The sequence below is a fragment of the Nyctereutes procyonoides genome, unplaced genomic scaffold (genome assembly GCF_905146905.1).
Source record: "Nyctereutes procyonoides isolate TBG_1078 unplaced genomic scaffold, NYPRO_anot_genome, whole genome shotgun sequence".
Classification (NCBI taxonomy): domain Eukaryota; kingdom Metazoa; phylum Chordata; class Mammalia; order Carnivora; family Canidae; genus Nyctereutes; species Nyctereutes procyonoides.
The window spans coordinates 4,577,321-4,782,905 of record NW_026575141.1 but is presented as its reverse complement, the minus strand read 5'-3'; the positions used below and the strand labels follow the sequence as shown (position 1 = coordinate 4,782,905).

Sequence of the window (205,585 nt, the reverse complement as noted above, 5' to 3'; positions counted from 1 at the left end):
TCACTGTCACTTCATTGGAATCCAGTTCTTTTAATCTCTTAGGGTAGATTTTTCTGCCCCCCCCCCCTTTTTTTTTTGAGACTGATTCTACAATCTTTGGTTTTCCAGAATGAAGAGCTTTTTGGACAGAGCAACTGGGGTTCACAAGGTCATTTGTCTTAAGAAAATTACTTGCATGTCTGAGGAGGGTGGACACAGAGGTCTCTTATTATATGTTTATTGAAGGTGTACTATGAGCCAGGCATTGCATGAGATGCTGGTATACAATCATGAACAAGATGAAATCCCTGCCCTCCTGCAGCTTCTGGATTATTGAGGATCCATGGTCTGAGAAGTGCTGTGTAGAAAGAGTAATGCAGGGCTTTCAAACTTTTTTTGCAGCTGTAATCCAGTAAGAAATGTGTTTTATATCATAATCCAGTACAAATACACATACCTATGTATATACATTTATGTATCTGAAATAAAAGCTTCACAAAACAAGAGCCTTACTAAGTTTGATGTTCTCTGGGATTTTCTATTTCTTTTATGATCATGGTCATGACCCACTAAGTTAATTTTGTGCTTCATCAGTGGGTATCAACCTGCAATGTGAAAATGCTGGTAATGGTTAAGAGCACAACTCTGAGGTCAAGCTGATGGATTTCAGACCTGGCTCCATCTCTTATTGTCTGGGTTTGGGCAAGTAATTTCTCTATGCCCTTGTTTCTCTGCAGAATGAGATAATAAAAACAGTAGTATCTGCCTCATCGACTCTCCTTGAGAATTAAATGATACAGGGGATAATGTGTGTAAAGGACTTAAAATAGGGCCTGACACAATAAGCACAGGTGAGAATTACTGGGTATGATGACAGAAGAGCCAAAGCGCTCATGTAGGGAGATAGGAAAATGCTTCTTGGAGGAAATGGCATTAATCTTGAGACCTTAGGAAGTAGCAGGAAGTATTTAGGTTTAAACAGGTAACGAGAAGGACTAAAGAGTAAAGAAACTTCTGTGCAGAGGGAGAGAGCAGCCCTTGCAAAAATTATGAGGTGGGAGAACTTCCTGCCTCGTAGGACTTGAGAGCTTCCTGATTTGGCTACAGCCTGAGGGAGAAGTCTGTAGCAGATGAGGTCAAAGATGGCAGCAGGGGTGAGGTCACCAAGGGCCCTGAAGCCAACTCAAAGAATTTTTAGGCTTTAACTTATGAGCAATGGGATCTTATTAAGCCCAGTAAGTGGGGGAAATGACATGATTTTCTTTTCTGAAAGACTGCTCAAGCTACAGGGCGGAAAATCTATTGGAGAGTGCAATTCCTGTGGCAGGGAGACCATGAAGTCTTCTGCAGTATCTTGATTAGAGATGATTTGGTAGCACTATCCATGCATCCTAAGGCAATGGTTCTTAAAATTATGGCATTCATGAGAATTGCCAGGATGATGTGTGAGTAGGGGGCTGTTAAAAATTCAGTTTTCTGGGCTAACAAGCCGTGATTGTGGAGACACCAATTCGGGTCCAGAATTTAAGTAATCAGCCCTAGTGATTCTGATGCGTGTAGTTTCCTAAGCACGCGTTTAAAAACCAAGAACAAAAGCTACCTGTCACATGCCTCTAACATTAGATTTTCTGCTACCTTCTCCTCCTTCGTTCTCAGGCACCTGCTAGGGGGTCCTATTGCTTCTGACTCCCTGCACACGTACAAACTCCTTGGGAGCAAGGACTTCATCTTTCTAACAGGTGCATCTCCAGCGTGCCCAGAACAAGACTGGCACAGAAAAGGGCCCTCTAGAAATGTCTGCCAAACGAATGAATGAGCAGATAAGTTAATATATTGCTCATAAGTTTTAGAAGTCAATATAAATTTTTTTTGCTTTTAAATACCTGTTTAGGGTTTGGGAAGCAAAGGTCATTCCAAATAAAGGGTGAAGACGCGACTGCCAAGGCTGAGGAAAACGCGGGGAAGCCCGTTCCCGACTGTCGAGGCTCATTCAGGAGGTGCTAGAATTCTCGGGGCTGCGGGGCGAGAAATGTTACTATTTCCAGATTAGCAACCATCTTGGGCTGCCCGCGCCACTCTCCCGAGAGTCCACACTTGACTAATCCAGCTGCCTCCGTGGTTCCGGTCCCATCCAGCCCTTTCAAACTAAACGTGGCCTCCAGGAGACCGCACGGGCCGGCAGGGACCCTCGCCCAGAAACCCCTCCGGGCCCGCCCGCCCCGCCGAGGCAGCGCCGACCTCCCCATCATGGCGGCCGCCGGGCGGGGAAGCTGAGCCCGTGCGTCGCGTGCGTGCCTCCTCTCCCTCCCCTCCCCCTCCTCGGCGGCGGCGGCGGCGGCAGAGGCGGCAGCGCTCGCCATTGCCGCTGGTGGCAGGAGGCTGCGAGGAGCCGGCGCGGTCGCAGTCTCCACGGCGCAGGCCCACGGTAGCGCAGCCGCTCTGAGGTGAGTGCCCTACCGCGCAATCTCCAGCTATTTCAGCCCCGGCGCAGCCGCAACACGCCGCCCGCCCGCCGGCCGGCCGGCCCGCCCCGCAGCCTGCACCCTGCCGCCCCCGGCTCCGGGCCTGGGCCTCTGCCGGATTCGGCCCGCCTCGGGCGGGGGGCCCCGGCCCGGCCCAGTCAAACCGCCACCCCGAGGATGCGCAGGCCGCAGTAGGCCCCAGGCGTCCTGGCGGGCTCGGGAGGGAGGCGCTGCCCTCCCGAGAGCCCCAGGGTTCCGGCCTCCCCCGCCGCCTGAGGCTCTGGGGGCCGCGGCCTACTCTCCACCGTAGAACCCGGGGCCCGGGCCCGGCCTTCCCGCGGGCTCGGGAGCGGGAGGCCCGGGAGAGCGCGCCGGGCCCGGGAGCGGGAGGTGGGCGGGCTGCGCGGGACCGGAGCCGCGGCTCCCGGCTCGCCCCCTCGGCCCTTCCCGGGTCTGGTCCGCGGGCGGCGCGGCGGGCTGGGCCGGGGCGCGGGAGCCGCTGCCTTCTGCGGGAGAGGAGGCAGGCTCTTCGGGCGGCCTCCGAAGCTTCCCTCCCGCCGGGGTGGCGTGGGCTTGTTACCCAGGTAGACCGGGGGACGCTGGAATATGGCGCGTTGCCCACCTTCTTGCAAGTTAGGAGGCGGCCCGGGCAGCAGCGGCGGCAGTTCGAGGGAGGGCGCAAAGTCCTTTTGTACGCAGAAATAAGGAGCGACATTGTGTTTTCTTCCCCAGCTGGGATACCGCCGGTGGAGGGGCCTCGGTTCTTCCTGTGCCTGGGGTGGTTGTCCCCTGGGTGAAGAGAGGGGGAGTGGCGCGACCCTCGGAAGGAAACGAACTGCTGCTACTGTAAAGGCTCTGACTGGCCTTGTGCTTGGGTATTATCTCATAGCCCCAGCCTTTCGGGGGAACTCAAGGGTTTGCCCCTGCATGTTGTCCACCTCGCTGTGCAGTGATGTCCACCGCCTGTCTCACCTGTTGTGTCATTGCTGCTGGTCCCAAAGTTTCTACAGGGCATCTGACTGTGCACATCAGAACTTGGAGTTGTTTGAAAATCTTAATATTTTTAGGGCTTCAAATGATAATATGCTCCAGCCTGTTGGAGGAGCTGTTGCCTGATCTCCATCCATTCTTAAGCGTTAGATTAGAATATATTAATTGCTTACTTACAGCTGGTGTCAGTTATGCTTAATTCTTTTTGTGGTGAGAGCAAAATTCACATTTTCTTAAGTGTGTAGAGACAGTGTTTTTGGAAAACTGTTAAGGTGAAGGCAGTGTGAGTGAACCTGTCAGCTTGGACGGAGTTCAGGAGAATGGGTTCGTGCCTCTCACCTTTTTTCCCAGGGCATCCTCTGTGCCCACAGTGATCCTTTTCTTATTTCATGTCCAGCCTTTTAAACAAGAATGCTTTACTTTGGCATTGAACAGTAAGTTCTTGGGTTGTTCCTCACTCAAGGAAAGGGGAGAGGAGGGCCTTGGAGACCCCGAGTTTTTGTTTTGTTTTAAAAATTCAGTAGTAGTATCCAGATTTGTGTTTGAATATTCTTGATGTATTATCTCATAAGGTAGTGAAAATATGACTAGAATCTGCACGAGTGTAATTTCCTTATTCTATGAGGAGAGGAAACATACAATTAACGCATGTAATGTATATATTCTTGGGTTCCTAAATTGTGTGCAGAACTGTTTGTGTCAAAGGACTTTTTTTTTTCTCTTCTGACAGGAGTTAGATGTGACTTTCGACTAGGTCCGTGACAAAGACAAAAAATAAGACAAGAAGTACTACTTACTATTTTTTGGCACATCCTTACTTAAAAGTCCTTTGATTTCATCCTATCTGCTGTTTCCCTCCCCCCATCTCAGACTCAATGTATGAGAGAAAATGACTTTTTGCTTAGTAGTTAGTGATCGTATTCTCAGCACCCCCCCCCCCCATCATCTTTAGGCCAAGAGTTTTCATAGAAGTAGATTTCTTAGGCGATTTTAAGGAAATTTAGCTCTTGGATTTAGGAAATAACTCTAAAAGCAGGAGATAATGAGAGCACTTATCCAGATCTAGAAGGAATTAAAGAAGAAAGGATTTCAGGTTCCTCTCCCAATTCATGTGTATTCCAATGGAACCCAAAATTGTCGGTTTCTTTTTATTAAATCACAAGTATACATCCATCTCTAATTTTGTTAGGGAGCTGAAGACAAACTCCTGGTGATTTAAATACCTGAATTTGCATTGTATACTGTGAGTTCAAGCAGACCCCTGGGTTGTTTTCAAGAAGTATTTTATGTGAAATAATCACAAATGGGTGACTGTTTTAAGGGAAATTTAAGCTCCTTGGGGTCTGGAATTAAATTTTTTATACTTCTTATAAATAATGAATTCAGTAAATGTTGGGGAATAATGATGAACAGTAATTTTTCAAATTAAAAATTTTTTCATAAGTATTTGAAAAGACATTGACTTGGTTTTTGGAAGGGCCTTTAGAAGCACACCCTCCCTCCAGTCCTATGGAGAACAGGAAGTTCTTGCATATGTTCAGCTTCTGTCAGATCTCTTTAGGCAATCCCAGTGCTTTGTGCTGCAGTGGTCTTGTTCATCCACTTCGTGCCACTGTGAAAAATGGGAGAATTGGAGTGTAAAGCGGGAACTCTGGGTTGTTGAGTCTCAGAAGTGTCTGCTCTAACCTCAGGAATTTCAGTGCACTCTCTCTGGGATTGTAATTAGCCCAGGAAATGTGATATTTGAATTTAAATATGTGTGTGTGTGTGACTGTGTGTGATGCTTATTAATTATATAATTATATGTGTTTGGGTGTGTGTGTGTGTATATATACATACTATATATATAAAGTGTGTGTGTATATATATATGTATATATACATATATTTGTGTATATATATATATAGTAGTTGGAAAATCAGTCTTAAAAATAAATGCCAGTCTTTAAAAAAGGGGGGGGGCATTAGAAAATTTTCTCTCTGTTCTTTATGTTTTCCTTGAGAGCTAAAGCTAGTGTTTTCAGCCTGAGTTTACCCAAATGTAATTTTCCATAAATGTCTAGTAAAATAGCAATGAAAAAGAAACCTATTGTTAAACTTATTTTAGAAACATTTTATTTAGACGAAGTCCAATCATTGCTTTTTTTTTTTTTTTTTTTTAAGGCTCTGGATACATGTGAATTTTTGTGCATTATGTATCCATAGTTCCTTTCTTATTAGCTAGGGGATGGATTATCCACTTTCTGGGCTTTTCAGTTAGAACTTCTGTCCATCAATATTCTCCTAAAGTGAATGGGCTGGAGAAGAAATAGTAAAAGAAGGTGAAACAAATCAATTTCAGGTGCTTCCAGAAGATTACAGCCACATTGAGTTATTGGAAACTTTTTTTTTTTTTTTGAGTTATTGGAAACTTTTAATCTTGGTGCAACAAGAATGCTTTGTCTAAAGTTATTTTAATGTAATGTGGACAAAACTTGGAAAATGAATTTTTGCTCAAGAAAAATAAGTGGATTATATATGCCTTGAAGATATATTTTTTCTGAAATGCAGTTCAGAATTAGGCTAATAAGTTTTTGACCCCACTCAATGCAGTTTAGTTATCAAAGCTTCAAACACATTTCATCATATGGTCTTCTTTTGTTGTTGTTTTTTGCATTGTCACCATGTCTATGTGCCTAAAATAGGAACATTTATTACATGAACTGAAGAAAAGTCAGAAATACAACTTTAAAGAGAGCTTTTAATATATTTTTGAAAGACAAAAACTAGGAGGTGAATAAGGCAGGCCTACCACATTTGTGACCCTTGAGGCAAATCTATTCTGTCATCAAAAGCAGTCTCTTAGAAGATAATTGTACCATATGGGATCTCTTCTAGAATCCCAGACCTTGTAGCCTGTCTTATCAAACTGTTCTTGCACTATCAGAGAATTTCTTGATGAAACCAGGTCTGTTAAAGGAGGGATGTGTGTGTGTGTGTGTGTGTGTGTGTGTGTTTTGGGAAAGTTGTCAGGGAGAAAAGGGGAATGAGTGATTCTGATAAAGGAATACAGTTTTATGGCTTGGGATGCTCACTGGAATTTTGGGCATGCTTTTTTTTTTTTTAAGATTGACTTATTTGTGAGAGAAGGAGTGATCCAGGGAGGGGCAGAGGGAGGGGAGAGAGAATCCCAAGCAGACTCTGTGCTGTGTGCAGAACCTGACATGGGGCTCGATCTCACCACCGAGACCATGACCTGAGCGAGGAGTCAGAGGCTTTAACAGACTGAGCCACCCAGGTCCCCTTTGGGCATGTATTTTTAAAAGAAGCTAAAAGAGCTACTTCTGTGTGGGTCATCTGGTGATTCAGACTACTATTTATAGATTATTTAGTGTACAGGCATAGTACTTAGATTAATTCGTACATGCTGATTTCTATGGTTGTAAATGTGAAAATTTTGTCTGACAAAGTTTAAATGGACATTTCCTTAATAACTCTTAAATGGTGTCTGTTGGATAAACTATACCAAGCCTTTTTCAGAATCATGAAGAATGAAGTTTGTATGCATAAACATTAAGACTTTTTAAAAAGGAACTTGTATTTTACGATTGGTAATTGTCAAATCTTCGCTTTTTTAGAATTTGGAGAGTCTATTTTGTTGCTCCTCCTGAATGCTAATGTGGTTAGGCTGGCAGCTAAACCTACAAAGAACAAGAGGAAGTGAGGAAATGTCCCCATGAAACATTGCTTAAAACTAAGCAGTGGACTAGAAATGGGGAGTGAAGGACTAGGGAACTTAATTCTCATTTTATGTTTAAATGGAATAAGGCATACTTTTCATTGAGAAATAACTGTGTCCTCCCTTTGGAGTTTTGCCATTCATTCACCAGACACTGATTAAAGACATACTATATTCAGGCATGTGTTAGTGCTACAGTAACAACTAACCACAGACCTTGTCTACTAGGGGAGAAAGATAAGGGCTCAACTAACTACAAAATAACTTGTTGAGAAGTAAAAACGATTTGTGTGGAATTCTAGAGGGAGGGGTGAGTGATGGGAGAATAAATGAGCTTAGCGAAGACTGTAGGAGATCTTTAAGTAGGACTTGGAAAAGTGAGTAGCTGTTTCACCTGATGGAGAAGAGATTAGAGGAAGGGTATTGATAGTCGGAGAAATAGGAAGTAGATTTTGCTGTACTTGAGGAGCAGTGGAAAATGATAAGATTGTGACCTGATTGGGAAGAACATGGGGGAGTTCAAAGATTATAGTTCATTAAAGAATGATGATACCTTTAATTAAGATAGGGAATGTATTGGAAGAACAGAATTTGAGAAAGAAGGTAATAGAGCATGAGTCTAGATGTGGGAATCAAGATATGTCAGATAGCTCCCTATTCATAGATTTGGGCTGGAGTAGGAGGAGAAGTGGGGATCAATTAAAAGTTTTGTATTCATTAGCAGTATGTCACACAGAAACTGCCAAAGAGTATAGAATTAGGATTGAGGAGAAGACTTAAGGGCAACCTTGCCAAGCATCTACACCTGAAGGTCAAGTGGAAGAAGAGGGGCCTTTGAGGGAAGTTGAAAAAGAATGGCTTAAAGAGATAAGATAAATGGTATGGGTTTGAAGAAGCTAAGGATAGGGGTTAAGGGAATTTTAACAAGATATTTAGCAACATGAACTACTATGGGGAGCTCATTGGCATGAAAACTGGATTTGGGGACCCCTGGGTGGCTTGGATGCCTGGGTGGCTCAATTTGGCTCAGTGTGATCCTCAGGTCCGGGATCGAGTCCCACATCAGGCTCCCCAGAGGGAGCCTGTTTCTCCCTCTGTGTGTCTGCCTCTTACGTGTCTCTCATGAATAAATAAATAAAATCTTAAAAAAAAACAAAAACTGGATTTGGCAATTAAGAGATAGGAATTTTCTCTCTGTAGTGTGTGTGTATTGTCTTGACAGGAATCATGATAGTGTAAACACAATAGATTTCTAGAGCATTATTGAATATAGGGATAAGGTCTGTAAAACCAAACTTAATAGATGACCCATGCTTAGAAATAGGTCCTGTTCTTCCCCTTATGACAACTACAGCATAAAAACTTTGGGAGACTTTAATTCTAATAATTAGATTTTCTAGGTTTGAGTATATAGTAAGTTTGAATTTATAGTCAAAATGCAAAACCCTCTTGAAGAGTTTTAAGGTTTTATAATTTTTAAACATTAAGTGCAGGAGTTTTTAACCCGGATTTTATAATTCTGGGGCTCATGGATATATTTTGGCCATGTAACTCTGATCTCTTGAAATCATCTGAAAAATTTTTTATGTGTGCCTGTGCAGTTTTTCTGGGGAGAGTGTCCATAACTTTTCTGAGATTCTCAAAGCATTCTTTTTTTTTTTTTTTAAGATTTTATTTATTTATTCATGAGAGACACAGAGAGAAAGGCAGAGACATAGGCAGAGAGAGGAGAAGCAGGCTCCATGCAGGGAGCCTGATGTGGGACTCGATCCCAGGACTCCAGGTTCATGCCCTGAGCCAAAGGCAGACGTTCAACCACTGAGCCACCCAGGCGTTCCTCAAAGCATTCTTGACACAGAAAAATCAAAGGCCTTTTCGTTATTGTTAATTAAGTCAAATACTGATTGTGTTGGTTGACCGAAATCCGTAAACTTCATCAACTGGGACAGACCAAGGGGAAGAAATTTTGAGTGGATGTCTCAGGTAAAGAACTTTGGGAAGATCTGAGGCACTTCTAGGATTAGGACTAGGAGCACCAGAAGGAAGGCAGAAGGAATGCCAAAGCAAAGCTTAACCAATTCCAGAATCTGGCCAAGTCTTCAGGATTCCTTGTTAATCATGTTTAAAAAAAATTTTTTTTAATACTTCAGGATTCGCACTAGTAAATGACTTATCTATTCATGCACTATATGCAGTAGGCTTTGTGAGCAATCAAATTACTATTGTTTTAAAGAGAATGAGTTTTGAAAGAAAGCCAAGTGGTTCATAGATTGCAGTAAAAAAACTGTTTAAGTGGGGAGTTGTTTATGCTTTAGAAATTTTCTAAAACGCACAAGTGTTTCAATCTTGTCATTTGGGGCAAGACATTCTTTGCTTAATTTTTCTTTTTTTTTTTTAAGATTTTATTTATTCATTCATTAGAGACAGAAAGAGAGCGAGGCAGAGACACAGGCAGAGGGAGAAGCAGGCTCCATGCAGGGAACCCGACGTGGGACTCGATCCCGGGTCTCCAGGATCATGCCCTGGGCTAAAGGCACCGCTGAGCCACCCGGGCTGCCCTGCTTAATTTTTCTGACCATGAAATGAAAATACCATTGGCCTATTTTATAGGGCCTTTCTGAAGTATAACGGTAATGGAATACTTTGAGATCTGTGATGATTTAATGGTAATATAACAAATGGCTAGTGCTCAAAATTTCTTAAGTTACCTATAAAATCTAGAAATTTAAGCAAATTTTTAATCCATATTAGAACTTATTTATCCCAAAATAATTTCATTCTTAAGATTTAGATAATTGGTCATTTTTACTTTTTTTTTTTTTTTTAAAGATTTATTCATAAGAGACAGGGAGGGAGGGAGGCAGAGACCTTGGCAGAAGGAAAAGCAGGGTCCCCACAGGGAGCCTGATGCAGGACTTGATCCCTGGACCGGGGATCACTCCCTGAGCTGAAGGCTCAACCACTGAGCCACCCAGAGTCCCACTTCTTCTGATTTTTGGATCTTTGAAATTAGATTAGGAGACAGTTTTGTTAGCTAGGCCCTAGGTCCTGGGGCAGTGATCTCCAGTTTTTGATTGTCACCCATACAAGTAAAATTTTGAGCACACATTCTGAATCGCATTTATTTGTAAATGATGTTCTTATGCTAGTATAGTAATACATTTGTGTGTATTATAAAGCATATAGAAGGTAGAAATTTTAAAAGGACAAGATAAATATGAAATAGTTTTTTAAAATATCTTGCTAATAGAGTTGATGGTTCAGTAACTTTTGAGTTTGATTAGCTTGTTTTTATAAATATGTGTTCATAATTCATGTTTTTCCTATAATTAATGCCAGCAGTGTTTTATGGACTACCCTATAAAAGTATTGGTAAGTACAGGAAAGCAATGAATGGAGGCGTGTAGATGGCTCAGTCAGTTAAGCATCTGACTTTTGATTTTGGCTCAGGTCATGCATGATCTCAGTGTTGTGCAGCCCCTTGTCCGGCTCAATGGGAAGTCGGCTTCAGATTCTCTCTCCTTCCTTCTTTGCCCCTCCCTCCCATGCTTGTGTGTGCATACTCTCTCTCTCTCAAAATAAATCTTGAAAAAAGCAATGAATTAATATATTGAATAATCTTAAACAGAAAATTTGTGTTATAGAACTTATAGTTAGCTGTGTTTGTGGGTTATCTTTACATTCATTAATCTATAAAGAAGATTCTTAAATAGAACTGGAGTATTTTATCTTTGTTTTTTGTGCTTTTTTTGATACTTTGTCTTATTAAATAAACAATTATGAAATTTTTAGTAATTGATCTTCTATATAAAAATAACTGACAAATTAAAGAGCCAATCAAGGTTTGCTATTTAAAAACACTATCCTTGGGGATCCCTGGGTGGCTCAGCGGTTTAGCGCCTGCCTTTGGCCCAGGGCGCAATCCTGGAGTCCCGGTATCCAGTCCCATATTGGGCTCCCAGCATGGAGCCTGCTTCTCCCTCCTCTTGTGTCTCTGCCTCTCTCTCTCTCTCTCTTTCTCTCTTTCTGTCTATCATGAATAAATAAATAAATAAATCTTAAAAAAAAAAAACAACTATCCTAGAACTAGTCTCTTGCCCCCAAATTGGCTGCAGGTACTAAGTCTAAAGAAGAAATAATTTTGGTATCAACAGTTATGTGAGTGAATGTTAAGATTTTGTCTTTTCCTTAATTTTTGGTTCTATATTTTGAAAATTTTTCTACATTGAAAATAAGCTATTTTTTTCTTAGTGAGAAATCTTAGAATGAAAACAAAAAAACCCTCCAAAGTCAGTGATTGTTGTCTTTGGTTTATGAGCATTTAGGTGGTTTTCATTTTCCCCAACCTCCATAAATATAGATAATATAATTATGAACCTAAAGAGTCACTATCAGATTTTGGGCATGCAAGTCATTTATCCTCACTGGTCCTTTGGTTCCACTTGAAAAGTGAAGAGGACAGAAATGGTATCCAAAGTTTTTTCTAAATAAAAATTTCTTCTAAAGTTAATTCTGAGTCTGTATTATGATATGTTAATAAATATGGTATTTTCTTAAAACGGCATGTTCATCATAGAAAAGCAAAAAGAAGGAAATTTAAAATGTTCATGATTCTATACAAAGGTAATAATATTTTAGTATATATAGTTCTAGATATTTTTCTAAGTATATATGTATATGCATGCATATGTACACTGTATATGGTAAATGCAATAATACTGTGCATATTGTTTTGAACCAAAAATGTCTAAGGATATTTAATTCATCTACTTATTTTGCCCTGCAGTATTCTTAATGGGGCAGTTGTAAATCCATTTGTTTTAATGAAATATAAAAGATATTTAAAGGTTTCTCCCCAAGTACCAATTTGCTCAGAAAATGCTTGCTGTTTTGTGCTGTGTGTTTTTTGCTGAGGTAAGGGCAAAAGGGCTGGCCCATGAAAGCTTACTCAGTGAAGAATGAAAGCTAAATCCTGAGTTAACCTCAATTTCACTCACATAATAATTCATTTTTTCTCAACTCTGCCCTCATACTTTCTGAGCTAAGATTTCTATATACAGGGTAGTTTCTGAAGTGAACAAATTTATCTCAATATATTTATTGGCTCTTTTATTTTACCCTGGGACCTTCTGAATTGTTATATTCTTATTGAGAGCAAATTAGATATTAGTAGCAGCAATAGTATAATACAAAGTGTTAAAAGTCCCTGGTTGTTTTTTTTTTTTTCTTTTAAGCATTATCTATGGGGACTTCAAAAGATTTTGTATACATATAATATAGATATTTATATATACAAATATAAAATGCTGTGTACTCTCATTCATGCCCCACCTCAGTGAAGTATATGGTATATAGAATTCTAACTTTATGTAAAAATAACCAGATCTTTCTCAAAGTTAACTTCCTTAATTTATACAGTGGATTGATTCTCTTTAGAGTTAGTAATAAAACCCAATTTTCCTGCCTTCTTTAGTTTTGTCTTTAATCCCTCTGGTAGTTGTTTTATTTTTGTTTTTTATACAAAATGGAAAGTAAATCTAGGGTGAATAGTTCCTAAGTTACAACAACAAATATCCAAAGCAATCTAGTCATTTTTCAAGCAAGTATAATATAAAGCTTGTGGAGGTGTGTGTTGGAAGAAAAATGTCTGTTTATTCTCTTCCCTTTTACTTTGAAGATTAGTATCTTTTCCAGGAGAAAAACTTTGTACTTGACAGTTAAAATGCTTAAGTCAATATCTGCAGATATAGCAAGAGGTAGAGAATTCGGGAATAAAGTGTACAAACTTGCTGCCTCTTGTTTTAATTTTTTGTATCTGAAACGTGAGAATAGTAGATTATTTGAAGATCATCCATCTTGTAGCCAGCGTCGTGTATATACAATACCCTTTCAATAGGTAATCTTTGTTTAGTATTTTTAAGTTTTTTAAAATATTTATTCATTTATTTAAATAATCTCTACACCAAACATGGCATTTAAACTCATGATTCTTGGATTAAGAGTTCCATGCTCTTCTGACTGAGCCAGCCAGGTGCTCCAAATCTCTGTTTAGTATTAATTTAGGGCTTTTAGTACAATAGTGATTCTTGTCTTTTAGATTAGCATGATTTTGAAATTATCTTTTAAGAATAATGATTACTTTGTAACGATGGCTGGTTTCCCTTAATGATAAAAGTTAGTGCAGTTGTTCTATGTAAATACTCAGATGAAGCCTACCAGCAGTTACGGAACCCTATATCCAGTGGCTTAATTGGCCTTTCTTGGATGTCTCAGATGCACTTATATCTCCAAAAGAAATTCCCTTATCAAAGTTGCTCCTGTTCAACTCTTGCTTATCTCAGTGAATAATACCACTGTTTCATCTGGTTTTTCAGAACAGAAACTTTAGTCTTCCAGTGTCATCAAATCTTGTTTATTTAACTTTCTAAACTCAATTTGTAAAAAAAAAAAAAAAAAAAAAAAAAAAAACAAAACTCAATTTGTCCTCTTCATTTCACCATTACCACTTCTGTCTGAGTTGCTATCATTTCTTTTTTGGACTGTCGGAATAACCTCTACCTGGTCCACCTGCGTCTACTCTGCCTGGCCCATCCTCCTCAGTGCCTCCAGAATGAATTGGTCTTTTCTAAATGCACTGCTCTGATTGTGTCCCCCATTGAATGTAGGGTGAAGACAAACTCTTTAATGTGGTATGTAACTTTTGGACTCCTCTTTTATCAGTCATGTTCCCCTAACTATAAAGCCTTTCCTATTGGTGTTCCTTCTTCCTGGAAAGCTTTTCCCTCTCTTCTCTTTCTAGTAAAATCATACAAATTTTAATTTAGGTCTCTGCTTAAGCATAATTTCCTCGGGAAATCTTATCACGTCTCCCTCATTTTTGTACTTTATCATATGTATCTACATGTCATTTTACATTTGTTTTTTAATATTACTTGGTACATGTCTTTCTCATCAGATTGTAAAGCTTCATGATACTAGATCATCGTATTCATTATCAACCACTATGTCTGACATATAACAAGCACTCAGTATTTGAATGATTGTAAAAATCTTGCAAAATTCATTTGTAATATTTTACCTTATTACCAGGCTTTGTGGTGCTGTCTAATGATTTATAATTTTCAGGAACACAGGGTGGGACCAGATTCTAAGTCCTCTAAATTACCCTTGCTGCCCAAAGTTACATGATTATCAGTCTCTCCTTGAACACATCCAGTGATGGGAAATTTACTACTTACCCAAAGTCTGTTTAATCTTTAAGACATTTGGATGGCTAGAAAGCTGAATTTCAATGGAATTTTCTCTCTGCAAATTTTACTTACTGGTCTGTCTTCTGTTCTCTAGGACTTCTATAATCAAGTATATTTAATATTTTCTTTGTAAAGTCCTCTGAGTTGTCTTTTAGTTTAAATGTCCCTGGGGACCTTCAGCCTTCTTAGAAAGGTAATAGGATATGCTGGAAAGAGTTGGGCTGTTTCCTATGGATACCATTAAAGTAAGTGCCTTAAAACAACATAAGTTTATTCTCCCATAGTTCTAGAGCCCAAAAGTCAGGGATAAGATGGTTTGTTGGGCCACAGTCCCTTTGGAGGCTATAGGGAACAATCTGTTCTTTACCACTTCCTCCTTTTGGTGCCTCTGTCGTTCCTTGACTTGGTGCTGTATCACTCCAGTCTCTGCCTGTATGACCACATTGTCTCCTACTCTTTGTATAATCTCTGTTGGCTTTACTCTTATAAGGACACTTGTCATTGGATTTTGGACTGACCTGGATAATCCAGAATGATCTCCTTATCTCAGGATCCTTAGTTTGGTTTATATCTGAAAGACCTGTTTTTCAACATAAGGTAACACAAATTCCAGGAATTAGGATGTGGACATATTTTTTGGGGAGCCACCATTCAACCTATTACAGGGGCTCTGGGCTTAAAATCCTGATAATGCAAAGTTGCATGCAAATTTGAGCACGTTACTTGCCCTTCCTGAGTCTGAATCTCCTTAATCTTAAAACAGGGATAATAGGGACACCTGGGTGGTTCAGAGGTTAAGCGTCTGCCATCAACTCGGTGTGATCCTGGATTCTCAGGATTGAGTCCCACAGTGGGCTCCCTGCATGGAGCCTGCTTCTCTCTCTGCCTATGGCTCTGCCTCTCTCTCTCTCTCTCTGTCTCTCATGGATAAATAAAGTCTTAAAAGAGGGATAATAATGTTTGTATCATTGATATGTGAAGATATTAAGAAAAATTCATGTAAAGTGCTTCACACATGATAGCTAATTCATTAAATGTTGCCTTCCACATACCAAACTATCCTGACCCTATGACACTTTTTCAGGGTCTCTAGATCTTATGTACCCAGATACTCCAGATCACTGGCCTAATATCCAGCATGAGTTGTGAGATAGGCCTGATAAGTACATACTATAGTAGGTATTTCTGTATTCTGGACACTGTGTAGCCACTATGATACAGCCCAGATCTGAATTATATGTATTGTAGCTGAATCATGAGATTGGCTTGTTAAACTTGGAATTGATTAAAACCCCCAAGTCTTTTTCATTAAATTATTAAACTATTAAACCTATAAACTATTAAATCTGTAGTTAGGTTTTAGATCCAAGTGTACATTGTCACATAGTACATTGTGTGTTACAAGTGTTGCACTATCAAGTCATAGTGCCTAGTGCATAGTAGGAGCTAAATTTGGACTTTAATGTTGCTGCATGGTTTATTTATTTATTTAAGATTTTATTTATTTATTCATGAGAGACCCAAAGAGAGAGGCAGAGACACAGAGGGAGAAGCAGACTCCTTGCAGGGAGCCCAATGCGGGACTCGATCCCGGGAATCCAGTGTCACACCCTGAGCCAAAGGCAGACGCTCAACCGCTCAGCCATCCACGCGTCCCTGCTGCATGGTTTAAAGGAATATTTAAACCTACCTACTTTGGTGCTATCCAGAGAATATTTCTTAAAGCAAACGCTGTGGTGAATATAAAAAAAAAAAAAAGTTGCCATTGAAGTAGCAACTACATCAATGCTGGGCAGATGGATGGCATCATGAGATACTCTTTCTATAATCAGGTATTCCAGTACTCTTTCAGGTAATCAGTGGCTGATCACTTCTTGGTTGATGGATAGGTTGCTTTTGATGCTTCTGTCAGGTATATGAAATGTGTGCCCACTGTTTATTTAACAAATTAATGCATTTAATGATCTATATATCTTCTAGTGTTATTTGAAGTTTACCTTTGAGATAGAAGACTAAAGAAATGGGTGATGTAGAAATGGTGTTTTAAAAATACATATTTTTGCATAAATATTATATACATATGGTTAAAAGACCAAACTATAAAAGGAATACAGTGAAAAGTGAGTTTCTCTCCCAGTCTGCCTCTCCAGAAATCACCACCACTACCCGTTTCTTGTGTATCCTTCAAGGTAGGCTAAGCAAAAAGTATATTTGTATCTCCCCCTTTTAAAAACACCAGTGATTGCTTATGTGCATATGATTCTCCAGAAAGTGCTTCCCCCTACTCCCTTTTTGGAGTGACTTCTTTTGTGTCCTGAATTTCAGCATCAGTGTAGGATTTCTAGGGGTTTTTGCCCTATTGTTGAGAGGCAGGGAACCAAATTTCATAGCTTTCTATTACTAATTTGATTGTGTGGGATGCCTTTCCAAAAGAGTTGTATATTATATAGTCCTTTGTGAAAAACTTCTCTTTATAGGCTAAGTTTATACCAAGGAAATAAAACCAATTTAATTCAGGCCATTTATTTAGAAAATTAGTAAAGAAAAACCTATCAATTCAAATTGGTTTAATATATTATCTTGGTCTTGCTTAAGCCCTTTTTATGCCTACTTAAAGACTTAGTCACTTTGATTATATAGAAAGCAGGGCCAAATAAATTATTTCAAGAGCCTGGTAGGTAGCATAGGTTTAGTTTAGGAAGAGCTGGGATGTCTGAGAATAGAAGGGCTATTACATTTTCTACCTTGGGTATTATTAGTGTTTTCTTTTTTTTCTCCTATTATACTGTATACCAGTGGTTCTTAATCTTTGGTCTCAGTACCCTTTTCTACCTTTAAAAATTACTGAGGACTCCAGAGCTTTTGTTTATGTGGATTATACGTTTTGATATTTACTGTATTAGAAATTAAAACAAAATTTTAAAATGTGAATTTAAATATAACAATAGTACACCACTACATGTTAAAATAGGTGAAATATGTTTATAAAAAAAAACTATTTTCCAAAACAAAAAACAGTATAATGAGGGATATTGTTTTACAGTAAAACAGTATAATGAGGAATATTCTACAGTTTTTGCAAATCCTTCTAATTTGTGGCTTGTTAGAAGACAATTGGATTCTCCTGTTTTTGCACTCAATCTGTTGAGTATGTACCTTTGGTTAAAGTATGTGGGAAAAGATCTGATCTCATACCAAATATGTAGTTGGAAGAGGGAAGAACATTTTTATAAGCCTTTTCAGGGGTGTCTGGGTGATCAGTCAAGCGTCTGCCTTCAGCTCAGGTCATGATCAGGGTCCTGGGAATGGGGCCCTGCATTTGGCTCCCTGCTTAGTGGGTACCTACTTCTCCCTCTCCCTCTGCCTCCCCTACTCCTGCTTGTTCTCTTTCTCTCTCTCAAATGAATCAATAAAATCTTTTTTAAAAAGAGTCTTTTCAGATAATTGTGGATATTCTTTGATACTACACCAAAACTCAGCAGTATTAATTTCTTAAAGGTGAGTTGCAGTGTATGTTCTGAAACCATAATTGTACTTTGTTTCATTGAAATCTGTTGGCTTACTATAAACTTTGAATGACTCTTAATCCATCCATGATTTTGTAACATACATTGGTCGTTTGGAAGCTACCAACTTACTGAGTTATACAGCTTTTCCAAATGTTGACAGAAAAATCACATTCATCAACACTACCATTGATCTCATCAGAAAAGGCTTTCAAGCTCGCTGTGGCAGATACAAGTTTTCCGGGATTCTGATGGCCACTTGAAATATCAGATTTTATCACTGGCAACAAATACTGTCAGTTATTTTCCTTGGAGTGACGGGCTCACTTTGTTGGTTTTTGGAAAAATATCTCCTTTGTACAGGTCTGAATAACCATATAGTTTGTTAGCTCTTCTTTGAAGCAAAAATGGTATTTTTTGGGAAAAAGTAGCTAATTGAGTTTGCAACTCAAAGCATGATGCATGTACTTTTCGAAACGGCACGTTTCTGAATGCAGAAGTGCTTTATGAGTACTTTCCATTTGGTTATACAGAATAGTAAAAAGAAGAAAACTCAGGGGTGCGAAATTTTAATCAAATATATCTTTTACTGTCATCAACATATTCTTCAATAAAATTGACTCTTACTGTCCGCACATGAAGATGAAGACTATATTGTGCTAAGGTGCCGGTAGTTTTACCATACCACTGCTTTTGGACATAAGTGCAAGTATAACACAGCGAAAAGGGTAAATGTCTGTGTTAACTAAATCATGCTGAGGCCAATTCTAATGTGTGTGTGATTGGGGGAGAGAGGTGGTTTCCCACACAATTTTTGGCACCATTAGGGTGTCCGAGTACTCCATTTGAACACTATCTCCCCAGAGATAGCATCAGATCCACGGTTCAGTCCTCCGAGACTGCTTCTGACTACCTACTTCAGACACCAGTCACAAGTCTCTGGCTGTTACTTGTACTTCTGACCCACCAGCTATAGATTGGAGGTTCCATTGACTTCCTCCAACTCAAAATGCTAATAGCAAGTCCAGGTTTTTGCCTGTACTTCTAACTAACTGGCTGTAAATCAGAGGTCCCGTGACTTCCTTTTCAGGTTCGATTAATTTGCTAGATTGGCTTTAGGAATTGAGGGAAACACTTAATTTTACCAATTTATTAAAGTATATGATAAAGGAAATGAACAGCCAGGTGAAGAGATTGGGCAAGGTAGGGGGAAAGGGCATGGGGTTTCCATGCCCTCTGCAGGTGCACCACTCTCCCAGCATTTCCACTTGTTCACCAACCTAGAAACTCCCTGGACCCACTCTTAGGTTTTTATGGAGGCTTCATTACATAGTCATGATTGACTAAGTCATTTACCATTGGTTGATTCAACCTTCAGCCTCTCTCCCCTCCCTGGAGGTGGGGGGTGGGGCTGAAAGTTCCAACCTTCTAAACGGGTGGTTGGTCCTCCTGGCAACCAGTTCCAGTCCTTTTGCTTGATCCCAAAGCCACCTTCATTAGCATAACAAAGGAACTTTAGTTGACCTTATCACAAGGAATTCCAAGCGGTTTAGGAACTGTGAGCCAGGAACTGTGAATGGAGATCAAAATACGCGTGGTTCCTCAAAAAGTTAAGACTAGAACTACTCTCTCATCCAGTAATCCCACACTGGGCATTTACTAAAAAAATACAGAAACACTAATTCAAGGAGATACATGCACCCCTCTGTTTATCACAGCATTATTTACAGTTTATTTCTTATAAATCACTGTATCACAGTTATTACCAAAATAGATTTGATCTCATGGATCCCTTGAAAAAGTCTCAGGGATCCCAGGGTTCCACAGTTCACTTTGAGAACTGCTGCTGTAAGCTATTTGAGGGTTAAACTAATCATCAGAGGTCAGAGTTTCTGGTCCAGGATTTCACACAGAAAAGGTGCTTAAAGAATATTTAGGGCACCTGGGTGGCTCAGTTGGTTAAGCGTCTGCCTTCGGGTCAGGTTATGATCCCAGCATTCTGGGAATGAGTCCCACAATGGGCTCCCTGCTCAGCAGGGAGTCTACTTCTCCCTCTGTCCTTCCCCCCAGTTCGTGATCTCTTTCTCTCTCTCAAATAAATAAAATCTTTTAAAGAAAATATTTTTAGTGAATGTGGTATGATGACATTTAAACAGGACAAAACTTGGTGAGTAAAATAATGTAGGCAGTCTTGATTAGGCAGCTTTCCGCAGACAATTGTTGAGGATAGGTTGGTCAGATGAAGTATGGATGATAATAGGTAAATGCAAATTATGAAATAACTAAATACAAGGTGATATTAACATTGGAATTAACTGGTTTCAGAAATGCACAGGAAAAGGAACATACGTACAATTACCCATGCAGCCAACAATTCCAGCCTTGTCAGGCATCTATTTTTTTTTTTTAAGATTTTCTTTATTTGAGAGAGAGTGCGTACACGAGTGGGGTGGAGGGGCCAAGGGAGAGGAAGAAGCATACTCCCCGATGAGCAGGGAGCCCCATGTAGGGCTTGATCCCAGGTCCCTGGGATAATGACCTGAGCCAAAGGCAGATGCCCAACCCACAGAGCAACCCAGGCACCCCTTGTTAGGCATCTGTTAATGAGTCCTGTAGTTTTTGGGTCCTTAGATTTGTAGTGGTCTAAGAGAGGATCCTCAAGTCAGATGGATTTGATCTGAAAAGCAAACATCTCATTTAAATTTCAATAGGTCACTGCTTAATCCTGCAATGTCTTTTCAAAAAGGGTCACAGAAAGTGAGTGTTAAAAACAAATCATTTTTAATGAAGAATAGTGAATAAATGTCCTGTGTTCATATAAACTCCAAAGTCAGGTAGTTTTAATTGAGTTGTTTCCCTTTAAGGGACCCTGAATACCCTAGTGTGATTATATAGACTTGTTTCTCCTACCCCCACTTTTTTGGGCAAGGAATCAGGTGGTAAAATGGCATGATATATCCTTTTAGTGTGGAAACCTCATTCCATCTAGCTACATTTCCATACTTTCAAAGTTTGCTAAATAGTACTCCTTTTGTTTTCTGGTGATTTTGTTTGTTACAATCTGTTTCTGGTTTAGGGCTAGATTGTAGGAATGGGCAGTGAAATTGAAGGTGGAAGTGGGGAGGAACATTACTAGTTCTAAACCATGTAGGTCATTCCCTGTACCCACCCCTTACTTTTTAAAAGCTTTTATTCCTATCACAAGTAGAGATTGTAAAATAAGCTAAGGCATTTCTAACTATCAAAATCATTCGCTTTTTTTTTTAAGATTTATTTATTTATTTATGGTAGAGAGAGAGAGAGGCAGAGACACAGGAGGAGGGAGAAGCAGGCTCCATGCCCGGAGCCCGACGTGGGACTCGATCCCGGGACTCCAGGATCATGCCCTGGGCCAAAGGCAGGCGCTAAACCACTGAGCCACCCAGGGATCCCCTCATTCCCTTTTTTTGTTTCAAGTTCAAAGTTACTGGATCTACTTTAAGGAGTATCTTCAAACATCTTACGAATTTACCTTTTGTCCTTGAAGGCCACTGCTTCAAATTACAATGGATACTAGGGGAAAGCTTGGGTAGGATAACCATTACCTAAACTTTGGTCATTATAGCTATGTAACAATGTGAGTGGGTGTAGCTAGTATAGGAGCTGTGTTACTATGTGAGCCACTACTGTGGTGTTGCTTGTGGTAGGTGTCATGTCCTGGTTAGAATCCATTTTAAATCACCAAGATGAAAAATACCAGTCAGGAATTAATCTTATTTTTACAGTATCTTTAAAAAGCCTAAGTACTGTTTTTAAACTGACTAAAAAGTTTGCTTTCAGATAGGGTTTTAAGAAATGTAAAATGAAGTTATATATAAAATAATTTATATATTAAATTGGACAGATTTAATTTTGAGCTATGTGCAAGATGCAGATTAAACTGTTACAGATATTTTATGGAATATAGATTTTAGATTGTTATTTGCTTATAAATATATGCATGAAAACCCACCTTCAGAACCCCTGCTTTAATATTTCCAAAGAATTTTCTCACTTGTAAAAAATACATTTATCTCTATTATCCTCTAGTACCATGTTCCATTAAAGTAGTTTGAAGAGATTGGGGTTAAGTACTACTGATTTGACATGCCTTCTGTAGCTGCTGCTTTGAAAGAATTTTGAAATACTTTAGGTATAAAGAAGGATATAGAACAATTTAATGAATACCATGTACCTACTATCCAGCTTAAGAAATGAAGTATTGTAGATATTATTGAAGCCTCCTGGACACTCCTTCCTCATCTACTCCCCCTTCCTTCCCAGCTTTGACCATGATTCTGAATTTGGTGTTTATCACACTTCCTGCATTTTAAAAAACTTTCTCTTTGTGTGTTATATCCATAGAAAAGACATAATATTTATTTTTGTTTTTAAATATTACATAAAAGATTAATCTTTATTTATCTATGTAGTTTATTCACCTAACATGCTGTAAATATTTTATTTAATGGAGTGTGAAAGTAATACATGATCTTTGTAGAGAACTTAAAAATAAAGTATGAAAATGAAAATATCTGTAGCCCTGCCATTGAGGGAGGCCACGATTAATACTTGGATGTGTTTTTTGCTTTCCTTCTTCCTATTTAAGTCTATGTATTTTTGGTACCTTTTAATATATAAGGAATACAGTTATATGGATTACCCAAATTGCAAAGTAGCCACATAAAGGCTATAAAACCATTTTAGCTGATTCTTTGCTAGAAATAGAAAATGAAGGGCGCCTGGGTGGCTCAGTGGTTGAGCGTCTACTGTCAGTTCAGGGAATGTTCCTGCAGTCCTGGGATTGAGTCTCGCATTGGGCTTCCCACATGGAGCCTGTTTCTCCCTCTGCCTATGTCTCTGCCTCTGTGTGTGTGTCTCTCATGAATAAATAAGTAAAAATAAAATCTTAAAAAAAAGGAAATAGAAAATGAATGAGCATTACATATTAGACATTTACCTGGTAAATTTACTATTTATGCCAAAAATTGTGGTGTATTTCTTAGTATAGAATATGGCAAATATCACATATAGAAATATAGGCAACTGGGAAGAGGTAGTATTGTTAAACATGTTTTTAAACTTACATGAGAGATTTTTATAGTACACAAATTTACCAGATAAGTGGTGCTTATTTCTAAACATTAAGTACTATTTTGGTTTTAGCCATTTTTTATTTTAAAAGATGAAATACTTAGGTATACATATAACAAAATATGGACAAAATCTGTATGAGGAAAACTACAAAACTGATGAGAGAAATAAAAAAAGAACTAAAGAGAGATAGATTCCATGTTCATGGATAGGAAGACTCAATATTGTGAAGATGCCTTAGCTTGACCCCACGAATCCTGTCCCTGTGCTTTAATAAAAACATCTTTTTGTGCACACACACACACACACACACACACACAGAATCATAGCTTGATCTAATAAATTCAGTGCAATCTCAGTCAGAGTCCTAGCAAGTTATTTTATGGCTACTGGCAAACTGATTCTGAAGTTTATATAGAGAGGCAAAAGACCCCAGAATAGGTAACACAACATTGAAGAAGAAGAACAAAATTGGAAGACTGATAGTACTTGACTTCAAGACTGACTATAAAACTACAGTAATCAAGGCCTGTGTTATTGAAGGAATAGACAAATCAATGGAACAGAATAGAGAGCTCAGAAATAGATCCCCATAAATATAGTCAACTGATCTTTGACAGAGGAGCAGAGAATCTCTTCAACAAATGTTGTGCTGGAACAATTGGATATGTACATGCCAAAAAATAAATCTAAACACAGACTTTATACCCTTCCCAAATATTAAAGTGGACTGGAGTCCTGAATATACAATGTAAAACGGGCAGCCTGGGTGGCTCAGCGGTTTAGTGCCACCTTTGGCCCAGGGCCTGATCCTATAGGTGCGGGATCGCGTCCCGCATCGGGCTCCCTGTGTGGAGCCTGCTTCTTCCTCTGCCTGTGTCTCTCTGCCTCTCTCTCTCTGTGTCTCTCATGAATAAATAAGATTAAAAAAAAAAGATTTAAAATGTAAAACTATAAAACCTCTAGGAGATAAAATAGAAAATCTAGATGACCTTGGGTATAGTGATGCCTTTTTAGGGATAACACTAAAGGAAAGATCTGTGAAAGAAAAGAATTGGTAACTGGTATATCCAGACAATGGAATATTTCAGCACTGAAAAGAAATGAGCTGTCAAGCCATGAAAAGACACCGAAGAACCTTAAATGCATACTACTCAGTGAAAGAAGCCAATCTGTAAAGGTTACATGCTGTATAATTCTAACTATACGAGAAAAAAAAATATTTTTTTTTTTGCTTTGTTTTACTTGGTTTTAAGTAGGCCCTCTGCCCATTGTGGGGCTTGAACTCATGACCCGAGGTTAAGAGTCCCATGCTCTACTGACTCAGCCAGCCAGGTGCCCCCAAAAAAGTCTTAGAAAAAAAAGAAAAGCCTACAATGTGTATTTCTATACAGTTTAAGCCAGAATACTATGTACTTTTATAATTTTTATCTTTTCTTGGCAACTTGATATCACCCTGGAAAGCACTGATTACTGAACTATATTGGAACTTCTTTTGGCCTCAGAGCCTCTGAACTCTTCTGCACTTTTTAGTTAGAATGTTATTAGCAATGTTGGGAAAGTTCTAACAGCAACATCATCTCTTCATTAGATGAAACTGTCCCACCCCCTTGATTTTTTCAGTCTTTCATTACCATGCCTCCTATACATTAAAATATTTTTAGCATTATATAGCTCAACTCTAAGCTATGTACATTTTACATAGAAACCATATTGTAGGAATAAATATATATTATATGTAAGCTATAAAAGTAAACATCACATATAAATAATATGTAACTATTCAGCATTATCTAACTATTGGCTATTGGCTATGATTTAGAGAAGGATTTTTAGGCTGTGCCTGAAAATCCTTGTCCCCCCACCTTTACTGTGATTTCTTATGGGAACACTGATTTTTGACATATATTCTAAAAATTAATATACTTTATTTTTTAGAGCAGTTTTAGTAGAAAAAATGAGCAGAAACTATGGTAAGTCCCTGTATACTCCTTCGCCGCCCCTTCCTTCTACTAACATCTTGCTTTAGTGTAGTAAATTTCTTATAGCTGATGAACCAATATTAACTAAAGGCCACAGTTTACATTAGGATTCACTATGTTGTACAGTCTAGGTTTTGACAAGGGTATTGTCCATTCCGGTATCGTACAGAATGGTTTCAGTCCTCCCAAATCCTCTGTGCTCCTTCCCTCCCTTTTTCCAAACCCTGATCTTTTCACTGTTTCCATAGTTTTGCCTTTTACAGAATGTCATTTGGTTGGAATTATTACAGTTTGTACCCCTTTCAGATTGGCTCTTTCACTTAGCAGTGGGCACTTAAGGTTCCTCCGTGTCTTTTTGCGTCTTGATAGCTCATTTCTTTTTTACTGCTGCATAACATTCCATTGTCTGGATGTACCACAATGTGTTTATTCTTTCATCTATTGAAGGGCACTTGGTTGCTTCCCAGTTTGGCAATTAGTTTGGCAATAAAGCTACTATAAACATTTATGTGCAGGTTTTTACATGTATGTATATGTTCAACTTATTTGACTAAATACCAATGAGTGTAATTGTTAGATCATATAGTATGTTTAGTTTTGTGATAAGCTGCCAAACTGTCTTCCAGAGTGACTACCATATGTATTTTTAGGTTGCTCATGCTTTGTGAAAAACACGATATTCAGATATGTAAAGGAATGCTTGTCCTGTGATAGGAAAATGCCCTTACAAGCAGTTGAGGTCTGTATGGCTGGCTGTATGGCTGGCTTGTTAATGTTTGTTCTTGTCTGCTTTTTCTTGTATTTATCTGATTGATTGATTGATAGATTCCTCCCTATTGTTCTTATATCTTTGCTCTACTACATCTCATAACTACACTTGTTAGAATAGCATACAAATATAAAAGGCAAAGTAAGACAAAATTAAATCCTTTCCCAGGGTCTGTTGGCTGTATTATGAGTGAGATTGCAGCATTTTCGGGAAAGGTGGTGTTACATTACCAGTTTCACTATACATAATCTTCAGAGATGAAGCAGAACATTAATTGCTTTCCTTTGCAATTTGTTAATAATAAGGAAAGTGTATAAAATGTTCTAGACTATGATAGCAAAAGATTTGTGGTTTTTTTCTTACACTTCTCTAGGAAAGCATTTCAGCTGTTCAGCTTCTGTTAGAATCCTCAAAGAGGGTGTAAACCTTTGGTTAAAGCTAGTTTTTATACCATCTATGTAATTCTGTGTGTACGTTTGTACACACCCTTGCATGCAGCAGAAATATGTATCAAAAGATCATGTTCTTCCAATAAGTGAAGGGCAAGAATTAAATCAGATTTTATGTATGAGGTATGTATCTATTTCTCCTGAGACAGCCTCCCTCGGATACACCTGTGGAACCCATAGTGCAGAATCAGTTATATGCTCCCTTACTTTCTGTGTACTAGTTTGAGTGAGGCTGCGCAACAAGCCCACTTCTCTAGTGCCCCCAAGTGGTTATGTGTGCTTTACATGAAGGTGTCTAGTGATGGGAGAACTCCCTGTTTTGACAACTCACTCTGTCTTCACACCAGTGTTAGAAAAATGATCTGTTAACCAGAATTCTGCCCCTACTTACCCTAACTTCCTACTTATTTTTTCTTACTGTCATTTTCCTAAAGCCCTTTCTTCTCTAGGCATAGACATCTCCATGTTTTCCAGCTGTTTCTTATGATATTGGGCCTTTTCACAGTCCTAGGGAAATAGAATGGGTTTTTTCTACATCTTTAAAAAGTAAAGTGCCTAGCACTAAATATGGGTGTGGTCGGGTTGATGCAGAAATCACCTTTCATTATGCATATTTATCGTGTTGCATGTCATATGCTTATTTCTAAATTTAGTGTGAACCAACACCCCTGAATTGTGTGTGTGTGTGTGTGATGATGATACAAATCTTCATCATCCTATGTTTTTCTCTAATGGTTTTTTTTTTAGACCAAAGTTCTGAATGGTATGTTTATGCCTATTAAAATTTGTCCAGTGAGATTTTGTTTAATATTTTTAGTCTGTTTGGAGTCTATGGACTTTGATTTTACCCTCCATGGTGTACTTCACTATCTCCGGCATGTCTAGATATCTTCCTACTTGACCAGCATATCGTTTTTGACTCTTTAGTCTCCAGAACTGTCCTATTGCTGCCTTTTTTTCCCCACTTATTTTTCTCAGGGGCAAATTCCAGTTTCTATTACTTTGATGGATATGTATGTCTAAACATAATCCTCAGACAATAGAAAAACGTACATTTGCAAAGCCACTAAGAAGTTGTGTGCTTGAGTCATGTTGAATATCAGAAACCTTTATTTTTTTTCTCTTTTTGGACATTTACTATATGTTAATTTTTATTATACAGTGTTCTTTTGATATTTTGGAGCCAATTCATATGTCTAATGCTTTCTGTACACTTTTCTGGATGCACTTGGAAAGACACAGCTCAGGGACTGTGTCTGTCAAGCCTAGCAGATAATATGACCTTGGGGCTAGTCTGTAAGGCAGAGGCCCTAACAGGAGACTAATCCTCGGACCTCAGTTTCCCAGCTGCACAGTGGAAGACTTGTATTAATCAGGGAGTTTCCACTTGTGCTCTGTGGAGCCCTCAAGAGCCTTGAGAGGACTTAACAGGAAATAAGGAGGATGAATGGGTATAGCTGTCTATGTTTCCCAACTTCTTCAGTAAGAGAAGTTCCACTTTTATGTTTTCAGGTTCCGCATAGGATTCTGCTTAAAGAAAGAATTCCCACAGAACATCATGCAGCTTTGACAGTCTATGTATGTGTCTCTGTGATTCCATGAGCTTGGAGGCTATCCTCAGATTTTTCATTTGGTAAAGGGGGAGGAAGGGGCTTATTATGGTATTTGTCTTTTCTTTCCTAGACCTGGAAATCACCACCCCACCCTCATTATAAAAGTAATTATGTTCCTATTATTCTAAAGGGAGAAAAAATTATATAAAAAATAAAATCTTCATAATTCTGTTCTGCACTGAAGAGCATTCTTAATAGTTTCAATGTATCTTTCTAGAGATTACTTTCTTTGCTCATAACCATATCCATAATTTTTTTTCCCTCTGAATGAGATTACATCATTCTAGCAGATTTTATAACCTGGGTTTTTCTTTTGTTTTGTTTTTTTGTTTTTGTTCTTTGCTTTGGTTTTCAATTCCCAGCAGCATATATTGTGGACATTTTCTGTGTCAGTACATATCAGTCTACTTTATACTTTAATATTTCTAGAGTATTCCTCTGTACTAATGATTTATAACTATACTAAGTCAGTGAATATTCCTTGTTGCATAACACATGGTATCTGTTCTAAAGTGTAACCCTAGTTTTATTTACATATTGCTACTGGCATGGTCATCTTTTAAAAATAGTTTACTCTTTATTTTATTTTATTTTTTTTAGTTTTTTTTTTTTTTTTTTTTTTTTTAGTTTACTCTTTATTCCCCCCTTTTGGGGTAGTGATATTTGTTGTCCTCCCTCCCCCCTCCTGGTTGCTTCTCTTTCCTCTGGTCTGATTACAGATCAAGACCTCAGAAATATTATCACAATTAAGCTCAGATGCAGATAGACCTTTTCTTTTAGGCAATAGCTCTTATTTAATGTCCCCTTTAATAGTTACAAATCTGTTCTTAAGAACAAAATCTTGGCAGCCAGAATTGTACTTGACACTTTTATTTCAGTGTATTACTGCTGGTGAGAAAGGCAGTTGACTTGTTTTGACCCAAGTGAGCTTAGTTCTAAGAGACTAGGAAGGTGGGTGACAAGCAGCTTTTAGTGGTTTGACAGCCAGCTGCAGGACGTCTATTGTGGCCAGGACCAAGTGGCTGCTTATAAATGTATATGGTAAATTACATTTGATGGTCCCTTTTCCCCTTCTGTTTTTTAGAATTTTATGAAAGATCACATGGAGAAACTGGTAGTGAAAAAAATTTTTTATTCTTATAGGATGATTATTATCTTCTTTGTTTCTTTGTATAGTGCTCTATAATTCAAATACTTATTCTAAACAGATACAACATTTGATAGTCATGGAAAAATTTTGTGTGTTTTTTTTTTTAAACAGGAAATATAGTGTAAATGTTATTTAGGGAGCTTTTATTCCTTTAGAAACTTAGGATAGCATTCCCCTTCCCCCTTTAGTTTAGGGATATCTTATACAGGTTAAACAAATTCTAAAATGGAAATGTTATTCTAGTTTTAAGAAATCATTTAATTTTATATTCAACTACTTTCTAAATTTCATTTATTTCAGTCTTGAAACATCTGTGCTTTTTTACTTTTCTCTAACTTCCTTTTCTAATCTAAGATTCTAAGATCATTTTTTCCTTCTTACTACTGTTTGTAACTTTGATTAAATGCTATCCAAAATTTAATTTTGTAAGTCATTCAAGATATAGTTTATTTTAATGGATTACTCACAAAGTGAATGTGAGAATTTTTATTTCTGAATGAGTACTATTCAAAATTTAGATGTCTGACATTTTTTGAAATATTTATGGGTAGAAACTGTTATGTCATTTAGAAAGGTTTGTTTTGTTACTATTTACATTACAAAATCTCTGGGTACTGTTTATCTTTGTCTTAAAATATATTTCATGTATTCTTAGTCCAAGTAATTTAGGAAGTTCTAATATCTCAATTTTTCAGCACACGAATTTGAGTGATTTTTTATGAGTTTTGAACAGTTCTAGGGTAAAGCTGAAGTAAAGCACTGAATAAAATAGAAAACTCTTTGCCCTCATAAGCTTACTTTTTGTGGGTTGAGGAAAAAAAAGTGAAATAAACAAATATTACATCAGATGATGGTGAGTGCTATGGGGAAAATGATGTCAGCTTGAGATTGTCTCCATACTGTTCAGATTAATCCTCAAAATACTAAAGCTGCAAATAGAAACATGGATTATATATAATGGACTTTTTTATTGACTATTGATTATTGATTGATGTGCGGTATGAGTGGATTCTCACATGTGTTGTCTGCTTCCTTTCATGCAGCTCTCAGTGTTACAGTTTTAAATAATTCTTAGTGTGGTTCTGTTTGTTGTTGCTTAAAATAATAACTTCCAAAGTGGCTTACAGCTAAAATTTTTTTTCACATTTCATTTTTTAAAGTGGCTATTGCGTAATAGTTAAGGTTGTACCATATGAAATTGATTTGACTGTCTTGGGCCTACAAAAAGCAATTTCAGTTTGTTCTAATACTGTGGTATACCTACTTTTAAAAATAAAATATGAACATATTTTGTAAACTGTAAAGCAGTGTGGATATTGTCAAGTTTAAATTTTGTTTCTGCCACTCCCTATTTGCTCTAGAACAATTACTTAACCTATTGTGCCTCATTTCATGTTATGTCAGTGAGGATAATAATTAACACTACCTCATAGAGTTGAGGATTACATGAGATTATATATGTAAAAGTTTTAGAAAAGCATCCAGCACGTAGTTATAAGGGCTCAGTAAATGTTAGCTATTACTACCCTATGAGGCAGACATTATTCTCAGTTTTGCAGAGAACAAAACAGAAGGTCATCGACATTTTAGGATTTTTTTTTTTTTTTTGCAAGGTTATGCAACTAGAAATCAAAACCAGGCACTTCTGACTCCAGGTTCTGGCTTCTTTCTACTTACACTATAGCAGCTCTTAGGAAAAGAAAGAAAAGAAGGAAAGAAAGAATATTTGTATAGTAATTTATAGAGCACATTTTTTAAATTTCTCCAGGGGCTACTAACTTATTTATGTAGTTCTCTGTTTTTGTAGATGTTTGACATCCATAAAGAAAATCGACAAATCTGTAAACTGAAATGTGATAGGTAATTGCAAACCAGTGTTATATTGTCCCTTAGAAAAGATAATAGTGGCACTTTTATAATTGATTTGTTGAGAAATTAACCTAAATAATAAATGTTGACATCAACATTTCTAAGAATATAAGTGTAGTTCTTATATTGTTCAAAAAATGAGCAAAAATAAATGTTAAAAAACAATTAAAAATAGTTTTTAAAACAGTTTAAAAAGCATCTAAAAGCAGTTAAAACAAACATACTTAAGCTACCAATTCACTACATTCTACCCAGCATTTCCACATGAATATCGAACAGGTTATCTCAGTTGTTCCTCTGACATTCATCCCATTTCAGTAAAGCCTGAAGACTATTGTGTTCTTCTACTTGCTCAAACCAAAAACCTTGGAGTCAACCTTGACTCCTCTTTCACTCTACCCTGCATCCAAATCATCCGAAAATCCTAGCAGCTCTACTCTTAACATCTGCACCTCCACGTCTGTCTGCTACTTTGGTCCAAGCCATGCTTTTCTTTCACTAGCCTTATAATTGGTCTTCCTTCCTCTACTCTTCTCCCTCCCTTCAGTCTGCTCTCACAGAGCAGGGCAATGAGGCTTTAAAATCGTGAATCAGAAAATCAGATCACATCTCTGCCCTACTCAAAACCTTCCAGACTGCCTGTCTCACTCAGAGTAAAATCCAAAGATCTATGTAGCCCTCAAGGCCCCACAAGCCTGACCCTGGCTAACCTTTCTGACCTCATCTGCCCTTGTCCCCCAACTTAGGGTGCTTCAGGCATACAGGCCATTTTGCTATTCCTCTCTCACACCAGGCATGGTCCTGCCCCAGCATATTTGTATTAGCTGTTCTTATTGCCTGGGATACTCTTCCCTCAAGTATTTCATGCTATCTCTCTCATTTCCTGCAGATCTGAGCTCAGATATCTGGTTAGAAAGGCAGTCCTTTTTTTTTTTTTTTAAAGATTTTATTTATTTATTCATAGACACAGAGAAAGAGAGGCAGAGACACAGACAGAGGGAGAAGCAGGCTCCATGCAGGGAGCCTGATGTGGGACTCGATCCCGGGTCTCCAGGATCACACCCCAGGCTGCAGGCAGCGCCAAACCGCTGCGCCACCGGGGCTGCCCCAAGAAAGGCAGTCCTTGACCAGCACCCTCTCCTCCCCCTGCCTCCCTTCTTCCTGAAATATTTCATATATATATATATATATATATATATATATATGAATGAAATACACACACACACATATATACATATATATTTATGTATATATTTGGGTTTTGTTTATTGTTTATCTCCCTCTCTTAGGATGTCAAAACCAGAGGCACCTGGGTGGCTCAGGTGGTTAAAGTGTCTGACTTCAGCTCAGGTCATGATCCCAGGGTATTGGGATTTAGCTACACATCGGGCTCCCTGCTCAGTGGGGAGCCTACTTCTCTCTCTCTTCCCTGCTAGTGTTCTCTGTCACTACCTCTCTCAAATAAGTCAATAAAATCTTAAAAAAAAAAAAAAGGATGTCAAATCCAAGAATGCAGGTATCTGTTTTGCTGTCTCCTCTGTGTCTGCATTAGTGCTTGACATAGTTGGTAATAATCACCTATGTGTTGAGTGAATGAATGTATTGAATCTCTTGGCAAGTCATTATCTCAACTTTCCTTTCACTGGGCTTGGTACTGTTGACTTCTCCCTTCATTTGGCCATTGATGACACTGCTGTCTTCTCATTCTCGTTTCTTCTAATCCTCTCATTATTCTTCATATGTTACTGTTTTTTCGTCTTTAATACACTCTTTGAATATTCCCCAAGTTTCCTTGCTCCTTTTTGTCCAACTTTACATGTTTACAACTGTTACATACATTTTCTGGTCAGTTTGATTCGTGCATCTGCTTTCCTTCCCATCTCCTTGTTGATGAGTTCTACACTTACACCTGCAGCACCACTCCATAGTGGGGCTCTTCAGATAGCTCAGGTGAATATTATCATAAACTATCTTTCTCTGTAGTTCTGCTCTTTTCCTGTTCCTTGCCTTGGTTAATGAGCCACTGATTAACCAGCCGGAGAAGTGGCCGTCATCCTGGATTTATTTTGTCCTCACTGTTCTCATCCAGTTGTTCACTAAGCCCTTTCCATTTTCACCACCTAAGTATTTCGGACACCCTTTCCCTCCCCATTGTCTTAGCTTAGGCAACTGTGAGTTCCCTGCATGGACCATTGATTTTTTTTTTTTTTTTTTTTTTTTTTTTTTTTACGATAGTCATACAGAGAGAGAGAGAGGCAGAGACACAGGCAGAGGGAGAAGCAGGCTCCATGCACCGGGAGCCTGACGTGGGATTCGATCCCGGGGCTCCAGGATCACGCCCTGGACCAAAGGCAGGTGCCAAACCGCTGCGCCACCCAGGGATTCCTGCATGGACCATTGAATTAGTGACCTGATTGGCTTGACTGACCACCCAAGCCATTCTTTAGCCATCCAGAATTAGTTATTTTAAATAGTGAGACAGTGAATACACCATCCATAAATTGTGCATTATTTATGGAAAATACAGTAGATATTACCTTTATTTTTTTTAAAAGATTTTATTTATTTATTCATGAGAGACACACAGAGAGAGGCAGAGAGACAGACAGAGGGAGAAGCAGGACCAAGCAGGGAGCCTCATGCAGGACTTGATCCCAGGACTCTGGCATCATGCCCTGAGCTGAAGGTAGATGCTCAAACACTGAGCCACCCAGACATCCCTAATATAGTAGATACTAGGGCTTTGGTTACTGGAACTTGACCATTCTGCATATATTTGATTTCCAGTGATTGGTCTGGTCCCCATTTTTACATGTTTTTTATTTCATGTTTCCATAATAATCTAATCTCAAATAAAAGGGACTTTTGTACTATTTAAAATTTAGTTTTCAAATAATTTTTATTAAAATGGTATGATTACAAACATAAAAATTATGTGCACAATTCTCCTTTTTTTTTTTTTTTAAGATTTTATTTATTTACTCACGAGAGACACAGAGAGAGGCAAAGACATAGGCAGAGAGGCAGGCTCCATGTAGGGAGCCCGATGTGGGACTCGATCCCAGGACTCCAGGATTACGCCCCGAGCCAAGGCAGATGCCCAACCGCTGAGCCACCCAGGCGTCCCATCCATTTTCCTCAAGAAACTTTTTTTAACAGTTTTGTTCTCTATCTATTGAAAGTGGGAGTGGGTAATTTGCTAGATCATTTAAAATGAGTGAAGAAGAATATGAAATCAGTTGCCCACACTGGTGCTCACTGAAGACTCTTGCTTCAAAAGACATGGCTTTGGAAACTTCGTGAATTGCATTTATTCCTGCGGCTGGAGAGCATTGTACCAGGCCTCTCAGATTGTAGGAACCAGTCCTCAATGTAGCTATATCTTTTCAGGCAGGGATGGTGGGGGCTTAAGGAGGCATGGTAGGCAGCCTGGGGTGGTAACTGCAGGTACAGTTTTGAAAAAGTACTTCAATATGCATATTTATAGTGCAAATTTGTTATAATACGAGTTCACTGTACCCTCAGTAAAACCCAAATTTTGGCTTGAAGATATGCACATGATAGTGTGGGATAGCAGTTAAGGAGCCCAAGCCAGTAATGGTCAGATTGTACTCCAGGACATAGGGCAGGTCTTTGATGGACTGAATGGAGCACTTGATTAGAAAGCAGGAAATGTGGGTTTGGGTTTGCCACTAACTAGAGATGTTACTTTGGGTAACTCACTTAACCTTTCTGGGTCTCGACTAAATCTGTAAAATGAGAAAATCAGACTAGATGGTCTCCAAGGTCTTATGTATTTTTTTTTTTTTTTTTTTTTAGTTTGCCTTTGGTTAAAGGAAAGCTCTATGGGGAGTAGAACCTGACTAGTTATCAAGATAGAAAGATATAGTTAATGAGAGTCAAAGTAAGTAGTCCCAGCTTTTTTTAAGCCAACCTTTATCTGGGAATTATTTGTACTTCCTAAAAAATCTAATAGTAGGAAAAGCTTACAATGAAAGAACGTCTCCTGCCTCATCTCTTTTCTTCTATTCTCAGCCTTACTGTCCAAAGACAATGTTTAAAAACTATTTCACTGTTTTTGTTTTTAGCTTCTCCTGAAGTCCCTTTCATAAGATTTATTAATATGTATAAACTTCTGTTCCTTATTCATCAACTTTAAACAATATCTTGTAGATTTTTTTATATGAAAAATAAGAACTCACTTTTTCTGCCTCTTCCTCTCTCCATCTCCCATTAATTGATAATTATATTACTTATAGACTCTTGTTATCTTTATAATTTTAAGTGATAACTTTTTTTTTTGATCCATCAACTTTCAATAGGGTCTTAATCTGCCATTATGTAAAATGGTATAAGTACCCTTGCCCTTCCTGCCCTCTTCCTATATTCTACCTTTTGGGAGCTATCCTTCCCTTTTTCATTGTCAAGGTTAATGTTTTCTTCCTGCCCTTCATCCACTGCCAAGTATTATGTGGTCATTCTTATGTTTAGATTGTTGGTTTTACTGCATTTCCTTTCCATGCCTGCTAGAATAGTCAGAATCATAACTGTGTGATGAAACAAGGTTTTATGTCTTTTACGAGCTAAGGAGATAATCAGGCATATGTGAAAGACTTTAGGAAATCATTTATTCTTTATTCAACAGATATTTGTTAAATATCAGAATTGTCATCACAGTGCTACTTATAATAGTGAAAATTTGGAAATAACCTAAATGATTGACTTTAGGGAATTAGTAAAATAACTACTGTACATATTTACAGAGAATGCTCTGCAAACATTAAAAACTGATGTGAAAATGTTAATATAAACAATTTTATTCTATGTTAAATTTTAAAATGTTTATAAAACAGTATGTACGCTTGGGCACCTGGCTGGCTCAGTGGGTAGAGCATGTGACTCTTGATCTCAGAATTGTGAGTCTGAGTCCCATGTTGGGTGTGGAGATTACTTAAAAAAAAATAGTATGTACCCTGTAGCCTCACTTTTGTTTTTAAAGTGAACAAAATAAAACAAACTATATAAAAAATTTGGCAGTTGGGGGAAGAGGGATGCTAGAGACCTATATAATCAAATTGTTGGCTTGGTAACACGGCCATCTCAGGTTGTAGTGATTTGTTTCTTCTTTGTTTTTCTCATCTGTATTTTTTTTTTTTAATTCATTGTAGACTCAGAGATGTAGACATAGAAATAGAAGCAGGCTCCTCTCAGGGAGCCCGACTGGGGACTTAATCCCCGGACCCAGACCACGCCCTGAGCCAAAGGCAGATGCTCAACCACTGAGCCACCCAGGTGTCCCTCTCATCTGTATTTTCTGTTACGCAAAAACAATTTGTTGCTTCTATAATAATACATTTAAAAAATATTTTATTTATTTACTTGAGATAGAGCGAGAGCAAGCCAGAGAACATGCATGGGGCTGGGGGTGGAGGTAGAGCAGAGGGAAAGGGAGAAGCAGGCTCTCCATTGAGTAGGGAGCCCGACTGAGGGTGCAGTCCTACGACCCTGGGATCATGACCTGAGCTGAAGGTAGACACTTTAACCAACTAACTGAGCCACCCAGACACCCCTATAATAATACATTTTTAAACTAAAAATAATTAAGAATTGCCGGTCATAGTTTTTCTTGGAATACTAACGCTAAAACAGTCTGGGAGTACCTGATAAGAATTCAGTAAATATTTGTAAAGCGAATGACAGAATGATTGAATTGCAGATTTGTAGATCTATATAGTATTGACACTTATACCTTCATAATTTTATCCAGAGACAAGTACTAGCTCAGTTATCTCAGAAGAAAAATGATGCATTGAACTGTCCTGCAGAATCTAAGGAACAGCTTTAACTAACTGAATGTTGGCTGTGTAATGACAGATCCAGCAGGATTGAGGCCCACCACAGAAGCAGCCAGGCAACAATGCTATATTTCACAGTGAGCAGGATCTGAAATAAAAGTGTCCTTTGTGCTTATCTGAGATGAAGGGGTGGGACTTATAGCAATTTAAGTTATTTCCCCTTAATGGAAATTGAGACAGTCTCTGATCCTGCTATCACATGACAACTACTTATTTGATTTTTGGTAATTTGGGGAGCAGCTGTGGACAAATGATTTTTCTGTAAAAAGAACCAGCTGTGCTCTGACCCGGTAGCAAATGCCTAGGCGTACTAACATCCCTATCCACTATGTTCTAAACCAGGGATAGCTCCAGCAACTCACTTGCTTTTTATTGATTTTTGTGGCTGTTAATAAGCATCTGAATATTTGCAAATGCATTTTCTAATCCCTTTTATTGTTGTCATCGACCCTCCATTCAGGGCACTGTGATAGATACAGGGTTATAAGATGTTTTACAATGTGGACAGACTACTTTCCTCGGAGGGATAGGTCAGCATTAGCTTTATTTTTAGAAGATTAAATTACAGTGTAAAGAAAGAATCTGGAGTGAAGGCAGCCAAGGGCGTGTTCCTTTCATCTACAGACTTTTCCTGATTCTTCTGTCTGGATGTTCATTGATGCCCCCTCATTATACCACGTGATTTTACAAGCTGTTGCCTCTGCCCGCAGTGCCCTTCTTCATTCTGGCACCTGACAAACTCCTGGCTGAAGGCTCATCTCCTTTGTGATATCCACTTGATGTCCTTGCAGCCTTGTTTTCTCTGTGCTTCCTTATTAGCCCACTGGTGAATGTGATTTTTGCTTTTTTTTAAATGGCACATGGCTTCTTACTTAACTATTAATTTGTACTTATGTTTTTAAGCTCTTATAACCCAGGGGATTAAGAAACACAATAGGGGAATTGGGTAGGTAGGGTCTTCTATAATGAATAAAAGAAACCTTTACTTTGGATTATGAACATTTGTAGGGCAGCTGAAAGTCTTTTTTCTATCTTTACCTTTTTTTACCCTTCAGTGTTGAATTTTCACAAGGGACAGATTGGTCTGAATTATTGTATAAACCTACTTTATTAGAAATTTCTTTAACAGTGATGCCTGTGGTTAGAAGCAAATCATTTCAAACTTAAAAACAGAGTGTAGAGGGGCACCTGAATGTCTCAGTTGGTTAAGTGTCCCACTCTTGATTTCAGTCCAGGTCATGATCTCAAGGTTGTGAGATCAAGCCTTGAGTCAGGCTTTTTGCTCAGTGTGGAGTTGGCATGAGATGCTCTCTCCCTCTCCCGCTGTCCCTCCCCCTGCTTGTGCTCTCTCTCTCTCTCTTTATAAATAATTAAAAAAAAAAAAAAAGAATGTAGAGCTGTACCAATGTGGTAGCCACAGCCACATGTGGTTAAGTTAAAATCAATTAAAACTAAATAAAATTTAATTTTTAATGCCTTAGTTATAGTTCTCACATTTTCATGTGGTTAGTGGCTACTGTTTTGGACAGTGTAACTGTAGAGCATTTCCACTGCAGACATTTCTATTGGACAGTGCTCATCTAGAACCTATAGAAGAGTTCATGTATTTTAAAGCATTTGGTGAAGTAGATTCACCTAATTCTTCTTTTCTGTGGAAGGATGTTTGTTCCATTTGAAGAATTTTAAGCAACTTGAAATTACCTGTGCTTTCTTTACATTTTTCTTTGGTTATGGCACCCTCTAGTGTTTCAGCTTTGGTGTAGCTATGTTATCATGAAAAAAATATTTGTGATTTGAGTCCAAGAACATTGAAATATTTTGGAAAATTTTCTGTATATATGCATTTTTCTAGGGAGGAGGTCTGTAGTTTTCACACATCCTTAAAAGGATGCATAATCCAAAAAAAAAAAAATCAAGAACTACTCTCCAGTAGAGATCATTCCTTTATATGGCCAAAACTTTATTAATTTTTAAAATGATCTCTACACCAAATGTGGGACTCAAACCCACAGCCCTGAGATCAAGCATCATATGTTCCACCAGTTGAGCCAGCCAGGTTCACTTGGCCAAAACCTTTCAGTTTGTGATCTATAAGCATTTTATTCTCCCAATATAAAAATAAATCATGGGGCCACTGGTGGCTCAGTTGATTAAGCGTTTGACTCTTGATCTCAGGGTGGGGAGTTGAAGTACCATGTTGGGCTCTATGTTATGCATGGAGCCTATTTTAAAAAATAAAAAAACAAACTCGACAAAATAATAAAATAAATCATGTAATCCTTTTGACATTTCTGATGTTTTGCTTATATTTCTATATGGAATTAATGATAATAATATGTAATACATAGTACTTATATATCATGTCCCATATTAAGTACTTGTACATACTAACTCATTTGGTCCTCAGTAATTCTATTAAGTAGGTTCTATTATTTTCCCCATTTGAGAGATGATGAAACTAAGGCATAGAAGTCAAGTGGAACTTCTCTCAGGTACTAGTGAATGGCAGGGAAAAGACATGAATCCAATAATACTTCAGCTTCAGACTACAGTCTTAATCACCTTGCTGTAGAAGTGGGGTTAAGCCTTTAAGCAGGTATGAGGTGGAATGGGGAGGAGACTTTGCATACCCTTGTACACTTTGTGTCCAGTTATATAATAAAAAATAGGGGCGCCTGGCTGGTTTAGTCAGTCGAATGTGTGACTCTTGATCTCAGGGTTGTGAGTTCAAGACCCACATTGGACATGGAGCCTATTTAAAAAAATAATAACTAAATTGCTGCAAGCCACACTGGAAATTATAGTTAGTACCCACAATGTCTGCCAAGAATTTAGAGTGGTAGATGATTTCTTTGATTGGTCCATATTAATTGAAAAATATGGCAAATCTTTTTGTGGCTGTCACTATTATTTCCATAAAAAGACATTTATTGTATTACTGTGATGTTGATTTTGATGTTTCTGAAATGTTAGACTTACTAAGTACCTGACTGGCTTAGTCCATAGAACATCCACCTCAGGGTCCTGAGTTCAAGGCCCACATTGGGCACAGAGTTTACTAAAAATTAAAAAAAAAAAAAAAGGTAGGTAAGATACACTCAAACAGATAAAAGTTTGTATTTATATCTTCTACCTCCCTTTCTATCTGTACCCTCTTCTTCTAAGTGTCCCATTTCTCTTTCCGTGGGTCATATTATACTGTCTAATTTAGCCTTGTTTTATTTTTTATTTTTAGATTTTTTTTTTATTTATTCATGAGAGACATAGAGAAAGAGAGGCAGAGACATAGGCAGAGGGAGGAGAAGCAGGCTCCATGTGAGGATCATGATGTGGAACTCGATCCTGGGATCCCAGGATCACACCCTGAGCCGAAGGCAGATGCTCAACCTCTGAGCCACCCAGGTGCCCCTAACTTAGCCTTGTTTTAATGACTTATGAGAGTTAAGATTTTGAATTCAACTTCCACATATATGGAAACAGAAGCCTTAGTGGTGGACTTACAGAAAAAAAAAAAAGTCCTTAGAATTTACTTTATCGACAGTATAAAATATCAGTACATTTTATAACATCAACTTGTGTAGGTCAATATAAAGTTTTGCTGCTTACCAGCACCTTAATAGTTATTTCTAATGAGGGTACATATTTTCTTCCCTTTATTATCAGTGAAGGCCTAGTAAACCATAGGAGATATTTCAGAGGAATTAATTCTGGGAATGGGTTACACAGGTGTTGGAAGACTGAAGGGGCAAGAAGTAGACACTGAGGTAATGCAGATATTAATGATTATGGGAAGCAGCCACCACCCCTAGGGCTGGGGGCACAGAAGACTCTAGGAGCTCAGAGGGGGCCCCCCACACAGTTGGTGTCTGTATCTCTGAGTGGGATGCCAGGCAGCTGGTGCAACAACTAGGGAAGAAGAGGCACAGCTGGAGTTGGGAAAAGGGGCTATGCTCTTTGCTGAAGCAACTCTGATAGGAAGGAGAACAGCAAGGAAACCCCTTCTCACCCTCTCTTCCCAATTTTCCGCTTAGTAAAACCTAACAGGGGGCAGGCAGGTCTGGTAAAAGTTGGCTGATTCAGCCCAGAGCTGGGTCAAGAGCAGTTCAGAGCAAGTATATTCTAGAAGGCTTGGAAATGAGGGACAAGAGATGAATGGCCAGGACAACCTGATAGGGAAATTACAGAAACTGTGATGCCTGGGTTTAGCTGTAGTAATTAAAATATGCAACCAGTTACCCGCAAACATTTATTAAAGAGCAAATTATGATAGCTACTATTCATAAAGACTTGATGGACCCAAGCCTTGCCTTCAGTGAGCTTACAGTATTGTTTTCACAGTACCGTGGATACTCATCCTTAAGTCATTGTGACATTGTGTGGTAAAGCTTGTTTTTCTCATGTGTTATATAAAAGCACTATTATTAACTGGATTCTTGGGCTGTTATTAATATTAATGAATATTTACAAATTTTATCAGCATATCAGAATGAAAAATATTGCAGTCATACAAAGTTTTATTACTTTCAGATACTCCAAATGAGTTAGTTTTATACAAGGCAAGATGATTTCTACACTTGAATGTGCTGTTCTCTTGATTCTTAGCATAAAATAGGCATTTGACTTTTCTAGTGACAGTTTGCTTTGTATGTTACTTAAATATTTCAAAGACTCAATTTGAAAGGCAACATTGTAGTTATTTGTATTTATTTATTTATTTATTTATTTATTTATTGTAGGGTATTCAGTTAGAATTTTTATTTTTATTTTTTTATAAATTTATTTTTTATTGTTTAATTTGCCAACATATAGAATAACACCCAGTGCTCATCCCATCAAGTGCCCCCCTCAGTGCCCGTCACCCAGTTATTTGTTTTTAAAGTCTATTTTGGTCGAAATCAAAGTACATGCTCATGAGTAAAAATCAAGTAGAAGGATTTGTAATAAAAAATCAGTGGCCTTTGCCACACACTTCCCTGCCCCCAGTCCTACTTTTCAGAGACAACTGTTTTTGTTTATAGTTTAACTATTTTGTTTATGGTATTATCACACAATATTTCCTCCATGACTCTGAATAATAACTAGTCAAATGTGGACATTTTGTACTTCCTCTGTGTAAGGATTACCTCACAGTATTTTCTTTGTTCCCCTCTATTTTTGATGGTTACATTGTCATACTGAGTTCTTCCATCAGCTCTTGATAGCATCTCCTGAACCCCTGACTGCCTGAAGATAGGATGTCATGATCCTAGCCATTCCTACATTTCCCCATCCCTCTCCCACCTCATTTCTCTCCGCTTTATCTACTGATATCTACTTTTACATTGCCGCAGTTCATAACTTTTAACATTCTATTTTGTACTATATTTAATTTTCTGTATTTTTACCTGTAGTTGGAGTCTGAAAATGGAAAACAATAAACTGCCTACCTGACTTTGGCTTCATTCCCCCCACCCCCCCTTTGGAGAGCCCAGTGGTGTGGGAATATATATATATATTTTTTTTTCTTTTTTTTTCCTCCTAATTTCACCAGTGGACTACTTGAAAGAGAATATTCCTAGGAAGGTCAGATGGATTCTTCTTGTCTTAAGCTCCATTTATTACTCAGAATTAAGCTATGTTTTTACCCTTGCTTCTATTTTCACCTTGACTTTTTTATGCAGTTTTTTTCTTCCTGCTGTGTTGGGATTTTAACCCACTACTCTGCATTCCCTTAATAATCAAATCCTTGGGCAGCCTGGGTGGCTCAGTGCTTTAGCGCCATCTTCAGCCCAGGGTGTGATCCTGGAGACCCTGGATCGAGTCCCACGTCAGGCTCCCTGCTTGGAGCCTGCTTCTCCCTCTGCCTGTGTCACTGCCCCCCCCCCCCCCCCCCGTCTCTCATGAATAAATAAATAAAATCCTTAAAAAAAAATACTCTAAAAAAAAAAGAATCAAATCCTTTTAACTTTAGGCTTTTTTGAGAAAGGCCATTCTGTTAGGTGAAATTTCTATCTTAGTTATGAAATTTAGATTCTGGACATGTCTGGGAATATAAATTTGAGCCTCTTGGTTTTCCTGTCCTTGCTTTAGACTGTAGACAGTCTTGCTCTGAGACTCTCCTTTAGGCAGTTCTTGCAGTTTTTCTTTTGATATGATAATGCTATTGATTAGTCTAGTGTTTTCCTTTACATTTAGTTATACTTTGATTAGATTTCCTGCCCTGTGCTTCCTACTTTGATTTTTAAAATGCTATACACTTAATCTTATCCATTATGTGTGGATTAGATTAAATCGAACTCTGTTGGACATGTTCTCCAAATTCCAATAGCTTCCTAGGAATTATTGACTGCAGCTACTAGGGTGCTGGGAGGCAGGCGAATCTGTTTCTCTGCCCTCTTCATTACCTTCCAGTGCTGCCCTTACTGGCCTGGAATGGCTAGAGCAGGAGCTGCTTGTACCAAACTGCTCCTCTTCAACCCATGGTAGTTTATATAATAAAGAAGAATCTTTTTTTTTTAATTTTATTTATTTATTCATGAGAGACACAGAGAGAAGGCAGAGGCACAGGCAGAGGGAGAAGCAAGCTCCATGCAGGGAGCCAGATGCGGGACTTGATCCGAGACTCCAGGATCATGCCCTGGGCCAAAGGCAGACATTTAACAACCCCTGAGCCACCCAGGCGACCCAAGAAGAATCTTTAGATAAAAGTGCATGTTGCGCCCATGATGAACCAGGCTAAGAAAGAGACTTTACTAAACTTATGAACTGCTATGTTACTGTTTTGAAGAATGAATTTCTTGGAGTGTTGACTAATCTGCTGAACACCACTGGCTCCAGGCATACCTTTTCATTTGGATGCGGTATTTAGGTTGCTTTCACCTTGTTTCTCACATCTGTTCAGAGGAATCACTCACTGTTGGGCCCATCTGCTGGTTCTCCATTATGCGCACTATCATGAAGTTATACTAGAGTTGTAGGTGCTCTATAGTCTCCTTATTTTACGTCTAGGAGAACAGTATCTTGGTTGCTGGAGTTAATATAATAAAGGAAGGACTTTTTTGGATGCCTGGCTCAAAACCTTTTGCACACAATTAAGAAAACCATATTCTTAGAGCTGGTTGTCTAATTTAAAGATGAAGAAATTGAGGCCCAGTCCTTGCAAGGCTAGTCAGGTAATGAGTCAAGAAGGACCGTAAAAACCTGGGAATTCAGGCATCATCGTCATCATTAATATTGAGCATTTATGTGCTAGGCATTGTGTTTCTCACTCTATCTGGATGATCTCATTTAATCGTCATATCCTTTGAGCACAGGTATTATCATTTTCTTTTTGCTTAAAGACAAATGTTGAAATTGAGGCTTAGAGGTTAAGTAATTTGTCCCAGGCATCCTGGATATATGATAATAGTCTGTGCTGTTTTTTTTTTAATTTTTTTTAAAGATTTTATTTTTATTTATTCAGAGACACAGAGAGAGAGAGGCAGAGACACAGGCAGAGGAAGAAGCAGGCTCCATGCAGGGAGCCCGATGTGGGACTCGATCCCAGGTCCCCAGGATCACACCCCAGGCTGCAGGCAGCACCTAACTGCTGCACCACCGGGGCTGCCCTGTGCTGTTTTTAAAATTGTTACTATCTAATATGTTTTCAGTTATTAGCAGTTTCTATCAGTTTTGTTGTCCACAGAATCTGACTGCTCATGTATGAAAACGAAAATGCTTTACTAGAAATGAGTGGGTGTGTGGTTATTATAATCTCTAGCAGTATCTGGATGCCAGTCATATTTGGCTCTAAAAAAACTGTTTTATGTGTTATTTTATGAAATCATTGGAAATATCATTTACAAGTATCCCACTCTAGCTCAAAGAAGTCTGAAATACCTTTGCCTTTGCTTTTTACAGAGTGCTGAATAAAAGTGGTTTAGAGAGGCTGAAGGGTGGGATGGGAGAGAAGTAGAAAGAGATGAGGCCCTGGGCACAAGTGACAAGCCTGTGAAACAGACATCCCTATTGATGTCTGCCCAAACCGCATTCTGCAGGAAAGAATGGAAATCCATTACACCAAGTGCATAGCCGACAAATCCCTTTGAAAAGCAGTTAGATACTATCTAATCCCAAATCATTTAAAAACAATTTTGAAGTACCCAGAATTTTAAAATGCCCTAAGTAATTTGTCTCTTACACTAGAAGAACAGTGAAATGGATGGGAAAACAGTATTTTCATGCTGTTTTACTCTCGTATGTTTAATTGTGCAACTTAAATACTCTGTTAAAATTGCATTTTAGATATGTACAAATCTGGAGAGTAGGATATAGTCCCTTGAATATTCTGAAACATATCAAACACAGAATATGGAAGAAACTTTACCAGATTAACTTTCTTTAAAAAAAAAAAAAAAGAAAAACTTATTTTCATATAATTTTAGACTTTTAGAAAAGTTGCAAAAATAGTATAAGAACTCTAATTACTTACATTTCCCAAATGTTAATGTTTTACTGTGTTTTCTTTATTTTTTCCTCTTTTAAATAATACTATCTTACCATGTACATCTTCCAAAGCTCCATTTGAAGAAACCATCACTTGGTTTGGATGGAAGAAACCATCCATTTGAAGGTATTATGCCACGCAGAGATAACAGGGCTGGGGAGATAACCTCAAGCAGAAGAGAAAGTGTGGAAAAGGGGGGCGGTCAAATGATAGATGAGTGATTTCCTAATCTTTTTGGATTTGGGGCATCATGTGGTTGTTTTATTTTGTAATTAAGGTGAATTTAATTTTGAAATACAGAATACTCCTGGAGATAACTGAATAGTCCCAAAGTTAAGAATTGGAGTTAGAAGCATGAGTTACGATATGTACAGTGGTGTGACAGTAACAAGAGGTAATTAAAAGAGGGAAAAAAATTGAAAATAGCACAAGAATATAAACAAATCCAGAGCATCCAAAGGTGAAAATATAGTCATGTACACAGAACCAGTCACCTGACGAAAAAAGACATAACAGGATAGGGCTAAAAGCATTCGTCTCTGGGGTGGTTGGGGGCAGGGTGGGGATAGGGATCCAGGAAGAAAAAAAAGAAAGAAAGCAATCACTTAGAGAAACCAAGGATTTTTAAAGTTTTCAAAGAAGGAAAAGGAGAGTTTTACAATACAGTAGAATAAAAATGAGAGAACTTTGCATGAATAGATAATTATGTGCTTTTTATTTGGAGCCATAAGGGTTATATCTATATGGCTGCCCCCCCCCTTTTTATTAGTTAACTCTAGATATGTAGTGCTGTATTCTGCTGCATGCTGGTTGTCATGGGGGGGGTGAGTTATACATATAGAGATTGTTAGTGCACCAGTTGAACACTCAGCTTGTCAGTATGCATCAAAATTTAAAATACACTCTTGACTGAGAAATTTTATCTTTAAGAATTTATCAAAACATTTAAAAATTTTATTTTCAGTATAGTTAACATACAGCATTATATTAGTTTCACATATGCAATATAGTGATTTAACAATTCTGTACATTACTCAGTGACTCTTAATAATCCCCTTCGTGGGATTCCCCCCCAACTTCCCCACCACCATCTGTTTGTTCTCTATAGTTGAATCTGTTTCTTGGTTTGTCTTTGTTTTTTCATTTGTTCATTTGTTTTGTTTCTTAAATTCCACATATGAGTGAAATCATATGATATTTGTCTGTCTCTGAATTATTTCAGAGTATTGTACTCTGTTTTGTTTAAATCAAATAATATGCAACGTTTTTAAGAAGTTAATAAGTGGGGGATCCCTGGGTGGCTCAGTGGTTGAGCGTCTGCCTTCAGCCCAGGGCTTGATCCTTGAGCCCCGGGATCGAGTCCCACGTCGGGCTCCCTGCATGGAGCCTGCTTCTCCCTCTGCCTGTGTCTCTGCCTTTCTCTCTGTGTCTCTCATGAATAAATAAAATCTTTTAAAAAAATAAATAAAAAATAAAAAGTTAATAAGGGCTAGATTTATTATTCTGCTCAATGATAGTCATTTATTCTTTGCACAATAGTTACACTGGCATCAAGGATGATTTTTTAATAGTAGAAAATATACATATTATTTATTTAATTTTTATTTGTTTGAGAGAGAGCACATGAAAGAGAACACAAGTGGTGGGGGGCAGAGAGGGAGGAAGAAGCAGACACCCCACTGAGCAGGGAGCTCCTTGCAGGGCTTGATCCCAGGACCCTGGGGATCATGATCTGAGCTGAAGGCAGACACTTAACCAACTGAGCCACCCAGGTGCCTCAGTTGATTGATTGGTTGATTTGAGAGAGAGAGAGAACATGCATGTGAGCAGGGGGAGTAGTAGAGAGGGAGAGAAGCCGACTCCCTGGTGAGTGTGGGGCCTGATGGGGTTTGGATTCCAAGACCCTGAGATCATGACCTAAGCTGAAATTAAGAGTTAGACACCCAGGGCACCTGGGTGACTCAGTTGGTTGCTCCATGCTCAGTGGGGAGTCTGCTTGTCCTTCTACCTCTCCCTTTCCCTTGCCTCTGCCCCCTGCTCCCCACTCATGCTTTTTCTTTCTCTCTCAAATTATAAATAAAATATTTTTTTAAAAAAAGTCAAATTCCCGGGATCCCTGGGTGGCGCAGCGGTTTGGCGCCTGTCTTTGGCCCAGGGCGCGATCCTGGAGACCCGGGATCGAGTCCCACGTCAGGCTCCCGGTGCATGGAGCCTGCTTCTCCCACTGCCTGTGTCTCTGCCTCTCTTTCTCTCTCTGTGTGACTATCATAAATAAATTAAAAAAAAAATTAAAAACATTAAAATTATTGGTTCTTCAATTCAAAAAAAAATCAATTTCCGTATGTTTTTAATGATAAAAAAAAAAAAGTCAAATTCCCAACCAACTGAGCCACCAAAGTACCCCTTAACCATTTCTTTCTTTCTTTCTTTCTTTCTTTCTTTCTTTCTTTCTTTCTTTCTTTCTTTCTTTCTTTCTTTCTTTCTTTCTTTCTTCTTTCTTTCTTTCTTTCTTTCTTTCTTTCTTTCTTTCTTTCTTAGATTTATTTATTAGAGAGAGAGAGAGAGTGAGAGCATGAACAGGGGGGAGGGACAGAGGAAAAGGGAGAAGCAAACTCCTGGGTGAGGAAGGAGCCCAGTGTGAGGCTCAATCCCAGGATCCTGGAATCATGACTGGAGCTGAAGGCAGACGCTTAACCAACTAAGCCACCCAGGTGCCCCAGCCCTTAATCATTTCTAAGTGTACAGTTAAGTAGTGTTAAGTGCATTCATATCGTTGTATAATCTCCAGAACTCTTTTTATCTTGCAAAACTGAAGCTCTATACCTGTGAGGCAATTCCTGTTTCCCTTTCCCTCTCAGCTCCTTGCAGCCAACCTTGTACTGTCTCTACGAAATTGACTACTTTAGAGACCTCATATAAGTGGAATTACATAGTATTTGTCCTTTTTGACTGACTTATTTCCCTTAGCAGAGTATCCTCAATGTTCATCCATGCCATACCATGTGTCAAAATTTCTTTTTTGTCTTTTTTTTTTTTAATTTTCTTTGAGGTATAATTGACAAATTGAGGGGAAGGTATAATTTTCCCATATACCCTCCCTGCCCCACACTGGCATGGCCTTCCTGAGTATCAGCATCCGACGTGTTAGAGTGGTACATTTGTTACAATGGTTGAGTCTATATTGACATATCATTATCATCCTATAATTCACATATGGTTCACTCTTTGTGTTGTACATTCTATGGGTTTGGACAAATATATAATGACATATTTTCTACTATTATAGTATCATACACAATAGTTCACTGCCCTGCAAAATTTGTGTTCCCCCTAATCCCTGGCAACCACTGATTCTTTTCTATCTGCATAGTTTTGCCTTTTCCAGAACTTTTTTTTTAATAATAAATTTATTTTTTATTGGTGTTCAATTTGCTAACATACAGAACAACACCCAGTGCTCATCCCGTCAAGTGCCCCCCTCAATGCCCGTCACCCATTCACTCCCGCCCCCCGCCCTCCTCCCCTTCCACCACCCCTAGTTCGTTTCCCAGAGTTAGGAGTCTTTATGTTCTGTCTCCCTTTCTGATATTTCCTACCCATTTCTTCTCCCTTCCCTTCCATTCCCTTTCACTATTATTTATATTCCCCAAATAAATGAGACCATATAATGTTTGTCCTTCTCCGATTGACTTATTTCACTCAGCATAATACCCTCCAGTTCCATCCACGTTAAAGCAAATGGTGGGTATTTGTCATTTCTGATGGCTGAGTAATATTCCATTGTATACATAGACCACATCTTCTTTATCCATTCATCTTTCGATGGACCCCAGGCTCCTTCCACAGTTTGGCTATTGTGGCCAATGCTGCTAGAAACATTGGCGTGCAGGTGTCCCGGCGTTTCATTTCATCTGTATCTTTGGGGTAAATCCCCAACAATGCAATTGCTGGGTCGTAGGGCAGATCTATTTTTAACTCTTTGAGGAACCTCCACACAGTTTTCCAGAGTGACTGCACCAGTTCACATTCCCGCCAACAGTGTAAGAGGGTTCCCTTTTCTCCGCATCCTCTCCAACATTTGTGGTTTCCTGCCTTGTTAATTTTCCCCATTCTCACTGGTGTGAGGTGGTATCTCATTGTGGTTTTGATTTGTATTTCCCTGATGGCAAGTGATGCAGAGCGTTTTCTCATGTGCTTGTTGGCCATGTCTATGTCTTCCTCTGTGAGATTTCTGTTCATGTCTTTTGCCCATTTCATGATTGGATTGTTTGTTTCTTTGCTGTTGAATTTAATAAGTTCTGTATAGATCTTGGAAACTAGCCCTTTATCTGATACATCATTTGCAAATATCTTCTCCCATTCTGTAGGTTGTCTTTTAGTTTTGTTGACTGTATCCTTTGCTGTGCAAAAGCTTCTTATCTTGATGAAGTCCAGAACTTCATATAGTTGCAGTCATAAAATATGTAGCCTTTTCAGGCTTCTTTTATTTAGCTATTCATTTAAGATTCGTCCATGTCTTTTAATAGCTCGCTAGCTCATTTCTTTGTAGTGCTAAATAGTGTTCCATTTTTTGGATGTTCCATAGTTTATCCATTCACCTATTAAAGGATATTTTGGTCACTTCAAGTTTTAGCAGTTATGAATAGGCTGTAAATATTTCTGTAAAGGTTTTGTAGTAGATAAAAGTTTTTAACTTCTTTGGTAAATACCAAGAAGCACAATTGCTGGATTGTGTGATAAGAGTATGTTTAGTTTTGTAATAAATTGCCAAACGTCTTCCAAAGTGGCTGTACCGTTTTGCATTCTCACCATTAATAAATGAGAATTCCTGTTGCTTCACATCCTCACCAGCGTTTTGTGGTGGTGGTGTTTTGGATTTTAGCCATTCTCATAGATGTGTAGTATTATCTTGTTTTATTTTTTTAATTTTTTTTTAAATTTTTTTTATTTAGTTATGATAGTCACAGAGAGAGAGAGAGAGGCAGAGACACAGGCAGAGGGAGAAGCAGGCTCCATGCACCGGAAGCCCAACATGGGATTCGATCCTGGGTCTACAGGATCGCGCCCTGGGCCAAAGGCAGGCACCAAACCACTGCGCCACCCAGGGATCCCTATTATCTTGTTTTAATTTGCAATCCCGTAATGACATGATTGAACATCTTTTCACATGCTTATATGCCGTATCTATAACTTTTTGGTGAGGTGTTTTTTCAGGTTGTTTGCCATTTTTAAATCAGGTTGTTCATATTCTATTGCGTATTGTGGAAAACAGCTTTATTAGCTGACTTTTTACAAATATTTTCTCCCAGTCTGTGCCTTGTCTTCTCATTATCTTCATAGAGAGTATCTTTTTTTTTTTTTTAAGATTTATTTATTTATTCATGAGACACACGGGGAGAGAGAGAGAGAGAGAGAGAGAGAGAGATGCAGAGACACAGGCAGAGGGAGAAGCAGGCTCCATGCTGGGAGCCCAACGTGGGATTTGATCCCGGGTCTCCAGGATCAGGCCCTGGGGTGAAGGCGGCGCTAAACCGCTGAGCCACCCAGGCTGCCCAATTTTTTTTTTTTTTTTGATTTCTTGTGTAGACAATTATGTCCTCTTGAATAAACACAGTGTTTTCAAAAAAAAAAAAAAAACAAAAACAAAAACAGGGTTTTCTTCCCTTCCCAATCAGTATACCTTTTATTTCTTTTTCTTCCCTTACTGGACTATCTATAGGACTTCCAGTACAGTGTTGAAAAGGAGTGGTGAGAGGGAATATCCTTACCTTATTCCTAATTTTAGCGAGAAAGCTTCTAGCTTCTTGGCGTTAAATATGATACTCGCTGTAGATTTTTTATATATATAAAAAAATATATATTTTTACTCTCTCTTTGAGAGAGTGAGCATGTAGAGGAGAGGCAGAGGGAGAGAATCTCACACAGATTCCTCATTGAGCACAGAGCCTGCCACAATGCTCAACTCTGAGATCACAACCTGAACCAAAACCCAAGAGTTGGTTACTTAACTGACTGAGCTACCTGGGTACCCCAGTTTGAAAATCGGTAAGGGAAGTTCTTGTCTTCTTAATTTTTTTTTTTAAGATTTTATTTATTTGAGAGAGAGAGAGAGAGCATAAGCAGGAGGAGTGGCAGAGGGAGAGGCAAAAGCTGAGCAGGGAGTCGATGTGGGGCTTGATCCCAGGATCGCAGGATCATGACCTGAGCTGAAGGCAGAAACTTAACTGACTGAGCCACCCAGATACCCCTGTATTCCTTCTTTTTAGAGGCTGAATACTATTCTTTTGTATATATATCTACATATTTTATGTACCCATTTATCCATCAGTGGTTAGTTGTGATGCTTCTACATTTCTGGCTATTTTAAATGATTCTGCTATGAACATGGGTGTATAAATAGCCCTTTGAGACCCTGCTTTCAGTTCTTCTAGGTATAATTGCTGGAAGATAATTAATTATTGGATCATAGGGTATTATTTTCAGTTTATCAAGGACCACTATGCAAAATTTTATAAACAAGAATATTCACCACACTGATGTTTATAAAAGCAAAATGTGGGAAGCAGCCTTGGCACGTATCAGTAGGTGATTGGTTGCATAATTATGGCACATCCATACAATGAAGTATACTGCAGCTGTTTAGAAAGGTCTGTATGTTTTGACGCATCAAAATGTTTAGATAGATTGTAATATGAAAACAAATTATAAAAGAATATGTGTAATCTGAACCTTTTTTTTTAAATTTTTATTTATTTATTTATGATAGTCACACACACACACAGAGAGAGAGAGAGAGAGGCAGAGACACAGGCAGAGGGAGAAGCAGGCTCCATGCACCGGGAACCCGACGTGGGATTCGATCCCGGGTCTCCAGGATCGCGCCCTGGGCCAAAGGCAGGCGCTAAACCGCTGCGCCACCCAGGGATCCCTGAACCTTTTTTTAAATTAAGATTTTGTTTATTTGAGAGCGAGAGCGAGAGCATGAGCAGAGGGGAGGGACAGAGGGAGAGAAAGAAGCAGACTCTCCACCGAGCAGGTTGTCCAACACTTGGGACTCAGTCCCAGGACCCTGAGATCATGACCAGGGCCAAAGGCAGATGCTTAATCAACTGAGCCACCCATGTGCTCCACATATGAACTTGTTTTTATTTAAAATCATATCTATGTATGTATGCTTCAAAAAATTTTTGTAACGTTAACACATTTCCGTAGATCGAGGGGGATGAGGAAATAGATTATAAGTGCAGTAGAAGAGGAGACTTTTATCTTACCACTTTACAAAGTTACTGCATCATATCAGGATTTACAAGAAGCACAGTTTTATATGCAGAAAAACCAATTTAAGTGATTGTAGTTTTGGAAAAAATAAAGCTTAACTTCCATTTGTCTGTGAAGTACAAAGAAAATGTTAAGTATTTCTTTTACTTACTAATTTTTTTATTTCTATAATGGCAAATGCAAGTCACTGGGATCTTTAAAATATCTTTTTATTGTTACATGTAATATCAAGAGTATTTACTCTTTTGTGGCCTGACATATAAAATTAGCACAGTGAATTTCTACCAAAATGATTTTACATAAGGAAAATGTTCTACCATTTCTAGGTGATGTTTGAATGGTGCTTTCCATTTCCTATGACTTGGTGTGGTGAGGTATGTAGTAAAATTGCAGTCTTCCTCAGCTCTTGCAGAAAATATTGCTTAGTTTAAGCATTGTGTTACATTACACATTGAATTCTGTTCTTTGCCATTTCTTCTGACAGTAGATCTTCATGGAGGAACACGGAGTGACCCAAACTGAACACATGGCTACCATAGAAGCCCATGCAGTTGCCCAACAAGTACAGCAGGTCCATGTGGCCACCTATACTGAGCACAGTATGCTGAGTGCTGATGAAGACTCACCTTCTTCTCCTGAGGACACATCTTATGATGATTCAGACATACTCAACTCCACAGCGGCTGATGAGGTAACAGCCCATCTAGCTGCTGCAGGTAATGTTGTTTGGAACAGAAGCTCTTCGGTTTTTTGCTTAATTTTTGATATTGTGCATATCTGAAAGGGCCTCGGATGCAGGCATTGTCATGTATATCTTCATATCACATTTTCACAGTTTTTAAAGCCTTTCATCTACAGCTTATGCTTGTATTCTACTGAGACTTAAGATGTAGAATCACATACTATTAATGATTAGACTTTGGTTTTGTATTTTCATCCATTCCAACAACCTTTTGACTTTTAACTAAAGCATTTAGTCCATTTACACTAAACATAACCATTGGTATGTTTAGGTTTAAATTTATCATGCTTGCTATATACTTTCTCTTCATCCCACTTTGTGTTTACTTTTCCTTTGTGTTTTGGAGGGACTGAAAAGTTTAAATTTTTTTTCTTGTTAGTTTGAAAATTATACACACTTTTATTATTAGTGGTACCCCTAGAAACTATAGTGCATCCTTAACTTATTTCGAAGTCTTCTGTAGTTGATAACTTCTGTCCTTTTTAGGGACAGTGCAAGTCTCTTCAAACCCTTGAATTTTATTACCCCCCTCCTGACTTATATGCTATTATTCTGTGTATTAATTCTTTGTATACTTTAAGCTATACAAGACATTATTTTTGTTTCATACATAGTGTTCGTTTTTTCCTTTATATCCAACTTGACTTCTGAGAGTTTTTCTTTTATCTAAAGATAACATTTAGTATTTTCTTCAGCATGGAAGTCTCTCAGTTTTTGTTGGAGAATGTTTTTTATTTAACCTTCAGTCTCAAAGAATGTTCTCATCAGGTATAGAATTTTAGGTTGACACTTATTTTTTTCCCCTCATATTGAAGATATTTCTGCTGTCCTCTGGTTTCCATCCTTGCTTTTGGAATTCAGCTGTTTCATTTTAACAGGTGCTCCTTTGCAGGTTATCTCCCACATAGGTCCCTCCTCCAACTCTTCTTAAGATTTTCTCTGTCTTGGGGGATCCCTGGATGGCTCAGCGGTTCAGCACCTGCCTTCGGCCCAGGGCGTGGTCTTGGAGTCCCAGGATCGAGTCCCACATTCGGCTCCCTGCATGGAATCTGCCTCTCTCTCTGTGTCTCTCATGAATAGATAAATAAAAAAATCTTAAAAAAAAAAAAAGATTTTCTCTGTCTTTAGTTTTTTTGTTTATTTTTCTGTCTTTAGTTTTTGTGATATATTTGGCTTTGAACTTCTTATTTTTTCTATTTAGGATTCTTTGAACATCTTGAATCTGTGGATGATGTCGTTCATCAGTTCTGAAACATCTTAGTCACAAGATTTTTTTTTTTTTAAAGATTTTATTTATTTGAGAGAGAGAGAAAGCATGGTTGGGAAGAGGGGCAAAGGGAGAGGGTGAAGCAGACTTCCCGCTGAGCAGGGAGTCCAACGTAGGGCTCAATCCCAGGACCCTGGGATCATGACCTGAGCCAAAGGCAGACGTTTAACCAGCTGAGCCACTCAGGTGCCTCTTAGTCACTACATTTTGCTTCAGTTTTGCTTCTGCTCCATTCCATCTCTCCCTTCTGTGACTCCAGTTAGATATATTAGTTTTCCTCATTGAGTCTTCACCGAATCCTTTATGTCTCTTACCCTCTATTCTATTTTACCATTATCTTGTCTCTTTATGCTTTACTCTATATAGTTTCTTCAAACTGTCTTCTAGTTTATTAATTTTTCTCATCAGCTATGTCTGAAGTGCTTTTAAATCTGTCTACTGAGGTAGTAATTTTAGTAATAGTTAATAGTTTTTGTTTTAGAATTTCTAATATTTTTTCCTCCCAAATTTGTATAACTTTGAAAGAGAAAAAAAAAGTTTTTTAATCTCCATGAGTGAAGTAAGCATAATGATTTTACAATAAATTTGGTACTCTACTCTGAAGTGCCTCTGGCTCTTTTTCTGTTGTATGTTGTTGATGTTTCTTACTTACATTGCTTTTTCTCTTCATGTATTGGTTATGTTTAAATGAGTGCTGGATGGTGCATTTAGAAATTTTTTTTTAGAAATAATTTGGTGTCTAGAATGAAATTATTGTCCTCTAGAGAGGATTTTTGTTTGCTTCTGCCAGATGCCTGAGGACACTAGCAATCCTGGATTATCTTAATCCAATTTAAGGTTTGAGATTTTCTGGGCCATTAAATGACTTAAAGCTGGGCTATAGTTTGTGCCATTCTCTTTGCTATTTACATTGTACATTTAACATTATGTAGAAGACTCTATGTAAACGATGCTTGGATGGGTTTAATATTGTATAAGGAAAACTGATCTTAGAAGATATTTAGGAGAAAATTGGACAGTAAATCAGTGATTAGGAATGGCCAAAATATTTCATCTTTTTTTAGAATGTGCTATATTTAAGGAGAAAACAAATGAAAAATGAAAAACAGCCGTATTACTCTCCGTTATTATCCACTGTGTATTTCTGGAATTGTGAATTTAAAGTAAGGCTCAGTGGCAGAACACAGATGAGATGTTTGTGAAATATATTTTTGAAGTATTTATACTTCCCAGAAGAGGGCATCCTAACATAATGAATGCAGGTCAACTTCTTTCCTGGGAAGGAAGATGCTTTTGAGCCACAGTTTTGCTATTACGGCACTGCATTGTCACGATGTTAAAATTAGGAAAGGACTTTTATCTAACATTTTCATGTGACAGGTGTGGAAACTGAGGGCCAGGTGGTAGAAATTATCTACCATTTAATCATTCAGCAATTATCGAGGAATCGCTGTATACTCCATGTCACTATATGTAAATACAATAAACAAGACAGGCAAGAGCTTGCTCCTAAAGGAGCTTACAGGCCAGTGGTGAGGAGAAAGGTACAAATAATAAAGGTACAGAATAGTTTCAGAAAGCACTGAATACTCTAGAAGAAATAATGAAACAAGGTGAATGGAGAGGGAAGGGAAGGGAATTGCTGCTTTTTCTAATCCTATTCTCTTTCCTCCCCTGAGTTAACCAGTATTCTACATTTATCATTCTCATGTACTTCTTTTATTTCTGTTGTGTATGTCTGTATCAATAAATGATACTTAGCATTGTTTGGCATGTTTTAAGTTTTATATAAATGATAGCACTCTAACCCTTTCTATAACATTGTTTATCTCATTCAGTAATATTTTTCTGAGATTCATTCATATTGATAATCTGGCACTATGTTTTTATTTTAATTGTTACTTGGTATTCCATTCATTTTCTGAATATGACATATATTGGTATAATAGGCTGTTTGTAAGTTTCTGCTACTAATAATAGCTGCAAATGAAAATTATTTTGTTTTCTTATGCAAATTGTGGGAGTTTCTTTTGGCATTGTTTTTCAAATTTTGACAGCTCCCATAGTGATACGTTTTACATTGTGGTCTGGAATAAGTGAGTGTACATATAACTGTAATAACAATTTCTCATGGAGTATTACTTACATGTCTGCCATGATACACCCACTGATATGTTCTGGTATCTTTTACTTTATTCCATTTTGTTAAAAAACAAAAACTACTCATGAACCACCAAAGAACAGGAACCCGCAGTTTAAAAACACTGCTGAAGGATATACCCAGGAGGAGAATGAGAGGGCAAAGATGGGCACGTTTTCAACTTTATTAAATATTCCAAATGTCCTTCCAGATCACTATATTAATTTACATCCCAACAAGCAGCATGCTAAAGTGCCGGTTGCTTCTAGTCCGTACCATATTTGGACTTGTTTTTTGTTTTTGCTAGTCTAATGAGTATGAAATAGTATCTCATTGTTGGTTTAATTTGCTCTCTCTGAGCGAGCAATTCCGGCCAGTGCAGAAGATGAGATAGAGCACCATTTCAGATCTTTATTGACTATTTGCTTTTCTTCTTTTGCATATTTCCTCTTTGTGCCTTTGTCCAATCGGGTTGTGTCGTTTTTCCCAATTACTTTGTAAAAGTTACTGATAATGTTTTTCAATACTTTTCTCGATGGTATGATTGCATTTATTATCTTCTCCCAATTTGTTGACCACTCCTTCCCCCAATTTTTTATTATTTCTTTTTGTCTATAAAGGTTTTAATTTATATTATTGTGAAATTTATCAGTCTTTTACCTTTACTGTTAATCCTTTTGGAGTCTTACTTAAGGAACTCTTACCCTTGAGTGCATAAATACTCTACAACAGTTTATTTTAGAAGTTATAAAATTTTTTGTTCTTGTTGTTGTAATTTAGCTCTTTAATTCACCTGGAATAATACATTTCTGTATATGATATAGAGATCTAGTTTCATTATTTTTCCATACAGTCATTTGTCCCAGTACCATATTTTTAATAGTTCATCCTTTTCCCACTCTGTCTTCTGACATAAGAAGGTGTTTGTGTTCAGTTGCATTGGTTTATTTGTCTATCCTTCAGCCTGTTCCATACTGTCTTAATGACTATAGCTTTATAGTAACTACTGATGTTTGATAGGATGAGTTCACCTTTTAAAATTCTTCACAATAATTCTAGCTAATCTTGGCCTTTTGTACTTCCATTTAAGTTTTAGGATCAGTTTCTCAAGTTCTAGAAAAACCCATGCCAGGATTTTAATTTGAATTGTACTGAATTTATAAATTAATTAAACATCATTATTCATAATAGCTAAAACTGGAAATTACCTTGATGTCTATCAATAGGATAATGGATAAACAATGATTTATTTATACTCTGGAATATTACTCATCAATAAAAAGGAACAAACTACTAATATATAATATGGATAAATCTCAGAAACATTATTCTAAGTAAAAAATACCTTACACAAAAGAGTATATATTATATGATTCCATTTATTTGGAGTTCTAGAATAGACAACTAAAATAGGGTGAAAAAATTCAGAATTTTGGGTACTTTATTGTAGTGGTGGTATTATTATATATCTTGATAGGAGATTGATTATCATAAGTGTCTGCATTTTCAAAATGTATGGTACACTTAGAATTGAGTGTACATTGCATTATATGTAAATTTTACCTCAAAAGAAAAACTTGTAAAGAAATACTGAACTCTAGGTAATGATATTTTTACTGAATATTTAGGGGAGTCATACTGCAGTTTACATGAATCAGAATAAGAAAAATGATATGGCTTGATGAATGGATAGAAAGATGGATGGAGTTCATGGCTGGCTCATTAGAGCACGTGACTCTTGATCTTGGGGTTGTGAGTTCAAGCCCCACATTAGCTATAGAGATTATTTAAAAATCTAAAAAAATCTTAAAGAATTAAAGAAAAGAAAGATGGATAGGTGCATATAGTAAAATGTTAATGGTAGAGTGGTAGATATGAATATTCACTAAAAAATTTAACTTTGTTCTGTATTTGAAAGTTTCAGTAATAAAATGTTGGACTCCTACAACTCCATAGAGCACAAATAAGCTAATTAAAAAATGGACAAAGGACTTGAGTAGACATCTCTCTAAAGAAGACGTACAAATGGCCAAGAGGTTCATGAAAAAGATGTTCACATTATTAATCATCAGAGAGGTGCAAATCAAAACCACAGTGAGATGCTACCTCACACTGTTAGAATAGCTCTTATAAAAAAAAATAGATAAATATCAGCAAGGAATGTAGGGAAATTGGAACCCTTGTATGCTGTTGGTGGGAATATAAAATGGTGCAGCCTCTATGGAAAACAGTATAAAGATTCCTTAAACAGTTAAATAGAACTATCCTATGATCCAGCAATTCTATCTCTGGATATTTATTCAAAAGAATTGAAATCAGGATCTCATAGAGTATTCACATTCCCATGTTCATTATTCATAATAGCCAAGATGTGGAAGCAGTTCAAATGTCCACTGACAGATGAATGGATAAAGAAAATGTGGTGTAGATATAAAATGGAATATTATCCAGCCTTTAAAAAGAAGGAAATCCTACCATATACAACAACATGGATGAACTTTGAGGACATTATGCTAAGTGAAACAAGTCAGTTACAGAGGACATGTACTGCATGATTCCACTTATATGAGGTATCTAGTCAAACTTAGAGAAACAGGAGTAGAATGGTAGTTGCCAGGGACAGGGGTGTGGAAATGAGAGTTGCTCTTATGCAAGATGAATAAGTTCTAGAGATCTGGTATATAACATTGTGCCTATTTAACTGTATTGTACACTTAAAAAATTAATATGTCAGATCTCATTAAATGTTCTTATCACAATTAAAAAAATAAAATCTGGAAAAAAATGCATCAGTAAGATTTTTTATGGAAAGGAGAGGAAAATTATTAATTTATTTTTTTGCTTGCTCTGGGGCTCTTTAGTGGAGTTTATTTAAGTCAGACTGATTATACTACCAAAAATACATGTAGAGAGATTTGTCTGGATTTTCAAGAAGGCTTATTTTAATTGAGCCCCTTAGACCATATATAACATGTATAAATGTGAGTAAACTTAATTTTCATGTAAGCCTTTTACAGGGTTTACAGATAAGGATAAAAGTGGGTCATCTGCTTAAAAAAGAATAAAAAAAGGAATGTCCTTGATATGTTTAATTCCATAAATCAGAGACACCAATAATTCTTTTTTTTTAGTGATTAGCTTCAGGGCAAGCCAGACCAACTTTTATTAATATTTTTTCCTCAGAGTGGGATAAAACCCACTTTTCATCTTTTTCCTGCCAGCATGCTTTTATCAGTTTAACTTTGTGGTCAACAATGCCATTTTAGGCACAATTCTCAGATATATAAGAAAAAAATTTCCCATTAAGATAATATTCTTCCAGATAGACTTCTTATATGTGGTGTTGTTACTATTTGAATTCCAAGTATGAGTGATTATCTCTGACTTCCTTAACTTGGCACTGTCCACTTGGCAGTGTCTTGGGGTAATGGAAAGAGGGGCACAGGGTTGGAAGTAAAATTTGAAATCTGTGATTATTTTCTTTTGGCAAGCTCTTCCTCTCAATGCTGCAGTTTCATCTAGCACCTCTGAAAATATTGCCTTCGCAGTATGGGCATGCTGACAAAACAAAACAAAACATAACGTTTTATATCAAATTTAGCTAGTGTATGGTGGGGAGGTGTTTAAGTCCATCACTTTTTAAGATTCATTGTAAGTTTTATTGGTAAATGAAAATATGATTCGTGGTGAACAATAGCAAAGTATGTTGATAATATCAGAAACATTTTATTTAATGAGAACATATTAGGAAATAAATGCTACCTTTTTTGTACATTTATTTTCTGTCTTATACAGCTAGCAGGCTTTGCCTGATCTCAGCACATGCGTTATTATTTTAGGTCCTGTGGGAATGGCTGCTGCTGCTGCTGTGGCAACAGGAAAGAAGCGGAAACGGCCTCATGTATTTGAGTCTAATCCGTCTATCCGGAAGAGACAGCAAACACGCCTTCTTCGGTGAGGGCTCCCTTCTCCATATTGTTGCTGTTCCTCCAGTGCATTGTGATGTGAATGAGAGTTAGAACATACATTACTAGGTACACCAAGGATGCCAAGTTAAAGTCCTTGATGGCAGAATTAGACTTGAAAGTACTCCTATGGAATTAAATAAATGAAACTAGAAATGATGAACAAATGTAGAATATCACATCATTTCATTCAGAGAAAGTTTTTATGCCTGCTCTGTTCCAGACATTGCTGTAGGCCTTGGGAATATAACAATGAACAAAACAAATTCCCTTAAAGAACTTCTATTCTAGTGAAGGAAAAAATAAAGTAAACACATATGTAATGTATCAAATGAAGAGAAGTACTATGGAAGAAAAGAAAATAGAGTGAGGGGAAAAAAAAAGGTCTGGAGGAGGATACAGTAGTTTCTCTTTTTTTATAGAGATGGTCTGGGAAGTCCTCTTTTTCTTTTTTTTTTCAAAGACTTTTTTTTTTTTTAAGGTTTTATTTATTTATTCATGAGAGAGACACACACAGAGAGAGAGAGGCAGAGACACAGGCAGAGAGAGAAGCAGGCTCCATGCAGGGAGCCCGACATGGGATTCGATCCCCGGTCTCCAGGATCACGCCCTGGGCCGAAGGCAAGCGCTAAACCGCTGAGCCACCTGGGGATCCCCTGGGAAGTCCTCTTTGATAGGCAACCTTTGAATGGAGACCTAAAGTAAGTAAAGGGACATTGTTGATGTCTAGGGGAAGAGCTTTTCAGGCAGAGAGAAGAGCAAGAGCTGTTTCTGAAGTGGGATAGAACGTGATAGTCATATTTGAGGAACAGCCAGGGAGAGAATGACAGGAGATAGCATCAGAGCAGTAGTAGAAAGCCACATTTTGGGGTCGTTGGTCCACTATAAGGGTTTTGACTCTTGTTCTGAATGAGATGGAAAGTCAGTGAAGGCTTTTGACCAAAGCAGTGATACGGTCTGATTTATGTTTTCTTTATTTTTTTATTTTTTTATTTTTATTTATTTTTTATTTACGATAGTCATACAGAGAGAGAGAGAGGCAGAGACACAGGCAAAGGGAGAAGCAGGCTCCATGCACCGGGAGCCTGACATGGGATTCGATCTCCAGGATTGCGCCCTGGGCCAAAGGCAGGCACCAAACCGCTGCGCCACCCAGGGATCCCTGATTTATGTTTTCAAAGAAACTGCCAGGGTACTGTTTTAAGAATCAAATTTGGGTATACAAGAATGGAAGCAGGGAGAGCAATTAGGAGATTATTGTAGTAATCCAGGCCAGAAACTATAGTGTCTTAAAACCAACATAGCAAAGATAGTAAGAGATGGTCAGGTCCTGGATGTATTTCAAAAGTTACCCTTAACATAAGTAATTGATGGATTGGATGTGGGGTATGAGAACAAAAACAGGAGTAACGGGTGACCTCAATATTTTTGGTCTGATTACTGGAAGTATTGAGATGATACTTATTGGAAGAAGGACAGGTATAGAAATGAGTGAGGGTAGAGCATAATCAGGAATTTTGTTTTGGACAGATTAGGCTTGTGATACCTCTTACCTATTAAGTGGAGAAACAGAATAAGCAATTGATATATAAGTCTGAAATTCAAAGGAGAGATCTTGCTGAAAATGTCTAAGTCTTAGATCTTGTCTAAGACTATGAGACTAGAAGAGGTCACCTAGGGAGTGAGTGCCACCTGAGGCCTGATGCACTCTACCCTTTAGAGGTTGGAGAGATCAAAGCAATGAGCAGAGGAGTCCAAGAAGCTATCAGTGAATCAGGAGGAAAATCAAGAGAGCAATATCCTAGAAACCAAGTACAAAGGTGCTTTAAGAAGGAGGGCATGTGATTTGTCAAATACTGCTGGCAGGTTGAACAAGATGCACATTGAGCATTAGATTTAGCAACGTGGAAGTCATGATTGAACCTGACAAAAGCATTTTCAGTGGAATGGTAAGATTGAAAGGATTGGAGTGTCTTCAAATTTCTTGTTTGGTATATGGTCCTTTGCTCATTTCTGTTTTTTTCTGAAGAGTTTGTAGTTTGCAAATGAAGATTATTACACAGGTGTGGTACACGGAGGACTTAGTATTTGATGGTTGCACAACATGCATTCATAAGGAATAAGAAATTTCATCTATAAAATATTCCAGAAGTTTTTTTCTTGTAGTGTTTTAAATATTATATCCAAAATTTTAGATGTTTATTGGAATGTTGAATCCAAATGGAGTGCCAGTCCATGTAAATGATATGTGACAAAAGCTAGAAAATACGGTTTATACTAAGAACAGAAGAGGAAGATTATAAGAAACTGAAGGAAAAACCCAAAAGTACTGATTGGAAGCTTTCAACAAAGAGTTTCTATACCACCAGATAGATCTTCTCATTTCTTTTAATGACAGGATAGGCAGGAGTAATTAGAATGTGTTATCTATAGAAATGTCTTTGCTATAAGGTGCATAGAATGACAGTACATACTTTTGGAGAAAGATGGAAAAGTAGTTATGTTCCATTTGTTTCATTTAAATTAATTACTCACCAGTCTCTGGAAAGAGTAGTCTATGTTCCCAGAAGAATTATGGAATGTAGACTTTAAAATAATCTCCCATAATTTCAGAAGAAAAGCCCAGCATTTCTGTTTCATCTGATGTTGATATATTTGAAAAAGCTCTTTTACTTCTACCTCATTTTTTTTGTTGTTGTTAAGATTTTATTTATTTATTCATAAGAGACCCACAGAGAGAGGCAGAGACCCAGGCAGAGGGAGAAGCAGGCTCCATGCAGGGAGCCCGATTCAGGACGCGATTCCGGGTCTCCAGGATCACACCCTGAGCCAAAGGCAGGCATTAAACTACTGAGCCACCCAGGGATCCCTTCTTCCTCATTTGTAAAATACTGCAGGACCAAGAATTATTATTTATATGCAGTGAAAATCTGGAAATGACAACATTTTGAAGTTGTATTTCTGGATTAAAACTATGTCAGTGAGACATAAACAAGGACTATGTCAGTCAAAGAAATTAGAAGCAGGTTATTTAGGCCCCCTTCAGTAAGCATGGAGATGATATGATGACGTCTACAAGAAAGGGTCTCAGCAGTAATTATTACTATTATAAGTAGCAGTAAGAGAAAACCCCTTTAGTGTTACTGAGATCGGGAAGAATTCTACTCTCCACGTCTGACGTTGTGTCAAGGCTGTGTGCAAACTTATAGCCAACCTTTGGATCAGTGGGCTAGTCATGGTCTCTAGGACAGAGGCATGCACATATTTCTGCTGAACAGGGTATTCAACCTCACATTCCCCTTTTCATATTTTAGGTAAAAAAAAGACCCATATCTAATCAGAATGAATTTTCTGAAGTCAAAGTAAATTTTGTTTCCGTGTCACTATAATTTCTGTTTTCTTTAATTGTTTTTATTCTCTTTTTATTCTCTGATTCAGGAAACTTCGAGCCACATTAGATGAATATACTACTCGAGTGGGACAGCAAGCTATTGTCCTCTGTATCTCCCCCTCTAAACCCAACCCCGTCTTTAAAGTGTTTGGTGCAGCACCTTTGGAAAATGTGGTAAGAATATTCAGCTACGTTCTCAGATACTCTTTGCTTTCTGTGGGTCGTGTTCGTTCTTTTGGTCCTCTGTCTAGTACAATAGCTGTTACTTCTGTGCTCTCCCCTTATCCGAAGGTGGGAGTGGGACTGGTTTTCAAGCTACTTTATGCAGATCAAAGTAAAAGGGATTATTGGTTTGTACTTACTATAACAAGATATTCTATCCTATCAGATATTCCGTCTGAAAGATACCTTGCGTCATGCAAGGAGAAAAAATGGTGTTATATTTGTTAAGAAACCAGTGCAGGATTTTGTAAGAAAATTACTGATTTACATCTGGAACCAAGTGGGAGATAATTCTAAGTTGTAGACTTTGTGAGGCAAACCTCAGGAAGCATTTTGCTGATTGCTGGTATTTTAGTTACATGCTTAAAATCTCTTGCATTTCTTTGAAGAATTTATTCGACATTCTGCTTCAGTTTTGAAAAATAGTTGAATATTTTGATTGCCTAACTATCCATAGCTAAGTTTATAAAGATAGTATTTTACCTTTGCATACTTAATACTATGTGACCTACTTTTTCTCTAGCCAGAATAACTGTGAATTGTTAGTAGAATAACAGTCCGTCCAGATTTAAATTGCATTTTGTTTTTATTACAATAACATTTGTTAGCTAAAGGGACATTTATTGGATTTCTCCCATATTGAATGTAGACATTTCAGGAGTTTAGAACTGATTAGTTAGCAGTTTGAAATTTTGTTTGTTTTATTGTTTTTTTTCCACATACAACTGTTGTGGTTCTTTTTCAACATTTTTGAGTTTTGTTTTGAATTTTGCTAAAAATTCCTAAGGCCCTAGAATTAGGGTGCATATTAGAACCTTTCCTTAGAAGAGTATGGTAGATGACTTTAAGAGTCTAGTTTTTTGTCTCTTTTTTCCTTTGTCCATTTGTTTCATTTCTTAAATTCTACATATGAGTGAAATCATATGATGTCTTTCTCTGATTGACTGATTTGACTTAGCATTTTACCCTTTACATATATCCATGTTGTTGCAGATGGCAAGATTTCATTCTTTTTTATGGCTGAGTAATATTCCATCACATATTACAATATTATAATATTCCATTATACATGTATATATATGTATAGACACACATATCACCTCTTCTTTATCCACTATCTATGGATGGACACCGGGGTTGCTTCCATATCTTGGCTATTATAAATAATGCTGCAGTAAACATAAGGGGTACATATATCTTTTCAAATTAGTGTTTTCATTTTCTTTGACTAAATACCCAGTAGTGGAATTATACAGGCCATATTTTTGACCATGGCACAGAACATTTTGAACTTAATATCAAAAGATGGACAGGAAAAATTTTTCAGTCACATGGAAATTTAAAAATACTTAGGAAAAATTTTTCAGTCACATGGAAATTTAAAAATACTTCTTAAAAGAAAAACTTAATTTGCAGACTATTTAGAAATTATAAAAGAAAAATTAAAAGTTATGATCTGAACCACTACTCAAAAGAATATCCATTGCCTTAATTTTTTTTTATATATAAGGAAGTTGGAAAAGAAACTTCATCTAATTCAAGAAGCTGGAAAATGAGTCTAAGAAAAAAATAGAATAAGTAAACATGTGGAAAAAATTAATGAGTTTGTGAGCAGAAAAAGTAGAAATGTTATATTCAAGAAATGATGCTATGCAAAGTCCAATGAAATAGAAAAGCTTCTAGTATGCTAGTTGAGGAAAAAGGAGAAGAAAGCAAATATATAGTCTTAGAAATGATATGAGTTACAATTGCAGGTAAGGAAAGATCGAAAATTGTAAGGAAATGCTGTGCATTAATTCTGTTGTTATAAATTAAGAACCTCAACTAAGTGGATAATTTAGTAAGAAAATAAAATAACTAAAATATATCTAAACCTCAGTAAAACAATAAACATGTACAAAATTGAAAAAGTAATTAAAATGTATCCCTCAAAGGGGACACTGCTCTGATTATTTTGGATGACTTCTGTTAACCTTCAAGGTACAGAATATTCCTTAATATACACTGGTATACAGAGTGGCATTAAGTAATTAGAACCCATTGTTTATCATAATCAGTACACAATATGTTGTACATAATCTCTTGTTAATAACAGTTAAGGAGATGATTTAGATGTCTAATATTTATTGAATGCTTACTGTGTTCTAGGTATAGTTATAAGCACTTTGTATAATCTCATTTAATAATTTTAAAACTGATTTGCATTTTGTCCTCCTGCCTGAAGCTGTCATTAATCTTCCTTTATGCTTTTTTAGCTAGAGGCTACTGAGAAACTCTAGAAAAATTAAAATTCAATAGGGATGTTCATCTTTGGAATATGGATTTCAGAATCAAGATTGTTAATTTTATTTAGAGTTTGTTAAAGGGAGTTGGAAACATTACTAGGCCTTTTAATAGTTGATATTGTATTTTGTTTTTTTAAATATTTTTCAGGTTTCTGTTTATTTTTCCATACTGTGTTCTGCTGATATTACCTCCTTGTCCATAATTAGGGTATATATATAGCAAGGCACTGTAAACAAAATTAAGTGACTCACAACAAACTGGAAAAATGTTTTCAGGTTAATAACAGCAATTATGATTTATTGAGTATTTTTAATATGTCTGTTTTCTGCTAAACATTTTATATTTATGATTTTAAGTAATCATTGCAATAACCCTATGATATATATGTCTTATTATTTGTGCTTCACAGATGTAGAAATTTGAGGGTTGAGAGCTTAAGTATTTTGTTCAAGATCACACAGTAAGTAGCAAACTAATGATTAATATTCTAAATATATAACGAGCTCTCAAAAATCAATAAAAATGTGAACAGATGAATAATAAAGACCCAAAGATATGTTTGAATATGGATTAGATGTTAGATGATATTAAAGAATTCTGATATTTTTGTAGGATGTGATCATTATACTGTAGTTATGTGTAAGAATGCCCTTATTTTTCCAAGATGCATGCTGAAGTATTTAGAAGTGTTGCAGTGTCTAAAATATACTTTAAGTGGGGGTGCCTGGATGGCTCAATTAGTTAAGTGTCTGTCTTTGGCTCATGTCATAGTCTCAGGGTCCTAGGATCAAGCCCTACGTCAGGCTCCTTGCTCAGTTGGGAGTCTGCGTCTCCTCTCCCTCTGCACCCACCGCTCCCCCGCTCTTGCATGCTCTTGCTCTCAAAATAAATAAATAAAATCTTTAAAAAATAATAATAAAATAAAATATACCTTAAGTGGTTAGCCCCCAAAAATATTGCGTGTGTGTACAGATAGCAAATAAAGTAATTATGCCAAAATGTTGACAATTATTGAATCTGAGTGGTGAGAGTAGAAGCATTTATTTTACTGTTCTTTACATCTTTCTGTATATTTAAGTTTTTTCATTTAAAATCATATTTTCAGACGCCCAAAGACAAAAGAGAAAAGGACATAAACAGAAGGAGGAAGAACAGATGTCAAAATTTTCAAAGAAATGGAAATTAAAACAGCCATTTTACATTGCTTAGGTTGGTAAACATGGTAAAGATATACAATTTGCAGTGTTGGTATGTCAAACCGGCAGTTTAAATTGGTGTAATTTTCTAGAGGGGTGATTGGCAACTAGTATAAAATGTGCCCCAAATGTACACTTTTTAACCCAGCTTCCTTTTGAAATTTTATCCTAAGGAAATAATTGGTTAAATGAGTGAAGATAGATGTACAAGTATATCAGTCACTGTACTCTTTATAGTATTTTTTTTAATTGAAAATAACCTAAATGTTCAGAGATAAGGGGTTAGTTAGATAAATTGATGACTCATCCAGAGGTAGGACTGCTACACTGCCATTGTATAATGATGACGTTGGTCTTTCTATTAATATTTTCAGATCGAGATGATGTACTAGGTGAACAAAATTATAGAACCATAGAGTTTGGTCCTGCTTTAAAAGTCAGTCTGCATTTTACACATGTTTATGGAATTGTTGAATACAGAGGATTGTTATAACTAACATTTGTATAATATGGCAGATTTATAAAACTTCGTAGGTTTTTTAAAAAAGATTTTATTTCTTTATTTGAGAGAGCAAGAGAGCAAGCAAGAGCACAAGCAGGAGAAAGGGAGAAGCAGGCTCCCTGCTCAGAATATAGAGCTCAATCCCAGAACCCCAGGATCATGACATGAGCCGAAGGCAGACAATCAACTGGCACCCAGGTGCCCTAAAACTTTGAAGTATACATATTCTCAGTAAATCTGGCAGTAATCCTGAGATGTGCGTGTATGATTATTTTCATTTTGCAAGAGAATGCTAGCTCAGAGAGGCTGAGCAATTTGCTCAACATTTCCCAACTTCTGAAAGATAGAGCCATTGTCGAAATTTGGGTTCAAGGTGATGGAGTATTACATCTTTCATAGATTTGTCCAGGGTATTAAATATAGGGTTTTAAGTTTAATCTCATTTTCTTAGTCTTTGCCTCCTTTTCTAAAAGGGAACAAATAGAGCTACCTTCCAGTTCTCTACAATCCTGTGTGTACTTACTATAAATGTATGTTCATTTGTATGATTATTTGACTAACGTCTATCCCCAGCTAGACTGTGAGCACCAGGATGGGAGGGACTGAGTTTGCTTTGTTCTCCATTATGCTCCAGGAACCATACATTGCCCCTGCCACGAGTAGTTGCTTAGTAATATTTGTTGAATGAATAAAGCATCTTCAAACATTTGGCAGCACTCAGCAATAAAGATTCGGTTTCTAAGTTCTGATCCTACATTGGATCTCAGTTGAGACCTTGAAAAGTAAAGAACTGTGAAGTTAGCTTGTGCCATTCTTTATGGTGCTTGTTCCAGTTTGTAATTATATATTTATTTTTATGATTATTTTTTGTTCATCTTCTCCACTAGATTGGAATATGCACAATAATGGGACACTGATGGATAAATTTGCTTTCCATTTTGTCCCTGGCCCACCCTTAGCGCAGTGGCTAACATATAGGAGATGAATAAATGTTTGTTTGATGGCTGGCTGGCTGGAGGAACTACTGGGTTCAGAGATCACTTATGCCATGTCTATATTTGTAACGTGAGGTAGTGAAGTAACTTAAAACTAAGCTGATCTCTTGGAAAGGGCCTTTGACTTTGATGTAGAATGAGATTGCCTTAGTCAGAAACTCAAGGTTTTTTAGATTGCTTGGGATCTAGACTCTCAGATCTAATGTTCTCTGCAGTTTAAAACCGTTGTCTTCTTAAGCCTCAGCTTTTTAAAACAAACAAACAAACAAACAAACAAAAAATAAGTTAAAAGACCTCCAGAACAACTCCATTGTGTGTTTTGGCCCTTTGGAATATCCTTTTTAGTGAAGGTGTGGCTCCCACCTAAAAGGCAGCATTATTAACATTCAGACAAGCTCATTCAATTTTGCCTCCATGTTTGTGGAAACTGTTTTTACGCTTTGAGTTTTTGAGTAGTTACCCACATTGATTTTTCCTACATGTGGTTCAGTGTCCTCATGTGTAAAATAAGGATAATACCTACCTCACTGGGGAACAGTAGAAATTAATTAAAGTTGATTATCATCCCCCTATATATGTTTATAGAGAGCTGGCATGAAGAACATTGGCAAATGGTAGGTTTTTCAAGTTGCTGTGCCCTGAGAGCATTCTCTTGGCTTACTGCTATATCCCATACTTTTATAGGGTTGGTAGGAATAGGCCCAGAAATATTTTGTTGAGGAATAGAGAAAGAATTTCCATCCTTTTCCAGAAGAACTTCAGGAATTTCTGGAGGTGGAGCTCTTTCCTGTAACATTTAGGTGGAGTCTAATCTGTAACATTTAGATGGGGATACACTGGATATGACTAACCAGTTCTACAGGTACAGAAATTAGTCACAGGCACAGAGGCAAGAGGTAGCCCTGGCGTTGTCACCAGCTTCTCTAAAATCATCCTTCGATCTTTAATTCCATTTTCCCAGTAGATGAGTGGGAGAGTTGGTTGTGATTTCTTGTTCTAACTCATTCACTTTTTTATATAGGTTTTTAAAAATGCCTGCAAGTTACAGGAAATGGGGAAGCATATTTAAAAAATAGTAAAGTAAAAAATACCATTTGATTTCCTCATATGTGGAACTTAAACAAATGAAAAAAGAAAAAAAGTGACAAACCAAAAAACAGACTCTTAACTATAGAGAACAAACTGGTGGTCACCAAAGTGGAGGTGGGTGGGGGGACAGGTGATATAGGTGATGGAGATTAAAGAAAACATTTATCATGATGAGTACTGAGTAATGTATAGAATTGTTGAATCACTTTATTGTACACCTGAAACTAATATAACACTGTATGTTAACTATATTGGAATTAAAAATTTTTTGAATAGTGAAGTAAAAAGTTTTCATTTACTTACATACTCAGCAAATAACACTCTTAGATATAAAGTATAAGATAAAGAATCTGTTCTTTGAGGTTTCAGGGTCCAAAACTAGAAATCCAGGGAGGGAGGCAGGGGGAGAAAAGAGGCTGACATTGGGGCTAGAGAGAGAACAGGGTGAAAGCCAACATAACTTCATGGGCCACAGCCTGTGGTCTGGCTCCATGCCAAGCATGCTTCAGGATCATGGGTCTGAGAACAGCTTTGCACTGGGGCATCTTTTTATTATATACCCCAAATGACAACATATTTTTAATCTCAGAGAAGTACATAGGTAAGAAAAAAAATTGTAATCTTTCATAGGACCTTCCTGAAGACTCCTCTTTTCTCCAGAAAGTCTTCAGGTATACAAAAGAATTATGGTATCTTGTCTGGGATTGTTTTTGCAACCTGACTAAAGACCCATTGATGTTATGGTTGGAGCAGCCAATTCCTAAATCCTCAGCAAGCACATTCCATGCTCAGAACTCTAATGGCTCTTTGAAACACCCTAAGCACGCTCCACCTCTGGCAACTAGGAGAATGTTTGTTATATGTCATCTGCACATATCCGAATATGTGAAATATTTCATAACATAGGTAATGATAGTGATGTCATACATTAGTTGTATATGGTGTATATAACAAAATAAGTGATCATTTGATTTTGTAGGAATTTAAAAGGGTCAAAGAATTATGGCAAGAACACCTAGGAATTTTTCTTACAGGGAGTGGAAATTGAGTTGGGCCTTGAAAGATTTTTTTATAGGAAACAGAATTAAAGACCCAGAGGTAGAAAAGAACTTGCTAGATGAAAAAGTTAGTGAGAAAACTGGCCAGCTCAGAGAGTGCCATTCTCATCATAGTCTACAGGGCTGGGCAAGCGTGACTGTATCTGGTGGCCCCGGTGGAGTATTGGAAAAGTGGGGAGTGATTAGAAAGGTTGAAATGCTGGGCTTAGAAGTTTAGACTTCATCCTATGAGATGTGGGGAACTGGAGAAGTGATTTTGAGAAAAAGATAAATGATAGCAAAGTGGCTGAACATACAGGCTTTGGAGCTAGATAAAAATTAGTTTGATATGCACCCATATTACTACTATGTACTAGCTATATGATTTAGGTAAGTCACTTAAGTTTATTAAGCCTTGTTTTTCTTAGCTGCACAATGGGTATACTAGTATTTTCCTTATAGAATTATGAGAGGATTAACTGAGATAATATATGCAGTGATTGACACATAGTAAGTGCTTAATAAATCATATTTAACTATCATAAGCCATTATTTCAGAAGTTAATCAATTGATTATTTATTTTCATGCATCTCCAAAGGGGCTCAGATATTTAAAAAAAAAATTTTTTTTTTTTTAAAGTAATCTCTGGGCTCAAACTCACAACCCTGAAATCAAGAGTTGCAGGCTCTACTGAGCCAGTCAGGCACCCAGGGCTCAGATATTTTATAAATGGCAGTGATATACAGGATGAATTGGGTGAAGAGAGCTTGGTAGGCAGACCAGCTGATTTTGTTTTTAAGTGGTTTTAACTGGGATCCCTGGGTGGCGCAGTGGTTTGGTGCCTGCCTTTGGCCCGGGGCGTGATCCGGGAGACCCGGGATCGAATCCCACGTCGGGCTCCCGGTGCATGGAGCCTGCTTCTCCCTCTGCCTGTGTCTCTGCCTCTCTCTCTCTCTCTCTGTGACTGTCATAAATAAAAAAAAAACATTTAAAAAAAATAAGTGGTTTTAACTTTGTAAAACCAGTTAGTTGTATGAAGTAACAAAGGCTTAAGCTGTGGTTTTTGGAATAGAAGATAGAAGTTGGAAAAACAAACCTCTACATTATTGTGTCTCATAGAGACAGTTATAAGCTGCACCATCATATATGTACCATGAAGAAAGAAAAACCACTGACAAAGTCTGGCACAGTGCTGATCACTTAAAATTTTTATTTTACACTTATTGAGAGAACTCTTTTAAGCTTATTTAGACATAGATTTTAATAGTATTGCATTTTATATAGTACCTTAAAAAGGAAAATAAAAGTGAAATAAATTGGTATTCCTAAAACTTCTCACTTTCACAGTCCAGTGCTTCTGAATGACTTCTTACTGCAAAGTCATCATCGTCCGTGACATTTCATGTAATATTGTCCTCTGTGCCATCAAGAGCATGGGTGGTGCTGCATGTCTTTAGGAAGTGCTCTGCTATAGTCTCTAGACTTTTTTCTAAGATGCAACAAGTTTGATGCTGGTGCTTCTTGATCTTACTAGAAAGATCCCTGGGGAGATTATCTAACTGCAACCAAGACTCACATTCCTTTCTCAAATGGTTTGTTGATCGAAAAGGCAAGGGATTGCAGTCATGATCCTAGGGAGAAAAGCCATGTTCACAGGTGTGCAGCCTGTGACAACTGTGTCCCAAGTTGCTTCATCCACAGCAATTTTAAGATGTATCTTGATTTCAGAGCACTGATAAATGCAAAAAAATATGTACCTCAGAATTGAGAAGTCAGATAGAATTGAAGCGCTAGCTTGATCACTCTGGGAAACTTTACTGAATGACCTTAAAAACACTGTGGTCACAGCTGAAGTTATTTTGTTGTAAATTACTCAGAGGAATGCTCTATCAGCAATTTGTTTTTTTTGAAACTCAGGATATTTTAAGGAATTATATAGATCTGATAAGTTTAGCAAAGTGCCTGGAGATGAATTCCTAGAATTTTACTGATCCATAAAAATGGCTAAAATTGTTTGAAACCAGCTAATAATGTAATAATAATAATCTAATGACTTCCTGTCTTTGCCAAGTATTTCCAGCACAGTGAAATTTATTTATTTATTTTTTAAAGATTTTATTTATTTATTCATGAGAAACAGAGAGAGGCACAGGCAGAGGGAGAAGCAGGCTTCATGCAGGGAGCCCGATGTGGGACTCGATCCCCGGTCTTCAGGATCATGCCCTGAGCTGAAGGTGGCTCTAAACCGCTCAGCCACCTGGGCTGCCCGTGAAATTTATTTTTATACTATTATTATTCACTCTTACTATGGCTTGCATACTAATACAATGATTCAACCTGGTATATTAAAGTTTAGAGACCAGAATTTAGGCTTATAAGATTTGATTTTTCTCTGGGATGGTAACGAAAAACTCTACATAGGATACAGAAACTAGAAAGTAGAAAATACAAATCCTTAAAGTTGGCATGGCAACACTAGCTGCTTATGTTACAATAAATATATTGGCAATGATTTTTAAAACTTACTTGTTGTTGTTGTTGTTAGAAACCAGGCTAAAACTGAGTCTCTAAGATGATAATGACTATACGTGTTTGTACTATTTTTCTTTCATCCCCTTTGTTAACCTATTTGGAAGGTTCTGTAACTGCAAACGTTGTACTTCATAACCAACAATAATTTTTACTTTTCCATACGCTTGAGGTGGAGTATGGGAATCTATCTTTTTTTAATCCTCATGAGATACTTTTAAGGAAGTTTGCCTGATTGAGAGTCCATCCTGGAGTAGAAAACCTAGGACTGGGACGCTGGGGTGGCTCACTGGTTGAGCGTCTGCCTTCAGCTCAGGTCATGATCCCGGAGTCCTGGGATCAAGTCCCACATCAGGCTCCCTACATGGAGCCTGCTTCTCCCTCTGCCTCTGCCTCTGCCCCACCCCCTGTGTCTTTCATGAATAAATAAATAAAATCTTTTTTTAAAAAAAAGAAAACCAAAAAAATAAAAAATAAAAATAATAAAAATTTAAAAAAGAAAACCTAGGACTTGAGTATTGTCATAATTTCTGGGAAACCTCTTTTCTTTTCCCTTTATTTCTAAGATAATGGCTTGAGCCCTGAAAGCAAGTTAATTTCCTGTCCCATCTTGTTATATTTCCATAATTGCATGGCTTCTTTGTCATCTCTCAGTGTGTCCTTACCCCCCTGTGTATTCTTGTGAGGGAATGAATGCATTATTGGTGATTGTAGGATCCTGTGTCTGCCTACCCTTTCTACTCATCATGGAAGAATGTGTGCATGTACAAATGTACTGCTGCTAAGTTCTCTGTCTTTGGAGAGATCTTTCACTGGTAGTGGAAGGGAAGGAGTCAGAACAATGGTATCTGGTTTAGACCTGGGCATGCCAGAGCTACAGAGACATCATGGGTTTGAAGTTTACCACTCACCAGGGAGTACCAGAAAGGAGGGAGGGCTTGACCTGCGGGGCTCTCTCTGACCCTGGGCCTTGCTGATAGTGACACCTTTGACAGGTAGCTCCAGTATACACCACTTGTTTTCCCCTCTGAAGCCTTTCAGCTGAGCCTCTCAATCACTTGAATCACCTGTTGGGTAGTCTGGCCTTGCAGGAAAGTAGTGGCAGTTTCAGATAGGTTGCTTAGAGTTTTAGAGACATAAGTCCTTGGTGATCTGGAAAATGATTTTAGTGATGAACTACCACAGCTAGGTTTTATCAAATGGCCTGAGAAACAGAATAAAGAACGCCATTCCTATTAGACATGGAACAGGTAATAGGGCTGGCGTTGAATGAGAAAATGTGACTTTAAGAAGCAGTATTTCTGTAAAACCTTTCCCACTGGCTCCTTTCTACTGTTATTACCTATAATTTCATCATCTTTTCACTTAATTCTGTATAGTATGATGTCTTTGGGGCCAGCGGGTGTTTTTACCTGCTAGTTGTAGAAGTGTTTGCTCCTAGGGCTCTGCTATGGTTGAGGGAGCCAGCCCCACCCACTCTCCGGTTGCTTGGCACCAACCCTCCCTGGTTGCTGGGCATCTTGTTTACTCCTGCCCTTAATTCCCTGCAGGTGCGTAAGTACAAGAGCATGATCCTGGAAGACCTGGAGTCTGCCCTGGCAGAACACGCCCCCGCGCCACAGGAGGTTAACTCAGAGCTGCCACCTCTCACCATCGACGGAATTCCAGTCTCTGTGGACAAAATGACCCAGGTAAGGGGTGGAAAGTGAGGAGGAGACAGAAAGACAAGTGGCCCGGGTGTGGGCGGGCCTCAGGTCACACTTCTTAGTTTTGTGCTCAGTGATGCCAGTGGAGAGAGAGCCAAGCTTGAGTCTGACAGTGAGGTGGTAGCAGCCTTGGGGAAGAGAATGTAGTGTCAGAAGAATGCTCCCACCCGAGAGTGTGGATGTGGTCTCCTTCTTGGTTCGCAGTTCTTTCCTTTCACTTGGGCTATTGGGTTAGATAAAGAAACTTATAGTCCGGAATTGGTTTGGACAGGTGGCTGTTAGGATTTTGATGAATCACCATCAAGCAGGGCAAGTAAATGTAGTCTTTTGGGCTGAGTTGCTCCTCTATGTAAATTCCGAATACCACCACGCTGTCATCAAGGAAGGTTCCCCTCTCTGGGGAGTAAGAACAGAACACTCAGAAGGACATCCCCCTGAGTCATTGCTTCTCCTCTTGTTTTGACAAGGAAGTCAAAATGTACTTAGCCTGAGAAATCAGCATTCCTGAGGAGTTTTGCTGAGGTGGTCCATTTTAAATAGCTTTGAAAGTAACAGCTTGATCAAGATCAAATGCCTTTTTTATAACATATTTTCCTGCCCTATTTCTTTATTAATGTACTCCTCTCTTGGTAAATCCAGTTGTGAGTTTTCTTTCCTGATCTTATTCAGTCTTCCAGCAGCATTTAGCACAGTTGATTATTCCTTCCTTCTTCTTTTTTTTTTTTTTTTAAGATTTTGTTTATTTATTCATGAGAGACACAGAGAGAGGCAGAGACACAGGCAGAGGGAGAAGCAGGCTCCATGCAGGGAGCCCGACATGGGACTAGATCCCGGGTCCCTAGGATCACGCCCTTGGCTGAAGGCAGCGCTAAACTGCTGAGGCACCCAGGCTGCCCAGCTTCATTCTTTAAACTCGCCCTCAGTCACTGTGCTCTGGCCACACTGGCCCTCTTTTTATCACACTCCAAGCCCATTCTTTTGCTTTTACTGTTTCCTCTGCCTGAAACATTGTTCTCCCTGATCGTTACACGCTTAACCTTATCTTATTCAAAGTCTGGCTCAGACATTACCTCCTAAGATCAGCCTTTCCTGATTATCCCATCTAATGGAGCTTCTCCTTGCTACCAAGTCACTGTGGAATGCGTCCCCCTATCCTACTGTCTTGGTAACACTGTTTGCTACCCGGAATTATCTTATTCATGAACATTTATACTTGTCTGTGATCTATCTCTCCAGCTAGAATTTGAGAGCAGGAATTTAGTTTCCATTCTTTACTGCTGTCTACTACAGCTCCTGGCACCTAAATAACCTTTGAATTTTAAATAATAGTATATGTTCAGTAAATGACCTAAGATTCAGAGTAAAATGAATCCAGCATGGTAGGTACTTGGATTGTAAGTCTTCCAAGTGGATGTTCATTGGCTGCAGATACTGATGCTGCTACTCAGGGGGTAACACTTTTTTTCCTGCTGAATCTGAGCTTGCAGTTTAGTCTAAAGCCATATAATGTTTTATAAAGCTAAACTGTGATCTTTTGCTTATTGGATTCATAGATCTTTCTCTGGACATTTGAAGAATATCTAAATAATGGTTCAAAAGGAAAGCATTATCTAAACTTTTTTCCTGTCACTTCATACCTATTATTCTGTCCTTAGGACCATTGACTAATTAAAGAAAACATAAGATGATTTTTTTTACCTGATTGATATAAAGAATTTATACCTCAGATATAAGGTAGATAAAAAGCTAAACTTCTGGTTAAGAATACTATGAGAGGTATTATGCCCTCTACCGTGATGGGCATTTTTTTCCTTTGTCACATTTGAAACTTTTGTTTTCTATTCTTGTGAAATACATACTTGGGAGAGCTTTGTCGAATGATCCCAGGGAAGTTAGTACTGAAATCAGGGATCAGACTCAGGTACTTTGTTGGGAGCATGCACATTCTTTATCATCCTACATTCCATCCTTTCCCTTCTCATCACAGATCATGACTAAAAAGTAATATGTAACAAATAAAACAAACAGATGGTGAGGAGGAGTGAGAGCAGGGTGTTGAAAACCCCAGCTCCTAACTGGATGGTAATTTCTGCGTATTTGGATCCTGGATTTTGCCCTCTGGATTTTTTTTTTTTTATTAATGTGAGCCAGTTACCTTTTTTTTTTTTCTAATTGATACCAAAACCTTTCACGATTAATGATAGTAAAAACAGGGTATTATTTCAAACTAAACCTAGGTAGGAGAGGGAATGGGAATACAAGCATTTTAACACAGTGTCAGTAGAAATGCGCAGTGGTATTATCTTTCCAGAAAGCTGGGTGACAGTGCATATCAAAATTTAACATATGAAAAAAAAAACAACAACAAAATTTAACATATGTATGTCATGCCCTCCAGGTGAGCAAAGATGTATGTTCATGGCATTGTTTATAATAGAAAAATCTGGGAACAAAGTACTTGAATAAGTTAAGGTAGTGATATTTAGAATTTATGTGAAAAAACAGCAGCTCCCAAACTAGACTAGAAATTTACTATTCAGGGAAATATTAGACACCAAAAATGCTGATGTTTTCTCTATTGCAGTGGGATAGAGAATTCCAGTAGTTTTTAACTGCTTGTAAAATAACATTACATATGTTCTCTAATTTGCTTTGTTTAATACTGTTTAGTGCTTTATTTTTTGTTTGTTTAGGAGAGGGCTAGATTTTTTCCCCCCAGGGAATACATAATTGAGTTAATCAATTTCATTGGTTTAGAACATGCACACAAAACTTGTCTCTGTGTGTTGTGTGTATGTAAAACTTACTGTAAAACCAAAATATTAACAGTGATTATCTGTACACGGTGGCATTATGAGTGATTTTCACTTTCTTTGTCTAATAAGCATGAATTACTTTTATAAATAGAAACACAAAAATATTTTTTATATTTAAACTTGAATTTTTCTTTTTCTTTTTTTTTTAAGATTTTATGTACTTATTTTAGAGAGAGAGAGCATGAGCATGAGGATAGGGGCAGAGGGAGAAGCAGGGTCCCCACTGAGCAGGGAGCCGAATGCAGGGCTCAATCCCAGGACCATGAGCCAAAGGCAGATGATTAGCTGACTGAGCCACCCAGATGCCCCTAAATTTGATTTTTTTAAAGTACAAGTTTGTTGAACTTTAGATGAAGTTGTCAACAACTCTTTTTTCTTTCTCTTATTTTTCTCATATAGCTACTATGTTTTGGGAGACACACTACTAGGTTTTTATAGGAGTATCTCATTTAATCCTTGTCCTCCAGAGTACATATATAATTCCTATTTCATAGTCAAGGAAGCAGAACTCATATATGGTTGATTGATAACCATAAAGGATGAGGAAATTTAATTGGATACCAATTCTAGAATCCAGACCATATGGGTAATTCATGACTTCCTTGAAGTGTTAAATTCCAGAATTATAAAGGTGCATGGTAACAGAGATGGACTTGGGTTAACTAGACAACTCTATTAGTCATCTTATCTGCACTGAATGCTGTGGAGATGAATAATATTTATATTGATGATCCAGACTGACAAATATAATTCTATATGCAATCCTAAGATGAGTACTCAATCATCTAAAGAGTAAATTGTATTCAATATTGTTCTAATGTTATGGGTTGGTTCCATTATTATCTACAAATTTGAAAGTTAGCCTGGTTTATTAGAGTTGGAAGGTCTAGTCTCTAGTCCCATTCCTACCACATAGAGCCCGGGTTCCCAGTTTTATCTGAAAGTGAGAATAATATATGCCCTCCTACTTTATGGAGTCAAATAAATTAAAAATAAGGTATTATATGGGAAAGTGCTTTGAAAATGAATACATCACACAAAGATAGTATTATCACTTATACTAACTGTATATATTACCTATATTAACTTTTGAGTGACCTGAACATTACCATTTCTCACCCATTTTTCACTTACAAAAAGTTAGTGGACCTGGAATTTTTATTTGGCTAAGCAATGAAGTGGGACAATACAGGTGATCATATATTTAAAATTGAGGCATAAAGAGAGGAAGCAATTTATGAGGCAAATTAGTGACAAATAGAAATGGAATTAAATGAAGTCCATATTGCCAGTGTTTTCTTTCGCTCTCTCTCTCTCTCTGTTTCTGTCTCTTTCTGTAAAATTATATTATGATCATCACTCAGGTTGAGTATTTTAACTAATCTACACTAAACATTTACTGTCTTAAAGAAATTTCTTGCTTTATCAAAATTGTCTCCTACACAAATTGAAATTACATATGATAGAATATCTTAAGTTCTGTGTGAACTGAATGCTCTGGTTCTTTTAGGAAGCAGCTCTGTAGTTTTGCTTTTTGTTATTTTTTAATTTATTTTTGGTTTTGGTATGAGTATGATGCCATGTTAGTAAATAGAATATTTATATAAACATTTACTTAAAAATACAAACTGTAACTCTGTCTTGATCCTGTTAAAGTCTTAGTGTGTATGTGTGCGTTTGTGTGTGATAAAAAACACATAGCTCTGTAATATTTTTAGTGCTAAAATGAAAACTTGCATTTCTAGGGAACTTTGTGAAAAGTGTCTAGGGGAATGCCCTGATGGTTCAGGGCATTCATTGGTTCAGTGGTTGAGTGTCTTCTTTCGGCTCAGGGGGTGATCCTGGGGTCCTGGGATCGAGTTCCACATCGGGCCCCCCACAGGGAGCCTGCTTCTCCCTCTGTCTATGTCTCTGCCTCTCTGTGTCTTTCATGAATAAATAAATAAAATATTTTTAAAAAGAAAAAAAGAATAGTGGCTAGAACTTATCCCATATCTGCCTGCCTACTGGCATAAGAGTTGAAGGAGGTTGAAATAAGGCTTAGCAGAAGAAATCATTAATTTAGTGTAGATTCTGCAATGAAATAATGAAGCATCTTTTTCAGAGATTTTGGAAGCCAGGTTTGCAAAATTTTATAGGATACTTCAGACCAGAAACCAAAGCTAAATCATGCTTCTCAAACTTCAGGGTGCGTAAGAATTACTTGAGAGTCTTGTCATTTAAATGCAGACTGTGTTTTGAGTGGGGACCTGAGATTATGGCTTCTAGCAAGCTCCCAGGTGATGCCAATGCTGCTGCTAATTCCCAGACTACACTTTGAAATTAGGAATTACGTTGTTGCTTGAAGAGTTTTTAAGCAATTATTATGATTTTGCTCGTGGGAAATCAGTTCTGCTCTTTAACCACATTGGAATCTAGTCGGATTGTCTTTTTCTTGGGAGGCTATAAATCTTTTGGAATTTGTCTTAGAAGAGATCCACGCAAAGATTATAATATAGAAGAAGCATCTCTGGAAAGACCAGTCCAGCACTATTGTTTAAAATTCAGTCCTTTTTGAGACAAAGAAGGGCATTCATAATAATGGGGTAAAATCAGAATAACAACTGACACCATAGAAATAAAAAGGATTATAAGGGCATACTGTAAAAAATTATATGCCAGTAAATTGGACAACCTAGAAAAAAAGTGGTAAATTCCTAGAACATACACTCTTCCAAAACTGAAACAGAAAGAAATAGAAAATCTGAACAGACCAGTTATTAGTAATGAAATTGAATTATAATAATAATAAAAAAATTCCAGGGCACCTGGCTAACTCAGTCAGAAGAGCATGTGGCTCTTACTCTCAGGGTCCTGAGTTACAGCCCCATATTGGGTGTGAAGATTACTTGAATAAATAAAAAGTTTGAAAAATAATGAATAAATAAAGCAAAACAAACAGAAAAAACCTTCCAACGAGCAAGTCTAAGACCAGATGGCTTCACAGGTGAATTCTACCAAACATTTAAAGAAGAGTTGATACCTGTTCTTTTCATACTAGCCCAAAAAATAGAGGAAGAAAAGAAATTGTCAAATTCCTTCTATGAGGGCAGCATTACCATGATGTCAAAACCGGAAAAGGACCCTACAAAAAAGAAAACTACAGGGCAGCCCCGGTGGCTCAGCGGTTTAGCGCTGCCTGCAGCCCAGGGCATGATCCTGGAGACCCAGGATCAAGTCCCACGTCAGGCTCCCTGCATGGAGCCTGCTTCTCCCTCTGCCTATGTCTCTGCCTCTGTGTGTGTGTGTGTGTGTGTGTGTGTGTGTGTCTGTTGTGAATAAACAAATAAAAATCTTAAAAAAAAATTACAAAAAAAAAAAGAAAACTACAGGCCAATATTTCTGATGCACGTAAGTGCAAAAATCCTCAACAAAATATTAGCAAACTGAATTCAACAAGACATTTAAGAAAAAAATCTTTCACCATGATCAAATGGCATCTGTTCCAGGGTTGCAAGAGCAGTCCAGTATTCACAAATCAGTCAGTGCGATACTTCACATTAACAAGAGGAGGTTAGAAATCATATGACTATCTCATGAGATGCAGAAAAAAAAATTGACAAAATACAACATCCATTCATGATAAAAACTCCCAGCAAATTTTTTTTAGAGGGAGCATACCAACATAATAAAGGCCATCTATTAAAAACTCACAACTAACATCATATTCAGTGGTGAAAAACTGAAAACTTGGGACGCCTGGGTGGCTCAGTGGTTTGGCACCTGCCTTCAACCCAGGGTGTGATCTTGGAGACCCGGGATCGAGTCCCACGTCAGGCTCCCTGCATGGAGCCTGCTTCTCTCTCTCTCTCTCTCTCTCTGCCTGTGTCTCTGCCTCTCTCTATATATCTCTCATTAATAAATAATTTTTTTAAAGACTTTATTTATTTATTCATGAGAGACACAGAAAGAGGGGCAGTGACACAGGCAGAGAGAGAAGCAGGCTCCATGCAGGGAGCCCGACGCGGGACTCAATCCTGGGTCTCCAGGATCACGCCCTGGGCTGCAGGCAGCACTAAACAGCTGCACCACCGGGGCTGCCCCAAGTAAATAAAATCTTAAAAAAAAAAAAAACTGAGAACTTTTCCTCTAAGATCAGGAACAAAGATGTCCACTGTCACCATTTTTATTCAGCATAGTACTAGAAGTCTTAGCCACAGCAGTCAGACAAGAAAAAGAAATAAATGGCATCCAGATTGGTAAGGAAGGAGTAAAACTGTCATCATCTGCAGATAACATCATACTATATGTATGTATTTACTATATGTAAATGCTAAATACTCCACCAAATAATTATTAGAACTGATAAATGGATTCAGTAAAGTTGTAGGACACAAAACTGATATACAGAAATTTGTTGCATTCCTATATGCTAATAACAAAGTAGCAGAAAGAGAAAGGAAAACAATTATATTTACTATTGTACCAAAAAAGAATAAAATACTTAGAAATAAACTTAATCGAGGAGGTGAAAGACCTATACTCTGAAAACTGTAAGATATTGATGAAAGAAATTGAAGACAATACAAATAAATGGAAAGACATTCTGTGCTCATGGATTGGAAGAATTACTATCGTTAAGGGGTGCTTGGCTGGCTTATTCGGTAGAGCATGCAACTCTTAATCTCAGAGCTATGAGTTCCAGCCCCATATTGGGTGTGGAGCCTACTTAAAATTTATTAACAAATGAATGAATGAATATCATTAAAATTTCCATACTATCCAAAAACAATCTACAGATTCAGTACCATCCTTATCAAAAATCCAATAGCATTTTTCATAGAATTAGAACAAATAATCTGTATGGAATCACAAAAGACCCCAAATAGCTAAAGCAATCTTAAGAAAGAAGAACAAAAATGGAAGTATCACAACCCCAGATTTCAAGAGAGACTACAAAGCTATAGTAATCAAAACAGTATGGAACAGTATAAAAATAGGCACATAGACCAACAGAACAGAATAAAGAGCCCAGAAATAAACCCATTTTATAGCCAGTTAATCTGTGACCACAGAAACAAGAATATACAATGGAGAAAAGACACTCTTCAAAAATAGTGCTGGGAAAACTGGACAACTACGTGCAAAAGAATTGAACTAGACCACTTTCTTTCACCATACATAAAAATAAAGCTCAAAATGGATTAAAGACCTAAACATGAGACCTGAAACCATAAAACTCTTGGAAGAAAGTTAGGCAGTGATCTCTTAGACATTGCCTTTGCAACATATTTGTGGATATGTCTTTTTAGGCCAGGGAAACAAGGCAAAAATAAACTATTGGTACTATAACAGAATAAAAATATTTTGCACAACAAAGGAAACCATCAACTAAACAAAAAGGCAGCCTACTAAATGTGAGGAAATAATTGCAAATGATATATCTATTAAGGGGTTAATATCCAAAATATATAAAGAAGCTATACAACTCAACACCAAAAAACACCAAACCAAACCAAAACAAAAAACAATGTAATTAAAAAATGGACAGAGGATCTGAATAGATGTTTTTCCAAAGAAGATATACAGATAACAGACACCCCTAAAACTCTTAAATACAGAGCACAATACAAAGAGTAGGTGAGTAGGGGGATGGGTGCGATAGATAAAGGGGATTAAGAGGTATAAACTTCTAGTTATAAAATAAGCCATGGAGGGGGCACCTGGGCACTTTACTAATATAAAGTGGTTGAGCATCTGTCTTTGGCTCAGGTCATGATCCTGGGTCCTGGGATCGAGTCCCTCAACAGGCTTTCCCAGGGAACCTGCTTCTCCCCCTGCCTGTTTCTTTGCCTCTCTCTCTCTGTTTCTCATGAATAAGTAAATCCTTAAGATAGGTAGGTAGGTAGATAGGTAGATAGATAAAAGTAAGTCACAGAGATGAAACAACATAAGGAATATAGTCAATAATGTTGTGATAACATTGTATGGTGACATAGGTGACTACAATTATTTTGGTGAGCATAGAATTGTCAAACCAGTATGTTATACACCTGAAACTAATATAAATATTCTATAGTAATTACACTTCTAAAAAAAAAAATCTGCTACTTTTTCCTTTGTCCCTTCCCTTTCCTCACCTGAACTTACTGTCTGTCCTCCTCTTACTCTCACTGGAGCAATCTTTGTTGCTTTAATATTCCCTTGGGGTGATGATGCAATAGGGTAGTAATTCCTCACCAGTTTTTAGGAAAAACCTTCAGAAACATTCAGCACAGTGATTGCTTCATTAGAAGGAAGTTATTCACAGGGTTTGACCCATTTTACTTAGAAAATATTAATCAGTTGTCTTTTAGGTTTTTTGAATGTTGTTTTGCAAAAGCATAGGTCCAGCCTCTTCTACCCAAAGAGTAGAAACATTATGCTAACTGAAATAAGCCAAACACAAATGACAAATCTTGTGTGCAATTCCACTTACGTGACATATCTAAAATGGGCAAATTCATAGAGGCAGAAAAGAGTAGAATTTACAATGGGCAGAAGAGGAGTAGAAATGAAGAGTTATTGCTTAATGCATACAGAGTTTCTGTTTGGAATGGTGATGAATACATTCTGGAAGTAGTAGCGATGATTGTACAGCACTGTGAATGTACTTAATGCTACTGAATTGTACATATTAAAACCATAATTTATGTTATATATATTTTATGACAAAAAATTAGTAGAGTGGTCTTCAAACTTGACCACATAGTAAAATCACCTGGAGAATTTAAAATCATAGTGCCCATACTGCAGACCAATTAAATCAGAATCTTTGGGGATGAGATCCAGCATGTATAGCATTTAAATTCCCCAGGGGATTACAATGTGCAGCCAACTTTGAAAACCACTGTTGTAGATAATAGTTCCAAACTGTTTCTCCTTACTGTAATGTCAAAACTTATGTACAAAGTAGGCTTTTCCTACCCTCTAAAATTATAAAAAATGTTTATATGATGCCATTCCACATTTTGTAAATATTAGGCAGGCAGGATGAGATTAAGACAATAACAAAATTATTACTAACAAAAATACTGAATTCTTAAGTAGAACATAACATATTTTGAGTAGAGTAAAAGAATAATGATATATTTAAGAATGCTAATAGAAGGGAATAGACATAGAAATTGCAGGATACAACTAGAGAAAAATATTTGCAAATTATATGGCAAAGTAGTAATACCCAGAATAGAAATTTCCTTCAATTTAATAAGAAAGAGAGGGATCCCTGGGTGGCGCAGCGGTTTAGCGCCTGCCTTTGGCCCAGGGCGCGATCCTGGAGACCCGGGATCGAATCCCACGTCGGGCTCCCGGTGCATGGAGCCTGCTTCTCCCTCTGCCTATGTCTCTGCCTCTCTCTCTCTCTCACTGTGTGCCTATCATAAATAAATAAAAAAAAATAAAAATAAAAGAAAGAGATATTAGAAAAATAAGCAAAGCATTCTGAACAGTTCGGAAGAAGAAAAATAATCAGTAAACATACAAAAAGATTCTCAACCTCACTAGTAATGAAAAAGTAATTACCATTTCCCCCACATTTGATTAGTCAAAATAAGAAAGGTGAGTAATGAAAAATTTGAGGGAGTTTTTGAAAGAATGAGTATTGTTTTGTACTGTTGAGGGAATGGGATTGGCAGACTTTTTGGAAGACAATTTGGCAGTGTCTATTGAAATGTTAAATGCAAGGGCACCAGAATGGCTCCATTGGTCAAACCTCTAACTCTTGATCTCAGCTCAGGTCTTAATCTCAGGGTCACAAGTTCAAGCCCCAAGTTGGGCTCCACACAGGGTGTGGAGCCTACTTTAAAAACAAAAATTAAATGTATATGCCTTCTAACCAGCAGTCTCACTTTGCTGCTAGAGAAACACCCATACCTGTGGACAAAGAGACATTTTACAAGCATTGTAAATAACCTAGATGTTTATCAGCAGGCGAATGGTTAAATAAAATGGAAAAAACCTCTATCATGGATACTAGAGAACTACTTTTTTTAAATTAGGTTATTCTAGTTCCTGTACCATGAGAAGGTCTCTGTGACAATATGTTGAGTGGAAAAATTGAGTTGTAGGAAAATATGTACAATATGATATAATTTGTGTTTTCTTTCATCACATAAAACTGTGCTTTTCCATCATATATTCATGTAAATGCATAGAATTTGGCCAATAAGGAAGAACATTCTGGCTGCTGATATATGACTGGTTTGGGGAAGATGGATGGAAAAGAGGACTTTGCTTGTTTAGATTTTTGTACAAAAGAGTATGGCTGGGATGAGATAGCAGAAACAGACTGATTTAGACTCTTTCAAAAGGAAGATACAATTTTAAAAGCAGTTTGATGAATGTGAAAGAGTCTGGTAGGTTGATGGGGTGTGGAGAGATAGAAAGCAGAAGGGTTGGCTTGAGAGAAGTCTCAAAACGAGTGATTTCATTGACATATATTCTCTGAAGTTCTCTTTCCTTCCAGACTTGTTCTTCCCATGTTTCAATGGGAATATGTTTTATGGGGGAAAGAAATTAAAAGAAGCCAGTGTTTCTGCTGATGCTGCCAGGGAGTGGGGATGTAGGATTGGCATTTCTAATAAGGAAAATCACTCTCATTGTCTCTATGAACAGAGGTCAGTAGTGGAAATCATTTTAAATAGTGAGCAAAAATGTCATTTTGCTTTTGCTTTCTAATACCCTTTATATATCCATCTGAATGTAATTGAATCTGTTGACCTGGAAGATCATAACTTTAAATTAAAATAATGAAGCCACAATATGAAAATTCTACAGTTTTCCTTCTCTCCCGCCTTCCTGTTTCCCTGTAGGTTCTAGAAAGCATTCACCTGCCAACACAACTTGATTTCAGCAGCCTTCTCTTAAAATTAATTATGTATACTCTCATCTTTTCAGTAAAGGGAGAGTTGACAAACGTTTTGGTTTGAGAGGCCTTTTCTTGGTAACTGAATCAAATTAGACACCAGGGCCTCAAAAATCCTAGACTTGGGTACAGGTGGAGCAAAGATAGAATGAGAAAAGATGGGCATTTGGGAATGTACAAGGATAATGCATTGTTGAACAGCAAAGAATTTACAAGTGGACAATTTCTAACATAGTAAATTATTTCATTGTGGCTAGATTAAACTTTTTAGAATTTCAGAAAATCTTTTTAAAAACCATCTGTGATTTCTACATAATCTTTACTTTTGATTGCCACTGGCAGGAATTTGATACCATTTTTCTTTGCTGATGTGCCCGGAATGAGTGGGACTTTCTACTCTTTGCAGGTTTGGGGTGGGTTTACTGACCAAGCAGGACACTTTAAGCCCATATATAACCCTAAATCAGAATGAGAGGCTGGGAAAGCTTGTTACGGCCCAATTAAAGGACAGCCTGAGAGGGTAGGCTTTACCTTTGCTGATCCTGTTGATTGTCTCCTCTGGGGATTAAAGACAAACCTTCCTTAACAAGCACATTGAGTAGCTTGGGTTTCCAAAACTCTCCAGGACCAGTAATTAATCCAACTGGTAATAAGAGCACAGTGCTGAATTCTGGAAAGACATCATTTAACTCTTTGTATACTGCATAGTTCATTTTCCCTTATTGATAGTCCCTTTTGCCTGAGCACTGTTTATTTGGGACAGTATAAAGTAACAGTCTGGTGGAAAATCATCCTTTTCAGGGAAGTCCTATCATCTCTATGCATTTAAAAGCAAAGAATGGTCTTCATCCCTCAAATGTACAGACTTGAAAAGTGAACTTTTATAGTAGAAAGTGCTTTTTACCTCTTGTTTTGATATGGGGGCAAATTACACAGTGGATAATTAGTAAAACATTAAAATCTGCCTGTGAGTTAGAACTTGTATACCAGCAGTTAAATTTCACTCTGGTCTCATCTTTTAACTTTTGATGGAGTTTTTGACTGTGGATGCAACCTTCTCCATATATTGTTTATCTTTCCTACTCTCTTCTTCCCAGGACTATGAGACATTTCCCATCCAGAGATTCCCAGCACATGGAACATCTCTGACAGGCTGCCTAGTTCTAGTTCTCTCTTCTTATTATGGTTACACTTGAGTCCCATTTTCTGATGATTTCTATTAGTAACTGCTTGTACACATTTTTTTTAAATGCCCCAAAATCCAATAGAACAAATCACCTAAATCATCTCTACATTGGAGTGTTTTGGTAACAGCTTCCTTCTTCAAGGCATTGAATTGACCTCAATGGTTACTTTTTTTTTTTTTAAGATTTCATTTATTTATTCATGAGAGACAGAGAGAGAGAAAGAGAGGCAAAGACACAGGCAGAGGGAGAAGCAGGCTCCATGCAGGGAGCCCGACGTGGGACTCGATCCCAGGTCTCCAGGATCAGGCCCTGGACCCAAGGCAGGCGCTAAACCCCTGAGCCACCTGGGCTGCCCACTTTTTGATTCTAGCATTCTCTGTCTTATCTTCAACCAGGTTTACACAGATACATATAAACTCACTCTTCTACCTCCTTCTGCCTTTTTCACTATGCCCACCTTGAAAAACTAAGGATAAATGTCTTCCTGTACATCACGGTGTGTTTAGTAGTAGAAAGCCATTTTAGAACATTGGCTTTTTCTCTGAATTTGAGTAAAGTGCTGCTGACTGGAATCATGATAGTGAAACTGCTGTTAATTCAATGCAGCTATGTGTATGTATGTCCCCATTATCTCTCATCCTTTGAGTTGACCCTATACACTTCTCATTATCATTTTGCAGTTGAGAACATTAAGATTCAGAGGGAGCCGGGGTTCTGAGCCAACTCTCTGAGTCCAGAGCTTATGTTCTTATTGACTGACTGACAGACAACAAGCTGACTCAGGAGGTAATGAAAGAGACATTTCACGAAGAATGTGGGATTTGCTGGGCAATAAGGAGCGAGTATTGGCATTAGAATGGTAGCTTGAGAATGTGGGGCTCTACTAGCAGAGACTAAGACTGAAAAGACAGGTGGTTGGAGAAAAGGCAGAGGAGGGTTTAAAGTGAGTAGGCTGGTACTGTGCCTACACTTCCCATAACCTGTGAGTCCTTGAAACCCAGTGAAAGCCTGATGTGAGAGAGCCTGAAAGTAAAACAGGATGGAAGGTATCCTCACCAGGTGCCAGGGTGACCCAGAGCTGAGGAATGTGGGAAATGATGCAAATGTGGTGGGGGATCCGAAGCTGAAAGTCATCAGAATTAGAGAATGTATGTGCTTCCAGGTGAGATTTGAGCAGACTCTTTCAGCCAAGTGTTTTTTGAGTTCTTTCTGAACACTGTAGTCTTATGTTGATTTAGAGCTGTTGAGCTTTATTTCATTATCACCAGACTCTGCTAGGTATGGATATAACTCTCCTTTTGGAGAGTGTTAATGGGATTAAAAGAAAAGAGAGACTTGTGAAAGTATGTGGTGTTGGTTTATTTTGCATCTGAAAAAGCCATTGTTTTTTTGTCCCTTGAGGAAATGCAAATATTGTGTGAGAGGAGGATTAAGCCTTTTCCTTCCCTCTGTATCTGAGGCAAGAAAAAGACACACTCCCAGGAAAGCAGGATAAAGGGGAAAATGACTTTGAGATGCACTTTCTTAAAATAACTGAAGGAGTGACCTCATGAGCCAGCTGATAGCCTGGGTTTGCAAATGGATACGTTTCTATTAGCCTGCTGCTTGATGCTGCAGAGCCAAATATATACGGAGTGTATTATATCATATCCTGTAAGCAGGAGACTGTCTGGGAGAGGCAGGTTTAGGGAGGTGAGATGGCAGGCTCAGCGCAAGGATTAATGATGGATATGCAGTCAACCAGAGCTCTTCTCATTAGGGAAGCTTTACTGTTTTGGGTTCATGATTCCCTATTATATTATAATTGATATCAGCTTCTGGTAAAATAATATTCAAATAAGAACAACCAATATTTCAATAGACTCTCGAATATAAAAGTGGTGTTGCACTCATTCTCTCATTAATACTTAAGCATTCCCATTTCTGTTTTATTCTTTTTTCTTTTATTGTTACAAGCCCATGTCCTTGGGTCTGACTCATTGCTAAAATTGTCTTCTCCTTTTGGTCTTAAGCTGTAGAGGCAGTGTGGACATGTCCTTAGTTAGAGGATGCTGCTTTTCTCCTGAGTGTTGCAGAGGTTAAAAGGAAAGCAGTAGGTCCAGGGAGGAACATTATAACTTGATAAACTGCTTCTCTTGCCAAAAATCATTGTCAGCAATTAAGAATATTCACAAAGTAAGCTCCCCTTCTCCTCCAACATACACACTCAGTGTGGTTCCTGTGCCAGGAGATAAAGAATGGCAGTTGTCTCTGGTTTAACACCTGTTTGGTCTGGATTCGATTTGTAAAATAGATCTGAATGAAGTACATAATGAGCGTAAGATCACATCTGCTTCACTCCATGTGTGTGTCAGACTCACAGACATTGGCCTAGCGTACCAGGAACTTTGGAAAAACTTTAGGGTTATTTCCCTTTTTATTAAGTAAAGCCTATTTCCCATTTGTAACCAACCACTTTCCTGAATGCTCTTATTGTTTATGGTAGTTTTTCATTGGATTCTCCAGGGTTTCGCAGATGCATAATCATATCCTCTACAAATAATGATGTTATCCTCACTTCTTATTTCTCTTATCTAATTGCCCTGGTTACTTCCTCCAGAACAGTGTTGAAAATGCATTGCTTTTGTTTGACACCTTAAATGCATGGGAAGCTGTAGAAGGGAAATGAGGGAAATAGCATCCATAGTATCTTAGGCAGAAATCAAACTTGGGGGCAGCTATTCTTGATCTTCTAGAAACAAGTCTATGAAACACAGCTTAGGGTATACCTTACCAACATATGTATAATTCTCAGCCACCCGTGGAACTATGGTAACCTGTGGAGAACAATGGGTTCTCATCAGTTACATCTTGGAATTCTCTGCGACCCTCCAGGAAGGCTCTCTGTTTTCTTATCTTAGAAATTCTAAGATAATAAAAGACATGGGCACATTGCAGATATTTTTCATGACCGCTGATGACCACACTCTTGTCTTCTAGGCCCAGCTTCGGGCATTTATTCCAGAGATGCTCAAGTACTCCACAGGTCGGGGGAAACCAGGCTGGGGCAAAGAAAGCTGCAAGCCCATCTGGTGGCCTGAAGATATCCCATGGGCAAATGTCCGGAGCGACGTCCGCACAGAAGAGCAAAAGCAGAGGGTGAGAGTTTCTCAGACCTGAGTAGTTTGTTGCTTTTCCACTCTGAATCAACTACAGTTTTGGAGGTTCCACATCTTATTATAAAAAGTCTAGAAACATATGTGTGAAAGTCAAACCTGTCTCCCAAAAGAAGCTTGATATTCTTTGATTTTAGTCGTTCTCATTCATCATTTCATCACTGTAAAGACTTGGGGTGAGTCCATGAATTTACACTTCTCTCTGCCTCGTTGCCTTTTGGAGCAGTTTTAATATTATGAGGTACTTGGAAAAACTGAAGAAACTTCAAGAAAAAAGTATCACTTTGAAGACTTAGAAATGTCCTTATTCCTGGTTAGTGAGAACCACTGTTGAAAAATATAGAATTAAAAAGATGTGAAGTTGACTAAGTCTGCTGATAATGACACTTATTTTTAAAAACATCGATTCAACTAGTTGTTATCCCTTGCTTTTTCTGCATATTTGTTTTTTAGTTAGCTTGGAAGTTTATTTAGAATCTTAATATATAATTTTTGACAAAAGAGTAACCTCCTTTTGTGAGAAGTTTGAGTTAGTCTCAGGTTAGAATGGGATATAAAACCCAACAGCTGAACCAGAGTTTGGTTAGGAAGGAGATGAGTGGGAAATCTTTGGTGTTTGATGCTGAGTTTCTCTGTGCCACAGTCGGTCTACAGGAAATAACCCTGAGGGAGCTTATTCTGTACAGTTTTAGTCTGGTTTGATAAATAAGCAACTGCTTATTCCATAGTGAGGCTGAATGGCCAACGTTCTTTGTGACTTTTTAATGTGCTTTTTTGGTCTTTTGGTGACAGGTTTCATGGACCCAGGCACTACGGACCATAGTTAAAAATTGTTATAAACAGCACGGGCGGGAGGACCTTTTGTATGCTTTCGAAGATCAGCAAACACAAACACAGGCCACAACCACACACAGTATAGCCCATCTTGTACCATCACAGACTGTAGTCCAGACCTTTAGTAACCCTGATGGCACTGTCTCACTTATCCAGGTGAGTAAACCTGTGGTTATCAGATTGTAGTTGCAAGGTGGATCAGTGGGCACTTCACTCCAGACTGAAGAGTTTTTGTCATTCAAACTCTTACTTAACTTTTCATAGCTCTCCAAGGTCTTTCTATCTGAAATTGATTTTTTTATAAAGATTTTATTTATTCATTAGAGAGAGAGAGAGGCAGAGACACAGGCAGAGGGAGAAGCAGGCTCCATGCAGGGAGCTCGACATGGGACTCGATCTCTGGTCCCCAGGATCACGCCCCGGGGTGAAGGTGGCACTAAACCACTGAGCCACACGGGCTGCCCTGAAATTTATTTTTGAATACTATTTTAAATTGTTTGCAATTTGTTAAATACAGTGCTATTGGTAGCTTTTTTTGGACATTTCCAAGACAAAGCACTAGAAAAATGGCTCCTTTTGTACCATTTGATTCTGTCAGGAACCTGAAGCTAGTCCTTCTGAATGACCTCTTCTGAGGTAAAACACAATTTGTTGGAGCCTCTAAAATTCAGATTGAGGTGAAAGTAGAAAGTCAGTTGGCTGATACTAGGTACTGGTGGTGAAACATGATAGCTTCTGATACTGATTTATTTGGTTGAAATAAAATTCTGAAACTCATGTAAGTATCTAAGATATGATTCATTTCACACTACAAAGCATGATAGTCATTATCTGTGCTGAATTTGGGATTAAATGAATCTTAATCTATGAGTAAAGGAGGTAGAAGAATCCACCACTGATGCTTATCACTTTCTGTGTTTTTCTTTAGGTTGGCACAGGGGCAACAGTAGCCACATTGGCTGATGCTTCAGAATTGCCAACCACAGTCACTGTTGCCCAAGTGAATTATTCAGCAGTGGCTGATGGAGAGGTAAGAAAGAGGATTTGGTCTGCATCTACTTAAATACTTAAATGTATAGGTGAGGGAGTAGTTAGGGTCCACAAGATAAAAAGACCAAGTAGCAACACATCTGTAGCATTATTTTATTTAAGCTTATTAAAACATCAGACCAAGATAGTTGCAAAGTATCTTATGCTGTGTATATTCATTGTCGTAATTGAAATTCATAGATCTCTATGATTCAGACCTGTCAGAAACTTAAAATTTTACATTTACAATATAGCATTTTATATAATACACAGTAAAAAAAAAGATTATCCACGTAATACTTTTATGCTGTAAACCTCAAAGATTTAATCATCAGGTTTTATTAAAACAATTAGATCATGAAGACTGGAACTGACTAAAGAATTCTTTGGAGGGACAAAAATATTTGTAAACCAGTAGATGTTTTACATTTTAAATATGCCTTTGAAAAGACTTAATGAGAAAATTGTTCTCTACCAAAATCAAGATAATTATGGAATGTTAACCTAAAGGTAGCTAACTTTAATTGAGTACTTGGTAAGCACTCAGCCCTGTTAAGAATGGGTTCTGTTATCATCTTCACTTTATAGATGAGAAAACTGAAACATGTAGAGGTTAGATGACTTGCCCAAAATCATGGACTAAGTGTTGAAGCTGAGGAATGCATTTAGAAAAATGTTGTCCAGGCTCTGAGCTCTGAGCCATCCGTGAAGTTCAGGAAAGGCTTCAGTAAGGCTCCATGGACTTTTCCCCCAAATGTACCAGTGTGGTATACCCCTGAAGTTTAAAAAAATAGCTAACAAATGTCAAAGAGCAGCATTAGAAATACAATTAAACATATTATCTCACCCTTGTTCACAACCATGGAGCATTCTTCTCAGAACAGCAGAAAGTCATTTTTGTTTGTGCAACTCAGGAAAGGGAGAGAGCTGAGAAAAGTCTCATGGCTAGTGAGATGAAGAGAAACACAGCCAGGCTCCCCAATCAGCAGCAGGAAGGGAGCCCCTGCCATGCTGCAATGATGCATTAGATGTGTGGAGTGGATTTACACGGGAAATCTGCTCTCAAGAAGCTCCTCCTGTCTGGTGGGGGAGAGGAGTGTACATAAATGAACTCTGGTCCATTCTGCAGGAGATGCTGCAAAGTGGTCTGTGCCTTCAGGAGAGAATGTTTCCAGCTAGGGAGTCTGAGAAGGTTTGGGAGGCAGGAGCAGCATTTGGTTTTGCAGTATAGAGAGGTAACAGTCAAGAGGATATTTACTTTTATAAGTATATAAATGTCACGCAGGAGTATGGATTAGCTGACAGAAAAATTCATTAGTCCTCAAACACTAGAACTGGGGGACACTCCTTGAAGTGTGAAAGAGATAGAAAAGACAGTGGTAGGTACATTCACGAGATTTGTTATTCTTTGACTTAATCAGTTATCAACCATATCTACCTACTGAATATTTACTGGTACTACTTAAAGAAAGCAACTCTGTGTTTCTTAAACACTTCCCTAGAGACTAATTTTTTGAAGCCCATTTTACTAAATAACTTCATGTGTATGGTGGTAATTAACATATTTAAAAGTTCACAGAAAAGTATGAAGTTTTTTTTTAAATCTCTGACTTATCTATGGCTTGTCATGTTTAAGGCATCTATTGTAGGAGTGGGTGAATGACAGAAAGAGCCAGCTGTTAAATACCCCAATTCAGTCAGATGGGGGAAAAAATGTAATTCTTTGCATACTTCCATTGAAACAAAAATGGTATAAAGAGAAGCAGCACAGGTTATCTCAGAAAGTAACAAAATGTTTTCGATTTCATAGTGTGATTTATTTGCCTTCTCATTTCTCCTAGATGTTGACATGGTTAGCATCTCAGTTTTGAGCTGTAAGAACTGGAATTACTCAAAATATCTCACTGCTTAGGGCAGATAAGACCACATCAAGTCAATGAAACATTGCATCAGATGACTCAGTAGAAACATCCTGTCTTGTAGTATTGATTAACAACCCTTAAACAATGTGAGAGTTAGGGGCACAGACCCCCATGCAGTCAAATTCACATATAACTTTTTGACTCCCTAAAAACTTAACTACTAATAGCCAAGTATTGACCAGAAGCCTTACTAATAACAACAGTCAACTAGCATAAGGAAAACATGTATATAGTACTATATCGATTGAAAAAAAAATCCTCTTATAAATGGACCCACACAGTTCAAACCTGTGTTGTTCAAGGGTTGACTGTATTTACAAAGAAACAAAAAAGAAACCTTAGGCAGCTTAAAACTAAGTAAGGACATAATAAATTGCATAGACATTTAGAAATGAACAAGGAAATAGGGGTGCCTGGCTGGCTCAGTGGGAAGAGCGTGCAACTGTTGCTCTCAGGATTGTGAGTTTGAGTCCCATGTTGGGTAAAGAGATTTCTTAAATAAATGAACAAATCTTAAAAAAAAAAAAAGAATCTTTTGGGGCACCTGGCTGGCTCAGTTGAAAGAGCATGTGACTCTTGACCTCAGGGTCATGAATTCAGGCCCCACATTGGGTGTGGAACCTACTTAAAAAAAGTGAACAAGGGAAGAATTTCAAAATAATTTGACATAAACTACATTGATTTCAAAATATTTATACAATTTCAGTTTTGATGGCGTATTTACCAATGCAAATGGATTTGAGAATTTATTCTGTTATGTAATAAGCCCACCAATTAGTAGTGGTGATATTAATTGCATTTAAGTGTCAGAAAAGTCAAGTTTTGGAATAGAATGGTATCTGATCATGATGGTATATATGGTTCTGTTAGAAGAAGAGGAAGAAGAAACCAAAGTACAAAGACATTGAAGACATGAATTTTAAGCTGAACCATCACCACATATAACAGTAGTATGATCTATTTCAGATGGTTTTTTAATGAATATCAGTTTATCTGAAATATAGGAAGGCTGAAGGAAAATATGAATGAATAAAGGAATATGTTCTCCATCCTGCCATTCAGTAAACACTTTCTGAGACCTGTGCCATTTACTATAGATTCTATAGATACAGGAAAATAAAGACTGCTCTTACTCTTAAGGAGCACACAGGTAGGTGGTAGAGAAAAACTCATCAAAGCACAATGGCAATGAGGTAAGGACTGAGTAGAAGCAAGCCCAGGGTACTGTGGAACACAGAGGAGAAGTCCTAAGCCTTGTACCATAGGGGAGTGGAGGGAGTTGTACAGGCTCCTTCAGGTTCACCTGAGCTCAACTAGAAGCAAAGGTGCAAGTTGTGTTCCTATCAAAGGGAACAGTACATGCAGTATATCGCACTGTCAAAGTGTGGAAGGGCCTCAGGTAGTTCAACTGTAGCTAGAGGGATAAGAGTAACCACAGTTTGAAGGGCCTCATTGGAGTGGGTCTCTCAGAAAAGCATCGATGCTAACTGTACATCCTCTGAATATCTTTCCCTCCTAGGGCTTGGGGCCCTTTCTCTGGGACATGGTGACATCCGGCATAGATAACCACACAGTGGCTCCCAACAGATGGAAAGGGAGAGCAACAAGAGCTCAAGCAAATACAACTAAAGCACTGAGACTGAAGAATAGGAAATTCCAAAGAAATGTTAACACCCAAGTGATTTATTTATCACCTGCCATTATTCTGAATAGAAATCTCTTCGTCTGCTTCTTCTTCCTACTTCCTCTCTACCCTTTGCCACCATCCATTAATCTTTCATGCCATATAATTTAACTCCCTTAAAATATACTATATATGGCAACTTTCTTATACCATTTTTGCTACAAATACAATTGTAACTAAATGTGTATACATGAAATTGCTGGCATTGGAATCTGAGTATTGGGAGAGCCTCACTAGGCCAGGCTCTGCAGTGGGATGGGCAAAAATCTAGAGGGGCAGAACTGGAAAGAGGAAGACTGTTTAATGGCAAAAGGTGACGGGGGCCAGCCAGCTTCAGCTGGTGTTTTGAGTGGAATCATAGACCATCTACAAATTGGCAGTAACTTGTCATTTAAAGTGACATTGTTTGCAGTGCCACTCACTGGAGTAATGAAATCAGAGAGATTAACTCTTGGGAAGCAAGAGTTTTATGAGTTCCTGAGTGAAGTTTGCAGTTCTAAGGGAAGGAAACGGGGTATCTCTGCCTCTTAGTGATGAGCCCTTAAGGCTTGTTGGCACAAGCCAACAATCCACTGCCTATGAGAACTCAGGGCAAATAGTAGGGTAGTTTGAAAGAATGTCCCATTTTCTGGGAGGCTTTTGACATGCATTCTGAGAAGCACTCTTATAGTCTAAGTATCATAATAGATCCAAAGCAGGAGGCATTTTAAATATCTCCCTCTCCTAGCTTGTGACACTTTCTTTGGGACACAGTTAACATGCAGTCACAAGCTCTCCACTCACCTGGCCCAAGCAGTGTGAATCAGGAGCAGGAAGAGCTCCAGTGAGCACACCTAACATCCTGAGACTGTAGAAATACTGTACCTGAGCAGATTGATTTATCACCTACCCTAATTTCAAATAGAAATTGTTTTCATTGCCTCTGCTTTTTGTTTTTGAGGGGGAGTGATTAATCAACTGTACTTATTGAGCACAATGGACTGAAATAGCTAGATAAAGGTATACGGGACTGAGAAATCTCTAAATGCAAAGCATTATTCTGAAAGCAGTGGTTCTCTGGGCACACACACCCCACCCCCACCCCAGGACTTTTGGTAATGTCTGGAGATGTTTTTGATTGTCCTGACTGGGGTGGGGGCCGTTAGCATGGGTAAAAGTCAGGATGCTGCTAAACATCCTACAATGCCCAGGACAGCCCCCCACAGCAAAGACTTGGCTGGCCTCAAATGTTAATAATGCCAATGCCAAGAAAACCCCTGTGCTTGATCTAACAAAACTAAATTCAAGTCTGTTCTCTCACCAAATAGAATTTTTTGTATGTTTTATTTTGTTTCTTCATAATTCTTCCCCACTAGAAGGAAAGCAGTTTTTGCTACATTAAAAAAAAAAATGTTTACTGAATTTGGCAGTTTCCATCAAAAACTAAAATATAAAATAACTTTTTTTTTATAAAATAACTTTAATATACAATCCCACCTCTGAGAATTTACTTCATAAAGAGACTCCCATGAAATATGCAATGTAGTATGTAAAGATACTCATCACAGTACTGTTTGTAATAGCAAAAGACTAGAAACTTCTTAAACGCCCATTAAAAGATGGCTGGTTAAATAAATCGCGGTGTGTTTATATGCTACAATGCTGTGCAGCCATCATTATGAGTCATGAATGAATGAATGAAGCTATTTTATACATTGCAAAATAGAATCACCTCAGATGTGTTGTTGATGAAACAAGCAAGTCACAAAAAGATAACGTAGAATAAGCTGCCATTTTTATTTTTTTAAGAGGAAGTAGAAAGGGAGAAGTAGGAGGGAATATGTGTGTAAATATGCTTGCATATAGAGAGAATATCCCTGCAAAAACACACAAGAAATAGGTAACAGTAGTCACTTCTGGGCAAAAGGTCGGGAGTACTGGCATTACATACTCTTTGGTATCATTTGAATTTTTTTAGAATTATATTTATGATCTATTCAAAAGTCATAACTTTTGAGTTTTTTATGGTTCCAAAATTTTTAATCTGACCCATATTAATGTGTTACCTGTTCAAAAGAATTCAAAAGAATAGGTAATACATTGATAGGGCTCATATATTTCAAAAATTATTTAAAAGTACACATTGGAAAATCTTGCTTTCTGTCTCCTCTCCAACCTACTCCCACAATTCCTGTCCCCCTACACACACTGAGGAAAAGATTTTCAGTGGTTTCTTTTGTGCCCTTCCAGAATTTCTTTATGCAAATATAAGCAAATTCAAATATATTTTCTAATACCTCCTTTTTTATATACAAAAGATAGCATACTAAAAACCCTGTTCTGTACATTATAGGTCATGTTAATTTAAAAATGTGTATGTATTTGGCTGAGCACATAGCAATTTATTATAAACCTTTTGTGACTTTGATTCTTTACTATCATGTCCTTTCTGCCTCAGGTGGAACAAAATTGGGCCACGTTACAGGGAGGTGAGATGACCATCCAGACAACGCAAGCATCCGAGGCCACCCAGGCGGTGGCATCATTGGCAGAGGCCGCAGTGGCAGCTTCTCAGGAGATGCAACAGGGAGCTACAGTCACCATGGCTCTCAACAGGTGGAAGCAGGGCTGGGAGAATCAATGAGGATGGTGAATCTGTCCCTACCTACGGGTTGTCAAGAAAAATGTTGTACCTCTGTCTGTCACAGTTGGCAGTTGGAGCTTAACGCTCTTAGCCCATGGCTAACTACATAGCCATATTGTAATTTGGCTCATAATCGTCCTCATTCACCCCATTACTACCCCACCCCACCCAAGTCCAGCCTTCTGACTTCCAGCTCAAGCCTGCTGATCAAGGGACACATCGATTTGGCTTCATCCTATCTTGTGCCCTTTATCAGACCAAAAGCAGCAAGGTTTGAGTAGTACGTGTTTTTAAAGGGACCAAAGGATATGATAAAGCAAGAAGCTTCAGGATTGATATTCCGTCTACCCCACAAAATAAATTGTGTTTAGTCATACTTTCACTCATCCAAAAGAAACCACTTTTTGTTAGGGGCTTTTAATCCATGTTTTGGCTGGTTGAGAGCTGATTTTACTGACTTTTCAGGAAACTTGTTTCCTTTGCTTATCAATGATTTTGAAATAAGTTTTAGACTATTCAGGAAAAACAGACTATTAGGAAATATTTTTCTTCAGGCATGTTTAGGAAGGGTGCTGCAGAATAGGATACCCCAGTGAAAGATAGTTTCCAAAACTAAATTATATTGTTCCTGCTTGGTTCCTTCTGTTGGTTAATGGAAGAGATTATCCCCATACTATTCTTTTTTTTCTTTATTGCTGACATAATTTTATTTTCAGTGGACCTAGGCATTTTACCTAATAGTTAAAAGAGTGTGGGTCTTAAAGCTAGACTATCTGGGTTTACATTGCAGCTCTGTCACCTAACTAGCTGTTTGACCTTGGGATATTTACTTGGACTTAGTGCCCAGGTTTTCTTCTTCTGTAAAACAGGGGTAATAACAGTAACTACCATGCAGAGGTGTCATGAGAACTGAGAAAGCCACTGCATGTGAGATCCTTAGATCAGTGCCTGGCATATGGTAAGGCTGCTGTCTCCATGATGTATAACAGCTGTTAGCCTCAGATAGTCACTGAAGTCTTCTGACATGCCAGCACTCTACTAGGTAAGGTTTTAAGTAAGGAGTGCTCTAAGATACAATGTCTGCCCTCAAAGAAGTCATACTGTTATCTTTGGGGAAATTGATTTAAGTAAAACACTCAGTGAACACCATTACTAAGGGTAATTCACTGTTGAATTGTGTAGCACAGACCATGAACATTGTAGAAATTCAGAGGAAGGGGATCACCTTCCCTCTTACTTTGGAGAAATTAAGTTGGCCCAACTCTACTCCTTCCTTTCAGAGAGGATGCATAGATAAACTTCCTAAAAGTCACAGCCAGAGTGAGAACCTCCCTCTGGTTTGGTAACCCCTTACTGTAGCATGGAGCCTAACAGGCCACAGTTAAAGACCAGCAAAACTTGGATTCATTGAGCCAGCACCTTGGATATTCCAATGAAGTGTGAGTGTCCTGGGAACCCTATACATAGTGGAAAATATGAGGCACATTCTGGCTCCCGTTAGTGTAAGGACCAAGGCTTATTTCTAAAGGCAAGGAGAGTAATGGTTTCCCCTGAGGGCTTGTTAACAAACTCAGATGCAGCTGAGGTGGCTATAGTGTTTACTCCAAAGGAGGGAGAATGTGGTTCACTGTGGCATGGAGGAGGAGTAGAGATGTTGAAATCTGTTTGCAATCAGAGAGTCCCCCATCCCCACCCCATGAGTGTTGGGGGATGGTGTGTTGCAGCCTCTACTAGGGGTGAAAAATCAAGCCTGGCAGCCAAGACCAGACTATGGCAGGTTACTAGGGGTTTTCTGATTCCAAGAGAGGTCACTCACTGCCTAATGCCAGGAGGTTTGGACTTCAGACGCAAACCCCTGGTGTTTGCTTCTTTATGGAATAAGACAATACTCCCAGCCTTTCTGCAGAATTTGTTGCTAGAAGTCATCTTAGTGAAAACTACCCTGAGAAATCTGGGTTTGTTCCCATGGTAACAAAGCGATTTCATAGAGCTGCTTCCTTCTAGCCTGTTTCAGGTGCAGATGGAACAAGCATGGTTCTTTAAAAATCACCTGCCCCTCTTCTATGCTGTAAACAGCAGATGTGGGCACAGAGTGAGGAGAGGCGAGCTGCATGATGTGGCAGGTGGGGAATAAGCAGGTAGAGGGGCTCCTTCATCTGCTGGAGGGGAAAGGGGGGTCAGGACAGATGCAGGACAGACCTGTTTTTCAACCACGCTGTTAAAAGAGTTTTGTTGAGCAAGTCAGAACAAGGGCCCTGAGCTCAAACAGCCTTCAGCCCACCCTGGCATTATAAATAAACCAAAGAGGGTATGGAGAAATTATCATTTAAAAAATGTGAAAACTGGGATCCCTGGGTGGCGCAGCGGTTTGGCGCCTGCCTTTGGCCCAGGGCGCGATCCTGGAGACCCGGGATCAAATCCCGCATCGGGCTCCTGGTGCATGGAGCCTGCTTCTCCCTCTGCCTGTGTCTCTGCCTCTTTCTCTCTCTCTCTCTCTCTGTGACTATCATGAATAAATAAATTAATTAATTAAAAAAATAAAAAATGTGAAAACTAGTTAATTTTAATTCTTTTCAAAATACATAATAAATCAGCACTCTGAGGAAGGAGACAAGGAGAGAATCAAAATGAACAAATGAAGCACAGCACATTACAGCTCAAAAAACCTCAACATACAAAAATATTCAGCTGAACAACCAGAGGGCAAAGGAAGTGAAATCATCATTTATATTGCTGCTTAAACAAGTCCGTTTAAGTCAGTATGACCCTAAGGTGCCTGGCTCACTCAGTCAGTAGAGCATGCATCTCTTCATCTCAGGGTCGTGAGAGTTCAAGGCCCACACTGGGCTGTACTGACTTTAAATCTTTTTTTTTTTTTTTTAAGTCAGTACAGCCCTTGCAAATACAGATGCATGGTAAGTATTTATAGACTGAGTCTATGTTTGCCCTAGTAGAAATTTACACTATGTTGTAGACACCGAGACAATTTTTACTTGTGTGTCTACGGTGTATAGGGTTACAACTCGGTGCTATGGGGAAGCAAAGGCAAGGAACTCAGAGTTGCCGTTCTTATGCTGTGAAGACACTTGGCTTAAAAAAATAAGTGAATTAAAAAAAAATAAGTGAAAAAAAAATAAGTGAATTGTATTTTTTTTTTTAAGTTTTATTTATTTATTTGAGAGAGAGAGCATGAGCAGGGAGGAGCAGCAGAGGGAGAGGGAGAAGCAGACTCTCCGCTGAGCAGGGAAGCCCAGTTGCAGGGCTCAATCCCAGGACCTTGGGATCATGACCTAAGCCGAAAGCAGATGTTTAACCAACTGAGCCACCCAGGTGCCCCAAAGTGAATCTTACTTTTAAAGAAAAATTTACTGTTGTTTTTTTTTTTTTTAATGAAAGTACTATTGACTTAAAATTAGAGACATTGTTAAATTAAAATATGGCTTTAACGTAGGGACTGGTACTTGTCTAATAAAATGGGATGGACAACCTAGATTAGAAATCCTCTTTGGAGATGGAAGGCAGGGACAGCACAGCTGCTGCTTTCTCATGGGGATAAAGGTTGGACATTTGTAGTTAAGAAGCTGACGAAAACTCATTTGTAACTCTGGTTTAGAAATTTACTTTTGTCAAAAACTTGTGAAGCAGTAGCTTAGAGACTTTTTCATCCCTCTTCACCTTGTAAGTAAAGGGTATCTTTTCCTAACAGTTTGCTCCCTCCCCATGACATCTAGAGTCAGTGGTCAAAGTAGATTTAGAAACGAAGACCGGTTGACCACTGGAGTCACCACTGCCTTTAGATCCCCTATGGGGAAAGATCCTCCACTGCTTTGCCTGTGGCCCCTGACAGGGGATGAAATAACTAACCTCACCAGCCTGTGAGCTCATCATCCCCCTCAAACCTCTGGTCCTAGATTGCACTGGCTTGTGCAGGTTTACATCCTTTCTTCTAACTAAATGTATTTTAGAAAGGTTATTCAAGAAAATGACTTCAAGTATGTAGAGCTTCAGATGTAACAAAATAGTTGTGGTTGGGTACAGGTGCACTTCCACATCAAGGTAGCTGTCTTCCCTTCACCGTCTGTAAAATTCCACACTGAAAGCATGTGCCAGGGGTTCCATGTGGCAGGATATCATCTTTGATGGTCACAGAAATAAGATTCTACAAATTGTGATTAAAAACTGTAGGGAATGAAACTGTCGCTTAAGTAACCTGTAAACACAGACCGTATTTACATATAAACAATCCTCATTTACAGCTTCCTTCTCCAAAATACCACACTGCTGCAGCTTTTCTCAAAGAATAGACTTTTCAACTTACCATAAAGTCTCAGGCCAGAGTGTGAAATATTTTTGTCATGAATCAGTGACAGCTGGATACTGTCATTTATTTGACATAATTTTTTTAGAAAACTATTAAAGATTAAAGATCTAGACACTAAATGATCATTAATTTTACTATTTCTAATAAAGACTTTTGAAAGACTTTAAAATTAAACTCTACCATGTAAAATGTAAAGAATAGCCTTCGTAGTAATTCTAGATCAAAGGCCCCTTTAGTTCTAAATTCATGTTACAGATACCGTGCAATGACTAGCTGTGGGCATCAGATCACCAAGAAGTGTGTCTCAGCATGGAGGGTGATCATAGCTCTTTTCTGTCCGTTGGGTTTCTTTTAATGCTTCCTGGAATCCTTACATTCCCCCAGGGAAATGATTATGTCAGTTGCTTTACTTATCTGCTGACCTTCTTAAATGAAAGTGACACTATTGAGTGTGGTACATGTTGCTTTGCCTACGGTCAGGACATGTCTACCGTAACCAGTCCACAGCCCCTTACCCAATCCCACCTACAGCTTGTGACAGCGAGGTGTGCCTGCCAAGTTAGTGTCTGCAGCTTCAAAGCAAAACTGAATCAGCTGGCTTGTATTCAGTGTCAAACCCAGGACTTTGCCCACCTCTGCACAACTGAATGACACCACCTTCTCTACTCCATGACCTCGTTTGATACTCCTTCAGTAACTGTGCAAAGTGGGAGCTGATTCGTTCCCGGGAGAAGTACCAAATTTGTGCTTCTTTCACATTTTAATATCTCTGAAATTTGGATAGAAAATTTGTAGTTATTGGATACAATACTGCAAATTATCAGGCATTTTTCTTTTTCTTGCTGGCACATATCTGGCACAGATAATGGTGCATTTTCTACTTTGTAGCAACCTAGAATCAATAAAAATGGGTACTTGTGCACTTGGGAAAAGCATGTTGCAAGGAAAAGAAAAAAATAGGATACAAACTGCTAGGATAGTGCTCACTGTAAACAGATGGTTAATATCTTTCTATTCTATAAAGTGTTTGCAGTGAAGGGAGATTTATTGTTTCATTGTTGTTTCTAGAGGCTAGGAGTTTGAGCTTACCCTGATCACGATCATTTAAAATTTCAAGCCTTAATTTAGCACTACCCACATATACCCTGAGGCAAAGAAAAGAGCTTGACTTTGCAGGGTATTAGGGTCTTGGTCAGCCATTACTTGTATTTGAAGTCATGGATATAAACTACATTGTTATTATTTAATATTAATTGAATAGCAAGTCTAGGTTGTTGACTCCTCATGTTATCATCTATCCTCCGCTACAAAAGGTCAGTTTTAGATAATCTGCCTACTGTTACCATAAAGAGAAGAGAGAAGGGAATCCCTGGGTGGCTCAACGGTTTAGCACCTGTCTTTAGCCCAGGGCATGATCCTGGAGTCCCAGGATTGAGTCCCATGTCGGGCTCCCTGCATGGAGCATGATTCTCCCTCTGCTGTGTCTCTACCTCTCTCTTTCTGTGTCTCTCATGAATAAATAAATAGAATCTTAAAAAAAAAAAAAAAAAAAGAATAAGAAAACCTGTGATTGCCAACCAGAAAGGGTTTTTTTGCATTGTCAGTATGGATCAAAGCTTCCACTCTGGCTGATAAACACTCAACCAATATTGATAAAGAGAAGACTGGTTATGAGTGCCTTCTGTCCTCAAACACCCATTTCTTAGATTTAAAGAAAATCTCACATTAGCTTTATAAATCAATAAGACTTGGGTTTTCTCTAGCTATTTACTGTTACCATTTAAAAATTACTCTGGTTCTGGGACACCTGGGTGGCTCAGTGGTTAAGCATCTGCCTTCAGCTCATAGAGTGGTCCCTTAACCCCCAGGGTCCCACATCAGACTTCTTGCAGGGAGCCTGCTTCTTCCTCTGCCTAGTTTCTGCCTCTCTCTGTGTCTTTCATGAATAAATAAATAAACTCTTTTAAAAATAAAATAAAAATTACTCTGGTTCTATCCAGCAGCACTGGACTTATGTATTCACTGGTAGGCTCATTCCCATGGAGCAAGTAGGGAGATCCAAGGACGGGTTAGAAGGGTGGTTTGTCTGGCTTCAGTGCTGTACCTTTATTCATCTTACCCACCCCCTCTGCTGTTCCTGTGCCCACAGTGAAGCCGCTGCCCATGCTGTCGCCACACTGGCCGAGGCCACCTTGCAAGGGGGGGGACAGATCGTCCTGTCTGGGGAAACCGCAGCAGCTGTCGGAGCACTTACTGGAGTCCAAGATGCTAATGGTAAGAGAGCATAAATATTTTATTGAATATCTTCCCTGTTTCCACTTAAACCTTCATGACATGACTGACAGCAGGCCCTTCAGAAAGAGATCGAGCTTTGTTTTGAGTTTTTCTTTATTGATAGGCAATAGATGCCTAGCAAAATTCTAGGAGCCTGATTCCTTTCACTAGTAGGAGACTTGGGGTTTGCTGGAAGGAAATGCCATGAAAATGGCTAACTGAATTGTTTATTTGAAAAATATTTTGCTGTGATAGAACTGAGAGGTACTTTAAAATTTGCTATGGGGCACATTTTGTCCTTTACTCTCCCCTGGGGGTAGATCAAAGGACCTGGGGGTCTTTTGCTATAGCAGAGACCCTCCTATGGGCGAGTGCATTGTGGTAAGTTAGTATGTTCTATCTCAAGAAAGGCACCACCATCTCACACAGGGTAAGCCAGCAAGCTGTGATGAAGGCATTTTTCTGATTGGTGCCATGAGTCCACCTCTTGTTGAATGTGGCCTCACCAAGGACCTCTGGATTTAGCCAATCCATGCCACCACCCTGCCCTTCTTTCCCAGCTCTTTGACTTACTGAATATTACTGATTTCCCGAATAAAGAAAAGGGATAATGTTTGTGGAAATATGGTGGCAAAAATTTATAACTCTAGCCCAGTTCTTTGGATCCACTTCAGCAGGCTCTGGAAGTCAGTTACCAAGACTTGGGCTGCCGGGGGAAGTGCCTCAGAAGTCTGGGTCAAAGAGAAGGACCAGCCCCGTTCTGTGACACTCTGTGATTATTTATTAAACTATATGTGGTGTGTGTGTGTGTGTGTGTGTGTGTGTGTGTGTGTGTGTGTGTATTAGGTTAAGTAGGACAAAATTAGGTTAAGCAGGGCAAATGAATTAGTCCATGATTTTTGGAGATTTCTTTTTAGTCTTGAAAAGAGAATAAATAATAACATATTCTTATTTAGACAGAAAGTTCCTTAATGACATCAGTGGCTAAAAGAAAATTTCCTGGCCCTTTTTAAAGGATGGGTACCTTATAAGTGAATAAAGTCAATTGGAAAAGTCTTTGAAGAAGACTGTATCCTCCTTTGGAAGAGAGAAGAGGAAAGTACATGTGTCTATCACCCAGAAAGAAAATAATATAGGAAATGTGAAGAGCCCCTGTGACTCCTGAGAATCATTTTCTTAAACAAAAATCAAATACTACAACTACACCCTGCTTTTTCTGTAGGGTTAGAGGCTTCCATGAACTAACCCTAACAGAGATAGACTTGATTTTAGCCAGAACATTGCAAGTTAAAGGGCATGAAATGGACCATAGGTAGACTTAAGGAAAACCTCCCTCTTTAGCTAGAATCCTATCCCTACTTCCTTACTTTATGCTATTCCTCTTCTGAGTCCTAATCTACCTTGAACAGATAGAATATCTGGCTCTGTGACATTCTTTTGAAGCACAGATTGCTGTTATTCACCATAGAACTGCCACAAATACTTCTTTGCCTGGGTCTGATAGGAGAATGTTCTCCCTTCTAATGGTCTTGACCTGTCTGGGCTAGGAGAATAGACAGCTTTCTAGTTCTGGCTCCTTCTCAGATGAATTTATAAATAAGTATAAGGACCCTGGTGGTCTCTGGCCAAGTAGACCCATTCAGCTACACAGTAAAGCTGAACCACACCCACTACCGTTGAATCCTGGAAACTGCCTCGTTTCAGTAACCTTGGGGTATATGAATCAGTTGTGTTGATTTCATGTAGTTGGCTGTGTTGGTGGTAAGAGAAAATTCTGGTCTACATCCTAAAAGCCAGTGGTTCCCAAAGAAGGCCATCCCCAGTTTGTGACTGCCAACGCGTGCTGAACTACAACGTGGGAGTTAGAGTTAGCACATTTTCAGCACAGCTTTCCACATCAAACCAGGATATCGAGGTGCACCTTACCCCAGCAATTTTAGGGGAAGGCCAATCATTTCATTTCTCCCTTGGAAATCCAGAAAATGAATCAAATATTGAATATGATCCAAATAATTCTGATGTTCCTTCTGCCTTCTGTCTTAGACATTTTACCCAGAATGCTATAGAGTTTACTGTGGGACAGGAACCATATTTTTCCCATGTAAATAGATGATTAGTATCTGGATAGACTTTCAGGGATTCTCTTTTTATTATTCTTTCAGATTGTGTCCTATTGCCAAAGCTTGTCCCTTCTGTGATGACAGCCTTATGATGTCTGCCAGTAGACCAAGTTTATTATCAGGAAGAGTTCTATCAGGAAGATCCAGATGGTAGGAGAACTAGGTGCTATTTAGAACACCACTAATAGGGAAAAGGAAATACATCCGATTCCAGAGTATGATTTAAATAAAAATCCTCCTAGCAGACTTTCTAGGAGCAATCTGGATATTGCTTAGGCCTGAGGCAGAGGGAGTTTTTGTGTCTTCTGGGATGGAGAACCATTGTGTGTAGAGCTTGATGGAGTATGGAAACTGGTGAAAGATGTCCAGGCAGCAATGATATGATATGAAGCAGTGTCCTGTAGGACAGTAGTTTTCAAGATAATGACCCATGTATATGTGCAAGTTTAATTTCTGGGTCACCAAGGGAGGTTGGACAAAGACCTTGCACCCTGAAGATGGCACCCTGGGACTTTGCCCCACCCCAGAACTAAGGGAACTGCTCAGGCATTAGTATTACTTTATTTCATTTATGCTCTCCCTTTTTTGATAGCGTTACTAAATGGGTCTTTGGTCTCTTTAAGATGGAATTTTATGGTTTGGGTCGATGGAAAGTTTTTTATAGGTGTCTTCTTTTCATTGAAGTGCAGGTAGAATTGCCTAAGACTGGGGAAGGCCTGTCCATGAGTGCCTTCCTTTCGTCTTCTCTTGTCTGTCCTTTCCTTTCCTTACCCCTTTCCTTTCTTTTCTCCTTTCCTTTCCTTTCCCTCATAGTCATTCCTTGTGCCCCCTTCCCCGCAACGCCTTAATATAAAAGGTTGTGCAATCTGTAAAGGCAAGCCTACACAAGGATAAAGGGACTCTGTGACTCATAGTCACCTCTCACTTGATCTTGCCACCCATGGTTAGCAGTCTTTGGGCAACCAGCCCTACACATCTTTTTTTCTTCCATCCTATTTCAGTAAAAATAATTAAAAATAGGAACTATATTAACCTTTGGCCACTTCTTTTGAGGTGCTGTTATGTTTGAGATCATATTGCATATTCATGGAGCTGTCTTTTATTCCTAAAAGCTAGATAGGGCAGGGGGGTGGGGCGGTTACTGAACAGATACTTCATAGTTAATCAATACAGATAATGGGAATCATCTGCTTCAACTGTCGTCCCATTAAGCCTCTTACCAGAGCTGCTAAGAAAGTATCCTATATTAAAGATATAACCCCTTAATTTTTTTAAAGATCTTATTTATTTATTTGAGAGAGAGCAAGCAAGAGAGAGAGAGAGAGCAGGTGCACAGCCAGAGGAGAGGCAGAGGGAGAGGCAAAGAGAGAGCGAGAAGTAGATTCCTGTGCTCATCAGGGAGCTGATATGGGGTCTATCCCAGGACCCTGGGATCATGACCTGAGCCAAAGGCGGATGCTTAACTGACTGAGCCACCCAGGCACCCCAAAATATAACATCTTTAATTATATATGTTGCAAAGTTTTTTTTTCTCCAGTTTATTTTTGTCTTTTGCCTTTACATTTACTTAGGTCCCAGATCAGATACATATATATATGCTTCTGTGGTCTCATTTTTTATTTTAAATACTATAAAATATCTACAGTTTATTTTGGAATATGGCATTAAGTGGGAATCTGAATTGATTTTTCCCCCTACATAATCCATTCCAGTACCATTTATTCAATAAAAAGATTGAAATCCATCTTTTCTCAACTGATTTGAAATGTCATTTTTATCATATGCAGAATTCTTTTTTCTTTTTTTTAGTTTTTTATTTTAATTCCAGTGTAGTTAACATAGTGTTTTTTAGTCTCAGATGTACGATGTACAGATTCAACAATTCTGTACTTTACTGAGCGCCCATCATGATAAGTGTACACTTAATCCCCTTCACCTATTTCACCCCTCCCCACCTCCTCTCTGGTAACCATCATTTTGCTCTCCATAGTTAAGAGTCTGTTTCTTAGTTTGTCTCTCCTTTTTTCCCCTTTATTTTTTTATTTTATTATTTTTTCTTTACATTCCATGCCCAACATGAGGCTGGAACTCACAACCCTGAGATCAGGAGTTGCAAGCACTACTGGGCATCCTGCTTTTATTTCCCTTTATTCATTTCTTTTTTTCTTAAATTCCACATGAGTGAAATCATATGGTATTTGTCTTCCTTCCTTCCTTATTTCCCTTAGCATTATAATCTCTGGTTCTATCCATGTTGTTGCAAATGGCAAGATTTCATTCTTTTTTTTTTATGACTGAATAATATCCCACCTCTTCTTTATCTTTTCATCTATTGGATGCTTGAGCTGCTACCATAATTTGGCTATTGTAAATAATGTTGCTATAAACATCGGGATGCATGTATCCCTTTGAATTAGTGCTTTTGTATCCTTTGGGTAAATACCCAGTAGTAGTACAATTACTGGATCCTAGAGCAGTTCTATTTTTAACTTTTTAGGGGCCTCCATACTTTCTTCCATAGTGGCTGCACCAGTTTGCATTTGTTGTTGCAACAACACTTGTTGTTTCTTGTGCTTTCGGTTTTAGCCATTCTGACCAGTGTGAGGTGGTATTTCACCGTAGTTTTGATGTGCATTTCCCTGGTAATGAGTGATGTTGAGCATCTTTTCATGTGTCTGTTGGCCATTTGTATGTCTTCTTTGGAGAAATGTCTGTTCATGTCTTCTGCCCACTTTTTAACTGGGTTGTTTGTTTTTTGGGTATTCACTTTTATAAGTTTATAAAAAACTTATATTTTGAATACTAACCCTTTATTGGATATGTCATTTGCAAATATCTTCTCCCATTCAGTAGATTGTCTTTTAGTTTTGTTGTTTCCTTCCCTGTGCAGAAGCTTTTTATTTTGATATAGTCCAAATAATTTGTTTTTGCTTTTTATTTCCCTCTCCTCAGGAGACATATCTAGAAAAATACTGCTATGGCTGATGTCAGAGACGTTACTGCCTATGCTCTCTTCTAGGATTTCTATGGTTTCAGTCTTACATGTAGGTCTTTAATTCATTTTGAGTTTATTTTTGTGTATGGTGAAAGAAAGTGGTCCAGTTTCTATTTTTTGCATGTAACTGTGGGGTTTTCCCAAAACCGTTTGTTGAAGAGACTGCATTTCTCCTGTTGTACAGTCTTGCCTCTTTTGTCAAAGATTAACTGACTATATAACCATGGGTTTGTTTCTGGGCTTTCTGTCCTGTTCCATTGATCTTTGTGTCTGTTTTTGTGCCAGTACCATATTGTTCTGATTACTGTAGCTTTGTAGTATAACTTGACATCTGGAATTGGGATACCTCCAGCTTTGTTTTTTCTCTTTCAAGATTGTTTTGGCTTTTCAGGGGTCTTTTGTGGTTCCATACAAATTTTAGGATTATCCTAGTTCTGTGAAAAATGCCTTTAGTATTTTTATGCAGAATTCTTAAATAGACTGTACAAGGTCTTTTGTGTGGATTTTCTATTTCCATTCATCTATTTGTTTTGTTCTTCATACTATAATATTTTATTGCGGTATTATTATTAGCAGTTAGTGAATGACCTATCTCCAAATTTGGAAAAAATTCAATCAAAATTCTAAAAAGATTTGTGGGGGGAGTGACCTTTACAGTGATTTTAAAGTTCATTCAGAAGAATTAAGCCTTTTTTTCCCTTAATTTTACTTCCAGTGTAATTAACATATAGTGTTAAAGCCTTATTTTAATTTAACTAATTTAAGTGTTCTCCTCTCCTTCTGCCCCATAGGGCAGGGGAAGTGGGGAGTATTCATTATCACAGAGATGGACCAGGAGTGGGAAGCAAGTGCTCTTAATACTGCCCCAGTGAATTGAATGAAACACTAATTGTTGCTGGAGGAGACACTGTCCCTGTAGTTAGACCAAAACAGGTGCGTCTTTCTAGATTAAGAAATTGTGGCTGTCCGTTCTGTTGATGCAGAATTCTATAGAGGCTCAATTCTTACCCTTTGAAATTTTAATTTCCGGTTTTTCCCTCAATTTCAATTTTGTTTTTGTGAGGGTGAGGCACAGCCCCCCTTCCAGAGTACTCCGATCTAGGAATCTGCATTCTTTCCCACTTTTGACCTTGCATTCTGTCTCTCAAGTCCATTGTCTTATTATTTATTTATAAACATTTATATAGTGCTTGCTATGTGGAAGCCCTCTGCTAAGTGTTTTATGTGCATGGACTTACTTAAGACTCAGAATAATTCTATGAGGTAAATAAACACTGTTACCCCATTTAACATATGGGGGAACTGAGACATAGAGTTTCAGTAACTTGGCCAGGTTCACACAGAGAGTGGCAGAAGTGGAATTTGAATTCAGGCATTTGGCTTCTGCACCAATCAGCTATGCTGCCTCCCTTTGATGTGACTCCACAAATACAGAGTGATGATATCTCCCAGCATCCAACAAATAAGTTTGGGAATGTCTGGCCTTTCTCCCCATCCCTGCTAGAAGCCACTTGCCTTTGTGGAGCTTGGCCACAGTGCCCTCCTCTGCCCCAGCTGTCCCTGATGGCCTGTGGTGGTTTCTGATGTCAAGTGCTCCTCTGTCCAGCAGCCGTCCTCTCTGTAGGCATGCACTTCCCTTTGCTAGCCTGGGGGAGCCCATAGGTCTGTGTTTCTCCAGGTGTAGAAATTATAGAACCATTCAATGATCAGCTATCACATTTAGTGAGCAGATCACTTTGTAATTAGTGAACATGTCTTCTTCATTTGATTGAGGAGGGGGTGGGTGTCATTTAGAACCAAGGACATTGTTTGGGGGCGGGGAGTAGATGATGTTCCCAAGGAAGTAAGCCCAGTTTATGAGTTGTTTCCTCACCCCCTAAAGCTTCTTTCTAAGCCCTTCTGCCACCATTCAGTCTATGCCAGAGCTCTTTCAGCATTCCCCCCTTTCTCTAGGGAAGTAGGAACCGAGGTGGTAGAAAGGGCTCTGGGGAATGTACATTTCTGCCCAGAGCTAGTTGGTGGCTAATTTGTTTCCCCTGCTCCTGACTGTGCCTTTCCTTTGGCACTGCCTCTAGCCCTTGATTGGGTCACGTCAGAGAGTTTAGAAAATGCATCTTTCTCCACTACCTGTGCTGTCCTGACTGAGACCTGGGGCCAGCTACTTTCCTCCTGCCCTGGATGGGGAGAAGTGGACTAGAGGGCTGGAACTATTTAAAAATTAAAGCTGATTACAAGGCATTAACATTATACTCACAGAAAGAGCAACCGTTCTCATTTCTCTGCCATACAATATGTCCCTCTTTGTTCTGACAAAGCAACAGTCCTGCTGCCTGAGGGTCCCCCGTAAGACTCATCAACATAAACTTCCTACAACTAGAAGACCCCACTCAATCTTGCTACACTGTAAAACAAGTGTGCATTTCACTACCCATTTCAACTGCCAAATCAAGCTAAATCAGTTTTTAATTCCTTTAGAAAAAAAAATTATCTTCATACTGAATATGTTTTCACCTTTCACCTGGCTACTTTTCTTTGACCCTATTCAAAACTTTAAAAAATAAGTGTATTTCTCCAGTGTAATTTAATCTTAACTATGCTCATTGGAATACTTATTAAAAATTTTTTTGATCTTTTTATAGCAAGAGGGATAAAAGAGTAGATAGGTGGATGAGTACAGAAACATGAAGTTCAGATAAGAGAGCAGGATTCCTGGGTGGGGTTTTTGCATGAGAGATTGGAACACACATTCCTATTCCGCAAGGCCTCCCAAGTGAGGACAGCAGAAAGTTCTGTTCTGTACCTATTATAAAGAGGTAAGTGCAGCTGGATCTGAAGGAGGCAGCATGTGTGCTTTAATTCTCTGTGGAAACCCACTTTATATGTATTATAAGGACATTAGGGTATACTTAACCTGGGGTCTTGGACCATGAGAAATTCTATGTAAATTTTTTATAGTTTTCTGGGATCCATAGCTTTGATCATATGTGCAAATAGAGAACCCCTCCCCCACCCCACCCCACCCGGCCTCTGGGGAAAGGATTAAGAGCTTCTGCCATAGAAAGTGTTGGCCAGGGTCATTCAACTTTGTGGATATCTGGTCTAGTGCTGAGAGTAGGAGGGGCAACGGAGATGGGAGGGTCTGCTGGCCTAGCTGCTTACTCTAAAAGCTGCACTACCAAGCTCTCTGATCTTGAGCAAGCAAATTAACCTAAGCCTTAACTATAAAATCAGGCTAATGGTAGTTTCATGCTCATGAGGTCAGTGTGAGAATTAAACAGAATGATTCCTGTAGAGTGCTTAGCATAGTGCTTGGCACGTACACTATAAACATAAAACTATCATTAGCTGTCCACATCAGTTTCATCTCCCAGAATTTCATCATTCCCCCAGAATATGTTCAGTTGTAATTCAGAATGCAAAATACTATTGTGTTTTCCTGTCTTTAGGACAGATCCACATGCTTACCTTATACAGTTGAAGAATTTATGCTCCAAAGGTAAATGCTGCAGAAATGGGAGATCATAAGCTCTTTCTGGGTGGCCTTGAGTGAAGGAAATTGAAGGGTTTTTGATTGAAGGTGACATTGTTTAACAGCTCATGGATTTAGTTATATCACTGTCCTTGGGCAATGGCTGCTGTTCTTTACCAGCTCCTAGTTTGCTGTGGTTGATGTGGCTGGCCTCTGTTACTCCTAAGGGCACAATCTCTTGTCACATCTTACAGCTGTATTATATTTCCATCTCCATCATGAAGGAGGATTTTTTTCACTTTTTTCCTTATTCTTACTACAATCATCATCCATTATTATTCATTAAATGTCCTTCTCTTCCAGCTCTTTAAAAAATAATAGGTAAAATGCCTGTCCTCATCTTGATAAACTATAGAATACATCTCTCATCCTCCCTTTATCTATGCTCCTCATTCTCTGGACACATTAGTAAATGGACTTGTTCTCAAAAGAGTCAGTGGAGATGTCAGTATTAATTTAGGGGATGCCTGGGTGGCTTAGCCGTTGGGCCTCTGCCTTTGGCCCAGGGTGTGATCCTGTAGTCCCGGGATCGAGTTCCGCATCAAGCTCCCTGCATAGAACCTGCTTCTCCCTCCACATCTGTCTCTGCCTCTCTCTTTCTGTTTCTCTCATGAATAAATAAATAAAATATTTTTTTAATTTTTAAATTAATTTAGGAGATATGTCAGTGTTGCTCCTCCAAAAAGGTGCTGGTAGGGGTGCCTGGGTGGTTCAGTCACTTAAGCAGCTACCTTCGGCTCTGGTCATGATCTCTGGGTCCTAGGATCGAGCCCTTCAACAGGCTCCCTGCTCAGTGGGGAGTCTGCTTCTCCCTCTGCCTCTGCGCCCCCCCCCCTTGTGCTCTCTCTATCTCTCAAATAAATAAATAAAATCTCTTTTTTAAAAAGTGCTGGCGTGCTATTCTACTATGCACTAAATCACTTTTTGCCTCGCTATTTTAATTAAAGTTTAAACAAAGATACTAAGTTTTATTGTAAAGGTACATTTTCAGTCACCATAAAATGCAATAATAGCTTTGAAATGAGCTGTTACATTTTTTGCTACTATATTATTTGTCCCTTTAATCCAAAGATAGTGAGTTCAGTACCTCCTGGACTTGAAGCAGGCAAACAGTTTTATATGAGCTAGGAGTCCTAGGCTATAAGCCTCCCATCCTGAAAGTCCCCAAAGAGCAGTACCTTTGGCAGCTATGGGCTTTTAGACTACCCTTCTGTAGAGTAAATGACTCTGTTTTTCCACTGACAGGAAGACCGGAAGGGAAGCTCAGATACTAGAATGGCCCCAGTCAGACCAAGCTGAGGTCTTACCTATTCTGTCATAAAAAGCAAATGAAGATTTATGTGCCGTACAACTTTTTTCCCTTTAGAATCCTAGGTCTTTTTTATTTTAATGTACTTTTAAAAAATATTTTATTTTATTTTTTTAAAGATTTTATTTATTTATTCATGAGAGACAGAGACAGAGGCAGAGACACAGGAAGAGGGAGAAGCAGGCTCCATGCAGGGGGCCCAATATGGGACTCCATCCTGGGACTCCAGGATCACGCCCTGGGCTGAAGGCAGACGCTCAACCACTGAGCCACCCAGGCATCCCAAAATACTTTATTTTTCAGCAATCTCTACACCCAACATGGGGCTTGAACTCACAACCCCGAGATCAAGAGTAGCATGCTCTACTGACTGAGCCAGCTGGGTGCCCCTGGTATTATAGGTCTTTTTTAAATGGAGGGGATGGTAGAGCATATTCACAAACCTGGAAAGATTACTTCTTAGAAGGAATCAGATGAGGATGGCTCAGAAAAAAGAGGGCTGAGTACAGGAGGGCCTGTAGCTGGGGAACTGCAGCAGCCCTGCGGCCAGCACCCAGGGCACAGATGCTTCATGTGGACAATCTGGACAGATGTGGACAACACACTTTCTTTGCAGACAGCATTTCCCTATTTAAGTCAGGTAACTCTTTTCTTAAAATGCATAGTTTTCATTCTGGAAAACATGTTGATAGATGTCTTACCAGGAAAATAACTCATTATTGCTCTATTTTTGCTTTTTGATTATGAGCATTGACCATCATTATTTAGGACCTTCATCATTTTCTTTTCTTTCTCCTTTCTTTCCTTTTCTGTTTTAACTGCTATGGCCACCACCATCACCATAACCCCCCTTGCCAGTGACTAAGCAAGAGCTCTCTGCATTATTCTACTTCACCCAGTAAAGCGGGTAGAACAGAGCTTATAAGGCGCTATTTTGCAGGGGCAGCTAAAGCTGGGACTTGCCTACTCAGCAACTAAATGGTGAAACTGGAAACCAAACCCAGTTCTCCAGTACTCGCTACTGCCCGATGTGGTTCCCTTCCTTCCTCTTCAGTCCTTCTTGCCAACCAAGGAGGTCAAGGAGATATAAAACAAGTGAAAACCATTGTCTTTATTATTCATCTGATTCAACTGTTCCTTTGTGTGGGTCACTGTTCTGCAGAATTGTTTTAAGGAGTGGTTATAGCCATATTTTACTCACTTTAGAAGCCAGTGTCATGGGCAGCCTGGGTGACCTAGTGGTTTAGCGCCGCCTTCAACCCAGGGCCTGATCCTGGAGACCCAGGATCAAGTCCCACATTGGGCTCCCTGCACGGAGCCTGCTTCTCCCACTGCCTGTGTCTCTGCCTCCCTCCCTCTATCTCTCTCTCTCTCTCTCTCTGTGTGTCTCATGAGTGAATAAATAAAATCTTAAAAAAAAAAAAAAAAAGAAGCCAGTGTCATGATAACTCTTAGCAGAGACAAATAAATGCATCAAAACCTAAGATCTACAGGTGTACTGTCTAATACAGTAGCTACAATTGTGGCTGTTTGAATTTAAATGTAAGTTCATTAAAATTAAGTTAAATAAAAAATGTAGTTCTTCAGTCACAGCTACATTTCAAGTACTCAAAAGCCATGCGTGGCCTGAGATACCGAATTTTTTATTCTAATTTATTCACATTTAAATGCAAATAGGCATGGGGCTCCTAGGTGGCTCAGTCTGTTAAGTCTCTGCCTTTGGCTCAGGTCATGATTCTGAGGTCCTGGTAGTACCACATTGGGGTCCCTGCTCAACAGGAAGTCTGATTCTCCCTCTCCCTCTGTCTCTCCCCCCACTCCTGTGAGCTCATCTGCATGCACACACTCACTCTCTCTCTCAAATAAATAAAAATAAATAAATAAATAAATAATCTTTAAAAAAATTTAATGTAAATAGCCTCTTGTAGCTAGTAGCTACAATAACGAACTGCACAGAAAACAACATTTTCATCATTCCAGGAAGTTGTATTGGTTAGCACTAATCCAAAGGCTATAGCAGAAATACTATTCTCTTCTGGCAAGTTGTATCCCTTCTGCACAGGGAAGGACAACACCAATACTTCATGAGCCTTGCCTCCCAGTGACCTCACCTCATAGACAGCATGGCTTTGCTTAAAAAACAAAACACTACCATGTGACTGCAGTAATCCGCAACCAGTAAACAGCTGGACAGGAGGGTTGCAAGAAGAACTGGCCTATTTTTGTGCACCGCAGAGTCCTGGGCAGGAAAACCTGAGACAAGAGGCAATGGAGGGGTGCCTGGGTGGCTCAGTTAGTTAAGCGTCTGCCTTCAGTTCAGGTCATGATCTCAGGGCCCTGGGATAGAGCCCCAAGTCAGTTCCCTGCTCAATGGGGAGTCTGTTTCTCCCTCTAGCTCTGCCCCTCCTCCTGTTCATCCTCTTTCTCTTTCTCTCTCTCAAATAAATAAAATCTTTAAAAAAGAAGGGGAGGGAACACCTGAGTGGCCCATTGGTTGAGCATCTGCCTTCAGCTCAGGGCATGATCTTGAAGTCCTGGGATCAAGTCCTGCATCGGGCTTTCCCTGGGGAGCCTGCTTCTCCCTCTGCCTATGTCTCTGCCTGTCTCTGTGTGTCTCTCATGAATAAATAAAATCTTAAAAAAAAAAAAGGCAATGAAGACACCTAGGCCCACCTCCTAGTCTCTTTATGCACGACCTAGGCCCCTTACACATTTCCACCCAGATGTCTTACAAGTGCAGATTTCTCTTCTTGACTACAGGCATCTTGAGGCTAGGTGCTTTAATGATTTATAATGACCCCAAAAAGGATAAAATATCCAGAGCCCAGTGGGTCACAAGGCTGAAAGAATTCATTACTATTGGATAAACTACAGACTTTACAATGAAAACATGACTGCTTCTGAGATAAGAACATAGAGGTGAAAAAAAAAAAAAGAACATAGAGGTGTATACTGGGGCTCTCAATTCTAGAATATTCAGATTCACAGTTTTCTGCCCCATATGTGTTACTTCCTAGCCTTTTTATAGCATTGAAGCTTGTCCTCCTTCCCAACTCCCTTCATAGTTACCTCCTAAAATCCAAAATGCCTTCCAGAATAGCTGCCAGAGGGAAATGGCAGTTTTTCTGGCTCCCCGCTCTTGCCCATCCAGGGAGATATGTCGATCACACTAATTTTAGGGGCCAGCAGATAGCACAGAATATTTAGTTCCACTCTCTTTAGTGCCTGGAGCATTGTAAGTATGCCATAACTGTTAACTACTATTACTACTATTACTGTTGTTGTTATTAAACACACTGAACGGGAAGGAAATTAATCTGCAGAGGGTTCGATCTTATCTCCTCTGGGACACATTCTTAGGATCTGGTCCAGTAAGCCTTCATTTGGAGGGAGCAGGGAATGGATGTCATGCTGAGAATCCCTGCTTTAGAAAGCCTCTGTTACTGATAAAACATATTGTGTCCCTCAGGCATGCTAGAGAAACAAAAGTAAGATTCAGTAATCCAGAATGACCAAGTCTTTCCTGTCACTCTTCAGACATAGCCCCCACAGCTGGAGGGGTTTCTAATTATCAGGGTTCTCTGGTGCCATTGTCTCCTGTAAAAATGCTGACCTGTGGATACCTCCAGGAGGACCAGGCTGTGTCTTGAAAGAGTGTGATGTTTAGATTCGTCTTTCTCCTTGCAGAGTTGGTTAGTCCAGAGAGGGGTGTATTTTCTCCCCTATACCATTATAAATGAGGGTGGCTTCAGGCATTCATCATTTATACACCAGAAATTGCTTAAGTATTACTCTGCTACTTGAAAACTTAAAGACTACAGAAAGGGAGAGCCTTTACAATGAAATGACAGACCATTACACACTGGTCTCTATTCTTAGTGTTCATCTGAGCCATGGCCATGTCCTTCTGAGGTACTTTCCATATTAAAAGCTGAATGCCTCCAGAGTTGGCCCCTCAGGTCCCCAGAGGGAATTAGCAATCCAGGTTGGCATGCCTTCACTACTCCTCCATCTGATGGTGTCAAGTATTCTCAGCTTGGGGAACTTGGTGAGCCAGGGACATTCTGGGCAAAGAACTCAGGCCAGAGTTTCAGAGCAGAGATTCCCAAGAAGCAGTGCCTGCCACTTGGTAGATGGACTGACCAGTCTCCTCTCCATCCCCAATGTCATGAGGGCCAAGTTACATGTTTCCTTATCTCATTCTCCTTCCCTTTAGGTCCCCACATCTTTCTGAGTCTTTGTATTCGAAAGACAGATTCTGGTCTTAGATGATTCCAGCAGAATCTTGGTGCCTGTCATTGCAGGTAATATTCTGTAAAGGGAATTTTTTTTTTTTTTGGCATACCAAATCCGGAGCCATAATTGGACAACTTTAATTGGAGTCATTTCTATTTAATACATAGATGAAAAAGTAGGTTTTAATTGAGCATGTAAAAAGTGGATTAATCACTGTTCACACAAGAGCGAGACTATCATTGACAGGAAAAACTCCAACAGAACGAAGTCTTTAAGGTCCATGTGGAAAGTACTTTCCTTTTTTTATTTACGCTTCTTCCATTAGGATTTTGAAGGAATGTCAGCACACTGTTATTAACTCTGATAGCTTGTACATCGCAGCCAGTATGGTTTAGGGCCCTCTGGCTCTCAGATTACCTGTGTAAATACAGGGATTCACTTCCCAGCTCTACCATTTGCCTAATAAAGAGCAAATGTGCAGAACCCAGCAGCAGCAGCAGCCTGGCAGAGCCGTAATCTGAACAGGATAAACACGCTTCCTTTTTGTATGATGCTTTCTCCCCATCCTCCTGCCAAGAGCAGGATATCAAATGAAGGGGAGGTTGTGGTTGGAGTCAGTAAAGTGAATGTCTAAGTGGCACCTGCTCCATTCAACAGATCTGCTTTCCCGGGGCCTCCCACTGCACATCTGCTCCTGACAAAGCCTCTTTTCTCCTCCTGTTGGTCAGACTGAGAGCAGAGACCCAGCAAGAAGACATATTGGTTTTGCTTTGTCAGCACAATTGCCTGTGACATTATAATTACACCAAATCTTCATTATTAGAAAGGCCCCAATTTAGAGATTTTCAGAGGCTAAATGGGGTTTTCGAAGTGAAATTGATAAAACACATCTTTTCCGTTGTAAAGCTAGCAATTGGATCTGAAAATGACTGAAGGGGTCTAAATCTGGAAACTGAGACACTGTTCTGAGTGAGACAAACCCTGCTATCAGATCGGCTCACGGAGCCGGCGTCCAGCAGTTCTTCAGCTTTTGTCCTGCCCAGCCTTTCCGTACTGCTCATAGTCCTATACTGTAGAGCTATACTATATTATTCTCAAATGTTGACGATTCTCACCTGGGGACTCTGCAGGGGGCCGGGAGGGAGGTGTTAAAATAAGTTGATGGGGTAGAGCAGCAAAAGGGGGGAAAAAACCAATGACATAAATAAGGGAAGTGTGAGGAAAACATATTTTAGGTGAATGCAGAGCATCCAGTTTCAGATTGAGTTTCTAGGTAACAAAGGCAACTCTTATCATGTTCTACAGTGTGTGTACAATTGAAGCATGTTTATGATGTGGAGTTGGCTCACTGGAAACTCTGGGAAAGTTTTAGAGCTGCACTGACTATTTAAACTTTAAATAAAGTCAAAGATTGAGTTCCTCAGTCCTATTGGCCACATTTCACATGCTCTATAGCCACCATATTGGCCAGTGCACAAATAGAACGTGGCCATCCTTACAGTGAGTTCTGGTGGACAGCACTGTTAGAGATTAGTCTGAACCTTTTGAAATGTCTTGACCACTTTAGCCAGCCTTGGAGTTTCTGTTTCAGCTTTGTGGGAAGCGAAAAAGGGAATTTGCTTGGATGTTTTTGGAACAACTCCTTCCAGCTGTATTATTTAGAATGTGATTTTTATCTTCCCACCTTAAACAATTGTTTTCCTCCAAGAATCTCAAGTCCTTTCCCCATCCCTCACACACACTCAAAATAACAGTAATGAGTTATAACCATGAGAAAGGGCTTTAATCTTAGGAAGGTCCATTTTCAGCTCGCCTACTCCCTGGTCTATCCTTCCTTAAGCTTTCAAGGCCCTGCTGTTTGACTAACAAGAGGGCCAAGAATATGTATATGAATTCTTCATTTTGTGCACCATGTGGAGTAGGGTAGACCACTGAGCTGGTGGTGCCTTCCATTTTTAGCAACTCTGGGGACCAAGGGCCAGATCTTGAATCTTGCTTCCTCTCTGTACCTGCCTCTGGTAGCCACTGCATGGTCGCTTTGACTCCTGTGAGGAAACCTATATGAAATAACAAAACGAACTCAAAATTAGATCTTGTCCTTTTTTCTCTAGAACTTAAATCATGTAAATATAACATTCCTCACAGCAGCCCTTTGAGACAGAGTAGTTGTCCATTTTATAAATGTAAAATATAGTCCACTCTCAGGTGCCACATACAGATTATCTGTCATGCAGATTAGTCATGACACATTTTAAATCCTTGGACAGTTTCTTTCAACAAGCTAGCATAAGCCCAGACCATCTCCTCCACCCCTCACCCAGCTGCTGGGTACTCAGGGAATACAAATTAGTTTTCATATTAGCTTAAAGGAGACATTATTAGGAAAGTAAGTCTGCTACAAGAAAAGCACATCATAAATTCCAGTTTAGAAGGAGAGGTATCCGAGAAGTGGCCCACCCTCCCTTCAACACAACTAAGAGCTGACTGTAAGATCTGCTTTTACCAATATGCACACCTTTAGCACTCAGTGTGCTGGCATGTTGACCGAAGGGTTTATAAAACCCTCCATGGGAGATTGTCAAGAGATGGTTTTTGCACCCCGGACACCAGGACATACAGGGGAGGCAGTTTCCTGTGGCTGTTCCTCTGTACCACATTCTCGTGGCTCATCTTGCTCAGTGCTTTTTGAAAGTTTTGTGTTGTTGGGGGTGCCTGGGTGGCTCAGTCAGTTGAGCATCTGCCTTCGGTTCAGGTCCTGATCCCAGGGCCCTGGGATCCAGCCCCTCATCTGGCTTGCTGCTCGGTGGGGAATCTGCTTCTCCTTCTCCCTCTGCCTGCTGCTCCCCCTGCTTGTGTGTGCTCTCTCTCTCTCTCTCCCCTGTATTAAATAAATAAAATCTTAATAATAACAGTGCTCATTATATCACATGTGCTCCTTAATGCCTATCATCCAGTTACCCTACCCCCCCTTCTTTTATTTAAAAATATTAACGCTTTAGGGACACCTGGCTGGCTCAGTCGGTAGAGCATGTGACTCTTGATCTCGGGGTTAGAAGTTCGAGCCCCATGTTGGGTATAGAGATTACTTAAAAATAAAATCTTAAAAAAAAAAATCAATCCTTTACATATTGCTCATAGCCTGTCTCTACTGGTGCATAGACCTTTTTTCCTTTGGGTTTTAAGACTTCTCTTCGAGTGCCTGGGTGGCACAGTTGGTTGGGCAACCTTCTTCCCAGTGATTTCTTCTGAATTTTCCTAGGTATCTCCTGCCTTTCTCTGTACAGTCAAATCACATGTCCTCCTGAGCATACACACGTCCCACAAACTTTAGCTGAACACTTTTCTCTCCTGCCATTTTCAGTTTAAAGCCCTATTGATCAGATCAGCAGGCCTTGGAGTTAGCTTGTTCAACCCCACATTGGGAGCTCAGCCTGCGGGGTAATATACCACAGTGGTTCGTTTTGAAGCACAAAACCCTGACTTCATTAATGTTCCTGGACACTCCAATAATTTCAAAAGCAAACTGTGAAATTGTATCTCCAAAATATGTTTTGAAATACACTTACTAATAAAGGCAAAATGAATTCATTTTTAACATTTGGCTTGTGGGATGTGGGCAAGAGAAATTGCCTGGTGGTCTGAAAAATCAGGCAAAGGACAGAATTTCTGCTATGAAAGTTATCACGGGAAGTGGTTTTTCCAAGACAGGGTTGACATTGTCTAGCAAGGGGGGAGAAAATCTTGTATGTCAAGAAGTGCCTGTTACACCAAGGCACCTAGGAGGCTGCTATCGGCTTCATGAGAATACTCAGTACGTCAGGTATAATACATATTTTAATCCATAAATCCCACAAATTCGCCCAAAAGCCAGGGACTTAGAAAACACGGAAAAGAAAGATTAAATGTCCCAGAAGCAGCTAATATAACAGAATGACTGGGAGAGAAATACTTTTCTCTGTTTCCTCCTTGTCTTAGCATCAGGAGGGTTCCCTAGATCTCCTTGTCATTTGATATTGTTCTTTTCATGACCTTCCCCTTCTTGCCCTGTGATTGTCCTCTTTCCATCTGGTCCTTGTTTGTTATTCTCGGCCTCTATCTGCCACCCGCCTACTGGACTAGCTTCTTTCCCTGAGTTCCTTTCATGTTCTCCCATCTCTACACCAGTACATACCATGCCTAGTTTTCTTCCTTTAACAGTGGCTTGCCTTAGACATCAGTCCCTGGTGCAAATTCTTTTTCAACTCTGCAAATAAGACTTTAAAGTACTTCCCTCCTGCCTGTCACCTCTTGACACACCTGAAGATAATGCTTGGTGGCTCTTCAAAAACTTCAGAACTGGCAGCCGCAGCCTTTTTGCCCATGGGCCCTGTCCCTGCGCTTTAATAAAACCACCTAAAAATAAAACAAAATAAAACACAAAAACTGCAGAACTTACTTAGGTAATATAATTCATGGCTTTATTTCTTACTTATTTATTCCAGTCCTTTCCAATTGAAGTCTTCTGGTTCCCCATTTCAGCCAGCATTTTCCTGATACCTGTAGTCAGCTTTCACATCCGTAAACTACAGAAGGCATTATATTGTAATTTTTTCCTTTGGGTTTTAAGACTTCTCCGAGTGCCTGGGTGGCACAGTTGGTTGGGCAACCTACTCCTGATTTCAGTTTGGGTTGTGGTCTCAGGGTCATGGTATCAAGCCCCATGTCGGGTTCCACACTGAGTGTGGAATCTGCTTAGGACTCTCTCCCTCTGCCCTTCCCCCTGCCTATGCTCTCTCCCTCCTCCCTCCCTCTCCCTCTAAAATAAATAAATCAGTCTTTAAAAATGTTTTTCTATCTTACAGAAAATGTTGTGTTTATTTGATAAATTTCTTTGTGTAGCTCTTTTTCTCTCACAACCATCAATATTTTTCTCCCAACTAAAGATATTTCCATGACCAACTTGGAAGGCCTTTGGGCTGAAAGATTCAGTTACAGCAAACAACAATTCCCAGAGGTTTCCCAGATTGTGAGGGTAAATGAAAGGCCCATTCTTCCTGAGGCTGTCTGTCCTGCTCTGTCTCGTTGCAGGGTGGAGTAGGGGGAGGGCAGTCTGGTTCTGGGTGACAGTGGCCAGGCCTGTAACTCTGTGCTCTGCTACACTTGAGCCTATGTTGTTATTATCTGGAGGGGCTTAGAAATTTATCAGAGTGATGGTATCATATCCTACTTCCCCTGACCATATATTTAACATTATCACTATTGACTAGCGGTTTCACCTGGATTATCTATTTACCAGTGCAGAGTCGGCAGTGATTCCATGTATGTCACAGTGTAGCTCCAGTGCCAGTTCTGACCGTCGCTGCATCTCAGAAAGGAAGCTGCACGCCAGTCCATCTGCCCTGATTTCATGGCTTTTATCTCTAATCTTTACATCTTTGGAGGCCTTTGGCGAATGATGTGCTTCCTGGCAGGAACAAATCACTGCTGAAAGGAGATCTGTGCCGTCTCTGCTTTCATTCCTGTTTCCTGAGAGCTTTAGTCTAACGTCTGTGGCCCCACCAGACTTCATCCAACCTCTTGTTCAAAGTCATCTTTGAAAAGTAGCTGACATTTATAGTATACCTACTATGTTCCAGGAACTATGCCAGACCTTGCCTAAGTCAGTACATCTAGTCCTCGACAGCCCTGTGAGATTAGTGACTGCTATTTTACAGTTGAGGAAAGTGAGGTTCATAAGCCATTCAATGGCAGAGCCAGGAGTCACATGTAGTCTTTCTGACCAGCAAGCCTTTCATGGAAATAAAACAGCCTATTTTGGTATTAGCCAAACAGTATTTGGCTACCGTACCTTGAGTCTTGTTGTGAAAATCCTGCTGCACTCAGGAGCAGAGTGAAAGGTTCCAAGGCCTTCTTCAGTCTGTGGAAGCCAAAGCTGATAGGAATGTAACCAAGTTTCTAAAAAGCATGAAGAACACTATTCTATAGTCATATTTCATTATTAAGCATCTACTGTGTTCAAGCTGCTCAGTATTTAAAGACATAGTCCTGCCAATGGTCTAAGCAAGCAGATTATAGAGAGAACAATAACTACTTGGAAACAGGTTAGCACAGAGCTGGTGCCAAATGGTGGAGGGAGTAAAATCACAGGAAGGAAACCTGTGTGGGTTGTGCTATCTGGGTGGACTCTGGGAAAGGTATGGAGACTGTTGGAAGAACGGGACTTGCATCAGCAGGGGATAGTGCTAAGCAGAGGGATCTGTCTGAGCAGACATATGTGGTGGCCAGGGTACAGTAAGGAGATGGGTACGGTTGTAATGAAGAGAGAATATAGAGTATTTGTGGGAAAGGCTGATGTAATCCTTCAAACCAGCTGTTTGAACTTTATTTTTCCCATAGTAAACAGCCACCAAAAGTGAGGGTTTGTTTTGTTTTGTTTTTTGGTGGGACAGGATAGCCATTGTTAAATGTTACTTCAGAAAGATTTAGCTAACTGTGATATGTAGATGTATTCATCAAATCACAGAACACTTAAGGAGTTAGCCTGAAGGAAAGTAAATTAATTCCTCTAGGTAAATAAATTGCAAATATACATACACACGTACACATGTGTGTGTATTCCATTATACAGTAGGTAAGTGATGAAACTCATTACCTCAGGAGAGGTCAGGAATAGAGCAGATCAGCTCATGAATGATAAATTCAGAGCGTGCAAGGCTGTGACCCTAACCTTTAAAGTTACTCTTATTGGCGCCCATGGTCTACCACAAAGCCTCCCCTGGTGCCACCATCAGAGACAGACCACTATAAACTCATGGCCTCCTGTTTTGCAGAAAACAAGGCCAAGCCCTGTAACATGAGCAAATGGTCACTTATATTAGAAGACAAGACCAGGCTTATGAGTAGATGGCATTATCTGCCATCCGTATAATAACGATTTGAGAGGCTTGAAGACAAATGTCTGTCCAAAAGTATATTCCCCTGTCACTTATCATGCCTTAATCTTAAATCCCACTACTAGCAATAGATTAGAAATTTGAATCTTGAAAGGAATTGGGCTGAGCAAAACAGTTATGAGTCCCCTCATTACTGCACCTATGAAATTTTAAAGTATAAATATCCTCTTAAGAAGTCATATTCTTTGGTATTTATCCTTGCATTTGTGAGAAATTGCAGTACATTTGGCATAATAGCAAAAGATTGGAAAGCCAAGGTGTGAGTCATCAGAGCACTAGTTAGTCAAAACCAAGCACCTCCAAATCCTTTTGTAGTTCATAAGCATGATGATTGGGTGTTCCCGTGGTTGTACCTCCCTCGGACCTTGTTACAATATTGCCACCTTACCCATCTGACATGAAAAAAAATTAAGCACCTTCATACAAATGAAATACTCTGCAGCCACTCATTTCATACTTGTAAGTAAGGATCCCCCAAAAAGCAAGGTGCAGAAGAGTATGAATGGTATGCATTGTTCAAATGGGGAAAAGACACACATTACCAAATGCACAGTCTCAGTGAGACTACAGGCCAGCCACAAAACTGGCCATAGTAGTTAGCCTCTGGGAGGGAGACTGACTTTTTTCAACTCTATACCCTTTTTTGTACCTTTTTTTCCTATGCCCTCTGTGGGTTAGCTATTTTTTTAAATAAGTCTCTGTTAAAATAAGGACTCTTCTGAAGCAGGGGGGAGCTTAAACAGCAGATGATCTACCTTGTGTGAAATGACATCCCTGGTGAGATGAGCAGTCCCTTTTAAGAATGGATCCTGTGCAGGGGTCTCCTTGGTGAACTCTGAGTAGAAGCCTGGCCACATTGGGGGTCAGTGTCCCTATGTGACCTCCCTGAAAAGGACATGTGACTTGAAGGGAGGCCTTTGAAGGATGCTGGGTGAGAAGCACGTGAGCTGTATCAGAGCCAGCCTAGCCCAGACATCTGAATTTTCAGTGGCTGTCCTGATAACACATCGTGTCATATGGAAGTTTTAGAAAATCCCTCTGGCTACAGTGGAGCAAGGGCTGAAGCAGGACGATTATGGAGGAAGATAAAATGTACTCATGGTGGGGCACCGGAGTGGATGTTAGTTGAATGTCCCCCTCTTGATATCAGCTCACATCATGGTCTCAGGGTCGTGCTGGGCAGGGAGGCTGCTTAAGCTTCTCTCTCTCCCTCTGCTCCTCCCCACCACATGTGTTTGCCCTATTTCCCCCTTTATATATATAAAGAAAAAATACATTTTAAAAAGTGTAGTCCTGGGATCCCTGGGTGGCGCAGCGGTTTAGCGCCTGCCTTTGGCCCAGGGCACGATCCTGGAGATCTGGGATCGAATCCCACATCAGGCTCCTGGTGCATGGAGCCTGCTTCTCCCTCTGCCTGTATCTCTGCCTCTCTCTCTCTCACTGTGTGCCCATCATAAATAAATAAATAAATAAATAAAAATAAAAAAAAATAAAAAAAAAGTGTAGTCCTAGCAAGAGAGGGTACGATTCTGTCCAGGGAGGCAGCAAAGAGAAGTGGCTGAATTCCAGGTTTATATTTGAAGGACGAGTTGACAGGATTTGCTGCTGTATCATATGTAAAATAAAAGATGACTGCAAAGTTTGGGCCTGAGCACCTGGAGGGATATAATTGCCACTCATTGCACTGGGGAAAGACTGGGAGGAGTGTGTTTGATCATGTGGGCTCCAGTATGTGATTCCCAAGTGGGAGAGAAATAAGCAGGGGCAGGTCTCATTGTCTTTTACAGGGAAATGTGGTCCTGGAGCCAGCAGTCCCTTCTGAGATTTTAGTCTGACTGCTGTTGGACAAGGAAATTCTGGTGCTGGGACCTGAGGCAGCTTTGGCCTCTTCCCAGTTTGGCCAACTTTGTAAAACTTACCTGGAAGCCTGAGGGGAGAGGTAGCAATGAGCACAAAGAGGGTAGTCCTCCACCTTCTAGGTCCCTGCCAGCATGTTGTTCAATGTTAAGAGCAGTTGGGTGCATGGCAAGACTCCCATGGGGGTCAGGAGCCTGGACACCTGACTTTTTTTTTTTTTTTACCACTGAGAGGGATTTATTCTTCCATGAAATAAAACGATAGCACTCTGAACTGTATTGAGAGCTGCAGTTCCATCCAAAATTTATGTCAAAATTTTTCTCTTCACTCAAAAACAAGACTCCAAGAAAAAAAAATCGCTCAGGAAAAAAAATGGAAAGCCCTCCAAAATAATTTTGTTTACATTTGGAAATAAAGGCAGATGTTACCACTTTACACTGACAGGTGCCACACCATGGGCTCATCCACACAGGCTCCTCCTTACACAACACATACTGCACTATGGTGATTTGGCACCCAGAGCTCTCCCTTAAAGGCACAGAAAGGCACTCAGGATTTCCTCTGCTGAAGAGACTTTAATTTCAAGAAGCCTATGTTAACGACAAGTGCACTCAGTCATCTTGGGGTGAAAACCATTCTGTCTTGTTCTGTGTTTACTTTTTTTAATAAACTTTTTACTTTTGAGTTTAAAGCCTTTGACCCAGGGATCCCTGGGTGGCGCAGCGGTTTAGCGCCTGACTTTGGCCCAGGGCACGATCCTGGAGACCCGGGATCGAATCCCACGTCCGGCTCCCGGTGCATGGAGCCTGCTTCTCCCTCTGCCTATGTCTCTGCCTCTCTCTCTCTCTCTCTCTCTCTCTCTCTCTCTCTCTCTCTCTGACTATCATAAATAAATAAAAATTAAAAAAAAAAAAAAATAAAGCCTTTGACCCAGGGCACGATCCTGGGGTCCCAGGATCGAGTCCCACATTGGGCTCCCTGCATGGAGCCTGCTTCTCCCTCTGCCTGTGTCTCTGCCTCTCTCTCTTGCTATGTCTCTCATGCATAAATAAAAGTCTTTAAAAAAAAAAAAAAAGAGGGCTTTGAAAATGCTATACAAATGCCAAGAGACTTACTGCTAGGATTGAACAGGATCTCTCAGAAAAATAAGAGAACTTCCAACCTTTAAAGTAGAATGTGAGGGGCTTCCTGTTGCTTAATCAATCGAAATGACCCAGAATACAAACTGAGATTAACATACACTTTCTAGATTAGGGCTAATCAGGGCTGGCTGAGCAGATGCAGGGACAATCCCAGCCTGATTACTGTACCTCAGCGTTTAATCATCTCTCTTCCAAGGGCAGCCACAGACTTAGTGCGCTGGTTTGCAGGCCTCTGGGCCCTCCCCCGCCCCTCCATGGACAGGAGGGCTGCTGGGTCAGAGCTGCTGAGACGATTTAATCTAATCCCGTGCTGAAATGGCTGTGTGTGTGTGTGTGTGTGTGTGTGTGTGTGTGTGAGAGAGAGAGAGAGAGAGAGAGAGAGAGAGAGAGAGAGATTCTGAAACTCTCAAATCCCCACGGTAGGATGGTAATGTGGTGATTTAAGGTGGAGGTAGATTGAAACCACATGCAGAAAATGACGGCATTGGGATTTTGAGGCATTTGGAGTTATGAAATGGCTGTGTATGTGGAATTTTGCCCTCCGAAAAGCATTTCAGAGATGCAGTTGCTGTCACCATTCACTCTCGAGACAGCTTTGTGTTGGAGTCACTTCATCACCCAGTTGTGGAAGCCAAATTTATTCGTTCCCTGATCGTGAGGTGAAATAAGATGAAATCTTTAAAAGTGGTTTTCTTTGGATGAGTCCTGAACAGAGTAGTTTTTATGTGAGTATTGTCTGGATGGGGAGCTCCCACTCTAAAATGCCTCATCACCCTAAGACGGTGCCATTTCAGTCACCCTGTCTCCAGGAGGGACACCTGTGCAACCTCAGAAGGCAGGTTTCATCCGTGAGTACAGAAATCTTTTTGAGTCCCCACTGATTGCTGAGGACTCAAAGATGGACACTCCATCCCTCCCTGGAGGAATTGATAGTCCTCCCAAAGACATGCAAACAGTGATGGTGGACATAACCACTGCCTCCATGGAGGCCAGTGCAAAGTGCTTGTGACCTCCAGAGAAGAGGGGCTAGGGCCAGGGAGGAGAGACTGCAGCTGACAGTGGAAGGAAGAATAGGAGGCCATTCAAGGCACAAGTCCAGGCCCATCATTGCAGGCAGAAGTCATGGTTGAATGCAGGTCATGGAGACTCAGTCAAGTTCACCAGATCAGAGTGTAAAACAGGTGGGGGTTCGTGGTCACTAGGCTAAACTGAACAACGTGGGATGAAATGAAGGGTTTAAATCCTGCAAGGTTTGGACCTAATATCCCTGGGCCACTGAAGAATTGTAGAAGGCAACAAGATCAGTTTGCATTCAGAGGATTGTTCTGGTTATAGCAGTGGCAGCCAATATATATTTCTGCAATTTGCCCCTTCCTCCATTTTACCCTGGAGCAAATCTCCCACAATACTAAAACTTTTAACAACAGTGTTGGTGTGGGTCCACATAATAGGGAAATGAAAACATACCATAAACCAGAGATGTAACTATGACAATTCCTTCAGTCTCCACCCACACCCGTCCCCTGCCCCCTGTCTCAGGGTGATTGTTCACAGTGAGGAAGTTTCTCTGCTCACAGTGGTCCCTGTTTTTATAAAGTATGCAACTTGTTCCCTTAGTTTGGAGCTTTGGGAACTGAATCAAGCTCAGAAGCAAAAGTAAAGAAGTGAGACTGATCTTTGCTTCTAGTTTTAGTTGCTCTGTGCCAGCACGTGGCTTCTTTGCAAGATGACATAGGTGCCCTAGTTTTGCCAGTGGGCAAAACAAAAAACACAAAAAGTGTGTTACTTTGTTAATTTTACTTCGTCCCTTGTGACCAGTAGAGAGGACGAAAGTGATGATAATCATGAATACACTGGGGTGATGGAAGCAGTCGTATGGTCTTCATATATACTCGGGAGTCTAGAGGCCAGGGAGTAGGGGCCCAGCTGCACATTGCCAAGGCCAGTAATAGACTCCTGTGGCCTCCTGCTCTTCTGGCACATCTTGTACCTCACACTGTGGGAAACAGAACATGAACTAGAGCCAAGCCTGGCCTTGAAGTAACCCTCTGTCAGACAGGAAGGCCTATCCACACGCATTTTTACCGGCCATGCCAGTGCTAAGAATCTAGCAGAGGCAACTCTCAGCATTGATGGGGGTTGGAATATGGCCAGCTTCCAAGAGGACGTCCAACTGAACCCAGTTTTTTGTTTTAATTTCATGTCCATTATATTTGTTTTTGAATTTCATTTTTGTTTTATTTATTTGCCAGTTTTTAGAGGGGAAGGAGTGGGGAGTATGGAACTTCCCAGTAGTGAACAGTGTGAGCAAAGGCCCAGAGGAAGGCATGTGACCACTGTGTTGGGAGATGAGAGGAGCCAGGGTGGTGTCCTGAGCACAATACCTGTGGTGAGGGAGGGAGGTGAGACTACAGAGCTAGACCAGAGAAGAGCATAAGATGTCTTGAATACAACATCAAACAGGAACTTTTATATATATATATAGGCTTTGAGAACTTCTTTAACGTGGAATTTGAAAAGTTTGAGATGGAGGATTTGATATGATATAGAAAGATCTCGGGATCCCTGGGTGGTGCAGCGGTTTAGCGCCTGCCTTTGGCCCAGGGCGCGATCCTGGAGACCCGGGATCGAGTCCCACGTCAGGCTCCCGGTGTATGGAGCCTGCGTCTCCCTCTGCCTGTGTCTCTGCCTCTCTCTCTCTCACTGTGTGCCTATCATAAATAAATAAAAACAAAAACAAAAAAAATCTCTCAGGTGGCAGGGAGGAGTGAGCTGAAAGAGGCTTGGTTAGAGACATTTAAGAGCCATATGCAAAGTCTAGATGAGGGAAATGGAACCCAGGTGCCCAAAACACCTTTTTTTTTTTTTTTAATTAGTTATTTTAGGTGCCTGGCTGGCTCAGTTGGTTAAATGTCTGCCTTCGGCTCAGGTCATGATCCCAGTATCCTGGGATCAAGCCCCACACTGGGCTCCCTGCTTGATGGGAAGCCTGCTTCTCTCTCTCCCTCTGCCTGCCGCTCCCCCTGCTTGTGCTGTCAAATGAATAAATAAAATCATTTTTAAAAAATAATAAACAAAATTTTTATTTTCAACAAAATGATATATGGTTTTAAATGTCAAAAAGGACTAAAAGGACTTATTTAAAAAAGACTATACCCTAGAGGCAGCACTTCATGCTCTTTCTGGTGTATATCTTTACTGCTCTAAAAGTCTTAAGTCATTATTTCTTGAGCTGAAGCAGTTTTGCAATTTCTTCATAACCCACATTGTATGTTTATATTATTATAGCTACATTAAAACTGTTCATTCCAGGGGCACCTGGGTGGCTCAGTGGGTTAAACATCTGTTTTCAGCTCAGGTCATGAAGCTGAGACCCTGGGATCATGCTCTTTGTCGAGCTCCCTGCGCAGCAAGAAGTCTGCTTCTCTCTCCCTCTCCCTGTGTACACTCTCTCTCTCAAATAAATAAAATCTTTAGGGATCCCTGGGTGGCGCAGCGGTTTGGCGCCTGCCTTTGGCCCAGGGCGCGATCCTGGAGACCCGGGATCGAATCCCACATCGGGCTCCCAGTGCATGGAGCCTGCTTCTCCCTCTGCCTATGTCTCTGCCTCTCTCTCTCTCTCTCTCTCTCTGTGACTATCATAAATAAATTAAAAAAAAAATCTTTAAAAAAAAAAAAAAAAAACCTGTCCACTCCTAAGGTAAGTATATTACCATGGTTACTACTTGCTTTTTCCCTTCTTTTTTTTTTGGTAGTAATGACCAGTTCTGCCCATTTGTGGAAAACCCCTCAGTACCCATGCCCGTGTTGTCCTGCCAGTCTTTCCTCTCTGTGCTCTCAGACCTGCTGCCCAGCTCTGGCTCAGGGCCCCTCAGCCTGCCCCACAGCTCTTCATAATGTGTTCTCTGTCCCCTTGATCCCATGGGCACTTTTTAGTTTTCTCTCTCGTTGCTGTGGAGCACATCCTTCAGAACTTCGTGAGAAAGCATGCATGGGTAGCCAACTTTTCGACCCCTTACAGTTCTGAAGACGCCTTTCTTCTGCCTTCACACTCAGTTGATAGGGTTATCATTTAATGGGCCAGAAACAGTTCTAGCCGGAAAGTGCTTTCTCTCAGACACATGAAGGCATTTGTTCCTTCATCTCCTAGCTTCCAGGCTTGCTTTTGGGAAGTCCCACAATATTCTGATTCCCAGTTCTTTGTATATGACTTTTCTTTCTTTCTGGAAGCTTTCAGGATTATTGCTTTATCCCCGGTGTTCTAAAATTTTGCAAAGATGTGCATTAGTACCTCAATCTTTTGTTATCTTGTCTGCTGGGCATCTAATCGGCCTTTTCAATGTGAAACTCGTATTTTTCAGTTCTAGAAATTTATTTACAATGTGTCTGATAATTTCCTACCTTCTGGTTTTTTGTTTTTTTTTTTTTCAACTGTCTCTGGAATTCCATCTTATCAGAGGCTGGACCCCTTCAGTTTCATATTTTCTCTCCTTTCCATCTTTTAATCTTTTCTACTCTCTGAGAAGTTTCCTTGACTTTATCTTCTGCTTTCTTTGGAAAATATTTCATCTCTTAGATTTTTTTTATTTTATAACTTTTTCTCATATTTCTTTATAAGAAAAGCATCCGATTTTTATGATATAAATATCTTCTCTAAGAAAAATAAATAAATAAATATCTTCTCTGAGAATATTTGAGTTTGGAGGCTTTGCTTTCTTCTCTCCCCCCATTGTCTGCAACCTTGTATTCCTGAAGAGTGAGAGCGAGTTGTCAGGGAGTGTGCAGGGCAGAGTAGATGGTCTGTAGGCCCCAGGGTAAGTGCCAGCACAGCAGGCCAGAGTTTACAGTGTCTTCCACGTATCCCTGTGGTCATTCCCTGGCCTCTTCAGGTCACCTTCTCAATAGAGCTCAATGGAGTTCTTCAGTAGGACAACTTCAGATGTCCTGTCAATAAAGGTCAGGGTGTCTGGGTGTTGGGATGGGTGAGAGCTGCTGGTCCAGGAAATTCCTTTTTACCAATTCCTGTTTTCTTTCATCTCTTTCTACAGTAGTGAGGCCTATATATCCTGCGCCCTCTGTGAACACAGGACTTGCTGCTTTTAGTTCTCTGATAAGTCAGAACCACTTTACATTTGCTTTTCATTTTCCATAGCAAATTGACACCCCTCACTTATATCCTTCCCCTGCACCTCATTATAATTTTAGTTTCAAGAGGAAGAGGAGCTTCCTCTTATGCATTTCTTCTATCTCATTTAACTGGAAATCCTTTTTTTATTTTTTCTTTAACATGTCATATAAAGCTATCAACTTTTCTTTCTTAGGAAGGACTGCCCTTTTCTGAGATGATGTGCTTCCTCCTTTCTTTGTGCTAAACCACCCTTTCTTTTTTTTTTTTTTTTTAAACCACCCTTTCTACTCTGAAAGTGATATTAGGAGACAGTTGGGTCTTTTTATTTTAAGTTGACCCCAAAATGTATTTTTAAATTGTACTGGTCTGTAGATCTAAAATCAAGAAAACAATACCCTAGCCTTTTTTTTTTTTTTTTGAGAGTTGGGGGAGGAGAGGAAGAATCTTAAGCAGGCTCCATAGTCACCTGACCTGAGGCTCGATCTCAGAACTCTGAGATCATGACCTGAGCCAAATTCAAGAGTTGGACATTTAACTGACCAGGCCACCCAGGAGCTGAGAGAAACTTGAGCATAGGCAGGCAGACAATTGAAGTCAGTAGCAGAACATCAAAGAAGATTAATGGCAGCCTTCTCCAGTGGGAAGAGGCAGTCAGAAGGGTTGAGCTGGGGAGGAGGGTTCACACCTGACCAGCCTTCCTTCCTAAAATTAGAGGTAGGCAGGCTCATCTTCTGGCAAGTTGGGGAGGCCCTGCCCTGGGGCACGTTTCCATGGTTTCTTGAAAGTTTCTTTCCTGAAGGTCTGTTTTAAAGAATGAAACTAGGTGAGAAGAGGGATGTATTTGTGCCTGGACAGTCAGTGTGCGATTACACGAGGCTGACAGTGGCATCCTGAAGGGCTGGGGCTGGGCACCCTGTCCAGCCGGCATCTGGGAAGCTGAGTCCAACGGTGTCCCCTTTGTCTCTGCAGGACTGGTCCAGATCCCTGTGAGCATGTACCAGACTGTGGTGACCAGCCTCGCCCAGGGCAACGGGCCCGTGCAGGTGGCCATGGCTCCTGTGACCACCCGGATATCGGACAGCACAGTTACCATGGACGGCCAGGCTGTGGAGGTGGTGACGTTGGAACAGTGACATGCAGCCATACCACCGCATTGTTTTCTAGTCTACTTCAAAATTTTTTACACGTTTGCAGAGGTGCAATCAAATGGAATTAAGTCTCTCGACTTTGGAAGAAAAGTTTTGTTAACCTTTTTTTTAAAAAGGAAGAAAGGCAGTGGGTTTTGGAATTGCATTTTTTAAAGCACCACTCTTGATTTTCTGGGATTGGTGGAATAAGATACCATGTTGTCAATTTCACTGTCCCGAAAAAGCCAAATTATGGCAGGACTTCTTTCTGCAGAAACATGTGTGTATACTTACGTGTGTGTATGTGTGAGTGTGAATATATGTATATGTGTACATATGGATATACACATTTACATATATATAAAGTATATATATATGTATGTATGTATGTGTGTATATATATATATATATATATATATATGAAACCCGCATGGAATTATCTGTATGAAATCAAGGTGAGCTGTGGAAAAAAAATAATTCACCCAGTTTAGTGGGTGTAGGGTACGTGGCCAGACACAGTCACCCGGTTTTTGTTCATACCAGGGTCATGCGTTGAGCTACTGACAAACTCAGGCGGAGGTGACCATGCCCTTCACCAAAGCTGCCTCCCAGTGGCCACCCAGAGCTCTCCCTGCTGGACTCACCTGAGGAAGGAGGTTCCAGAATGGGGCAGGGTCCAGAAGTTGTGTTTGCAAGGTCCAAGGGCCTCGCGGTCTGGCAGCTGAGAGCTCCTCGGGCTAGCCCAGGTGCTGACCTTGCCATAGGCAGGTGAATGTCCTTAAAGCCCCCTGCAGGAACAAGAGGGTTTTCCTCAGCCTCCCAATCTCTTCCCCTTCCCAGGAAGCCTTCTTGATCTCACGACTTTTAAGAAGTTGCTTTGGTTTTAAGGTCAGTCCTGAATTGGTCATGTATATGAACTGAAGGTAACAGAAGTATTAAGGGTTTGAGGAGCACGTGCGTGTTAAGTGTGCTTGTGGGCGTGTGCTTGGAGGGGAGAGAGTGGGAGGGGGAGGGGAGGGGCGGGAAGGGGAAAGGAAGGAGGGAGAGAAAGATCTTCAAAGACCAGGGCACACCAATGGGAGCAATTTTTTTCCTTTCCAGTAACTTTCTGTAGCTTCACAGAGGAGACTGGAACTGACAGGACCGCCTGGCTTGAGGAAGGTTGCTCTTCATCCTGCGGGGGGCTTTGGAAGAGAAAGGGACCTGGGTGTTTCCGGCACCCCTGGAGCAGACCCTGTTTCAGAAGGGACACAGCAGTCTTCCCAGGTTGCAGCCTGGTGCGCCAGGCCCCACGGCTTCCTCCTCACGGGCGTTGACTGGTCTGGGTGTTCTCTGTGAAATCCTGTGATTTCTCAGCTGCAAGCCCTGAGTCTCCAGTGGCTAAATTCACCTGACTTCTCGACAGGCCAAATCTCTGCTCCTTGAGTACAGGGACAACTCTTCCTCCCTCCTCCCGGGCCCCCACGTGTGATAGTGTATTTAATGTGTTTTTTTTTTTTATGCGACATTAAAAGATACTTCACGTCTTGCTCAGCCTTTGAGAAAAGTTTCAAATTCTTGTATTTGCTTGTTTTATATAAAACTATCTAATGTTCTTTGTATGTTTTTTTCTGTACGTAATGGGGGGGAGGGAAATTTACATATAAACAGTCCTAGTTCTACAACTTGTTATTTTTTTAATTATTATTTTTTATCGTCATTGTGAAGCTGTTCAGGGGCTTTAAAGTCCGTGTTCCTTTGTGGTGAAATAACCTCCTAATAGTTTGAGAAGTTGCCAAGAAGAAGAAGAGAAGCAAAACCCAAGTAGCAGAGCATGGATTCTGTGTTGTTTTCCATTCTGTCTATTACTGCCTCATTCAATAAATAGTTTAAAATGTGGCAACAGGAAGTGGAACTGTTCATCTCTATAGGAGCACTTGGCCCCTTGGAACTCTTTTGGGGTGGCTTGTTCTGCTTTGTGAAAGGTGCTCGTCCTCAAGCTTGGTGGTCTTTGAATGGCACTCCGTGATGCTCTGGAACCCAGTGAGGATAGTGAGCGGAAGGACTGGGTCAGGGCCTCCTGGCCAGCACCCGCCTCCAGAGCAGTTCCATTGAATTAGTTTTATAAACTGTCCTGGCAGTGCAGGGGCAGGTGAGGGGCTGGAATTTAATTTGAAAATTTCTAAAGATGGTTTGAAAACTCTACTCTGGAGTTCTTTCTTCAGGTGTTGCATTCCACGTTAAAAATCAGGATGGTGATGGTGCCTGCCCATCAGGGTTCCTTCCATGTGAATATTGTTCGATACTGCAGTGGATTATCCTTGACACAGAGGCCTCAAGCCAGTAACTGTTTCCTTAAGACCTCGCTTCTTGGCTCATTGCTTTCATGTGGCAGCTGCCATCTTTCCAGCTGCATGCCCTGTCACAGCCCTGGCTGTGGGCCCTTCATAACGCCCCCCCATAACCTTGCACCTCCGTGTTTGTGCCCACTCTGTGCCTTGGCCTAGAATGATTCCCTCACTACCTTCTTTGTTATTGGATGCTTCCTGGGTCAGTTTCCTGGTGATAATGATTAAAATAGTGGAATAAAGAAGACCAGAGGGAGGGTGGCTCAGCGGTTTAGCACCTGCCTTTGGGCCAGGGCGCAATCCTGGAGACCCGGGATTGAGTCCCATGTCGGGCTTCCGGTGCATGGAGCCTACTTCTCCCTCTGCCTGTGTCTCTACCTCTGTGTCTATGATGAATAAATAAAATCTTTAAAAAAAAAAAAAAAAAAGACCAGAGGGGTTTTCCTTGATGACTGACAGTGGCTCAATAAAGCTAGTGCCAGCTCTCCCCCTTCTTGAACAAATAGCATACTCTTGCCTATTTTCACTAGAGGGTGAATGGAAAAAGAGGACTGATTACAGCCATATCAACTGAACATCACTGCTATTGGCCACCTAGGAGCATCTGGGTTATCTGGAGTACTTCCTTATGGGGCCAGCCTCTCTCTGGGGGTGACTTACTATACAGTATATTCTCTTGGCCTGGCATGCCCCAGGTGCTGCCTTTTGAGCAAGCATGTTGAAAACTTTCTTTGGTGGGGCTCATGGAGACTTGCTTCTGTTACTGCCCGAGTCAGCAGCAGCAGCTGCTGCAGGGACCAGGTAGGTAAAATCGCCAAGTGCAGTGGAAGTAGCCCGGGTGGGAGAAGAAGGGAAGCATAGGGGCAGACAGGGTAGAGAGAATCTTCTAAAGAGAGCAGCCTCTCCTGAGTGTCCACAGATTACCAGCAAGTAGGAGGAATATGGGCCCTAGAGCCCCATCTCCGTAACTTTTCAGAGAAGATGGAGAGTTCAGATTTGTGAACATATCTCCTGATTTCAACAACAAATCAAAAATCCTAAAAAACAAAAACAAAACAAAAAAACTCCTTTACATACCCTGCAGGGGCTAAAAAAAAAAAAAAAAACACACACACACATCTGTATACCAGATCTGGCTCATACATCAGTTTTGATTAACTTGGTGTGCTAGCCTGCCATGTGTCAGATGCATACAGCCCGGCAGGTGCCCATGGGCAGCAAGATGAGACATTCGTATGAGCAGATCATTGCAGCCCAGGGTGATAAGGTGCCATCTGGATGGAGGGCTGTAGCAGAATGAGTTCTGTTATCTCCTTTTATCTCCTTAAGGATCCTCTGCGTTAAGTAGTTTATCATCCAGGCCGCAGACGAAGATCCGGTGCTCAACTGAGACTGGGCCAGGAATTCTTGGCTCTGAGTCCTACATTTGAGAAGTTACTGGCGATGCTGGTGACCGCTGGAGTTGTCTAAACTCAGATGAGTGAGCTGAGGAGAACCAGAAGGGCAGGGAAGAGAAGGGCTGCCCACCCTAAAAGCTCAGGCTGCCAGTGTGCCGTGGGCCTCATGCAGACCCAAGCCGGGTCATCGCAGCCACTTTGTGCATGGGAAAGGGCCTACTCGCCTTCCTCCCTCCCTGCAGCTCGTCCCCACTCCTCCACAATGGTCCGCAGCCTCAGCTCGGAGTGTGGCTAGGTTGTACCCAACACTGTGGGTCCCTTTGGTGTCAGCACACAACTGAAGCTTAATTAGTTGGAGCAGAGGCTACATGGGGGGAGGGAGAAGAGCCCGCATTTCCCCGTCCCACCCCCCTCAGTGGGCTCTGGTCAGGTCCTCAGGCCAGCGCAGCCTGTGGCAGCAGCAGGGCGCATACTCAGATGCCAGAGCCAAGGACACCGTCCGTGCACTCCCACCTTAACCTCTGCTAGTTGCTCCAGGTTGGCAGCTCTCAGAGAAGATCCACTCGGCGCCGTGGAGGCAGCACGGAGGGAGAGCTATGACTTACGGATTCTGGAATAGCAGGACAGGGTGGGTTTTCCCACTGCCATCCCAGTCCCCAACTCACTCTGATTTTGAGGTTCTCTTTCCCGAAAACCACTAGGCGGTTAGCAAACATTAATTGACTGCTGGTGTCTTGGGAGTGTATTTCTACAAAGACAGGGCGGGAGGGGAAAAGAACAGGGATAATGCCCATGTGCAGAGGGAGAGCCAGGCTTAACCCAGGGCGACCTCGGGAGGCAAGGACAAGCCTGTGTCCCAAGCCCGTGTCTCCAGCCCCATCCAGGGGCTTTCCTAGTTTCTGTTGAGAACTACGACTTGTCTACAATGAAGAGTATTTATATGGTATCAAAATAGTTCCAACCTATATAGCCCTTACAACGTGGCTTGTTTTGTTTTCGAGATTTACATATAGATTATCTTAATCTTTACAAAGCACTGTTGTTATCCCCACTTTACAGATGAGCAAGCAGACACAAAGAGGTTAAAGTCGCTTATTTAATATTTGGGAGAAAAGCCTAGGAACTATCTCCCCAAATTTAACGCACTTGAAATTAAAATTGTTGGTGCAGAGCAGCCGGGTGGCTCAGCGGTTTAGCGCCGCCTTCGGCCCAGGGCATGAGCCTGGAGACCCAGGATCGAGTCCCACGTCGGGCTCCCTGCGTGGAGCCTGCTTCTCCCTCTGCCTGTGTCTCTGCCTCTCTCTGTGTGTCTCTCATGAATAAATAAATGAAATCTTTAAAATAAATAAATAAATAATAAAAATAATAAAATTGTTGATGTAACTTAAATTAGTTGGGTCTCAACTCCAATTTCTTCTGAATTTATCCTTCAAATAAATACTAGTGTTAGAACTAGCAGTAATTAGGGGCGCCTGGGTGGCTCAGACGGTTAAGTGTCTGCCTTTGGCTCAGGTCATGATCCCAGGGTCCTGGGATTGGGTCCTACATCAGGGCTCCCCCTCTGGTGTGCTCACTCTCTCTCACTTGTTCTTTCTTTCCCTGTCAAGTAAGTAAAATCTTAAAAAAAAAAAAAAAAAAAAAAAAAAAAAAAACTAGCAGTAATTAAAAACTGCTCTGCACAAGACACTATGCAAAACGCTGTCCACCTTTATTTCTAACCTTCTCCACAACCCTATATGGAGGTTAGATTCCAGTTTATAGGTGCAGGAACTGAAACTTGGCAACTTCACAAGGTAAATGTGCAACTAGCAAATGGAGGGCTGGGGTCAAACTGATAATGTCTGTCTCTAGAAGTTCTGTTCTTTGTGCCAACCATTCAGAGGGCTGGTGTTGAAATACAAGCTGTACATCTGGATTCTCATCTTTAAAGAAATCTCCAGGGCAGCCCGGGTGGCTCAGCGGTTTAGCACAGCCTTTGGCCCGGGGCCGGATCCTAGAGTCCCAGGATCGAGTCCCACGTCGGGCTCCCAGTGCATGGCGCCTGCTTCTCCCTCTGCCTGTGTCTCTGCCTCTCTCTCCTCTCTGTGTATTCTCATGAATAAATAAATAAAATCTTTTTAAAAAATAAATCTCCAGGTGAGTCCTGAGCTTAGCCCACGGGCAGCCTCAGCCATCAGGTTTTTCTGACTGTGCCCTCGCTGTCGTGGGGAGTCGGCCACACACAAGCCGCCCCCCCAGCAGCAGGGCCTTTTTATCAGGCACACATACAGGGACTGGAATAGAGCAGACACTTAAAACATCTATCTCATCAGATGAGTGACCTTAGTTTCCAGTGGTTCCTTAATTAAAAAGTTCAACGAACCCAAAACATCCATTCCCACACTTTATTACTCAAAAATTTTCTGCAAAAGCCAGTGTTAACATTGTTAAATAATTTGATGTGAAAATAATGTTGGTGTTATTCCCAAGAAAAATCTGGCCCTGTGAGATCCTACCAAGGATGAAGGGTAGTGAAGATGCTGGGGCCTGGACATATTGGACATAAGTAGTTACATTATGTTGTCTTCATTAAAAGCCCTACAGCCTCAACACTGCAGAGATCAGTTGATGTTATAACCCAAGAAGCTCCGGGCAAGGAGGCCAAGTCAAACTTTGGCAAAGTAGTTGGATTGTGAAGTCGTCAGTTGGACCTAAGTCCCATACAGTCTTCGGCCTTGCATGGAAGAGAATTTTAAAGCTGGAAGGGACATTAGCCACCACCCCTCATTTAGGCTATGAAGATTAAAGCCTAGAGGTACAGAGACTCAGGACCACATGAGTGGAGCATTGCACCCAGGCTTCTGACTCTCGGCCAGGGTCATGCCCCCACTGCACTCTGGGCAACTCCTGCCCTGCCTGGCCTTACCATCTAAATTCTTCGAACCTTAAAATCTGGGTGGGGGGCACCTGGCTGCTTCAGTAGTAGAGCATGCAGCTCTTGATCTTGGGGTTGCAAGTTCAAGCCCCAGGTTGGGTGGCTTAAAATACTTAAGATTTTTTTAAAAGATTTTATTTATTTATTCATGAGAGACAGAGAGAGAGAGAGAGAGAGAGGCAGAGACAAATGCAAAGGGAGAAGCAGGCTCCATGCAGGGAGCCCGACGTGGGACTTGATCCCAGGACTCCAGGATCACGCCCTGGGCCTAAGGCAGGTACTAAACCACTGAGCCACCAAGGGATCCCCCTTAAAATATTTTTTATAAATTTGAATTTATACCTATGCATTTCCCTTACCAGAACTATTTTTATAGAGAACAATATTTAAGCCAAATAAAGAAACCTGAAATTTGCCAAAATTTACCAAAATTATTGCAGAAAACAGCCACAAAGGGATACTTTTTTTTTAACCAAAAAAATATTTTTTTAATTCATAAGAGAAAAGCTAAGTTAGACTAATCACATAATAGGATTCTTTACCCTGGCCCTCAGGGTTCTCATCTGTACAAAACATCAGTTAATGAACAATTCAGGGGACCCTATCACGAACAAGAGGCAGTAGCCCGGGTCCTTTGCTTCTCGCAATGAATTAGTTGAGTGGAGTGCCATTACTGTTCCACAGATGAGCTGTGCCAAGCTGGGCTGGTTCGGGCTGTGAGTCCCGGCCCCAGTGTCCTCCTGTGCTCACCAGTCCCAACACCTCTGGCAGGGCCAGACTGAATGAGGTGATGCCAGAAAGCACCTGGCATCAAAGCCTTTCTGGTGTGAAGAGCAAAGGTGCCTGAGTAAAGATGGGCTGCAAATGGAGCCAAGGATCTGGGTCTTCCAAGCCCAAATTCACGCAAATTCCGGACCCCCAATATGGAGCCGTGGTCTTGGGAGAGCAGTTGATTGGCCAGCTGGTGTCATGTCTCTGCCTCTCAACCAATCAGCGATGGCCAGCCGGGTTAGAGATGGTCTACCTCACAGATAGAGAAGGGGGCTGCAAGCGCCATCATTTCCACCTAAGCTGTGAGCACCCAGCTGGATAATGAAGCTGGGATCCCAATAGCCTCCCCTATTATCGTTGCCCCTACCAAAGAGCTCTCCTAGGTCTGTGAAAGTCAGTAAATTAGGGGACCACTGGGGTAACAGTGTGCCCCATCTGCACACTCCCACCATCCCAAGAACCTCAAGGTGTTTAAAAACAGCTTTATTGAGAAGTTACATGACAGGTAGCCTGTTTTAAAGGGAGCAGCTCAAAGGTCTTCAGTGTCTTTACAAAGTTGTCCAACCATCATATAATGTAATTTTAGAACATTTTCATTGGTTGTAACACTTCCCCCAAAAGAATGTGAAGGTTGTACAAAAGATGTATACGATGAAGTGAGAAAATGGGAATGAGAAATCAAGACCAAATAAAAGGAGGTCATGCCACACTTTTACCCACGGTGGGGTCAACATCAGTGATTTGAAGGCTTCCATTCCGCTCTTGACAAAGAGGTCATGTTACTAGAAGGAAGAAACAAATCATCAGTTACTCGAAAGAAACAAAGTGCTAAATACTTTTTTAAAAGTTGAAGGGAACTCCCAAGCTATCTTACATTCAGCATATTCCACATTTTTATACCCAAACCAGTAGCTGTGATTACTTCCTTAGTCTTCTAAAGCCTTGACCTTTACATTAAACACCTCAATTTTGAAGGTATCCTGGGAGGAGCTGAACTAATGGGGCATTTAAGTGTTTATTCACAGGTCATTAAGTATCCAAGGAAAAGGTAGGGGAGAGGCAAGAATGGTCAGCAGTAGCCAGTAAGCTACCTGAAATCTGAAATGCCTTCCCTGTCCTAGTAAGACCTGCAGGAACAGGAGAGGAGCCCTAAGGTCACCAGGCTTCAGGAAAGTGCTTGACTTCTGATTTCTGCTTCCCCTCTCCCAACTTCCCCATCATCATCCACCACCACCACCCCCTCCAATCCTGGAGGATGGGGATCAAGAGGAAAAGGGGAGGCAGCCGTCTTCAAGGCAGACCACATCCCCACCCCAAACACTACGGGTCCTGGAGCTTGGAAGAGGGTGGCACTGAACTCGAGTTTGAGACTGAAGCTTCGAGGGAGTTGGTACTTAATGATGAACCATGTTTATAAAATTATGGAATTCACTCAAAATGTAATTAGGAGCTGACAGGAGAGTCAACAGAACCTGGTCAAGGTAATGACTACAGAGAGTAAAACCACATTGTGTTCAAACCCGCCAAGGTGAGATGCCTTTGCCTTCACAAAAAGGGAAGACACTTGAAACCTGTGGGTTGGGCAGCCCCGGTGGCTCAGTGGGTTAGCGCCGCCTTCAGCCCAGAGCCTCATCCTGGAGTCCCGGGATGGACTCCACGTCGGGCTCCCCGCATGGAGCCTGCTTCTGCTTCTCCCTCTGCCTGTGTCTCTGCCTCTCTCTCTCTCTTGCTCTGTGTCTCTCATGAATAAATAAAATCTTAAAAAAAAAAAAAAAAACTTGTGGGCTTGTCAGTGGGCAGCGAAGGGATGGATCTGTTTCCCCATGAGGGGCACCTCTGTGTGCACCTCCCCTCCCTCCCCCATAACCTCCACAGATGTGTCCTTGCTCTCCTGGTCCAAAAGGCTTCTGGCCCCCAGCCTGCCCCCATGCCACCTTCTCAGGAGAGCTGTGGAGGCCAGAGAAAACCGGCTCCCAGAAGCTGGGGACCTCCAGGACAGGGAGGATGCCCCTGGGGGGTGGAGGACACACAGGAGACCCTCCACAGGTGTCTGCTGATGGAACTAGGCAGAGGACATGGCTGGGAAAAGGGGGCCTTCAGTGCCACCCCTGTCACTGTCCCCAAGGCCTGCTGCCTCCTATTCTAGCCAGCATCTCACCCTGAGAAACCCCAGTGGAGCCAGCGCAGGGGGAGGCTTGGAAGGTTCAGGTCAGGCTTCAGCCAACACTGAATGGCAGAGCTTGGAGAACCCTGCGTGGGACAGACCCACCAACAAAACCCCACAGCCTGGGCAGCCCAGGTGGCTCAGCAGTTTAGCGCCACCATCAGCTCAGGGCGTGATCCTGGAGACCCGGGTTCGAGTCCCACATTGGGCTCCCCACATGGGGCCTGCTTCTCCCTCTGCCTGTGTCTCTGCCGCCTCTCTGTGTCTCTCATGAATAAATAAAATCTTTTTTTTAAAACAAAACAAAACAAAACAAAAAAAACCCCACAGCCCACCAGCGCTGCCACTACAGTAATTGGCTTTCCAGTATCTGCTGTTTGAGAAAAGACACATTTGGATTCATAATGAATCCAAAGTTCTTCAATTAATTTGCAGCTTGTTCATCACAATAGCCTTTATGGACATTTAAGAAGCTGTGTGCACGTGAGCTGAATCACGTGTAGATCACAGCTCGGGAGTTTAGGGAGATGCGAGCGACCTGTTGGGCAAGGAACCAACTTCACCATAAAATGACGCTGACACAGTGACAAGGCATCTGCTTCAGCCCCCATCTAAGGCTGCCACCCACCTCAGCACCCCAACACCTTCGCTGGAATATTTCCAGAGATGGACAGCTTACCTGTCTTAAATCATGGCCTGACGGACCATAAGGAAGCTCTTCTGTGAGGCACAGTCCACCTCTCTGTAGGGCCCACTGCCTCTGCAGTCAGGGAAAACTGTAATGTCTCCAGTCCTCCAAATCATTGAAAATAGCATTCACATTCCCACCCAAAACTTTTCACAGCCAACATCTCCAGTTCCAGCTTTTCCTGGAGATAGGTGAGCAGTTTCCAAATATAAAGTAGACTAGATTTCCTGAATGATCCTCCCAGTGAAAACCAAAAAAGCTGAATTTTAAAATATCTTTTATTTTTTTAAGTAATCTCTACACCTAACATGGGGCTCGAACTCATAACCCTAAGATCCAGAGTCACATGGTCTTCCAACTGAGCCAGCAGGCTTTCCTAAAATACCTTTTATCCCCCCCCCCCCCCCCCGCGCAAAACATCTTTTAACTGTATCAGTGAGCAATTATGTAATCCGCAGAAGGGCATGTGGGCACCCGAAATGTCACTGGTCTGGCCCAGCTCTCTGCTGCGGCCCCTCTGAAGATGGTAGCAGACCCGGACCACGGCACAGACACAGCCTGCTCACCTCCCGTGACCTGCTTCAGTGCCATCCCAGGTGAGTGTGTGGTCAACCAAAGTCACCAGGTCTTTCTTCTGCCTTCATTTCAGTAGTCTGGTCTCCTCCCTTCTTACCCTGGTACAACTGAGGCTTTTCCCTAAACGTAGGGCTTTAACCTTCTTCTCTTCAGATGCCAACTCACTGCTTCTAACCTATCATCCTATCCGGGGGGTATTCTCGGCCCCGGCTCTGTTGACAGTGGGGCCTATCATCCTGTGTCCTAGGCACTGGGGGCTGTACCAGCTTCCCTGACCTCTACCCCTGGAGGCCAGGGACGGCCCCCACCTCCAGCTAGGCCAATCGAGTGTCTCCAGATGTCTCATGTCCCCCAGAGGGGCAAAACTCGCCCCCCACAGGGACCACTGTTCTGTACAGACCACAGGCCATCTGTATCCTGGCGGCAGAGGGCCGTGGACAGAAGAGGATCAGGCCTTGGCACTGACCTCCTTCAGCCTGAACAGACTGAGGGGCACATGCCAGGCCTCACGTCAGGTGGCTCTGGCTTGCTCCTCCTCCAAGCCCAGTTCAGGTGCTGCCTTTACTCAAAGCCCATGGGCTCCCCCTTCCCCGAGGGCCATTCTTCATTCGGGGCCCAACACCTGGCACCACCCGTTTGCACCTGCCTGGCGTCCACAGCGCCCCGCCAGAGGTCCGTGTGCCAGGACAGGCCCAGTCCACACCCATGCCTTTGCCACTAGCATCCAACAGGATTATCCGTCCACTCATGGCCGCTATCATATTCCTGCATTAAGGCTGGTCTTCGCAGGATGCCTGTCACATGTGGTTTTCATAGCGCTTTGCCGGAGGACACAGCATTTTGAAAGCTGTCACACCTAGAAGAGGTGGGGTCCCTGCCATCTCAGTCCTCAGGCAGAGCCACCTGCCTGGCCTTGACCCTGGGGCAGCACCATCCTTTGATCTTGGGGTCAGCCAAGAGCTGGGACTCTTAGGTGACTGGTAGAGGTGCCCAAGACAAGATCACATGGAACTCAATACCCTGTGGGATCCCAGGGTCTCCCTGTCCCATGCCAGGCACCTACCACGTGGTCCCAGGCCCCCAAGTGAGACAGACTGGCTCTCAAACAGCTTTCAGCTGATGGAGAAACCGACCCACCAGCAGACGCTTTCAAGTGAGGCAGCCAGGGCCAGGGAAGGGTGTGCTCTAGGCACTTGGGAGAGCTCAGGCAAAGGTGAGGGGGCCAGGGTCACCTGGGTGCCTCCGTGGTTGAGGGTCTGCCTCTGCCTGTGTCTCTGCCTCTCTCTGTGTGTCTCTCATGAATAAATAAATAGAATCTTAAAAAAAAAAAAAAAAAAGAAGGTAAGGGGGCTAGATGGGGATGTGCATCTCCTAGGGGAGCGTGAGAGGAAGCCCAGGGCAGTGAGAAGAGGGCAGATGCCTGGTAGGCCCAGTCACACGGGGTCTTGCCAACCAGGTAAAGCGCTTGGCTTTATCCTGGAGGCAGTGCAGGGACAGGCTTGTCGTGGTCGGGCTAGTGCAGGGGACCGTCAGGAGAGCAGAACAGGGAGCCGGGCCAGGAGCCAGCAGTAGTGATGGTGTCCAGGCCTTCCCCACCAGCCCTGGTCCTGGCTCCACCACTCCCAGCAACCACAGGACCCAGCAAGTCACAGCTCTGGAGGCAGATGGCCAGGGCTCAAGTTCCCTGCTTCTCACCAGGGTCATCGTGCCTCATGTCCTAACCCCAGTTGGCCGGCAGTTGTGAGGATTAATTGAAATCAGGAAAACACTGCATACAGTAAGTGCTAACAGATCAGTAGCTTTTACCATGACTAAATCTGTCCAACGCCCCCCAATTTCTTCTTTTAATTCCCCTCCCCACCAAGGCCCAGGAATAAACTCACTCTTGCCTGGTTGTCCCAGACCCAAAAGTAGCTGTTGGGCCAGGTGAAGGAGGTGGCGCCACCCTGGCCTGAGGCTCGGCTCACCCTCTCGGGCTTTGGCTGTAAATTCATTCTACCTGTGTCCTTTACCTGGACGTTTACCAGTTAGCGGTCAGGCGGGGCTGCGATTGTACAGACCGCCGACCGCGTATCCATCTGCCCGCTGGTGTGGCTACTAAAGCGCCTTCCTCTTCTGGTTGCTCAGGAGTTTCAGAATAGAGCCCGTTAAGATATGAGTGGATCCCTCACTCAGCTTCCCGGAGTGCGTTTCTAGGTACTTTCTCCCTCCAGTCCCATACCTCGGCCTGCCCAGGCCACCATCTCACCCTTGGATCAACACCTGTGCTCCTGCCCTCATCTCACCAGATCACATCCCCCTCTGCCTTTCCCAGGCTCCCACTGTCCTCAGGGCCAAAACCAAACATGGTCTGCTTCCCCCTGCAAAACCTTCACTTTCGCAGAGAGGCTTGCTTTCTCCTGCTCCCCAAGTTCCCCAGCTCTTCCATCGATTCCCCATCCCTTGTCCCTGCAACTGCGCCTCTCGCCCTTCCCCCCCTTGCCTGTTCTGATTACAGCCCCAGTGCTTATGCCCTGCCTGGTATGTAGTCAGTGCCTAATAAGTGCTTGACAACAGGAACAAACCCTCATCCTCCTCAGGTCTGGCACTTATCAGGTTTTTTAAGTGAATTGCAGCCTGTGGGAGGACAGTCTTTCTTCTCTTGTTTCCAAGAGCCAGAGGCTGAGATGCCCTCTTCTGGGGACGTACCCCCCACCTTCCTTATTCAGCCAGCTTTTCCTCAAAACATTGCAGCTCCCTGGAGTCCAGAGCCTGGAGTGAGCGAGGGAGGGCTGCCCGCCCTGCCCACCCATCAGCCCCAGTGGCTGGAACCACTCCCTCCCCTCTGAGAGCAAGTAAGGGGAAGACAGCTAGAGTTGCAGGGGATGCGGGTCTCCCAGGAGATCCAGGGGAACAGGGAAGGGCCTTTGCACTTCTATTTGTTCTGTTGCCTGTGGATCTTCCTCTCACACATGTGCGGCTCTAGTCCTGGGGCCTCTCGAGCCTTCAGCGGGCACAGGAAATGCCAGCAGGTCTGTCCACCACGCTGCCACCCATCCTGACCCAAGCTGGGTCCCTGACTCTCTGGCTTGTCTTGGGAGTTCCCACTGCATCCCGGGCTCTGAGACATTAGCAGCACACAGCAGAGCTGCAGCTAGAGGCCGAGGTCCAGCCCAGGGGCCCCCAAACCCCAGGGAGCCAGTCCTACATTTATCTGAGTGGCTTAAACACCCCCCCCATCACACCTTTGGGGCCGTTGTCTCATCCATCCCTCCACTGCTTCAGCAAGACTGCAGAGATGCCCATGGATACCCGGCCATATCCTCCCGGCCAAGAGCCGAGGGAGACCCACTGCCAGTGATTTGTGGAAGGGAAAGAGACCCTCCCCTGAGGCCTCAGGGCCCACCCTGAAAACAAAGCTGGGTGAGGGTACCTAACTCCAAATGTTCCCTCCTTCCTGAGCTCAGCCACCCACCCCGACTCCCTCCCTCTGGGCTGTATCTCAAGCCCTCTAGGTAGCACCCACCCACCCACCCACCCCCAAGGCAGAAGACAGCTTCCCAGCTGGCTCAGAGACCTGTGACCTCAGGGGGATGCAGGGAAACAGTGAGTGTCACTTCCAGCTGCACCCACCCTCTGCCACTGCCCGGCACCTGGGGGCCAGAGTCCCTCCCTCCTTCCCTGGGGGGCAGCAGGCCCAGTGCGGGCGGTGTGGTCCTGGCGGCGGCTGGCTGCAGAGCTGCCTGAGGAGGCCTCGCACCATAGTTGGCAAGTCTAGAACCACCGGATCCCATTACCTCACCAGTGTGAGTTCTACCATTGCCAAAAACGGCGGGAGGCAAGCGGCAGTGGTGGGACAGCCAGCCGGGGGGCTCAGAGGCCACCGCCTCTGTGAAAAAGAGACAGGGAGAGTTAGCGCGCTCTGAGGCCCAGGACTGTCGGGCAGGAGGCACCCTCCCCACCGCATGGACCGCATGGTCGCGTCCTTCCTGTTGGCTCCTGTGGGAGCCCAGCCCTCCTGGGCCGTGCCCCGGGCCATCCCACTGCGCTGGCCTGGTGCTGGGACCTGGTGCTGGGACCTGGTGCTGGGACCTGGTGCTGGGACCTGGTGCTGGGATCGTGCAGGGAGGGAGGGAGAACACTCAGGCGGCAGCTATGGGGACGCAGATCAGGACTGGGCCCTGTCCCCACCCACTCTCTGGGGAACCCTAGAGGGCCCCTCCACTTCAGACAGTCCTCTGCCTGGACTCTGGGGTTGCCAGAGCTAAAGTGGGCCATGCTCTACGATGTACTCATCACTCCATGTCACTGTCTCACTTGATCCAGGGAGACCCACCCCCCCAGCCCTGTCCTTCCCTGGGGCTAAAGCTCACCAGCTGCCCCACCCCATGGGGAAGAAGCTGACTTTCTGTACCGGTACTTTTCTGCATGGAGCCCCAGAGAGGCAAACAGCTTGCTGTGGCATCTTCCCTGAGGAAGGTGGGCCAACCCCCGGTAGTGCCAGTCCTCCATGACCAGCACAGGTGGCTTCTGGGGTCACTGACATCATTCAGCTTGGCCAGTTAATGGCAGAAACGAGCCAAGCCAAAAGCCACTAAACATCCCATCCACACAGCATTCTCTTGACTGTAAACTCACCATATACACCCACCGCAGCCCTGCCCATCCTAGGGCAGCACACTTGTGTGTCCCACATCCCCCCAGATGCAGGCAAGCCCTTTCCTAAGGGGTGTTTGAAGCCACCTAAGGTCACCTCGAGTCTTCAGCCAGCATGCAGGCCCAGCCCTTCGAGGCTTGGAAGGATCTGCTTGCCTAAAGAGCAGTAAGACCAGCTCAAGAGGACTTCTTTACAAACCAGAAGCTTTCAGGGAGGCTGACCCCACCACAGCAGGGCTCCTGTGACCCTCAGCAGGAGCGGGAGCCAGCAGCCACTGCCCCTCCTGGGGTGGAGCCACTAGGAAGATGGGGCGGAAGAGCGGAGATGCAGACCTAGGCCATCCTCAGGCTCTGGCTCACGCAGGGCAGGCCCCCAGAGGCATGGGGCAGCCGGAGCCCCCAGTAGGACCGGCAAGGCCTGGGTTTGGAGAGAAAACTGCTCGGTGCCAAAGGCTCACAGAAGCGAGCAAGGCAGAGGCTGTAGGGTGGGCAGGCTTGTTTGGGGACAGGCCTGGGCTCTGGGTCCGGGTGTTCCTGGGGGTGCGGCTGGCAGGGCGGCCCCCATCCCCACCCACTGGGACCGCGCCCGCAGGCCGCCGGAGCGTCGGGCGGGTGGGCACCGCGGAGGGGGGGGCCCTCTGGGCACAGCAGCCCGGCTTCACCGGCAGGACCGCGCGCCCCCGCCGCGATCAATGGAGCGGGATCGCATTTCGCCGCGCCCGGGCGGCGGGATAATGGCTGGGATTGAATAAGCAAATGGAGCGGTGGGGGAGGGGTGGGGAGGCTGGAAAATCCACTTCACACAGTCCCTCCGGGGCGCTGCCATCTCCAGAAGCTCCGAGCCCCGCAGACAAACAGGGGCCCTGCAGGGAGGAGGCGGACACCCTGGGCTGGCCGCCCTTGAAAAACACCACAAATCAGAGCAAAGTGCTTCCCAGAGCCCTTGCCACTCGCAAGAAAATGCTTTCAGCAGCAGCCGGAGGGACTTCAGTCAGACTACAGGAATCCTGTGGGGCACAGGGCTCGGGCTAGATCAAACATCTCCAGAACTGAGCTGCCTTTTGCTCGTGGGGGGGGGGGGGGCTCCCCAGGCACACAAAGGAGGATTCGGGCCCAGTTTACAGGGTGACGAGAGACAAAGGCTGGAAAAGGAGGGAGGTGAAGGAAGGGCTCCCACCCCAACCGCCCAGGAAGTGGCCTCTGGGAATGACAGCTGACTCCAGGGGTCCCAGCCTGGCCTAGTCACTGTTGTGGGTGAACTCATTGCATTGCCCACACTGGGAGCTGGTGCCTGACCCGGGATCGATTAAAGTTAGGACATGAGGTCTTTCCCAGGGAGTGCTCGATCTAGGCCCCAGGGACATCCAGGCCTGGAGGCTGGCTACAGGCACAGAACTGGCTCCTCTACAGCCCCAACTGGCACCTGTTACTCAGAGCTCAGCAAAGGCACCCACCTGAGCAGGTGTTGAGAAGCAGAAGCAAAGTCACAGGAAGAATGGAGCCCAGCTGCAGACCACCCACGGGCTGAGGGGCAGCTGCTCTATTCTCAGGCTGGAAGGGCCACCCTTCCCTGCCGGGCAGGAAAGTACAGAAATGTGGCCAGACATTTCAGAAGTTCCAGGGATGTTCCAGAAACTGTCATACTGAGGGACTTTCCGACCCCTGACCCTTGCTGGGTCCTTGTGTCCACTCCTACCCCCAGGAGTCACACCGATCCAGGCCATGCACACCCTTTTTCCCTGCTCCTCAGACCTATAGCACAGAGCCCTGGAGGGAAGCTCTCAGGCAAGTCAGCCATTTCAGCCATGGAGTAGGGGGCCAGCGAAGAGACAGGATGAGCAAGGGTCAGCCAGGCAGGCCCTGGGCCGGGTGGGGAAGTGAGCATCAGACGAGAGATCCAGCTGCAGGGGCAGCTAATGGGCACATGTCTCCTTCTTAGAATAAATATGCAAATAAGCCGCATCCGTCCTTTTTCTGCAGGGCTTACCATCACCACCCAGGAGGGACCACGAGGGAGCTCCTCCCTATGTGACACACAGGGAACCAGCACAGAGAAATGGCCCGGTTCCTCCAAGGCAATTCCTAGTGCCCTAGGCAGGAGGGATTGGTGGCCCCGGGTTCCTGCTGAGCAGCCTCCTTGGGTCCCACCAAGCTCCAGTTGGCAGCCCAACACACACCACCCCCTCCTCCCTACCCCATGCCTGAGGATCACTCCCCAGGGAGAAACAGCTGGAACCAAAGACTTCAGGCTTGAAGGCCCTCAGCAGGTAGCATGCCTGGCCAGTCAGCTGGCCTCTCACTGAGGGCGGGTCACTAGGGCTTTGCACCAGGACAGCCTGGCTGGGTCCAGGCCTCTCAACCTCCATATCTGTCATCTGGAGCATCTGAGCTCAGGCCTGTGGGTGCAGAGCTGAGGTGCCTCCAAGCCCTGGGGGCCAGGAGTGCCCAAAACACAAAACCAAAGAGGCTGACCTGCTCCTCACAAGTTGTGGTTGGTGACCAAAGAGTGACACCGGCCTAGCCCAACGACTGACTCACTGACTGACCTCTTCAGCCAGGCCTTTCCTCTCAGTTTGCCTGTCTAGACGGTGATTTACCTGCCAGGGCCCAGGCCAAACCACACACTCCAACTCTGAGCCCACCAAGCACCCTGTTCTCAGTGTCACTGCATGAAGGCTCTGGCCCAGGGACAGCAGCCCCCAGAAACACCTGGGTTGATGGCAAGGATGCCCCCCTGCTGCCCAGAGCTGCCTCCCTCAGTTCCTGCTGCAGAAGGCCAGGCTCTGTGCTGCCAGCCAAGTCTCACCCCAAGGGTGTGTGGGGAGGCAAGCTGGGCCTTCCTGACCCATGGCACCCCCCGGCTGGCCCTACAGATGGCGACACCCCCATCCACGGCTGCAGGCGGCCCCATCTGCCAACGGCTCGGATTGCTATTGCGGGCTCCCAGCTCTGCCGTGGCCCGAGGCAGTGTAAGGCGATCTGGCTGCCCATGGGGCTGCGGCCCTCACGGCAGCTGAGCCAGATGGGCCCGGGAGTGGCCGAGGAGCCGCTGGGGCCCGGACACAGGACGCTGGGGAGGTGCGCGCGGCTGCGGTCCCGCTTTTCCCATATTGGCACTGCACATGATTGCTCAGAGCGGAGAGACACAAGCAAAAATGTGCTAGTGCCAAAATCGGCCAAGCAGGTGGGAAGTGTGGCAGGCCCTCTGGGGACACACTGGAGGGGTATCCCTTGCGCCGCCCCCCACCCCCGCAGCCATTTCCGACGTCCAGGCTGGATGGGGCCACGGGGTGAAGAGTGTTCCCGAGACACTCGCGGATCTGTCTCTGCTCTGTTTATGGCCCTTCGGTAATTCACTGACCGAGACTGTTCACAGTGAATTCTACCAGTGCCATACACAGAACAGGAGTCACGCTCTCGGCCCGCCGGCCCTGCGGAGAGACGCCCAGCCCCGCTCCCCGCCACCCTGGCCAGGAGGTCCAGCCTGCCGCCAACCCGCAGTGGCCCTCCTCACCCCACGCCTCCGCCACCCTGACCAGCCTGCTCTCAGCCCAAAATGACTTTCCGGGAGCAGGGATGGGGGGGTGGGCAGGACACTCACAGCTAGGGGGCGGGCGGGGCGTCTCCTGTCTCAACCTGAAAGCCTGCCCACTGTCCCTCCACCCTCACCCAGCCCACCCTTCCTCAGGCCGAGAAGGGAGAAAATCCAGCTCAGGGTAGCAACCTGCTGGCTAGATCCTCCTCTCTGCCCATCACACCAGGCCCCAAAGGGGCAGCGACCAGTGGGACATCAGGGTGCCTCTCCTGACCTCTGAGCAGAGAACCCTCCTGTTCTAAGATGTCTTGATCTCCACCATCCTCCAGCCCCCAGCCTGCCGTGTGGCAGAAACAGCCCCAGGGCCAAACCAAACCTGCTGCTCCCTGGGGTCCCATCCCAAACCAGACCTGATCCTGAACTGCCCTGGCTGGGCATCTCTGCAGCCAGCCTGCGGCCAGGATAGCAGGGCAGGATAGGTGGGCAGGAAGTTCCCTGGCCAAGGAGGCAGCAAGGAGGGAGCTGGAGGCGCGGCTGCCTCCCAGCAAGGGGAACAGCATCTGGCTGGCTTGGAGGGGACTGCAGAGGAAAGCAGAGGTGAGGGAGGCGAGGGAGGGGCTGGGGAGGTTGCATCAGTGGTTGCCAGAGTGGCTGCCTCGAGAGAAGTCACTGTGGCAGCTCCTGCCTCTGGTGCCCAGCACCCTGGGGAAGAAATGAGGGAAGGAGAGAGAGGGTCGGTCTCAGGGGAGCTGGTGCCCAGGCAGGAGGGCTCCGCAGAGCGGCAGTCTCAGCCTGCTCCAGGCTTCAGTGGGGACCAGGGGGCAGAGTGGCTAGAAAAGCAGCCTGGAAGGCTCAGAGAACAAGTCTCCTGGCCCAGAAGCTATCAAAACCCCCGTGGTGATGCTCCTCCCAGTGACCCCGGGGCTGCTAGGAGCCACTCTGCCTCCCAGCACCTATTCTAAATCCTCACCCACTCTGCCCTCATCACTTGTGTGCAAAGGAACCCAAATCACTGCTCAAGCCTCCACCTTCCCCAGGCCCCCAGGGAACTCCTCATCCTGATTCAACACAGGCCCACTGCTGGGCCCCGGGCTGCCACAGGCCACCCCAGCTTGCTGGAACGGACATCTTCGAAGGCACTCCCTGGGACTCCGCCTCAGTTTTCAGCGACACAACTGTGAGCTCGGCTAGAGAAAAGAAGGGACAGAATACCTCCCACCCCGGGGGTGGGAATGTTAGTACAGCCTGTAGGCCAAGTGGAGGTAGTTCTCAAAAGAGCTCAGGGTGTAACCCAGCAGACTTACCCAAGGGGCCCCTGAAATGCAGATTAGTGGGCGCACTCAGAAATCTGCATTTTAATAGGGACCCAGGCAATTCTGCCCCCAGGGGTGCAGCCCTTCTTTGCAAAATGTCTGGGAGCTCTTTCTGAGGCGGTCACTCTAAACTATCAGAAGGCTTACCCCAGGGGTACTTACACAAACAGCCCTAAATTCCTTTTTCTTTCTTTCTTTTGGGAGCTGGGGGTAGGTAGAGGTGGATGTTGGGGGCAGGGGAGCACCGGACACTAGCCTGGCACCAGGCGACCAAGAAGCAGGTAGAGGACAGCGATTATGGGTCCTGCTCTCCCTGGTCCAGAAAAGGGAAGGTAAAGAGGGCTGCAGCAGGCCTGGGGGCTTGTTCGGGCTCCTTCTAATTGCGGCATCCATGGAGACACTTGGTCTGTTTTCCTCATCTTTGCAGCTGACTTGGGTCTCTGTAAGCAGAGAATAGCTTAAAAGCCAAATCCCCTTGCAGCTTCCCGTTGGAGTGGCAGAGCTGGGCCAGGCTCCTCCCCTGCGCCTGCCTCGCCCCTGCTAAGCCCAATGCGGCAGGACCCAGTGCCGCAGTGCTGGGGCGGTGCCATCCCGCCGCCCCGCCACCGAGGTCAACCCCCAGAGCCCTGCGCTAACCTCTCAGCTCTCCTCCACTGGGAGATGCTCAGACCTGAATCCTAGGGGAGCATGGTCTCCCAGCTCTCCTGAAATGAGGGCCAAGGGGAGCTGGGACGATATAAGCAGCAAAAGCCTCATTTGAACCATCAAAAGGGAAAAACCAAGGCCTGTGGTTCAAGGGGAATCTTCAGAGCAGCCTCCTCTGGCCTAGTGGGAAGCGGGGAGGGCAACCTGACACAGCCCTGACCTTGAGATCCAAAGGCACAGAAATTCACGTTGGGAGAGGGAAGATGAAGTAAGGTCTGGAAGCAGGTGAGTCCCTGTCTCCCACCCTGGCCAGAGGGAGAGCATGACAAAGAAAAGAGCTGCAGAGCTGGTGTAGCCTAAAGGGGACCCAACCTGTGGGCCAGGTAGGAAGGCTGCTGACACGAAAGCCACCAAAGCACCTGGAGTACTTGAGGATCTCCTGTGTGTGTGCCCTACACACACCACCCCACCCTCTTCGGCCCCACCCTCCAGAACTCCCTGGGGACCATCTTCAGACACTCCTCTAGAGGTTTCCCTCCCTCCGCAGGTCTCACCCTCCCGAGTTCTAACAGCTCAGGGGACGAGGGGGTCGCTGGGACACCGGGCCTGAGTACTCTGAGATTGCCAGTCTTTGGCCATCACAAAGCGCCCCCATGGCTCTCCACTTGACAAGTACACAACGATTCCAGAGTCCAGGATCTGAGCTGCACCACCCACAACGGGCCAGGGACAGGTCTCTCTGGTTTCCAACGAATGCCCCAGGCCCAAGGGGCTAGAGGCTGGGAGCAGCTGGGGCCCTCAGCCATGCCTAGGGCCCGGTGCCTGCCCCCTATCTTCCCAGAGGCCCTGGAGGAGGCACCCAAAGCTGCTTTCGTCGCAGCCCTGGCCAACAGAGCTCCCACCATTAATGGGAGCCGCTGGGGCTGTGCGAGCTCCGCCAGGAGCCACTGCACCCCTTGACATGCCTGGTAGAGGTAAAGGAATAAACGAAATTCTCGCATTCTGGACCTGGGATTTTTTTCTCCTTTGCATAAGGTGGATTCCAGAGGTTCCCCTAACACCCCCCCCCCCGCCCGCGGGACAAGAGCGTTAAGGAAACCCGCCGCTGAGACTGCAGATCAGGGGCTGGATCCGAACCCACAGCCTCGGGGCGCATGCGCTGGCCTGATCCGGCTGCGAGCCGGGTGTGGGCCACGCTCATTTGGGTGCGCTCGGTCGACGGTCAGGACAGAGTTCTAGGAAGGCTCAGTCCCCGCTCGGAGACCCGACGACTCGGGGCGGGTTGGGCTCACTGCAGGAGGTGGTGCACACCGGGTGGAGCCCCGTGACCCGGCCAGAGGACCAGGGGCGTAGCGCAGACATCCGCCACCTGGCTTCCAGGAGGAAAATCGGGCTTTTAATCCTCTAGAGCTTTACGAGGCCCCACAGAACGCAGGGAGGCTCGGTCCTCACCTAAACGATGGGGGTGGGGAGGTTGATTAGGGCAGCGCCGGCTCGCGGCTGCTAATCGCTCTGAGCCTGTATTAACGCCCCCAGCCCCCAGCGGGTACGTCTAAACGCAGGGTAGGGATGCCAGGGCTGGGGGAAGGGACAGCGAACGGCTGAGCCCAGAGGGTCCCGCGGAATCGGGCGATCCCTGACCCCCGGACGGCTCTCTGGCAGCCCAGTTCCAGGATGCGCGCACCAGTGAGAGGCCCGAGGCACGCCGTCGGGCTGCCCACCCCAAAGCAGAGCTCAGGGGCCCCGGGTGTTCGCTGGCAGGAACAAGGATATAGGGGTGGGCGCAGGGCCGCAGCGTGTCTCGACCGCGTGCTTGGCTCCCAGGCCGGGTGGGCCCGAAGCAGAGGCGAGCTGGTGGTCTGAGAACTGCTTTCCCCCAGAGACTGGGCGGGGCCGTCCCGGGGCCACAAAAGTGGTAACGACAAGTCGCGAAGCCCGGGGAGGAGGCCGGAGAAACTAGCTCGCGGAGCAGGAACTCTCCCCCAGCCCAGGTCGGCGCCCGCCTCCCGGCCCTGCGCTTCCACCTGAGCCCACCAGGGCGGCGGAACGCCGACGCGACCCCGATCGGTTCCCGCGGAGGTGCGGGGCCCGCGTCGGTACGCACCTGGCCAAACACAGACCGCACCCAAACCGCAGCCCTGGGCGCAACCCGACTCCATCGGGGACCCGAGACCACGGGGCCGCGTGCGCACCTCCGCCGGAAGGCGCGGGGGAGCCGGGAGGCCGCACTGCCGCGTCATCCCCAAGGCCGGTTGCCCGCCCCACCCGGGTTCTAGCCCTGCTCGCCCCGGGGCGCCCGCCTCCACCTCTCTCGCCGGCTCCGGCTCGGCCCCGCCCCGCCCGGACACTCACCTGCGCCGGCTCCGGGCTGGGCGCACCGCCGCCTCCCAGCTCCGCGCGGAGTCCACATGGGAAAAACAAGACAAAAAGGGCCCTGGTTCGGAGGGGGCCGGATGGACGGAGCCCGGGGCACGTCCCGGCCGAGGGCGGCGCCCCGAACCTCCACCGCGCTACGCGGGAGGAGGCGGCGCCCGAGCAGGAGCCCGGCGGGGGAACAAAGAGGAGCCGGGATGGGGCCGCGCGCTTCCTGGGTGTCGGGTGACAGGTCTGCTGGGGGAGGCCCCGGCTCTGCCACCTGAGGAGCCGCCTCCGCGCGGCAGGCGGGGCAGGGCCGGAGAGGCACGGGGGCCCCGGAGGCCGAGGGGAAAAGGGTGCGCGGCGCGCCCGGGACCGCGCGGCCGGAGAGAGGCCCGCCGGCTCCGGCGCAGAGGTGCGGGGACTCGACGGAGGGCAGAGATAATGACTCTGGGAGGGTTTACCGCCCCCTGAGCCCCGCCCGCCCCCCGCGCCGCGCCATTGGCTCAGGTGCCGCGAGGCGGGGAGGGGCCGGGGGCGGGCCGGGGATGATTCACCTTGAATGTGGCTCGGGTTGGTGCGCCGCGCAGGGCACGCCCGGCCCGGACTGCGGAGGCGCCGGGGGCCCCGCCTGCTGGCCCAGCCCCGCCGGCTCCGGCCGCAGGGGTCTCGCCGCCCGCCTCCTAGCCCTGCCTCCTCCGCCCTAAGGCTAGGGTGCCGCAGGCCGCGGTGCGCCCCGACGCCCCGCCACCCCACCGCCCTCTGAGCCCGGAGCTAGCCGAGGTGTGTGTAGAGTAGCGTGCTTGGAAACCCGACCCTGTGCTGGGGGAGGGGACGCGCGTCGGGCGCTGGGACGCGCTGTGGGGCCACCGGACGGATCTCCGCAGTCTCCCCCGAAGAAAGGTGCGCAAGGCTGAGTTGTGTCAGTGGGCCCACCCGGAGCCAGGGGTACAGGGCTGGAGCGGGGACGGCAGGGCTCCCCGCTGCGTCCTTACCACTACGCTTTTTCAGCTCTGCGGCCTCACAGGTGTCTGGCCTCTGCGCCGCCGGGAACAAAGGCTGCCTGTCCCGGAAGGGGGAGGGGGAGAGGAGCCGCCCCCAGACCCGTTTCCATCTCCCTTCCTTCCCCCCCACCCTCTGCGGCAGAGGCTCCCCCGGGAGGGGGCGGGGCGGGCCTGGGTTGGGGAGCGGACGCTGATTAGATACTTCTCTGCGGTCCTTTGCTCCGGTACCATCCGGAGCATTCCGAGGGGCGGGGCAGGGGCTGGAAGACAACCAGGCTGTCAGCGTCGGGGTGGCCCTTTCCTCCTTCCCCAGCATCCTGAGCACCGAGCGCCTCCCCCCACCCGCTGCTTTGGGCGCCCTTCCCAGTACCAGCCCCTCCTGGCCTCCCCAGACGGCAACCACAGTTCAAAACCAGATTAAAATAAAACGTTAATCCGTCCTCCTCCCTTTTAGCTCCTGTTCTCCCTATCGAACCTCGCAGGTCTGGCGGCTAAGAAGCCCCCCAAAAGGAGGGTGCTTAGCCGAGCCCCCCCCCCCACCAAATCGAAAGCTCTCTTGTATTAAAATTGGAGACCGTTAGCACGTTGTTCTGGGCGCCAGCGAAGAAAGAGAGTAGGCAGTGGTGATGGGGGCCAGGGTCCACGGTGTCCACTACCCCAGCCCTCGCCCAGCCGGGAGGGGCAGCCAGAGCTGGTGCTGAGACCAACACTTGAATAGGTCCGACTCCTGGGCGGGGCCTGCTCCGCCGGCCCTGGGTGTCGCAGCCAGAGGAGGAGGCAAGATCCCCCCACCCCAGGCGGACCACCCGGGCGAGTCGCGGGGCCTCGGTGTCCCTCTTCAAGAGTACCCCGTGATGAGGCGTGGTGCGCCAGGACCCAGACAGGGGAGATCTCGAGCAAAGAGCTAGGCCCAAAGGGCCGAAGGGGGGGCGGGAATCGTTCGAACATTAACCCCTCCCGGGCCGGCTCGCATTCCCCTGCCTAGCCCCGTCGCCCTGAACTTCCCTGGCTCCGTCCCCAGCCGCGCCCTACCTGCTCCCCGAGGGTCGTGGGATGCTGGGTGGTGGGGACGCGGTGTGCCAGGAACCGCAAAGTCTAAGCGCGGGCAATGCCGGCTGCGAGTGGCCCCCGCGGCCTGTCGCACCCCCTTTATAGCGCGCGCCCCGCCCCCCGTGCCCGGCGCGCCCCGCCCGGGCCCATTCACCTGCTGTTGAGAACTAGACACCGCTCAGCGCAAAGCGAGCCACCCGGCAGCGCGGTCCGGCCGTCGGGGCTGGCGGGGCGGGGGCGCCTCCGAGACGGATCCAGTTTCCACCTTTTCTTAAATGCGCTGCTGAAAGTTGAGACGGCCCCGGCCTCAGGAGCCAACGAGGCTTTCTCCCCCCCCCCCCCGCCCCGTGGCTCCCCGCGCACCCCAAGGGCTCCAACCCCACTCCGGGAGGGGACGCGAAGCTGCACCTGAAGGGCCTCATACATATTTTAGGGAGCAGGCCAGTAACCGGAGCTGGACGCGGACGGTGAGAGGGTGGCCCCCGGGGACCCGATACCCTGTATCCCTTTCGTTTCGGGGCGCAGGCGGGGGAGGAGATGGCTCCGGACGACCTCAGGTCCTCACTTTGCTGCCCTGTCCTGCGCACCCAGTGCCCTCCCTCAGCAGGTCGGGCGCCTCTCCTCCTCCCTCCGGAGAGACCTTTTCTGCCTCTCCGTCAACATCCCACGGTGCCCGCGACGCGCGGGTTTGGGTTCCTCTTCCCTCGGGTCAGTTTAGGAAGGACCCCTAAACTCGGGCTATTCCAACCTGGAAGATCGCGCCTGAACGCGGCCCTTCTTTCTCGCTGCCGGTGCTTCGGCTTGTTTCTCTGGCCAGCTTAGTTCTTTGCCTCCCCCGGCCCCACCTGTTCCCTAAGCTCGCCCTCTCCTAGGAGGTCTCCGTTGTGCTGAAGACGTTGAGCGAAGAGGTCATCAGCCTTCGGCCTCCCCTCCCTTCTCCCTGTGCGGGGCAGGAGGTCTGGGCTGCAGCCCTCCTCCCCCCAGACCCGCCCCCAGCGGCGGTTCTGTCCTCGGCCTCGCTCAGATTGGTCGGGCCCCCGCGCTGACCCGGGCGCTAGGTCCAGGACACGAGCCTAACTCGCATTCCGCAGTGAGGCGGGCCCCAGGTTCAGGTCCCCGCGCTCTCCAGGTACCGGCAGCGCGATCTCCAGCGGTTCATTTCACCTCTCAGAGCCTCAGTTTCCCCATTTGCAAAATGGGTATCATGACTCCCACCTCTCAGGAGGACAAAGAAAATGCACGTTTGGGCACGGGCGTATTTGGGGACCCGTAGATCTCTGGCAAACTACAGAACCCGCATTATCGCCGGGCAGACCGTGTACCCCCCACCCCCCATCCCACCACCCCCGCAAGCGCGATGCCTCCTGAGTGCTAGTGTCCGGCCACCAGATCCCAGGTTCCTCCTGCTGCCCCTGGAGATGTCACCACTGTCATTTCTCCACGCCTGGAGAAGTGTTGGGGGCTAAGGTCCACTCGATTGGTGAATTACTGTCTTCCTATCTTGGCCCAGCCCCAGGCCTAGGGGCTTTGTTCTAGAATCTAAATGTCCATTGGTCGATGCTTGCAGGGGTGCTTGAAACCCAACGATTCCCCCATTTTCCACAAAAAAAAAAAAAAAAAAAAAAAAAAAAACGGTGTGTTTGTGCGTCTACGTTTTCCTTCCAGCGGCATGAGGTCCGTATACCCATAGCGAAGGGCCTGGAAACCCAGAGATTCAGCTCCTGGCTGCAGGCAGGGACAGCGAGGGCAGGGGTTGATAGGCAAAGAACAAAAAGAACAGAGACAAGACAAATGAAAGGCGATCCTATCAGAGGAATCTACCCCAGCCCTTAAAAGGAGTGAGGAAAATATATATGGCCAGAATATATCTTGGGAAATATCCTGGATGTTAGGTGAAAAGTGCAAAGGACACATGGGCTTCCGTTTGTGTAAAAATGTAAGTGGGGGGTGGGTGTCTAGGTGTCAGGTTTTCTCTACAGACACCCGAGACACAAATAGGGGTGGCTGCCGAGCGGGGGAATTGGGGACCAAGGGGCAGAAGACTTTTTTTGCTTTATGTCTTTCGGGACTGTTTGAAGTGTATGTGTTTACCATATGATCATAGTAAAATTTCAATTAAAAAAGAAACTGTAGAAATTGCTTTTTTAAGATTTTATTTATTTATTTGAGAGAGAGGGAGCAAGTGAGCATGAGCAGGGGTGAAGGAGGGCAGAGGGAGAAGCAGACTCTGCTGAGCAGAGAGCCCCACATGAGGCTCAATTCCAGGACCCTGGGATCATGACCTGAGCCGAAGGCAGACACTTAACTGAGTGAGCGATCCAGGTGCCCCCAGAAACTACTTTTTGAAAAATCTGATTCGGGATGCTGAAGCCTGAGGAATTCAATCAAAGAGGGTGAGCCAGAGGTTTAAGTGAGCAGTGGTGCTAAGTGCTGGGCAGGGGCTTGGGGGAGGGGGGTCCCAGGGTTCTCAGATCCTGGTCCATGTGGATCCTGTGTCAGGGTCACTCGCCACCCCGGGAGGAAAGCAAGTGTGTGTGTGTGTGTGTGTGTGTGTGTGTGTGTGGCCAGTACGTCATCCTTGCAACATTCTGTCTCCTACTTTCTCTTACCAGGTGACACTCCAGCTGAGTTTGGCCCCTGGCCAAGGCTGGAGCACCACCCCAGAGATGTCCTTGACCCAAGTCTATGAGAAGGCGGCTGATGGGGATAGGGGACTGAGCACTGGGTGGGTGCTCAGGGCGTGGGATTTGAGTCCAGCCTCTGTTTCCTCCTGTGTGGGAGAAACGGAGGACACTCGCCCCACTTCCTTCCGGAGGATGGGGCAGAAAACTGGAACATGGCCCCTGGAAAGAAGCCCTGTTGACCAGAACTCAGCTGGGGCCCCTCCAGGGCTAGAAACCTAGCATCCCCACCCCACCCCAGAGCCCGGCAGTACAGCGCCCGCCTTCGGGCATCTGTTGCACCCAGAAGAACTGTCCTGCAATGCACCCACCGGTGGAGCTAAGGTCCCAGCCCCCAGGCCTGGAGATGGCTCCAGGGCTCCAGGACTCCAGAGCTCAAAGCGCAGAGGTTCTAAGGAGAGAGGCTGTGTCTGCAGTTGGTTGGGGAGGCATCTCACTGCCTTCAGCAGATTATCCAGAGGTCGGTGACCAAATACGGTATTATCCAAAGCAGAATTCAGCTTGTCCAAAGCAGGCAAACGCTTTGTTTTGGGATGTATCAGAGTTAGGATTTAATTGTCTCAAATTAGAATAATCTGCATTTTTAATCACCTATCTCGTGGGTGCTGGGCCCCTCCCTGACCTTTTTCTGAGCCTCAATTTCTTCTACTGGAAATTGGAAGCTTACCCAAGTCAGAGGACTGGGGAATTGAATAACGAAATGTTTTTGCAAGCTTTTTGGAAACAACAATGGGTTTCTCCAGGGGACAGTTCTTTTAAGTCCCGTAGTCACCAAGTACATGCAAGGGGGTCAGGTTGTCCGCCTTTGTGGAACGGCTTTCTGTGTGTCTCCTGCCCGGGCAGGGAAAGGTCTTTTGCCTGAGCACCGGCTGGCAGCTGGACAGCGGGCGATGCGCCGGGTTCTGGGGCTTCGCGTCGCTTCCTCGCTCACTCCTAGCTGGCGGCGTCTCCCCGGGCGCACCCACTGTGCCCCGCCAACGCCTCCTCCAGGCCGTGCGCCCCGCCGGCCCAGGCTCAGGGTGAGCGTTCCTCTCCGCCTCCGCATCTCCGCAAGTGTCTCCTCTTACTTGTCTGCCTTGGGGTCTGTTTGGTTTACCTCCCACCCACTCGGACCCTACTGGGGCTTCAGGGGTTGTCGGATCCAACCCGTTTTCCGCGGGAGGGATCAGGGGCCCAGCAAGGACCTGAATCCGGACCAGAGCCAGGACCAGAGAGCCCAGTTCTCTGGACCCAACCGGAGTTTTTTCCACGCCACTGTGTGGGGAGAACTGGAGCTGGCCATTAAGAAAGAAATGCTGAGGGACCCCCTGGAGGAGGGCTCGTGTCTAAGAATCGACCCAGTCCCCTGAGGGCCTCTAGCCTAGTGGCCCCTGAGGGCGCCTCGGGAACTTGAGATTTTCCCAGGACAAGCCTGAGGAGCGGGTACCGGGCAAACGCTGGGATGCTAAGAAGGAAGGTTCCCCCATTCCCAGGCTGCAAGCTGACAGAGCTTCCTGCAGGGAGATGATGCAGGGAGGCGGAAGGGTGGAGAACTGGCAAATGTGGAAGAGAGGAGGGGCAAAAGGAGGTGGGAAATGAGCAGTTTGGGTGGAGGTTGGGGGGTACTGCCCATCAGGGATTCCTGAGGCTCTTTGCAAAGCTCCACCAAGAACTTGCCCCTGCGGGCCCTCCAGAGACGGATGACAGCCGAGGGAGGGCCTGACCCAGGTGGTTGTAGCCCTGCCTGGAGGTGGCAGGGGTCCTTAAGAAGCAGATTCTGGCCCCTATCAAGGGGTTGGAGGTGCTCTAAGCATCCTGTAGAGCTGGACAGGGATGGGTTGGATGACGGAGGGGAGGGGGGTGGGATTGCCTGCCCCGGCTTTTAGCATGAGTACTGGTAACACAAAATGCAAACTCCAAGAGAGAGGGGACTACATCCGTCTGGCTCACTGCTGTACCCCCATGCCTGCCTCTCAGAAGGTGCTCCACAAATATGTGTTGGAGTGAATAAATGAGCAAGGTACAGCATGCAGTCCCCCAGGGGGCCTCAGGGTCCCTTCCCCCCGCCCCCCCACCCAGCACGTGGAGAGCCTGCAGAGGAGCCGGGGCAGCTGGACAGTGGCCAGAACCATCCCAGACCTTTCTCTCTGTCACAGTCACAGCTGCCTGCTTGACTTTACTCCTCCATGATGACCGGGGCCATCTCCAGGGAGGCAGAAAGGGCTCAGCACGACCTCTGGGGACCTTCCCTCCCCTCCTTCCCCTATCTCAAGGACATGGGCTCTGGACATATCAGTTCCAGCTCTAGATTTCAGTTTCCTCATCTGTCGAGTATGAGAACTGGAAGGAGCCCTAAGAGCTATGTCTGCTTTTCCAAAGCTGATCTGGAAATACCAAATACCTTCCCTTTCTTCCGTCATCCCTTCATTTTTCTTGAGCAAGACACAAAGAAGAAGTATGCTGTAGCCATTCAAATGGAGGTGGATGAGCTGGGCTGGATTTGGGCAAGAAGAGCCCCACTGTGTGCTGCAGTGGTGCAGGGCAGCACAAGTCCCACATGCTCCTGATGTCACATGCTCCTGATGGTTAAATGAGTACATAGTATGCCAAGAGCCGAATCCCCAAGTTCTGGACTTTGGAGCATCAAACAGACTGTTTGGGCCTTTGAGGAGCTCACATTCTCTCTGAGACAAGGGTGTGAATGCTGGGTAATGCTCCAATTTCCACTTTCAAGAAACCAAAGCTGGCCTGAAACTCTGCTTCCAGCTGAGACTGGCTGCGTTGGGGTGGTCCAAGATCACAGAGCCCATAGACTCAGCAGACACATCCCAACACCGTTCCTCATTCTCTTAATGACCTGCAAAACTCCTGTGGGTACAGCACAGAAACCCCCACGGGTGACAGGAGGAATGGATGAACCAGGGCTGGCTATCAGGGAGCCCCCACCCCCGACCAACCAGGGTGCTGGGAATCCACCTTCACTTCGGACCTACCCTCAGATGCAGGTTCTGGGCTCCTTCCCATCCTCCGTTTTGGAGTTGGGAAGCTGCCTCCCCACCAGGTCCCACTTCACTGGGTCCCCATATGCCCAAGCCTCAGCCTGAGGCCACCTGCCAGCTGAAGGGGTCTCTTTAAAGAATTGATTTCCACAGTCCCTAAAGTGATCCCTCGGCAGTAAATCTCCTGCCACCCGGGCTCTCTGCTCCATGAATGATTTAGCACCTCAGAGGGGTTGGAACAGTCTTCCTGTGCACTCGGAGGCCTGAAGCTGTGACATCACCATCCCTGCTGCTGATGGATGGTCTCTTCTGCTCTAATGGGAAGAGAGTGCACAGGGCCGTCTGGGAGGGGGTCGGGCCATGGAAGTAAGTACCCATCTGGCTCCATAGACTTCTGGTTTGGGGGTCTTCCTGATGGACCAGCCAGCTAATTGCCCTCCAAGGTACCTAGAGAAAGGGCCTGAGTCCATCTCTCTGTCCTCAGCCCAGAGGGGCCAGGCTCATTTCAGAGTGGGGTTTGTCTTTACAATTCCTCAAGTATTCCAGAGAGAGGAACTATCCATACCAAGTGGCCTCTTGCCCTTCTCTGACTTTACAACATAAGTACACTCATACACGTGTGCACCTATGTGGGTGTACACACATGTCCACTTTCTCACGAGTGCCCTCAGGAAGTTCATCCTTACGTCTCACCTAAATCTTTTCTGCTACCAGTGAAGGCTGTTTTTCTCTGAATCCATCTGGAACCGAAGGAGAACAGCTGCTTGTTATCTGCCATATGCTAATCCCCCAAGCACACGTGGTGAATGATGACCTGGTCTTGATCCCTCCCTGCCCTCATCTCCCTCCTATCTTCTTTCCTCTAAGCTTCAGGGGCCCCAGTCCTCCCAGGTCCACCAGCAAAAACATTGCCTTTTTTCCCTGAAGGGGAATCCATAGGGTCTCAACTTCTTCAGGTGGAGAGCAGGCGGAGAAGACGGCACCTGAAAGGGAGAGCCCCTCCTCCCGACTCTAGCAACCTGACCCCAGCCGGCCCACCTCCTTGGGAGCGGTAGAACTTGAAGTACCACCTCCTGCTTCCAAGTCGCTTCCCCATTGGCCAGTCCTGCCGTCAATCATTACGTGGAGGTTTGGTTTGGTTTTTATTCTGAGACTGATACCGGGCTTGCAACTGGCCTGCCCACCAGGATCCCATATGTATTAGAAAAGACCCCAAGGACTGCAATGCAGAAGCGATAAGTCTTTAGTTTTGTTTTGCTTGGACAACTGTTGAGCTATAATTTGCATCCAATAAAATTTTTTTTTAATTTTTTTTTATTTATTTATGATAGTCACAGAGAGAGAGAGAGGCAGAGACAGAGGCAGAGGGAGAAGCAGGCTCCATGCACCGGGAGCCCGACGTGGGATTCGATCCCGGGTCTCCAGGATCGCGCCCTGGGCCAAAGGCAGGCGCCAAACCGCTGCGCCACCCAGGGATCCCTCCAATAAAATTTTTAAAAAAGATTTTATTTATTTATTCATGAGAGACACAGAGAGAGAGAGAGGCAGAGACACAGGCAGAGGGAGAAGCAGGCTCCATGCAGGGAACCCGATGTGGGACTGGATCCCGGGATGGGGAGATCACACCCTGAGCCAAAGGCAGACTCTCCACCGCTGCGCCACCCAGGCATCCCTAGATCCAATAAAATCAATAAATTTTTAGCCTACAATTAGATGAGCTGTGACAAATATACACCCATTTCACTATCACCACAACATTTCCACCACCCCTAAACTTTTCCTCATGCCCCTTCCAGGTCAGTCTCCTTTCCCTGCCACCCTAGCAACTGCCTACCTCATCTCCCCTCTAGCCCCTGGAAACTACTGATCTGCTTTCTGTCACATGGTTTTGTTTTCTCAGAATTTCATACAAATGTAATCATATAGTATGTAACCTTTTGAACCTGGCTGCTTTTGCTCAGCATAATGCCTCTGAGATTCACCCAAGTTCTGTGTATTAATATAATAGTTCACTCCTTTTTATCACTGAGTTGTATTTTGCTGTATGGATGTACCATAGTTTGTTTATCCATCCCCACCCCACCCCTTAGTTGGTTGACATGTGAGTTGTTTCCAGTGTTCAACTATGATCAACAAGGTTCCTAGGAACATTGGTGTACTAGTCTCTCTGTGAACATATTCCCATCAGAGTTTGTGCTAGCGAATGTTTAACAACCAGCTCTCTGGGTAGGAGAGAACCCTGATTTGCAGCATTTGCTGGTTTCAGGGGTATACATACTCTCCCAAGGGCAATTTGAAGCTTTCGAAGTGCCACTACTGATTTCCATTCCCCTTGTCTAGTGAGAGAAATGAGAGATTCAGTTGCTCCACATCCCTACCAACACTTGATATGCCAGCCGTTTTCATTTTAGCATTCTATGCAGTGTGTGTAGCTACATCTTCCTGTGGGTTAAGTTGCTATTGCGTTGGTGACTTATGATGATGAGTATCTTTTCATGTGCTTGTGTACCTGGCTGGGTAAGTTTTTGGGTTTTTCTGTTTCTAAATTTTTTTAAAATTTTTATTTATTTATGATAGGCACACAGTGAGAGAGAGAGAGAGAGAGAGAGAGAGAGAGGCAGAGAGAGAAGCAGGCTCCATGCACCGGGAGCCCGACGTGGGATTCGATCCCGGGTCTCCAGGATTGCGCCCTGGGCCAAAGGCAGGCGCTAAACCGCTGCACTACCCAGGGATCCCGGGTTTTTCTGTTTTGTTTTGTTTTTTAAAGTAGGCTCCATGCCCAACTTGGGGCTTGAACTCTCCACCCTCAAATCGAGAGTCATGTGCTCTACTGACTGAGCCAGCCAGGCGGCCCTAGATGAGTGAGTTTCGAGAGGGTTAGGAGAAGGGCCTGGCTCTGGAGTGTTATGGGGAAACGTCGTGGAGTGGGTGTCACAATAAAGGGCTCCGGGCACCTGGCAGCCACCATGGAAACTTGGGGCACCCAGGGCCAAGGGTCGGCCCAGAAAGCAAGCAGCCTTGACTGAGGCCCACAGATAGATCATACTTTCCAGAGTTCTTCCTGAACACATTCATCTCCCCCTCAGATCTCAGTGGTGTAGGAAGATCTGAGGCTGGATGCGAGTGTGCATTTCTCAGGTTCACTCAGGACACTTGGCGGACAAAAGCTCAGCCTCGGTCTGCTCACTCCCAGTTGTGATGATGCCACTTCGGAGTTTACAAAAAGCTTTCCCACAGTTTACCTCATCGGGTTCTCAGGACAAGCCAATCATTCCACTAGAGGGAAACTGAGTTTCTGGGGACTGAGTGACTTGTTCAAGCCCTACTGTCCATGAGTGGCAGAGGCCAGACTTGTACCCTAGTTTCTTGGCTCTCTGGCTTCACTATTTGTCCTTGCGAGGCTCCTCTGCCCTCAACTTGTGTTAGGATCCAAGGAATCCCCTCTATCCTGCTTAGTTCTAGGAGAAGCCACCTTAAGAGCTTCCCCAGGCCTTGGGCTCAGCCAGTCCCAGCTAGTTCAAGCTCAGGAACCTTTAAAGAACTGTTTTCTCAGTTGATAAAGCATGTGATTCTTGATCTCAGGGTTGTGAGTTCAAGCCCCATGTTGACTTAAAAAAATTTTTTTTAGTATTAAAAAATAAAAACTATTTTCTTGGGGCAGCTGGCTGGCTCAGTCGACAGAGCCTGCTACTCTTGATCTTAGGGTCCTGAGTTCAAACACCACATTGAGTTTAAAAAAAAAAAATGTTGAAAAAGAAAAAAAGAACTATTTCCTTATCATAGTGGCTTTGACTTTGCCTGAAGACCCCCGGATGCCTTGCTTCAGGTTGTCCTCAGTCATGAGATTAGAAAAACAGGATATTCCTCCTGTAGGCTCTGTTCACATTAGCTGCCCCTTCTCTTTTCTTCAGGAAAATCCAGACACAGATTCTTTGTGTCTCTGTGTTTATTCCCCACCTATGGGTTCAGACTGTCCCCCACTCCATTGTCCAAGAGCTCTGACGTTAACAGCACCTTTCTGGCACATAGTAGGCACTTGTTAAAATGTGTTAAATAAATGAATGGCATTTGTTAATGAACACGGCTTCTATTCCCATGCTGTAATTAATAAAAATCCCAGAAGGAGGGAGATTACATTTACTGAGTGGGTGCTTTATATTCCTCACCACAACTGTGTGAGACTGTGGTTATCATACCTACTTTTATGGATGAGAAGACGGAGGCTTACTAGGTTGAATAATTTGGCCACTCGGTTAGGATGGGGTGGAGCCGGGACTCAGACTGAGTCTGAGGGTCCTGCTGACCTGTATCCATTGTATGTGAGGAGATTGAGTGCTCGTGTCCTTGGATGGGCCCTTTGGCCTCCAGTGGGCAGTGGGCAGCCTGAGATCCTGAGCTCCAGACAGGCCCTAGCCCCATCTGGCCAAATATGCAAGTGAAGGTCGGTTAAATGCCAGTCACAAAAATGAATCTCAAACTGTCCTCTACAGTTATGTCTTTAAGTCCAGCATCAGCCACAGCCTCAGAGATCACTGCCGTGCTCCAAAGAATAAAGTCCAGTGGAGGCACCTGGGAGGCTCGGTGGTTGAGCTTCTGCCTTCGGCTCAGGTCATGATCCTGGGGTCCTGGGATCGAGTCCCACATTCGGCTCCCCATGCAGAGCCTGCTTCTCCCTCTGCCTATGTTTCTGCCTCTCTCTCTGTGTGTCTCTCATGAATAAATAAATACAACCTTAAAAAAAAAGAATAAAATCCAGGAGACTTTATGTCCATTTTGAAATCAAACAGGTCAGCCCCAGATATCTCAGGCTGAGCAGGCCTTGGGCCACACTCAGAGGCCATTTACAGCCTGTGGCTTCAGCTGGCTGAGGCCACCAGAGGCCTGACTATCAGTATCTGAGTTCCCTACCACTACCTCTTGGGAGGCGGAGATGGTGGGCATTGTGGGGATGATAATGCTATTCCATTAATGTCCAACTTCCTGAAAACCACTGAGATACATTTCATTTATGCACTTGTTTATTTGAGACCTGCTTCCAGAAGGAGCAGACAACGAAAGACCATCTACATAAGAGCTGTTCACAGAAAACAAAAAACAAAAAAACAAAAAACCTAAAAGAGCAAAACCCCCAGAGAGGAAGGGTGTAACAATCCACAGAACCACTAGCTACTGCAGCAGAGGGCCTAAGCTCTTATCAGGTGCTGACCTCAGGGATACAGGGAGCCCTTACTATTTGCATTTCAGAAAACAGGTGAAGGTGGCCTTTTGGTGTGTGGGGGCCTTCCCTGCAGCAGCTCACACTTTTCCTCCCCCTGAATGTCCAGGGGACCTGAGGGGCCCAGGTCTCCGCCAAAGGACAGACCTGAGCTTATGCCACATGGGATTATCTTGCAAGACACACAGGTTCCAGCCAAGGTGTCTGGTGTGAATGTGGTTTGGGGTGGGGTGCTGAAGCCAGGTGGTTGGGCGTCTGAGCAGCTCCATGTGCTCTGCTGGAACCCTGACCCTCTGCCCTGGAGCCCACTGTCAGGGGTGCGATGGCCTAGTTCAGCTGAGACCAGCTCCCAGCCTGAAAGGGACAGGGCACGAACTAGGGCCCCGGCCCAGGTGGCCAGCTCCCCTTCCTGGAGCCCTGAGCAAGAGTGAACAGCAACAGTGATACCTCAGGGCACCAGGAGGAGCCTATCATCTTTCTCTTTCCTCCACAGCCCATTCCATGGGGGCTGGAGGGGAGGGCCAAGGAGGCTGGTGAAAAGCCACCTGAGGCTGCTTTTCAATGAAGCCATCCATGTACAGGATAGAGTTACTTGTATCAAGTACATGAGACTTTTAATCCACTTTGTAATCAAACAGGGCATCACTCTGGGCTGCTAGGAGCCTGACATGACAGCATATTTCCACCCACTTCACAGGTGGGGAAACTGAGATATAGCAGAGAATGAGAAGTAATCCACTCAAGCCAGCACACCTTTGCAGAGGCCAGGGCCTGCATGGCTTAGGAGCCTCTGCTATCTTTCCAGTTTCCAGAGGCCCTTTTAATGTGAACTGGGATCTATCAAGACTTGGGGGAGAGGTGAGCGTTGGAGGCAAATACAAATATTTCATCATCCAAGCATGCCTATAGACTTGAGTCTGTGTCCGCCAAAGCTAGGTTCCTTCTCCAGGTCGCAACCCAGATTGGCTGAAGAATTAGCTACACATTGCCCTATGGTTCCTAATTCTGCCTCCAGCCAAGACAGTTTCCATTCTGGTTGGAGCTCTACTCTCTCTCTCTGTAGCGCTCTGGGCTAGTCTCTTACACAGGCCTCAGGTTCTGCATCTATAAAAACAGGGGCATGCTGGTGGCTCCATCTGGTCTGGAGTGGCTGCGCACCTTGAATGAGACATAGGTGGGAAGAGAACTGTGCTACATAGAAAATGCTAGCCACTCCATGAGGGCCAGCAGCCTGTCAGGGTCAGAGTCCAGAATGGTGAGATGTGAAGATGTCACACGACTGGGAGGAGCCCCTTCTTGGCTGTGTGAAGAGGGGTGCCCTCTGAGTAGCCTCAGCAGGTGAGGTCTGAGGTCTGGGGTTGCCAGATGAAACAAAGGATGCCACTTAGATTGGAATTTTAGTAAAACGAAATCATTTTATACTATAAGTGAGTCCTGAATATTGCATTGGACATACTCATATTTAAAAAGTCCTTTTGTTTTATTTTTTAAAGATTTTATTTATCTATTCATGAGAGACACACAGAGAGAGGCAGAGACATAGGCAGAGGCAGAAGCAGGCTCCATGCAGGGAGTTGATGTGGGACTGGATCCTGGGACTCCAGGATCACAACCTGAGCCAAAGGCAGAGCCATTCAGGTGTCCCTTAAAAAGTCACACACACCCCCAGCCCCTTGCTGATGACCCAGCAGGTGTCCTCCTGCGCTCTGCATGAGTCTCTGAATCCTTCTGTTGCTTGCTCTTGTGCTCCCGCCCTTGGCTGTCTTGGGCAGGCCCTCCTTGGGGGAGGCCTCTGCCACCCCACAGGTGACACCAGTCAGCAGGACTAAGAATGCTGGTGCTGAGAACTCAGACCCACGCCCCACAGGACCAGTCTGCACAGCCATGAAGGCAAGACCCCTGAGGGTGAGGGGAGAGTAGGCGATTAGGCCCTGTTCCCTAATCCTCCGGCCATGGCCCTTCCCACCCCAGGTCTCTTGGGAGACCTTTCTTCACCTGGGAATGGGCTGCGGCCTCCCCAAAGGGCAGTTGGGACATTCCCTCTATTAGGGGTGGTCACTATCCTCTTTACCAGGGAAGGGGAGGCCTGTCCATGGTGGGGCACCCAGGCCCCACCCACGGGCAGTGGGGCTGGCTGGGCCTCAGAACAGGGGCCTCCCTGGGGTCCTGTGCCACCCAGGGGCCCCACTGAGCAGCAGCACGATGGAGCCCCCTACCAACTGCCTTCGTACCTCCAGGAAAGGAGCTAACACCTGGCTGGGTCGGAACAGGCCTGGAGAAAGGAGCTGAGGCCCACCTGCGGCGGGGAGCATCTGCTGGCCTTCCTGGCTAGTGGGACCCTACCCAGGTGCCTAACCTCTGTGAGCCTATTTCCTCATCTACCTCGTGGGAACAACAGGCTTAATGTCGATGATTTATGCAGAGCTTTGAGCACAGTGCTGGGAAATGGGAGACGAGCAATACATGTTTCTTCTCTGTCTTTGTGGGTCAGGAGCCACCTCCAGTATCTTATTACCTGATAATTAGCCACAGGGGAAGGGAAGCCCTTGGCAGACAGGACTGCCAGGCAACCTCAGAGGGTCCCGCAGACCCCCTCCAACTACTGCAAGTGTTGGGTGTGGGAACAGAGGGGGTTTGCCTCCCAGCCACAGGAAGCCTTGCTCTATGGCATCTCTCTTCTGGGCTTGAGTCTGGAGCCCAGGACACACAGCTGCCTTAGGGATAGGAGCCCAGGAGATGGAGACCCTCCTCACTGGGAGGGTAACATTACCTGAGTGGCAGAGAAGCCATGGAAAGAGGGGAGAGGAGGGGCCAGGCCTACTCATGTCTGTGTGCCATGGCTGTGCCAAATTTGTTTGGATACTTTGGATTTTTGCTTTTCTTTTTTCTCTTTTTAAAAAAGATTTTATTTATTTATTTGAGACAGAGGAATCCAGAGAGAGAGAGGGAGAGAGAGCATGAGCAGGAGAGAGGGAGAGAGAGCATGAGCAGGGGGGGAAGAAGGAAGAGAAGCAGACTCCCCACTGAGCTGGGAGCCCCACGTGGGGCTCCATCCCAGGACTTTGAGATCATGACCTGAGCCAAAGGTAGATGCCCAACCATCTGAGCCAACCTGGTTCCTCTCTAATTTTTCAAGATTTCATTTTTTAGGGGACGCCTGGGTGGCTCAGCAGTTGAGTGTCTGCGTTCAACCCAGGTCATGATCCCGGAGTTCCAGGATCATGTACCACATCGAGGTCCCGGCAGGGAGCTACTGCTCCCTCTGCTTGTGTCTCTGCCTCTCTCTCTATGTCTCTCATGAATAAATAAATAAAATCTTTAAAAATATATAAAATAAAATCTTAAAAAAGATTTCATTTTTTTATTTGAGAGAGAGAGCATGAGAGGAAGGGAGGGCCCGAGGGACAAGCAGACTCCTGCTAAGTGGGAAGCACAATGTGAGGCTCAATCCTGGGACCCCCCAGGCTCATGACCTGAGCTAAAGGCAGATGCTCAACCACTGAACCACCTGGAGGCCCCTCTAATTTTCTTTTGAAACTAATGTTTGGGGATCCCTGGGTGGCTCAGCGGTTTGGCGCCTGCCTTTGACCCAGGGCGCGATCCTGGGGTCCCGGGATCGAGTCCCACGTGGGGCTCCTGGCATGGAGCCTGCTTCTCCCTCTGCCTGTGTCTCTGTGCCTCTCTCTCTCTCTGTCTATGTCTATCATGAATAAATAAAATCTTTAAAAAACAAAACAAAACAAATGTTTGGTGCTCCCCTCATCACAGAAATAATCCTGAGACTGCAGAGTGAGAAGACCAAGCAGACAACACAAACCCCTGAAAGGCACTGACCACCACCCACTGTAGGCTTTTCCAGTCTTTTTCCCCATGTGCATTTTGTTTTAATAAAACATAGGGGCATTTTGTATATACTGTTTTGTATCATCTTTCACTGAATTATCTTTTCTCATTTGGGAATATTATATATAATATATAATATATTTATATATTACATATTTAATAATATGTATTTAATAATTATATATTTAATAATATATTTAATAATATATTATATTTAATAATATATATTTATATATTTAATAATATATGTTTAATAATATATGTTTCATTCTATGGTTATTCCTTTATTTTTTATATATTTAATAATATATATTTAATAATATCTATTTCATTCTATGGTTATTCCTTTATTTTTCAAGCCCATCTTAAGGGCATTTGGGTAATTTCCAATTTCCCACTATAATACAAATTCAGATTTTAAAAAATATTTTATTTATTCATTATTTTTTTTAGAGATTTTATTTATTTATTCATGAGAGACACACAGAGAGAGAGAGGCAGAGACACAGGCAGAGGGAGAAGCAGGCTCCATGCAGGGAGCCTGATGTGGGACTTGATCCCGGGACTCCAGGATCACACCCTGGCCAAAGGCAGGCACTAAACTGCTGAGCCACACAGGGGTCCCCCCATATTCATTATTTTTTAAAGATTTATTTATTATTCTGCGTCCCACAGATTTTTTTTAAAGATTTATTTATTCCTGAGAGACACAGAAAAAAAGGCAGAAACATAGGCAAAGGGAGAAGAAGGCTTCCCGCAGGGAGCCCCACGTGGGACTCGATCCTGAATCCTGTGAGCCAAAGCCAGACACTCAACCACCAAGCCACCCAGGTGCCCAAATTCAGATTTTTTTAAAGGATATATTTCAAAAAGTGGTATCTCTAGGTCAAAGAGCACCAATTATAGAACATTAATTTAAAAAAAATTTTTTTTAAGTCAACTCTACCTGAAATGTGGAGCTCAAACTCACAACCCTGAGATCAAGAGTCTCATGCTCCACTATTGGTTCATATTATGGAAGCCACACACATGCACACATGCCTTGTCAAAAATTCCAACAAGCAGGTTGTGTATGCAGTAGGCGTGCTGGGCCCTCGGTGATCCTGACAGCAGTCCCTGGACCCCCCCCCCATCATCCATCCACACCTGCAACAGCACCCCAGATGCTACGACAATGGGCAGGGCTGAGGGACAGGTCTTGTTTCCCTGTCCTCAGTTCCCAGGACCATCTTCCTCCTTCCTCAGGGACCCGGGGGCCCTGGGAGCATAGAAATCTAGACAATTCAGTATCAATGCCTGGGAAATCAGGGTTGTGTGGCCACCACCTGGGCTGCCTCCTCCTTCTTCCCCAGTGCTGGGGCTCAGAGCATTTGTCCCTCTTCTGAGGCCAGGGACAGCCAAGGGGGCCCAGCGCGAAGGCAGGCCCAACCAACTTGGGCTGGGGATGGGTGGTGGGTAAGGGTCAGTGGATTATCATGGGGTGGGGCCAGGACCCAGGAGGCGCTGTCGAGACAGACTCCAAATCCAGTGATCGTCCACCAGCCTTATCGTAGACATTAGAGGGGAGACTGATCCGCCTCTGGGCTCCTTCCCTCCCTCCATCTATTCACATGGCTCCATTTTTACCCATCGTCCTTGGGATTTCCAAGAAAGATCTCCTTTAAGGAAAAGCTTCCAGGCTCTAATGCTAAGAAAAAGTTAGGGAAAATGACGACTGGTTTGATTTCCCCCCTCCCCTCACCCCCATTTACAGATGAGGACACGGAGACTGGGTGTCAGGAGCGACCTGGCCAAGCTAACACCAGGTTGGTAACATGCAGGGATGGTGCCCACTCTCCAGGTGTTTCGAAACCTCCACCTGCAGGAAGGTTGTTAGCACTTGTACCACCTCAAATCGCCCCCTACTTCTCATCTGCCATTCCAGGCTTCCAGGCCTCTCCTGAAGGGTTAGGGATTGGCAGCGCGTTTTCCTGTGCTCTCAGGGGCTGTTCTGACCAACACCCTTCCTGGGCAGCAGCCCCCAGATCCAGCCTTCCTGCCTCAGCTTTGCCCATGCTGACTCATGTGCCCCCATGCCTTCTGGCCCACCCGCTTCCTCCTGGAAGCCTTCCCTGACCCCCAGCTGGAAGGGCTTTCCCCCTCCTATAGTGCCTGGGTCGCAGCACTCTTCTTCAAGGCTGGAAGAGGCCCCCCCTTCCAGGGGTCGGGGTCTGGGACCTGAGGCCTGTTTGGTGGGAACTCACTTGTCTGGGTGGGAGGGAAATAAAGCCATGGAGCGTCTGGGGGTGGAGAATGTCCCATGTGCTTCTGTCAGCAGTGAAGGGCTTGGCATAAAGAAAGCAGCTGCCAGGGCCAAAGGTGGAGGATGGACTGGAGCAGGAGGGGAGGAGTTGGCTAGAAATCCCAGAGGAGGCTTGCGTGGGCCTGGGCAGAGGGAGTACCCACGGCTTTGTGGTAAGAGGGCTTCCAGAACGAACTAGGGTCCACGTCCAAGCATCCCAGGCTGGACACATCGGGTTCAAATCCGGCTTTTCCATGACTGGCCGTGAGTGGATGGCCAGGCAGTGTGGTGCTGTGGTGACAAGGGCAAGGGCAGTCAGGCTCAGATGGCTCCAGTTCAAACTAGCCCATGTCCTGGCTGGCTGGCCTCGTGCAAGGCGCCCTATTTCCTGACCTACGCCCGGGAGATAACAAGAGCTTAAGAAGCCAGATGGAGCAAAGGGTAGGAAGTGTAGGGGACCCCTCGGGGCCTGTGAGCTCAGCCCAGGTCTCTCTACATCCAGTTTCCTTACCCGAGGGAGCTGGGGACAGCAGCATGCACCTTGCAGGGCTGTTGCTGGGACAGCTCCTGGTGGAACTGTCCGGGGGGCATCCTAGAGGCCTGCCATCCGGATCCGCGTGGGACGTCCTGCATCCCCTCAGTCAAGGGAAGGCCCTGGGGTGTGTGGAACCAGCAGGTACATCCCGGCAGTGCACCTGCTGAACGAGAGGAGCCGGTGCGTGGGGGGGGCCCGGTGGGCAGCCGCCGGGAGCTGACTGTTTAGAGTTCAGGTTATCTCTGTTTACTGCTGAGAGAACACAAAGCTGAACTCGGGTATTAACTGCCCACCTGCTTCCAACGTTAATTTGCTCATCCAGGGTTCCAGCCAATGGCGCCAGCAATAAAGGAAATTGCTTTTGAAGTTGACAGAGGCTGAGATCAGAGCTCTAAGACTGGCCTATTGCCTCCAAGTGGCAGCTGGGTCCCTCCCCTGCCGCCTGCCCCCCAAAACCGAGGGCTTGAGGTTGTCACCAGGGAGCTGGATCAGGGCCTTCGATCCTGATATGTGTTTTTTACCTGAAGACCCTCTGCCTGTGTCTCCCAGCCCAGCAGCAGGCCAACTGCCAGGCCTCCAGCATGAGAGCCTTCGAGAGGTACCAGCAGGACTTCCTGATGACAGGCATCTCGAATGATGAGGAAGGATGTGGCATCTCCTGCCCAGGTCTTTGGGAAGGGCTCTCAGGCCCTGGGAATCAGAATTGAACAAGGGAGTCTTCCTGGCTAGGGCACCCACTGGTCTGCATGATGCCCCCATGACCCGAGTAGTGAGATTCACTAAGGTAGTCCTCCCTCAAGGGGCTGCTCTGCTGCACTCCCACCTTCCTAGGTGGGGAGACCTCGGGACATGGATCATTGCCCCAATACCTCCCAGGGCCATCCCTCAAACTCTTGTTCCTGCCACACCAGGCCAGAGGGTGGGTAACTGTCTGGAGGGGTGCTGGACTTTCCTTGCAGGCCACATCAGCTTCCTTCCAACTTCTAGGGCATGTGATGATTGTTACTACCACTCACTACATCACTTAGGATGTGGGGGCTAAACGCTTCACAGCAACAGCCTACTTTGCTCCCCAAACAACTGCCCTCAAGGTGGGCACTCTTATCATCTTATTTTCTTAGAGAGCTGTGGTTCTGGGGGTCACTCTGGAAGGTGGTCTGCCCACTTTGTTTAGGTTCTCCAGGAATCAGCTCCTGCCCCACTTGCAGCCTCCAGCTGGGAGAGAGATCCTTGGCTCTGCTCAGTCTGATTCTGGGCCTCCCTCCTCCTTCAGCCCCACCTTGGACTGGTTCTTTTTTTCTTCTTCTTTTCTTTTCTTTTATTTATTTATTTTAAAATATTTTATTTATTTATTCATGAGAGAGAGAGAGAGGCAGAGACACAGGCAGAGGGAGAAGCAGGCTCCATGCAGGGAGCCTGACGTGGGACTCAATCCCAGGTCTCCAGGATCACACCCTGGGCCAAAGGTGGCGCTAAACCGCTGAGCCACCCAGGCTGCCCCTTCTTTTAGTTTTAAATAGCCTCCACGCCCAACATGGGGCTTGAACTCACGACCCTGAGATGAAGAATCACGTGCTCTACCTACTAAACTAGCCAGGTGCTCCTGGACCTGTTCTTTCACAGCACATGCACATGTGTGCCCGGCACCCTGGAAGCCCCCAGGGATGTGGAGGCAGGAGGAGGGGCTGCTCCCAGCCTTCAGGAGGCTCAGGGACTAGAAGGCAAAGGGGGTACCCAGAGCTTTGCAGGGTCTGGACTCCACCTCTCTGCCCGGCCCACCCCACCCCAGCCCTGCCCCACTGCCATCCCCCCTCTGCATCGCACCACCAGCTTCTAGAGGCTGAGAGGACAGCACCCTCCTTTATGGAACAGAACCCTGACTTGCCAATGCTTGGCCTGGGAGGGGGCTTCTGGAAGGTCAGGACCTATGACCCACGATGCTGGCTGTACTCCCGACTTCCCCTTCTCCCTGGTCTCTTGCTTTGATGGCTGCTGGCTCTGCCTTGGACCCAGGTGAGCTGAACCCCCCTGTTACCCTGGCCCAAGAACTTGGTTCTTCACAGCACAGCCAAGACTGACTTGAACTTTCAGAACAGACTTTGTTAAATCACAGAGGAAGGAAACTGAAGAGTAGAGGTAGCGCCCATACAAAGTAGAAATATCTGCTCCCACCTTCTCTCATCCCCAAGCAGGTCTGTCTGCAGCCCTGTGGCATCAGTGACCCAGCCCCACGGGGTCCTGACTCCTTTCCCAGGGTTCTTGCCTGTTTCTTCTCCTTAAAGGCTGGGGGAGTGGGCTGAATGGTGGCCCCCCAAAAAGATATGTGCACGTCCAAATCCCCAGAACCTGTGAATGTTACCTTATTTGGAAAAAGGGTCTTTGCAGATGCAATCAAGTTAAGGATTTTGAGACAAGAAGATCATCCTGGATTATCCGGGTGGGTCCTAAATCCAGTGACAAGTGTCCTTACAAGAGACACACAGAGGAGACAGACACAGCAGAGGAGGAGGCAGGGACTGGAGTGACTTTGTATAAGCCAAGGAACACCAAGGGTGGCCAGCAGCCACCACAAGCTAGGAGAGAGGCATGGAACAGTCTCCCCCCAGATCTCAGGAGCCTACACCCTGCCCACAGCCTGATTTTGGACTTCTGGCCCCACAACTGAGAGAATCATTTTACATATTTTTTGAAGATTTATTTATTTGAGGGGCACCTGGGTGGCTCAGTGGTTGAGTGTCTGCCTTCAGCTCGGGTCATGATCCCGGAGTCCTGGGATCAGGTCCCACATCCGGCTCCCTGCGTGGAGCCTGCTTCTCCCTCTGCCTGTGTCTCTGCCTCTCTCTGTGTCTCTCATGAGTAAATAAATAAAGTCTTTTTTTTTTTAAAGAAAAAAAGATTTATTTATTTGAGAGACAGAAAGAGCACGTGTGCGCACTGGAGCAGGGGGAGGGGCGGGGGAGAGAGAGCCCTCAAGCAGACTCCGCGCTGAGTGTGGGGCCTGACGGGGATCCCAGGACCCCGAGATCAGGACCTGAGCCAAACCAAGAGTCGGACGCTCAACCGACTGAGCTGCCCGGCGCCCCTGACACAACTGTTTCAGCCTGTCCACTTCGGGCCATTTGTTGCAGCAGCCCCGGGACACAGATACGGCCGGTGTTGCCAGGTGTCCCCCACAGCCCCAGGTGTCCCCCACAGCCCCAGGTGTCCCCCACAGCCCCGACTTGCACGGGCACCGTGCACCCTGCATGGCGAGCCGACTGTCGGCAGACCGCCACCCGCAGGGTCAGCAGGTTCGCATCCCAGTTCCGGGCCTCGTGGGCGCCTCCTGGCCACCGCCCGCGCCCCCGCCGCTCCGCCCTCTCTCCGGGGCAGCCTCCCCCCCCCCCCCCCCGCTCTCCGTCTCCCTCCACCCTTTGAACCAGCCCTGCCGTGCTGACCCTTTGTGAGCCGTCACCACCCGGACCCTTCTCTCTCATGCCGATTCCTGCGCCCAGGGGGAAGGAGGCATTTTCCACCAAAAATTCCAGAGGATTTCCGCAGGAGAGATGTGCCTCCTCGGCTCCCTCCCTGGCTCTTGGGGAACATGTTCCAGTCGGTGGCCACGGTAGTCAGCCTGTCCCAAATGAGGCTCTACAGGGAACCCTGAGGGGGCTGATCAAGCCTCTAGTCCCCTCCTATGTCACTTCCAGCATAATTGTTTTATGTCATAATTTTTAAAAAAGATTTTATTTATCCATGAAAGACACAGAGAGAGGCAGAGACAGAGGCAGAGGGAGAAGCAGTTTCTCTGCAGGGAGCCCGATGCAGGACTCGATCCCAGGACCCGGGGATCACGCCCTGAGCCGAAGGTAGACACTCCACCACTGAGCCATCCAGGTGCCCCATCCAACATCTCATTCTAGAACCCCCTCCCATGTGAGTGCTCTCTTACTGGGTCTGGCCTCTGACACTCCATAATGGGTGGGCCTCCCTTGGCGATGCCCATCTCTCCTGGCTCAGGTTCTGACACCCAAACGGGTGAAAGGAGCGGTTATGTGGATGCCCTCCTCACCTTGTCCCTGCTCTGACACCGCAGGCCACGCCCCTCCTTACCTGGCTCACCCCACCACGCATGTGCACCTTCCTTGCTCAGCCCACTTCATGTCTTTTGGGGTGAACTGTTCTGAGCGGGAAGGGAAAAGGAAGAAGAGGAAGAGAAAGAGCTCTACCTTACAATTTTTTGTTTTAAATTTTATTTGATATATCTGGGAGGTCATTCCATAGGAGCAGATAGAGACAGTCTTCATTTCTTTTTTAGCAGCCGCATAGGATTTCATGATGTAAACAATATCATAGTTATTCAGTGGCCATTTGGTTGTTTCTAATGTTTTGCTATTTCAAATAGTTGTCAGGTGTATTTCTGAAGCACCTGGAAACTGTCGAGTCTGGTATTTTAGAGACTGTGTACCCACAGCCCTGCTCTATATAAGCCACCAGATGCTCCTTTCAGAGCGTGCCCTGGATTTCAGAAAATCCCAGCCACCAGTCTGTCAATGACCAATAGCACCAAGGATTGATACTTGAGCCAGACATTGGACTAGAGATTGGACCTTCGGGAGGCCAACAGCGTATGAGGAGGTTTGGGGAGATAAACTGTCCATTGGGGCTCTCCATTTTGTTTAGTTAGTTTATTTATTTAGTTATTTATTTAAAGATTTTATTTATTTGACAGAGCAGGAGAGAGAGTGAGCACAAGCAGGGGGAGTGACAAAGGGAGAGGGAGAAGTAGGACCCCAGGATCATGAGCAGAAGGTACAGGCATCACTGACCAAGCCTCCCAGGCGCCCCAGAGGCTCTCCACATCGGAGGGAGACAACGGATCAGATCAGAGCCTCTGTTTTAGGAGATATGATTTCCTCTAGCATAAGTAGAAGGTCCCGGGGGCTCTGTACCCAAATGGCTCTGAGATCAGGTCCGTCAGAGGAGCCTCAGGATCCAGAGAGTTCAGCTGAAGGGGAGGCAACCTTCTCTCATTAGGTCTTCTTGCCATAACCTCTGAAGGCAATCTTCAATATGATTTTTGTAGGATACTAATTTTCTTTAAAAGATTTTAAAATTTTTTTTTTATTTATTTATGATAGGCACACAGTGAGAGAGAGAGGCAGAGACACAGGCAGAGGGTGAAGCAGGCTCCATGCACCGGGAGCCCAACGTGGGATTCGATCCCGGGTCTCCAGGATCGCGCCCTGGGCCAAAGGCAGGCGCCAAACCACTGCGCCACCCAGGGATCCCTAAAAGATTTTATTTATTGGGGATCCCTGGGTGGCGCAGCGGTTTGGCGCCTGCCTTTGGCCCAGGGCGCGATCCTGGAGACCCGGGATCGAATCCCACGTCGGGCTCCTTGCATGGAGCCTGCTTCTTCCTCTGCCTGTGTCTCTGCCTCTTTCTCTCTCTGTCTCTCATGAATAAATAAATAAAATATTTTATAATTTATTTTATTTTATTTTTTTATTTATTTATGATAGTCACAGAGGGAGAGAGAGAGAGGCAGAGACACAGGCAGAGGGAGAAGCAGGCTCCATGCAAGGAGCCTGATGTGGGACTTGATCCTGAGTCTTCAGGATCAGGCCCTGGGCCAAAGGCAGGTGCCAAACCGCTGAGCCACCCAGGCTGCCCTACAGGATACTAATTAAGGGTTTTGTTTGTTTTTTTTTTTTCTAATCATGCTATTTATTTACTTATACTTTTTTTTTTTGCATATAGGTGCAAAGGTACATTTCCTCCTACCGTTGCTATCCCAAATGTCAAACTATGAATTAAAGATGTTTTATCGGGATCCCTGGGTGGCACAGCGGTTTAGCGCCTGCCTTTGGCCCAGGGCGCGATCCTGGAGACCCGGGATTGAATCCCACGTCGGGCTCCCGGTGCATGGAGCCTGCTTCTCCCTCTGCCTGTGTCTCTGCCTCTCTCTCTCTCTCTCTCTCTCTCTCTCTCTCTCTGTCTCTCTCTGTGACTATCATAAATAAATAAAAATTTAAAAAAAGATGTTTTATCATTGGGGCTCTTGCAATGTGAATAAGTGTGTGTGTGTGTGTGTGTGTGTGTGTGTGTGTGAATGCTTTATGTTTATTTTTGGGCCAGAACCGAATGAATGAATTTATGAATGTGACTCTGATTAGGATGACGTAAGGCAGTGTGAGAGGGATGAGACACCCGCCTGACAAGGACAGGGACATTATTTGGCTGTCTTTCTTCCAGGAGGGGAAAGAATGGACCGATAATTTTGAACACACGGGTTCTTAATTTTGAACACACGGGTTCTCCAGCCTGCCGGAGTGGGCAGAAAAGCTGCTGGAGGGAGAGCAGAGAGGCTGATGTTCTAGAAAAGTGAGAAGGATGTGGCCAGTGACTGCCCTGCCAGGCTGGTGCAAATTATTCATGGGGAGCTATAGGAGATGGGTGGAAAGAACCGTGGGCTGGCGATAAGGAGGTTGGTGTGTGACCTTGGATGAGTTCTGTTTGGCTTGAACAAATCACTCAAACTCTGCCCCGAAGCGCCCGGGACAGCGCAGTAACCCTCCCTCAGCATCTCACGGGACCGAGTGGGTTACTAGGTGCAAAGCTTTAATGCCCAGCATCCTGTCTGCAACCAGGCAGGGTAGAAACACAGACATACCAATGGCACCGAAGGCATCCGGCTCCTGGTGAGGACACCGAGGCTCAGCCCAGGAAAGCCACGTGCTAAGTTTCTGGGGAGCATCCTGCCCCTGCCCTAGAGGCACTGCTCTGGAAGAGCAAGGGGGCCTTGCAGGGTGGAGGCCCTGGAAGGAGCACAGGTCATTTCCCTTGCAAAAATGAAATTCAAATCTGAGATGGTATCAGTGCTAGGGCAGGCAGCTGGGCACAGATGTAGCCCAAGGGGCTCTGCGGGGCAGGGTATGGCACCAGGGGAGAGCCCTAGCTCTCAGACTGTGGGGAATGGTCGCCCTCTCTGGCCAGTCTTGGTGCTTCCCCGGGCTGTCCCTGGGGCCGGGGCTGGGAGAATGCGGGCCCCAGCACCCTCCCCCTCCGCCCACCCGGCCCCACTGGGACCCAGCTGGGGAGGCTGACATGACCACAGCCAGCACATGCATTAGTAATGGCCACCGATCCTGCTGGCCCTGCGCCCTGTTTCCAGTGGGGCAGTAACCCGAGCCTGGGGGCCCCTGCCCTCTAGACTCCACCCTGTGGCGGAGCTATTGGACACCTCCTCTTTCCCTGGTCCTCAGTCTCTGCATCAAATCAAACAGAAATGCAAACAAATTATTTCTTTTTTGACATCCCGAGCGTTGGCGTTCACATTGTCTGCTCTCAGAGGATTCCCCAACATGGAAGTGTTAGGAGAAGTGCTGGGTGGCTCCAAGGACCAGTTTGCTCGGGTACAAGGCCTTCCTGGGCTGGGCCCGTTTCCTCATCTGTAGCGAGCAGGTCTGTTCTGAGGCTACCTCTGGTCCTGCTGTTCTAGGGCCCTGGGACTTGGCCTCTGCCCTAATGGGGCTGCAGCTGGTGATGGGGGCCACAGGCCCTGGCAGGCTAGACTCGGGGTACCAAAGAATAGCAGTGGCCCAGCTGTGGAGGCTCCCTAGAGCGCATCCTGGATCAAGTAGGCCTGGATGATTGTAAGATCCCGGGGCAGGGGGCAGCAGGGAAGGGGCCAGGGGGCACTGCTAACACCCCAGCTCTTCTCCTCAGGCCCAAGTGGAGGGAGGGAGTAGACCATGGGAAGCTCGTCTCACCCTGGGACTCTAGGCAGCAAGCAGCTCTTCCATTTCCAAGGGCAGAGGTACAGGCCCTGCCTCCCCCACCCCGGGGCCACGTGACAGTCCCTTCACTCCCACCGCAGCTCTAGGGTGTCCCCGAGGAACTCAGGCTCTGTCCGGGGGTCTGTGACCCATCTCCAGCAGGTGCCCTTGAACGGGAAGGTCCCAGCTGCCCCCAAATGCCTCTCCTGGGAACTTTGTAATTCTCACCGTGAGAGATAAGGCATTGTTCCCGGAACACACAACACCCTAGAGAAAAAAGCCCCCTCCGGGGATAAGGCTGTCAGCAGGAGGCTGAATAGGCCTGTGTGGGAAGGGAGACTTCAGTGGGGGACCACCTCTCAGGTGGGGCACATTGGATTTGAGTAATTTGAGGACCCTGAGGAAGTGTGGGCAGAGTGGGGTGCAGGCCAGCTCTGTAGGTGACCACCATGTGACCTCAAAGAAACCATGACCCTCAGGAAGGAAGATAGTTCAGCCCACTTCCTGCTCACTGCCCCCCACCATGATCCTGAGTGTGCCCCTCAAGATTGCTCTGAACAGAGCTCCTGACACCTGTGGGATTGATTTCTGGGCTCATGATGATGTAGGCCAGGCTGGGTGCAGAGATGGGGTCTCATGACCAGAGTGGTCTTCCCTGGCTGGGGCTTTTAGTAGGGTCTAGAGTTTCAATGGATTGCCCAAATGTGGGCCCCAGGGGTCAGGACCAGAGGCTCCTGCACCTGGCTGCCCTGGCCCACCCTGTTCCCCATGGTGCTGCCCAGCACCACCACCCTGGGCCTGGTGGGGGAACTGGTTTCCAGGCTGACAGGCAGATGGTGGTAGGAGCTGAGACCCTGGAGTAGGGTGAGGACACAACCTGCCTCTGGAGCTTCATTCTCATCAGCCCTCCCAGGGTGTCAGGCCCCACCAAGCAGAGCCAGTGGGCCAGGCTTCAGGTGTCCTGGAAGTGGCCAGGAGGGAGGATGACAGGGAGACGGTGCCTCCACCCAGCCCAGCTCAGAGGCCCAACAGCAGATGAGGGAGGGTTCTCTCCCTGGAGACTCAGGGCTCCCTGGTCTCCTGTCCCCAGGCAGCCAGCAGAGCAGCCAGGGTTTCTAGCATCTGCTAAGGCCCTGCTGATGCAGTCACAGCTGAGAGGCAGTGGCTGAATAATTCAGCAGAGCTGGGTATCTTGACTCCTAGTGGGAGGCCAACTGCTGGCCCCAGAGTCCTCCACCTGGGCAGTAAAGCAGATTCCCCAGCACCCCCAAGGCTTCTCCACACCCCAGAGGCTCTCACAGGCTCAAACCTGCTCCCCCAACCCCTGCTTTCCCTACAGCTGTGCCCCTGCCAGAGCCAGCACTCCCACTCACCCCATCACCAAGTCTTTCCAATTCTACTCAGTACATAGATTCTTTGAATCCGTCTCCCTGGCCTCTAGCCTGGTCCACGCCAACACCCCCCTCTCCTGGACAATGGGACAGCCCCTGGCTGCACTCCCTGCCTGCACAATTGCCCCTGTTTGCACATGACATATCGTCCCCAGCTTCAGGCCCATTCATGGTCACCGTGTCTCAGGATCGAGTCCTGCCTGGCCCTGCCCGCCTCACTGTGTAGGTCCCCTCCTACTGTTCCAACCTCTCTGCTTTCACTTAGGCCTCGTCCTCAGCCTGAGATGTCACCCCCACACACACCCTCCACTTCCCCAGCTTGGCTCCCCTCATAAGACAGCTCAGGCCTCTGTCCTCCAACGAGCCTTCTCTGAGCACCAGGGGCCCACTCTGCCCGGCCTGGCTCCACCACAGCCCTTTCTGCAGAATTCGTTATCCAGTCCTGGGTCTGCCTTTCTCAACAAGGCATGTATCTTTTTTTCTTTTTTTTTTTTTTTGGCTTTATATTATGTATTCCAGGACACCTGAAATGCATAATATAAAGCAAAAAATATATGTTTATACATATATAGACATATATACATATATAGGCATATAGACATATTTATGTCTAATAGAATATACATATATTCTATATGTATATAGAATATATACATATATAGACATAGAGATGAAAAAGAACCAACTAGGGATCCCTGGGGTGGTGCAGTGGTTTAGCACCTGCCTTTGGCCTAGGGCACGATCCTGGAGACCCGGGATCGAATCCCACGTCGGGCTCCCGGTGCATGGAGCCTGCTTCTCCCTCTGCCTGTGTCTCTGCCTCTCTCTCTCTCTCTCTGTGTGACTATCATAAATAAATAACAAATTTAAAAAAAAGAAAAGAAAAAGAACCAACTAGAACTCCTAGAACTTTGATACAATAAGGAATTGGGGGGGTACCCGGGTGGCTCAGCGGTTTGGCGCCGCCTGCAGCCCAGGGCTTGATCCTGGAGTCCTGGGATGGAGTCCCACGTCAGGCTGCCTGCAAGGAGCCTACTTCTCCCTCTGCCTGTGTCTCTGCAACTCTCTCTCTGTGTCTTTCATGAATAAATTAATGAAATCCTTAAAAAAAACAATAAGGAATTGGTTACATATAGCTCAACACAATAGAATATTATACAGCTATTAAAAAGAACTAAGCCAAAAAAAAGGAACTAAGCCACTCTCTATATACTGTTATGGAATTATTACTATGAAAAACAAAGCAAGATGTAGAGCATTGTGCATAATTTGTATATAAAGAATCTGATAGTTTGTGCTTATATACATAAGGACCCATCTCTGGGAGGGCACTCATGAGGCTACAAATAGTGGTCAGCCTCTGGGAAAGGAAACTGAGTAGGGGAAAGTAGGAAGGACAGAAGGATTTACCTTAAAATTTAAATTAAATTGGTTTTAAAAAATTATGACTTTTAAAAAAATTATGACTATTTTTTAGAGCAGTTTTAGGTTCACAGAAAAACTGAGGGGTTGATACAGAGATTTCCCATATGCCCCCGTCCCCCTGCATGCACAGCCTCCCTTTTTTTTTTTTTTTTTGAAGATTTTTTTTTTACTTGAGAGAGAGAGAGCAGAGTGAGTGGAAGAGAACATGAGTGGTGAGGAGGGGCAGAGAGAGAGGGAGAAGCAGGCTGCCAGCTGAACAGGGAGACTGATGCGGGGCTTTATCCCAAGCCCCTGGGATCATGACCTGAGCCAAAGGCAGATGCTGAACCAATGGAGCCACCCAGATGCCCCTCACAGTCTCCCTTATTACCAACAAACCCACCAGAGTGGTGCATTTGTTACAATGGTTGAACTTACATTGCCACATCCTTATCACCCAAATCCATTTATGGTTCACTCTTGGTGGTGTGCATTCTGTGGGTTTGGACAAATATGTATTTATCGAGCTTTTCATCATTATAGCTCCATACACAGTATTTTCATTGCTCTAAAAATCCTCTGCGTGTCATCTATTCATCCCTCCCTTCCACTGCCAGTTCAACCTCAGGCAACCCCTGATCTCTCTACTGTCTCCACAGTTTTGCCTTTTCCAGAATGTCATATAGTTGGAATCATACAGTGTATAGACTTTCACTTGGCAATAATGCATTCAAGATTCCACCATGTCTTTTTATGGCTTGATACCTCATTTCTTTTCAATGCTGAATAACATTCCACTGCCTGGATATACCACAATTTGTTTATCCATTCACCTTCTGAAGGACATCTTGTTCGCTTCCAAGATTTGGCAATTACAAATAAAACTGCTATAAACATCAGTGTGCAGGATGTTTTTAAAAATATTTTATTTATTTATTCACGAGAGACACAGAGAGAGAGGCAGACACAGGCAGAGGGAGAACCAGGCACCCTGCAAGGAGTCTGATGCGGGACTTGATTCCAGGGCCCCAGGATCATGCTCTGAGCCAAAAGCAGATGTTCAACCACTGAGACACCTAGGCATCCCAGTGTGCAGGGTTTTTCATGGACATGTTTTCACCTCTTTTGGGTAAATAGCTAGGAGCACAGTTGCTGGTAACTATATTAGTTTTACATGATTTTTGAAAAGATAGATTGATTATTTATTTATTTATTTATTTATTTATTTATTTATTTATGAGAGATTGCAAGCCAGATAGTACAACCAGGGGGAGATGAGGAGATTCCTCCCTGAGTAGGAAACCTGACATGGGGCTCAATCCTAGGACACTGGGATCATGACCTGAGCTGGAGGCAGATGCTTTTGTTTTTAATTGGCTCATGGTTTTAATTGTATCTGCCTGTATCATCTCTTTTGGAGGATGTATTTCATAATTTATTTCCCAATATTTATTTTCCCAAATGAATATATTTTATTATTTTATTTTTTAAAGATTTTATTTATTTATTTATTTATTTATTTATTTATTTATGAGAGAGAGAGAGAGAGGCAGAGACACAGGCAGAGGGAGAAGCAGGCTCCATGCAGGGAGCCCAATGTGGGACTCAATCCCGGGACTCTAGGATCATGCCCTGGGCCAAAGGCAGGTGCTAAACCACTGAACCACCTGGGCTGCCCCAAATATATTTTTTTAAATATTTATTTATTTATTTATTTTGAGAAAGAGAGCAAGCATGGGGGGGGCAAAGGGAGAGAGAGAAAAGTAGACACTCTGCTGAGGGTAGAGCCCAACACGGGGCTGGATCTCACAACTCTGCCATCATGACCTGAGCTGAAATCAAGAGTCAGACACTTAGCCCATGGAGTCACCCAGGCACCCTTCCCCAAATGCATATTAAAACGTTTAGTTGAATTGAAAAGTGACATCAGGCTTTTTCAGACAGAAAGTAAGTCTGATTTGGATGACTGAGCACTGACTCAGGTTATACAGTAAATATTTTCTATAAATTGAATAGTCAAATCTGTTGTTTCAAGATTTTGTTTTTTTGTTTTTTTTTTTTTAACATGAAACTTTTTTTTTTAATTTTTATTTACTTATGATAGTCACAGAGAGAGAGAGAGAGAGAGAGAGGCAGAGACACAGGCAGAGGGAGAAGCAGGCTCCATGCACCGGGAGCCCGACGTGGGATTCGATCCCGGGTCTCCAGGATCGCGCCCTGGGCCAAAGGCAGGCGCCAAACCGCTGCGCCACCCAGGGATCCCTGTTTCAAGATTTTGACAAAAAATTATGTATGTGTGCATGTGTGTGTGTTACACATATGTGCGTGTCTATATATGTGTGTGTGTGTGTGTATACATATATGAAATGTGTGAGGCATTTCAGGTAAAGGCATTTTATAAATAGTTATGTTAATAAAATCATTAAAATGTTTTCACTTTCCCAAACCTTCTGAATGTGATCAGTTAAGCAAGTTTCTTAAAATTGAAAAAAGTGGGATGGCTGGGTGGCTCAGCAGTTGAGCATCTGCCTTTAGCTCTGGGCATGATACCGGAGTTCTGGGATTGGGTCCCACGTTGGGCTCCCTGCATGGAGCCTGCTTCTCCTTCTGCCTGTGTCTCTGCCTCTATCTGTGTGTCTCTGATGAATAAATAAATAAAATCTTAAAAAGAAAGTGACAGTTGAAATTAACATATTTGAAAAGTCTTTGATATATTTGATAACTTATTCACTAAGTCTTGGCAAAGTTTTCTTAGTATACCTGCCACAGTTGATAAATAGAATAACTTAAGCAACTGGGTTAAAAAATTGTTTTGTGACTCAGGTGACTTTCAGTTCTTTGCTTTCAGCAAAATAGAGAACTGAATAGATTTGTCAGCAGGCAAATCACTAAAAATAATTTGTGATGATAGATTACAATTTTCCCTATAATTCAGAAAGAATTCAAAGAATTGATCGAAATGGCTATATCAAAATGATTTCCATTCCCATTTCCTTATTTATGTTTCTTGGTGCTTACATCTCTAAAGATGAAAAATAGGATTAAAATTTCTCCTGAATTAGGTCTTAAAATCATAGATACAAAAAATAATTGCAAAAAACAGCCCATTCATCTCATTAAGAGAGCTCTTTCTAACACTTTATAACAACTTGTTTGAGCTATAATTCCCGTTTTATAAAATTCATCCTTTTAAAGCAAACCATTCAGTGATTTTTAGTATATTCACAAAGTCATGCAGTTATGACCAGTATCTACTTTTAGAACATTTTCATCACCCCCCAAAACACCTGTTATCCATTAGTAGTCATTTCCCACTGCCCCCTCAACCCAGCCCCAGTGACCACTAATCTACTAGAGTTTCTGTGGATTTGCCTATTCTGGACATTTCGCTATAATATGTGGCCTTTAGTAGTATCTGGCTTCTCTCTCTCAGCCCAGTGTCTGCATGCTTCATCCATATTACAGCCATGTGAGTAGTTCATTTTTTTCAGTCTGAACAATATTCCACTGCATGAATATAGAGAGATGATAGATAGGTAGATAACAGATAGATGTAGATATATCACATTTTGTCCTTTTCATCAGCTGATGGACATTTGAGTTGTTTCCGCTTTATGGGCTATTATAAATAATGCTGCTGTGAACACTCCTTTCAAGTTTTTATGTGGACACATGTCTTCAGTTCTCCTGGGTACACACCTAGGAGTGGACTTGCCAGAACATATGTAACGCTATGCTTAACGTTTTGAGAAACTGCCAGTCTGTCTTCCAACATGGTCGCAACATTTCACATTCCCACCAGCCAGTGAGTGAGCGCGCCCTCTTCTCCGCAGGGGGGCAACACTAGTCACTGTCCACCTTTTCATTAGCGCTGTTCTTCTAGTAATGAGAAGTGGTATCTCCTTATGGTTTTGATTTGCATTTTTCTAAAGACTCATGATGTTGAGCGTATTTTCATGTGCTAATGGGTCATTTGTATGTCTTTTTTAGAGAAATGTCTCTTCAAGTTTTGGCCCATTTTAAAACTGGGTTACTTGTCTTTTTAAGACTTTTTTTTTTAAAGTAATCTCTACATCAACTCAGGAGCCCCGAGATCAACTGAGCCAGCCAGCCAGCTGCCCCTGGGTTATTTGTCTTTTTATTGTTGAGCTAATAGTTCTTTATATATTCTGGGCACTAAACTCCTATCAGACATATAATTTGCAAATAATCCTCTCATTCTGTTATTTCCTTCACTTTTGTAAAAAATACATTTCATTGAGTTATAGTTGACATGGAAAATTGTATAAGGTGTCATTTTCTTTTCTTGTGATGTCTTTGTCTGACTTTGGGATCATGATAATACTGGCCTCATCGAATGAGTTGAAAAGTGTGCCCCCCCCCCTTTTTTTAAGATTTTGCTTATTTATTTGAGAGAGAGCACGAGCAGGGAGAGGGGCAGAGGGGCTGAGAGAAGCAGAATCCCCACCGGGCAAGGAGCCTGACTCAGGGCTTGATCCTAGGACCCCGGGATCATGACCTGTGCCGAAGGCAGACGCTCAACTGATTTGAGCCACCCAGGTGCCCAGAGAAGTGTCCCCTTCTTTACAATTTTTTTGGTACGAATTTTAAACATTGGTATTGATTCTTTAAAGAGAGTTTAAAGATTAAAGCACTTAAAGATGCTTCGTAGAATTCACCAGTGAAGCCGGTTGGACTTGAACTTTACTTTGAGTGGTTTTATTATTTATTTATTTATTTATTTATTTATTTATTTATTTATTTATTTATAAATATTTTATTTATTTATTCATGAGAGACACAGAGAGAGACGCAGAGACACAGGCAGAGGGAGAAGCAGGCTCCATTCAGGGAGCCTGATGTGGGACTCGATCCTGGGACTCCAGGACTCCTGGGATCATGCCCTGAGGCAAAGGCAGGCGCCAAACCACTGGGCCACCCAGGGATCCCCCTGTGAGTGGTTTTAAAATTACTAATTCAAGCACTTTGTTACAGGTCACTTACACTCTGGTTTTCCCTGAGCTGTGCTTGTAACTCCCTGGTTTGCTCTTTCCCTTAGCAAAATCCTGTGATGTGTCCAGTCGAAAGGGCCAGAGGCCTGCGTTGGTGGGGAGGATAGAAATGGGGACGAGATCTTGTTGTCCAACACTTCCTAAACTTTCTAACCCTCCTTCTTTTATAACCTTCAACCGACCCAAGGATCAAAGGAACCTGGGACCACCAGCCATGGAGGGTGGGGTTCTGCAGTGGAGATTGGGTTGCTTTGTCATTTCCCTCCCTTCTGGTTTAGGAATAGGGTTTTCATGAGACAAGTTTCTTGGTTTTTTTTTTTTTTCCATGCTTTTAATCGATCTCATTGGTTAGTACACTTGTTACCAGTCTCCAGCAATGTTTTTGTGTTCTTGTTATTGCCTACTCTTCCTTCTCTTTGTTTCTATACTTACAGCCCCTGTCTCTTCTGTGACCCTTTACTGTCATTTTGGGGGTTTTGGTAGGGTACAGGGTTAGTTTATAGAGCCACTTGGTCATCTTAATTAGAGGCCATCCATCATTCTTCTATATAAGGCTTTGGCTTAAACCTATCCTTTTTTTTCCCCCTGCATTTTTGGAACTCTGTCTTCTAAGCTCAGGGAATGGCTATTATAGATTCTAAGCATATCTGATAACTTTAGGCTTATAATTGCACCTTCTAGTTTCCTACTCAAATGATGGAGGTGTGTAGTAGTCAGGATTCTTGATTGCAAATGACGGAAAGCCAGCATGAGTTGGCTTCCACAAAAAAAAGGGGCTTCATGTTCTCATCTGAAGGAAAAGTCCAGGGAGGTTCTCAGACAGGCTGTCCAGGCTCCAGCCTGGTTCCAGGTTCCCCTCCTACCAGCTCAGCAACCCCAGAGAGAAAAGAATCTCTTGATGCACATGGTCTCAGCAGAAGTCCCAGCTATGGGCTCCTCTCTGAACTCAGAGTAGGATGCTTGATTGGCTGTCAGGGTCAAGAGGGCCCATGTTGGAGGGAGGGAGAAGAGGGAGTTAGCCTCTAAAAACCTCTTGGAGGAGAGTGCGTGAGGAGGGGGTGGGTCCCCCAAACAGCATGGCAGGACTGATTCCAGAAGAAGGAACAGGTGCTGGGCAGGCAACAGTAACAGGTGTGCATTGCAGGGAGATCACACGGCCGTGATCACACATTGCTTAAATGACGCCCACAGCTCAATGCCCAGAACCCTAAAACATCAGCTATTGCTGCTGTTACCATCATCATTATCCACGGGGAGACCTTGTGGCTTGCCTTTTTTATTCTGAAGAATGAATTTCTTTGCCAGGGCCAGAAACAGGCACAGAGCTGCAGTGTTCCCCAAACCCTGAGATACACAGTGTCTCCGCACAGCTCCCTGATCCTGCTACTCTCACCAGAGGCACCTTGTCTCATCAGGCTCAAGTCCAGGCCCTGTTCATCCTTGCCTCCTGCATACCATCTTCCTGCACACCTCAGCTTCACTCTTCTTGCTGAAGGAACATGCTTGAAACAATCTGCCACCTGTTTGTCTCCAATGTTGGCATGACTACGTGGAGTGTGGGTGTCCTTGAATTCCCACTTGTCTGCTCAAATAAATCATAAACTGTTTGGGAACTGGGCCTGGGTCTCAATGCCTTCAATTGAAGGCATTCATTTCCGTACTTCTCAAACCATTATCCCCTTCCTCTCAGGTCTATGATGCCAATCTAGACATACAGCAGGATCCAGGAAGTGCCAGGCAACTGAGGAATCTAGCAGGTACCATGGCCAGGAGGACAGGGCCCAGGCCTGTTGGAGAATATCCGATCACGGAACATTCAATCTCTGTCCCTTAGGAATTGAGCTCAGCTGCTAGCGCCTGGCAGAGACTGCTCTGTGCATCCCCAAAGCCAACCTCTGCTATTCTTTAATAACAGAACTCCAGTGTTTTAGAACCCCAATTTCTAAAATATCTCAATACTTTTACTTAATAGCAGACTTTGAAGAAAATTTTATAACCTATTCAAAAGTAGAGAAAATGGGGGCACCTGGATGGCTCAGTTAGGCATCTGCTTTCACCTCAGATCGTGGTCTTGGGATCCTCTGATTGAGCCCCACGTTGGGCTCTCTGTTCACTGGTGAGTCTGATTCTCCCTCTCCCTCTTTGTTCGCTCTCTCTCTCAAATAAATAAACAAAATCTTTAACTAAAAAAAGTAGAATAAATGGTATAATGAACTCCCATGCACCCATCATTCAGCTTCAGCAATTAATGGATGGCTAATCCAGTTTCATGGATACCATTCCTCCTACCCTTAGATTATTGTTTTTTTAATGTTTTATTTATTTATTCATGAGAGACACACACAGAGAGAGGCACAAACACAGGCAGAGGGAGAAGCAGGCTCCATGCAGGGAGCCAGAAGTAGGACTCAGTCCCGTTTCCCCAGGATCATACCCCAGGCTGAAGGAAGCGCTAAACTGCTGAGCCACGTGGGCGGCCCGTTTTTTTTTTTTTTTTTTAAGATTTTATTTATTTATTCATGAGAGACACACACACACACACAGAGACAGAGAGAGAGAGAGAGAGAGAGAGAGAGAGAGAGAGAGAGAGGCGAGACACAGGCAGAGGGAGAAGTCCCATATCATGCAAGAAGCCTGATATGGGACTTGATCCTGGGACCCAGGATCACACCCTGAGCCAAAGGCAGATGCCCAACCGCTGAGTCACCCAGGCGTCGCTCCTTGGATTATTTTGAAACAAATCCAGACATCATATAATTTCATCCAAAATTCAGTATGTAAAGGTAATCTTTGTACACCCCCACACATCCACACTTCAAAACACAATACCTTTATCATCCATAAAAAGCAATGATAACTTCATGATAATTTCTTAATATCATCATATATCTATTCGTTGTTCAAAATTCTCCAATTGTCTCCCGATTTTTTAAAGAGGTGACTTGTTCCAACACTTTCTAAATGTATAAGATCTGGGGCACCTGGGTGGCTCAGTGGTTGAGTGTCTGGCTTTGGCTTAGGTCATGATCCTGGAGCCCTGGGATTGACTCCTGCATCAGGTTCCCCTCAGGGAGACTGCTTCTCCCTCTGCCTATGTCTCTGCCTCTCTTTATGTCTCTCATGAATAAATAAATGTCTTAAAAAATAAAAATATAAGATCCACTTATTGCATTACAACCCCAATTTTATTCAAGGGGGCAATGCATTTAGTACATTTCATTTCCCTACTTCTCAAACCAGTATGTGGCCATGAGTCTCAAGTTTGGCCAAGGAGGTGGAAGTGGAAGTGTGGAGGAGGTATCCAAGAAGACTTTTGAAAAAGAGCTGTCATCTGGGAGATGAGCAACTTTTATTTTCCCCTCCTTCTTCCTGCTGCCTAGAACTGGGGATATGATGATTTCTGGAGCTCTGGCAGCTATCTTGGACCATGAGGTGACCTTGCAAGTGGAAGCTCAAGTTAGGGTGCAGAGAGTAGGAATTGAATTTCCTACTTCACTGTTATTTCCAGCCTTTTATTATTGAGTCACTTAAGATTAGGTTCCTTGTAATAAACAAAACAAAACATTTATGTATATTTTGAGAGAGAGAGAGAAAGAGAGCACGAGTGAGGTGAGCAGAGGGAGAGAGAGAACCTCAAGCAGACCCCTGCTGAGTATAGAGCCCACCATAGGGCTGGATCTCATGACCTGAGATCACGACCTGAGGTCAAGTCGAGAGTTAGAGGTTTAATGGACTGAGCCACCCAGATGCCCCCAAAACAAAAATTTTAAAGCAGTGGCTTCAACATAATAGACATTTTTTAAATCTCATGTAAATCTAGTGATAAGCAGTCCAGTAGTGATATAGGGGTCCCACAAAATCACAGACCACTAGATATCTACTACGTCTGTGTAACTAATTACACCCCAAACTTAGACGCTCAATACAACTGATCACCTGTTTCAGTTTCTGAGGGTCAGGAATCTGGGATTCCTGAGGTCTGAGTGGTGGTCATTCCTAGCTTGAGGGGGTCTGGAGGAGCCACTGGTTTAGGTCTTCCCTTCCCAGCCCCCAGCAGCTGAAACCTAGAGAGACAAGTCCAGGACAAAGAGGGAGCAAGGGAGAGAGCACTCAAGGTGGAAGCTACAGGCTTCCATTAGTCTCAAAAGTGGACATGCTCTCTCTCAGCTGTTTTACCCTTTCTTTTTTTTTATTTCTTATTTTTAATTAAAAAAAATTTTTATTGGAGTTCGATTGGCCAACATATAGCATAACACCCCGTGCTCATCCCGCCAAGTGGCCCCCTCAGTGCCCGTCACCCAGCCACCCCCACCCCCGCCCACCTCCCCTACCATACCACTGCCCCGTGTTCATTTCCCAGAGTTAGGAGTCTCTCATGCTTTGTCTCCCTCCCTGATATTTTCACTCATTTTCTCTCCTTTCCCCTTTATTCTCTTTCACTAATTTTCATATTCCCCAAATGAATGAGACCATATGATGTTTGTCCTTCTCCGACTGACTTATTTCCCTCAGTCTTACCCTTTCTGCCCTCGCGCTCTGGCCCCCCACCCCTCTACCCGGCTGCACCTGTCGCCGCCCCCGCAGCCTGCCCCATTGTCCCTCCTTGCCGGCTCTCCTGTCCACTTCTCTGTCGCCCTCGGCTTCTCCGTGCCCTTGTTCCTGCCTGTCGCCCCACGTGGCCCCCGGCCACCATTCAACCTCCCCTCCCCTCAGGACCCCCAGGCCAGCCCGCTTCTGCGTCCCCCTCCCCGCCGCGGCGCGCTCCGGGCCACTCCCGCCCGGCGGCCCCGCCCCCTTCGTGTGACCCAGTTCGCCCCCCTCCCGCCGGGCCCGGAGCAAGCCCCCTTACAGGAGGCCCCTCCCGGCGGCTGGCGGGGCGCTGGTGGCACTCGGGGCTCCTGGCCTGCAGCCGGGGCGAGACGGGACTGCGGCGGGCCGGCGGGGCGGCTGGCGCCGAGGCCCTGAGCGCGTCCCTGGGCCGCGGCACCCCGCGGGGCTCCCGCCCTCGCCCCCACCCCGCAGGGGCGCTCGCGCTCGCGCTCGCGCTCGGGGAGCCGGCCGGGGCTCGGAGGGGGAGCGTGCGGGTGGCCCTGCTGTGGCCCGGCTCCCCAGGCCCCGCGGCTCCTCTCGTTTGCCGCCGCCCGCGTCGCGCGCGGGCCACCGGAGCCCGGCGGGGGCCAGGCCGGCCCAGAGAAGGCTCCTCGCGGCGCGGGCGCGGGCGCCCCCTGGTGTCCGACGGGGGCCTCCCGGCGCCCGCCTCCCCGCGCCCGGCCCCGACTCCGGTTGGGCCACTTCCGTTTCCGCAGACGAAGGCCGGGAGCCCGGGTGGGCCGCGGGGGGGCGGGGCGGCTCGCGGACTCCAGGCTGGCGCAGCGCGGCGCCCGGGGGCCCGCCCCTCCCCCGCCCCTCCCCCCGGGCCCCGCCCACCAGCCGGGCGCGCTGCCCGCCGCTGCACGGCCTCTGCCGACCGGGAGCTCCCGGCTGCTGCCACGTTCCCGGGACCTGGCGCTCTGGCGCTGGATCTGCTTCTCCAAGAAACGCCGGCTGTGCCCGGAAGCTTCCCGGGCTGCGCTGCCCGGTAGGTAGCCCGGAGCCGCGTGTGCCTGGTGAGCCCCCGGGGGTGGCAACCGAGGAGCCGACTTTTTCCTCGTTGGATTTCAGTTCGATCTGAAAACGAGCAGTGTGAGATAGTCCGTGACACAACTTTGGTCTTGGTAGCACGACGTGCCACTTAAAACACGGAAAATGTAGTGTGCCAGTTGGATGTGCTGGGTAAAATACATGCTGGATTTCAGAGCTGGTACAAAAACGGAGCGCTCAAGATTCAGGGCAAGCTAGTAATTAGGGCAGCCCCGGTGGCGCAGCGGTTTGGCGCCGCCTGCAGCCCGGGGCGAGATCCTGGAGACCCGAGATCGAGTCCCATGTGGGGCTCCCTACATGGAGCCTGCGTCCGCCTCTCTCTGTCTCTATGAATAAATAACTGACTAACTTAAAAAAAACAAACAACAACAAAATAGGCTGGCATGGCATCTCTAGATTTGCTCTAGTGGGTAGGTTGGGCCAAATCCGAATCTTATACTCTTTTTTATTTTTTTTTATTTATGATAGAGAGAGAGGCAGAGACATAGGCAGAGGGAGAAGCAGGCTCCATGCACCAGGAGCCCGACGTGGGATTCGATCCCGGGTCTCCAGGATCGCGCCCTGGGCCAAAGGCAGGCGCCAAACCGCTGCGCCACCCAGGGATCCCCGAATCTTATACTCTGACTCACTGCAGGCCCCAGAGGTTGATGACATGGTTATCAGCAAATATGGGGATGTGTGTGGCCTAAGTCCTGGACGTCAGGGACCATGGGAGTGATCCCTTGACAGAAGTCACACGGGCAGGCTCATAGGGTCAACCCAGACACACCTCCAAGGGGCCCCAGATGGCAGGATGAGGTCCCTCCATGGGTTTTGGAGGCGGGCACAAGGCTTGGCACAGCATGAACCCATGGAAAGAATACTCACCTGTGGCCTGAAGACTTGGCTGCTCACTATCTCTGTGCTTCTCTCTTGGTGCCTCGCAAAGCAGTTAATATGAAATAGGTCCAGGGCCAGGTCCCCTTCTGGAGGGACTCCCAGGGCCAGAGTGAGGATCATAAGGGGAAGCCCTCTTCAGCCACTGCTGAGGTCACCATTATCTTTGAATCATCTCTGGAGGAAGGCTTCATGGGAGACTTTCACATGCTTTTGGAATGATTTGTTACCAGTACCAGTATTTCTTTTGAAATATGTACTGGTAACAGGCACCTGATTCACTGTTTATACAACCGAAGAGAACAGGATCTAGGCTGAAGCTTCTTAAAGGGAGCTGTGTGTTCTGCTCTTAGCTAGTAGGGGCCTCAGGAGGTGAAGCTGAGACCTGAAGGCCAAACCTCACAGCTCTCCAGCAGCCCCTCTCCTGGTTAATCAGCAATGATGGGGCAGCCAGAAGGGCTGTATTTCTCTTAGGGAGCCCAAGTCTGTCCCTGCCACCCCGACACCAGGTCCTAGGAGCCAAGTTTGAGACCCAAAGGATTCTGGGGAGCCCAACACCACACAAGTGTCCAGCCTTAAAAAAAAAAAAAAAAAAACCCAAAACATAATAGACATACAGACATACACACACACCCCACATACAGAGCAAGAAAGGAAATATTCCTGTATCTTTTTTTTTTTAATTTTTATTTATCTATGATAGTCACACAGAGAGAGAGAGAGAGAGGCAGAGACACAGGCAGAGGGAGAAGCAGGCTCCATGCACCGGGAGCCCGACGTGGGATTCGATCCCGGGTCTCCAGGATCGCGCCCTGGGCCAAAGACCGGCGCTAAACCGCTGCGCCACCCAGGGATCCCATATTCCTGTATCTTTTAATCTAACATTAAATCCCTTGTCAGGGCATCTCTTTGGTTGCAAGAAGTTCTAGTGCACAAATCCTACAACATGAGGCACGGGAGAGCAGGGTTGACCTAAGGTGGATCATCCTGGGTTCACCTGGGGATCTGGGTCTGAGAAGCCTGTGGGCTCCTCATAAGCAAGGCTGCTCAGTCTCGCAGGCAGCCCCCCAGGGCCTCTGCAGAGCTGGAGATTGTAGGAACCATAAAAACTCTCTTTGCCCTGCTTCCGGGTGGGGAGTAGGGACCACCGGGGTCTAGCGTCACAGGAACTCATTCCCTGGGATGGAGAGCAGGCTTCAGAGATGGCAAGATAACTTAAGGTGACACAAGTCCTGGGATTCCCTAGTTCTGTGCCAGGACAATACACCTCAGAAACCCTGGGTCTCCCTTCCCAGGAAGGGGGTACTTACTTGCTGCCCCAATGGCAGTGGAAAGCCACCTGCCCCCTGGGAAGCAGCTGGACTGAGGCTGAGGAAAGAGTGACACCGGGTGTGAGATTACTGTGGTGGTGGTGGTGGTGGGGGGGGGACCCAAGCCCCAACAAGTGCACCGGGACTTCCCATGGTTTTTAAAGCAGCTTCCTGTGAGATCGGTAGAATGGATTGTGCACATGACTCATACACCTCTTAATTCTTTTAAGAATTAAATGGGATACTCTGAACTTCCAAAGCTGTTTGGGTCCCAAAAACGTCTGATCTTGAAACCTCAGTTTCACAGGTTGCTGAAATATCCTCAGGATACTGCATCCCGGACACGGTATTGGAGTTCAGGATACTGAATGGAGTTCAGAGTCACAGAGGGTCAGAGCCAGAACCTACTCGTTGAGGGACCTCATTTAAAAACACGAACCAGAGGCCGCACAGGAAGGAAGAGATGGGACAGGGACCCACAGCGCTGGTTGGTCTACTAGTCCTGGCTGAGGGGTCAGCGAGCACCAGCTGCAAAGAACCTGTTGAAGGTTTTGCTTCTGAGCACTGGAGGCAGCCAGGGTAGCTGAGGGCTCACTCGCCCCAGGAGGGCTTCCCGTGCTCATTCACATTAGAGCACCACTCCTAGGTGCCTTACTGTCCCTCTCCCTGGTAGATACGAAGCTGGGTCTACTGGAGAATGTGTTAGGATACAGGGAGGAATCAAGGAGTTGGGGAAATTGAGTAAGAAGAGAACAATGGAAGAGAGCCAGCTGGGGAAGGAAAGCATGTGATCAAGTCATCCCTTTATCTTAAGGGGCTTTAACAAAATCCAGCCCAAGTGGATTTTCCAGTAGCCTAGGCAACATTGCCATCTGGTGGCCATTGAGGGCACATGCTTTAGAGAGAGGAGTTGAAATGAGAAGCTAACCAACCCAGCGATACCCTTCTGATCCCAAATCCAGTGTTTCCCCACCCTCCCGGTTGAGGCTGGCATTTGGTGCAGCGGGGCCCCCTGTTTAGGCAGATCGCCCAGGCAGGAAGCTGCACTGCCTGTGAGCTCCAGGCCAAGTGGATACCCTTCGTTCAGCATTAGCTGACCGGCAACATGGAAGCCATACCTGTTGATCCATGTGGGGGCAGTGGGGTCCTTCAGGCTACGGACTTCACAGAAGAGAAGGCCTTTCAAGGCTGTGGAGAAGCCTCACAGCCAGCCTTGTTCATATAGTCAGCAGTTACTTGCCATTCCAGGTACAGAGATGGGACCTGGAGGTGGGGCCTCTTAAGTTATTACTGCCTAAAGGTGACACTCCCTTCCCAAAGTAACCCAGTCACTTGCCTTTGTAAGAGCTTCTGTCAAGAACAAAAACAAGGGGCACCTCGGTGGCTCAGTGGTTGAGCATCTGCCCCTTTGGCTCAGGGTGTGATCCCAGGGTCCTGGGATCAGGTCCCTCATCGGGCTCCCTGCAAGGAGCCAATGCTTCTTCCTCTACCTAGGTCTCTGCCTCTCTGTCTCTTATGAATAAATAAAATCTTTAAAAAACAAAAAACAAGCCAATGTCTGCTGCTGAGAGGAGTCAGATGAACAAGGAAGGTGTTTGGTGGTGCCTTTTTAGGGCTAAGTAGTCATGGAGGCTATCATCTTATTGATCAAGGTCCAGCCATTTGCCAAGGTATATACACATTTTATTTAAAAAAGTTTACAGTTTTCATTATACACAACTATTAAGAGGTTATAGTCAGAGGAGGCATTTGTCCTGTTGACAGAAGTGCCCGCTAGATCATCACAATGCAAGGAAAAAGGTGGAAGAGAGGAGATAGGGCAAGGAAAAAATAAGCGATAAAAAGCTTAGATTTCAATTAAGGGCTGGTAAGTCCCTTTTTTCTCTTCAAGTATCACACAATATGTACCAAATACAATCAGTAAATAATGGCCATTTCTTCCCAAGCCCCCAGCCAAGACGAGTATTTGCTGAAGTAAGAATCCTGGCCCTCCCTCTGGTGGGTGGAGAGCTTGCCCACCCGAGGGCTGTTAGCTTCCCTTCCCCAAGGGGCCTCCACTCCAGTCCCTGATGGAACAGCCAAGGTGTTCCATGGCCAGAGAAAATATGAACATGGATTCAGAAGTCCAAAGAAACGCAGGTCTTTGCGCCCAATCGGAAATGATTTTAGTCAAGAAGGCCATGAACCTGGTTAGGAAGTTGGTACAAGGAAATGGAACTCTTGCTAACTCTTGTTAATGGCTTTCACTTTTCTGATTGAGTCCCTAGAACGTAGAAGGGCCAGGCGCCATTTAAAATCAAACACCAGTTCCCAGGAACTTGGTGTCTAGCAACTTTACCCATGAAGGCTAGCAGAGGATCTGTCTTTCATGATTCTCGGCCATAATAGGAGGCCTAATAAAAAGCAAGTGTCAGGCCAAGGCCAACCAGGGCTTCAGGGAGCATTTTGAGGGGGGGAAAAATCCTTCGAGGGGAGACCCTCCTCAGGAGCTTAGATCAGCCAGTTGGCAATCAGAACAGCTTCTGAAGTGGAAGAATAATGTTAGGTACTGGAGAGACATATGGCAACTTCTGAGAACTACCCTAGTATAAAATGCTGGTTGAAACTGCACAATAACCTCAAGGAGGGCGAGAAGACTGAAGACAAAAGAGTGAAATGCCAGCATCTG

General features: G+C 43.7%; 2 protein-coding genes and 1 pseudogene across 11 annotated transcripts; 2 read left to right on the top strand and 1 right to left on the bottom strand.

Moving 5' to 3' along the window:
• Positions 1–2,317: 2,317 nt before the first annotated feature.
• Positions 2,318–137,607, top strand: NRF1 (nuclear respiratory factor 1). 10 transcript variants are annotated; one of them, XM_055307259.1, is made up of 14 exons: positions 2,318–2,423; positions 3,174–3,316; positions 52,772–52,819; positions 52,930–53,161; positions 60,434–60,548; positions 63,998–64,124; positions 75,358–75,498; positions 91,380–91,538; positions 92,348–92,545; positions 93,318–93,419; positions 96,860–97,018; positions 99,462–99,619; positions 106,118–106,242; positions 136,460–137,607. In XM_055307259.1, exons 4-14 carry the CDS (start codon positions 52,939–52,941, stop codon positions 136,621–136,623), a joined length of 1,671 nt encoding a protein of 556 aa, XP_055163234.1. In that variant the 5' UTR covers positions 2,318–2,423; positions 3,174–3,316; positions 52,772–52,819; positions 52,930–52,938; the 3' UTR covers positions 136,624–137,607. The 10 variants fall into 10 exon arrangements, with proteins under 10 accessions (XP_055163234.1, XP_055163237.1, XP_055163239.1 ...); XM_055307262.1 differs by lacking the exon at positions 3,174–3,316; XM_055307264.1 differs by lacking the exon at positions 52,772–52,819.
• LOC129498313 (small nucleolar RNA U13) lies at positions 127,667–127,761 on the top strand (annotated as a pseudogene).
• An 8,108-nt stretch (positions 137,608–145,715) lies between the features above and the next one.
• On the bottom strand, positions 145,716–162,417 carry LOC129498137 (resuscitation-promoting factor RpfA-like). The gene is made up of 4 exons (XM_055307355.1): positions 162,146–162,417; positions 160,808–161,000; positions 159,935–160,361; positions 145,716–146,950 (listed from the first exon to the last, which is right to left on the bottom strand). Exons 1-4 carry the CDS (start codon positions 162,415–162,417, stop codon positions 146,880–146,882), a joined length of 963 nt encoding a protein of 320 aa, XP_055163330.1. The 3' UTR covers positions 145,716–146,879.
• Positions 162,418–205,585: the final 43,168 nt, after the last annotated feature.

Excerpts from the sequence above, each read along its gene's own strand:
- NRF1 (XM_055307260.1), top strand. The coding sequence starts at position 52,939 with ATGGAGGAACACGGAGTGACCCAAACTGAACACATGGCTACCATAGAA. Across the intron at positions 53,162-60,433 it reads AGCCCATCTAGCTGCTGCAG|GTCCTGTGGGAATGGCTGCT; the intron begins GTAATGTTGTTT and ends TTATTATTTTAG. Across the intron at positions 99,620-106,117 it reads GTCACCATGGCTCTCAACAG|TGAAGCCGCTGCCCATGCTG; the intron begins GTGGAAGCAGGG and ends CTGTGCCCACAG.
- LOC129498137 (XM_055307355.1), bottom strand. The coding sequence starts at position 162,417 with ATGTATGAGGCCCTTCAGGTGCAGCTTCGCGTCCCCTCCCGGAGTGGG. Across the intron at positions 161,001-162,145 it reads TGTCTAGTTCTCAACAGCAG|GCAGCCTTTGTTCCCGGCGG; the intron begins GTGAATGGGCCC and ends CTTCCGGGACAG. Across the intron at positions 146,951-159,934 it reads CCAGCCCGGAGCCGGCGCAG|AGGCAGTGGGCCCTACAGAG; the intron begins GTGAGTGTCCGG and ends CCCTGACTGCAG.